At 34.3% G+C, this 288358-nt stretch overlaps 2 pseudogenes; one reads left to right on the top strand and one right to left on the bottom strand.

The window, feature by feature from the left end:
- The first annotated feature begins 78660 nt into the window (after positions 1-78660).
- Positions 78661-265442, top strand: LOC129499363 (developmental pluripotency-associated protein 4-like; annotated as a pseudogene).
- A 3682-nt stretch (positions 265443-269124) lies between these two features.
- Positions 269125-269200, bottom strand: LOC129499579 (small nucleolar RNA U3; annotated as a pseudogene).
- Between the last annotated feature and the right edge of the window lie 19158 nt (positions 269201-288358).

Raw genomic sequence — 288358 nt, 5'->3', positions numbered from 1 at the left:
ATGTGTGTATTTATCTATGTGCTTGAATTCTGATATTCAAAATTCTATTTCTAGTCACTTATGCTTTTTGTTCTATGATATGGGCCAGATAAAAAGCTCTTAATTTTTTCCCAAACATCTACATTTTAATGGCATCAATAAAATCTGTGATCCAAATGTAGAGCATTCTTTTGAGCCTTTGTATATCACAAAGATTATGGCTTGTGAGCCAAGTTGATAAAATCAATATGCATAAAGTTAACTTTTAATTAATTTCATAAAGAATGAAAAAAAATTCATAAAGAATGTTCAGGGGGCAATAAGTGGCAGGAGGAAGACAAGTATTCAGAAAAGTAAAAGTACATTTTCTTTTCCGGCTGATTTGGATTTCAGGGTCATTCTGTCTTTAAATTGCTAGCTTTACTGCTACTACTCTGACATCTTGAAGCTTGAATATGAACATAGTCAACTCTTTAATTGCCTTGAGTGTTGCTGGAGGATATTCAAGCTATTTGCTCATTTCTAGCTGTGTTTTAACCAAACGTTATTTTATCAAAAGTCCCTAGACCCAACGAGGAGGACTCTTTATGCCGCCTTTGGACTGATGCTTCTGGTCATAACCCTCAGTGATTTGGTGACACTTGAAGTCCTGCACAAGCTGTTTCACTCTCAGATGACCAGTGTATAAAGCTGCCAGGATATTGTACGGCTTTCTCTGTGGCTGAAACTTGATTTATGCTACCTGGGAGAATAGTACTGTACGACGTGGCTCTACTCATTCTGATGTATGCCCTCTGTGGTTTCATAGGAACTTCCTACTTTTGAAATTAGGTCTTCTCTACTTTTCCTTCTGATACTATCACCTCCAAATTTCTTTCTCTCAGGACATGAAATTAAAAGTCAATACCCACCTGATTTCGAAACTAAGCCCTATTTGTGTTTAACTTAAGCCAGGACACTGACCTCTGAGCCACAAGTTCCATAAAATGCACTTTAGGTAAGTACATTTTACTTCCCTTTTACTCCTATTGTATTTGTAGTCTTTTTTTTTTTTTTAAATTTTATTTATATATTCATGAGAGACACAGGAGAGGGACAGAGACACAGGCGCAGAGAGAAGCAGGCTCCATACAGGGAGCCCGATGTGGGACTCGATCCTGGGACCCCAGGATCATGCCCTGGGCCAAAGGCAGATGCTCAACTGCTGAGCCACCCAGGCAGTCCCTGTAATTAGTCTTTTTGTATTGAAGGTCTCATTCATCGGGGTTTTTAAGGACAAATGTAATTGGGGCACCCGAGTGGCTCAGTGGTGGAAGATCTGCCTTTCACTCAGGGTGTGATCCTGGGGTCCTCGCACTCCCAGCAGGGAGCCTGCTTCTCCCTCTGCCTATGTCTCTGCCTTTCTCTGTGTATCTCTCATGAATAAATAAATAAAATCTTAAAAAAACAAATGTGATTTTCAGTCAACATTTGTTGTATATTTATATTCATATTTAATCAAGTATTTGTCTTTGCTTTGTTTCTGAATTAACTTGTTAATTTGTAACTCAGAACTTTCCTGATTTGATTGAACAGTTAGATATCTTTACAACTAGTAACAATGTTGAAATACAGCAGTATCAATTTGTTATTATATTGGGGTGATTTCATACATTTTGGAATTCATTTAATATGTATTTTGATGATCAAACCATTTATTAATTTTTTAGCAACTTTAAGTTTTCAAGTTTATATTCAAGGTGACTGTATCTCAAAATGCAGACAATATTTTATATTCAGGTTATGTCAAGCATATTGTTTTGCTTCCCTTAAGCTTTATACATCACTTTATATGAGGTCTAAGAAATGAGCCCTTTATTATTTCAATAAATTGCACTGGTTTTCTATTATCCTAGGATTAGACTTAGAAATAAATCTTTGTATTCAACAAGACTTTTAACGTCTCCACAATTACCTTAATCTCACCTGAACCTTTGTACTTACACTTCAGAATTCATAATCTTCTCTTAGTTCCATAACAATATTTTTTCTAGTTTTACATATAGGGGAGTATCCCTCATAAGGATTCTCTCAGCATTTAGCTATGTATGCTACTCAGCTAGTGTATATTGGATTTATGATTTGAGGCTTCATAAACCTAGGATCTAGAAATTGTATATTTCTCTGAGAAATCCCAATGGTGGACATCTTAATAATGCTATTGGAGAAATTAAAAGTAATAAACTTCTAGGAGTAAGATATTTTAATTAGAAATATTTTAATATTTAAAACATCTTTTTTAAATCATTGTTCAAGATATTATTCAAGAAACTAGTCCATTAAAAATAACAAATGAGGGGGGCACCTGGGTCTCCCAGTGGTTAAGCATTGGCCTTTAGCTCAGGTCATGATTTTGGGGTCCTGGTGTCAAGCCGTCTACTGAGCTTCCTGCTTTCACAGCTTCCTGCTCAGTGGGGAGTCTGCTTCTCCCTCTCCCTCTGCTCCTCCCTCTGTTTGTGCTCTCACTCTGTCTCTCAAATAAATAAATACAATCTTAAAAACAAACAAACAAACAAGGATTTCTGCTTCCAGATAGGATACATAGAATTGCAAGAGAATTTCCCTCCACCTTGGCAATAAGAATCTTAAAATCATAGTTTCTAAAGCACATCAGAGATATGAATTATAACCCATTAAGTGGCTAACCTTTCCTAGAAGAGAAGTGATCCATGGCTGTTTTCATGTCTTGTGAAACAAAAGGAGGAGGAAGAAGCCATCATAGCTGTGACTAAAGGGAAAACAGTTATACTTATAATAAGTTGTTAAAGACTGATAATGGGCTGGTATGACAGTTTAGAATCCCAGGGAGGCAGAGACAAAGAAAATCTGCAACTACCTGCCAACTCTTTTGCACAAGCTTCACAGAGCCCTCATGGGAAACACTGTGAATAACACAGGAGCTCTGAAACAGATTTCACAGGAAATTCAGGTGTATAGAGACTGCTGAAGTCAGAGGGGGAGGATGATTGAACTGTGAGAAACCCTTAGATATTTCAGGAATTCCTTGTGCAGTGATAAGAAGGTCCTGCTAACATGTGAAGGCAGGGAAGAGCCTCCAGCCCCTCCATGCCTTATACTGAGTCAGGAGCCATATCTGTCTCTGCTTGGGGGAGAGCTGGAGTAACTTTTAAGGTGCGGGTGCACAGAGATTTCTACAGTTTGAGGACCATGCAGAAGAATGGAGGGAATCTCTATAGACCATCTAGGTCTTACAGTGAGCACGAGGCAAAAGTCAAGCGTGGCTGGGTATGGGAAAGAGCGAGGAGATGAAACTCTCTAGAGTACATAAGCATTGCATGATCATGGGGCCTGCTGAAGTCTCAGGACAGGAAAGCAGAGAAATAGGGCAGATACTTTGATCCCAGCTCCATTAAAGGAAAGGTTCTGAACTTACCCTCAAATGATTTGAGACCTCGGTGAACTAAATCTAACTAAAGCAACAAGACCAAGTTTAATAACAGATAAGATTAACTCAGGAGGATGGAAGTGCTCTTCTGTAGACGTAAATATTATGTCTATATTTTTTCAAAAATTGGCATTTAAGAAACATTTTTTAGACATGGGGTGCCTGGGTGGCTTAATCAGTTAAGTGTCTGACTCTTGATCTCAGCTCTGGTCTTGATCTCAGGGTCCTGAGTTCAAATCCCTCATTGGGCTCCATGCTGAGTATGGAGCCTTCTAAGGGGAAAAACAAAGCAAAACAAAATCTCTCCCCCTTTAGGCAGCTCTTTCTGTCCACAGGTCCTGTCCTTGTGCTATAATAAAAACACCTTTAAAAATATAAATATTTATTAGACAAATGAAGAAAAAAGAAAATGAGACTCACAACCAACAAAGAAGCAGTCAAGAGCTGTTGGGATCATCAATCAGCAATTTACAAGTAACTTAATAAAAATGTTAAAGGGTCTTACGGAAAAGGCCAGCTATACTAAAGTAACTATGATAAATATATGAAAGGATTTAGAGCAAAATGCAGATGACAATCATGAACAAACTGGTTATATCATCAGAGGGATAGATACTAAAAAATAGAGTCAAAATAGAAATGAAAAATATGGTAACAGAAACAATTCATCTGATGAGCTTATCAGCAGACTGAGCACAGAAGAGAAAACAATCAGTGAATCAGAGTCCTTAAATATAGGTCAGTAGAAAGTATCCAACTTGAAATCCCAAAAGTAAAATGAGTTAATAAGAGAGAAGAGAGCTTGCAAGTTTTATAGGAATATAAAATGGTCAAACACCTCTATTTGGACCCCAACCAGGAGAAAGGAATGTAGTGAAAAAACAATTTAAAGTGATAATAGCAAAAATTGTTGCAAGATTGACATGGCCTCACTTCAAAAGTTAAGTATAATATATATGATAGATACGATGAAACTATACATGGACATAAGATAGTCAAACTTCTGAAAACCAAAGGAAAAGAAAAAAAAGTAAAAATACCTATAGAGAAAAATATAATTTACAATGAAACAACATTAATAGCATTGCAGATGTCTTACCAACATGATTAAAGCAGATGTGATGGCATCCTTTCCAGTGTCTAAGACTAAATATTATGCACAAAGGATTTCTACTTTCAAATATAATATCCTTTTGAAATAAAGTAAAATAAATAATTGTTTCGAAATAAGCAAAACTCATGAGTTTTATCCACCTACAATCGCACTACAAGAAATCGCTAAAAGAAGTCTTCAACCTACAGAAAAAACAATAAAGAACACCAGAAAAAGAAAATAATATATGTAAATTATAAAAAACATATATTAGAAAATATGTTCTAATATCTACACATATGCCCATTCTTGGTTAATGCCTATATCTATCTCTTAAATATCGTAAGATACCACTTTTTAAAGTAAAATAGATTGTCGGAGATGATAAGCATTTGTAGAATTAAATGCATAATGAAAGCACACAGAACAGAGGTGTGATTTGAAGGATACATATGTAAGAATTCTTGCTTTGTTTGTAAAGTAGTAGAGTTATATTTGAAGTGAGCTTGATAAATTAAAAATGCATTAAAGAAACTACAAAATAAATAACACAAAAAGACATGACTAAAAAGTCAACAGAGGAGGTAAATGGAATACTAAAATATCATTTTGCTCCAGATACCAGGAAAAGAGGAACAAGTAAGAAAGATCAGACAGGCAAATAGAAAACAAATAACCATTTGGTAGACCTTACAATACAAACATATCAATTATTACATTAAATAAAATGTCATTGTTCCACCAGGAAATTTACTCAAACAGAGTTAAGGCTCAAATATTTACTCATGGCAATACCCTGTATAATAAAAGGGAAGTCATTAGGAGTAAGTAAGAATGTCCTTTATCATATTGCCATATATGTTTAATACCAGAAAAACATAGAATAAAAGGAAGTGAATTAAGTAAAAAGTGCTTCAGATGTGAAGTTCAGTACTTCAACTTCATCAACAAGGCAAACATGCAACATTACTTACTTTTTCTTTTTAAAGATTTTATTTATTATTCCTAAGAGACACACAGATGAAAGGCAAGACATAGCAGAGGAGAACAGGCGCCCTATGGGGAGCACGAAGTGAGAACTCAATCCCACATCCCTGGGATCATGACCTGACCAAAGGCAACGGCTCAACACTGACCACCCAGGGTGCCTGTAACATGACTATACTTGCTTGTGATTTACCTTCATTTGTAGTGTTTTGAAGTTTTTTTTTCCACTATAAAATACTCTCTCTTCTTCCATACTGCTTTATTAAAAGCAAGTTATGTTTGTACAACCCACATTCAAGAGTGTGGGAAGTGAAGCTGCACCTCCTTGAGAGGAATATCAGAGTTATTATTTAATAATTTGGTGTCTATCCTTCATTCAATTCATTAAATTACTTAGTTATATCAATAGGACTCATGGATATTGATTTTATACTTTGTATTTCATATCCCCAATCTAATTAAAGAACTATGCCATTATTTTGTTCTCAAATTATTCCAGCTTTGCCACTGGGAGCCCTTTCATGTTGCACTGTGTCCCTTTTGTAGGTACCAGTCCTTTTGGTTTCTGACATTTCTTCACTTTCTAGCCACAATGAGATGCTCCAAGTTCCTTTTGATATGTCCTGCCCCCTCCCTAGATTGAGCCCCATTTCTACAGAGGAATCCTGAAACCTGATATTGGAGAGGGTTTTAGAAAGCATGAACCTGGGAATCAGCCCAAATCATCAGGGGCATTGTTGCTTCTAGGCTCCGCACACCTGACAGGACCAGAATATATCTGTATTTACACTGACTCCTGTATACACAAACATATACAATTATTACCTCTGTACTTCTTATCTAGATTAAGCAAGGCCGGGTTTCTATATCTCTCACTAAATCCATTACCACAGGTCATTCCTATCACACTTCCCTGCGCTTAGTGAAACCTGCCTGTCCAATAGATGGCATCCACCGTCCCTATTTCTTATTTGTTCAAACCTACTATACAGATACAGCTTTTTCAGAATAGTCAACCCAAGTCCCTGAGAGAAACAACTGGAGTACAGCATTTACATACAGCTTCTTTTATCTTAAGTCCTATAGTTTCCAATCGAACACCATTTTCCAAAGTTACTTAGATTGGCTCCTTTTCTGCCTATCCGTTTTAGTGAGCATATGCATAAATCTGTATGTAGTACAGTCAGAATTTTTTGTCAAGGTATTTGTTGTGTTAGATATAGTCTTCTGACTAATTTTTTAAAATTTGCATATATTAAAGTTTACTTTTGTGCTGTAATGTTCTATGGGTTTTGACAAATGGACACCATTGTGTACTTTGAAATGAAAAAGAAATACCATTTGCAAAAGTACAAATAATGAGGCGCTCAGATGTAAATCTAACAAAATATGTTAACATAAGTTATAAAGAGCAGAAATAAACACAATATGTTCTCTCTGACCACATGGGAATTAAAATAGAAGTCTGTAATTGAAAGATATTTTGAAAAACTACAACTTGTTGGGAATTAGATAAAACCCTCTAAATGACCCATGTGTTATATAAAAGAAAAATCACAAGGAAATTTAGAAAATATTTAGATATGAATAGTGGTAAAAACATAAATATCAAAATTTGTGGAATGCAACAAAAAATCCATTACAGGGTAATTTAAAGCTTTAAATAATTATGTTTAAAAATTAAAAACATGTAAAATTTATGAACTGTGTTTATGAGCTGGCAATTTATGAGCTGGAAAAAATAATGATAAGAGTAGATATCATTGAAACTAAAATTGAATAAACAGAATATTCAAGTGAAGAGCTGATTCTAAAAAATTAATAAAATTTGGAATCCTCTAAATAGCAAGAAGCCATAAATTACCAAGATAAGGAATGAAACTGTGGATTCCAACACAGATACTAAATATACTAATAGGATAATAAAAAATGTAATAAACAATTTTGCATTAATAAATTACAATTTGAATGATGTGGAATAATTCTTGAAAGACATAATTGCCAAAATAAAATATTGAAAATCTCAAAGGCATTAAATATATTAAAGAAATAAAAATTTTAATTATGAAAGTTCTCCACTAAGATAACTCTAGGCCATTAGTAAATTTCAAAGATTTAAGGAAACATTAATAGTAACATTATATAAATAACTTTAGAAAATAGAGGAGGAAAAGTATTTTGAATTTATTAGGCAAGAATATCTTTGCTTTTCAAAAACCAGAAAAGGATGTTCAACAGAGAAAAATTACTGACAAATATCCCTCCTGAATACAGAGCAACCTTTTTTTTTTTTTTTTGGAGAATCAAACATTATTTTAAAAAATTAGCAAATTGAATGCAATAAGATACATTATACATGAGAAGATATTTTACTAGGAAATATGGTTCAGCCCAAGAATGTAAGATTCATCTAACGAACAAAAGTACTCAAACATATTTTAATGTAACCATCACATTAATTTAAAAAAGAAAAAGTATCATGTAGTTACTTCAGCTGATTAAAAAATGTGGCAAAATTCAATATCTCCTCATGGGAAAATGTCTCACCAAACTATAAATATGGGGAAATATCCTTAAATGAAATGTTTAAAAAATTCTGTGGCTAATATCATACTTGATGAGAAATAGTAAATGCTTTCCTCCTGCAATTGGAAACATAGCAAATAATTTTTCTGTCAATTTAAAATTCAACACTGTAAGGAGATACTGGATGGTATAAGGCAAGAAAAAGAAACGAGACATAGAGATTAAAAAGAAAGGGTAAATTGACTTTCTTGCGTGACCTATTGCTATATATGTAGGAAATCCTGAAAAATCTAACAATAACAAAAATACTTAGATGAATTAAAAGTGAATTTACCAGTGCTTAAGGGCATAGTGTGAATACATAAAAGTTAATTATATTTTAATGTAATCAGTTAATTAGAAAAAAATGAAATCTGCAAAATACCCAATAGAAGTAGTAAGTGAATTCAAGCAGCAATTCAAGTCACTAAGTCAATATCCATAAATCAATTGAATTTCTATTAGTAATAATCTATTAAAAACAAATTTTATAAATATCATTTATAGTAACATTCAAAACATAAAATATTTCATTGTACATTTAATGAAAGATATGCAAACTTATTCCCTGAAAACTCATTGTTTAGAGCATAAAGTAAGCATTTTAGAGATGAAAGAAAAACGAACGACCTAATAAAATGGAAAGATATGCCATGTACATGGATGAAAGGATTTATATTTTAATATTTTGATTTCCACAGATTGCTATACAGATTTAATATCATTACAATCAATATCTAATAAGGGCATTTTAGGGATGGAAGACAAATGAAAAAAGACCTAATAAAATGGAAAGGTATACCATGTACATGGATGAAAGGGTTTATATCTTAATGCTTCAGTTTTCCCCAGATTGCTATATAGATTTAATATCATTACAATCAATATCTTAGCAAGCACAGTTGAAGATATTGACTTGCTATTCTAAAATTTATATAGAAAAGAGGCAAAATAATTTTGACATGAAGAATGAAGATTTAAGGACTTACTTTAATTGATTTCAGGATTAACTATAGCACTATACTAATCATGATCGTGTAATGCTGGTGAAAGAATAAATGAATAAAATAGAAGAAAATTAAAAAAAAATACCTTCCTAAAAACCCTTCAAATAAAACAGTAGCCAAAGCAAGTCAGTGTAGAAACAAAAACTCTTTTCAACAAATTGTGCCTGAACAACTGTGTATCCATACATATTTTTAGAAAAGAACCTTGACTTCTATATTATTGAACATTCACAAGTTAATAGAATTTGAATAACAAATCTAACACAAGAGCTAAAAGTAAAAGCCTGTTGAGGAATAAAAAGAATATCTTTATAACATTATTTGTGGAAGCTCAAAAGTATCCCTGGATATTTTGCTGCCCTAAATCAATTATCTCATTGTTTTATAAAATAGAATCAGAAACAGGATAACAGGCCCTTCTAGGGCAATAGATCTCAAAAGATATAAATTGTTCGAAGCTATGCCTAAGATACAATTATAGGAAATGGTTTATAAATAAACATGGAGTAATTTAGTGAAAGAAAATATGAATACTGATTTGAAAATATATAAGTATGCTATATAAATTATGCACTAAAATATAATTTTAAAGGTTAATAGTGACTTGTTTAATTAAAATCGAATCTCGGAAGATATGTATAAAATTTTGGTAAATTAACGGTACTCATTTCTTATAGTTACATGAATAAAGCCCTAGTGAAGCAAAGGATAATAAATTATAGTTTTATTACCAAATTAACAAAATTGGAAATAAAGAAATATTGAAATTAGTTCAGATGGAGAGAATTATCATTGGAAAAATTAGGCAATATGATTTAAACAATTTTATCTGGATATACATGATAAAATAACAATTTTTCCAAACTGTTGATAAATTTTTAAATGTTAAATAAGTTAAGTCAAATCCAAAAATCAAATAATCAAAAATTAAATCAGGAAATATTTAAAAATCTGTGAAAAGTCTTTGTTTAGGTATACTAGGAATGGCAAAAGTCATGAAATACTGCTGTGATATCAAAAAGCTTATAGTCTGAAAAGGTGAAAGGCATATCAAAAGAAAGTTTTTATAAGTGGCACATGACCAGTACTCCATGATTTGTGTGCATAAATGCTACTGGAGGTAAGATAGATATTTTTGAACCATGGTGTCTCAGAGATTATTAGTTAGAAATAAACAGAATAATAAGGATACAAATTCACAGACTTCTTATTTCTTTCTTCTCCCTAAGCTTACAAACAAAGCTTACCATAATGGCATTCTTAATTTGTTACCATTCCCAGCTAGGCCTCAGGCTGCCAAATTGTGGCCCTGAAACAAATCCAGGGAGCAGCATATGTGTCCAGATATTTACTCTAAACTATGGCAATAAACTGAGTTCTTAAAATCCATTCCAACAAAGTAATCCAGGAAGCCAGCAAGCCAAAATTTGTCTCATTACACAAAGATATTTTTCTTAGAGATTTTAATGGAAATATAGGTTTTGTTTATTATAGACATAGTTGATGTATTCTTATTGTAGATTGATTTTACTCCCTTCAATTTGCAATAGGCTCATGGAAAATGTGCTAGAAAAGAACACAGAACTGATGATAATGTTCGCTCTTTCATTGACTACTTGTATAAATTTCTGAAAGTCACTTAACCTCAGTGAAAGTTTATTTTTCTTAAAAACAAAGTATTTCTAGGTGTTTTAACTGAAATTTAAATAAGATAAATACATAAAAACAAGCATATGTTCATAATGCCTGGTTTATCTCAAAAATGTTTGCAAATTAATTGAGGCAACTTTGAGGTAACCTCCACTTTGTGCTATCACCTTGTTTATTGTATCTGTAATACAAGCAAAATTTATGTGTTGTGCTGGGCAGTTTCTATTCACCTTATAAATATATATGCAATGCTGTTTTACTGAAATAATCCTTAATATATTTTTATATCAATAATATCTTTTTGTAAAAGCTATTGATATCAGTAATACAGTTGCCTTTTAAAAATAAAACTATAATGCTCCTGTATTTAGCATCAAGTTATTAGAGATGGATAATATTTCAATTTATTCTAATATTTACTGTATCTAGGTAAAAATTTGATTTTATGGAGATAATGTCTTTAATCAAAAATAGCATTTCTATTTGTGATAACCTTAGACCAACATTGGGAGCTGATATTTCCTGGAAAGAAATGCATTTCTATAAATCATATGAAGAATGTATGTAGGTTGGAGAATCAACATTATGGTGATGTTAGCTATATCATTAGCAGCATTACCTTCAAATATACAGAATTAAATTAAATCAAATATTCATTCCATATAAAATCTCACACAAAAATTTTGAACCAAACTTCACACAAAATAGAAAACAATAAAATGGGTAATGGATTTCATTTTGCTGTGCAGGCCAGTGCTATCCATGCATGTAAAATCAGAGTTGAATTTTCCTGGTTTGAAACACCCCATCACCAATTTTCATACATTACACTAAGCCACCATAAGTCAAAACCTGCATTTGCAAGTCCAATGACTCCATGATCCTGCCAGCAGTGAACAATGCTGATTAAGGAGCCGTATGTCATTTAGTGATTATTTCATGACACAATGATCGTTTCAAAGTTGTTAATGCAACAAAAGCAGGATTTTAGAAGAAGAATACACTTTTGAATGCTGTGATATTCTTCAGATGAATACCCATTTAGTGCCCCCCTTCACCTCCTGAATCCCATGGAATAAGTCAGTATGTAAATAAGTCATTAGCCAAAGGGAAAAGGAAATAAAAAATCCCCATACTCAGCACTAATAAGATTTCAGATGAGCTCCTGGTAATAAGCATATGAAACTGATAGATATGTTTTCTACTTCCTCCAGGGAGTTTCCATCTGACCTACTTGCTACATTGTTGACTATGTTTCCTACATACCAATCTTAAAAAAAAAAATGTTAAGGGAGATTTGGGAAGGTTTGTGATTCCTAAATGAATTAAAAGAGAAGTGGAATAACTCAAGTTGAAGAGATTCAGTCAAAATAAGATTGTTTTTATGAGATTGGGGAAAAAAAACAAAAAGTAAAACTTTTTTTTTTTTTTTTTTGGTGATCATGTAAACATGATAATTTAACTTCCTAACAGCATATCATGTATATTCATTTTTTCCCCAGGAATCCAAAGTATACAGAAAAACTAGAAGATAGAAAACATATACCAGAAACAGAAAAATATATATCTCCAGAGCTATCCTGCCGCGAAGGCCACTTGTAATCAAGGCCCTTCTTGAAATGACAATCAGCAGGTAAGAGATGAGCTAGAGTAACAAGAAGGGTAGATTCCTCAGGCCAGACAATACAGAAGTGATTGCTTTCCCGGAATGTTTCAGAGCTGTATTTCACTACAAACATGTAACACAGCCCAGGGCGGTGCCAGATTCTGTTGACAAAATCATTTGACATTAAACTCCTCCAAAACATGGCAGATTTTCAAGAGACAACACACTGCCATCTAGAACCTGCACACATTTTATAGTAAAAAAAAAAAAAAAAAAAAGGAAAGGAAAAAAAATGTGACTGTGTGTTTTTGCCTTTCAGTAATCCCATTTGAAATATGAGTTGTGTTTTGTGGAAGTGAAATAAGACTCTAGAATAATGTGAGACTTTAAATAGCTTTGTAGGTGAGAGGTGCTAGTTTGTCACATATAGAGAATGTGACATGGATGGATCATTGAAAATTGTCATAAATGGGACAGTAGAGGAAAGACACAGGTGACCCAGACACTTTCAGTTTGTTGTAAAGCGGGTCTCAGAAGAGGAGTGGGGCTCACAGCTCAATGGCAGGCAGTGAGAGAAGTTTGTTGAACAAAACAGGAAAATGATTCAAGATTACAGATGTGCCAATTAGAATTTTTTTCACTTACCTCATTTATCAGAAAGAACTCCTGCTTGGTTCAACCCTCCCCCCACCTCGCCACTTGAAGTCCAGAGGGTTATTGTTTTGTTTGACTGAGATCTTGAGGTTATGCTGAATAATGAAAGCCAGAGGATATCATGTCCATTTATTCAGTTAATGTGTTAAAATTGCATGCCAAGTAAAATATTCATTGACTTGTTTATAAAGCTACCCTTTTTGAATCCTACCATGGGCCAGAAACTGTGTTAAACTGATAGCCAAAATCATAGCTAAGTTTTGGGAAATCTTTGACCACGTTAAATATTTAATTACCAACATGTAATAATCTTATTATACAAGTCTGAAATCTGTAAAAGTATTAATTAGAATGACATAAAAAATAATATTCTCTCAGACTTTTAAGGAGAAGAGAAAAGGCAGAATAAAACAGTAATTCTTTACAACACATATATTATGAGTTATAGAACAATATCTGTGCAAGAATCAAGGTATGTTGATAATACTTCCAATTTATTGAGCACTTAGTAAGCATATGATGACTGCTTGTTCTTATTACACACTAGATCCTGTGCCAAGCACTTTCCTATTTTACTTTACTCAACCTAAATAACAGCTGCATGGGAACAGATTTGTTATCCCTATTTTCCAGGTAACCAGAGTGAGATTGCAGATATTTTATAATAGGTTCATGTTCACATGGCCAAGGCTCATACATGGTGAGATAAATAGTTAAATCCGTATTTCCTTGACTCCAAAATTTACCCTTCTAACTACTCAGGTATATTTTTCTTTAATATCCTAATGTCATCTTCAGACTCAGGAAGTATGTACCTCTGAGGTTGTTGTTCCCTGAGGGCCTATTAAGTAGTGAGAATCTTAAACTAAGACTTAATTTAAACCCTAAATTTACGACTAATCCTAACTTTAACTCTTTGGAAATAGAAATGATCTCAGTAAGGTCCTGCTCTTTCATTTTGAGAGGAAAGGACAGGATCTTCTGGTTGGAGAGCTTCAGGAAGTAGTGCATATCCACATATGCATTCAAACTCTCATTTCAGGAGTCTGAGTCATAATAGGAAATAACCCCACAATTTCAGTGTGTGGAAGCTACATTGAATTTTCTCTGAGGATACATATTCCTAATGGATAATCAGGGGGCTGTGCTCCACAGCCATTCAGAAACCATCCACAGCACATGGTCTCCTTGGTTACTCATTTATTTTTATTGGCATCAATTTTGGAGGTTCACACAATTTTTTTACTCTGATACTATAGACAATTTTAATATCTATGTTTAAGGCAATATTGTGCTATAATATTTTACAAACATTATTTAGAATTATATATAAAATAAATCATTTAAATCTAAATAAATTGTATTTTAAATTTCATTAATTTTATAGGGTATGATGTTATCTCATTGTTTTAATGTGCATGTATTTGTTTATTTGTGATATTGAACATTTAGATCGTTGCTATTTTAGTGATATTTAATCTTTTTTTTTAAATGAAGTTAAACATTTTGAATGTATTGCATAGGTTTGGTTGTCCAAGCACATCTCTTTCCAGAAGTCATTGCAATGAAGTGTACCTTAATAGGCAGATGTATGTTTTCTCTGTTCCACAGAAATCAATGAAAACTGCAGAGAACGTGAATATAAGTAAGAAGTGGAAATGGTTTAGTAAAAGGTGTATTTGTGGAGGATCTGTTCTGGAATGTTTGTTTTCCTACTGTCCTATTGTTATGAACAGCCCTTTGTTTGCGGCATAAAATGTTTTAAAACTGCTTTCAGTTCTTGCTTTTAATTATGCAAAAGCAAGTCTCCCAATGTATGTGTTTGCTAACATAAAGTGAATTGACATTTCAGGTCTTTTTTTTTTCTTTTTATTTTTTACTCTTGTAATATATATATATATATATATATATATATATATATATATTTTCTTGATTCTTGCTTTTAGTTACCTTACATTATATTTTAATTATAAATGTGAGTTTAATTTTAGGAATTCTATACCTACTTTCTGCTATATATCTTAAATGAGACTTTTTGTTCCTATAAAGAATTTGATATTATACCTAACTTATAAGGTCACTAATATGATTTTCTTTTTCTTCTTTTCTCCTTTTTAACCACACTAGTTGCTTTGTGTTATGGACAAAATAGGCTGTATTAATTCCCTTCCTTATTAGTTTCTCCTTTTATCCTTAAAAATCACAGGAATTACCTTTCTCCCTCCAATTTCTACTTGTCACATCCCTTCTTTCATCAGTCAATATCATATAAACCAAAATATACACACAGAAGCCAATTTATAAGTATTTTTAAGGTGGAAAATGATAGAAACTGTTTTGTAATTTTACTTGTATTTGTTCTAATTAATTTTTTTAATAAAAATCAAACACATATGGACTATGCACTGAATAAAGGAGCTTTATAGATATAAAGAATTTAAAAAAGCAATTATCTAGCCTCATGATGCTCGCGTGCACAAAGAGAATCTTAAGCGTATCAATACTAGGCTGAGGAAAAGAGGCTGAGGAAAAAGAGGACATTTTTCCCCCGCAATGGATTTGAGAGACTGGTAAATTGTTAACTTTTTGGAGGAGAGGAAAATGAGAAACCAGAAAGCATGATAATGAAGATAATCAGTTATCTTGAAGACAACCTTTTTAATTTTTTTAAGACTTTATTCTTTCTTAAGTAGTCTCTCCACCCAACATGGGGCTCTATCTCACAACCTCAAGATCAAGAGTCACATGCTCCACTGACAGCTAGCCAGTCAGCCTTTGAAGACAATCTTAAACTCTGACCAAACATAGATATTTACTCCAGGATGCCCAGGCCAGGAATAGTTTATCTTTTTATTTCCCTCAGAAATGGATCTAAGTTTCCTTTTTAATTTTTATTTACTTTTTAAAATTTTTTTAATTGGAGTTCAATTTGCCAACATTTAGCATAACACCCAGTGCTCATCCCACCAAGTGTCCCCCTCAGTGCCCATCACCCAGTCACCCCAACTCCCCCCCGCCCACTTCTCTTTCTACTACCCCTTGTTTGTTTCCCAGAGTTAGGTGTCTCTCATGTTTTATCACCCTCACTGATATTTTCACTCATTTTCTTTCCTTTCCCTTTATTCCCTTTCACTAATTTTTATATTCCCCAAATGAATGAGACCATATAATGTTGGTCCTTTTCGATTGACTTATTTCACTCAGCATAATACCCTCCAGTTCCATTCACTTCGAAGCAAATGGTGGATATTTGTCGTTCCATTGTATACATAGACCACATCTTTATCCATTCATTTTTTGATAGACACCGAGGCTCCTTCCACAGTTTGGCTATTGTGGACATTGCTGCTATAAACATTGGGGTGCAGGTGTTCCGGCATTTCACTGCATCTGTATCTTTGGGTAAATCCCCAGCAGTGCAATTGCTGGGTCATAGGGCAGATCTATTTTTAACTCTTTGAGGAACCTCCACACATGTTTCCAGAGTGGCTGCACCAGTTCACATTCCCACCAACAGTGCAAGAGGGTTCCCCTTTCTCCACATTCTCTCCAACATTTGTTGTTTCCTGTCTTGTTAACTTTCACCATTCTCACTGGTGTGAGGTGGTATCTCATTGTGGTTTTGATTTGTATTTCCCTGATGGCCAGTGATGCAAAGCATTTTCTCACGTGCTTGTTGGTCATGTCTATGTCTTCCTCTGTGAAATTTCTGTTCATGTATTTTGCCCATTTCATGATTGGATTGTTTGTTTCTTGGCTGTTGAATTTAATAAGTTCTTTATAGATCTTGGATACTAGCCCTTTATCTGATAGGTCATTTGCAAATATCTTCTCCCATTCTGTAGGTTGTCTTTTAGTTTTGTTGACTGGTTCTTTTTTAAAGGATAAGAATTTTGCCTAGGAATAGAATGTGGAGTATTTTAGGTATTAAGGAACTGACAGCAGAATCGAAATCAGAGGGAGGACTTGCTTATTATTCTGTAACATTGGAAAATTACTCTGTGGTGAGAAATTTTAGGGAAGATGAATTGGGAAAGAGGCTGTGGGAAGGAACATTGACTGGACCAATTAGCAGAATAAAACTGCAAGAGAAATTGGATAAATCTTCACAGAGGCAAGTACTTAAAAACCCAAATTTATACAGGGACTAATGAATAGCCTGGTTAGGCTGAAACTTTCCCTATAAAGGTGAGAAGAAATGTGGCTACAAGAAAGGGATAAAAGCCTGAGTGAGCGCAGGAAGTTGAGAAATAGCCTTCCAAATTATCCCATCATATATGTGCTTGTCAATGAGACTAATGCAAATAGAATAGATGATTTATGGGTATTCCAAAGTAATTGTGGCTGTAGATGGGATCTCAGGAGAATAAAATACTAGAAGCAGGAGTCTAAAAAGATGTAAAGAGATTTACTGTTGAAGAGGTGTGATGAGCCTTCACAAATGGAATTTCCCCACAGTTCTAATGATGAAATCATCAAGATCTTTAAAATTCTTCCATTGTAGTACAACTTTTAAATTTACCTGTTAAAGGAAAATCAGTATTTACATGTAAATAGAAAACACAGTAACCTTAGCTCTATCTTCAAAATCCATATTGTTAATCCATAGACTATACTAAACATATTTTAGGGCGCATATGCATATATCATTTATCCCATAACCTCAGTGCTCATTATATTGAAGAGGACATAATTAAGAATAGCAGGATACTTCAACAGGGGACACTTTAAATAGAAGGACAATGAGTAAAGGGGGTAAAACATGGAAATCATCATCGTCACCATGATCATCATCACCGAATGCACTAAAATACTACTTCCCAAATCATTTTGGTATTCTGGGAAAAAGAATTCTGGTATTTTTACAAGTATAAGGGGATCTTTTAAAAGGAAAAGTTTAGAGTGCTTTATAAGGATTCAAGATGATAGACAAGGTGGTAGAGTAAGAAGGCTGAACTAAACTTGATTTTCACTATGCCTTCATCACAGTAATTTAATTCCCAGAGACTTATTTCTTCATTTTAAAAAAAATAGCAACCTGAGACTATTGTAAGAATCAAATAAGTATTTTAATATTTTGTCAATATGAGGTACACATTAAATGTTAGTTTTCCTTCCTCTGTTTGAAGCAAAGATGTAAATATTGCCTGCAGAAGCAAGTCTATGGTTCTTTTTTATATATGTGTCATAGGAGGAAGGCATGTTGATTTTTCTCATGTTAAAACACACAGTGATCATTGCAACATTTGCTAAAAATTATTGTCTTTGTCTAAAAGATAAAGATGAATCTATACCTTATGTATAACAGTATAAAAAGATAAATCTGGCACTACAGATTTCATGTAAGACATCTAAGAAAAACAATTCATTTTCATGAACTTGTTAAAAGTTCCCCCAATATCATCTTTCAGTGACAAACCCCTAAGTTTCTTTCAAAGGCTAAATTTTTAATGACTCCTGCTTTTATGAAACAGATTGAGGTTTACCAAATATTATTCATTAAATATAAAAGGACACTAAATAGTGGATGAAGGACATGGTTTGCAATAGTTTGCATACGGGTAGCAGATTTCACTGTTTTATTTCTTAGTGCTCTCTTGGCAGAAGTACACCCCTTGTGGTCATTTTGGAAATTTATTGGAGGCATTTCCTCAATTATTAAATTATTAGGAGGTACCGATGTGTTAGTAGGTAGAGGCCAAGAACGCTATACTATAAAGCTTGGAGAAGTCCTGCATAATTAAAAATAATTCAGTTTGAAGACAAATTTTGAATGTCTCACATTGCCTAAAATCTAACTCCATTGAATATACAAAATATTTTCCATGGTTTTATATATACCAATTTTTTCTGGAACTCATTTATAAATTAAAGGGACATTATTCAGTGTCCTGTTCAAATTTTGCCAGAAGTCACTCTCCATTTTGGGAAATTAGGTTACAAGATAATATTGCTTGTGATATTTTGAGTCACCAACGTGAAATACTTGTGTCAATTTATATTTAGAATTATTATTCTTATAGAAATTCTTTATATAAAGATAAATGAACTATTTAAAATCCTTATTTTAAAATGCCAATATAAAGAAAATATATCAATGCTATTCAGTTGATCATTTAACATTGGGTTTTATAGTCTATCAGGTAACAATTTCTCATATTACTAATCTAACAACATATTTTTTAAATTTTTAGTTATTTATTTTTAAAATATTTATTTGAGAGAGAGAGAGAGAGAGAGCATGAGCAGGAGAAAAGGGCAGAAGGAGAAGCCCACCCTCCACTGAGCAGGGAGCCTGATTCTCGCCTTGATCCCAGGACTCTGGGATCATGACCTGTGCAGATCTCAGACACTTAACTGACTGAGTCACCCAGGTACCCCAATAATCTTAATATTAACAACACATTTTAAAAGGAAGCCTTTAAACTAGTGAAATTTAATACAAATTTCATGAACATGTTGATTAAATTAGCAAGGATATATCATACCGATGAAATTTATAGGAAAAGTTCGAAAACTGAATTACAATAACCAGACTATTTTAAATATATCCTAATCAGAAAATAAAGATCTCATTAATTCTTACAGAATAGCACAATCTATTACAAGATATGTAAAATTTAAAAAATTAAAGAAAATTAATCTTTACAGCTGTTTGAGAATTTATTTTTGTTTATAGAAAGAAGTTCAAATGAGAAAAATGTTTGTGTTTTACTGAGCAATGACATTTTATCAAGAAGGCTTGATGAGACTGAAAATGTTGAAAATCAGCTGTGTAATGAACAGCAGTCAAGCAAATTTTCATACAATATATAAAAGTATCCTATGTGAAAATGAATCATTATACTCATATATATGTAGGGCTTGTAAAAAGTCAAAACATGAAGAGAATGTAGCTTTCAAAATTACTGAGAATGGACACACAGTGATTGTCAACTAACAATGTCCTTAAAAATATCTCATGCGAAAACATCAGCTTTCTGAATATCACTGCTTCAATAGCAGCTATGATGAGTCTAAAATGGGAGTTTAAAGTTGACATTAACGGCTATAGGTGCTTTAGTAATTCTTTTTTTTTTTTTTTACTGACATCAGGGATGCTAAAGAAATACTCCAACGTCAATAAATGTATTCAGTGTTAGTAATAAAATTAAGAATAAATTGAAATTGGTAATATAGAGAGTTTGTACTAGAAACTAAAGTGACTTTTCAGTGTACAGTCTTATTTTTTTATTATTTAACATAATCAAAGAATTTTTGATTATTCAACAAAAATTAAGCATCATAATTCAAATATCTTTAATTGATACGACTTATCTTATGGATATAAATTTGCAAAGTTAAATGGGATCTTTTGTAGGATGCTAGAAATTATGATCAATCTCAGAGCGAACAGAATAATCATAGGAGTTTTCAACAAACATGTATTATTTAAGATTTTTTTGCATCAAACATTTTTACAGCTTTTATCTTTGCAGAAGTTAGATGAATGCAAATAAGTTGCTTTCATTTGAATGGCTACTAAAAGAGGATGATTTTTTTTTTTAAGAATTTGGTTTAATTTACAAAACTGGATAAAGTAATTAATCCATTTGAAGCAGATGAAGAACATGTTAGCCAAAATTTTTCAGAAAATTTTAATTGAACTGAAATCCAATGTTGGGGCCAAGGCACACTTTAATCAATCTAATTATGAAGATTTTGGATGCTGCTAAAATTTATACACAATCTTTGGAAGCAAATTACTCAAGATTTCCAGTAACATATTGGGTCAAAACGGCTGTCAGGCTGTAGTGTAATTCTGGCAAAAGTGTTATCACCAATATGTATATAGAACAAAGGAAATATGAGATTCCTTTTAACATATCTTGAACAACTTCAATAGTATATATAAAATTCAGGGTTCTCACTGAATTTCATTAATAATTGTTTTAAAATTATATATATGTAATTTAGTTTTTGTAATGCAGAAATAAATTTAGGTTGTAGAAAATAATTATTGAAATGATGTGTCTTGGTTATAGAAATTATATTTTGAAGTAAATTAGAAATATTTCTGATTGTTCATTGTACTACCCTCAAAGGTTTACCATTCCATTTGTATAGCAACACTGTGCCACAGAAACATAATGCAAGCCATAAATGTGAACAATATATATATTTACAAAATTTTAGTAGCTATATTATAAGAAGTAAAAAGAACCTGGGGAATCTAATTTTAATTATATATTATGCTTAATGTACTACATCTCTTAATTATTGTTTCAACCTATAATCAATGTAAACATTATGGAAATACTTTCACTGATTTAGTTTTTAATATAAGCCTAATTTAAATTAATAATGTTTCACCTTGATACAAAATTCAGTTCTTCAGTGACACTGGACCATATTTCAAGGGCTCCATAGCCACTCAAGGCTATTGGTTACCAAATTGAACCTCACTGGTCTATAGTTTTAGTTTATTACTATTATCCATTTTCTTACCAACAATGAAAAGCTATTTTTAAATATTTTACTTATTCATTGGAGAGAGAGAGAGAGAGAGAGAGAGGCAAAGACAGGCCGAGGGAGAAGCAGGCTTTCTGCAGGGAACCGGATGTGGGACTCAATCCCAGAACCCCAAGATCATGCCCTGGGCTGAAGGCACTCAACCACTTTGCCACCCAGGCATCCCAACAATGAACAACTATTGGTAAGCCTAACATAGTCCTTATTTTACTATCCACATACATCCCTGATCTTCTATTTCCCTGAACTTACTATATTAAACTCTTTCTTTAAAGTCCAAACTTGCTGTAAAGAGGCATAAGAATGTAAGTACTTCATTAGGTGCTTATATTGCAGCCAATTATTTTACTATACGTCACGTTTTCTTTCCTTTACATTTAGGAAATTCAGGAGAATCAATATAATGTATGATTTTGCATCAATAATGTGAGACTTTGAATTATTCTAATGAGCGGTTTTAGGTTATGTTTTCTGATAATGTCCTTGGGCAATAAAGGAACTTAAGAAAATGCTTGTTATATGGTTTGGAACCACTGATCTGTGTGAATACAATAATGGTGGTTTTTTTTTTTTTTTCTGTATGTGGCAGGAAGAACAAGGCATGTTTTACTGTGTTTTAATGAGAGAATCACTGATTGATTTCCAGATTTGTTAAACTACTACATCAGTGCCAATCTGAACATAGCAAAAACCTTACAGCTATTACACTGACATTCTTTATTTGATTCTTCTCTCTCTCTCTCCTCTTGACATCATTTCTGCCCATTTCACATTTTTTTTTCTGAGCACATCAGAATGTCTTCTAATTAAGTGGTCTAAAACATGAAGTGAGAAAGACTTCAAATACTGAGAAAAGCATAAAAAGAGGATTAATTATAGTATGAGAATGAAAAGATAAGAAAAACTGCATTCAAGTACTTACTATGTTTAAGTTACTATGTTAAGGATTTAACATATTAGTTGACATATCTCAAAACACTCTTTGAAGAAACTATAATTGTTTCTCTCCTTTTATGATTGAAGAAGTTGGTATTTGTCTTAGGTCAGATCAGTAGTAAATAGCTAAGTTGAGAATCACACTCAGATCTTTAGTTTCTCAAATCTTTGATCCTAAGCATTGATACACTATCTCATAAAGAAATAGAAAATGGGCTTTTAACAGACAGATGATGCTCTACACTAACACATCTGTGTAGGATGGAAGGGAAGATTATTACAGTCACATGCTGTGTAGTTTCTACTCTGGCCCTTTATTTTTAATCTAATAAACCATTGCTGGCAGAACTCAAATGAACAACATAGATGCTTTTATGTAACAATGCCCTATGACCAAACAATTATGTGTTGTTTCACTATCTATCTGGTTGTAGAATATTAGGTTTGTGTTAGTCATACAGCTGTTGCTAAATAGAGACTCCCCAGAACTGTCCAAATTAATATTGGCTCCAATCATTCTACTGCCTTGTGGGGTATTAGAGCATGACAAGGCTGTAGTTACATTTCAAAGGCAAAGAACCTCACTATTTTCAGATACACACACCAATTACATTGGTCCTCCAAAACTTTCGTTCTTACATCCCTTTACTTTCACTTTGCTCTAAGCACATGAAACCATTTGCCTGTTAGGCTTTATGACTTGCTCACAGATTTCTAAGTTAAATATATTTTCTCTTTAGATCACGTGGGTCAGTTTCATGGACAGAAGTAAAGATGATAGCAGTATTAATTTCCTTAAAGTGTTTGCTTTACAGAGGAGAACACTCATGTTCTTGAAGGAACTAATTGTTCTAGGTTATTTTTTGTTGTTTTTATTTTAAAAGGTAGGCATTATATTCTTACTTTGAAGAATTTTTCTAAGAACTTCTTTGATAGAAATTTTAGAGTATATTTTATCCATCATCACCTTGATAACTCTGGAGTATTGAAGTTTAGGAAGTGGCTGAAATAGATTTTAAAATGGTGAAAATAATATTGACAATTTAAAAAATTTCACGTTTTCAATTTTATCTATTAAACATATTAAGAGCATATTTTATTTAAGTAACAAACAGATAAATTTTGTGTACTAACATTTTTATTTTAAGGGTTGGTGTGATTTAATTTAATTTAATTAATTTATTTTTAATTATTTTTTATTGGAGTTTAATTTACCAACATATACCATATCACCCAGTGATCATCCCGTCAAGTGTTCCCCTCAGTGCCCATCACCCAGTCATCCCAACCCCCCGCCCAGCTCCGCTTCCAATACCCCTTGTTCGTTTCCCAGACATAGGAGTCTCTCAAGTTCTGTCACCCTCTGTCACCCACTCATTTTCTCTCCTTTCCTCTTTATTCCCTTTCACTATTTTTTTATATTCCTCAAATGAATGAGACCATATAATGTTTGTCCTTCTCTGATAGACTTATTTCACTCAGCATAATACCCTCCAGTTCCATCTACGTCGAAGCAAATGGTGGGTATTTGTCGTTTCTAATGGCTGAGTAATATTCCACTGTATACATAAACCACATCCTCTTTATCCATTCATCTTTCGATGGACACCGAGGCTCCTTCCACAGTTTGACTACTGTGGATATTTCTGCTATAAGCATTGGGGTGCAGGTGTCCTGCTGATTCACTACATCTGTATCTTTGGGTAAATCCCCAGCAGTGCAATGGCTGGGTCATAGGGCAACTCTATTTTTAACTCTTGGAGGAACCTCGGCACAGTTTTCCAGAGTGGCTGCACCAGTTCACATTCCCACCAACAGTGTAAGAGGGTTCCCCTTTCTCCACATCCTCTCCAACATTTGTTGTGTCCTGTCTTGTTAACTTTCAGCATTCTCACTGGTGTGAGGTGGTATCTCATTGTGGTTTTGATTTGTATTTCCCTGATGGCAAGTGATGCAGAGCATCTTCTCATGTGCTTGTTGGTCATGTCTATGTCTTCCTCTGTGAAATTTCTGTTCATGTCTCTCGCCCATTTCATGATTGGATTGTTTGTTTCATGGCTGTTGAGTTTAATAAGTTCTTTATAGATCTTGGATACTAGTCCTTTATCTGATAGGTCATTTGCAAATATCTTCTCCCATTCTGTAGGTTGTCTTTTAGTTTTGTTGACTGGTTCTTTTGCTGTGAAGAAGCTTTTTACCTTGATGAAGTCCCAATAACTCATTTTTGCTTTTGTTTCCCTTGCCTTCATAGATGTATCTTGCAAGAAGTTGCTGTGGCCAAGTTCAAAAAGGGTGTTGCCTGCCACCCTTTTTGATGGATTTTGAATCCATCAAAATCGATTCTTGTCTCACATTTGGATCTTTCATCCATTTTGAGTTTATCTTTGTGTATGGTGTAAGAGGATGGTCTAGTTTCATTCTTCTGCATGTGGATGTCCAATGTTCCCAACACCATTTATTGAAGAGACTGTCCTTTTTCAAGTGGATAGTCTTTCCTGCTTTGTAGAATATTAGTTGACCATAGAGTTGAGGGCCCATTTCTGGATTCTCTATTCTGTTCCATTGATCTATGTGTCTGTTTCTGTGCAGTACCACACTGTCCTGATGATCACAGCTTTGTAGTACAACCTGAAGTCTGCCATTTTGTTGCCCCCAGCTATGGTTTTCTTTTTTTAAAATTCCCCTGGCTATTCGGGGTCTTTTCTGATTCCACACAAATCTTAAAATAATTTGTTCCAACTCTCTGAAGAAAGTTCATGGCATTTTGATAGGGATTGCATTGAATGTGTAAATTGCCCTGGGTAGCATTGACATTTTCACAATATTAATTCTTCCAGTTCCTGAGCATGGCATATTTTTTCATCTCCTTGTGTCTTCCTCAATTTCTTTCAGAAGTGTTCTGTAGTTTTCAGGGTATAGATCCTTTACCGCTTTGGTTAGGTTTATTCCTAGGTATCTTATGCTTTGGGGTGCAATTGTAAATGGGATTGACTCCTTCATTTCTCTTTCTTCAGTCTCAGTATTTAGAAATGCTAGTGATTTCTGGGCATTGATTTTGTATCCTGCCACACTGCCAAATTGCTGTATGACTTCTAGCAATCTTGGGGTGGAGTCTTTTGGGTTTTCTATGTACAGTGTCACGTCATCTGCTTGGAGGGAGAGTTTGACTCCTTCGTTGCCAATTTGAATGCCTTTTGTTTCTTTTTGTTGTCTGATTGCTGAGGCTAGGACTTCTAGTACTAGGTTGAATAGGAGTGGTGAGAGTGGACATCCCTGTCTTGTTCCTGATCTTAGGGGAAAGGCTCCCAGTGTTTCCCCATTGAGAATGATATTTGTTGTGGGCTTTTCATAGATGGCTTTATTTTTCACAGATGGCTTTTATGATGCTGAGGAATGTTCCCTCTATCCCTACACTCTGAATAGTTTTGATCAGGAATGGATGCTGTATTTTTTCAAATGCTTTCTCTGCATCTATTGAGAGGATCATATGGTTCTTGTTTTTTCTCTTGTTGATATGATCTATCACATTGATTGCTTTACAAGTTTTGAACCAGCCTTGCATCCCAGGAGGAAATCCCATTTGGTCATGGTGAATAATCTTCTGAATGTACTGTTGGATCCTATTGGCTAGTCTCTTGGTGAGAATTTTTGCATCAGTGTTCATCAGGGATATTGGTCTATAATTCTCCTTTTTGGTGGGGTCTTCATCTGGTTTTGGAATTAAGGTGATGTTGGCCTCATAGAATGAGTTTGGATGTATTCCATCTCTTCCTATCTTTCAGAACAACTTTAGTAGAATAGGTATTGTTTCTTCTTTAAACGTTTGATAGAATTCCCCTTGGAAGCCATCTGGTCCTGGACTTTTGTGTCTTGGGAGGTTTTTGTTGACTGCTTCAATTTCCTCCCTGGTTATTGGCCTGTTCAGGTTTTCTATTTCTTCCTGTTCCAGTTTTGGTAGTTTGTGGTTTTCCAGAAACGGGTCCATTTCTTCTAGATTGCCTAATTTATTGGTGTATAGCTGCTCATAATATGTTTTTAAAATTGTTTGCATTTCCTTGCTATTGGTGATGATCTCTCCTTTTTCATTCATGATTTTATTAATTTGAGTCTTTTTTATTTGTTAATAAGGCTGGCTAATGGTTTATCTATCTTATTAATTCTTTCAAAGAACCAACCCCTGGTTTTGTTGATCTGTTCCACAGTTCTTCTGGTCACTATTTCATTGAGTTCTGCTCGAATCTTTATTAACTCTCTTCTTCTGCTGTGTGTAGGTTTTATTTGCTCTTCTTTCTTCAGTTCCTTTAGGTGCAAGGTTATCTTTTGTATTTGAGTTTTTTTTCCAGTTTTTTGAGGGATGCTTGTATTGCAGTGTATTTCCCTCTAGGACTGCTTTTGCTGTATCCCAAAGATTTTGAATTGTTCTATCTTCATTTTCATTAGTTTCCATGAATCTTTTTAATTCTTCTCTAATTACCTGGTTGACACTTTCATCTTTTAGCAGGATGGTCTTTAACCTCCACGTGTTTGGATTTCTTCCAAATTTCTTCTTGTGATTTAGTTCTAGTTTCAAAGCATAATGGTCTGAAAATATTCAGGTGACAATCCCAATCTTTTGGTATCATTTAAGACCTGATTTGTGACCCAGTATGTGTCTATCTGGAGAAAGTTCCATGTGCACTTGAGAAGAATGTGTATTCAGCTGAGTTTGAATGTAAAGTTCTGTAAATATCTGTGAAATCCATCTGGTCCAGTGTATCATTTAAAGCTCTTGTTTCTTTGGAGGTGTTGTGCTTAGAAGATCTGTCATTTACAGAAAGTGCCGTGTGAAGTCTCCCAGTATAAGTGTATTATTATCTAAGCATGTCTTAACTTTGATTATTAATTGATTGATATATTTGGCAGCTCCCACATTAGGGGCATAAATATTCATGATAGTTAGGTCCTCTTGTTGGATAGATCCTTTAAGTATGACATAGTGTCCCTCTTCATGTCTTACTACAGTCTTTGGGATAAACTTTAATTTATCTGATATGAGGATTGCTACCCCAACTTTCTTTTGAGGACCATTTGAATGGTAAATTGTTCTCCAACCTTTTATTTTCAGGCTGTAGCTGTCCTTAGGTCTAAAATGAGTCTGTTGTCGACAAAATAGATGGGTCTTGCTTTTTTATCCAGTCTGAAACCCTGTGTCCTTTGATGGGATCATTAACACATTCAGAGTTACTATTGAAAGACATGAATTTAGTGTCATCAAAATACCCATTCAGTCCCTGTTTTGTGGATTGTTTCTTTGGACTTCCCCTTTCTTTTAGAGTCCCCCTTAATATTTTTTGCAGAGCTGGTTTGGTGGTCACATATTCTTTCAGTTTCTGCCTATCTTGGAAGCTATTTATCTCTCCTTCTATTCTGAATGAGAGCTTTGCTGGATAATGTATTCTTGATTGCATGTTCTTCTCATTTAGGACCCTGAATATATCCTGCCAGACCTTTCTGGCCTGCCAGGTCTCTGTGGAGAGGTCTGCTGTTAACCTAATACCTCTCCCCATAAAGGTTCGGGATCTCTTGTCTCTTGTTGCTTTAAGGATCTTCTCTTTATCTTTGGAATTTGCAAGTTTCACTATTAAAGGTGGGGTGTTGAAGGTTTTTTATTGATTTTAGGGATGGATCTCTCTATCTCCTGGATCTGAATGCCTGTTTCCCTCCCTAATTAGAGAAGTTCTCAGCTATGATTTATTCAAATACACTTTCAGGTCCTCTGTCCCTTTCAGTGCCCTATGGAACCCCAATGAAATGTAGATTTTTTCCTTCCGAGGCTGTCATTTATTTCCCTTAACCTCTCCTCATGATCTTTTAATTGTTTCTTTCTTTTTTCCTCACCTTCCTTTTTTTGCCATCAGCTTGTCTTCTCTGTCGCTCACTCTTTTTTTCTACCTCATTAACCCTCATAGTTAGGACTTCCAATTTGGATTGCATCTCATTTAATGGATTTTCAATTTTGGCCTGATTAGATCTAAATTCTGCAGTCATGAAGTCTCTTGAATCCTTTATGCTTTTTTTCCAGAGCCACCAGTAGCTTTATAATTGTGCTTCTGAATTGGCTTTCTGACATCAGATTGTAATCCAGATTCTCTAACTCTGTGGCAGAGAGTACTGTTTCTGGTTATTTCTTTTGTGGTGAGTTCTTCCTTTCAGTCATTTTGTCCAGTGCAGAGTGGCTGAATGAGCGGGCTGAGTCAAGAATATCAACCATCACCTAAGTAAACTTCACCCTAGATGATTCTGCTGAAGTCAGAGACCAGAAACTGAAAACAAAGATCAGAACAAAATAAAACAGACCACTAAAGTGAAAAAGAAATTTTAAAACAAAGTAGTAAAATATAAAAAGGCCAAGAATCCCAAAGAAGAAGAGAAAACAAAAAAGAAGAGAAAAAAGTAAAAGTAAAGAGGAATAAAGAGAAAAAAAAGAAAAAAGAAGAAGAAAAAAGGGAGGGGGGCTGGGAGATGGTGGTCATGATGAAGTTGAAGTAGAGGGAGAATGTAGTCTACCTGAGGAGTTCTAGAGGGTGATCCTCTTGGTTCTGAGTATATTAAGTTCTGTATGTTAGAAGATGCTCAGTCCCAAATTTATATAAACCAGAAATACTTGTAGAGGGCCTCAACATTGACCACCAAAACATAAATGAGATAAAAGAAGGGGTAGAGTGGGAATGAGGACTCTCACAGAATGAACCAGAACGGTATACCACTTGGTTCTGGGTGCATGCTGGTCATGTTTTAGAAATTAAGTTCCGCCATTGTAGAACATAGTGAGGCATAGAAAACAACACAACACAAAACAAAACAAAACAACAACAAAAAAACGTATCTTGTTTATCTCCAAAAATTAAGTTGAGTATGTTGAAGGGAATCTAGAAGTGGAAAATATATCTAGGACCTGTAATTGTAGAAATATGAAAGTCAAAAAGGAAGAATCTTAAAAATGAAGAGGTGGTAAACTATTGTAGTTAAGGTGGGAAAAGAGAAAAAAAATTGGGAATTTAGAGTCTGATATAAAAATGAGTTGTACTGGAAAAGGGAAGAAAAAAAGAAAAAAATTAGAAGGGCGTACCCTCTGGTTCCATATATTGTAAATCCCTCAACTTCCCCTGGAGCTTTCCAGTGCTGCTTGGTCAAGGACTTGCTCTTCCCCTGTCCTTCGAGCTGGTCTTCTGCCGGAAGGGCCTGCTGTGCTAATTCTCAGGTGTGTGCACCTGGGGGAGCTGCCCTGCCCCTGTCAGGTGCAAGGCTCAGTGGGAGTTGTTTATCCCGTGAGGCATGTCTTCCTGGTGGTCCAGCTCCGTCCTAGGCACAGGGTTACACCTGGAAGAACAACAAAAGTGGCAGTGGCCAGCTCTCCAACCCTCGAGTCAGCTCTTGCAGTAACAACCGCAGCTCCCAGTCCGCACTGGCCTGGATGCTCCCAAGTGCGGTGGGGGGTGCTGACCTGCACAGCTTGGGGCCACCTGGCAGCAGGAGCATCCTCGCTGTCCTGTGCCCTCCCCACCTTTGCCTGTCCCGAGGGGAGCACAAAATCCTGGACTGTGTTTCATGGTGTCCTGGGATCTGGGGCCTGCGCCGCTGGAATCGCACTCCTGAGGCCATGAACCCCCCTTTGCGTGGAGCTGCCACCTGAGCTGTTCTGGGGCTGCGCCAGGAGTGGGCTCCTGCCCATTACTGCTCTTGGCCTGCGGTGTGTGGTGCGCTCTCCCCTGGGGCTCGCTTCCTATGTTAGTGACCCTGGGAACCTGGGGACTCCACTGCACCTCCTGGGATCCTGCCTGAGCCCTGTGAGTGCCTTTCCATCCGGGAAGATTTTTAAAGTTTCTGCATTTCAGGACTGGGCTTTCCTCTTCCGGAGGCTCTGGCGGCCTGGCCTTAGCCCGGCTCCTCGTGGGGGCCCCTCTGCCACTTGATTCTTTTTTATTTATTTATTTTTCCATTTTTCTACCTTGTTAGAAGCACAAACTCTTCTTTCTGTAGCATTCCAGCTGTTCTTTCTTTAAATATCAAGCCAAATTCATAGGTTTTCAGGATGATTTGAAAGGTATCTAGGTAAGTTGGTGGGAATAGGTGACTTGGGGACCCTACTCTTCCACCATCTTGCCCCGCCCCCGCCTGTTTACTAACATTTTTAGCAAAAATATTTAACCTCAGTCTTCCTGTTTGTGAAAAAGGAATCATTATTAAAAGAGGAATTTCTCAGCATTGTAATAAAATATCAAAAGAAAAAATATATGAAATTTAACGTATACATGAGATTTGCATATATTTTATTTCATAAATGAATGATTGGCATTCATTTGATGGCATTTGATGATTGGCATAGTTAATATTTCTATGTAAAGACAGTTTTTGATAAAATTCACCCCACAAACAACAAATCCCTCCTATACATTTATTACTATTAGTTCAGATTTTTTTTCTGTGAAGACATTTTCACCTGATCTTCGAACTAACAAAAAAGAGATACTTTGCAGAAGCAAGAAATATTTGCACAAGGTTAGAAAATGTATTGTCAGGTTTTTTTTTTTTTTTTTTTTTTTTTTTAAGAGAGGTCATGGCCCTGCTGCCTACTCAGCCAGGGACAGGACGGTCTGTCTGAGAGCCGCGCAAGTCCCCCTGAGGGCAGCAGTGCCCTAGGCATCCAGCCATTGCAAACACTCAGTGTGGGGTGGTCTTACTCTCATTTTTACTTATGAAAAGTTATTATTTTCTACTTATTTCTCTCACAGTGGTTTTAACATACCTCCTTACCCAAATATATTATGTTGATTTTATAAACTAAGATGAGTCATCACAATGTATTTTGGTAAGGAATAAAATTATTTAATTGAAATGCTGATGTGTATCAGTCAGCTATTACTGCAATAATGCTTTATAACACATCACTCCATGGTTTAAAGATAAAAAAAAAAGAAAAGAAAAAAAATATTTTCATACTCATGAGTCATTGAGTGACAACACATGGCTGGTTTAGGCTGTATTCCAGAAGCTAAGCTTCAGGATTCCAACTCAGACTACAGACTGGGTTCAGGTCTGTTCCCCATGATGCTCAAGGTTCTGGCTCCAGCAGTTACTCAGTGCATGTGGATATCTCTATGTATTCTGTTCTGTGATCCAGCTTGAAAGAAAATGGCTTGCTAAAGTCATTTTACTTCATGATTCATCACCCGAGTTAAGGAAGGCAAGCCAAACTCCACGATCATATTTCAAGTCTCTACTTCTATACCTTCCACTAACATTCCATTTGCCAAAGGAATTCTGTGTCCAAATCCAATGTCAAGATAAAGGCAAGTATACTTTACCCATAAGGAAGCTATATCATGGCCATAGTTGCATGATTATAGCATAGAAATGTAAAGAATTGAAAACACTCTGTCATCTAAGATAAATATCATCTAAAGTAACATAAGAGATTTGTTGAATGAGATGTACATAGTAGGGTCCAAGCAAAAGATGATGTTTTCCCCTCCAAGTTTTGTGATTTCCATATGCAGAAACTTTTCTTGGCTTTGGATGAAATATTAGATATATCCCATGCTTCTTTTGGTCAACATGAGATCTAAAATAGTAACCTTACCATTTATATAATTCAAATCTTTCTCCCTCCTTAGTAGGGAAACCCTATCTAGAAATAGAAGTCTGGAATATAAGGAGGAGTTGATGTTTGACATCTTTTTCTTGCCCACATTCTCTTACTTGCTAGGTGCTTGCTTTTTTTTTTTTTTTTTTTTTTTTTTTTTTTTTTTTTTTTTTTTGGTGGAGTTGAAGGCTTTCAGGATTGATGGAAGTCATGGAGAAGTAGGGGACAGAAAACATCTCAAAATAACCAATATGGTAGTGATATGACATCAGATTCTCTTGTGAGACAAATGCAGATTTTCCTGTTTTTTTTTTTTTTATTGTGAAGATTTTAGGTTTTTTTTGAGAGTTCTTTCCTTGTGGTTTTCTATATTTCTTTGGTTCCAGCTGGCAACAGCCCCCTGTTTGATAGATATTTTAGATTGGTTGCTTCAACAACCATTCCCCTGCTTTCTCATATGCAAAAACAAAACAAAACAAAACAAACAAAAGGGCTAAAATGACTGTAGCTCAGCTGTCTCATTTCTTGTGCTGTGTATATGATTCAGGTTCTAGCAATCCAAAGTGTCGTGCAAAAAATGAATAGAATGATAGGTGTAATGGCATTCACTTTAATAATGTGTCTTCTAACAGAGGCTATTGAATAGGATTTTCTGATATAAAATGGCTATGTGTTCCTGAAACCTTTTGTGTTATGCTACGTTATTGAAGTTAGGGCAACATACACAGAGACAGGAGAAAATCCCACACTAGGGCCTTCCAAGAATACCTAGCAAACTGAGCCCAAGAAGAAGATGGGTGAATAGTATGTTCAGGGAGAGAGTGCCACCTATTGGTGTTTGCTGTACTGGACTTGTTAAGTGTACTTGGCCTTCAGGTGTTTGGTATGAAAGATTAATAAACTGGGAAAAATTCTTGTAAACCAATGCAATTTTTATACTATACTTTTTGTATTACTTAATTTAACTCTAATATATAAGCAGATTCATGCAATGGAAACACAGAGTATAGCAGAGGGTACATTGTGGCACCTTCCCATTTTGACAGGCAGCCACCTGATCCTGGCTAAAGGAGCGATTGGAGGTCTTATTCTTTGAGATGGCTTTTGGCTCACTCCTACCAGCTCAAACTTGGTTCTTATAATCCCTTCCAAAATTTTTCTAAGCCACTTAATACCCTGCAATAAATCTCTTTTTATATAAATAACTTAGAATGGATTCTTCTTTCTTGTACTAAATACAGACTGAGAGAGTAAATATTACCTGGAGATGTTGGAGGTCAGATTCTTAAGAAAATAGAAGGCTGAGGTAGCTGAACTGATCTGGTAGAGTTTTAAAATAGTAAATATCCTTCTAGATTCCAGAATTTAAAATCAGAGAGTAATGCAATGGTAGTTTATGGCACATAACTGTGAATGACTTACTTATGTCATGGGCTGGAATCATCTAGAATGAAGTGCTTGTTAAGTAATATAAAGACTGTGTGTTGGATGGGCTGGATATTTTTAGCTCCTTTAGAGGACTTAGAAAAAAAAAGGATAAGCTTAAAGCTTTAAAATCTCTGCTCACTGAATTATCAGAAGATGAGCGATCTTCTATCCTCCTGATAGAATCTTATCCTTGAAGACTTATGGTAATATAAAAAACCAGAAACAGAGTCTAATCCTCTGGGTTGCTGAGTTCCAAAGTAAGTTGAATTCATAGCTTCCTTTAAGGTCTTATTTAAAATTGGGGTGTTCGTGGAAAATGAGTAGGACTGTAAGAATTGAAATGGGGAACTTTGGTAGATTCAGATATTTCTTAGTACTTGCAGTCAGAAGTCCAGTGAGTGTTTCTTGCCAGCAGAGGCAACCACTCCCCCTCTCGTGAAGCTGTTTCTGCCTCATCTGGAATTGTCACCTGAGGCAGTTGACACACAGTGATATTACACCGTTTGTTCTTTAGTGTATCTGTCTTGTTATTCAGTGTAATCTTTTTGAGAATCATCAAAAAATAAGAAAGAACGCTAAAAAAACCCCACTAAAATCTTCACAATAAAAACAGGAGGAAAATCTTCATTGGCATGTATTAGTAATTTGTCCCCTTTATTGCTGAAGAATGTTCTAGTAAATGAATATACTATAATTTGCTCATCCATTGTCCTGTTGACAATTGTTTGGGCTCTTTTCAGATTGCAGAAATATGAATAAAGCTGTTGTGAAACTCCTTTTGATGTGTTCTGGCTCATGCTTTCTTTTCTCTTGTGTAAATATCTAGGAGTGAACCTGCTTGGTCAAATAATAGATGTTTAACCGCCACAGTTTTACAGAGCAGTTGTATGGTTTATACTTGCTTGTAAGTCTGGTTGCTCCAAATCCTTGCCAACAGTTGGTGCTGTCAATCTTTTTAATTTTAGCCATTTTACTAGATGTTTACAAAGAGATCTTTGTGATTTTAATTGATTTCCCTGATTTCTAATGAGGTCGAGCATATTTCATATGCTTATTGGCCATTTTTATACACTATTTTTTGAAATGTCCATTCAAGGTTTTGTCCCATGTGTTTTAATTGAATTTGTCTTTTTATTAGTGAATTGCAAGAATTATTTATATACTCTGGATTTTACTTTAATGATTCATGATTTTTGTGGCCTGTAAGAAAATGGTTACAGTTTACAAAAGTGAAGGTCCCAAAAATTCCTCCTTTGCTTATTTACAGAAGCTTTATATTAAGGATTACTTATACTATTAGGTTTTTTTAAAATGAGGGTTTATTATTAAAATTTCTACTCTTGCCTTCCATTGGTTCCTTTCTCCTTGCATGTCTTCCTCTATTCCTTTACTATTAAGCTTTTTTAAAGATTTATGTATTTGTTTTAGTGAGAGAGAGAGAGTGGCGAGAAGGGCAGAAGGACCCTGAGGAGCAGGGACCTGCCCCCCCCCCCAACATGGAGCTCAATTCCAGTATCCATTAGATCATGACCTGAGCCTGAATCAAGGGTTGGAGGCCTAAACGAATGAGCCACCCAGGTGCCCCTACTATAAGCTTTTTAAATCCATGACTTTCCCCTCATTTTGTAAAAGTTAATAGATATAATTTTCTTCTGCAGGTACGCAGAATTTATAAATTCCTCTTTTTTTGTGCTTCATCTGGTGTCTAATTAATCAAGATCATTTAAAAACATGCTCTCTATCACTTTCTTGTCTTTATAATATTTTCTTTCCTCTCTATATACCTGGCATGAATTTATTTTCTGATTGCTCATTCTCTATCCCAACATCCAAAACCATAATTTTGGAACTATTTTTAGTTTGAGTATGTGTTCTTTTGAATGTTTTTTGTTTACTGCACATAGATAGTAGTCAGTTCAGTAACTTAATTACTCACCCTTACCACTTATGCATTAGCATCCTCCTGGATTTATTTCTGCCCTTTATGACTATTTTTCCCATGTAGAATTTCAAGTAGGTTCAATAAAATATATTGAAAACTTTGAAACTTTGTGTATTAGAAAACATTTTTATTTTGTGTGTTTCTTTAAATGAGCATCTGCTATTATAAAATTATGGCATTAATTTATTTGTCTCAAGTAATTTAAGAATAATGTAATACTGTTTTCTCTCCTACTGTGTCAATAATTTGCTATGGCAATCTGATGCTTGCTTTAAGGCACATCTACTTTCTTTAGAAACCTAGAGAATAGTCATGTTATTTTAGATATTTTTGAATTTCGCTATAATTTCTCTTGATTTGTGTTTGTGTATGAGAGTCTTTTTTAAAGTTTTAGTCTTTATTTCTTAGAAATTATCAGGTTTTATTATTTAAAAATGTTCTCTTATGTTTTTTTCTTATACTTCTACCATTTATATCCTTAACTTTATCCTTTTTACATTATTTATCTTTATCCACTTCTGGTATTTTCTAGAATTTCTTGACCTGATCTTTTAACTTCGTAACTATTATTCTGCTATTAAATTCATATCTGATATTTTCACTTCAGCTATTATGTGTTTTATATATAACACTTCGTCCATTTTGATAAAGATCTGACCTTGCTTCATGTTACTATAACTTTTCTGATCTCTTTGAGGACATTCACTTTGCTTATTTTAACTTTTTATTCTTACCGGTTCATTGATTTTCTTCACCTTTTATTTTTGCTCAGCTTATGGTCTTCTGTAGAAGTTTTATTCTTCAGAGGTCTCATTAGTTTTCCTGGTTAGACTATATTTCTTTGAGGAAAAGAAGGCAGTGACCTCTCTAGCAAATATAGGGAAAGGAAAACTGAAGGATCCACCCAAGTATTTTTTATCTGGGATAACTAACCAACTTTTCTGCGCTGCCCATTTTTACACACCCTGAGAAACATTTTATTCTTTGATCTATCAATGTCTTCTCATTTACATTGTATATTTAGGACTGATACAGGGCAAGGAGCCAAAAGCTTACATCAGTTTTCTGTAATCTTTGAAAATAGAAGACTCAAAAGGAAGCTAGATTCAAAAGGTATGTTGTGATTCCTCTCAGCTTTTCTAGAGTATACAGCCATGTGACCTATCTTCTTGTGATGTTGCTATTCTCGAGGAGACTTTACTTTTGGTAGATAATAGATGGTGAACTATTAGAAGGGTCTCTTGTTACCATACTTTGTCATAAAATGTTTTCATTTGCAGTGATTGTGCTCTGGTACAGATGTAAGTAGGCACAGAGAACTTTTTATATTTTGGGTAAACTTCCAAATTTAAAAATTCAGGATCACTGATAAGCTGATTGGTGTTGCAAATCCTAGAAGAGCTTTCAAAATAATACCACAACATCACCGAAATGACTCATATTGGCAGTGAAATAAATATATATGAACTATTGTTATCTATATTTTTTCATGAGGTTCATCTCCAAATCTATTTAGTGGTCCTGTGAGGTATTCTGCATGTTTCTAAAATGATTTTAGGACACTTGCATAAAATGGTGCTCCTTGGCATACCTAGAGAGAGAACTCTAAAGTAACAGCTCTCAAACATTAATGTTTATGTATGATGGTTGCCTCCACTCTAGGCAATTCTGAAGGAGATGGTCTCTATTAAAAAACACTTTGGATGTATTTTTGGATGTATTAATAATACTGTATTATTAACAGGCTTCTTTGGTGATCTATCAGATGGAAGCCCGGTCTCGAGTCCGAAGGAATCTTCCTGGTAAAATCAATCTACTAAATCAAAATTTGAACCCTAGCATGGTTGTTAGATTTCTAGAAACCTTGAAATCTACATGGTTTAGTAAATGATATGAATCACTGCTTCTCAAATCCTTCTTCCACAATCTTTTATATCTAAGAAACCCTTTCCAATTCTTATCATTCTATTCTTAACTCAGCACCCCACAACAAAGAATTATTCAGTCCAAAATGTCAATAGTGTCAGTATCGATAAACTCTGATTTATTTTTTTTATTTAAAGATTTATTTATTTATTCATGAAAGACCCAGATTGAGAGGAGAGACAGAGACATAGGCAGAGGGAGAAGCAGGCTCCTCGCAAGGGAGCCCGATGCGGGACTTGATCCCGGATCCGGGGATCACGACCCGAGCCAAAGGCAGGCGCCCATCCGCTGAGCCACCCAGGCGTCCCGAGAAGTTCTGATTTAAAGTGGTATTTATGAAAGGACATAACTTCACTTCTTTTCTTTTTTTATACTCACGAACTTATATTTTTATTTATAGTTCAGTTGCTTATATAACTGTGTAGTAAGTCACCTCAGCTAACTGATACCCACGCCAATTCAAAACATTTTATTTAAAAAGAATATTTATTAGCAACTGGAAATTATAGAAAGTCTATTACAATTTTCTCCAAACACGTGAAGTGCTATCATATAAAACAAAAGTTTGCAGACAATGCACCATGGACCCAATCTGGCCCACTCTTGTTTTTGTTGGACTCGCAAGTTAAGAATGTTTTTTACATTAAAAAAAATTATTTAAATTCAATTTGTCAACATATAGTATAACTCTACTTATTTTCAAACTAAAGGTGAGATCTAAATTATAATACATTACAAAATTATCCTTTAATACATATATGATATTTTAACTATCATAATTAAATTTGAGTTTTTTAGGTTATGTTTTTCTGCAAGAAATTTTTTTTTGGTATAAGTAGTAAATTTGAAACAAAGATTCTATCAATTATCTGTGTAAGTGGGGACCAGTAATGGTAGAAATATGTTATGACATGTCTGAGTTCACCAATAGAAAAATGCAGCTTATATTATGAAATCTAACATTCCCAAATATCAACAAATGAAAATTTGGGCAAAATAAAATGTAATTTCTTTCTCTTTAATTGTTTTAAGCATTAGTGGCTAAGCACTAGTGGCTTATGTTTTTCTACAAAACAAAGTAGTGTCACTAAATTTTGAGTCCAGGATATAACTGTATAATTCTTTCTTTAAATGGTTAGGGCTTTTTTTTTTTCCCCTTTTTAAAGAAGAAACAAAGAAAACTTGTATTGTACCTTCCTCACCCTTTGGTCTGTCATAAAAAGAAAATTTTGCAGGAAGTATAGTTAGGAAACTATGAGGAAGATGACTACTGTTTTTTTTTTTAATTTTTTTAAATTTTTATTTATTTATGATAGAGAGAGAGAGAGAGAGAGAGAGAAGAGAGAGAGAGAGAGAGAGAGAGGCAGAGGGAAAAGCAGGCTCCATGCACCGGGAGCCCGACGTGGGATTCGATTCCGGGTCTCCAGGATCGCGCCCTGGGCCAAAGGCAAGTGCTAAACCTCTGCGCCACCCAGGGATCCCGAGATGACTACTGTTATTCAGATGTGATGACCATTAATATTTTGGTGTGTGTCTTTATTGTTTTTCTTGTTATATAAATATATACTCTTTATATCCATATCTCTCTGCATATTGAGCTATCTACAGTATCTAGATACACATTACAGTTGAACTCTCTATATTATATAATATAATGCATAACATTAGGATACTTTTACTCATCATATTTTGGGAATTTTCCTATAACTTACATCTACTTCAATGACATGATTTTAGTAACTATATCTTGAGGTGGATTCCTTTTTTTAGATATTAGACATTTTACCAGATATTTCATTTCCACTTGTTTCATAGTGATATAATTATAATTCTGTATTGGGGCACTTGGGTGCCTAAGTCCATTAAGTATCTGACTTCAGCTCATGTCATAATTTCATATTTACATTCATTGCTATAACTCTTCTTGGTCTACTGTCATTTTGTTTTATATATTTGACTTTTTGATTTTTTTTGCATTTCCCCTCTGACTGTAAGTATTAACTTTCTTTTCTACTTTATCCTCACATAATTTGTAAGATACTCTAATAGTGGCAACATTATGATATTTTTAAACATCATTATTTAACTTTTTCTATTTTTTTCACTTAAGAAGTAAAATCATATTACTTTTTCCTTCCTAGCTTATTTCTAGAAAGTGATATCACATAAATCTTATACATTAGACAAATTCATACGAGGAGATTTTGAAAATATTGAATTAATAGATAGATTTTCCCAGAATACTTATATTAGAATGTGGGAAATAAACTCTTTCACCTGAAAATGCCATACTGAAAAGTTCTCCTTTATGTAATAATGTGATCCCCCTAAATATTCAAAGAATTTTAGTGAGGTATATTATGTATGTTTATAAAATTTATTTATATACAGCCCAGTGTCATTAGAGAATTCGAAATATAAAATATGAAGTTTTTTTGTATACTGGTCTTGAGGAATCATTTAATTTTAGGTTTTTAATTTAGCTATGGATGTTTGTATGATGTACTTAAGATTATGAAGAAAATTGTAGGTTCTAATGTAAGGTAAAATAATCTTTTTTAGGAAATATTGTATTCTTTTTTCTTATGTCTATGTTATTTACATACAATTTCTATTTTCCATTTCCACTCTCAAATTCTTATAAATTTGAGTGTGGTGAATGAAAATCAATGTAAAAATTATTGCTCTTTCATTTCTATCATTTTAGCAAACATATCCCTTTTGGTGGGTAGAAACCTTTGCTTTGATCTTTTATTTCAAATGAGGGACTACTTTTTGACTTGAGTGGTCTTTTGACATGTTATTTTCATCCGTCTTAATATATGCAATTAAGTTTGATAATGGTGATAATAGTAACATAACTATTTTTAAGAAATAGAGTAATCTTTAGAGTGTTTGAATTGTAAACTGTATTTGAACAATAACTCAACTGGGAATAGTCAAACTTTTATTTATTAATAAGTTAATGGGGCACCTGGGTGGCTTAGTCAGGCACGTCTGCCTTTGGCTCATGTCATGATCCCTGGATCCTGGGATCTAGCCCCACATTGAGCTACTTGATCCATGGGGGTCTGCTTATTCCTCTCCCTCTGCCTGCGGCTCCCCTTCTTATACCGGCTCTTTCTTTCTGTCTGTCAAATAAATAAATAAAATCTTAAAAAAAAAGAAGTTAAGGGACTAGAAGAATGGGCAAAATAGGTAAAGGGGATTAAAAGATACAAACTTCCTATTGTGAAATAAATAAATCATGGAGACAAAAAGTACAGTATAAGGAATATAGTCAATATTATAAAAATATTATATGGCGACAGATGGTGACTACACTTGTGGTGAGCACTGAGTAATGTATAGAATCATTGAATCACTATGCTGTGCACATGAAACTAACATAATGTTGTATGTAAAAATTAATCCATGGTTTAAAAATAAATAAAAAATAAAGTAATAACTGGATAGAAAAATAAGTTAAATATTTACAAAATTATGGAAAATATTCTCATTATCTATTTCCATAATAAAGGGAATTTAAATACTCTTGGTATTATAAACAACTAATTAAAATAAGTTATTTAAAAGAGAAACCATAGTTTGCATTAATCATAAATTTAATTTATAGGTTATATTCTTTTCTATTATTGTTGTTAAAACTATGTTTTTTCACATTTATTTACAAACGGATCATAAGCTGTCTATAATGAATAAACAGCTGCATACATCATATTACTATGAATATAAAGAAATTAGAACATATTTTCAATAAACATTAAAATGGTGGGTGATTTAAAAAATTTGCATAGGAAAATAAACAATAGCACTACAGCTTGGTGTGGTTTTTTTTTCTTAAAGTAGGTCTTTAAACTCTCGAAGCTTACTCTCCTCCTAAGAAATTAAAATTTGTCTGAATGCAAAGAATGCACTTGTTCATTAACCATACTAAAGACTATTTTTATCTTTCTGTATTTTAAGGGTTGTGGGTTTGCTCTATTCTGAGTGTCTTAATAAGACTTGCCTAGAGCAAGACATTCACTTCCCTATTTGCTGGTATCATGAGAATCCCAATTCCTTAAGTGCTGGAAGAGAATGGATGTCCAGAAAAATGACTTTAGATAAGTGTTGAGAGCAAGCTTAGGGTACTGAAGCCAACCACTGGGGCTCATGCATGGCATGGGCTCAGGGTCGTAATGGTTGTTAAGAGGTAAGAACTGCTGTTTCCCTCTGCCTATATCTCTTCCTCTCTCTGTGTCTCTCATGAATAAATAAATAAAATCTTAGAAAAAAATCAAAAAAGAATGTGAAGGCTGGTCCTACAGAAATACAATGGGTCTGAGTGGCAACATCCAAGCAAGCCACTGTGCTCTAGTGCCTGAGAGTGAGTATTCATAAATGCACAGGCCCTCCTGTAGCATCATTTTTGCTTCACTTCAGGGAGCTCTTTAGTTCTTGAGTAAAGTCCATTATGGTTATTCTTTGTAATACCTGCCCCTTTGCTTAAAATAATTTTATTCCCAGAACTTTGCTCTCTACTTCTTACTCAGTTTTTCTTCACTCTTGCCTTAGTAAATTCAAACTAATTACACATCAGGGTTATTGAGTGAAAAATAGAAAGTCATCTAGTCAAATAATAAACTTCTTAATTGAGAGGAGTTTTGCTAGTTTATTCCATGTAGTCTTTATGGGCTCTTTGAACAGGACATACTAATGTTTCTTACGCATTCCCCCTACTTTACATTCACAAAGACATTATAAGAATTCAAGAGCTTATTTGCAGTGTCTCTCTTACCAATATCTCTGCCACTATTTTCTCCTACCCTCAATTTATTCCACATACTAATGATGTTACACATTTTCCAAAGCTGAAAAGTCAGTTTTTCAACAAGGAAACTTAAGCCCCTTTGCTAGCATTCAAGAATCTAGAAGGTTTGTCAGTTACACTGCTGTTCTGGACTACTCTCCACTCTTCCACTTAGTATTCCATGAACCTCAGAAGAAGGTGAGTTTGGTTGGTCAGGCTGAATGTGTCCTTAATTTCCCTGACACTGTCCTTGTGCTTTAAGCTCTCTCTCTATAGTAGAACTATAGTTCTTCTTTCTTCATCCCCATGCTCTATCCTTTTGAGATCTTTTTAAACTTTTAAAAAATGAAGGGCACCTGGATGGCTCAGTCAGTCAAGAATCTGACTCTTGATTTTGGGTCTGATTCACATCATGATTTCAGGGTCTTGGGATGGAGCCCTGTGTCAGGCTCTGTGCCCAGCAGGGAGGCTTCTGGAGATTGATTGGCTCTCTCTCCTCTGCTTATGCTGTCTTTCTCTCAATAAATAAATAAATAACTAAATAAATAAATAAATAAATCTTTATTATTTTTTAAAGATTTTATTTATTCATGAGAGATATACAGAGAGAGAGGCAGAGACATAGGCAGAGGGAGAAAGCAAGCTGCATGCAGGGAGCCTGATGTGGGACTCTATCCTGGGACTCCGAGATCATCCCCTGAGCTGAAGGCAGACACTCAACCACTGAACTACTCAGGTATCCCAACAAATAAAATCTTTAAAAACAAAGCAAAGCAAAACAAAACAAGAAGAAAAACCCCACAGCTCAAATCATCAATTCTTTTAAACTTCCAGGATAATTTTCAGTCACTATTCAGGTGTCTCATTTTGGGACTTCCCACAGGGTATTTCATTCTTCCTTTATTGAAATATTTTATTATTATATCTAATCTCCCCTACTGGGTGTTAAGCTTTGTGGAGCAGATCCCTAATCTTATTTTTAGTTCTTATCACCATAACTAGCAAAATACCTGGCACATAGTAGGCCTTTAATAGACATTTATTTTGGAGGGAGGGTGGATGGTGGAAGAGTAGGGATCCTCAACTCATCTGGTCCCACAAACTTACCTCGATAACTTTCAAAACATCCTGAACACCTACAAATTCAACCTGAGATTTAAAGAGAGAACAGCTGGAATGCTACAGAGGGAAAATTTTTTGCTTCTTTTTTTAAATTTTTTTAAATTATTTATTTATGATAGTCATACAGAGAGAGAGAGAGGCAGAGACAAGGCAGAGACATAGGCAGAGGGAGAAGCAGGCTCCATGCACCGGGAGCCCGACGTGGGATTCGATCCCGGGTCTCCAGGATCGCGCCCTGGGCCAAAGACAGGCGCCAAACCACTGCACCACCCAAGGATCCCCTCTTTTTTTTTTTTTAAGATTTTATTTATTTATTCATGAGAGACACACACAGAGAGAGGCAGAGACATAGGGAGAGAGAAGAAGGCTCCACGCAGGGAGCCGGGTGTGGGCCTTGATCCTGAGACTCCAGGATCACACCCTGGGCCGAAGGTAGACACTCAATTGCTGAGTTATCCAAGCGTCCTAAGTTTTTGCTTTTAACAAGGTAGGAAGGCAGTAAAAAATAAAAAAAGAATAAAATGGGGGGGGGGGGACCGGGAATCCTGACTAGCAGGGCTAAACCTGAACCATGAAAGCCTCTGGGGCACAAAAGCCCAGCCCTGGAGAAGTGGGAACTTTAAAAATCCAGGCCAGAGTTTGCCCTGATGGAAAAGTGCTTAGCAGGAAAATCGGACAGAATCGCAGGAGGGGCAGTGAAGCCTCAAGATTCCTGGACTCACTATAAGAGAAGGGGCCCCCAAAGGAAAGATCACGCAAACTGTGGTCGGATATTGGTAAAGGGCTGGAGTGCTGCAGCCCTCTAGGGCATTTGGGAGAAGCCAGTCAGTTAGGTGGGTGGGCTCTGGAGCCGCCTTTACAATAGAGACCAGCAATGGACAGAGGTGGCTCTACTCTGTTCCCTTCAAGAGAGGCGGTCCCTGGGAGTGTGAGTCCAGCTGCACAAGGCCCTGGATACCAGGGTACCCAAGTCGGCAAGGCTGGCAATCCTCCATTCCCCCTGGGACAGGCAGAAACAGGGAGGGCACAGGAAAGTGAGAACTCTCCTGCCACTGAGTGCCCTGCAAGCTGTGCAGATTAGTGCACCTGTGCCTGGTCCCAGGAGTATCTAGGCCAATGAGGACTGGGAGACTCTGGTTAGGTACTTGCGGGGAGCTGGACTCCAGAGCTGGATTTGGCCCCCGCCATTTTTTTCCTCTTTGTTTCACCTTGTGCCTGGGAGAGGCGGGGCCCCAGGGAACAGAGGCCTCAGAGGATAAATAGCTCATACTGAGCCCCGCACCTGGCAAGGGTGGTGCATTTCTGCCCAGGCACAGACACCTAAAAATCAGCACAGCAGGCCCCCTACCCCAGAAGAACTGCTGGGAGAACAAGGGAGGAGCAAGTTTACTGAACAAGTAGCATTGGAAAGCTCCAGAACTGAGGGAAAATAGTATATAGAAGTACAGGGTTGGGATCCCTGGGTGGCGCAGCGGTTTGGCGCCTGCCTTTGGCCCAGGGCGCGATCCTGGAGACCCTGGATCGAATCCCCCGTCGGGCTCCCGGTGCATGGAGCCTGCTTCTCCCTCTGCCTGTGTCTCTGCCTCTCTCTCTCTCTCTGTGACTATCATAAATAAAAAATAAAAAAATAAAAAAAAAAGAAGTACAGGGTCTTCCTCTTTTTCCTCTTTGACCTCCGTTATGACTCGTTTTTATATCAGACTAAAAATATCCAATATTTTTTCTCTTTTCTCACCTTAATTACAATATTTTACCAACTCTTCATTTTTAAGTTTTTTCCTTTTTGACTTTAATATTTCTACAATTATATGTCTTAGATATATTTTTCACTTCTGGATTCCCTTCAAAGTATTCAATTTAATTTTGGTAGATAATACAAGATGTGGGTATTTGTTTTTGCTTTTTGTTTTTTCTCTTCGCTTTGTTTTACAATGGTGGAAGTTAGTACCTTCTAACACACGACCAAAATATACCCAGAACCAAGTGGAACACTATGTCGCTTCATTCTGTGAGATTATATTCTCTCTTCCTTCCCATTCTGCCCCCCATGTTTTATCTTTTTTTATGTTTTTGTGGTCAATGTTGGGGCTTTATATAAGTATTGCTGGTTTATATAAATTTGGGATTGAGCAACTTCTAACATACAGAAGAAAATACACTTAAAACTAAGAGGATCACCTTCTAGGACCCCTCGTGTAGACTACACTCTCTCCACTACGACTTCCTCACCACCACCCCCCCCCATTTTTTTTCTTTACTTTTTTCTTCTTTGTTTTTGGTTTTTGGCTTTTTATTTTTATTACTTTGTTTTAAAATTCGTTTTTCACTTTAGTGGTCCTTTGCTTTATTTTGTTCTTTTTCTTTCTTTTTTTTTTTTTTAGGATTTTATTTATTTATTCATGAGAGACAGAGAGAGAGAGAGAGAAGCAGAGACACAGGCAGAGGGAGAAGCAGGCTCCACCCAGAGAGCCCAATGTGGGACTCGATCCTGGGTCTCCAGGATCATGCCCCAGGCCGAAGGTGGAGCTAAACTGCTGAGCCACCCAGGCTGCCCTTCTTTTTACTTTTTTTTTTTTTTTCTGGTCTCTGACCTCTTTGGAATCATTTAGCATGTATTTTACTATGTCATGGTTGATTTTTTTTGACTCAGCCCGCTCATACAGCCACTCTGCACTGGACGAAGTGACTAGAAGAAATAATTCATCACAAAAGAAAGAACCAGAAACAATACTCTCTGCCACAGAGCTACAGAATTTAGATTTAAATATGTCAGAAATTCAATTCAGAAGTACAATTATATAGCTACTGGTGGCTCTGAAAAAAAGTGTAAATGATTCTAGAGACTTCATTACTGAGGATTTGAGATCTAATCAGGCTTAAATTAAAAATAGATGAAATGAGATGCAATCCAAACTGGATGATCTAACTGCTAGGGTTAATGAGGTGGAAGAGTGAGTGACATAGAAGACAAGTTGATGGTAAGAAAGAAAGCTGAGGAAAAAAGAGAAAAGTGATTAAGAGCCCACAAAAAAAAGACTTAGGGAAATAAATGATAGCTTGAGAAGAAAGAATATATGTCTAATTGGGATTCCAGGAGAGGCTGAGAGAGAGAGACCACAAAGTATATTTGAACAAATAATAGCTGAGAACTTCCCAAATCTGGGGAGGGAAACAGGCATTCAGATCCAAGAGATAGACAGGATCCCTCCCCAAAACCAATAAAAACCATTCAACACCTCGATATTTAATAGTGAAACTTGCAAATTCCAAAGATAAAGAGAAAATACTTAAAGCTGCAAGAGACAAGAGATCCCTAACTTATATGGGGAGAAAGATTAATAGCAGACCTCTCCACAGAGACCTGGAGGCCAGAAAGGGTTGGCAGGATATATTCAGGGTACTAAATGAGAAGAACCTGCAGCCAAGAATACTATATCCAGCAAGACTCTCATTCAGAATAGAAGGAGAGATAAAGAGCTTCCAAGAATTAGTGACACTAAATTCATTGAGGAGGGCACTTCATGGGATGAGCACTGGGTGTTACACTATGTGTTGGCAAATCATACTTAAATAAAAACAAATGTAAAAAAGACATTTATTTTTGTTAAATATTAATAATTATATAAATCTTTGTGTCTTAAATCTTAAATTAAAGGTAGAGAAAATTATATTTTAAGTAAAGAATTATTTCATAAAAGCAAGTATGCCTTCATGTCTAAAATTCTGAAGTTGATTCTACTGGAGAAAAACATAAAAAAACACCAATTACTAAGACAAATATAGTACAAATCAACCTAGGAAATAAAAGAATTATACTTTTGAATTAATAACATGCTGAATATGTACCATTAACATATGCTATTATTTGATAATTATATCTTACTTAAACTAAATGAAATAAAAATTAAATGATATTCCTTACTTCAAAACAGTAAGATATTAGAATTGAGTTTTGGAATTATGTCTAAGATCATGCTATGGTGTTTAATATTTTGAAATGGCAAGAAGTTCTCTGCACTTGGAAATTTCTTTCTAATACTTTTCTCTACGATTCTTAAGTTAACTCAGTAACTCTTTTTTTTTCCTGTACTAATACCATTTAATGTTATATGATTTTTTTTTTGTTCATGTTCAAGCTCCATTACTAAAACATGAGCTTACAATACTTAATCTTGCTTCTATTCTTTGGATGCACTTTGGATGCACTGTGGATGTATGAATACATTCATATCACCTGATTTTTTAGAAGGCACAATAATTTAGAATTTGGTCAATAAATTTTATATCAGTGCACATATTAACTCCAAGGGTGCATGAAAACAAAAAAATATTTTTATTTATTTTTTTTGTGGAGATAAATGAAGATAGGAATAGAGTAATACTAAAGACACTCAGAGTGAAAATAGACTTCAAAATGACTGGCTTAGAAGGCAGTGGTCTCATCAAGATAGTGAGAGACCTAGTTCTTTCCTGAATTGACTCCTCTTTAGGTGGAGGACAAGGAACATGGACACCACTGAGAGAATCCTAGAATCCAGGGGTAAGGCTGAAACACCCTCCTGCTACAAAGACCAGGACAGACTACCTTAGTAAGGTAAGAAGGGAGTGTCTGATCATGATCTTGGAGTCCTAGGATTTGGCCCCATGTTGCCCCATATCTTGCTTTCCACTCAACAGGGCATCTGCTTGTTCTTCTCTCTTTGCCCCTCTCCCTGCTTGTGCTATCTCTATCAAATAAATAAAAAATTTTTTTTAAAGGTAAGAGGAGTAGCTACACATGATGACATTTCTCTACCCCAGGCTGAGGTCTTCTCTGAGCATACAGGTATTCCAGTGGGAAAAGAGAGCCAAGGGTAAACATCCAGCTTCCCCAGCATTGTGGGTTACTTCTTGGGAGCTCTGAATCCATTCTCATCCCACAGAAATTCCAGGGGACTCTCTGGGGCTTGACCATGAGGAATCTGACTGTGACTGGGAAAGGGGGAGGGGGTTGCTATAACCAGCACTCTGATCTTGATGAAATTACTGGCTCTATAGAGGATATAGATGAAACAAAATAGTCAGTGTTAAGAGTTAGTCAGTTAAGAGAACTGACTTTGAAGTCTGATTCACAGGTTAAATTCTGGTTTGCCCACTTACTAGAGGTATGTTCTTTGGCAAGTGATTTAGTATCTTTGTATCTCAGTTTCCCTGTTGGTAAAATATAATAATAGAAGCTACCTCATTGGGTTATAGTATTAAAATATTTATTTAATGTTAAACATTGAGAACTTACCTGTTCTATAGAAATGACAGTTGTAATTATGTCAGAAGTACTTCAAATACCCAGGAATATTAATAATACGTACACTTTTTGTAGAACTTACTCTGTGCCAGGCACTTGACATATATTACCTCATTTAATCCATTCAATTACTTTCTAGTTGCCAACAGGAACATGATGGCATATTCAAAACGTAATGTAAGGATAGTTGAATCTACCTTATTAAGGAATATGGATTTCACAGGGCTAGCATAGCAAAGTATTTTTACCAACTTTAGACCTGAAGGAGCAAATGGAGTTACTTGGACCTAGTACATGTAACTGTATAAAGAGTGCTGCCAACCGGAAACTGTGGTTTTTGATAGGGGACTGTAGCCAGTCTATAGTTACCTGGAAAGAAGAGAGGAGGAGAAATGTCCCCACATCACACTCTACCATCTCCATCTCTGGTCTAAGGTAGAAGGCAAGCGAATTCAATGATTTGGTTCATATGAGTAGGCCTTTCTAAGCACAGAGTAGGCTAGGGATAATTGAGAGGGGAATCTGGTGGGCAAACATAAGATACATAGCACAAAACTTTATGGAATAGGAATTATTGTTAAATTCAGGTACAGAAGAAAAAAGACTCCACAATGTTGTATAATTTCTACCACCAACTTGCTAAGCAAAGGATGGGATCAAAGGAACCCAGACAATCTAGCTCCCAAGGCGATGGTCTTAAACAATATGCTCTACTACACAATAAGTAGTCTAGTAGAGTTTACACTTAGCAGAAGCAGAAATCAAATGACTCTTTTTTTTAATAAATTTATTTTTTTATTGGTGTTCAATTTACCAACATACAGAATAACACCCAGTGCTCATCCCGTCAAGTATCCCTCTCAGTGCCCGTCACCCATTTACCCCCACCCCCGCCCTCCTCCCCCTCCACCACCCCTAGTTCGTTTCCCAGAGTTAGGAGTCTTCCATGTTCTGTCTCCTTTTCTGATATTTCCCACACGTTTCTTCTCCCTTCCCTTATATTCCCTTTCACTATTATTTATATTCCCCAAATGAATGAGAACATATAATGTTTGTCCTTCTCCGATTGATTTACTTCACTCAGCATAATACCCTCCAGTTCCATCCACGTGGAAGCAAATGGTGGGTATTTGTCGTTTCTAATGGCTGAGTAATATTCCATTGTATACATAAACCACATCTTCTTTATCCATTCATCTGTCGATGGACACCAAGGCTCCTCCCACAGTTTGGCTATTGTGGACATTGCTGCTAGAAACATCGGGGTGCAGGTGTCCCGGCGTTTCATTGCATCTGGATCTTTGGGGTAAATCCCCAACAGTGCAATTGCTGGGTTGTAGGGCAGGTCTATTTTTAACTCTTTGAGGAACCTCCACACAGTTTTCCAGAGTGGCTGCACCAGTTCACATTCCCACCAACAGTGTAAGAGGGTCCCCTTTCTCCACATCCTCTCCAACATTTGTGGTACCACCTCACACCAGTGAGAATGGGGAAAATTAATAAGGCAGGAAACCACAAATGACTCATCTTTCAGAGAAAAGTTATCTTAGAAAATAGGGGGAGTCATGAGAATTATATTGCGCCATAATTTATTTTAACTAATAAAGGGTAATTGACTGAGGAAGTAGGTGTATTCAAAACAGGAAAAGTGGAGCTTTTGGAGTTCATAAAAGTCATTAATGGAATATACAGTAGATTTGGGTATTGTATATTTGAGTGAGACAATTAAAAGTGCCAAAAAGAAAAGCATCGTATTTATATTTTATATGTGGTACAAGAAGAAAGCAGAAGGGAAATTTCTGTGGCTTAGGGACATCCACATATTACATTGTTTGAGAATAAGTTTTCATTTTCCTTTCAACTTTTCTGTTAAGAACTGATAGTCTGATGTTAATCATGATAACAGGGAAAGTAGTCCCAAGACATTTGAGGAGATTGCTCAAGAGCATTGAGTCAGATCAAAGGAGTTTAGGTCATTAACTAGCTCTAGATAAATTAACTTTGTAAGGATGTTCCCAGTCTTAACCTTTTCCCAACTCCATGCTAGACACTTTTGTTGAATATTTTGGAGTCTCAAATTCAACCTGTAAAAATAGGTCATTCTCCATTCCCATTCTTGGTTCTACTTTTCCTTTTTTTTTTCCCTTAATCTTAGTCTCTTCATTCACTTGATTCTCCTTGTATGTTCCTGAAGCTTCATAATTAACTGTCTTTTCCATTTGATGAGGAAACCTATAGCCAACCATTTTTTCAGAAGCTCCTTTTTTTTTGTATATTTTTTTATTGGAGTTCAATTCGCCAACATATAGTATAACACCCAGTGCTCATCCCCTTCCACCACCCCTTGTTCTTTTCCCAGAGTTAGGAGTCTCTCATGTTTTGTCACCCTCTCTGATATTTCCCACTCTTTTTCTCTCCTTTCCCCTTTATTCCCTTTCACTATTTTTTATATTGCCCAAATGAATGATACCATATAATGTTGGTCCTTCTCTGATTGACTTATTTCACTCAGCATAATACCCTCCAGGTTCATCCACGTCGAAGCAAATGGTGGGTATTTGTCATTTCTAATGGCTGAGTAATATTCCATTGATCCATAGACCACATCTTCTTTATCCATTCATCTTTCGATGGACACTGAGGCTCCTTCCACAGTTTGGCTATTGTAGACATTGCTGCTATAAACATTAGGGTGCAGGTGTCCTGCCATTTCACTGCATCTTTTCAGATGCTTCTTAGCAAGAATCCTACCATTTCTTAAACCTCAGATTCTTTGCAATCCCACTCATGTAGTTCTAGTTTGGTCTTTAAATACATTAATGGAAGAACTGTTATATTGATTCTGTACAGGGAAATACAAGGCTGAGTAATATGCTGCTTATGCTATGAATGATCTCATGATTTAGTCTGTCTCCTTCCTAGACTAGTGTATCATCTCTTTTCTGGCCCCCTTTTACCCATCTTCACACCAGTGTAATTTATCCTGAGGATTACCAACAGTGACAGTACAAAAATATAGATCTGATCATGTCACAACCCAATAATTTTCACATGTGCCTTTCCTGAATTACCAAAATTCCATTATGGATGGATAAATAGTATTGAGGTTGTTCTAAAACTTCTTCCTTTCTCAAATGGAAGTGCTGTGGAATGAGCAGTGAGTAAAGAAAAACAAAATACCTTCTCTTATAGGAAAAATCTCTGGGCTGTTTGATTATCTGATATTGATGACTCAAAAGAAAAGAAAAGCTCTAAGAAACTCTTCATAAGGTTAACATTTGGTTTATGAATTTAGAAAAACGTCTTTTTCTAATTATTTTAAGTCACTATGATTCTAAAAGTTTTACAGTAGAAAGTAAAATATAACCTTTGAAAATTAATTATGCAACTATTTAATAGGATTTTTTGTGCTCACTTGTCTTTTAAGAATACTGAATAAAACAGAGAGAAAATAAAATAGCAAATTGCTGTATTATAGGCTAAACTATAAAAGGAATAAAGACTTAAGTAGTTTATTGCCTAGCATTCCTAAAAATCTATTTTAAATTCTGTAATATAATTATCATTCCACAAATTTAAATACTCTAACGATAATGATATTAGATTCAGTCACTTCCATCATTTTTATTTAAACTTTCCTAATTTTAAGAAACAAGAGGAAAGATGAAATCTCTAGTGATGAACAACACAGTACTGATTTGGAGGAATATTCTATTCTTTCAAGTATTTCTCCTCCAAGCAGTGCCCAGATAGGGCATCTCTAATTATTTCAATTTACTAGACTTAATAATTTTACTCACAACAGAATGCGACATTTAAAAAGTCATTTCATAGATAAGGAAATTGAGGTGCATAAAATTGAAATAATTTGCCCAGGGTCACATTGTTATTAAGAGCTGGAGCTGGAATTTAAGCCCCAGTTTTTTGGGTCATATTGCACATTCCTAGGGCTTTCCATTTTGCACCATTCTTCCAATCAATATTTTTAGTAGACTATTTATCACCGCAAATATTCCAAATTCAATTACAGCAGTACTCAGAGGTGAGTTAAATTTTGGCCTCCAAGTGCTGTTCACTGGGACTGTAGTAATGGTCCCTCAAGAACTGTCTTGATTTATCTGTAGTCTTTCCTCTTGTCTTGTTTCAGAGGGCTTAAATGCTGCTTCCACAAATATCTCACTGTCCTATTATCACCACAATTTCTGAGGTTTTCTTACATCTGCAACATAGTCCTCCAGATTAATTTTTTCCTGATTTCCACTTCTTCTGCACTTTCTCTTACAGGTTGCTTTCTTGTTCTTCTATACAACCTACAATTCACTTTCATTCCTTGCTTTTCTATTCCACAGTCATCTGCTCCCACTATAACTTTGCTTCTTGTACTGGTATTTTACTTTCTGTTTCCATTCATCTTGTAAAGGATCCTTTCTTTTCCTTTAAAAACCTCAATATTTAGAAGGAAACATTTTATTTCTGAGTAAGCCCTGTGAGGAAAACAAATTCTCTCAAAATCTGTGCAACCGTCCTCATGTGGCTTTTTTCCTCCTCAAATTTAAACCACCTCCTGTTCCAAGAACCTTTACATAAGTAGTTGAAGGGCTGTTAGACAGAAATGCCAATGTGGTGAATTGGTGAATTGTCTTTTTAATTCTCTGCTATCCACCTGCATTTACATCTGTTCACCTTTCTTGCATAAGACTATGTGACTATTCCTGATAGAAATTATTTGCCCTAACTTAGTAATGAAGTTTGAAAAATAATACAAAGCTTCAATCAATTTTTTTTCAATAACTAAAACCCATGTAAGGCCTTACTAGTGATAACCAGGAATGATTTGTAAAGAGCCAGATTTCTTAATCTGAGTGCTTCAATGATTTGAATTGCTAGCTCTTTCATTTCTTTCCCCCGTTGCCTCTGCATAGACACACGTGAAAAAGTATTTGATAAAAATTCCCTAAGTGTTAAAAAAAATCCCCTTATAAATTATACTTGGAAAAGCCTGACCCATATGCTTTTCTATAAATTTTGAAAATATATACCAGATAAAATAAGGGTCATTAAAAAACTGTAGGAATTCTGAACACTTTTCACAATCTCCAACTTTCTGGATAAGCAAATCCTGCTAAATAAGCACTTAAAGCAAAAAGTGAAATGTAGTTAGATAATACCGTGGCTGATTTGGAATTAGAGTCATATGACTCTTCCAGTTTTTTTTTTTTTTTTGCAAGAACCAGGTGAATAGGCACATATTATTTGGAGTTTGCATGTTATCAGCTTTATATCAGTTTTGGAAGGTAGATACAGGTGCCCTGGCAAAATTCTGAATTGTAAATAATTGAAAGGTGGGTTCTTTAGAGTATAGAAGATTTTTAACTGATTTCCACCAAGATCACAAGACTTACAGTGTTAGGATAGGAATTAGAGTGTCTGGGGGATTTTTTTTTCTAGAGTGTCTGGTGGACTTTTATTGCTGTTTATAGTAAGTCTTCTGCATAGCCAATCCTACTTTCTACACTACATACAACAGATATCAGTGGAGTGGCAAGGTCATCCACCCTGAGTGCCAAAGTCCCTGGAATCCTCCCGCCATACAGATGATACAAGGTCATCCGGCAGGAGTGGACGGGGCAAAGGGTGTGTTTAACTTAACCAAGGGGAAGCTAGCAGGTAAAACAGATTATCTAAGCTAGTGATCAGGTTTATATGACAGGAAGGTGTGGTCAGGCACTCAGGAATACAAATATAAAGTATGAAATTAGGCAAACCAAGTGATGCAGAAATCAAATGCCCATGGGAAACATGGGTGAACCAACATTCCCCATTTAGTCAAAAGCTCATGTCATAGTCTGAGAACTCAGCAACTCACAACCAGGCATGGAGTGTATTATTATTGCATAGTAAAAATAGCTGACATTCAGATATCTATATATATCACTTCATATACAATGAAATGTTCTCAAAGACACCACACATTGTGATAATTTTATCATCCATTATTTAAAACCACCCAAGGAAGATGTTATTCTTACATTGAGGAGAGAAGCAAGAAGTCAGAACAAGAATGGAGCTTGACACTTGACTGTGTGTTCTGAGGCAAAAGCTTACGTGTCTCGTGCTCATCACCAGAATTAAGTGAATTCCTGAACTCACACAGGAAGCTCAGGAACATTTGTGGAACAAAAAACCACACAACTCCAACCCTGTAATTTGTTTCCATTCCCAAGCAGGATAGATGTGCTCTTCTTATATTTGGATACTATAGGTCTGATGAGGCAGAAAATTATATGGGGATCCTGAGAATGGCCATGTTGTGATAAGAACTTTTGTTCAAAAACTAGGACACTTGCCTCCATGTGACTGGATTTAAAAGGAAAAATGATGCTTTTGACCAGTAACTACTAAACACTGGTGCTGGGACTAGTCTTAATTGTATGTGTGTGTGTGCGCGTGTGTGTGTGTATGCACATACATACATACCTATGTATCTATGAATATGTACTTAATATTTTGTGTGAAATGTGAAAAAGAAATATACTCAATATTCAGTAAATTTATTAAATATAAAGAATTATTCTTTATTTTTAGATAATGAATTGCCTGTATTTTAATAAAATAAATCACTCTTTTATAAAATAGTAGTAAAAAATTAGTGAAAATAGCTGGTTTTTTTGTTTGTTTGTTTGTTTTGTTTTGTTTTATTTTTTTTATTTTTATTTTTTTTTGTTTTGTTTTAAATAGCAGAGCCTATGTGCCAGGCACTGTTCTTAGCTTTTTTATAAACACTAGCCTGGAGGTGAATATCTTAAAAAATGGCCACATATGATTTGTTGATTCTCTCTCTAAGATGTGGAGTTTACTTTCTTTCCTTGAAATCTCTGTGATTTGCTGTGACCAATAGAAAGTGGCAGAAGTAATATTTTTGTTACTTCCCAGCCTCAGCCTCAAGGTGCTTTTATAGATTCTACTCTCTCTCACTTGAAATGCTGCTTACCTCAATGTAAGGGCCTCCAGTGTCCTCCAAAGGGGCACAGGGAGAGGACCAAAGTACCCCAGATAACCACCAGAGATGTGAGTCTGACCATCTTGAAGTACCTAGCTTTGCAACCTCTTGATGATGACATGATGAATTTTATGAATGATCCCAGGAGAGAGGGCAAAAGGAATATTTTGCTGAATCCTGAGCAAACTGAATGGTTACTATTTCTAGCCCCTTAGTCTGGGGTGGTTTGTTATGCAACAGGGGCTATATAATATGCATCATTATTTGCCACTGCAGCAGTTCTCCCTTGTCCGTGGATTTGCTTTCTGTGGTTTCAACAGCGATCTGGAAGCAGGTGATCCTCCTCTGGTGTATCATCAGAGGTCAGTTCCCACTGACCTAACTCTGTCATGACACCTAAGTCATTTACCTCACTTCACCGTACTTCTCATCACCTGAGCATTTTATTACCTCACATCATCACAGGAAGAGTGGATATAGTACAATAAGATATTTAAAAATATATTTTATTTGTTTGAGAGTGAGAGAGAGAACCAGAGCACAAGTGGGGGAAATGGCAGAGGGAGAAGGAGAAGCAGGCTTCCCACTGAGCAAAGAGTCTGATGTGGGGCTCTATTGCAGGACCCTCAGTTCATGACCTGAGCTGAAGGCACATGCTTAACCACTGAGCCATCCAGGTGCCCCTACAATAAGTAAGATATTTTGAGAGAGAGAGACCACATTCACATAACTTTTATTATATATATTGTTACAATTGTTCTGGTTTATTATTAGTTATTATTGCCAATCTCTTACTGAACCTAATTTGTAAGTTAAACCTTATCATAGGCATAAATGTTTGAAAAAAATATATAGAATTTGGTAATATCTGCAGTTACAGACATCCACTAGTGGTCTTGAAATATACCCCCTGTGGATAAGGGGAGACCACCATCATATAACTTTCTAGTATGCTATTACTATCTCTATTTTACAAATGAGGAAACAGAGGCTCAGAGACATTAACAACTTGCCAAAGTCATACCTCTAGCAAATGGCATTTCTTAGATTCACATGTAGGCAAAATTTTAGAATCTAGGGTGTTAGGAAGATATTTAAATATCCATACCTATTAAAAAATGTTGACAAGGCTATATTAATCCTTTACTTGAAAGATTACCATTCAAGGAAATTAAAAAAAAAACCTTAGAAACTGCACTCAGAATATTTGTCATACAATAAAACACAAGGTAATTATGTTTAATAAAATCTCTCTATATGTCCATTGCTCTATGTCTTGTCTGTAATTCCTGAAAGCTATGACCGAGAGAAACTCTAGCATGTAGGCAGTTTATGTGGTAAGTGATTTCAGGGAGCAGAAGATAAGGAAACAACAAAACAAAACAAGACAAAACAGGGGAATGAGAAAATCATCCAAGGATGCATTACTAAGTTGGCATTTGCTATTGGCCACATGAGCTCTATCCAGGTGGACATCTTGAGGAGTCTCATGAAATTAGTGTACAACTCCCTGCAGCTAGAAGAAAAGGAGAATAATTTATTCTCATTAAGTAGAGTGGTTTCATGAGTGTTAGTTCCTCGGGGTTCTAGGTAACCTATGCATCCGAGAGGAGAACAGAAGAAATACAGGGCAATAGCATGAGGTAAAGTTCTTTCCATTTTATCTTCACAAAGCTGGTCAGAGTCTTCGAAGAAATGGTAAGCAGGAATAGGCTGGAGGAATGATGGGACCAGGATGATTTGAAGGGGCCATCAGATGCATCATATATATATATTTAAAGACATTTCTTTAGAAGGCACAGTGAGAATACTGCTTTGTGTAAATTCTCAGTAAGGTTAAATAACCTTAGGTTGAATGCTCTGAGACCAAAATTAGAAAGATTGGTACAGGGAAGACCATAAGCACTTTCCTTTATGAGATCTGACTTCTAGAGTTGCTTCCTGCCCAATGTCAAGAGCAAACTATAAAGACATTAAACTCCATGTGGTATTTGACCTTGTCTGAACTTTCACTATTTTGCACCCCTGCCCCCACTTTCCTTTTTGCTTCTGAAAGCCAAGCATTAGTAATATATCCATGCAAGAGGAATGCTAAAATTCTCTTAATGAGCTACCCTTGCATTCAGTTATATAAGGTCAAAAAGGAAAGTGCACTTCATATTTGAGCCAAGCCAACTACTCATAGCAATGTCAGTGTAAGAGAACCAATTTGAACTTAACATTAATTAGCTTTTTAGTGGGCTGTAAAACTTGCTCAATGTATGAAATACTTCATAATTATGGGACATTATGGTCATATTCTGAAGAACTGAGGCAGAAAGACCCCGAATAAAGCAAATTGCATTTAGGTCTGAATTATAAGAAAGTTTAATGCATTTCATATCTTTGAGAATGTTTTGAAATTATTTTAATATTGTGAGTTTTACAAAGTTTTAAGAAATGCTAAGTAACTATGTTATGCCTGCAATGGCAAAGGTGAAAATTAATATTTACAATGCATAAAAAGTTACATGAAATAAGATTTTTTAATCACCTGGCGCTAAGTTTTTCAAAGAAATCAATCTGCTCACTATAACTATAGTATGGTACTCTGAACACAAATCAAGGGCATGCTGTTACATCTATAACCAAGTGTAATAATCTATGTTCCCTTATTTGGAAGGGGCTCACACTTTACTCTCATGACAAACTTAGCCTTGCCTTAATAAAGACACTTAAATATCCATATACCTATGTGAAGTGTTACTTCCAGACCAATGTCAATTTCCTTCCTTTTAAAAACATTTTGTGTTGTTGCTTTCCTTTTTTTTTACTACTTATTTCAAATTCATTTCAAAGTTACAGAAAAGAATTAAAGAACAGCAAAAAATATCATTTACCTTTAATTAGGATAAAATTCAAATCCTACACATTTTCCCCAAAGATATACTTAAGTTATTGAATTATGCATCTTGCTTACAATTATCCCCTTAATACATGCTTCATTGTAAATTATAGCTTTTTATCCATCTAGAAACAAAAGTTACATCAGAAGAGATCATGAAGTTAAAACCTCAAAGTGAACAAACAGTTCATAGAGATACAGCATAGATGCCAAATAAAAGGTGAAAAGATATTTATTTTTATGCACACTTAAAATGTCTGTTAACATTTATTGGATTGACAAAAATTTTAAAATTTGGTAATATTCAATAATGTGAGGACTTAAACATATGCTCTCATATAATATTGGTGAGTATACAATGAAATATTAGAACTGAAAGCCAATTTGGATGTAGCTATGGCCAGTTGCTATTAGATTTGTGAGAATTTTTTGCTTTGCAGTTTTTTCCTCCTAGTTTTCATTCTGATTACTCTGTCTTCTCTAATAAAGATATCTTTACTTCAGTGTAATCAAAATCACCAGACTTTTTCTTATGTTTTATTTTGACTTATTGGTGAATTATAAACAATATTTCACAATTATAGAAATACATTTAAAATTAGAAAAATAAAAACATGTGCATTGTTATTCAATGCACAAGAGGCTAATTTAATTGAGGTGGCAGTAGAGGCCGTTAGTGGAATTTAAGGTATTTGAAAATAGATACACAACTATTGCCTAAACCATTATTGAAAATTTAAAGAACTTTTACAAAATACTCTTGAAATTAAATATTTTTAATTCTATTGAAGAATGTAACATAGATGTTCAAATCTCATTTACAAGTCTATTTTACTAATATTAAATTAATTTATATTCTCCAACTAATATGAATAAAAGGGTGGACCCCAATATTTCCTTTGTTTTCTAAGAAATTTTACATGGTGTTATGTGAGTGAATGTAGTTTATAGAGAGGGATCCCCCCCCCCGTCTCATTACTGAATGACATTGATGTGGAGTTATGTAACAAAATAACCCTCAGTTTGCAAATTAACATTGGTGGCTTCATTGACTGTTTATGAGGTAGGTACTAAAAGACTCTACCTGGGAACCTTTCAAATACCATAATTTACTAAATAATTCTTTAGTTATTAACCATAGTTTGTTAGCAGCATCTATCTTAAGTTTGTGGAGGAAAAAAGTAGTGGACTGGACATAGAAAATGAAAGACAAATGTTAAGAATTCACATGTGATATTTACTTAAAATCTAAATAGTATACCCATATAACAAAATTTTCATTGGATTATTGGCATTTGGACTTGAGGTACAAATTGATGCCAGATGTTTTAGAGTCAAAAACCATATGACCTTTCTTGAATCCTTTTACTATTATTAGCACATCTCTAAGTAGTAGAATCAGGTGTTACATTTTATATCCTTATTACTAGCAACCCAGCACCATAGTCTCAAGAAAAAATAGTTACCATGGCCTCAATGTTATCTTTGACTTGTGAATAAGACCCTTTCTCCTATGACCTTTACTTACTTGTAAGAACAAAAAGACTCTTTTACGTACATACAAGTATATAATAAATAAATGTCTTTTATGAAAATATATAGTAATTTCTTTTGAGAGAAAAGGATACATATTCAATTTATAAATAAAGAGAACATGTTTAAAAATATAAGTCAATGGACATTAAGGAGGGTACATGATTTGATGAGCACTGAGTCCTATGTGTAACTGATGAATTATTGAACTCTACATTTGAAACTAATGAAACTGTATGTTGGCTGATTGAATTTAAATTAAAAAAATAAATCAGTAAAAGTTAAGTCCATTTAGTTTCATAAATAGAAAACGAGCAGTGGATACTGCAAACAAATGTTAGTATTACAAAATTTCAAAATTAGAAGACTCCAAAGTTTATGGATTCATATGTTTTTATATAATATCCTCAGTGGATTGTCACACAGTATCTGTGAACTCACTAATGAAGGTATGCCACCTTTCCAAATATTTTGGGATAGTCTAATTATTAGAAATCTTCTCCCTAAAAACATAAATCTGATACCACTGAAAAAAGCTAGTTTTCGGAATAGTTGTGGAAACCACGGAGTTTGGCAAATGCTACACCGCAGCCTCTCCTCACCCTATCTCAGAGAGGAATTATTAAACTTTTATCAACATACTACTTTGTTTTACATCCATGCATGTTATGTTTATTAATAGTACACTCCTTTTTATTGCTGAGTAATATTCCAGTGGGTGAATATGCTATCTTTGTTTATTTTAGAGGTTTTTAAATAAGGCAGTTTCCCCCTCAGGGTATATGTGGCGATGTCTGAAGATATTTTCGATTATCACTAATGGTGAGGTTACTAATGATACCTAATAGATAAAGGCCAAGGATACTTTTAAACATCTTACAGTACACAAGATAGTTTATACAACATAAAACTATTTGATCTACAATGTCAATATTGCTACTCTTGAGAAATTTTAGTCTTCTTTGGTGGATATTAGGCTTGTTTCCTGTTTATGTCAATTATAAAGAAATAGTTTGAATATTTTAAAAAAAAGATTTTATTTATTTATTCATGAGAGACACACAGAGAAGGAGAGACAGAGAGAGACAGAGAGAGAGAGAGAGAGGCAGAAACATAGGCAGAGGGAGAAGCAGACTCCATGCAGGAAGCCGGATGTGGGTGGGACTCGATCCTGGGACTCCAGGATCTCCCTGAGCCGGAGGCAGACCCTCAACTGCTGAATCACCCAGGCGTTCCTGAACATTTTTTAGATCTCTTTTGGGAGACATATGCATTCATATTTCTTGGATAATTAGGTGTGGGAATGCTAGACTATAGGGTCTGTATATGTTTAATTTCGGTAGATACTGGCAAAGAGTATCTGGAACTGGTTGTTCCAGTTTACACTCCTACCAGCAATGTACAGAAATGCAGTTTTTCACCTTCTTCACCAACACATGAACTTTTCATATGTTTTTGAGGGAAATTTTGTGTGATAACTTTGAGTGATAACACATATTTAATTGTATAATTTAATGCTATTTGAGGAATTTTACAGTATAGAGTATTTCGATCATGCCAGAACGTTTCCTTTTGTCTCTACAATTTAATCTCAACTTCTATGAGCAATCACGCTGATCCTATTAAAACACATGAATTTTGCCAATTCTCAAAATTTGCATAATGTAATCATGCTGTGTGTACTTTCTTGTAGCAAGCTTCTATGCTCAACATAATATTAACCTAATGTTGAAGTTCACACATGGTGTATGATTCACCAGATCATTTTTTTTCTAAATATTTCATTCTCTGAACATATCAGGATTTGTTTATCCATTCTCTTGTTGATTGACATTTGTTTTTTGGCAATAAATAATAAAACGAATGGAATATTTTATATGCAGTTATTTTACTTATATATATTTTGTTTTTGGGGAAGGCTGGGTAAGCCCAACAAGTAGAATTGCTGGGTCATAAGCTAAATACATGTTTAGCTTGATTCAAAAACCATCAATTTTCTAAGATGATTTTACAATTTTACATTGCTTCAGCAATGTATGAATGCTCCAGTTGCTCCACAATTTTGGCAATATGGGTGTTGACGTTCAATTTTAACTCTTCTTGTAGGTGTGAAGTGCTATGTCATTGTATTTTTAATGTCTTTTCACTGATGACTGAAGATGTAGAACTTTTTCATATACTTATTTCATTAAATATCTCTTTGTGAAATATCTTTTCAATTATTTTGCCCAAATCTAATTGGAGTTTTTTTAAAAAATATTTTATTTATTTATTCATGAGAGACACACACACACAGAGAAGCAGAGACAGGCAGAGGGAGAAACAGGCTCCGTGCAGGAAGCCTGACGTGGGACTCGATCCCGGGACTCCAGGATGACGTCCTGGGCTGAAGGTAGGCGCTAAACCGCGGAGCCACCCGGGGATTCCCCAGCCACCCAGGGATCCCCCCTAATTGGAGTTTTTAAGTGATTTGCTGAAGTTCTTTACATGTTAGATGAAAGTATTTTGTCATTTAAAGGCATTGTAAATATTTCTCTCAGTCTGTGAGATATTTTTTGTCATTTCCTTAATACTTTTGATAAGCAATTTATGACCTTGCATTTATGCAGATGTTCCACAACATTTGTTGAACAGAGTTTCTTTCCCACTGCATTGCTCTGGAATCTGTCTTACTTTACTTAAGTAGGTCCATTTAGGGGCTCTATATTCTGTTCATTTGATCTATTCATCTATCTTCTGAAACCCTGCGCCTTTTGATGGGGTCATTAAGCCCATTCACGTTCAGAGTTACTATTGACAGATACGAGTTTAGTGTCATCATGATATTATTTAGTCCTTGTTTTTGTGGATTGTTCCACTGAACTTCTTCTTAAAGGGGAGTTTTAAGAGTCCCCCTTAAAATTTCTTGCAGAGCTGGTTTGGAGGTCACATATTCTTTCAGTTCCTGCCTGTCTTGGAAGCTCTTTATCTCTCCTTGCATTTTGAATGAGAGCCTTGCTGGATAAAGTATTCTTGGTTGCATGTTCTTCTCATTTAGGACCCTGAATATATCCTGCCAGCCCTTTCTGGCCTGCCAGGTCTCTGTGGAGAGGTCTGCTGTTACCCTAATATTCCTCCCCATGAAAGTCAGGGACTTCTTGTCTCTTGCTGCTTTAAGGATCTTCTCTTTATCTTTGGAATTTGCAAGCTTCACTATTAAATGTCGAGGTGTTGAACGGTTTTTATTGATTTTAGGGGGGGATCTCTCTATTTCCTGGATCTGAATGCCTGTTTCCCTTCCCAGATTGGGAAAGTTTTCAGCTAGGATTTGTTCAAATACATATTCTGGCCCTCTGGCCCTTTCGGCGCCCTCGGGAACCCCAATTAAACGTAGGTTTTTCTTCCTTAGACTGTCATTTATTTGCCTTAATCTGTCTTCATGGTCCCTTAATTGATTGTCTCTTTTTTCCTCAGTTTCCCTCTTTGCCATTAACTTGTCTTCTATGTCACTCACTCGTTCTTCCACCTCGTTAACCCTCGTCGTTAGGACTTCTAGTTTGGATTGCATCTCATTCAATTGATTTTTAATTTCTGCCTGATTGGATCTAAATTCTGCAGTCATGAAGTCTCGTGAGGCCTTAATGCTTTTTTCTAGAGCCACCAGTAGCTGTAGAATAGTGCTTCTGAATTGGCTTTCTGACATTGAAGTGTAATCCAGATTTTGTAACTCTGTGGGAGAGAGGGCTGTTTCTGATTCTTTCTTTTGAGGTGCGGTTTTCCTTCTAGTCATTTTGCTCAGTGCAGAGTGGCCAAAAACAAGTTGTATTGGAACACGGGGGAGTATCACTGGTCCGTCCAGCTGGTCTTCTGGGGGAGGGGCCTGCTGTGCTGATTCTCAGGTGTTAGCACTTGGGGGAGCTGCTCTGCCCCTGCCTGCTGCAGGGCCCAGCGGGGGTTGTTTACCCCGTGGGGCCCCAGGAGGATCAGCCGCAGTTGCTATGGCAGCTCTGGAAGCCTGGATTCAGCCTCCGCAGGAACTACGGGGCTCGGGGCTCTCGGTTCTCCGTCCGCAGGGCCTGGAGACTCCGGGCGGGGCCGCTGATCTGCTCAGCTCGGGGCAGGAGCGTCCTCGCTGTCCTGGGCCCTCCCGGCCTCTGCCTGTCCCGGGGGAGGCCAGATCCTGGGCTGTGTCCCGGCGCCCTGTGCTCCGGGGCCTGCGCTGGTGGATTCGCGCTCCCGCCCCGCAGCCCCCTCCCTGGAGCCGCTCCCGAGCCCCTCCGAACATCTTTACATCAATATCACACACTGTTTTGAATACTCTAGCTTTAATTAAATTTTAAAATGATATAGTGTAAGTCTATCAACATTTTTATTTTGTAAGATTATTTTGGTTATTCTAGGTCCTTCTCACAGCCATAGACATTTTTGTATCAGTTTGTCTATAGATATACTTGTTGATATTTTAATTGAGGTTATATCAAAACTATAGAAAATTTTGCAGATAATTTACATATTAATGACTGAATCTTCCAACTTATGGACAAAGTATAACTTCCCATTCATTTAAATATTCTTTAATTTCCCTTAACAATATTGTTTGTATTTTCATTTGGAGGCTCACATGCCTTTTGTTATAGATTCCTTGGGGTATATAGTCAATCATGTGATCTGTGAAGAAGACACTTTAACTATTTATTTCCCATTCTGCACACCTTTTGTTTCCTCTGTTGTTTCTGCTAGCATCTTCAGTACAAAGCAGGATAGAAACAGTGTGAACAGAAATCCATGTCTTGTTTGTGAGAAAGTTTTTGATTATGAATCCAAAGTTTTTGATTAATATGAGCTATTCAGAGTTTTGGACTTTTCTTGAACAGTCATAGTTAATTTGTGTCTTCCGAGAAATTTGTCCAAGTCATCAAAGATTTGGAATTTATCAGCATAAAGTCGTTTATAATATTAACAAATTGTTACTTGATACCTAAAGAAACTATAGGAAAGTATCCACTTCCAAAGTTGATATTAATTAAAGTCTTTTCTCTCTTTTTATTTTTATTCAAGGTAAGTTTTAATTTTTTACCATTTCATTTTACCTATGTTTAGGAAGTTGAGTCCTTTCCAACATGCACAAATGTTAATATTCAAATTCAATAAACATCAATAATTTCAGATTCTGCTATAACATTTTCTTAAGACGTATAAACTTAACTGTGACTCCAGAATATAAGAAGTAGAGTAGATGTGGGCTGTCAGGTCCTGTTTTACAGAAAGGACAGTTCATGTTGGTCTTAGAACTGGTCTTCCATCCTGAACAAAATTGATGCCTCCTAACTTTTTTTTAAATTCAAACATTATATGTTGAGAAGTCTATACAATGGAAAGTAACAGAATGATTGCATTTTTAGGGAAAGCAGTGTGGGAAAGTAGTAGTTAAGCTGGTTAGAAGAGAAATAATTTAATGAAATGGCATGTTGTCCCAAAGAGTTCACTATACAAGGATCACGCTGAGAAAATTGCAGGCTCCCAACTTAGCTTGTGACTGTTCCTATGAATCAAGGCCTACTCCCTGAACTGTGTAACTAACAAAGTTGGCGCTATTACTGGCTTCTAACATTCTAAAGAAAACAGTCTTTCCAAAAAGAGAGAGAGAGAGAGAGAGCAAAACTACATAGAAAAATTGAGTGTAGGTTAAACTGATTTTTTATTTCATTCATTCTGTATACTTTAAAATAACAAGCTTATTAGCTGATAAGAAAACAGTAGTTTTTTTTTTCTTTTTCTCGTTCATGTATGTAGTAGTTTACCCATAGATGTATATTTTGTCATCATTTCTTTTTTGGACTTTTCACATTTTTAATGTATTACCAACTCTAATTTGGCTATCTAAGCTCTTGATCAAAGGGGAAGTAAAAGGAGATTAACCCTTAACAAGGCTGACCGTTGGGCTGTTTAATAAATTAGATATCTTCAAAATTTATCTTTAATTCTTCAATCCTCAAAACTACCTCCAACTTGATAATATAAAACCACAACTATTATATTACACTCACAAATTCTCTGGAACAAGATTTCAGACAGGGCATGAATATGGGCTTGTGCCTCTTCTCTGATGACTTGAGGCCTCTGCGGCTTTCTGCTTCAGTAACAGGAGTGATTTTAACCGCTGGGGCAAATCATCTGGGGGCTTCACTCAAATGTCTGGCTCCTGGGCCAGGGTAAGTAAAAGTCTAAGCTAGTTGGGGCTGTCTACTGGAGATCCCACATGGGGCCTCTTCATGAGGCAGGCTTCTCATGAGCACGGAACCACATTCCATGGGACCCAGGCAGAAGCCGTAAGCCTCTTCCTGACCCAGTCCCAAGAATCTTATAGCATCACTTCTGTTGCATGATATTGGTTACAAGCAAGTCACTAGGGCGGGCCCATATTCAAGTGGAGAGGGATGAATCTCTACCTACCTCCTGAAGGTAGAGTTGGAAAAGACCCTGCCAAAGAGCATGTGCAATACGAAGTTCTGTTGTAACCGCATTTGGAAAGTGACTAAATAAAATATCATGATTTTAATTGTTACAGATGAATGAAGAGTTACTGAGCAAAGGACTTGGGTCTGTCACCAGTTCTTCTCTCATTCCAAAGTCCATGTGCTTTTACTTTATTAGATACTTAATATGTGTTATGTGCACAGATTGATTTCCATATGATTTTCAGTGTTATTACCTAGGTCACACGTTTTGTGAAATAGATTGATATTTCTTCACTTGGCATTGTTTTATTGTGTTGTGTATACTTAGATTCAAAAATTTAAAAAGTTGCCTTATCAATAAAAATAAAACTCGAGTGTTAGAAGTTCAGCTTAATGAACAAGTCCCTTATTTTTAAAAAGTGCTAGCCTTTGGGATCCTTAATGGTAGCTGGGTACAAGGAATATTAGATCTGCCTTGAAAAAACAGTTATGGTAAGGGAAAAAAGATTTCTACTATATTCCTGTATCATCTTTCATCCCCTGTGCCCCAATTTCAATAGAAGCCTAACAATTCATATAATGTACATCTAATAATTTATATGATGTTGATGCTTTCACATTACATTGTAACATATAACACTGGAGGTTTGTAGGCCAGCTCTTTGATCCTTTGTCTCCCCTTACTCCTTTATAGCACCACCTTTATAGCAGCTTTTCACTAGTCTATTCCATCTCCCTACTAATTGATTGCTTTGAGGGTAATAAAGAATATCATTAGTCCATTGAATGTGATATTTCTTCTCCCATGTTGCACTGAGTAGGCAGTGAAGTAAGTGCCTGGATCTGATGAAAGGTACCCAAGAGTTTCAAATTGGTTCAATATTTCCGGTCCTTTATAGCATATCAAGCATTGACTTCAGTCACTAAATATATTCAGTGCCAAGCCCAGAATATGCACAAATACATTTAAGTCTACTTGGAACAATAGGTAAAGGGCCAATGTTACCTACTTGCTAGTTATGTGCTTGACATTTACCTGTGGGAATGGGTTCCATGGTGAACCACAGATTCTGTCTTCATTGTTAAAAAACAAGGCAGGTTTTATTAAACATTTGAGCTTCAGGGGAGCCAACAATATATATCACTTTTACTTTTTTACATAATTGTGTATTTAATTTTTTTTCCCTAGGCAGGATATAGATGGGCCTTACTTTTTAATCTCATCTAAACATATCTGCTTTTTAAATGTGATAGATGGATCACTTTTCCTTTAAAGTAATTATACAAGTCAATGTATAATCTTACTATTTGTTTTGTATTCGTCTTATACATTCTTTGCTTCCTTTTTTTACTGGATCAATTGAATATGATTCCATCTGCCTACCTCTTTTGTTGGCTTATAAGCAATAGCTCTTGTTATTTTTGTGATTACTTTAAGTTATACCTTATGTATCTTTAACTTATTGCAATCAACCTTTAAAATATATTATTCTACTTTATATATATTATAAAATCTTACAACAGTATACTTCTCTTCCTTCTCTTTCAGCTTTTTGCTCGTTATCATGCAATTTAGTTCTTTATATGTTAATCTCCCATGATGCATTGTTTAATCATTTTTTGTTAAATACTCATCCTAACGTTAAAAAATAATAAAAACCCTTCTATCTCTAGCTACATAGTTACCATTTTCATCATTCTTCATTCCTGTATGTTGATCTGTATTTTCATGTGGTATAACTTTATTTCTGCATAAAGAACTTCCTTTAATATTTCTTATAGTGCAGATCTGCTAGAGATTAATTCTTTTATCTTTGGAATATCTATAAATGTCCCTTAGTTCAGCTTTGTTTTTGAAAGATATTTGCACTGGATATAGAATTCTCGGTTTATGCAAATTGTTTCAGTATTTTAAAAATGCTACTTCAAATTCTTTTCAATTTTAGTGTTTCCCACAAGAAATCTGCCACTACTCTTAACTTTGTTTTTATGTATGTCCTTTATGTTTTTTTTCCTGCCATAAGATTTTCTCAAAATCACTAGTTTTGACTAATTTGATTAGGACGTGCCTTGGTATAGTTTTCTTTCTATTTGTTGTGCTTGGGGATTCTTGGATTTTTAAAAATCTTTAAACTTATAATATTCTTCATAATAAAAGATTGTTCATGTATTTTCCTCTCTGACATCCCTCTCCCCCACTTTCTCCCTTAGGAACTCCAATTACATAATTTTTAGGCCACTTAAATTTGTCCCAGAACTAACAAATGCTATTAAACACAAGTGTGTTTAATTGTTTTTGTCAGTATTTTTTCTGTCTCTTGGATTACTATGTCTTCAAGTTAATTCTTTTCTCCTGAAATTTCTAATCTATTAATCCCACTTAGGATTTTTTTTATAACAGACATTGAGATTTTCATCTTTATAAGCTTGGTTTTTAAAAATATCTTGCATGGGAGCGCCTGGGGGGCTCAGCTGGTTGTCTGACTCTTGATTTTGGTTCAGGTATTGATCTCAAGGTTGTGAGATCAAGCCCCATGTGGGGCTCCTCACTCAGTGGGAGTCTGCTCTCAGTTCTTCCCCTTGCTCATGCTCTCTCTCTCTAAAATAAATGAATGAATCTTTTAAAAAATTTTCATGTCTATGCTAAATTTCTGAAAATATGGAATATAGTTATAACTGTTTTATGTCCTTTGTTAATTTTTAACATGTATGTCAAATCCGAGTCAGTTAATTTCAGTTGATTCATTTGTTTTGGGGTTGTCGTGTGTGCATGTAAATTCAGAATATAAGTATAGAATATATACAACCACGAGTAAATTTAATATACCGAAAGACATAATATTGTCCATATTGAAGAGAGGATGAGGTTACTTTGGTTACTTATAGCAGATAGAGACATTGTTGGGGATAGGGTCATTCCTCTTTTAAAGGTTTAACAATCTACAATACTTATCTATCTTTCTACATTCTCAACTTATTTAATAACCTAGTGCATGTGCATATATGTATACATGTGTTTATATATCAGCACCTAGAATAGTGTCCAGTATTAACAATTAACAATTTGTCTCAATTAACAATTTGTTCAGTAAATGAATAGATCTATGAATAGATGAATGAATGAAATGGAGCAGCCTTGGTATATTCATTCAGTGCAGAAAGATTCAGGGGAAACAAATATTGTTTCTTGGATGCTGGTTGAGGAAACTAAGTTAAACAATCAGATTATAGAGTACACTTTTAAAAATGTGTATTAACTTTTAAAAATAATTGATTAAAAATATTATACCATTTAATAAAGGAACTCTACTAATAGGAATCCTTATGAACTGGTGTTTTAGGGGACTCCATTGTCTTTATAATTCATGAGAAATTATGTTTTATGTGAATTGAACCTCATCTTGAATAAATGGACCTTGAAAATGTATTCCATTCAACACATTCTGAAGATCAATCATACATGAAATTGGAGCTCTGGCAATATCCATGAAAATATAATCATATATGATTCATGATCAACAAAATCTGATTATTATATATATACTTTGAGACTAGAAGTATTTATATCATCATTCAGAATTCTTATATTAATAAATTATTATTACCTCATGAATAATTTCTCAGAAAATATTTTTAAAATTCCTATTTTCTAAAGAGTAACTCAATATCTACTAGGATATATATTAGTAATATCATCTTTTATGATTCTTCTATTTTCTTATGTAAGACTTCATGTAAATTGAAATTTTTCCTCAGTGACATTTACCATTTGGATCAAGATAATTTTATTCAGATTTTTAAACTATAAAATTTATGAAAAATTCATTCTAAAATATATTAGATCCTCAAATATATTAACTATCATGAGATATATGTATATTTATATATGATTATAAAAAATAAAAAGAATAAGGAATAATTTTGTATTATTCATTTAATTGTCTCCCATTCTGAAATAGAACAAGAGATTATCCATCCATATTAGATCATGTGGACTGCCAATTAAGTTCATCCAAAAGGAGGAAAAAAAGCTAAAAATAAATATTTGGAGACCAAATTATTCAAATTCGTTGTCAGGATGCTTTATTCTCAATGTTTTCTTTCTTTAATTTGCTCTGTGGACTGTCGTCATTGTCAGGTTCATGTTCAATATTGGAGTGCCTACGGCCAGAGTGCATATGGAGGTCCACATTATCCTTCAACTTTGATAAACATCTTCATAACCTGGACGTTCTGCCTTGAATTTATACTGCTTGAAACTTTTCAGGGTTCTATGCCAAAGAGTTAATGCTAAGGAAGAACTGCTACAAATTCCTATGGCCTTCTACTGTGCTCCCGCTACTTTTATACTCCCAGGGCTTTACTCTCCACCTCCAATTACTCTACCCTCACCAACAGGTGCCTCCTAGGTACTTTGAGATTAAGAGATATGCACAGTTTTGCAGTAGTCAGAGTGCACTGGCAACAGTTCTTGAGACAGGAAATTCCAGGTTTCTGTAAATCCATAGAGAGGATTTAAAAGGGGGCCAGGATTTCAGATGGGAGTATCATATCCTTGACACTTAAGATTCTTTATACTATAGAGTAGGACATGGTAAGAGTCATGGGTGAAGGAAAGCTAGATCCAGGCTTTCTAAAGCACTGGCCCCAGGGCAGTGGGTGCCTGTCTTCCCTGGCCTAAAGGAGGCCCCGACTAATAAACCTTAATATTGTAGACTTAAAAATATTGTCAAAAAACCTTCAATCTAGTAACTATGTTTGTTTCACTTCCAAACTATGACTACAGTTAAGAGGAAAAAAATTAGCTTTCGTTCTGAATACTTAAAGTCATTAACTAAATATGTGCATTTACATAGAGAATACATCTAATTTCAAAGCTTTGTCAAATATAATAAGCAAGTGTTCAGGAAAGAAAACATACAAAATGACATGAGTTGTAATAGAACATTTTTAGTTTGCCAAGTATGTGGTACTTAACTTTCAATGAAAGTTGTAATATACTTTTCAAACAACCTAAGTTTGCAAAGCTACATGATCCAGAAATTGATGACATGTTCCTAAAAATAATAACATATTTCTAAACCACTGTTTATTAACTATGCACTTTTACTTATATATGAGAATAACTATATTTTTATATAATCTCATTGTATAATACACTTATGATTTAATTTTACATTTAAAAAATATTTTATTTATTTATTCATGAGAGACACAGAGAGAGGCAGAGACATAGGCAGAGAGAGAAGCAGGCTCCCTCTGAGGAGCCCGATGAAGGACTGGATCCCAGAACTCTGGGATCACACCCTGGGCCAAAGGCAGGTGGTGAACCACTGAGCCACCCAGGGATCTCCTAATTTTACATTGATAAAGAATTATTTTGGGGTGCCTGGCTGGTTAGTAGAGCATGCAACTCTTGATCTCAGAGTTTTGAGTTCGAGCCCTACATTGGATGTAGAGATTGCTTACAAAAATTCTTTTAAAGAAAAAGAATAAAATAATTATATTCTTTTCCATGCTTCTAGTTTCAAAAGATACCAGAGAAGTTCTCTCAAAAATGTTCTTTTCTTATGTACTTTACTTCTTTATTTGGATTCACTTAAGTATTAGCTTAGGATTTTCTAGTACAGCTACTTGAAAAATGAGGAAAATAAATTTTGTTCATAAAGCACCCTTAGAATAATGATTTATTCCAATGATATATGAAACCTATTATCATGTTGAACACATTAAATTCAGTTGAAAAATAAGTATAGCACAAAAATGATTCATATGTCCTGTGTGTAAATCACAATATGGAATTAATTACAAATGGGATTTATGAAAGATTTTTAAATCCATTAGAAAAGTGCTTTGGCATATCATAGTTAGCAGAGTAAAATCTTCCTTGGGAGCAGGTCTGTATCTACAGAATACTTCCAGAACCAGTGTGTGCCTGTGTGTGTGTATGTGTGTGTGTGTGTTTAACCACCATTCTACTAACACTTGGCATAGGCCAGTCATTTGCCTCTGAATGTGAATTAGAGATACATTTGCCTTCTGAATGTGTATCTCTAACCCATACATATCCATATCCACTTTCCCAAGAAATAAAGTTGATTTTCTCACCATATAAATATCTCTGGAGGTACCTTAGGGTTTGTGAGATAAGTGCTGGAGGTCTGGAGATATAGATGGAGAAAAATTCCCAGACCTGCATTCTCTTAGTCTGTTTCACAGAGAGATAGTCTATTTTTTTCTCTGTTAAATATTTTGAGGTATTCCTGATTTCACTTGAAAAATGTGTTCTATTGGTAAATTGAACACCAATAAAAATTAATAAAAAAAATAAATAAAAAAAAAAAAGAAAAAGAAAAATGTGTTCTATGTCTTAAAGGTATTTGGCAACACCTGGATGAACATCATTAACTTGGATTTCAGCAATTGTATAATTTTGAATCAATATTGTCATAAGATTATATGCATTGTTACTCAAATACAGGTAGATCAAATATAACCAGTGTTTCTTCTCTTTGGTAATTTAAAGTATAAACATCTACCTGAAAAAAACAAATAGAAATTCATACAAATCTTATCTCTAAAAGAGGATAATAAAGACCTACTTTTGTTTTTGATAAAACATATCTTTGAGAAGACAGATGGCTAAGGAGATATGAAGAAATGTATAAATTAAACAAAATTGTTTGGTTGATAAACCTAATGAATATTGATTGAATGGTACTGGAAATTTTCAGAGGGAACTGAAAATGCATTAATCATAAATACATCTCCTTCTCTAAACCTAGATAAGAGACCGCTCCAACGTTTAGAGGTCAAATTCCATTTGGTACTACAGATTGGTTATCATCTAACTATTGGGTATATATTCAGATAATACTTTCTTGAATGATGTATAGGGAATGATATTATTTCTGGAAATAATAGTAGCATGATATTCTTTTTAAAGAATAAGAAATACTATTCCAAATAGAGAATAATTATTACAGAAGTAAATATTATATACATTTTAATTATATTATATTTTCTTAAGATGTAAGAGATGTGCTAAAAATGTGGAAATATACAACTCACTACCATTTCCTTCTATGATTATCATTTTTAAAATTTCATATCTGCATTAATGAGAAATCAGAAAGTTTTTTACAGTGATAGAAAACAAGAATTTTATCATAAAGTTCACATATAGAAACAGGCCTATCACTACTTAATTATGGAATAATCTACATTTTTAATAAGCTTTAAGTTTTTTCCTTTTTATTTTGAGAGCATAAGTATTACGGTGAAGCTTATTTAACATAAAATGTTCAGGGGTACTGGGGTGGCTCAGTTGGTTAAGCATTGGACTCCTGATTTTGGATCAGGTCATGATTTCAGGGTCATGATATCAGGGTTGCAATCTCAGAGTCCTGAGACTGAGCCCTGCATTGGCCTCTGTGCTCAGCAGGGAGTCTGCTTGAGATTCTCTCTCTTTTCTCTCCCTCTGGCCCTCCTCTCAGTGCTCTCTCTCTCTCAAGTAAATAGATACACCTTAAAAAAAACTGTTCATTTTATTATGTACCTAGTTCTATCAATGGATAAATTTAATCATATAATAGATTCATTAAACAGCTTAAAAATAAGAATATATTGTCCTTTATAGTGTGCAAGATTATTGTTCAATAATTTAAAAATATATTTTGCTTTGAAACATAGGTTTTTTAAAGTTCTCAGGGCAACAAAACAACCACTGGTATGCCCAAGAATAAAAAAGAAGAAAAACAAACAAAAAATCCTTCTTTCTAGCCGGTACCTCAGCTCTTATCTAGAAAGTATATTATACTATAATGTGTAAAACTTATTTTATTACATAGATTGTTTTGATTAAATATCAAATCATTGTGAAAATATAAACAATTTAATAAATGATAGTTTGGCAATTGACTTTCATATATATAAAATTATATATATTTCATGCAAATAAAGAGATTTCAAACCAACACCAATTTAATATATAAAGAACCTCAAAAATGTTTAGGTTATATTAGAGATGAAAATTTTTATGAACTTCTGCTAAGCATAAGAAAAGAAGCACGCTAGAAATATTTCTAGTAAATAATGTTAAACGAGTAAAATTAAAAATCAATAGGCATGTATTGGTAGTATATTGTATATGCATAGGGTCTCTCTTCCAATATGAGTGCTCATATATCAAACTTTTGTCTCAGCATCTTGTTTGGTCTAATACATCTCAAACTTAATCTAAGGATTCTCCTGTGCCCCCAACCCCTTCTGATTCGGCTTCACCTTTAGTTTTTTGTTCTGGAGGCCATTTCGTTTAGCTTCTCTTGTGGAAAACATGGCTACTATATCTCCCAAGGCTTATCACTTAAAATTTTAGGCACCATTAACTATGTGTCAAATTCAAAAATTCCAGTGAAACTTTCTGATTAATTCAGCTTGAGACTAGGAAGTCCCTCAAATACCTTTTATTGTTTCTCTCCTCAAAAGACCTTAATGAGCAGATTCATTTCAGTAGAGATATTCTAAGAGAATAGCTCTCTGGGATAAAATGATTAAAAGAAACATATAGGTACTGCATCGTTGTCTTAAAATCCCCCTGTGTACACTAGCTTTCAGGTTTTCTTCAGCTAGTAAGGACTGATTAAAGTCTCCCTATCAACAGTTTGAAGTGAGGTTTGGAGAAATAGTATAGACTATATTCCGGTAAAAAGAAAGGACTAGGAATTATAGTATTTTGAGTATTACTTGTGGCTTCTGTACTTATTTTCTGGTGAATCTAACTAAAACATTTTCTTTGTGTTGTGATTTATAAAATGTATATTATAAAAATAATACTTATTTTCTAGGATTGCTAAGGGTTTCTTTTTTTTCTTAGATTATTTATTTATTTATTTATTCATTCATTCATTCATTCATTCATTCACGAGGGACACAGAGAGTGAAGCAGATACCTAGGCAGAGGTAGAAGCAGGCTTACTGTGGGGAGCCTGTTGTGGGACTCTATCCCAGGACCTCAGGATCATGACTTGAGCCAAAGGCAGATGTGCAACTACTGAGCCACTCAAGGGCCCTACTAAGACTTTCTTTTAATTGAAAGAATATAGATGGGTGACAAAATATTCATGGCTTTAATACCATGGTGTGGATACACTAGTTGCAAGAAGATATATGTCAAATAACTGCCTACATGGGACTTAGGTTTTATTTGGGAAAAACAATAACAAAAGAAGTAGAATACATAGATCCTCAGATGGTGATAATTCCTGTGGTATAAATAAGATAAGGAAGAAAGATAGGGAATGCTGGGTATGGTTGGTGTTAAAAATGGGGTGGTGAGAAAAAAATGGGGTGGTGAAGAAACTTGCCCAAAAAGAAGATATCCTAGGACAGATTTGAAAGAGATGAAAGGGGAGAGACAGGTAGTTGTGCATATACCTGTGGGAGGAGCATTCCAGGTAGAGGAAGTAGCAGTTGCAAAGGCTCTGAATCAAGCAGAGTTTTGGAGTTTTGAGAAAAAAAAGCAGGGAAACATTAAGGCTAGGGAACATTGTGAATGGAGCAGAGATGGCAAAAGAGAGATATCTCATGAGAGAGGGCCAGATAGATAATGGAATAATAAGTATATTTAAGAGAATGTTGTATACCACTGAAAAAAGGTGACTTCTGCTCCTTTTTTTTTCTTAAAGATTTTATTTATTTGTTCATGAGACACACACACACACACACACACACACACACAGAGAGAGAGAGAGAGAGAGAGAGAGAGAGAGAGGCAGAGACACAGGCAGAGGGAGAAGCAGGCTCCATGCAGGGAGTTCGACGTGGGACTCAATCCCATGTCTCCGGGATCAGGCCCTGGGCTGAAGGCAGTGCTAAACTGCTGAGCCACCTGGGCTGCCCTACTTCTGCTCCTAATGCAATGGAAACTTAATGAAAAGTTTTAAGCAGGGTCAAGGGCTGATGTAGGTTTGGAAAAGAATGTCTCTAGCTTTTGCTTAGAAAATAGACTGGAGGAAAGGGAGAGGCAGATACCACTTAAAATGCTACTGGGATACATAAAAGATGAATTGGAATGGTAAAAGTGGAAGTCACATCATCCAATTTTGGCAAGAGTATGAAGGTAGAATCTGTTGAAAGTTTGGATTATTGATGTAAAAGAAAAATTACAAGAGTAAAAGTTGATTTGAAGATATTTACCTGCATAATTGGCAAGATGGAGTTTCCATTTGCTAAGATACAGACAACAATGAAGGAGCCATCATTTGGAGGGAAGACCATGATTTCAGTTCTGTACAAATTAAGTTTGAGATGTATATTAGACTTAAGATGTTGAGACAAAAGTTTGTTATATGGGCACTCATATTGGAGGAGTGGTCCTATGCATATACACTATATGACTAATACATGCCTACTGATTTTTTAATACCTACTCGTCTAACATTATTTATGTTCTGCATTCCTTCCTTCATTCCCTATTTTCCTTCTGGACAATTGCTTCCTTCCCACATAATTCACGTAAGTGGGTTTTTGTCTGTTACTTTTTAGTACTAGTTTTCTGGCAAAAAAAAAACTTTCACCTTTGTTTAGTTTGTCATAAATGTATTAATTCACCTATAATTTTAAGGATTAGTTCATTGATCATGCCCTTTTTAGATTGACAGTTATTTTCTTTCTGCATTATAAAGTGTCATTCCATTATCTTTTGGCTGTCATAATTTCTATTAAGAAATCTCTATGATATATTTTATATTTCTATCTTGTTTCTTTGAAGATAATACAGGCATACTTCATTCTTTGAGCTTACTTCATTACACTTCACAGGTATTGTATTTTTTTATAAATTGAAAGTTTATAGCAATCCCGTGTTGATGAGCAAGTCTGTAAGAGTCACTTTTCGAGAAGCATCTGGATGGCTTAGTTGGTTATGCATCCGACTCTTGGTTTCAGCTTAGGATTGTGGGATTGATCCCTTGTTGGGGTCTATACTCAGTGGGGAGTCTGCTGGGTATTCTCTCCCTGTCCCTCTGCCCCTGCCCCCACTCACTCACTCTCTTTCCTTCTCTCTCTCTCAAATAAAAAGGTCTTTTAAAAATTAACTTTTTCAACAGCAATTGCTCACAGCATGTCTCTGTAACATTTTGGTAATTCTCACAATTTTTTAACCTTTTCATTATTATATTTTTATGGTGATCTATGATCCATTGTAATTGTTTTGGGCACCACAAACTGCACCCATATGAGATGGTAAAATTAATCAATCAATATGTGTGTTCTGAAAGCTCTGCTGACCAGCCCTTTTCCCCATCTCTCTCCTCTTCTTGGGCCTTTTTATTGCCTGAGTAACAACAAAATTGAAATGAAGCCAATTAGTAAACCGTACAACAGCCTCTAAGTGCTCCAGTGAGAGGAAGAGTTGTAAGTCTCTCACTTTTAATCAAAAGCTAGAAATGATTATGCTTAGTGGAAAGAGGCATGTCAAAAGCACAAAATAGGCCAACAGGTAACCCTTTTGTGTGAAACAGCCAAGTTGTGAATGCAAGGGGAACATTCTTGAGGGAAATTAAAAATTCCAGGGAATAAACAAATGATAAGAAAGTGAAAAAGCCTTGTTGCTGCAATAAAGTTGTAGTGGTCTGAATAGATCAAGCCAGACACAACATTCCCGTAAGCCAAAGCTTAATCCAGAGCAAGGCTCCAACTCTCTTGAATTCTATGAAGGCTAAGAGAAATGAAAAACCTGAAGAAGAAAAATGTGAAGCTAGCAGAGATTGGTTCATGACATTTAAGCAGCTGTCTTTATAACAAGGTAAAGCAGCACAAGCTGATATAGAAGCTGTAGCGAATTATTTAAAAGATCTAGCTAAGATAATTAAGGAAGGTGGCTACAGTAAACACAATTCAGTCTAATTTTGCCGAATATTTTAAGCCCACTGTTGAGACCTACTGTTCAGAATAAAAGACTCCTTTCAAAATATTAGTGTTCATTGAATATGCACCTGGTCAACCAAAGAGCTCTGTTGAAGATGTACAATGAAATTAATGTTGTTTTAATATCTAGAAACACAGCATCAATTTTGCAGCCCATGGATCAAAGAATCATTTTGTTTTCAAGTCTTATTATTTATGAAATATATATATTTAAGTCTAAAGCTGCTAAGTGTAATGATTCCTCTGTTGGATCTGGCGAAGTAAATTGAAAATATTCTGGAAATTATTCACCATTCTAGATGCTATTATTCATTGGAGGAGGTCCAAATATGACCATTAAAAGAATTTGGAAGAAGTTGACCCCAGCTCTCATGGATGACTGTGAGGAGTTCAAGACTTCAGAGAAGGAAGGAACTACAGAAGAGGCAAAAACAGTGGGAGAACTAGAATTAAAAGTAGAACCTAAACATGGGTCTGAATTACTGCAATCTCAAGATAAGAGTTGGACAGATGAGGAGTTGCCTCAAAAGAATGAACAAAGACAGTGGTTTCTTGTGATGGAATCTACTCCTGGTGAAGATGTCATGAATATTATGTAAATGACAGCAGAGGACTTAGAATAGGACATAAACTTAGTTGATAAAGCAGCAGGAGACTTTGAGAGGATTGACTCCAATTTAGGAAAAAGTTCTACTGTGAATAAAATGTTATCAAACAGTATCACCTGAGAGATCACAGAGAGATCATTTATGAAAGGAAGAGCCAATGGATGTGGCAAACATTATTGTCTTATTTTAAGAAATTGCAACAATCACCACAGCCTTTGACAACTACCATTCTTGACCAGTCAGCAGCCATGAACATGGAAGCAAGATCCTATAACTTTTATGTTAATCCCATACTTTTTTTCTTTTTTATTGCTGTTTCAATATTTTCTGTTGTTCTGACTTCGTTTTTAAATGTGCTACAGTTGACCATTGAACAACCAGATGGGTTATGGGCATTGACCTCTATGCTGTCAAAAATTCCCATGTAAATTTTGACATCTCAAGTACTTAACTATTAGCCCACTGTTGACCAGAAGCCATGCTGACAACATAAATAGTTGATTAATACATATTTTGTATGTTATAGTATTATATTCTGTATTCTTATAATAAATTCAACTCAAGAAAAAGACATGTTATCAAGAAAAGAAACAGAAAACACATTTGTAGTGTACATTTACAGTACAAATACACTGCAGTACAGAACTGTATTCATTGAAAAAAATCCACATATAAGAAGACCCATGCAGTTCAAACTTATGTTGTCCAAGGGTCAATTGTATTTTGCTGTATTTAATTTGCTGTTAATTCTATCTGCTGAGTTCCTAATTCAAAACATTTCTCAAGTTCTAACACATTTACTTGACTATAGTTTATTAATTGCAATTTTTTGGTGAAATTGGCTATTTAGAGACTAATTTGTATATCTCAAGGCAGTATTTTAATGTCAAGAGTGAGAGATAAAAACAAGCATATGAATCTTGGCTGGGACCAGAGGCACACAAAAGTCTCAAGACCTCTTCTCACTATTGCTGTGGTGGTTTAGAGGTCCAGGGAGAGTTTGTCTCATTTAGAGTAGAAGTTCTTGATTTCTCTATAGATTTTTGAAGAGAGACAAGTGATATAATGAAAGCAAAACACTTAACACTTAGCATTGTGTTGAATACATGATTCAGAACTTGATGAATGTTACTAGTGTTCCTATTAGTGATCTTTGCTGATACAAGATCCATGCTTTCACTTCCATGTTCTATCACTATAGCTTCTATATTTTGTGTCTTGAGCATGTGATTAGAATATCTAACTGTGATCTCTGCTTTCAGCCAAGATAGAGTAACAGGGAGCAGGTTTACTTACCTGCCTGAATTACTCTGCTTGCTCTGCTGCAGCAAAATATCACAATCTGTGTGGTTTAAGCAACAGAGACTTATTTTTTCACAATTCTAGAGGCCAGAAGTCTGAGATCAAGTTGCTACCAGATTTGGTTTCTGGTGAGAGCTCTCTTTCTGACTTGTAGAGAGCCGTCTTTTCACTGTGTCTTTACATGGCCTTTCCTCTCTGCACCTGTGAAAGGAAAGAGAAAGAGAGAGACAGAGACAGAGACAGAGACAGAGACAAAGGACAGAGGAGAAAGAAAGAGAGAGAGTGCTTTGGTGTTTCTTCTTTTGAAAGAATTTAAAAAGATTGTATTTATTTGAGAGAGAGAGAGAAAGAGAAAGAGAGAGAGTGCAAACCAGGAGAATAGAGGGAGAGGGACAAGCAGACTCCCTGCTGAGTGTGGAGTCAGACACAGGAATCTAATGATCCTGAGATCATGACCCACGCTGAAACCGAGAGTCAAACACTTAACTGACTGAGCCCCTCAGGAACCCCTGGTGTTTCTTCTTATGAGGACATGAATCCTGTCAGAGTAGGGCTCCCTTCTTAGGACTTTATTTAACCTTAACAATTTCCTATGAGGTCGAGGTCCTGAAATAGCCACACTGTGGTTTAGGACTTCAATATATGAATTTTAGGGGCACATTCAGTCTATAGAACTGTCTAAAACAATGTAAAAAACAATAAAAATATATTAAACAATGGTTCTCAGGACACTGAACATAGGCAGCAAGACCATGATCTCTTAAAAGATGGAAAACAAATGAGGTGAACTTTTTAGGATTAACCCTTTAGCCATTTTAATTGCTCTGGTTTACTGCTTAGAGAGAGCAGATGTTGGCACAGCAAAAGTAAATAAATGGGGCCTGCTAGTGTCCTTGGGCATAAGGGATAAAACCGGGGGTTTGAAAAAGCCAAGATGGCTGGAGTTTGCAGCCTAGAGTACCAAAAAGGACAGTTGCCCAGAGACAGAAATACAGAAATGCCAGTACCCAATGAGTATTCTATTGAGCACTGATGGAGGCATGCATGTGAGGAAACTACCTAAAGTTGGGAAGTAATTGCCAAAAACAGTTAAAGGAAATAATCTCCACAGTTTACACATGACCAGAAATAGTGCCTTTGTCTATAAGTCAGAGTGGGAAACTTTATAATTCGTGGGACATACTCTAGAGTATGTAGTAGTAGGAAAAAATGAGACTTCAAATATATGCTGCTATGGTCTCATCCAAAAAAAGTCTAAAAACAAAGCCCCAAAAGATTATATTATTTCCAAGTAAGAAATTTAACTATATTCCAGAATAAATCTCAAAAATTTTAAAGGAATACAAAAATATCCAGTACCTAACAAAGCCAAATTTATGCAATGAAAATTTATAGGCATGAAAAAAATAAGGGAAAAAAGTTATAATCCTCACTTGGAGAAATATCTGCCCAAACTGATAACAATGATAACATTAGTAGAAAAGATCTTTAAAACAGTGTGACTATATTTTATATGTTCTGGAAGGCTGAGAGTAATTCAATATGCTAAATAGAGAAATGGAAGATTGAATTGAATTTTTAAAGATAAAAACTGGGAAGTGTGGGTAGCTCAATTGGTTAAGCATCTGACTGGCTCAGGGTCCTGGGTTGGAGCCCTGCGTGGGAGCTCTGCTTGGGGCTCTACGCTCAGCAAGGGGTCTACTTTTCCATTTCCTTCTCTTTCTGCCCCTCTACTCCTGCTCCCTTTCTCTCATGAGAAGAGAGAGACACACAGAGAGAGGCAGAGACATAGGTAGTGGGAGAACCAGGCTCCCCATGAGAAGTCTGATGTCGGACATGGGATCATGGGATCATGACCTGAGCCAAAGGCAAATTCTCAACCTCTGAGCCACTTGGCATCCCTAAGTAAACAAAATCTTAAAAAAACAATAAAAACTACAATGAGTGGGATGAAATATATACTGATTGCAATTAATGAGAAATTAGAAATCGTAGAAGAAAACGTTATAAAAGGAAACAGCAATAGACCTATCTAAAATGAGACATTCAGAGCAAGAAGACTTAACAAAAGAGAACACCAGTGAGCTGTGGGACAAATGGAAAGCAGTCTTCCAAGGTGAAGCTCTGTGAGATGGTGCTTCAAGGGTAGCAAGTGGTTTGTACTAATAAAAAAAAAAAATCACAAAAAGTTTGTAGCGTATAAGTTTAGCATGTTTGTTGATGATGCAATTAAGTTAGAAGCAATAATAACAAGCTGACATTCATGCCGTTTTCTGTTGGTTTCTGTGCTGCCCTATGTTTGTTGTTCCTACTTCTGGTGTGCTGATGACTTCCAATTTCTCATACCCACTGCATTTCAAGTTCCACAAATCACCATTTCATTTGGTGATTTTCATATATTTTTCATAATATTGGAAAGCTATTAGCACAATGTTTGTCATATGCTTAAATATTTGATGAATTCTAGTTTATATTTTTAGTACAGTCCTCCTGAAAATAGTCAAGTTGTTAGATATATTGTATTCCAATACAATAATTTACAATGAATGATTTGAACTAATGTTTTATTAATGCAAGGATAAACAAATATTTGGCACACTTTGCAAGTTAAACCAGGTGGAGTCATAACCAATGAAACTACTTCAGTTGAACAAGGGCATTTGAATTCCACCTGTAGTGGGACATTGGATGAGATCGTAACCTATTATTTTTGGTATACAGATAGACAAAAGAAGCTTTGAAAGCTGTATTTTCTTTTGTCTCTAGAGGTAGGTACTTCAATTTATATCTGGAGCAGGGTGTCCCTTCATTTTAGGCAAATTACCTGAATAGCCTCTAGCTTTAATCACTTGTTAGGGTTATAGTTAATCAGAAGATAACATGTATACCAGAGTAAGGTGTAGATATGCTGGAGCTGCATGTCTCAGGGAGTGTGTGTTATTTCTACATGAAGTAGAGTGGGAAGGTAGGAGAAAGACATTTTTGTGTATGCTTGAATGGAGAATCTTTATTTCTGTAGTGAGTGTGTGGTTTTTGTTGCTGATTTTTATTCATGAATGGTTTTTGTTGTTGATTTTTAACTTTGAGAGTTCCTTGCAGAAGCTGAGAAGCTGAGAGAAGAGGCAGAAAAACTCACTTTTGGGAGAAATTTCTTGAGATTTTGGGCCCAAATATTGTGGTTTGAGACAGATACAAATAGTTTTAGTTCTGAGTTGAGAAGGTAGCCATTTTTTTCCAACTCTACTCAGAACCTGGCACTCTCTCCTATCACAGAGAGTGGGAAGTTTCAGGGTTTCCAGAGAAACATCTCTGGCAAGAACATTACTTATTTCTGGATTCAGAATTCAGAATGTTCATCTACATACCATGGCCCTGCCAATTATTTCTTTTCTTTTTTTAAAAAATTATTTATTTATTCATGAGAGACACACAGAGAGAGTCAGAGACATAGGCAAAGGGAGAAGCAGGCTCCCTGTGGGGAGCCTGATGCTGGACCTGATACCAGGACCCCAGTATTACACTCTGAGGCAAAAGGCAGATGCTCATGGGTCCTCTGCCAATTATTTCTTAAGAAACTCTGTTGGAAGTTGGAATGAGGCTATTGTTTAGAGTGATTTAAGGGTCAACAGGCCATGGGAAGGAGGAACTGGATCAGTAGTAAAGGAAGACCCTGAGTTGCAACTCCTGGGGGACTGCGGCACTGTAAAAACAAGTGACAGCTTCCTTTGTAGGCTCCCAGTAAGACTGAGAGAGTCTTCTGTTTTGCTGAGAAGTTTAAGATGCCACGATTATGAGAGGGGACTAAGGTGTTATAATATGGGAACATGACTTTATATTAATTCACAGGTTCATGAGGCCTGAACATTTGGGTGACTCATGATGTGTATCTCACAGGAGGAGAAGAACTCTGATCAACCAGCACTTTCACAGTCTTGATAATAGATAGCCTCTATTAAATAGGTGTTAGTCTTGGGAGTACAAACACAAACAATTACTGCTCAGTTATTTGCCATTTGTTTTTTGCTAAAGGCATTTATGTCTTGATGAGACCTGGTTGATATCAATATTAATAAAATAACTGGCTAAAGAGCAAAATAATATTAAAAATCTATCTGATAGTGAATGTCATCCTAAATAGAGCCCACTGGTGTGTTGCAGCCATAAATTTTCAAAAAGAGGAGAAAATGGCAAAAATGGCTGCCATTTGGATTGCAGCCTTAAAATGCCATCTCTCTATTGTACATCAGAAATGAATATTACCCTGTGTGTTAACTAACTGGAATTTAAATAACAAAATTAAAAAAAAATACCTAAAAAAGTTACACCACTTTTAGGTACTAACTCCTAAACACTTGTTGAAACATTTTAGCATTTTAGATCTTAAGGAAAGAAAAATCAGTGAAAACAAAATAACAATGAGTTTGAAAAACGAGGACTATCCTAGCTGTAGATTAATTAACCAGTTAATATGAATGAAAATGAGTTTTATTTTTATTATTTTAAAGATTTTATTTATTTATTCATGAAAGATGCAGAGAGAATGGCAGAGACACAGGCAGAGGGAGAAGCAGGCTCCATGCAGGGAGCCCAACGTGGGACTTTATCCCAGGTCTCCAGGATCACGCCCTGGGCTGAAGGCAAGTGCTAAACCACTGAACCACCCTGTTATCCCCTGAACATGAGTTTTATATTTGAGTTTTTTAAACTCAATCTGGTAAGCAAAATCTCACTGAGCTGAATTCCAGTAGTAATAAGAAAATGGAGCTTTCCTATAATTCCACATTTCTCACTGATATAAATGTTTTACTGGGCATTTTAGGAAATTTTATTTGACAGAGAGAGAGAGCACAAGCAGGGGGAGCAACAGGCAGAGGGAGAGGGAGAGGCAGGTTCTGTGCTGAGCAGTGAGCCTTAAGTGGTACTTGATCCCAAGACCCAGTTCATGACCTGAGCTGAAGGCAGACACTTAACCAACTGAGTCACCCAGGGGGCCCTTAGGCATTTTCAAAATGTTACATTCTGTCAAGGTAGAGGATACAGGTTGCAATGCCAGTTTCCTTTTATACCTGGAGTTAGCTAATGTTCCAGTTCACCACTGTGCCTCTGGTAGAAACTCCCATTTTGCATTTGACATGTCACTTAACGTGGGCCCCAATCTAACAGGCTTTTCTAAAAAGAGTTTTAAAAACATAAGATAGTAAACATATTTCCTGGACAGAATTTGACCTCTTACTGTTTGGAGTTAGTCCCTATTACTTTCCAAGTGGCTCATTTAAAGGAGTCAATTTGTACTTCACATTGCCTTTCAGATAAATATATAAAGACTAGAAGCACATTTAAGAATCTTGATTTTTTTTGTGATGCTTTTAAAAAACAAGCATAAGATAAACTATGACTAACAGAGAGCTGTAATAGGCCCTGATAATCTAAAAATATAAAAGATTTAACTTGACTTGGTTTAGCCAGAATTTCCTGAAAAGTAGCTTATACAATTGTTTGCTGCCTTTCAGTTTAAATTGGGAAAATATCTCCATATTAATTGTGGCCCATAGTATTTATTAGGCATAGATAAAGGGGTATAGTATAGTTTTCTTTATATTGCAAATTAGTAATAATTGATAAAATATATAAAATATATCTTAAGAAGTGTAGCATGTGTATGTCTTATCCTTGAAACAAATGTGTCACCTGAATATATTCAAAACATGAATTAAAATATCTAGAAGATAATGCTCTTAAATATGTAGATCCAGTTCATCAACATTACTTACAAATCTGTAGAAAGTCAAATTCATTAAGAAAGTAAATAAACCCTTGTTTTTTCCTCTCATAGAAGTAATCTGAAAATGAAATCATTGAAAAATAAATTCAGTTTCCAAAGTGGTTTTTTTTTTTCCCTTAAAATGTTATGTCCATATTAAGGACCGGTTTGGAATGGGAGCACCAAGTTTTCAGAGTGTTAAAGTAAATGAGGATGTAACTATTAAACAGCAATCAATGAAGAAGGAGTCCTGAATTTTCAGTCTTCACTTCTGAGTTATTTTTCAACTCTTCAGACAGTGATTCAAAAGAGTGCTAGGTAATCGGGTGTATTTATATGCTTAGATGTAAATGCATTCCCAATATTGTTTTTTTAAAGTGTTTTATTTGCTTATCCTTTTCTTTTTATTTCCATCTAAGAATATTTTTCTGAGATGCTCAGAGCACTTTATCATTATATCAATCTCTCAGTGTATCTGCAGAATCCCCAGGGATACCATTCCCGGGTGGCAAGCAGACATTCTAAGAACTTGAGCTGAATTTAAATCTGATTTACTAGACTGAAAAAGCTTTGACAGAAGGGCAAAAATACAATATTATCCTTGTTTCATATCTTTTTGTTCAAGGAAGTTAATATATATATATATATATATATATATATATATATATATTAATCATTGTCAGTTAAAAAGACAATAATAATGTGCCTTATATGTATTCTAAGGTATTTGGCACAGTCTGAATAATTAGCAAAAATGAGTTTGGTGTAGATTACCTGAAAAATTAAAAAAGAATATTTTACTCTAAAGAATAAGGCTCTAAATGTGATTCTTTTAGTTGATATTATCTCTCGTGACATTTTTCCCTCAGTAATAGCTCATGGGTATTATAGTTTCGAAACCCAAAACCATGATGTATGTGTTCTTTTCAGATGTATACAAATGGTGATGAACCACTGATTTGAAAAATAAGGAATGGGAGGAGGCAGTTCAAGATGGCAGCATAGGAAGATTCTGAACTCACCTCTTAGCGTGGACCTACCAAATTTATGGTTTAGGAGCTGAACAGCTCCTTCCCCACAAATGGTGAAAGGGCCAAGTGAAGATGAATAGTAGAGGCAGAGACATGGTCTTCTCCAAAACTCCACTCCTGGCATGGAAACCCACAATTGCAAAGAATCCCATAAGACCAGAGCTTCTCCCTGAGGAGCAAGGAGTTGAAATGCTCCACAATGGACACCTCAGCTCTTGGGATCTGCAACAGAGAGATGAGCCTTCAAAACATTTGGCTTTGAAAACCGCTGGGGCTCATATCCAGAAGGCCTGAAGAGCTATAAGGAACTGAGAAACTTCTGTTAGAGAGCTTGTAGACAGATTCATTTGCCCTGAGGACCAGTGCTAAAGCAGCAGTTTGAAATGCATCTAGGCTATGTGTGAAGAAGATTCATTTGTTGATCTTTAAGCATCTGCCCGAGAGGCAGGGACCTGTTGGGAATCTCTCCATGGATGAGAGCACTGGCATGTGCCATTTTTATGCTCTTCCTCTATCTTGATATGACTTTCTCTATATTGATAGCTTTGTGCTTGCCCGCTGTCCTGCAAAAGCCTTTGAGCATGCCATGACGCTATATTCTCTCACTGCCATACTAAAGCTAGCAGCTGTGTGCAGTCCACACAGGGGTTACCTCTTGATCACCTGTCATGGGTGGCCAGGGGAACCTGTGTTCTTGGGTCCCATGGGAATGTAACAATTGGAAAGACAGTTCCTGGCAGGCTACCACCCCCAGATCACTTCACAGACAGCAGACTGAAATGCACCACCAGTCTTTCTGTGAAAAAGTCGTATTTACTTGTCCTGGAGCTTTAGCCTGAGGGACAGACTTCAGGTTTGCCACATATCTAGATGCTATTGATGTGCTCACAGGGATCATATTGTAGGGAATGGCAAATCAATTAAGAAACTTCAGACTTGTCTATGTCTTCCTCTGTGAGATTTCTCTTCATGTCTTTTGCCCATTTCATGATTGGAAGGGGAGGAGGACGGGGGGTGGGGGTGAATGGGTGACGGGCACGGAGGGGGACACTTGACCGGATGAGCACTGGGTGTTATTCTGTATGTTGGTAAATTGAACACCAATAAAAATTAATTTATTAAAAAAATAAAATAAAAAAAAAAAGAAAAAAAAAGAAACTTCAGACTTAAATGACACATTAAAACAGATGGACTTAGGGTAGCTCTAGCCCCAGTGGCGCAGCGGTTTAGCGCTGCCTGCAGCCCAGGGCGTGATCCTGGAGACCCTGGATCGAGTCCCACGTCAGGTCTGCTTCTCCCTCTGTCTGTGTCTCTGCCTCTCTCTCTCTCTGTCTCTATGAGTAAATAAATAAAATCTTTAAAAAAAAAAATTAAAACAAATGGACTTAATAGATACGTATAAAACGTCCTATCCCAAAACAGCAGAATACACATTCTTCTCAAGTGCAACATGGTGCATTTTCCCGGATGGATCATATGTTAGTCCACAAAAAAGTTTCAATAAACTTAGGAAAACTGAAATCATATTGGGCATCTTTTCCAACTACAATGTTATGTGGCTAGAAATCAAATTCAAGAAGGGAATTGGCAAAATCACAAATATGTGGAGATTAAATAACATAATAACTAAACAATCAATGGGTCAATGAAAAAAATCAAAGGTGAAATCAAAAAATATCTTGAAAATTAAATGCCTCAGAAAATTAAAAATAGAAGTATCATATGATCCAGAATTCCACAACTGAATATTTACCCAAAGAATATTAAAACACTAATTTAAGAAGATATATGCACCCTTATATTAATTGCATCACTGTTTATAGTAGAGAGATATGGAAGCAAATCAAGTGTCTACCTATAGATGAATGGATAGAGAAGATGTGGTATATATATACAATGACTTTCATATTCTTAAATTCCTATTATGGTACATGTGGATTTAGATCTTTGGCAGTGCTATTCTTTTTGCATTTTTCCCCCAGTATCTTACTGTAATTATATTGTTTGTGTTAAATCTATATTGAATGTTTATGTTAATATAATTCAAACATTATTCATAGCTAAACATTTTTGTGTGCTGTGGTATAATTCTTTATTACTATTGGTTTAGCTAATAATCTCCTTTTTTCATAATTCATTTAATTTTCTTTGTATTCACTGTTAACTTTTTTTATAACTTTCAGTACCTTCTTAAAATATTTTTTTCTTCATGTTGTATTCCAATTATGTGACTGATGGGATGTATTAGATTCCTGAAGCTGCCATAACAACTTATCACAAACTGAGTGACTTAAAATATACATTTTTTGTCTATGATTCTGGTGTCTAGAAGTCCAAAATCAGGGTATCGGCAGGGCCAATGCCCCCTCTGAAACCTGTAGGAGAGAATCTTCCTTGCCCCTTCCTAGTTTTAGGTGGTTTGCTGGCAATCTTTATTTATTGCTTGCCTCTGCAGCACTTCAGTCTCTACTTCCTTCCATGGCTTTCTATTCCCACCCTCTTGCAACCTTCCTTCCCCACCTCCTGTTGTGTGTATATATCTCGGTGTTTCTCTTCCTCTTATAATGGCATCTGCTATATTGGATTAAGAGCCCGCTGTACTTATGTATGACCTTATTTTAACTAAATACAACTATGACGCTTTTCTTTCCAAATAAAGTCACATTCTGAGATGTGGGAGGTTAGAATTTTAACATGTTTGAAGAGGGAGGTGTCACAGTTCAACCCCTATAACAATAGGTCTTCTTCTTTCTTTTTCCTTTGGAGATATTCCCTTTTGAAGTCTCGATTTTTTTCTGCCTGAATTACTTTATTTCAGTTTTATAGTACATTTATTATCCTGGAAATTTTTTCTAATGCTATCCCAGGGAATTCTGTCTTTCTCCTGAGTTACATTCTAGGGATCTTATGGATGTTTCCAGTGGCTTCATCAGTTCTGTCTCATAATTCTCATTTACTGTAATTGAATAGCAGCAACAGTAACATAGCTTAGTAACACAACTGGAACAGATGAAGAGAAAACTAATCAATAGTAATGTCAATAGGAAAAACTCTTACTGAGTCAACAATGAAAGAGTAAAATAGAAAGCATGGAAGAAAAGTTAAGGATGGGAGAGATGGCTTCCAAACTGATAACATCTAGTAAAAAGAACTTTGAGAAAGACAGAATAGGAAATGAAGACAAGGTTAAAACTTAAGGACACAATGGAGGAAAAGTGCCTAAAACTGAATAAGACACATACTCGAATTATAAGAACCTTAAGTATTAAGTAATATTAAAATATTAATACATTCTTGACTGAGATATCAGAACACCAAGGAGTAATGAGAACATCTAAAATGTTTGTATAATATATATGATATATAGGCATATACATATGACAGTGTATATTTCCTATTTGAGAATAAGAATCCTCCAAAGAAGAAAAACATAGAAGAATTCTCCTATAAGGAGAATTTTAAAAAAAATCATACTAAAAGAATTTAATATAAGTCAGAAATGGATAGAAACTAACAAAATGGGGCAGCCCAAGTGGCTCAACAGTTTAGCACTGCCTTCGGCCCAGGGCACAATCCCGGAGACCTGGGATCGAGTCCTGCATTGGGCTCTCTGCATGGAGCCTGCTTTTCCCTCTGCCTGTGTCTCTGCCTCTCTCTCTCTCTCTCTCTCTCTGTGTGTGTGTCTTTCATGAATAAATAAATAAAATCTTAAAAAAAACCTGACAAAATGACAAATAATTAATATGTGGGAGAAATGAGTAACACATTAAGAACATTGATGTGACAGTAGACATAGAATTCTATGCACCAAAGTAGAGAACGTACATCCTTTTTCGAAAGCACATGTGATAGTTTTAAAAAGTGGCTATTAGACCACAAAGTTAACATCAATAAATACCAAGCAAACTTGAATGATATAGGTCATATAATTTTAAAATTCAAGTTTTGATATTTTAGATCTATTGTTCTATTAGGATAACAAAAATGAGATTTCTGGTCTAAATTTTATACATATTTTATTTGTCTTTAAATATTGTATATATTGTTCTCAAAAACAATATTCTGATCATATTTCTGTAATTATGAATTAATGTACTAATTTTACTGTTAATTAAAAAATTGATTCTATCACTTTTTGTTTACTATGCAATAATATTGTTCTATTATTGTTTTAATTCACATATTATATGGCTAGTACAATTCACCATTTTGTAAGTTTGTGTTTTTGTCTTTTAAAGTATTTTTATATTATTTTGCATAGATATTATTTAATAATACTATCATATTTACTTGGCAAATGTAAAATGTTAATATATCTTTATTTTCCTCATATATATTATTTTTTGCTGTAAAATTTATATTTTAGCTTTATAATTTATTTTATTCCTCCTAAACTTATAACTTACTCCTTCCTATTTAATTACAATTTAACCAGTTGCCTTTAATTTTTTTCTGTGACTTAATGCATAAAAGCTATTATAAAATATCCAATATAAAAAAATCCAATATATAAGTGTCTAAGTTGATATTTAAAAAATGTTAGTTAATACAAAGGTATTAATGGAAATATCTATCAATTTAAAGTGGATTATTCCTTTAAAAATTCTCTTACACTAATGTCTTTATCTTATTCATGTGTTTTGTTCAATTAATCTCTCTTTTTTGTTAATATATTAATTATTTTATTGTGGCTTTATGACATTTTTAGTTTTATGAGTAAAAAATGTGGTTTGACAAATTCTTGAATTGCACTGCTTGGATTTGTTGAGTTTTTAATATTCATCTTTATAAATGTACATATAGGGTGTTCTGGATAGGAGACATATATATTAGTTATTATAATTACATGTGTAATAATAATTGTGCTGCTTTCCCTAGTTCTGGTCCTTAATTCTAGGGTGACATGAGGAAAGCCAGATGGAATAATTCCCTACGTGAGTGAAAGTTACCCCATAGGTAAAAGATGGAGAAACATGGATTTTCTCTTTTTTTGCATGTAATGTACAGGGATGAGAGGCAACAGCCTCCTCCTCCCCTTTCATCTTTGGAGATAGGGTGGGAAGGATCCTAGGTTTCCACTTTAACCTTCTGGAATGTAAATTCATCCTTCCAAGGTCATGATAAGTTCCAGTGTCTCTGACTTTTATGACCTAGAGATATTTCCAAGGTTCTGGACCTCATTCTTCTTTGAAATGTAAATATCTAAGGAAATAGAGCACCCATGTTTGTGGCCCCTTAAGAGATTAGTTTAAGAGTCAAGCTTAGCCTATAACCACTTGGACTTTTTGGGGAGAGAACAAAAAATTTACTACATTTTAAAAATTATTTATTTATCTAATTTAAAGAGAGAGTGTGTGTGTGCAAGTACGAGTGAGCAGAGGGAATGACAGAGGGAAAGAGGGAGAATCTCAAGCAGATTCCTTGCTGAGCATGGAGCCTGACTCAGGACTCGATCTCACAACCCAGAGATCATGACCTGAGTTGAAATCAAGACAGCCAACCAACTGAGCCACCAAGGTACTCCATTTTACTATGTTTTTGATCAGCATAATTAACTAAACAAGTGGTTACAGATCATTATAATCCTCAGAGTATGTTAAAAACAAAATACTTCCAGAGGAAGTATAGACACATGTTTCTATTCATACACATCTCAGTATCTCAGTAGGCTAGGGCTTTTTACAGAAGCACTGAGAAACTCAGGGAAGATTTGCTTCTACATGGGTTTGTAGCCTAGCTTTATCTTTCGTGTGAACATTGGATAAGTTTTCTCTAAGCCTCAGTTATTTCTTATTATAAAAAAAGAGAATGATTATAGCAGTATCTATCTGATAGAGATTAAATATTGATTGTGATACAGTTTATTATCTAAGCTGGGACATTTTGACAGTGTCTGGGGGTACTATTATTCTTATGCTGGAGCAACAGCATAAACCAGGAGTGTCCCTGGCACACTAGACGTAAGGCCATACTAATTGAAATAAGATATCTCATTACAGTGTCTGGTACCCAGTAATTACTCAAGAATTTTTAACTTTTATGGTTTACTTGCCTGCTTTATAAAAAAATATATTAGCATTTTGTTACCTTGGTGGTTTATTTTAAGTCATTTTGTCTTGTTCAAGTAAAATATTTTAAGTTTTTTATTGGAATTTAACACCAATTTGAAGTCCTAATTTTAAAATACCTATGACATATTGTGGAAATAACTGAACCCCTTGTGTATATGGCAACACATTCTATTACTATATGAATGCAAGGATGCTTACATTTATTGAGTACTGGAAATTGGTGTTATGCAAACTATGCCCAGATTTTTCAAAAATAATTTTTAAAAACTTGTTTCCAAATTTGAGTTATGAGTTGCAGAACTGACACTAAGCTGTGTATTCATCTATTCTCTAAGCATTTATCAGAATGTCTTTCAGTTGCACTTGCTCTATGGGTAATCACAAGTCAATGCTAATACATAATGAAGTTGGGCTTAACTTGGGGTTAACCTCTGGTTCTCATTCTTTTTTATACATGTAGTTGAGAAGTTATGGATATTCCCCCTTCCAATCGGGCATATTTTTAGAAATAAATTTATGGGTTTTATGGGTTGTAATTATTATTGCACTCTTTCAACTATTTGTGAAATTCCACTTTGGTCAATAGGAAATGAAACTGTAATATTCTAATTAGGTAAATAAAAAGAACATTTAAAAAATTACTTTCTAAATTCATAATTTAAATAGCTTTCTCTGTGGGACATAGCCACACATTATTCTCTTTTTTTTTTTAGTTTTGCATAATTTCTTTGTTTGCTTCATAGCATTTGACTTTTATGTAAGTATTTTTGTTGATTGTATATGGCCTACTTAGACTGTTCCTTTGATCATTTTTATTGGTAATTGCTTAAATAATCTGTTCCATTGATCTGTCAATTCTTGCACCAGGCTCATAGCTTCTTTATCATTGCAGATTAATAGCATTTTTATAGAACTGAGAGATTTATGAGTGTTAGTGATTTAGGGAAGTAGACTGAGAATTACACATATCTCACTCCCTTCAGGCCTATATATTAAAACATACAAATTTTTGGTGGTATATTTGCTTTTGTCCAGAACAGTGTTCACACACCCACTCCCACACACGATGCTCAATAAATATTTGTTGAGTGAATGACCAAATCTTCTAAACAGAAATTCATATAGAAATGGAAATACTTCGAGGAGCCTGGGTGGCTCAGCGGTTGAGCATTTTTGGCTCAGGGCGTGATCCTGAGATCCGGGACTGAGTCCCACATCCGGTTCCCTGCATGGAGCCTGCTTCTCCCTCTGCCTATGTCTCTGCCTCTCTCTCTGTGTCTCTCATGAATAAATAAATAAGTCTTTAAAAAAATGGAAATACTTCATTTTGAGATAATGCAGCTTAATATTTTCACATTTTTTTGTCATGTAAAAATTTCAATTACAATTTCTTTATCTCAATCTACCCCTAAAGCTACTATTGGAAGATAACATTTGTATAATAGCCTACATAGTCTATATTAAAAAAATTGAAATATCTCTTCTAAAAAAGCTTTAAACCAAAAACTTTATTTGTTCATTCCTTTGTGCTTGAAATATTTTCTTTTCTCAGTTTCTGGAACACCCTTCATTCTAATTTTCCTTCCAGCTCACTGACTGCTTCTTAATCTCTTTTACCCCCATAGCCTCTGAATGGAGCATATCAAGTCTTGCTCATGGGTGTTCTTCTCTACTTTAACTCTTCTTTTCTAGGTACTATCATCCATTCCCAAGTGTTTGAGTGCTAGTTATATGCTAAGTACTTCAACTTAATATCTTTAGCCTTGATGTCTCCCTCAAGCTGCAGACTTGATGCACACTTGCCTACTTGAATTCTGATCTCTCATCTAGCAAATATTTTAAACTTAATATACCCAAACTGAAATTCTTGAGATTTCTTTCTCTCATCTCCATACCTAGCCTTTCCCCAAGATTCCATAATTCAATTAGTGGAACCATCTCTTATCTAGTTACTAGTGTGAAAAACAAATGAGTTTTCCCTGAGACATTTAAAAATTCTTACCATTTTTTCAGTCTCTATAGACACCATCCAATTTCAAACAACCGTCATCTCTCACCAAGAATTTTTGGTCTCCTTGCCTCTATTCTTCTCTCTACCTCCCATTGTCATTATTCTTCACTCATTTGTCTGAGTATATGAATACAATTACGACATACTTTTGCTTAAACTAATCCCATTCTTTATTATTCAGAATAAATTCTGAACTCCTTGCTGTGCCCTACACTGCTTACATGATTTGAAGTTCCTGTACTTTTCCAACCTCATCTCCTTTCACTCTCCCATTCGCTTTGATTTTTTTGTTCTGAGAAATGCATTAAGCTCTTTAATATGTTACATCATTTGTCTCAATGACAGGTTTATTCTCATTCTTCAAATTTCTGTTTAAAATTTGCTTCTGTGGAGAAGCCTCAAGCAACCATATATCCCCATCATTCTCTCCTTATGGCCCAATATTTACTTCTTTCCATCTGGTAATCACAACCTATATCTATGTTACATATATATTTTTAGTATCTAAGGACTCACAAAACATCTCAAATATTTTTCTATTTTTAAAGTTTATTTTCACAATTTATTAATGTGCACTAAATAGAGTTCAAACATTAAAGATGTAAAATTAAGTGCAGTGTTTGACATAAAAAACACTTGCTTTTAAAAAAATCTATGATGCAGTATTTAGCCCTAGAAAATAAATTTTTTTTTCTGTAGAATTGGTAAATTTTTGCCTTTCTAATAATATAAAATATATAACCAGTTTTGGTTTTTGTTTTACATTAGCCAACAGAATTCTGAATCAAAACCGTTTATATATCTAAATTATGTAACTATGTAATTATTTTATCTTGCTACTTTAAAACATTCCTATGTAATTAAATAAGATCTAGTAGAATAACATATCATTTTAATCTATGTTGGCTTCCTAATATATACTTTGTATTGTATGTATATTTTCACTTTTGAAAATGAAAAAGAAATTTTTCCTTATAGTTTTGTGTGATTTTTCTGTGTAGTCTTTATCATTAGGAATATTTTATAAAATGAAAGACATATTTAGGTGAGCTCTTATCTCTTATTTAAGAGCACTTAGACTATATTTTAATTGCCTATTTCCTTTTTATTTATTTTCAACCAGGACTATAAAATATGATAGAAGAGGTTATATTGGTTTTTACAAGTGCTAAATCCTTTATGTATATTGCATAGTACTTACTAGATGATCAATATTTATTAAATGAAAGAACAAATGGTATGGTTTTTATCTACAGCAATTATTGGGACAAATATGAAATCCATGATGCCTATTGTTGCATATATATCTTTAATAACATCCCGTGTTAAACTGCTGTTAAGCTTTAAATCTTTGAACAATCTTCACTCACAAAATCTTGTTTTGCTGATAGCTGAAGCAATGACAAACAAACAAAATATAGTGCTTGACTCAGCAGTCTCTTGCATTTGCCTCATTAAAATTTATAATAAAGTGTTTGGTTGGATTTATCTAAGATCATTACTTTATTTTGTGAACTGTGGATATGTGTTGGAGACATGGAAATGATTGATTTCACAATATGAAATCTAATTTTCCTCTGAACAACCTTTTAATCTGGGTTACAGGCCACATGAGAAAACATACACCTGGAATGCTCATTCTGCTCATGACATCTAATGCAAAAAATCCTAGTTATTTGTTTATATTTTTTCATTTCTGGTTCAAAAGAACCCCTGTGAAGAACTGGTAATTGGGAAGTGTTGGCAGTCATATTATCACCAGTGGAAAGTAAATACTGTCATTAATCTAGTAAAGAATTCTCAAATACCTAGTAAAGTCTGGAATCAGATATTCACATGGAAATGCTATGATTATATATATTAAAAGATCTAAGGCAATGGTAAAGGAAAAGTGGTAATCAGAAGCAAATTTGTATAGTCACACTTCAAATGTATTTAGGTTAGTTTACAAGTATTTTGCATTCTGCTCAGTACTTCTGTATTTTCCATTGTGTCTTGGTTAGATATATAATAACTTTAACTCTAGTTATACAATAACTTTTTATATCCTGAGGAAAAGTAATTAAAAAGAAACAAAACCCATGCATAAAACTGACTAACATCTTAATTGGGCAACGATGTGTTAAAAGGTAGAAACAATTTCTGAAGATGCTTGGATAATAGTCTTTTATCAAAAAGTAGAGGGAAACTAAGATGTAAAATCCATTATTTTTATATGAGATAATAAAAAGTTAAAACATCCTGCTTTTAAAAGGAATACTATTATTTTTATGTGTTAATATGCTCCAAATACAGTTTCCCAGAGATACTTCCATATCAAATTATTTTGATAGATTTGGAATATTTGTCCCATTATTGTTAATGCTTTTAGATGCTCAGCGAACAAAGTTGGAAATGTATTAAAATATATAAATAACAAAATATAATAATTCATAAGGTCTATCACTACAGAACTACTTAACATTTTGACAAATATTATTATTTAAAAATTTATAAATTTGCTTTCAGTTCTTACATGTAAAGAGCTTGAAAGTCATCATTTCCATTCTTACAAGAAAAAGCTGGACAAATGAAAAGCATATGTATTTTTTTTTTGAGCCAGAAGAGAGCTTGGTTTTCAGATAAAACTGCCACTCCAGAATTTGGAAAGACAGGCACATCTAGGAAATCAGTCCAAAACTGTTTATATGGAACAAAACCTCTGGTGCCATAAACTTATATTAGCACTAAATGGTAATTTTAATTAATGACTTGCTGGAGACTGCATGTAGATGAGAATGAGAGTGAGAAAATCCTGTGGACTTTAGTTATTGGTGGACCCCAAGGCTGTTGTAGACTTTCTCTCAAAGAACCTCACCAGATCCTCATAAGGAAGATTCAAAAAAAAAAAAAAAAAAACCCTCATGGAGGGAAAGAGAAATCACTATAAAATACCCTTAACCCTTGTCCTTAACAAAAGACTAGTGTCCAGCAGAAAAGACTTTGCTAAAACCTTATCTCACTGGAGGAAGAGGAAGGGAATTCCTCCCACTTCAGCCTCCTATAGCCTTTTTATCTCATTTAATAAGTGGCAGGGGGAAGATAGTTAAGAGATATCAGGTATTCAAAGAAATAGATTAAGGATGATACAGTCATGGAAGAGTATGGACATAGAGAAGAAGGCTACATCACTGGAGAAACATTTATGAATGTCAACAAATGGGCTCTAATTGAAAGACTAAACAATATACAGGAAAAATGGGTAATGTGAGCAGAGAGATAGAGATTCTAAGAAATGATTAAAATGAAATGTTATAAATTAAAAACATTACAAGAGAGATGAAAAAATGCCTTCAACAGGCTCATCAGTAGACTTAACATGGTTAAAAAAAGATTTTGTGAACTTCACCAATAGAAACTTTTTAACTGGAATGTAAGAGAAAAAAAGAATGAAAGAAAGGAACACCCAAGAATTGTAGGTTTATTTCAAAGTTTGTAATAGACATATAATCAGAATATCAGAAAGAAAAAAGAATGGAGCAGAAGAAATATTCAAGTAATAATGGTGAAGAGGTCGCAAAGAAAGACATAAAACCACAGGAAGACCATAGAAGACCAAGCAGTATAAATACCCAAGACCCCACACTCAGACTCATATTTAAACAGAAAAATCTTGTCAGAGGCCAGAAAGGAAAGGGAAGGGGAATATAAACAATAAAAGAACAAGAAAAAGACTCATAGCTTCTTATGAGAACACAAGGAAGAAGAACATGGAGTAACATATTTAACATTTTTTAAGAAGCAGTTTAGAATTCTAGAGCTAGAATAACTATCTTCAAATAAAACAGACAAATATATATATATTTCTCAGATAAAAAGAAGAAATTTATGGCCAGCAGACCTTCTCTTAAAGGAATGTTAGAAGAACTTTTTAGGCAGGTGGAAAATGACAAAGATCAGAAATCTGGATCTATAATGAGAATAAATACATTGGAGAAGGTCTACATAAAGGCAAAATAAAACCTTGAATTTTCTTTATCTTGATCTATAAGGTAACTGTTTAATATAATGATAGTAACAATTTATTGAGTGATTATAGCATATAGATAGGTGAAATAAATGTAAACATTATTACAAGTGATGAATGACAGAAACATGAAAGATCTTATAAGGCACCTATACAACACCTATAGTGATATAGTGTTAGTTGAACGTGGACTTATATTAGATTAAAATGTGTGTTATAAACTGTACGGAAGCCACTGTTTTTTTTACAAAAGGAAGTATGATATGATCAAATAGGAGAAAAACAGAATTATTTAAATACTCTTAAAACTAGAGACAGCAGAAAAAGAGGGAGAAAGAAACACACACACACAAAAACCCCAAATGGAACAAATAGAAAACAATAACAAATAGGATATACATTAATTAAAAATATATGTAACCCATTATTTTAAATGAGAATAGTATAAATAAATGAATTGAAAGAGGTGATCAGAATAGACAAAAAAGACCCAACTGTAAGTTGTCTATATGATACCTAATTTAATAATAAAACAAAGATAAGTTAAAAGCAAAGGGATGAAGAAAGATATAATATGATAACACTAATCAGTGAAAGCTGGATTAGCTATATTAATTTGAAACAAAGTAGATTTATCATAGAATATTATCAAGGATAATCATAAAGAGGTCAATTCTCAAAAAATGAAGTAACAACCCTTAATGTGAATGAATATAATAAATATGCGTCAACATATATGAAGCAAAATTGATAGAAGTGAAAGGAGAAGTGGGCAAATTATGGTTGGAGATTCCAACATTCTTGTCAGTAATTGAAGATCAAGCCAGAAGAAAATTACTAAGCACATGGATGGCATTAGCAGCATTGTCAATTAATATGATCTAAGAGACATTTATAGAATACTCCATCAAATAAGAGCATAGTATGCTTTATTCTTAAGCTCACTTGGAAGATTCAGCATAATAGACTGGGCTATAACATGAGTATACATTTAAAATAATGAAAGTTGTGAGGTGCCCGGGTAGCTCAGTCAGTTATGCATCCAACTCTTGATTTCAGCTTGGATCATGAAGTTGAGCCTTATGTTAGGCTCCATGCTTAGCATGGAGTCTGCTTGACTCTCTATATGCCCCTCCCCCTCACTCAAGCTCTTCCTCTCTGTCTCTCTCTAAAATAAATAAAATCTTAAAAAAATAATAAAATTTGTACAAAATATGTCCTCAGACCACAGTGGAATTAAACAAAAAAATCAATAACAATAAAATAGCTGGAAAATTCTCAGATATGTGGAAATTAATAACATACTTCTAAATAGCCTATGGATCAAAGAAGGGGTCTTAAAGGAAATTAAAACAAATTGGAACTGTATCAATATGAAAATACAACTTATTAAAGTTTCTGGGATGCAAGAAAGCCATATTTAGAGGGAAATTCATAGCACTAAATGAATATATTAGAAAGAGAAAGATATAAAATAAATAACCTAACCTTTAGTCTTAGGAAAATAGAAAAAGAAGAGAAATTAAAATGTAAATTAAGCAGAAGTAGGAAATAATACAAATTTGAGAAAAATTAATGAAATTTACAACAAAGACATAAGAGCATCAACAAAACCAATACCAATAGCTGGTATTTAAAAAGATCAATAAAAAAATAAAAAGATCAATAAACTTGGTAGGCCTATAGTTAGAAATTAGGGTAATGCAAGTTGAACCAACGATGAGATAGACCTAACCAACTATGAGAAAGGGTAAAATCCCCCAAATGGACAAATTCATTCTTGATGATAAGACGAAAAAGAAATGAGACACAAATTGCCAATAACATAAATGAAAGAGAAGTTCATCACTAGTGATCCCATGGACATTAAAAGAATAAGAAAGGAATAGAATGGATACCTCTATGCCCACAAATTTGATAACTTAGATTTAATAGAACAATTCCTTGAGGGTATCCCCAGTGGCTCAGCCATTTAGCACCACCTTTGGCCTAGCGTGTGATCCTAAAGACCTGGGATTGAGTCCCACGTCAGGCTTCCTGTGTAGAGCCTGCTTCTCCCATTGCCTGTGTCTCTGCCTCTCTCTCTGTGTGTCTCTCATGAATAAATAACTGAAATCTTAAAAAAAAAAAAACAATTCCTTGAAAGAAATAAAGAATCCAAACTAACACAGAATATATAACATAAATTGCCTTATTATTACTGAATAAATTGAATTAATAATTAATAACCTTACAAAAAAAGAAAGCTCTAGGTCCAGATGCTTTCACTTTTGTATATTCAAAGAAAAAAAATACCAATTCTTCACAATCTCTTTCAGAAAATAGAACCTAGGGGACCATTTCCTAACCCGTTCTATGAGGTCAGCTTTATAATATCAAAAACAAATAAAGACATCACAAGAAAGGAAAACTATAAACCAGTATCTCTCATGACTGTAGATGCAACAAACCTCAGCAAAATATTACCAAATTCAATCCAACAATGATTTAAAAAAATTATACAGCATAGATAAGTGGGGTATAATTAAGGGATTAATTCACATATGCAAGCCTGGAATTTTTTTTCCCCTGTATACCAACACTGGTGATTACACTTTGAAATTACATTTAAAAAAGCAATACCACTTATCATAGTAACCTTCAAAAAACAAAAGGGAAATACTATGGTGTAAATCTACAAAATATGTGCATGACTTGAATACCTAAATATGGAAAATTACAAAATACTGATGAAAGAAATAAAAAAACTCAAATGAATAATTCTGATGGTTTTGAAGGTTAAATGTCATTAATATTATTAACATTTTCCCTAATTTCACCTATAGATTCAATATAATTCTAATTAAAATCCCAGAAAATTATTTTGTAGACAATAACAAACATTTTAAAGTCCTTATGGAAATCAAAAGACTTAAAATAGTCTACACAGTAGTGAAAAAAAAAAAAAAAAAAAAACAAGCCAAAGGAGTCACACCATCTGATTTCAAGACTTCTTTTGAAGTTATAGTATTTAAGACAATGTGGTACAGGCAAAATAATTAATGCATAGATCAATGCACTAGAATAGAGAGCTCAGAAATAGACCTACACACACACACACACACAAGAGATAGACCTGCATAAGTATATTAAACTGATCTTTAAGAAGTATAAGTCAATTCAAGGAAATTGAAATTTCTTTCAAAATTAGAGAAAAGAAAGTCTTTTCAACAAATAGCATTGCGGACAAATGAATATCCATTTGCAAAAATTGAACCTAGACACAGATCTTACATCTTTCATAAAATTTAAATCAAAATAGATTATAGACCTAAGTATAAAATGCAAACTATGGAACTTCTAGAAGGAGGACTTGGGTTTGATGATGAGGTTTTAAATACCAAAAATATGGTGCATGAAAAAATAAGCTGAGAAGTCAGACTTTTTAAAAAAGGTCTATGTTTTGAAAGGCACTGTGAAGAGAATGAAAAGACAAAACAGACTTGGAGAAAATACTTGCAAAACACTTAACTGATAAAGGACACGTACCTCAGATGTATTGAAAAAAATCTCTTAAAATTCAACGATAAGAAAAGAATCCAATTTTAAAAGTGTACAAAAGTCTGAATAGAGACCTCACCAAGGAAGCTCAACATCACTTGAAATTAGGGTAATGTAAGTTGAACCAACGATGAGATAGAACTAACCAACTATCTCAGAAAGGGTAGAATCTCCAAATGGACAAATTCATTCTTGATAATGATATAGAGCAGCAGAAATTCATTCATTACTGGTAGGATTGCAAAATGGTACAGCCGCTTTGGAAGACTCCTTGGCATTTTCTTATGAAGCTAAATTAAACATAGTTTTATCATACAATCCATCCATCGTGCACCCAGGAGTTTACCCAACTGATTGGAAAAGGTATGTTCAACACAGAAACCTACATCTTAATATTTGTAGAATCTTTGTTAATAGTGGCCGAAAATTGGATGCAAACAATATGTCCTTCAATAGATGAGCGAATAAACAACTTTTGATGCATCTGTACTGTAATACATAATATATTATTATGTGTATAGCATAATAATGTAATATTATTTAGTGATAAAAGAAATGAACTGTATTAAGCCATGTAAAAACATGGATATACTTCAATGCATATTTGTAGGTAAGAAGCCTGTCTGAAAGCGTTAACTACTCTGTAATTCCATTCTTGTGATAGTCTGTTAAAGACAAAATTATAGAGACATAAAAGGAATCAATGATTGCAGGGGTTCAGAGTGTGTGTGTTTGTGTGTGTGTGTGTGTGTGTGTGTGTGTGTGTGATGAGCATGGATGGAGGTGGAGGGTAAAGGTAGTTGAATATTTGAAGCAAAGGGCAGTAAAACCCGGTAATGAAGGAAAATGGCAGAAATATTAGAGATTAAATTTCTTAGCATTTTGGTAATCTCTACGATTAGAGATTAAATTTCTTAGCATTTTGGTAATATCTACTCTTTAGAATTGGAAATTAATTTGATGTAAGAGGCAGATAAAATTAATACAGCGTAAAATGAGTTTATTTGCTACACACATATATCCAATGGTCTACTAAATACCTATTTCTGGATGCCTCAAGAACACCCCCAAAGCAACATTTTCAAAATTAGTCTTGTAGCCTTTCTCTTAATTTTATTCTTCTTTAATGTTGCCTATTTCAAGAAGTATTTCTACAACCCATACAGTTATTGAAACCATAAATACAGTCGTCTGTTTTAACACCCTCTGACACCATACATTTCTAAAGTTGGATCAATTTTGCCTCATAAAGATATCTTGAATTGGGGATCCCTGGGTGGCTCAGCCGTTTAGCGCCTGCCTTTGGCCCAGGGCGTGATCCCGGAGTCCCGGGATCGAGTCCCACATCCGGCTCCCTGCATGGAGCCTGTTTCTCCCTCTGCCTGGGTCTCTGCTTCTCTCTCTGTGTGTCTTTCATGAATAAATAAATAAATAATTTTTTAAAAAAGATATCTTGAATTGATTCTTTCTCTATTTGTGTCAGCACTTTTCTATTATTTCCTGTATGACCTGCTTAAAGTACCTTTTAAAAAGCCAATCTGCATTTAATCCATTTTAATCTCTACACTGTGGCCAAAGTGATCTTTGTAAATTTGAGACTGTTTACATTACCTCTCTGCATTAAAAATGCTCAATGATTTTCTGTTACTCTTAGTATAAAATATTAGGGCCTGTACATGCTATGTGAGTGTGTAATTGTTTTATTCACATCCCTTTTCATTCAGAGGGGTACATAGTTTGGACAATAAATTATATGCTTACCCTAATTATAAGACTTTTTATTGTCTGGCCTCTTTCTATGTCTTACCCCCCATCCTGAAATTTGTTCCTTCTTCTCATAGCTCCCGTTTTTATTCATTCCTTGGTACCGGCCACACTCTCCTCCCACAATGCATTTGCCTGTGTTGTTTGCTATGTCTAAGACTCCATTACCCTGGTCTCTCCATCCCTCCCTTTTTTATTATTATTATTTTTTGCCTAAACAATTTCTCCTTGTCCTTCAGACCACAACCTGACTACCAAGAGTGCCCTGGACTTCCAAAATGTTTAAATCCTCCTACTATATTATTTCATAGGAATATGTATGCATGTTTCCTTTGTAGTACTTATTACCATAGCAACTTTACATTTTTGATTATTTTACTAATATCTCCTTCTCGTATTAGAAACTTACTAGTGTGTAAATACCATGACAGTGCCTAATAAAATTTGTTAAGCTTAACCTTTGATATAATAGCTGAGCAAAAATGAATTGTTCCCATCATCATGCACAACTTAGGTCCATGGTTTGTCATACTAATCACTTCCATGCACAATCATTGGAATTCCTTGCCCTTTTCTTCCTGTTTTGTATGTATACAGCAAAAACACAACCTTAGAGAAAACCAAATATTAGTTACCAGTGGAGCTGTAGTGGCACCAGATATTATTAATCTCTTATTCCCTTATCTTTTTAGAAAACTATCTCATATCATATCCTTTGTCTTTGAGCCTTCAATACATCCTCCCCCAGTGTTACCCTCAGTTAATCATTTTTCTTTCTGTTCCACTGAAAAGAGAACTTGCAACGCCGATCCACAACTATATTAACATATTACATATCTGTTTAGTCTCATGCTCTTATACACTGCCTTTCCTCCTATTAATATAGATGCTTTTGTGTTTCTATTTAATGCAATATTCTACTGGTTCACCGCTTCTAGCCCCATCTCACCATCTGAAGGCAATCTTTCTCTCTAATTTCCATATTATCAATTTGTCTTCTCTACAAAAGCATTTTTATTAGCAATGAAACATGGTTCCATATTTAATGAGAAAATCCCATTCTTAATACTTCACATGTCCCTTCAGTTATTGATTTATTATCTACCACTTTACAACAAAAACTCCTCCTAAATTCACCATTCTACAAAAAATATGCTTCTCAAAATCATTGATGATTTCCATGTTGTTAAGTATGATGGTGAACCTTTTTTTAAGAAAAAAAAAATATTTATTGGACAGAAGGAGGGGAGGGGAGCCGGGCAGGGAGAGGGATAAGCGGACTTCTTGCTGAGTGCTGAGCCCAGTGTGGGGCTCACTCTCCTGATCCTGAGAACCAGATCTGAGCTTAAATAAAGAGTCAGACATCCAACTCTTCAACCTACTGAGCTACCTACTGCCCCTCTCATGGTGATTCTAATCTTTACTTGATCTATCAGGAGGAATTAAGAGTTGGTTACTCTTTCCTTTTTGAAATACGATCTTCACTTGTATTATGAGTTGGTTACTCTTTCCTTTTTGAAATACGATCTTCACTTGTATCACATTTTCCACATTTTCCTCTTACCTTCTTGGCTGTGTCTTCTCAGTCTCCTTTGCTGGTTTTCCTCATTCCCCAACCTTCTAATATTTGAGTGACCCAGAGCTCAATCCTCCTACCTCTTACATCTCTATACTAATTCCCTCAGCAATTTCATTTGGTTTTATGGCCTTTAACACCATCTGTACTCTGATGACTCTTCAATTTATATCTCCATATAGGCACTTTCATCTGAATTTTAGATTCTCATATCCAAAAACACACATAACAACTCTACTGGAGATTTAATAGTTGTCTCAAAATTAACACGTTCAAAATAAAACTCTTTACTTTTCCCCCAAATCTGTCCCTCCCACAATCTTTCTATTCTTATTGTCAAATCCATCTTTCCAATTTGTTCATGCCAGCAACATCTTTGATTTTTCTTCATTTTGTACTTAACATCTACTCAAGTTGCAAACCCTGTTGACCCAACTTTCAAGATTTATGTAGACTTTGTTTTTTTTTCAGACTTTGAATACTTTACTTCATTTCTACTTCTGCAAGAGATACAAGCACTGTCATTCCTCAGTAGAAATTTTGTGATAGCTTTTTAGCTGGTTTTGTTGTTTTCACTCTTATCTTTCTATAGACTCTTCTCTACATAGGATCTGGAGTGATTCTTTAAAAAAACATGTAATATTAAAAATATTCTGTTTAAAATCCTCATAACTTCTCCTCTCAAAAGAAAAACCAATGGCCCCATAATCCCCTATAGAGCCCTACATAATCGATCCTCCCTGTTTCCCCTTTGATAATGGCTTTATTTACTCTCCCTTTGTTCAAACTGCTCTAAACTCACTAGTCTTCATGATATTCCTGAACACACCCAAGTGCCCACAGCCTATGTTTAATTGACCAAGATATTTCTTTCTAATAGCATCACTTATCCCCTTCATTTACCGTTTAAGAATAAGCACTCCTTGCCCTTTCATTCCTGTGTTATGTTTTTCTGAAAACAATTATTACAATGTGCGTGCTATTTGTTTGACTTATGCATTATGTATCACCTGTTTCCTTCTATCATAAAATTAAGGATTTTCCACCTCTATTTTGTTTTTCTTTTTAAAAAGATTTTATTTATTTATTCATTGGGAACACAGAGAGAGAGGCAAATTGAGAAGCAGGCTCCTTGTGGGGAGCCCAATGCGGACTCCATCCAGGACCCTGGGATCATCCCCTGAGCCAAATGCACTGAGCCATCCAGGTGCCCCACTATTTTGTTTTCTTGATCTATTCCTCAAATTTCGAAAAGTGATGGATCCAAAATGGAACTCAGCATACATGCCAAATGAGTGAATGAATAATTAATTAATTGAATTTATATAGGAGCTTAGATCCACTACTGATATAGTAGGCTTTATTGATCTCAACCCATTTCTTCTACTACTATAAATTTTCGAAACATCAAGCATGTGTTTTAACTCAGAAAATTGGAGAGGCAGGTGACTTAATTCCTGGAGGCATAGGAATAGTCTTGTGGCATTTAAAAAGTGTAGAATTTGTCTCTGGGGAACTAGTGAGACCTAAGATAAATTTGGAAACAAAGACAGAAGGGAGATAGTGTTAGGTGTTGCTGCATAGTAGGTCACAAAGGATAAGTGTTTAAACTCATTATATAAATGACAAATTGCTTATTTTGCATTGTAGACACAGAATGGAATGTTATTCTGTGGCATTATTGGAGATACTCAGCCAGATTTCAGTGTGTGATTTGGAACCTGCCATTTTCTGAAAATGATGTGGGAGTTGAGGAACGGGCTGACACACATAAAGTTATATACCAGGATCCAGGGAAATGAGGGGGTGGTTGGTTTGACAAGCACCAGATTTGATGTGCTTAAAACTCAGGCCTGATACTGTGGACAGAATTCTGGGCAGGGGGTTTTTAAGTCCTTTAAATTCATTTTTTTATATCTAATAGCTTTTTGCAAATATACAAGTCTGAAAGAGTAGGATTGCTAAGGGTAATCCAGAGAGGTTTAATTTGGGAGATGTATAATGCCTACTAGAAATAGTTGCAGTGGTATTTTGGCTTTATAAATAAAGCATTCTACTATGAATGGGATGTAAGCTATATGCAGAACTTACCATTCAATATGTAGTTGTATGTCACTAGAGTATTTAGATGGTGGTTTAAAAGTTTTATTATAGGTACACAATTATTTTAGATATTTCTTTGGGGTAAATACCCAGTAGATACAGATGCAGTGAAATGGCAGGACACCTACACCCCAATGTTTATAGCAGCAATGTCCACAATAGCCAAACTGTGGAAGGAGCCTCAATGTCCATTGACAGATGAATGGATAAAGGAGATGTGATATATATATATATATATATATATATATATATATATATTACTCAGCCATTAGAAACGATGAATACCCACCATTTGCTTCAATGTGGATAGAACTGGAGGGTACTATGCTGAGTGAAGTAAGTCAATCGGAGAAAGACAATCATATGGTTTCACTCATGCAGGGAATATAAGAAATAGTGAAAGGGATTATAGGGGAAAGGAGGCAAAATGAGTGGGAAAAGCTAGAGAGGAAGACAAAACATGAGAGACTCCTAACTCTGGGAAAGGAACAAGGGGAAGTGGAAGGGAAGGTAGGCAGGGGGATGGGGTGACTGGGTGATGGGCACAGAGGGGGGCAGTTGACGGGATGAGCACTGGGTATTATACTATATGTTGGCAAATTGAACGTCAATAAAAATATAAATTTAAAAAAATAACAAAAATATATTTCTTAAATATCAGTTCTATAAGCCATATGTTTTCCCCATAGTGAAAGCAAAAAAACCCCATCAAATTGGAGTACCATAAATATGTTAACTATAATCACATCTTAGAGTCTAAGTTAATACTTAGGCTTACATTTTGGAAAAAGATTCCCTCTGTTCTATACAGAGGAGTTAGAGTAGTAGAAATATCAGTAAATTCAGGGTCACATAGGAATTAGGAGGTTATCCCAATAGTCCAGATGAGAGATTAGAGGTACTTAAATGGAGATGGAGTTTTGGGTACAATTAGATACCTTTAAGAGGTATCTAAATAAATAGTAGAACTGATTAGACTTTGTACTGGCTGCCTTAGGCATGGTGAAGAGAGTTGAGGTGTTGTGAATGGCAGTCTTCTGATTTTAGATATTGAATCAATGGTGTTGTCATTACTAAGAAAGGAAACTGCTGAGGTCAGCTTTGTGTGTGTGTGTGAGAGATTATAAATCCAGTTTTGAACCTAAATTTGAGACATTCCATTAGAACTAGCAAACATATAGCTAGACATAAAAATATGAAATTCTAAAGTGTTGTCTAGACTGAAGATAAAAATTTGAAAGTCATCCTGTTTATAGATACAATTGGAGGCAGGGAGTCAATGTGATATCTTATAAAAATGATTAGAAAATTGGGCAGCCTGGATGGCTCGAGAGCTCAGCGGTTCAGTGTCTCCTTTGGCCCAGGGTGTGATCCTGGAGACCGACATCGGGCTCCCTGCATGGAGCCTGCTTCTCCCTCTGCCTGTGTCTCTTCCTCTCTCTCTCTCCCTCTGTGTCTCTCATGAATAAATAAATAAAATCTTAAAACAAAATGATGAGAAAATTTACCAGAAAATAAAGTAAGGTCCAATATCTAGGGCTGGGATAAACATATTTTTTTCTGTGAAGGGTTATGTAAATAATAAATATTTTAGGCTTTGAAGGCTATGTGGTCTCTGCCACAATTATATATCTTGCCATTATTGTGTCTAATTAGCCATAGACAGTATATATATGAAGGAACCTGGCTTTGTTCTGATAAAACTTTATTTACAGGGGTGCCAGTTAAGTGTCTGCCTTCAGTTCAAGTCATGATCCCAGGGTCCTGGAATCTAGCCCCATGTCAATAAGCCTGCTTCTTCCTTTCCTTCTTGCACATGGTTTCTCTTGCTATTTCTGTTGTTATCTCTGTCTTTCTCTCTCTCAAATAAGTAAGATCTAAAAGAAAACTTTATTTACAACATCAGAAAGCAAGTTGGATTTGATTCATGAGCCATAGTTTGCTGACCCATGAGCTAGGATCCTGAACTTAAATACTGTATCACATAAATGAAAATGAGTTGGTAAGGCAGAAATAGAAGTGAGAGGAGGCAGAAAAAATTAATTAAGGGTTGTGTCAGAAAAGTAGATGGAAAAGAGAATCCTAAAAAAAGAAAAACCTTATGAGTTAAAAAAAATCCAGTTTGATTTAGCCACATTGGTAATCATTGATCACTTTGCTAAAATATATTTTAAAGGTATAATGGGGTAGAAAAAAATTACAGTGTTGAAGAAAAGAGGTAAATGGACACTAAATACAGATAGCCCTTTATGAAAATTAGATGTGGAGGATAGAGATAAAATATGCCTAGAAAGGGAAGAGTTTTCTGAAAGTGAATATAAAATGGATATAGAATAGATAACCAGACATCTCATATATATCATATATACATTCACATGTCTGGACCCCCCCCCCCCCAGTTCAGGCTCCCTACTCCATTCTGTGCTCACTAGTTTAAGCTAGAGGCTTTGGCGTTTAGTGGTGTCACATCAGCAGACGTCGAGGTTCAACAAAACTCTGGTTTCTAAGCTCTCCCCGTTTTCAGGAAGGTAAGGTCATTTAAGGTAAGGTCATTTTCGGAATACACTTCTTGAGAACATGTGTATATGGGGAAGCATTGCTTTCAGTGACTATATACATTACCAGTGGCAGTGCCGCATAACAAAACAATAGAAGTAAATGAAATTTACCAAATCTAAAAATATTATGTTAATTTGTTAATAAACTACTTGTAAACTGGCACCCTCTTGGTCATCTAGAAATCTAATTAAACATGGTTTGTAATGTTTGAGAATCTTGAGGTCTCCCTGTAATTTCTGGAGAATTGCCTAGAGTTAACATGCCTATATAGTCCTCTGTCACCACTCTGCTCTCTACCGGTGTGTGGGAAATAAGCGGATGCTTTATTATTTTCCATAAAAGATTACTTGCATCACTAATTTTTCTGACTGTAATAATATCCTGGGAATAATGGTCTTCCACGACTTCTCCTTACTCAGCCTTAATACATATAAAAATATATATTTTTTTATCCATAGACTCCCTGATTCTCTGGGGATAACAATCCCATTTTTCCAACAGTCTCAAGATAAAAGTGCTTTTTGAGAACTTTTCCCACAAATGTGGATTATCTCTAAAAGAGAAGGTTTACAAATTACTAAGTATAACAATTTTTGTATCTCATGGGTGTACTCTCATCTCTAGAAGGGACTAGGCACAGGTTTTATGATAAGGGCCTTTCTCACAGCCATTTTGACTTTAAGAGGCAGTCCAAAATTCTACTTAAATTTATCTCTTCTAGTTAAAAATGTACATTTAATAAAGACTTAAGTACAGACCTGAAAACCTGAGTTTTCTTCTCCTTTACACAATATAATCTAAAGAATTAATGCAGAATTTTAACATTTCTGTGATATTTCCAAGTTTTAGATTCAGATAAGCATTATCTTTCACATTATGTGCATTGCACTTTATTATTGCTTAGTAATAAAGGGTACTAAAAATATACTAAGTTGTTTAGTTAATAAACTGTAACTTTATTCTAGCATTAGAGATTGATGACTATTTAGAGTTCTATTTTATTCTAATATACTAAATCCATATTCTAGACAAATTCATACTCCTGAGCCCAAACTCTGAAAGTTTCTTTGTTCATATATGATATAAAGCCATTTTACTTCCTATTGACAATGTGTTCAAAACTTTAGCTATATAATAAATATTTTAGAATTTCATTTTTTATAGAATGATGTTCTATTTGTTTCCAGTCTTTATACAGAATGGTTGCAAGTTGCATATGCCATGCAAGTAAGGACTAACAAAAAATACATTTCAATTTCAGAATCAGAATTAGGAAAGTGAGATAGCTTTATGCTATTAGTAAAAACAATGGAAACAGAAAAAAAAAACAGTTGTAGTACCTTTTTTTATTTTCTCAACTGCATTTGAGAAAAAAAATCAAGAACTTAAGAATCCTTTGACTAGCAATATTTTGGAAAATATCAGACTTCTAATGATTGATGATAAAAGAATAGCAGACTGCTTTAATGGTATTTTTTCCCCTTAATGCTAAGTCAACAAGCTATATCAAAATCATAAATATCTTCCAGTCAGTTTTACTGTATGTTTAGAGATTGCATATTCTATCAGTATTTCCAGGATAGGGATGACACTAAATGAAGGTGAGGCATAGGAGGTACCCAGGAACCTGGGAAAGCAGATTAATAACAAACTTTTATTTTGTTTGACCAAAAATAATAACTTTTGTTTGACCAAAGTCAAAGTGAAAAGGAGTTTTAGAGCACATTAACCACACCTAGGGAGCTCTCAAAAGTCCTGATACTCACACTTCTCTCAAATCGATCAAATTAGAAACTCTGGGAGGGGGACCCAAGAATGGATATACTCTTAAAGTTCGCAGATAATTCTGACATGCGACTCAGGTTATGAATCACAAATTTAGAGACTGAGACAGAAATGTTGTTATAGGGCATCAGTGACAATGGAATTTTATTGTGCCTACTTGCTCATTTGAGAAGTTTTTATGTATTTTATTTTGTAGATAGATCCAATCTTTAAAGACCCAATATGTGCAGATAAGATCAATGAAGTGTATTAGAATTTTTTATTGTAGCAAGAAAGAGCTGAAATACCATCATGACTAGCCAAATTAAAAATTGGGCTAGAGGAGATAGTTTTGATAATAAAGAGTTAGCCAACATATAAAAGTTAGAAGCCATTGTTTCTACTTGTACCTAGGTATTTATAGTCCTTTAAATTTTGCTCTAATTGTGAATATCAAATGCATAAATCTAAAATAATAATGTTTTTGTTTAGCTATTATATTAAAAATTAAATAATGGAAAAACATGCAAAAAAACTTCTTTGCCAAATTAATATCATCAAGGCTGGTTCTTGAAATCAAAATATTGTAGCTAAGATCTTGAGTCAAATTTACCTATTCCAGAGTTTTTTAGTGTGGTTTATAGTACACATGAATTAGAATAACACTGTCTATTAAAGACGAACATCCTTGACTGCTGCCTCAGATATACAGAATTGTAATCTCTGGGTGATAGGCTTTGTAATGTAAATTTTATTCACAAACTTCTCAGGAGATTTTGTTACACACTAAATTTTAAAATAATTATTTTACTTCTTTCTAATGTGAAACTCAGATTTATAAATAGCTATATGCCATAGTAGGCCAGGAGAGGGCAGCAGAAAGCTGGAATTTATGGGAAAGAAGTGAAGCCTTGAGGGATCTGGAAAGTCACCTAGGATTTGGGAAAACATACATCTAGGTAATTGGACAAGAGTTTGTAACTCCAACTAAGAAGCAAACCTGTTGGTCTATTCTGTTCCGTACTTAAAAAGAGCTTGTGGAGGTTGGAGGAGTTAATTTATAACCATACGTCAAAATGGAGAGCAAGTCAACTGGATTGCTCTCATTCCCCAGAAACAGATATTTTGACCACCCCTAAGCCCCAAATAAAGAAGAGAGACACCAAATAAAGAATAGAACAATAACACCTACAGTGTTTTGTAGCATCTCTTTATAGAATATATTTATGAAGTCTGTCATTACTGAAATATTTTCCCCGTAATAACAATTGAGTAGAAACTGTTGGTGTTCTAGTTGATTTTGATTAGAAGAAAATAAGTTCTTAGCCTACTCACCAAGCCTTCTACCAGTGATTAAATGTTTCAGATGTTTGCTCAAAAGATTATGACTAGCCAACTTTGCTTTAGCATGTTGTCTAATTTATGCTTTCATATTTATTCACATACTTGATATTAGGTATCCTGTAGACACATTAGATACATATTACTTGTTATTCCATTTCATATACTTAATGCCTAAAACTAGTGAAAATTAGTTTATCCTAGTATATTGCCAAATACAGAAACACAAGAGTAAATAGCTATGTGGATTTAGAGAACAGAATCATCTATAAATAGATACCTTTGAATTATAAATACAACAAAGAAAAACAGCATTTCAGTCTATGACTAGTATTTGTTATACAGTGCTAACATATGGCCAAAAGATAACACCTACTTTTGGAAATGGTTTAAGAAGAGAATGTTGTTTTTGATGAAAAGATAGAATGATAGAAAGATAGACTCCTTCTATAGAGTAATTGACACTGAACACTTAGTTGGAAATCTTTAAAATTTTTAGAAATATTTTGCAGTGAGGGTACTTAGAAAAAAAACCCAAACTAGTTATAATGTTTATCAGAAATCGTTAATAGCCAATTGATGGTTAAGTTGGAGGAATAGTTATGTATGAGCTCAGAAAAATTATATACAAAAGTAAGTACTGAATGGGCATGGTATATAATGCAAGTATAAGACAATCTAGGGAAACAAAAGACTCTTCCATGAAAGTGAAACTGTGAAATATTTCTACTAAAATGAAAAGAAAAAAAAGAGGGAGTAGGGTAAAAGGGATACCTCAAAAGAAAAAAGGAAAAAGGAACTTATTTTTAATTGAGAAGAATGAATAATTTAGAAGAATGTAAGGTGATATAAGTAAACTGTATCAAGTGAATGGTCAAAATACCTGCCAAAAACATTCTCATATGCATAATTGCATTATGCATACATAGAACCAAGAACACAGGGTAAAGAGAGAAGGATTGATGGGCTAGTGCTCACTAACTTTTCAATGCATTTTTATTACACCAAAAGTTTAGGGAACCAAACAAAAAAACAGAGAGTTAAACAGGATTAGCCATATTCTGTTCTTCAAAAAATTGTTAAAAATAGTCACTCTTAAATGTAACAGTAATATTACACCAAAAGATGATATCCATAATTTTATGGGCTTTTTTGTCGTAAGCACGAAGCTTATAGCAATCAAATTCATTAATATAACTTCATAATTGAGAAGTTGATACATGTGTGAGATATTTGAAAGGGGAAAGAGATGATATTATAAAGCACTAAAGGAACAAAAGGAAGTAAGAAAAATAAATAGAATATGTAACAATCTTAATTTATCCATCAATCTATCAATTCGTTTATCCATCCATCCATCCATCCATCCATCCATCTAACCAATCCATAATCCAATATAGAATATATCCGCTACAAATGGGGCACTGGGCAAGGTAAAAATCAGGTGTGGCTCTTTGGAGATTTTTATATAAGGAAGGCAGTGGGATGTGAGTGATGGATCGTAAGCTACAAGACAGAAAACCACCTACAAAATACTTATTTGAATTTTCTACTATAAAATATCCATCTCGGTTCACTTTGGAAGCCATATTACTCAAACAATAAAATAACAATTAAAAAAGCACCAAAAATATTTTTAGTATTTTCAGATGAGCATTCTGACAAAGTAAAGATTTATAAAGGAATGAACAAGTAGAGTAAAGTAATTTTACAAGGCATTTGCTCAGTTGCTTTTTAAATTTTATTAGTTTATTTTAAGACTAAAGCAGACACAAAATAATTCCAAATATAGTAAGAAACCTCAAGCGAAGATAGGAAAATTTACTTACAACTGCTACCATTTGAGGCACTCCATAAATTATTTTGGATTTTTTTTTTAAATTTATGAGAGAGAGAGAGAGAGAGAGAGAGAGAGAGAGAGAGAGAGGAGAGAAAGAGACACAGGATCCATGCACCGGGAGCCCGACGTGGGACTCGATCCCGAGTCTCCAGGATCGCGCCCTGGGCCAAAGGCAGGCGCCAAACCGCTGCGCCACCCAGGGATCCCTTATTTTGGATTTCTAATGAACATTTGTTTGAGCCACTTTTTTGTTTATGTAATTCTAGTGCATTTATAAGGGGTAGTTATATCAGGCTAGGCAGAAGCAAAATCTTTTTTTTCTATATTCACATAGTCAACAGGGCTGTGTATGGACTCTGAGCAGACAAGGGCATGCTGGATTGTTTCCTATTTGGTACGACTACCATGGGCAAGGTTGGAAATATTTCATTAGCATCCTCTTAGAGTTTACCAATAAAAGTAACTTTCTCATGATTTGGAAACCAGAAGTAAAGCAAAGACCATTATTCTAAAGAGATCATTGTTGTCATACATAGAAACTTTGACGGATGTAATATCATCATTTAGGCACGGTGACCTCACAGTCTGCTCCATGAGTTACATATCACATGAATGGGGGTTACATGGAAATCTACTAGCTCTGACTTCATGAAGTTAATTTAGTGCTGAATATATTTTTTCACAACCTGTAGTAGCTTTTTTGAAAAATTTTAAGACTTTATTTTTAGAGCAGTTTTAAGTTCACAGCAATATTGAATAGAAGGTATAGTTTTTTAAAATATACCTTCTGCCCCAATGCATGCCTAGCCTCCCCCATTGTCAATAGTCCCACCAGAGTAGTAATTTGTTACAATTGATGAACCTAACACATCCTTATCCTCTGGAGTCTATAGTTTACATTAGGATTCACTCTTGGTGTTGTATATTCTGTGAGTTTGGACAAATGTATAATGGCATATATTCACCATTATAGATAGTATCAGAGTATTTTCACTGCACTTAAAATTTTTGTACTTCACCTATTTGTCTCTGTCACCCACCCTACCTCTGGCAACCACTGATCATTTTACCACTTTCATAATTTTGCGTTTTCCAGAATGTTGTATACTCGGGATGATATATTATGTAAACTTTTCAAATTTTTTTTTTCATGTAGAGTAATATACATTTAAAAATCTTCTGTCTTTTCATGGCCTGAGAGCTCATTTCTCTTTAGTGTGGGATACTATTTCATTGTCGGTATGTACTACAGTTTATTTATCCATTCACTTAATGAAGGACATCTTCGTTGCTTCCAAGTTTTGGTAATTATAAACAAAGTCAGTATAAATATCCATGTACCAATTTTTGTGTGAGTATGTTTCAAACTCCCTTGGGTAACTAACAATGATTATGATTGCTGGCTCATATGATAAGAATATGTTTATTTTGTAAAACCATACTAAACTGTCTTTCAAAGTGGGTGAACCAGTTTGCATTCCCACAGCAATGAAAGAAATTTGCTGTTGCTCTCCATTCTCTTGGCAAGATTGGTTGTCAGGTTGTGGATTTTGGCAATCCTAATAGATGTGTAGTGGTATCTCATTGTTTTAAATTACATTTCCCTGATGACATATGATGTAGTGTATCTTTTCATATGCTTATTTGCCATCTGTATATCTTCTTTGGTGAGGTGTCTGTTAAGGTCTTTGGCCCATTTTTTAATCTGGTTGTTTGATTTCTTATTATTGAATACTAAGAGTTCTCTGTATAATTTGGATGACAGTTCTTTATCAGATAAATCTTTTACAAGTATTTTCTCTCTGATGCTTGTCTTCTCTTTCACTTGACAGAGTATTTTGCAGAGCATAAAATTTTATTTTATTTTATATTTTAGGAAATTTTAATTTCAGTGAAGTCCAGCTTATCAGTTCTTTCTTTTGTGGATCATGCCTTTGGTGTTATATCTAAAAAGTCATTGCCAAACCCAAAAGCATTTAGATTTTCTCCTATGTTATTTTCTAGGAATTTCATAGTTTTACATTCTACATGTATGTCTGTGATCCATTTTGGGCTAATTTTTAGGAAGGACATAAGGCTTTGGTTTAATTTCATTTTTTTTTGCACATGAACATCCAATTGTTCTAGCTCTATCTTTGTTGTATGGCCTTTGCTTTTTTTGTTAATGACCAGCTGCCTATATTAATGTAGATCTATTCTGAGCTCTTTATTTATTGATTCTTTCACCAATACCACAGTTTCTTCACCACAGCTTCTTACTGTAGCTTTATATTAAGTCTTGAAATCAGGTGGTGTCAGTTATCTTTGTTCTCCTTCAATATTGTGTTACCGTTCAGGATCTTTTGTCTATTCATGTAAACTATTTACAGAGAGAAGCAGTAATAGTGGGTTATCTTATTTCATAGGTCATGGAGCCAGTAAGGGGATTCTTCTAGTTATGAATATGTATATTGCCTTCTAGAAGTGAGGAAATAACCACAGGTGCATTTAGAAACTCATTGACCATATCATGAGATGGACTTAAGCCAAAACTTCATTAATAAACTGAGTCCACTGGCTCCTACTGGAGTGGCAAACCAGAATGTCATTTTGGGTTCCAAAGGATTAATGTCAGTTCCCAAGTCCAGTAATTTCTGAAAAGTTCAGGAGATTTCCTTTTCCTAATGTATAGTCACCCTCCTCTGACTCTGTCTTGTGGCAATCCAAGTCCTCGGTTTGGAAAAATAAAGCCAAACAAATGTCCCTATAAAAGTTTTTTTGTCATTTATAATTTAAGTAAAATGGTAGTACACTGCACGTCTATTTCCACCCTAGGGATGTCAACCATTGAATACTGCTCTTACCCTTCTGCTCATAATGTGCACAATTATCTTTTCTGATTTGTCTTCACTTATGGTCCAAACATGGCAGGACTTCCATCTAATTTTACCAGGACCTCTTCACATGGAAGGTTGTAGATTCCAATCCTCCTCCTAACTTGATGAGACTACTAAACTCTTTGCTTTCCTTTCCAGAGACTAGTTTTTAATCTTCACACTCCACGTACCTCTACTTTACAGCAAATTTTGAGGGGAAAACAGGCTTGTGATTGCTCAACGCTTATCCTTTCCTTCTCATTAAACTCAATTTTCATTCCTCTCTTTGTCATTTCTCAAGACTTTTTCCACCTTCTGAGTGACCATACTCTATTCCATCTCTGTGTCCCAACAGTTCTACCCAGGCAAAGTCCAGATTTTCAGTTACCTGGTGGCCAGGGCCAGAAAATACCTCAAGGGAAAAAGGCTCAGAATCTCAGTTTATCTTTCATAAATCTTCTCTGTGGAGAATTTTGTCTCCTCTACTCCAGGTTGATTCATTAGCTCTCCAGTGCCTGTCAAGATATGCATTAGAATATTTTCCCATTATAGTTGCTCTCAAAAGGAGCATTGATATGCCACGAACTAATCCATGATACCTGGAAGCAAATGTTACGCTTACTATTTGAAAACAAATAAAATAGTCATTATTGGTTGATTAAGTCTTAACTGGAGTGTTCTTTAAAGAGAGAGAGATTGAGAGAGCATGTGTCGAAGGGTGAGGGGTGAGGGAGAGGGAGAGAGAGAATTTTAAGCAATCTCCACATCCAATGCAAGCTTGATTTAGGGCTCAATCTCAGGACCCTGAGATCTTGACCTCAGTCAAAATTAAGAGTTGGATGCTAAATCAATGAGCCACCCAGGCACCGCATGAAGTGTTTTGAGCTTAGAAACTCCTATGCCCCAAATTTCTTCACCTACGGCTTTATAAAAAAGTAATTTTACACATAAAAATAAGATGATCCTGATTTATTTTCTAGTTAGGTACTTTCTTAACAGTCTCTAATCTAGCAATCACTAATACCCTCTTAACAGATACAGATTCAGATCTCTAGTTTCAGATGTTTTAGAATGTTTTACTTTTGCTTTTCTATCACTTTTTTTCTGGCTTCTTATTTTTAGATAAAATTGCTTAATTTTTCATTTCTCTTATGGTCCCCTGTGTCTATCTTCTACTTTTTAAAAATCATATTGGTTTCTCTGTTCCTTTACTTTGAATTTTGAAAAATTTTTTTTCAACTTTTCAACCATGCCAGTAACATACTTTACTAAAGAGTGAATTCTGCAGTTGGGATTTAATTTTCTTAAAACATTTTTCAATTTGAAATACTTATTTGCCATGTATATGCATATATAAACCTCAGCTCACTTTTTGCTATGATTTTGATTATCTTTCTTGAACCTCGTGTTTTTTCCATGTTAAGAATTTCAAAGAGTTTTTGTAAAGTTCCTTTTCTCCTTCACTGTTTTTTTTTTTTTTTTTTTTCTGTTGAGATCTTCTTTTGAGACATTAGGAGGCCATTCCATTTTCCATGCACTGTGGTAAGTTTTCAACAATGAGTTCAACGCCCTGCCTTTGGCCCAGGGCGCGATCCTGGAGACCCGGGATTGAATCCCACATCAGGCTCCCGGTGCATGGAGCCTGCTTCTCCCTCTGCCTGTGTCTCTGCCTCTCTCTCTCTCTCACTCTCTCTCTGTGACTATCATAAATAAATAAATAAATAAATAAATAAATAAATAAATAAATAAATAAATAATGAAATCTTCATTTTTTTGTCCTTCTACTTAATTATTCTCTATTGAAAATAGATTTATTCAGACCACGGGTTTGCCAATAGGTGATTTGCCCTGCTTATTTTCCATTTTTAGTTTAGATAAAAATCCTTTTCACAGATAGAATTAGAGTGTGAAGTAGTATTTCAGTATTCTCTCCAATGTCCCATACCTAGCAGGGACTCAGTTCATATAGCTTACAAGAGTTGAAGTGGGCTATTCCTTAACTTTCATTCTAGATCCTATGATACTAAACTCGATGGGCATGCAAAAATGACAGTTGTTAGAATGCATGCTGCCAAGGCTCTTCCTATTTTTGTCCTATATTGAATGCTTAATTTACGTGAACTGAAAATGCCTCATATAATAAGCTAGTAATAGTAATTCCCCTTTTCTCCAGCTGACCTCTATATCAGTCATCCCCTACCACCACACACATACTTAGCTTTCAGTTGTTTTTCAAAAATATTAGTCTAAAAATGTCTGTAGAAGGAATCATATTGATACCTCAAAGTCATTCTTATACAAAATGCACATTTTTAGGTTTTCTGCCTAGCTTTTTGGTTGTTACATAAATGATTCTCTGAACAATGGTGCAAACAGCAGAGAGAGGAAGAAAAATATCTTCCATTTCTTTTATCTGGCAGATTGCATTTTAGATTGAAGAGCATATCAGCAATTAGATTGTAATTTTTCATTCTATTCCATTGTTCTTGCTGTTATGATTTCTTATAGCTATGATTCTCAGTATATTTTTTAATTTCTTCTATGTCTTTAAAATAATTTTATTTGGAATTTGATACAGGAAATGCTAGATATGATTTTAAATGAGAAGATATTGCCACAATTTTAAGTTATAAAAATTGTGCACACATTTTTATTCTTAGTATTTTACTCTTAAATCTTTTTTAAAAAATATTTTATTTATTTATTCATGATAGACATATATATATAGAGAGAGGGAGAGACACAAGCAGAGAGAGAAGCAGGCTCCATGCGAGGAGCCCAACGCGCGACTCGATCCCAGGACTCCAGGATCACACCCTGGGCCAAAGGCAGGCACTAAGGAGAGCCACCCAGGGATCTCCTTAATATTTTACTCTTAAGAAGACTATTTCAGAATTTTATATAGCCATAATAAGCATTTGAGAAAGTAAATGTCTTATTTTTCTCAGCTCTACACTCATTACAGGGGAAAGAAAAACACTGTTCCTCTATGTTACTCATTTATTTACTTATTAATTATATGTCTTCCCTTACTAGAATAAACTCATTGAATAAACACTTTTTTGGTTCAACATTATATTTACAACGTCTAAAGTAGTGCTTGATACTTGTCAACCCACAAAAAGAAATTTGTTGAGTGAATTATAATCTTTCTTTCTGCATTCAAGTTCATAAATCTGAGACCACTGGCTGGAGAGTTGTCATTTAAGGATAAAGCAGTAAATTCCATTAGTATAGTTGGGCATCAGGGAGACTTATTTTATATGTCTAAATTCACTGAGAGAGATTAAATTGATTTTCTCCTAGGGAGAATGAGAATAGCCAATTGATTTGAGATTTAGAAGGAGGTTCCTTGAATTCCAATACTGTTTGTGAGAGAGGTAATAGTGATATGGGTGAGGTGAGTTGTAGGTTCCACCTTTATTTAATGCAGGTTCTCATTCCTCTTGGAAGCTTTACTCAAGGTCCTGAGAATCATGTTTTATAAAGATGTGCATAAGTGTGAGCTTGCAGAGACACTGGGAAAGTGTAATCGGGTGATGGTTTTTTCAACATCAATAAATTCCACCTACAAAACAAAAAACAAAAAAATAAAACAAAGAAAACAAAGTGGCACCAATGGAGATAACCACCTCTTGAGAACATGTGGGCATAGGGAAGGAACAACAGCAGTTTCACTCACCAAGGATTAAGGATTAAAGCCTCTTTTGTTCCTGGTTGATGTGAGTTTTGTGGTTCTTCTGCTGTCAAAATAAGAAAACACTTTGATTTCTTTAGCAGTTCTCCAGATGTTAGACAATTAGGGCTTTGTGCTTTTTAATTATTCACAATGAACTGAGCATCTTTGTGCATTAAATTTTGCAGAGGTAAAAAAAAATTTTGCAGAGGTAAATATATTTTTTTTCTTAAGCTAGTTATTCAGATATTGAATTACTGGATAAAAGGAACAAATAGTTTTAAGGCTCTTCATTTACAATGACTTCCTCCAAAACTGTTCACTTTTCACTACCATAAACTCTCTAACAAATATTTAAACATGATTTTATATTTACAAAACTGTTCACTTTTCAGTACCATAAACTCTCTAACAAATATTTAAACAGGATATTTATATTTAGTCATTGAAAGTTTAAAAATTCATTTATGAATATAATTTTTATTTGCTTAAAGGTAAAGTTGATAGCTTTTAAACTAATTTCTTTCATCTTTTGTGTCATCTTTCTTTATGTGATTTGTGCATGTATGTTGGAAAATTAGCACTTCTTAATGATTTGTGGGTGAATTTTATTTGTGGACTATTTTATCCCTTTGCCTTTAATAGTTCTTATAAATATCACCCTTTTAAAAAATATTATTGGTAAGCCTTTGAATGCATATTTATTGCTCCCTATTTTGCTCGCTTGTTTAGAGTATTAGTTACTTTTATTTTTTTGTTAATTGTATGGAAAGTGTTGGACATTTTCCTGTTAAATTTGATCCTAGCTTTTAATGAGAGAAAAATACATCAACACATTATGCAAATATTTTGAAAATTTGATGGTTATAATAAGCTTGTTTTGGCTGTTGATGCTGTATTCAAGTAAAGAATAGCCATTTTAACTTATTAAAGGAAAAAACTCTACTCATCTTTATTTCACATTAAGGAGGATGATTATAAAATATCTGGGAATTTTTAGATAATGTATGACTTAAAAACTGTGTGACCACATTTAGCTTTTAATACTGCAAGATATATCTTCTAAATTAGAATATACTAACTCAAAGAAGTAGCAGATAAAGCTTATATACTTGTATTTTGAGATGATTTTTATGTAAAATTTTCTTGTTTATGAAATGGAAAATAAAATGATGCAATGGACATATTATATACATCTATGCATATGTATATGTGCATATGTGTATAAAATTAAATATATAACATGAGATGCATGATTAAAAGGATCATAAGAAAGGCAGCATTTCTAGATTTTTATAGCTGATTTAATAATGTTTTTCTATTTTGCCATGTTATAATAAATTTCTAAAGCTTACTAAATATAAGAATTTCTAATATATGATTTATTTGACTCTCCATTAAAAAAAGTAGATGAGCAATATTTTGGTTGTTTTAACTCTATGGACAGGATGCTGTGTTTTTTTTTTTTTTTTTTTTTTTTTTATAAATTAATTTTTATTGGTGTTCAATTTACCAACATACAGAATAACACCCAGTGCTCATCCCGTCAAGTGTACCCCCCAGTGCCCGTCACCCATTCACCCCCACCCCCCGCCCTCCTCCCCCTCCACCACCCCTAGTTCGTTTCCCAGAGTTAGGAGTCTTTATGTTCTGTCTCCCTTTCTGATATTTCTCACACATTTCTTCTCCCTTCCCTTATATTCCCTTTCGCTATTATTCATATTCCCCAAATGAATGAGAACATACACTGTTTGTCCTTCTCCGGTTACTGTGGCCAAGTTCAAAAAGGGTGTTGCCTGAGTTCTCCTCTGGGATTTTGATGGAATCTTGTCTCACATTTAGATCTTTCATCTATTTTGAGTTTATCTTTGTGTATGGTGCAAGAGAGTGGTCCAGTTTCATTCTTCTGCATGTGGATGTCCAATTTTCCCAGCACCATTTATTGAAGAGACTGTCTTTCTTCCAGTGGATCGTCTTTCCTCCTTTATCGCATATTAGTTGAGCATAAAGTTCAGGGTCCACTTCTGGGTTCTCTGTTCTGTTCCATTGATCTATATGTCTGTTTTTGTGCCAGTACCACACTGCCTTGATGAACACAGCTTTGTAGTACAACCTGAAATCTGGCATTGCGATGCCCCCAGATATGGTTTTCTTTTTTTAAAATTCCCCTGGCTGTTTGGGGTCTTTTCTGATTCCACACAAATCTTAAAATAATTTGTTCTAAGTCTCTGAAGAAAGTCCATGGTATTTTGATAGGGATTGCATTATACGTGTAAATTGCCCTGGGTAACATTGACATTTTCACAATATTAATTCTGCCAATCCATGAGCATGGAATATTTTTCCATCTCTTTGTGTCTTCCTCAATTTCTTTCAGAAGTGTTCTGTAGTTTTTAGGGTATATTTTGAGAACCATTTGAATGGTAAATGGTTCTCCAACCTTTTATTTTCAGGTTGTAGGTGTCCTTCTGTCTAAAATGAGTCTCTTGTAGACAGCAAATAGATGGGTCCTGTTTTTTTATCCAGTCTGAAACTCTGCGCCTTTTGATGGGGTCATTAAGCCCATTCACGTTCAGAGTTACTTGAACTTCTTCTTAAAGGGGAGTTTTAAGAGTCCCCCTTAAAATTTCTTGCAGAGCTGGTTTGGAGGTCACATATTCTTTCAGTTCCTGCCTGTCTTGGAAGCTCTTTATCTCTCCTTCCATTTTGAATGAGAGCCTTGCTGGATAAAGTATTCTTGGTTGCATGTTCTTCTCATTTAGGACCCTGAATATATCCTGCCAGCCCTTTCTGGCCTGCCACGTCTCTGTGGAGAGGTCTGCTGTTACCCTAATATTCCTCCCCATGAAAGTCAGGGATTTCTTGTCTCTTGCTGCTTTAAGGATCTTCTCTTTATCTTTGGAATTTGCAAGCTTCACTATTAGATGTCGAGGTGTTGAACGGTTTTTATTGATTTTAGGGGGGGATCTCTCTATTTCCTGGATCTGAATGCCTGTTTCCCTTCCCAGATTGGGAAAGTTTTCAGCTAGGATTTGTTCAAATACATATTCTGGCCCTCTGTCCCTTTCGGCGCCCTCGGGAACCCCAATTAAACGTAGGTTTTTCTTCCTCAGGCTGTCGTTTATTTGCCTTAATCTGTCTTCATGGTCCTTCAATTGTTTATCTCTTTTTTCCTCAGTTTCCCTCTTTGCCATTAACTTGTCTTCTATGTCACTCACTCGTTCTTCCACCTCGTTAACCCTCGTCGTTAGGACTTCTAGTTTGGATTGCATCTCATTCAATTGATTTTTAATTTCTGCCTGATTGGATCTAAATTCTGCAGTCATGAAGTCTCGTGAGGCCTTAATGCTTTTTTCTAGAGCCACCAGTAGCTGTAGAATAGTGCTTCTGAATTGGCTTTCTGACATTGAAGTGTAATCCAGATTTTGTAACTCTGTGGGAGAGAGGGCTGTTTCTGATTCTTTCTTTTGAGTTGAGGTTTTCCTTCTAGTCATTTTGCTCAGTGCAGAGTGGCCAGAAACAAGTTGTGTTGGAACACGGGGGAGTATCACTGGTCCCTCTAGCTGGTCTTCTGGGGGAGGGGCCTGCTGTGCTGATTTTCAGGTGTTAGCACTTGGGGGAGCTGCTCTGTCCCTGCCTGCTGCAGGGCTCTGCGGGGGTTGTTTACCCCGTGGGGCCCCAGGAGGAACAGCCGCAGTTGCTATGGCAACTCTGGAAGCCTGGATTCAGCCTCCGCAGGAACTATGGGGCTCGGGGCTCTCGGTTCTCCGTCCGCAGGGCCTGGAGGCTCCGGGGCGGGGCCGCTGATCTGCTCAGCTCGGGGCAGGAGCGTCCTTGCTGTCCTGGGCCCTCCCGGCCTCTGCCTGTCCCGGGGGAGGCCGGATCCTGGGCTGTGTCCCGGCGCCCTGTGCTCCGGGGCCTGCGCTGTGGGATTCGCGCTCCCGCCCCGCAGCCCCCTCCGCGGAGCCGCCGCCCGAGCCCCTCCGAGCTGCTCCGGTCGGTCCCCGCCGTGCGCGCTGCAGCCCTTAGGGAGCTCGGCGCACTCTCCCGGGGCGCAGGTGTCTGTTAGTGTCCCCGGGAGCCCGAGGGCATCCCCGCCCTCCTGGGTCCTGCTCCAACTCCCTGCGAGCCCGTTTCCGCCCGCCCGGGAAGGTTGGTGCAGCTCCTGCTCCTCCGGGACGGGGCTCTCCTGTCCTGGGGACACTCGCCCCGGCCTCAGCCCGGCTCCTCGCGGGGCCCCTCCCCCTCGGAGGCCTTTTGTTCCTTTATTTCTTTTTCCCCGTCTTCCTACCTTGATAGAAGCGTGAACTCTTCTCACTGTAGCGTTCCAGCTGGTCTCTCTTTACATCTCAGGCCGAATTCGTAAATTTTCAGGATGGTTTGAAGGTTATCTAGGTAATTTGGTGGGGACAGGTGATTTGGGGACCCTGCTCTTCCGCCATCTTGCCCCTCCCCCTCTGGATGCTGTGTTAAATAGTAGTTTGATTCTATAATAAGTGAACATAATAATGATTTGTTTCTCTCTTGCCTGCTCAAATGAGTGTTTATGGCATAAATTAGTCCACATGTAGTTATGTATCATTATTCCATACTATCTTTATGTAGCATATACTTCAAAAAATCACTCTGAAACAAAAGCCAAGCCATGAGATACCAGATGGGAACTGGATTTTTAAAATATATTTTGCTATTACCTTATAGAAATTTGGTTAGTGGTTTTATTTCAAAAAACTATAAAAATGCTCAGACATTTAATTTTTGTTTTTTAGAGAGAGAGAGAAAGAGAGATAAAGATTAGGGAGAAGGATAGAGAGAGAGAGAACATCTTAAGCTTGCCTCATGCCCAATGTGAAGCCCAATTCCAGGCTTAATCTCATGACCCTGAGATTCTGACCTAAATTGAAATGAAGAGTCAGATGCTTAACCAACTGAGCCACTAAGTTGCCCTTACATTTAATTTTTTAAAATGAAGTATAGTTGATACACCATGACACATAAGTTTTAGGTGTACAACATGGTGATTCAAGTTCTTGAGACATTGTGTTACTCTTTAGCTATTTTCCCTATACTATACATTTTATCCTCATGACTTATTCATTCCATAACTGGAAGCCTGTATCTCCCACTCCCCTTCACCCATTTTGCCCAGCCCCTACCCTTCCTCCTTCTGACAACCATCGGTTTGTTCTCTCTCCTTATGGGTCACACATCTAAATTTTGAAAGGACAGAGGCATAAACACCTAACAACTTTAAGTGTTTTTTTTTTTTCAAATTGTAACAAAAATTCCTAATTAAATGACTCCTATTGAACACTGGAATGAAACGCATATCTTGGAGATACTGTGGGTTCAGTTCCATACCAGTGCAACAAAGTGAATATCAATAAAATAAGTCAAATAAATATTTTGGTTTCCCAGTATATATAAAAGTTTTATTGATATTGTAATACAATCTATTAAGTGTGAAATAGCATTAAGTCTAAATAATAATGCACATACCTTAATTTGAAAATACTCAGTTACTAGGGTACCTGAATGGCTCAGTTGATTGAAAGTCTGACTCCTGGTTTTGGCTCAGGTCATGATCTCAGGGTCATGAGACAGAGCCCAGTGTGCTCAGCAGGGAGTCTGCTTAAGATTCTCTCCCTCTCCCTCTGCCCCTCCTCCACTCACATGCTCTCTCTAAAAATAAATAAATAAATTTTTTAAAAACTTCTTATTGCTAAAAATTGCTATAATTTAAGCTTTCAACGAATTTCAATCTTTTGGCTCAATGCTGATATCTGCTCACTAATTAGGGTGGCAGTAGCTAAAGTTTAGGGCAACTGTAGCTTTTTTATTTTTTTATTTTATTTTTTATTTTTTAAAAAATATTTTATTTATTTATTCATGAGAGACACAGAGAGAAAGGCAGAGACATAGGCAGGGAAAGAAGCAGACTCCCTGTAAGGAGCCTGATGTGGGACTCGATCCCGGACCCTGGGATCAGGTACTGAGCCAAAGGCAGATGCTCAACCACTGAGCAACCCATGCGTCCCATGTAGCTTTTTTTTTTTTTTTTTTTTTTTTAGAGAGAGAGAGAAAGAGCTTGAGGTTGGGAGGACCAGAGAAAGAGGGAGAGGGAGAATCTTAAGCAGCCTCCATGCTCAGTGCAGAACCCAATTCAGGGCTTGATCTCATGACCTGAGACCATGACCTGAACTGAAATTGAGTCAGACACTTAACTAACTGAGCCATCCAAGGACCCCTGGGTATGGCATCTTTGAAAAAAACAAGGGAAAAAATGATATTTGCCACATCCACTGACTCTTCACAGATGGTTTCTCTGTAGTATGGAAGGCTGCTTGATAGCATTTTACCTTCAGTAGAGCTTCTTTCAAATTGGAGTTAACCTTGTAAAACCCTGCCTCTGCTTCATTAACCAGTTTATGGAATATTCTGCTTCTTTTTATGCTATTTCCATATCTTCACAGCATCTTCACTAGAAGTAGGTTCCAACTCAAGAAACCACTTTATTTGCTCATCCATAAGAATCAACTCCTCATCCATTCAAGTTTTACCATGAGATTGTAGCAATTTAACTATATCTTCAGGCTCCGCTTCTAATTCTATTTCTCTTGCTATTTCTACCACATCTACAGTTACTTCTTTTACTGAAGACTTGAACCCCTCAAAGTCATCCATGAGGGCTGAAATCAACTTCTTCCAAATTCTTTTAATGTCGATATTTTGACCTCTATTAAATACAAATATGCTTAATGGCATTGGTGAATCCTTTCCAGAAAATTTTCAACTTACTTTGCTTAGATTCCTCAGAGGAATTGCTATGGAAGCTACAAAATGTATGTCTTAATAAGGCTTAAAAGTCAAAATGACTCCTTGACCCATGGACTGCAGAATGTGTTAGCAGGCTTGAAAACAACATTAATCTCATTGTACATCTCCAGCAGAGCTTTGAGTGACAGGGTGCATTGTCAATTAACAGTAATATTTTGAAAGGAATCTTTTTTTTCAGAGCATTAGGTCTCAACACTGGGCTTAAAATATTTAATAAACCATGTTGTGAACAGATGTGCTGTCATCCAGGCTTTGTTATTCCATTTATAGAGCATAGACAGAGTAGATTTGGTATACTTTTTAAGGATTTTAGAATGATTTATGGAATGATCAATGAGCATTGGCTTCAACTTAAAGTCACCAGCTGCATTAACCTCTAGCAAGAGAATCAATCAGCCTGTCCTTTGAAGCTTTGGAGTCAAGTATTGACTTCTCTTTTCAGCTATGATAGTCCTACATAGGATCTTCTTCTAGGAGAAGACTGTCTACTTTGAAACTCTGTTGTTTAATGCAGCCACATTCATTAATTTTCTTAGCTGGATCTTCTAGAAAATTTGTTGTAGCTTCTAATCAGCACTTGCCATGTCACCTTGCAGTTTTATATTTATATATATTGAGATTGCTTCCTTCTTTATACCTCATGAACCAACTTCTGCTAGCTTCAGAGTTTTCTTCTATACCTTCCTCACTTCTCTCAGTGCCTAGCTGTGGATTAGTCTTTGGATTAAGGGAATGTCGTGGCTGGTTTGATCTGTCCAGACCACTAAATCTTTCTCCATATCAGCAACAGTGCTCTTTCACTTATTATTCATGTGTTCACTGGAGTAGCACTTTAATTTTCTTCAAGAACCTTTCCTTTGGATTCATAATTTTCTAAGTGTTTGGCTCAAGAGGCCTTGTTTTCAGCCTATTTTGGCTTTGAATATACCTTCCTTATTGAGTTTAATCATGTCTAGTTTTTTTATTTAAAATGAGAGATGTGTGACTCTTCCTTTCACTTGACCATTGTAAGATTATTTTTTTTTTTAAAACCTCAGCCTCCTTTTTTTCTAAATTTTTATTTATTTATGATAGGGACACAGTGAGAGAGAGAGAGGCAGAGACACAGGCAGAGGGAGAAGCAGGCTCCATGCACCGGGAGCCCGACGTGGGATTGGATCCCGGGTCTCCAGGATCGCGCCCTGGGCCAAAGGCAGGCGCCAAACCACTGCGCCACCCAGGGATCCCCCCATTGTAAGATTATTAATTGGCCTCAGTTCAACACTGTTATTTCTCAGGCATAGAGAGGCCCAAGAAGAGGAAGAGAGATGGGGGAACAGCCAGTCAATGAAGCTGTCAGAACACACACATTTATGGATTAAGTTTACTGTCGTATATGGATGAAATTTGTGGCACCCCAAAATAATTTTAATAGTAACAACAAAGATTACTAATCAGCACAACAAATATAATAATGATGAAAAAGTTTGAAATATTGCACAGATTATCAAAATGTGACAAAAGAACAATAAGACAACAAATGCTGTTGGAGAGTGGTACTGATAGACTTGCTCAATGGAAGGTTGTGGCAAACCTTCAATTAAACCAATGTGCAATAAAACAAGGTATGCCTGTATATAAAATTAATTTTCTCCTACAATTTTTTGTTGGTTGTCCTATTTAGTAGTGTTGCAGACCATTGAAAAAAATCTCATATTTATTATTTTAAATGTTTTTTGATCCTCCAATCCTCTCACTACCAAAACTTATAATATGTTGCAATATGATGATCTCTGTTATTTTAGAAATTTGGCCAATTTGGAAATTAAATGTGTCTTTACTTGATCTTCTTTGTAATGTCATATGCTTGAGTTAGCCATTTTATCACATAAACTGTGAGCTAAAATCATTCCATTTGCATATTTAAAATAATAGAATATATAATCTGAGATTGGAACCTTGTTTATGAGTCTTAGCAAGAGGTAAATGCTATGGATCACATTCATCCATGGCCTTGCTGACCGAGTTTATAGAAGCGAAGTCATGCCTCAAAGAATTGATCATATTTTGATCATATTAGCATCATTCCATTTCAGAAAGGGAAATATTGTACCTTTTCCCTAACTTGGTTTCATGAATCAACTCTAAAAAACCAAATCACTTTTCTCATTGCAGCCATAGTTATAACAACAGTTGAAAGAAATCATGTAATTTTAACAGCTTCTTCTCTAACCTAATCTATTCATGAGAGATACTCCTCTTATAGTCATCAAAATATTTGGGATATGGAAAGCAGATGATTAAAATGATCTGAAAGTATCTCTTAGCCATCTGAGAATATGCAGATTGGTAGAGCATCCACTGACATAATAATGAAAGAAACTCCTTAAAGATACTTTGATTTGACAGAGAGGGCAGGGGTAGTTCTGGATGCATTAGGGAAGGAAGAGTGGGAGAATGGCAGAGTTTACAGTGACAGGGACCAGGAACCAAGCAAGAATCCAGGATTAAGAAAGACACAAAGAGAAAAGTCAAAACTTAAAAGATCTAAAATTTTAAAAAGTTAAAAATTAAAAAAAATTAAAAAGTGGCACAGAAAATACAGGAAGCTGCTCTTGGTACAAATAACCTATAATTTTTAATCATCACATTGAGCTTATACTGTAGGTTCACTACATTTATTCCCCAGTATCAGTAACTAGACTAAGAGAAGTCACCTTATTTTTTTTAATTTAAAAAATATTTTTAAAAGATTATATTTATTTATTTGAGAGAGAGTGCACAAGCATGGGGAGGGGCAGTGGCAGAGGAAGAGAGAGAAGCAGGCTTCCCTGCAGAGCAGGAGCCCTATGTGGGGCTCCATCCAAGGACCCCGAGATCATGACCTGAGCTGAGGTCAGAAGTTTAACCAGCTGAGCCACCCAATTAGAAGTCAATTTAAAACAATAAAGATAATGATTCTAATCCTGCTATTTCATTTTCCCCTATTGGTCACCAGAATTGAAAAAAGCCAAGGGTAACTCTAATTGACAAATAAGACATCTGATACACAACATATTGTAAGAACCACATTGTGAAGTGTTGAGTCAGGATTAACAGCTAGGGGTTTTTAAAAATATCACTTGTCGTGAAAATCCAATCAGGAAAATATTTAAAAGTGATTAGTTTGATTGATATTTGGAGTTAAAGACAACTAGATCGAAATCATGTTTTCCAGAATTATTAGCTGTATGACCTTAGTTAAATTACTTATTCTCTGAAACTTGGCTTCCTCATAGAATGAGCATAATATATACATTATAGGTTTATAAGGGTTTTTTTTTTGGTTTATAAGGGTTAAATAAGATAAGGCTTCCAAACTATTTGGCATGGTTATTGTCATATAATGGACACAGTATATTTTAGTTATTATTGTCATAATTATTATTATTATGTTGATATCTAGTTATACATGACAGCTTCCAGATCCTGAACATAAAGGGACTGTACTTTCAAAGTCAAGCAAAGAGAAATACACAGAAACCCAATATATCAATTATCCTATGTCAGGAAATGTGGCTGTAGGTAAAAGTAAACAGTAGTGGAGATTGAAGTTTGAGACTAAGTAAACAGACAAAACCATGGTCTTTAATAAGATATGACATCAGGTATTCTCAGCTTGACTTAGGTATTTTGAGGATAGAGAGAGGATGGTAAAGTCAAATCTATACGAATACTTTTTTGAATGCAGTATAACAGGGGTGTGAAAAAAACGAAAGACAGCTTTGTAATGAAGGTAAACTAGGATCAGAAATATTCTAATGCAGTTACCCAAGTGTCATCTAGGACTTCTTAAGTGCTTCTTGACTGGGGATATGATTGACTAAAGCCTTGATGCTTGTGATAGGCAATCACTAACTGTTGACAGTTTTTCAAATTGCGGAATGTTATCAGAGGGAGCTATGCAGATCACCATACTGTGGGTCAGAATTTTGGAAGAGTTTTATAATAGGTTTACTTATCTCTCCTGAAAATGCTGGTGTTGGATTTAGCCTACTCCAAAAAGTGATGATGTCTTTTGAAGTGGCTTACCTACCACCTTACTGACAGGTTTTGTTTGGTTGGTTGTTTTTGTTTTGTTTTGTTTTGTTTTAATTTTTGTTAGTACAGGCAAGATATAGTACAGGCAAGTTTATCTTTCAGTCTTCCTATGAACTTTTGAAGAAGTGTTGAGAGACAATAATACCTAGTATGTGATACAATTTTAGATTTAGTTTTGAAATTCTAAAAGTAAGAAATTGCACGACTGAGGCAAGGGATAAATTGCTGTTTTAAATAAGCTTAGATGTTGGGGCTATAGATTTAGCAGAGGGAATCTCAGACAATTCATGAGGATTGGTGATATCAGTGCCACATATGTAAATAAGAGTAGAAGTGAGATTATAGAAGAAGTGACAGAGTTCCAAGACCATGATTGTAAGAACATTTGGGATATATTAACTTTTGTCAAGTTCTCTTGCTTTTGTCTGTGTGTGTGTTTGTGTGTGTTACTATTCCTGTTTGTTTCCTTCTTGTAGGAACCAGCAGAATTATTAAAATGCAAAGGATTCATATGTTCGCATTCAGTTTTACCAAAGAAAAGAGGAGGTTAGAAAGCATGTGTACCATTTTGTATCCAGTCTTTAAAAAAAACGTCTATTAGGAACGAAATGGGCAATGCTAGTTACGTAGTGGATAAGCAGCCAAAATCATCTGCACACACAATAGAGAAAAGAGAAGAATGAGAAGAAATGATTTTATTTCAATAAGATTTCTAATAGCTCATCCTTTAATCTTTCCTTTTTCCAAACAGGAACAGAAGATAAATTGAAAATTTATGATATAGAAGAATAAGAATGTGACTGCCTGGCAAGACAATATCCTGGGTCAACATGAAATGCTTAATGATAGCTCACATAAAATAGAAACATATTGGGTTACAGTTTCAGAGTTAAGCAAGAGACACTGCACAAAAGTCAGACCTGTTAGCCTTTGTAAGGAAACGTGGCTGTAGCTACAAAGTGAACAAAGGGGGGGAAAATATATCCTTACATGCACAAAAAGGGAGAGATTTTTATATGAGTGCTTCATGCACAAATAAATACAGCGTTAGCCAAGGATGCTGTGGGGAGAAGAGTAGTATATAAGATCTTACAGCAGGAAACTAGTAATATAAGATATGACTGAACAGTAATATAAGATGATAGCTGAATCTACTCAAAATGGGGCTAGAATTAGAAGTTTTCATAAATCAAGAAACTTCAAAAGCTATTGAACTTATAAAAAGAAGTTGAAAATCTATGCCCACTTGTTCAGGTATATTGTAGAGTAGACTGTTTTCTTCATTGAACTTTGGTTGGAAAGAAAAATAAAAATCACTTGCAAACAAACAAACAAACAAACAAACAAAAAAACAAGCTCCTGTCATCTGCTGGTGTACCGTCCCTATTTATTGTTTATGTGCTATAGGAATATTAAACTGAGAAATTAAAAACAACTTGTCTAAGACCTTGTAGTCTGCTGGGACCATGGAAAAATCGATAGCAAAGTGTTCCAAGAGAGAGATTTTCAGTTAGGAGCACATGAGTTTTCTTAAAAAAAAAAATGTGTATGTATTTATCCCATACTGAAGAGAAGCTCAAAAAGAGCCCAAAAAGAGAATTATAATATAAAAATAAATAAATGAGAAAAAAGCCACCATCAGAACAGACAAAATAATTAGAAATACACATAACAAAATTATCCTAAAGACGTTTTAGAGTGCCCATTAAAAAAGATGTATTTGGAATCCAATTTCAGTTTCACATATTCAAATATTCTGTTTTAAAATCATTTTTCTTGGAAAAGAAAGATTAAACTTATGATGATATCTAATATGCTTATAAGAATTTAAAAATGAAGGCTATTTTAGATATGGGTAGTCTATATGATGCCCGCATAGATGTAAAAGAACCTGACTGGTAAACAGCTGGCCCACCAGGACAAGTCCTGTAGATGCAAAGTGTGTGTGGAGATTTTTGAAAAGCTTGAATCTAATTTCTACAAATCTAAAAATTTACTGTTTCTAGGGTGTAAAATCCTAAATGCCCTATGCCCAAACCTTTATTGAGAAGATATTTACTTAAATATGATCACATTAACTGACATCAAGAATCAGTATAATAATATGGGCTTGATTAAAGCAAAATTGAAAGTAAATTTGACATTTGGCTGCTGCAGTTTTAGTAATACAGAAAAGAAATGAAGGATGTCCTAAATGTTGTGGGCAGTCGGAGAACTATTATTGAATTAGGCAACAGAAGTTGCCTAAACTCTGCTGTTGTGTCATGGAACAGAAAGAAATCTGCCATTTCTAATTTTAATGATAGCGATACCTACTTATAAATAATAGTTCATAAACAATTTATAAATAATTATAATAGTAATTTATCTGTTTTAAAAAGAACAGTATTTTGGGAAAAAGAAATTACATGGAAAAAGGACAAATTTCTGGAGAAAAATCAACATTATAATGAATATGTAGAATGCTAGACATTATTTAAGAGAAAATTAGTTATTTAAAATATCTGAAACAGATAAAGGGATGAAATATTGTCAAGAAAGATTAAGACAAATGGAAGACACATGGGTAGGGCAACATATGTCTGATTGGAAGGACTTGACTGTATTTTCTCTGAGAAATTAAACAGAGAAAGGGGAGAAAGGGGAGAAAACTCAGAATAAAAGCTTTATGTATTTAAGTTAAAACAAGATACGTGGAATAAATATTTTTTATTTATAGTATTTATAAATTTCCATAAATATTTCTAGAGGAACAAAGGAAGTTTATAGATCTACAATAATTAAATTGTATCATTGGTAGATACAATGATAGTAAAACAGTAAATTAGTAGAAATGAAACCTCCAAAATGCTTACAGATAAAAAGTATCAAAATCCTAGGGGATATAAAACCTCTTCCATATATATATTATTCCAGAGAGTAGAAGAAAACACGAAAGCCCAGGATGGACCATTTCACTCATATGAGGGAAATTATAGTCCTCTGAGTGTCATATTTGAGATCTTTCAGGCCAGATATGTTTTAGGATTTAGCATTTGCTTTATGTTTAAGTTTTTTTTTTTAATTTTTATTTATTTATGATAGTCATCAGAGAGAGAGAGAGAGAGAGAGAGGCAGAGACATAGGCAGAGGGAGAAGCAGGCTCCATGCACCGGGAGCCCGACGTGGGATTCGATCCCGGGTCTCCAGGATCGCGCCCTGGGCCAAAGGCAGGCGCCAAACCGCTGAGCCACCCAGGGATCCCTGCTTTATTTTTAGAGTGATAATGAGTATATGTTTGCATGTTATAAAATATTATTAATAATGTCTATACACCACTCTATTATATTAATAAACAATCTGTTTATATGAATAAACATTAGTATTTCATTAACAAATGTATAACCATTAACAGTGTAACTATTAACTGTATGTCATAAAGTCTGTTATATGTATTATATTCATTCATGTTTTATATTTTGCTAAATTGATAAATTAAATAATGGGATAAATATAGACCTCAAACGCTAGAACACTGAATATTGTTTTGAGGATTTTATTTATTTATTCATTAGAGATACAGAAAGAGAGGCAGAGACACAGGCAGAGGGAGAAGCAGGCTCCCTGTGGGGAGCCGGATGCGTGATTCCATCCCAGGATCCTGGGATCACACCGTGAGCAGGAGCCGAAAGCAGACGCTCAACCGGTGAGCCACCCAGGCATCCCTAGAACACGTATTTTTAAGAAATATTTTCAGTGCATTTTTATTTATATAGATTCAAACCACATTCTATCTGTACATACTAACGCATTATGCATTTATTATAATTATTTAAAATATTGGAGATGAAGCATTATTATTGCCATTGTCATCAAAGTGGAGTTGGACATCTTGTAATAACGATGAGACAGGATTCTTAGAGAGAAAACGGCACTACAATAGTGATTTTAAAAGCATTGTTTTCTGGCCCAATGACATGATTTTCCAAGTAATCCCTCTCTAGTTGAATAAATAGTCATGAATCTCTTACTGAAAAATTCAGGTTGTTCAAAAAGAGCAACAGAATATACATTTTCACTATATCCCCGAAAATGATCTTATCACCTGCATTTACAATACCATCATTATCATCTTCACTAGGACCTTATGCTTATGTATATTTAACTATAGTAGAATAATTTCTCCATCATACAGAGAAAACACAATAGATATATCAAAGAATGTTTGTTATTTTTTCTGTCAACTTCTGACTTATTTCTACTTTTGTCTGACAAACGTTTGAAATCAGTAACATGGTTTAATATTCATTTTCATTAATGAGTTTCCATTTTAAGTTTCCATTTCCGACATCATTATAGGATAAAGTTTTCACTGAGCATGTGTTCATATCGGTTTATTATCATTAGCATTTATTTACTATAAATTTATTATATATGAGCATCTTTATACTAAATTATTTCAGGAAATAATGATTCCTCATGTTTCTTAATTACAGGGAATATGCAAGGTAAAAGTAGTATTTATAATACTATTCCATAAGGATTTTTGGCATTGTTGTTGTCTGATATTTTACTTATACATATATTATAAACTTCAGTAGGTGTTAATATTTTAAGTCAATATTTAAATATTTAAATATTTAAATCAAAATTTAAGTCAATTATTTTTTAAATACTTAATTGAAAATAAGGCAACCCTACAAATTTCTCACATAGTTACCCTTTTTTGTGCTTTTATTTCATTGTGGAGATCTTATATTTCAATCTGCTCTCATCTCATTCTGCCTGAAAGACTAGCATTTTTTGTAATGCCGGTTGTAGGTGAACTCTTTCAACTTTCATATGTCTGAAAAAGTCTATTTTGCCTCAAATTTTTGAAAGATATTTTCTCTGGACATGGAATCTCAAATTGAATTTCTTTGCAACGCTTAAAGATGAGGCTGTGTATCTTCTGAGTTACGTTGTTTCCAATGAGAAATCTGCTGTCATCCATATCTTTATTCCTTTGTAAATAATGTGTCTGTCCTTTGCTGTCTTATGGCTTTTCTTGCTGCAAATGGCTTGAGCAATTAGACTGTGATTCATATGTCTCATGATTAATTTTTGTTTAGCTTGAGTTTATACTTTTCATCAAACTTGGGTACCTTTCAACCTTAATTTTTGCTAGTTGTGTTCCTGATTTTAAAACTACTAATCTTTTATTAAGTAATGTCTAATTGTAATTAATCTCAACCAGTATATTCTTTATTACAAACATTGTATTTTCAAGCCTAAAGTTTGATTTGAGTCTTTGGTATATGTCTTTACCCAACTTTTTGAGCATTGGAATTTAGTTCTAATAACTACTTAAATGTCCTTGTTTTATCAATTTAATATTTGTGTTCACTTCTCATCAATGTCATCAATTGATTTCCTTCTCACTTTGGGATATATTGTCCTGCTCTTTTGTGTTCAAATCTTTGATTGGTCTAGACAGTGTGAATTCTACATTGTTTGCTGCATACTTTTGTATTCCTATAACCATTCTAGGACTTTATTCTGGGACACAATTTAGTATTTGGAAACAGTATGATATTTTTATTTAGTTATTTATAAACAGCTACAATATCCTTAAAATTTGTTAGGCAATAAAGAACATTTAGGCTAAGGTTAAACATTCACTGCCACTGAAATAATACCATTCTCAATACTTGACCCAACACTAAAATTTTAGATTTTCTACACTGGCTAGGGGTAATAGATGTTATTCTTGTCTCTTTTGATCTCTGAGTTCTATTTCTACTGATCCTTTTGGATAATTCTGTCCTTGGCCTCAGGTAATTTCTTCACATTCACATACTGATCAATGAGGTGTAATCAAGAGATACTCTCTGCAGAGATCATATTCTGTGTGCAGTTCTCTCCTCTCTAGTGCTCTATCATTCCAGCTACCTTGGTCTATGAGGAATCTAACATCCATCTCCTCAATTTAAGGAGAGAGCTGGGCTCCACCCTGGTTCCCCTTCTCTGTGCCAGGATCTGTAAAATTTTCAAGTCAGGACCTGGGGCATTTTTAGGTCTAATCCATTTGTTCCTTGTCTCAGTGATCACGGACGCTTGTTGCATGCTGTCCAATGCCTTAAAAACCATGCTGTAATATACTTAGTTTTTTTTTTTATTTTTGTTTGAGATGTGTGTCTGAAATTTCTACTTCAATAAAAGAACATATTTTATTAAATAAAAGATAATTGAGTTTAATGAGATGCTGCATTAAGAATAAAATATTGAGATTGCAAATTGATTTTTAGCAATTAGGTGCTCAGAATTAACCAAACAGCTGCAGCAAATCTGTTATATAGACAATGAAATATGCAATATTAAAAAGTTTGTAAGTTACTAATATGACTGCATTTCAATTGTCAGCTCTAGAAGCTACTAAAATTATCCCATCAACCCCACTGTAATCAAAATTACTCATTTTTGCACTTAGATTATGTCACTATTTTTCACATTACTGTAGCTCCATTTTTCAAACTAAGCCAGAAATCTCAAAGAATTTACTCAGGCACTGAGAAATGGAATTGCTCAAGAACTGGAATAACACAATAGTTTCTTTTCTATTATGGAGATCAATTTAAATTCAGAGAGGGAGAGAGAGAGACAGAAGGAGCGAGAGAGAGTCCTAGAAAAAAATTGACCTTTATATTATCTTCATTTTTAGATATTTTAGATTTTATATGTTAACTTTCAGTTTAAGTTTTAAAAATACCATTTTAATATCAATATACAAAGTACCTAGGAATTAATTTAAAGAAAATGTATAATAAAAAATCAATAGAGATAAAGAAGACCAAAATAAGTGGGAAGATACAGCATGTTTATATATTGGAATTTTTAATTTTCAAAATGGAATTTTCAATCTTTAAAAATTCCAAGTCTCCATAATTTAATTCTAGATTTATTAGAGCACTATCCACAATCTCAACATGTTTTTGTGGAATTGAGTAGCTGATTCTAAAATTCATATGAAATGCAATGGAGAAAATGCAAGGCCAAGTCAGTCATAAGGAAGAACAAAGATTACTCACATTATCAGATATAAACACTAAAGATGTATCTGCAGTAATGAAGCCAACATAGTTTTGTTTGAAGACAAAAAGACTGATAGCTTACAATAGCTCAGAAATAGATCCACACATATACAGACAATTGAAATATGATGAGGTGCTACAGTTAACCAGTAGGGCCAACATAGCATTTTAATTAAAAATTTAAAAAAAAAAGCTCTAAGTGGATATCCATCCAGAAAAAGAAGTGAAATTGAACCCCTACCTCGTGCAAAGTAAGTCGTATCTAGTCAGATCAAAAACGTGAATCTGATATCCAAAATTGTACATCTTTCTAGCGAGTACTATAGGAAGTCATTTCCAATGTTTTAAGGTAAAAAAGATGTGAAGGAAGAAGAGAAAACCACTAAATACAAATTAAAATAATAATACAACATAATAAAAATGTGAAATGCCAAAAGAACTTTAAAAAGAAAAGATTCTAAATGGAAAAAGATACTTGTTAAATACATAATAGACAATGAACTAGTCCCCAGAATGAGTAAGAAGTGTTTACATTTAAAAAAAAAAAAGGTAAACAGCATTAGAATAAGTACTTCACAGGTGAGAAAATGCAAACAGATGACAAACACATGAAAAGATTTTCAATACTTGATAATATTGATAATAAGGAAAATGCAAATTAAAAAGACAATATGTTACCGCTACTCACCAATCATAAAAGTGTGATGTTAACTATTGGCAAGGTTGTAGGCATACTATCTTCATATTTTGTTTCTAAGAATGTATGATTGCTTCAACCATCTTAGACCAGCTAGGCATTAATTAACAAACTTTAAGACATACACACTTTGTCATTAAGCAATTTTCCTCCTAAGCATATATGCAAATCTTCTGTACATGATTCTCAAGCTATATGAAGAATTTTCTTTGCATATTTGTTTTAAAGCAAGTTTGGTAATAGCTCACACATATTTCACTAGTAAAGTGGATAAATACAATATGGTATATTCATTCATTCAATGCAAAGTAAGCAGAAAAAATTAATAAGCAATGTAGAATAAAGTGTAGTTGAATTTCATAAACGTAACAATTCTTGAAGAAAAAAGACACAAAGAATTCATATGATTATATTCATCTAAAAGTACAAGTAGGGAAGAATAACTGCAGAAGATAAAAGAATGTGCATAATCTGATGCTCTCCTTGATTTGCTAATTACTATGTCAATTTTTCTTCACCTTAATAGCTAGGACAGACAGGAATCCAAGTTCACGGGAGGTTTGAGAAACCAGGCTATAGAAACTCTAGAAAACATTCAGTCTGATTAGCCTGTTAGAAGCAAAATATTGATTAAATATGCAAAGTCAGATTTAATAAAAATAATTTGTGCTATTCATCGACTATTAGTAAAAATATATAGGCAAGGCATTTATTTTGAAATTTCAATTAGAGAGAAACAAATAACTGTTTACTTAAATCTATGGGGAATAATTCTACTTACTGAAATAAAGATATTAATAATTCCTTGCCTTAATCTAAATAATTAGAATATAAATATAATTTTTCTTATAACCAAACTTCATTTTTTAAAAAAATTCAAAATATAAATTCCAACAAACTTCTGGTATCATCTGGTATGTGTTGTGCTTACTTTAGCAAATTATGTTCCACGCACATTTACAAAGGTAGCACGGTTGCAATTTTTTTAAATTTTTGTCTTTGTTTCTCTATATATAATTTTTTCACACTGTTATACTATTTTCTATCCTTGGAATAAAGCCAACAATAAATAACCTGTCGGGATCAACTCCAAGTTGTATAATATATGGGCTATTAACAAAGAGAGCACAGCTGGTTTGCGTGCATCTTTAGTTTCATTTCATGGAAACAATATATAATTATGGGGAAATAGAGAAATACATGATTTTAATATTAATTATTGGCAATTGGGTTAGATGAAGAAAGTAGGATACACAGATTTAAAAATATTAGGTATCTATTTTAAAGAATGTTATAAAAAAGATTTATTTTCTTACTCCTATGTCATTTTTAAACATACAGTAGAAAACTAAAAGGTAAGCTCTTGTCGGATACCTTTTCAGAATTCAAGGTCTCTTTTTTCCTTTAATTATCTTGTAAAGCCTAAAGCCAACGTTTTCTTCCCCTGATACACGTTTTTGTTTCTTATTCATATGTATACTTAGGAGATAATGTTATTTTTTTCCCTTTCTTTCCTTTCCCTTCCCTCCCACCAAATTATCTCTTCAAATAACATATTATGTTATAGTTATGTGAAGTTGGAATGCAGTTTCAGTTAACTTAAATATGAACAGAAATTCATTACTAGATCTTAATTATTTTAAAACTTGAATATAAAACATATTTTAAAATATATCTTAGTGCAATATGCTAAGTTATAACTTTGGTTCAGTGGCTGTCTTATTGTGGCTAAGTGTTTCTTTATGAAAATATATGGAACTATTACAATATTCTGTCAGTGGGTTGGGAAAACTCTCATATGTCTGTGTCTTTAGGCAATTATTCTTTCAAATGATGTTTAAATGAATGATGGTTGTGAAAATTAAGACCTGTATATATTTAGAATTTTTTTGTATAGCACTTGGCCTATACAAGTTTGGATTTTTGTTGTAATTATTTTGACCATTTAAAAAATTTACTTTTTAAAACAAATGAAGAACTCTAACATTTGCATTTTTAACTTTCATGAAGTCACGTTAACTTCAGTGGTTTTTCTTATACATATACACTGAAAAGCTTTGAAATCTTTATCTCAGGCATTACTAACAGTAGGATGGAAAATTCCTAGATTCTGCTTGACTGTGCCTTCATTGAGGTAGATGATAGGAATTAAAGAAAAATACACCAAAAGAATTACTCTAATTCACAGAATTGTGTGTATTTGCGTATTCTCATATATCTCATTTTCCATCATGGCTGACTTCTTCATTAGACCAAATTATGTAGAACTGTATTCAAGTTAGTCAAGAAACTAGAACTTTCTGGTTGTAAGAAAGGCCCCTATAAAGCAGAATGTAACAGTTCATCTCAAATAGCAAGTCTCTGCTAAGAATCCTGTTTCTATCTCTAAGGCTATTGACAACTCTGAAGAATCTGCTGATTAGTTGCTACAAAATTTCCCTGAAAAAAGAAAAACAAATTTAACATATACAATTCAAACATCTTGGGATCCCTGGGTGGCGCAGCGGTTTGGCGCCTGCCTTTGGCCCAGGGCGCGATCCTGGAGACCCGGGGTCGAGTCCCACGTCGGGCTCCCGGTGCATGGAGCCTGCTTCTCCCTCTGCCTGTGTCTCTGCCTCTCTCTCTCTCTCTGTGTGACTATCATAAATAAATAAAAATTAAAAAAATATATTTTAAAAAAAAAACAATTCAAACATCTTTCTAGTATTCTCTCATGAATTTCTTTAGGGTTCTAAGAAGAAAAATATTCCTCATTTTCTTGGTGACAAGGCTCAAAAAAATCAAAACTAATTCTGCTACAAATGGCCCAAATTTTAGTTGGAATTGTTTCTTAATACCCTTTACAGGTTTGAATATTCACGACTTCTCTTACAGAGAAACTGCGTATTTCCATCTGCCCTGAGCTCCAAGAGCTCCGACTGCAACTCTCAGTTCCTGACAAATATAACAAAGAGGTTGCTCTGAGCTGCTCATATGTTCATATTCAATATGTGATTTTTTTTACATTAGCCATCAAAATGGCTTTTTTTTTCTAAGAGGAGTGTCAGTACAAGCTACTAAAATGGATAAAACTGTCTCTAGCAAAATGTGATTATGATGCTATTATGGAAAATATGTTTGTTACATACATGAACAAATGAGAACTAGAGGACTAAATTTAAAATATTATTTAAAAAGACAAAAATACACAGATGGTTGCAACATTTGTTATTTTTTATAGGATCTCTTTTCATATGTTGGAAGCAAGGTAGGGAGAGCAAAAGGTGGGCTAGTCCCTGTTACACCTTCCTTGGAGTTGGATAAATGAAGTACGGAGGAATTTGTTCTTTGATGTCTTTTGTTAACAATGCTGATAACTTGGTCTTTAATTTATTAAAATAATAGCCTTTTTAATATTACTTGCAGTTAGCATTTTACATCTACCACATTGGGACATTTCAATTTGCATAGATTTGAGTGATTGTTTAATTTTGAGAAATCAAGCTATCGCTTTTAACTTTCAACTCACAAATCACTTTTATGGCTAAATGTTGAAAAGGACAAATGTAATAAATGCTTGAAGAAGACAGAAGTATCTTCTGTTCTTGTAAGTTGCTATTTGACAAAATATCAGTAATGGAGGCAGGTGTTTTAAGAATAAAGAAATCACTGTTTCAGTAATTTCAAAAATGCATACATATATAATAAAGAATTTTAAAGCTCATATTTAAAAAGAAAAGTTTTTATGTGTTTCAGATTGGTAGCTGAAATTAGGTGAATTAATAACATTCTAAAGGCATAAGAAGACGTATAATAATGTTAGCTACAATTTATTGAACATTTACTAGATAGCAAGATCTGTGCTAGGCACTTGATATGAATTGCTCCTAATACTAAAAGGAAGCATGCAAGATGATGGATTTAGCTTTATTTAAGTGATGGGAATTTAAACTTGGAATTTAAGTAATTTACCCAAGGGACACAGCAAAGCTGAATTTAAACTCAAGTTATCATTCTTAAAAGCCCATGTTCTACCATTGCATAAGCTCAGATGCCTTAAAAGTGAACTACAAAACAAACAAACTTAATTACAGACTTATCACTCTTTTATCTTCCTTTATCCCATATTTTCCTCATCTACAACAATTTAGGAAAACGAGTGCCAAGACTAAGATGAATCAAGTCTTTTCCAGCATGAGTATTTGAGTTATAATCAGAAACTGGGGCAGAGTTCTCAGGGCAACATGTCAGTATGTTGTATATCCAGAAAGTTTCCAAACCCCCTTGGTTATACTGATTTGTGACTTCTATTCTTGATGAGATCTCTTTCAAAGGAAATTAGAGGTGCAAGTTTACAGGGGTGGGGAATAGAAAGTCATGGTGGTGGTAGTGATGAGTCTCCCAGAGGGATCTACCTGGACTACCATGGTCTGATTGTATATGGGAATTTAAGTATTATGTATTTGTTGCTATTTTATTTAATTCAACCAAAAACCAAGACAAGAAACATTGATCCTTTATCTAACTCATCAGATTACTTGTTCATTTCAGGAAACAAATCATAATTTTAAGGGATGCAAGATGCTAAGAAAAGCAGCAAAAAAAAAATAAGGGATGTACTTTAATTTGCTTATTTTTCAGAACAGAAGTGAGCAGCTGTCTTTTCCCTCAGTAAGTTTTGAGTGCAGTCCTATTTCAAAACAAAGGTGCATCTTAGCAACTCCTATAGCCTTATTCTTCAAATTTGCTAGTGTGCTTTTCCTTTTATCTCTTGATGAATAAAACATGATAAATAAAACATGAAAAGGTGAGTAGACGTTGTGCATAGTGATGGGAATTTGTAAATATAGAAGCTCCTTTTTAAATTTCCCATCAAGTTATTTAATTCATTTGTATTTAATTTCTGGTGAAATTTTAGAGATGTAAAATGCTATGACTATGTCTTTTACGTATGGAATTTAACACATGAGAATATCTTCTGATTAAGCCTGTACAAATTACAATCTCATTTTATTATCCCAGAGTGATGTGATTAGAGTATAAACCAGTGTGGAGATGCTCACCAACCAACCAGACACCCTTGCTGAACAAATCGCAAATGGAGCCCAGTTGACATAAACACCCATGTCTTGTTTTAGTTCTATGAATAAGACATTAGGGAAGCAGTCTAAGGCTGTATTAGTCAGGAACATGACTCCTTTAATTCAAACATGTCTGTTCACTTGGTTTTCAGCTGACACTTTGGCTGCTGACAACCTTCCTGTCATCCCTCCGTCACCAATTTATTTCACAGCCCAGTCAGTTGAAAAGATCAGTGTGGATCCCTCAGAAGTCCCCAGTTGTGCTTCTCAATAAAACTTTAGAACTAAAAGCTCATGGAATCCGTGAGGAGAAATAAGGAAACTCAAGGCTGTAGCACTGCACAAGTGAGAAAAAAAAAAAAAAAACTTTCGAGAAATAATCCTGTGGTTTCGAAGAATTCTCATCTCCTCACTCCTCTGGGGTGTTGCTGAGGCCCATTATCTGGTTACTTTCATTATTTATTGAAGAGCACGGTAGGGGGCAATGTATTGCCCCCTACCGTGTTATTCAATGGATAATGAATTAATGAACAGAGGAGCAAAGAGAGCTGAGCTTTAGAAGGAAAGAAAAAGATATGTGTGTGCAGCAAGGACGCTAGGAGAAAAATAGAAGAAATTTCTATCGAATGTAAAAAGGGGTGCTCTTGTCCCAATATCTTGCTTCCTTCTTTTACAAAACTGAAATCATAAGAAAAGAAAACAAAACAAAATTTAATAATCCTAATATCAAATAGGCCAGATATGTAAGGGTGAATTGTCACTTTTGGTTTGAACACTGGTCTAAGAAACATATGTCAAAACAAAATTAAAAACCGACAACAATCTACACAATAGCTTAAGTTAAAAAAAGAAAAGAAATGGCTCAGAAACATGTCTAGTCATTAATGTGAAAGCCAATTTTGATGCTCCACAATAAGCAGAGAAGATCAACCTGGAGACCTAATGGCGTTCAAAAACTCCCAACTTTTCATTTGTTCAGCTCTGGACTCTTTAAGAGGTTTGACTATTCTCATGTGAACATGTTTCCTCTGGCTCCCTAGATCTCTTTTCTTCTAGGAGCTATGACATGTTAAGATTGCTGGATACTTTCACAAACCTTTTTTTGGTTTCCTTGGACACAAACAGAGCTACAAAGCTGTTAATAAATAATTGCATTTTTTTGATATTTCCACTGTGGGCTAATAGATAAAACTTGTTTCCTTGGGGTCCACAATAAATCCATCCAACACCTGGGTGGCTCAGTGGGTTAAATGTCTGCTCTGGACAAAGTTCATGGTCTCAGGGTCCTGGGATCAAGTTCTGCAAAGGATCTCTGCTCAGCGGGGAGCTTGCTTCTTCCTCTCCCTCTGCCCTTCCCCTCTGCTCATGCTATCTCTCTCAAAATAAATAAATAAAATCTCTAAAAAAAACCCCAATACGAATTCATCTCTATTGAAAAGTGCCGTGCCGTATTTCTAATGTATTGTCACTGCAATAATTAATACAAGTCTCTTTAGAAGTCATTTAACAAATATTAACAAATATTTCCTAAATAGAATTCTATTTCAAATATGTCTTATTGTGAAGACAAATATAAGAATAGTACTCTCTGATGCTACATTTTTCTTACTCAGAATAGGAAGAGTTGTTTCTCTTCACCAACTAATTTGAAATGGTTTTAGAAATGCAGGAGCAGGTGGATTCAATGGTTGCCTTATGTATGTGCACAAACCTGAGTAGGGACTTTCTGTGAATTTATATATATATAAATAATCTATATAAATAATTAAATAATTTATATATATACACACACACACATACACACACAAGAAGAACATATGAAAATGAAAGCAGGAGCCAGATAAAGGGGTGGAATTAGCCTCAAGATCATTGTCAAATGGGGCAGCCCAGGTGGCTCAGCGGTTTAGCGCCTGCCTTCATTCAGCCCAGGGCGTGATCCTGGAGACCGGGGGTCGAGTCCCATGTCAGGCTCCCTGCGTGGAGCCTGCTTCTCCCTCTGCCTGTGTCTCTGCCTCTCTCTCTCTCTCTGTGTCTCTCATAAATAAATAAAATCTTAAAAAAAGATCATTGTCAAATGAGTAAGAAACATGAATGAAGCAAAATTGTTAAAAATGTTGTGAAAGTTTGCAATAGAAATTAGGTGTGCTAAGAATGGACAAAGAATCTGGAGGGCCAGTCAAGACCATAAGGAAGAAAGGGCATCAAGACGTGTCTGCAGTGATAATGGCATTGTTCTTACACAGTAATTTATAAGCATTGAAAATTAAAGGAAATTGACTTACATGAAACTTTTTATGAAACTTAAGTACATATAAATAGCTAATCGCCAATGCCATCCTCATGTACATACAGTATGTTTGATATGGATTATCAATGTTTCCTTTATAGCCAAGCCCTCCCTCTGCTGTTATTTATTATCTTTATTATACTCTTGTGGAAAGAGTCCATGTTTTAGGAGGAAGAAAGATCAGGCTCTACCTATTGGCCATGCCATGTATTCTTTTGACCTGGGGTAACAGTCTGAGTCTATTGGTAAATGTAAAGCATATAGGTAAAAAGTTTGAATGTCACTAGGATTTTGTTAGCCAGGAGCTATATAAAATATGCTTACAATACACGACAGAAAATGAACAAACAATAAATGTTAGCTGATATTATATATTTTATGATACGTTAAAAATCCTTTCTCATTATTTTATACAATCACATGATTTTAAGTTTGTGATAGTTTTCCCTAGCACTCACTTAAAGTTTATAAACTATTATACTTTTCCTTACTCTTCATTTAATAATTATTTTAAAATATTTTAGTTTTAATTTTTTAGTTTTAATTCTTGTTAACTTATTCTGTTTTCTTTACTTTTTCATCTATTTTTGTGACATTAACATTTCGTTTCTCTTTACCTTTAAAAATGCTCATTAACTATTTTGGATGAAAATTTAATTCTTCCTTTGGGTGCTGTTGTATTTTTTAATATGTTTTTATATATTTTTTATTTATTAGAGACACACAGCGAGGGAGAGAGAGAGGCAGAGACACAGGCAGAGGGAGAAGCAGGCTCCATGCAGGGAGCCCAACGCGGGACTTGATCCGGGGTCTCCAGGATCACGCCCTGGACTGAAGGCGGCGCTAAACCGCTGAGCCACGGGGGCTGCCCTGTATTTTTTTTTTTTTTTAATTCTTTACTTTCGGTTTTTAATTTTTATCCATTGATTTTGTTTTTGTGTTTTATTTTACAGCATTTATCTTTCACTCTAAGCACTTTTGAACTTAATAATGTTTCTTATAAAAATTTACACAAATCTTGTCAGCAGAACTTTAGGAGCAACAGGCTTAGGGATGGTTAATTTCATTTTTTATTTATTTAGTTTTTTAAAGATTTTATTTATTTATGTATTCATGAGAGACACAGAGGGAGAGAAAGAGGCAGACGCATAGGCAGAGGGAGAAGCAGGCTCCATGCAGGGAGCCGGATATAGGACTCAATCCTGGTACTCCAGGATCATGCCCTGAGCTGAAGGCAGACACTTGACCACTGAGCCACCCAGGGGTCCTGCGATAGTTAATTTTATTTTATTTTTTTTAAATTTTTTTTGATTTTTTATAAATTAATTTTATTGGTGTTCAATTTACCAACATACAGAATAACACCCAGTGCTCATCCCATCAAGTGTCCCCCTCAGTGCCCGTCACCCATTCACCCCCACCCCCCGCCCTCCTCCCCCTCCACCACCCGTAGTTCATTTCCCAGAGTTAGGAGTCTTTATGTTCTGTCTCCCTTTCTGATATTTCTCACACATTTCTTCTCCCTTCCCTTATATTCCCTTTCACTATTATTCATATTCCCCAGATGAATGAGAACATACACTGTTTGTCCTTCTCCGGTTGCTGTGGCCAAGTTCAAAAAGGGTGTTGCCTGAGTTCTCCTCTGGGATTTTGATGGAATCTTGTCTCACATTTAGATCTTTCATCTATTTTGAGTTTATCTTTGTGTATGGTGCAAGAGAGTGGTCCAGTTTCATTCTTCTGCATGTGGATGTCCAATTTTCCCAGCACCATTTATTGAAGAGACTGTCTTTCTTCCAGTGGATCGTCTTTCCTCCTTTATCGTATATTAGTTGACCATAAAGTTCAGGGTCCACTTCTGGGTTCTCTGTTCTGTTCCATTGATCTATATGTCTGTTTTTGTGCCAGTACCACACTGTCTTGATGAACACAGCTTTGTAGTACAACCTGAAATCTGGCATTGTGATGCCCCCAGATATGGTTTTCTTTTTTAAAATTCCCCTGGCTGTTCGGGGTCTTTTCTGATTCCACACAAATCTTAAAATAATTTGTTCTAAGTCTCTGAAGAAAGTCCATGGTATTTTGATAGGGATTGCATTAAACGTGTAAATTGCCCTGGGTAAAATTGACATTTTCACAATATTAATGCTGCCAATCCATGAGCATGGAATATTTTTCCATCTCTTTGTGTCTTCCTCAATTTCTTTCAGAAGTGTTCTATAGTTTTTAGGGTATATTTTGAGAACCATTTGAATGGTAAATGGTTCTCCAACCTTTTATTTTCAGGTTGTAGGTGTCCTTCTGTCTAAAATGAGTCTCTTGTAGACAGCAAATAGATGGGTCCTGCTTTTTTATCCAGTCTGAAACCCTGCGCCTTTTGATGGGGTCATTAAGCCCATTCACGTTCAGAGTTACTATTGACAGATATGAGTTTAGTGTCATCATGATATCTATTTAGTCCTTGTTTTTGTGGATTGTTCCACTGAACTTCTTCTTAAAGGGGAGTTTTAAGAGTCCCCCTTAAAATTTCTTGCAGAGCGGGTTTGGAGGTCACATATTCTTTCAGTTCCTGCCTGTCTCGGAAGCTCTTTATCTCTCCTTCCATTTTGAATGAGAGCCTTGCTGGATAAAGTATTCTTGGTTGCATGTTCTTCTCATTTAGGACCCTGAATATATCCTGCCAGCCCTTTCTGGCCTGCCACGTCTCTGTGGAGAGGTCTGCTGTTACCCTAATATTCCTCCCCATGAAAGTCAGGGACTTCTTGTCTCTTGCTGCTTTAAGGATCTTCTCTTTATCTTTGGAATTTGCAAGCTTCACTATTAGATGTCGAGGTGTTGAACGGTTTTTATTGATTTTAGGGGGGATCTCTCTATTTCCTGGATCTGAATGCCTGTTTCCCTTCCCAGATTGGGAAAGTTTTCAGCTAGGATTTGTTCAAATACATATTCTGGCCCTCTGTCCCTTTCGGCGCCCTCGGGAACCCCAATTAAATGTAGGTTTTTCTTCCTTAGGCTGTCGTTTATTTCCCTTAATCTGTCTCATGGTCTTTAAATTGTTGTCTCTTTTTTCCTCAGTTTCCCTCTTTGCCATCAACTTGTCTTCTATGTCACTCACTCGTTCTTCCACCTCGTTAACCCTCGTCGTTAGGACTTCTAGTTTGGATTGCATCTCATTCAATTGATTTTTAATTTCTGCCTGATTGGATCTAAATTCTGCAGTCATGAAGTCTCGTGAGTCCTTAATGCTTTTTTCTAGAGCCACCAGTAGCTGTAGAATAGTGCTTCTGAATTGGCTTTCTGACATTGAAGTGTAATCCAGATTTTGTAACCTGTGGGAGAGAGGGCTGTTTCTGATTCTTTCTTTTGAGGTGAGGTTTTCCTTCTAGTCATTTTGCTCAGTGCAGAGTGGCCAAAAACAAGTTGTATTGGAACACGGGGGAGTATCACTGGTCCGTCCAGCTGGTCTTCTGGGGGAGGGGCCTGCTGTGCTGATTTTCAGGTGTTAGCACTTGGGGGAGCTGCTCTGCCCCTGCCTGCTGCAGGGCTCAGCGGGGGTTGTTTACCCCGTGAGGCCCCAGGAGGAACAGGTGCAGTTGCTATGGCAACTCTGGAAGCCTGGAGTCAGCCCCCGCAGGAACTACGGGGCTCGGGCTCTCGTCTCCGTCCGCAGGGCCTGGAGGCTCCGGGGCGGGGCCGCTGATCTGCTCAGCTCGGGGCAGGAGCGTCCTCGCTGTCCTGGGCCCTCCCGGCCTCTGCCTGTCCCAGGGGAGGCCGGATCCTGGGCTGTGTCCCGGCGCCCTGTGCTCCGGGGCCTGCGCTGTTGGATTCGCGCTCCCGCCCCGCAGCCCCCTCCGCGGAGCCGCCGCCCGAGCCCCTCCGAGCTGCTCCGGCCCCGCCGTGCGCGCTGCAGCCCTTAGGGAGCTCGGCGCACTCTCCCGGGGCGCAGGTGTCTGTTAGTGTCCCCGGGAGCCCGAGGGCATCCCCGCCCTCCTGGGTCCTGCTCCAACTCCCTGCGGGCCCCTTTCCCCGCCGGGAAGGTTGGTGCAGCTCCTGCTCCTCCGGGACGGGGCTCTCCTGTCCTGGGGACACTCGCCCCGGCCTCAGCCCGGCTCCTCGCGGGGCCCCTCCCCCTCGGAGGCCTTTTGTTCCTTTATTTCTTTTTCCCCGTCTTCCTACCTGGATAGAAGCGCGGACTCTTCTCACTGTAGCATTCCAGCTGGTCTCTCTTTACATCTCAGGCCGAATTCGTAGATTTTCAGGATGATTTGAAGGTTATCTAGGTAATTTGGTGGGGACAGGTGACTTGGGGACCCTGCTCTTCCGCCATCTTGCCCCTCCCCGATAGTTAATTTTAAAGGCCTACTTGCTCTCATCCCACCTAAGCCCTGTAGCTCTATGTGTAGGACTCTGCAATAAACCTCTATGCAAACCAGTAAACAACAAAAAAATAAGGTACTGTGTCCCGGTTTGCATAGAAAATTTGCTAGTTATTTTATAGATTATTTGCTATTTTATTCCGAAGATTCATGATACACTCAGCATAGATAACTTACTTGAATGTCTACAGTGTTTTGACATCATCTACCCTTCAATGTCTCTGTGCCTTGAAATCCATCTAATATAAAAAGGCCATGGATATTGGGCATGCTATAAGCAGTGTATTCCCTCCTTATAAAGCATATTTAGAATCTGAGGAGAAAAAAGTGGAGCTGCTATGCTTTTCCAGATGATTCTCACAATTACTGGACTCCATTGGAATTCCATTACTAATGGAGAAGTGGTCTCCACTCCATCTTTTGACCACCCGTCCCATAACCATAAGAGGGCTCTCAAAATGTGGCTGATAGAAGAACCCAGCCTTTGTTACTTGCCATACAAGGAAATAGCTTAACATCTGTCCTATTCTTTTATAATCATACCAATAATACCTTCCTTCTAGGTCTTAATTGTGAAATTTCTCATAGCTTGGCTGTAGCTGAGGGTCTGGATCTTTAGACATTTTCTATATAATTCTTCTTACCATTTTTACTGTGATCTCTGGAACCCTGAGAGAAAGTTCTGATAAATTGTCTTACATATGCATGACTTTAATTTAGTTCCCTTTTATGCTGAATGTTAAGTTCTGCCTTAGTATTTATGAAATATCTTTTGTGATACAGTATAACTTTTAGTTTATATAATTCACTCCATTTAAAATAAAAAAATTCTCTCAAATTCCCAAAAAGTTTCCTTTTTGTCTCTTTCTAAGTATTTAGTTTCAGAGTTTGGAAGCACTTGATATGATTTCAGACATTTCTCTCTCTCTCTTTTAAAACATATACAATCAGAATAAAAATAGAAAAAATAAGCAATTTAAAAGTTTAAGAATCTTTGAAATGAGGCTACAAAAAATAGCAACTATAGATAAGAAAAATAATCAAATGCATACACCCATCAAACACTAAATGTAGAGATTGTGAATGATTGGTGTATATCATTTCAGATTAGTTTCCATGTAATGCAAAACATTACTTTAATGACATTAGTTCATTAAGGTAACAGTTTCATATATTAAATGGAAAGCTAAGGTCCTTATATTGGAGTCTTTTATCTTTGCCTTTATCCTGAGTTTTCTGCTGGTCATGTTGCATTATTTGCTTTTAATATTTAAGTGCTTAAATTATAATTTCTGAGTGTTCAAAGTCTCTTGAAGAAGTGTCTATTTTCTCTAAAAAATATATTCCATCATGTCTACCCTGTATACAATTAATACTTCAGTTTATACCTCCTGTTGTACAAATTTTTACAATGAGGAAGATAAGAGATGATTCTGTGCATTATAATTTACTTCAAGCTTTATATGATATGGAAGCCTTGGCTAATGTGTCTGTAGTTATTTGTGGATTTTTGAAAGGAAACTGGCCATATTTTATACTTTTTGATGCTCTCAAAACACTCTGGTATAAAAGTCACTAATGTCACACTTGGTCTCTTTTTCTAAGGGATATTGAATCTACTTCCAACATTCAAAAAGGGGAAGACTTGACAGAAGTAGTAATTTCTGGGTTTTCTATAAAATTTAGAGTTTTTACAATACTAGCGACATTTTGTCATGAGCAGTGACTGCCACATTAATGAGGGTATGAGCTCCTCAGCTCATGACAAGCCTCCACTACTCTCTATTATAGACCTAAAACAACTGGCTTTGGTCTTTTATAATTGATAACAACTTGGCCTCTGTATGTATTTAAAGTGTTAATCCCAGATTTGTTGCTCTTTCCTATTTTTCACCATAAACATCCTTCCTGTGAGGCAATCATATTAATTCCCTAAGGCTTACCATATTTTGCCACTCCTGATTAAATAGGCTGCTTAACTGTAACATGTTCAATACATCAGGGTTACAAATGCATTTATAACAAATCTGATTTTCTTTGTAAAGATGCAGGAATGACCTTTATTTCCTAATTAGAAGCGACTGATAAAATATGATTGTGAGTATCATGGCATAGATATCTGAAACATATTAGTTTATTTGTTGCATTAAATTGTACTCTTCTTGTTTTAGAATAGTAAGATAATAGTGAATGCCTAGCTTTGGTCTATGTTCATAATGTTCCATCAAATGCAAAAAGTAAGGACAAACTTAGTGATCCCTGTAGACATTGCTTAACCTTGAAGCTGCTTTGTGATAAACAGCAGGGGCTAATGAGAAATGGCAGCTTTCCACTTGCATGAGGATCATCCTGGCCATCAGGGCCCAACAATGCCTAAAATAAAGCCAAACAGAGAAAAGGGTTGAACTGATTCCAGAAAAAGTCTGGGGGAATTAATAATTCAGGAAAAGCTAGAATAAGAAAAATATAATATGTAGGAAAGAACAATTTTTGTAAAATATTGTAAGAAGCAAAATGCTAGGTAAAATATTAAATATAGAAGTAGTAGTGATCTGAGGCAGTGAAAAGTGGGGTTAAATTCTGGCACTTTTGGAGGACGCCTGGGTGGCTCAGCAGTTGAACATCTATCTGCTTTTGGCACAGGGCGTGATCCCCGGGTCCGGGATCAAGTCCCACATTGGGCTCCTTGCAGGGAGCCTGCTTATCTCTCTGTCTCTGCCTCTGTGTGTGTGTGTCTCTTATGAATAAATAAATAAAATCTTTTTTTTAAATAAATAAAATCTTAAAAAAAATCCTGACACTTTTGATATTTAGCTGTTTAATGGGTGGCTATTGGTCTAGGGAAACTGTTTACCTCTCTGATGGATTCCTCATCTTTATAGTTCTATATGCTTAGAGAAAAACGTGTGAGATATACATATATTTGTTTGCATGTGTGTTGATATATTTACACATACATATCACATATAGTCATACAACAAATATCATCAGGAGTTGTTTACAGCTGCAGCTGAAGCTACAATTTCTATTATTCCCCTACTAATCCTCTAGTTGTATACTGTGGTCTCGTACCTGTCAGTTTCTATCATACTACACAAGGATTGTGAAGGGGACTGTCTCTTCCATGTTCTATTAGGAGACTACCTTCCACACTCTAGAATTTATGATCCACTATGACCTGTTATATTTAATTACAACTACTTGAAGAGTCTGTACTCAATAAATAAATAAACAAAGATTCTGTCTTCTAATTCCTGCCGAGATTTTAGGAATGAGGCCCCAGACTTATTAGATTTATATTCCCTCACTTACCACTTGACCATATGAACTAATTTTTTTTCAATATGTCAATGTCAAAAAAAAAATAATTTCAGTCATTTGCAACTCAAGCAAGGCATTTGCTGAATGCTATGTTTTTCACACAAAAAAAAAAGAAACAAAATCTCTATTTCAATAGACTTCAAAAAGTCTCAAAAATCTCTCTCCATAGCTTTCCTAACATCGAGGGTTCTATATCCTGGCTCTTGAGTTCAAGAAAAAAAATGAAATTTAGGAGCTGGTGTTTGCTTAGTGAATTACAATGTAGATCTGTAACCCTTGACCAGGGGCTTTCTATCCTTTCCTTTTTTGAATTAGTCTCTGAAATTTATCTCTCAAAATGGCCCTTGTCATTTATTCATTGGTCATTTCTAGGAATGATCAAGAAGGAAATGATGTATTGGCTGTATTCCAGACCTGAGAAAAATTATTTAGTTGTTCTTTTCATCCTATAGATGATGTTAAAAGTAGGAAAGAGAACAGTTAGAACTTGGAATAAAAGAATATTTGTAAAAAAAATATTTGTCATATATAAGCAGTATATATTTACATTGCTTTTTAGAAATAATCTCTTCAAGAACATGATTGTGGGGACAAAAAACTATCATTTCTATAGTTACGAGTACCAACTTAGTAGCAAGTGGACAGATATTCAAGAAAAATCCTAATGGTAAAGATTTATGTTTATATGGGTAAATTTATGATAAACAACTAAATACCTTTGTGATTTGTTATAGCTAAATGTTATTTCTGTTAAAGTTAATATAACTTCTATTGAAAATTATAGTTTTGTACGTATATATGTACACACATATATATGTATATATTTTCTTACTTCTTCAGTAGTGACAGGCAAGCTTTGCACAGAAGAACCTTTCTATCAATGTCATCACGAAAAATCTCAACCAAAAAATAGTTTTTAAAACACCAAGGAATTCCTAAGGCAATGAAATATTATAAGACTGTGATCCTTTAGAGAAGGAAAAGTAAATGCTTCTCTTGAGAGATAGTAGCTAAATACAGCCCATGACCCCCGCCTTTAGATATCTTTTGATTTGAAAACTGTGAGGAGAGGCTGAGCAGAATTGGAGGCAAAACAGCAGAATAGACCTGCTGGTAATTTTACAGGACCTAGAGAAAAGAGCATGGAACTCTTAAAATCTACCGAGGAGTAGGATCCATGTGGCTAATGCCCCAGAGTTTTATCAGGGAACTCCAGTAAAGGTGTAGGCCTATATCCTAGAAACAAGAGGAACAGAAAATAAACCTCTAAAGGACTGAAATAGAGCTAATTTCCCATTCTTTGAATAAAAATAAGGTCTGTTTTTTGTGTTTCTGTTTTGTGAGCAAAAGTAAAATAAAATCTTCTTTGGAGGAATATAATATCAAATAGAGGCACAAATTGTCTCTATGGCTTTTCATTCAATGTACATGACAATCAATCAGAATTTTCAGAACTGCTAAGAGACAAAATGTCATGACATAAGCCATAATAGAATGACTGAGAATAATAGTTCAAGAAATTAGATAACACTCGGAACAATTTCCATTGGAAAATATAAAAAATGTATGCAGTGAAAATTCTAGAATTGAAACATACCATGAATGAAACTAAGAATTGAAACTTTATTTTGTAACAGTGTAGAAAAATCTAAAGAAAAAGAAATTAACTAGAACTTAAAACAGAAGAAAATCCTGACTGTAATACTTAAAGAGTGAAAAGTACAGATAGAGTGAAGAAATATATATAATATACAGTGAAAGTTTCTGACATATATATGTTGGAAATTCAGAGAAGGGAAGAGAGAGAATTTGACAGAAGCAATATTTGGAGAGATAATTGATGAAAAAATTTCAAAATTATGTTAAGCCATAGCTTCAGTATAAATGCAAAAAAAGCTACATCAAACATATCTCTTGTGAAAACCAAAAGCAATATAAAACATTAAAGTCAGACAGAAAAATACATGTTCTCAAAGCACTCGGAAACTGACTTTGGCCTTCTCAACAGACCAGAAGGCAGAAGAAATGAAATGGCCATCATCAAAGGTAGAAAACAAAATCACAGATTTAGAATTTTATATCCAGCAAAATTATCCTACAAATTAGTGTTAAATCAGGAAATTTTGATATAAAAATGAGATAATCAGCAACATAAAGGTAATAAGAGAATATTATACACTTCCATCATCAAAAGGAAAATAATTCCAGATGGAGCAAGAATATGAGAAAGGCATGACAAGGGGAAATGTGATAAGGAGTAATTTATGACAAGCTACAGGGTATAATAATGTATTCATATGTATAAATGGAGAGAGAATTACTACATGGTAAAATTGCATAATATTTGGGAGACCATGTATGAATTAAATTTTAAAGTCCTTATATTGACTGAGATTAGTAAAGCAAAATTTACACTATGCTTTAAGAAATCAATAATATATATTATAACAGATGTGGGACTGATTGTGTATTTATTTCTGTATATATATTCAAGTTTAGTACAAATACAGAAGAATATAAAAATCAGAAACATACAGTTTAATATCAAAGGTGAACACAACTATGTTACCAACTTCTAGATACTTTCATATATATATATGTAATTATATATATGTGTGTGTATATGGCTTTCTTTCTTTCTTTCTTTCTTTCTTTCTTTCTTTCTTTCTTTCTTTTTCTTTCTTTCTTCTCCACAGCCAATATGGAGCTTGGAGTAACAATCTTGATATCAAGAGATGTACACTTTATTGACTGAGTCAGCCAGGCACCCCAAGTATGTGTGTATGTTTAAAATACACACGCTGTTTTTCTCTAAAATGATGTTTTCCATTTACTGTGTTTAGACTAGGCATCTTATATAAAAATACAATAGGGTAACTCAAAAAAATTCATCTATGTTCTTCCATGTTTTATGCAATTTTACCATGCAGTAATTCTCTCATTTCATGCCTAAAACTAATGATTATACCTGCAGTGTCATAGTTATTTTTATTTTACCTTTTCATCTCATCTTTCATATTTGTGCTTCTATCTGGGATTATTTTCCTTCTAATGGAAGAACTGTTTAGTACTATATATTTAGTACTAAATTTATACATGTATATATATTTAGTTATATAAATATATACAGGTTTATAGGAATATATTATATATTACATAATATATACAACTATAATAAATATATACTTAGTTTATATTTATTATTTACATATTTGAGCATATTTATGTATATGTGTTCAAAAGAAACACTAAAACTGACTTTTGCCTTCTCAATAGACAACAAAAGACAAAAAGAAATGAATATACACATTATATGCATGCATCGATCAATGTTCTTCAAAAGCATGGAGAAGATATTCAAGTTATTCATCATGGTGAAACACAATAGTCCCATACTTTAAACAGTTCAAATATCTTTTAATAATAGAATTAAAAAATTGTGGTAGATATACATATATAAGTAGGATATTATTATACGTAAGTTAAAATCAGTAAATATAGCTACATACATGGATTAGCCTCACCAACATAGTGCTGAGTACATGAAGTTTGTTTTCATTTTTTTTGTAAAGAAAATATATTATTATTCCATTTAAATAAAGTTCAAAATCAGGTCAAAACTAATGTATAATGTTACAGCTTAGAGTGTTTTCTATGGAGACTAGGGCTAATAACTGAAGTGATCCTGATCTATAAGGTAGTAATGCAGTAGTGTATCTTTTCTGATCATTTAAGCCACATGCTTATGAATTTTATACTTTATGTGTGTTAAAGTTCAATAAAAGTTAAAGAGTATACCTGCTGTGTTACTGGCATCTTACATAAAAAAATAGAATAGAATATCTCAATAGAAATTCACGGCATGGGCAGTACAGATAAAATCAGCAACAGGGTGGTACATTTGACAGGCTTCTAAATTGAAAAAAAGATAGTGTTTTGTTTCATAATCTTTGCTCTATCACTAATTAACAGGAAGACTTGGCACATCACAGATTCATGAATTAGCAAGTTTTATATATGTAAAGTGAAATGGGGTGTAGGTTGAAGGGAAGTGGAAGGGAAAGTAAAGTTCTGATTTATGCGGCCAGGCACCAGATAATGGCACTGGATCGTGTCAAACTTCATGAGAAATGTTAAGAAACGTGTAATTTATCCAAAAAGTCATAAGAAGAAATAAAGATATATTTTATTTGAGTATAACAATGAAAATATTTTGAATTTGATGTTATCAGTAACATAATTTAAAAGTTTTCACACCAGACTGTCAACGGTAGTTTAGATTCTATGTGAAGACAAAACTGGGTATGCTATGGCAGAAAGCCAAGTAAGAGACCAAGTCAGGAGTAGTTGAAAGGAGATGGTAGAGAGTTGAGGAATAGTATGAGATTTAAACTACTGGATTTCATGGTTAAATGTAGGAAGACAAGCAATGGGGAAAATGAGATCAGATTCATAGATTTTTTATTTTTTGTGAGCTGAATGATTTTGTGATTCACTGAGTTGGAAAGTACAAGAGGAGGAAAAGCAATGACTCAGAAACAGAGCATTTCCCTTAGTTACTTAACAAACTAGTAATTCTAGTTTGAGATCTTATATTTTTTTTCTGAAATGTTGTTCTGATACTTCTTGCACTGGTCCAATAGAGCCAATCAATTTAGATCTGTAAGAGACTTGTGATGTATTAATACTTTACAGAAATCTCCATGAGTGGAGGAGAGAACCTCTTAGGAGATTTGAGTGATTTAAACTAAATACACTAATTTCACAGCTGATGACTTGCATAATCTAACCAGGTTCTGTATGACAGCCTCTTGTTTAACATTTCAAGGGGATCCTATAAGTAAAATAAATTTTCTAGAGGCAAGCCGTCAATCTTTTAGTTTTGCTTGGCTCTAATCTTTTGAGGGAATCTGATAACCAGAAACACAGGATTGAAAATGATGCATGAAATAAAATGTTCAAAATATATTGAAAAGTGAAAGAGATGATGAGATTGGATGTGCTTTCTAGTTACCAATTTGTCTCCCTTTCTAAAGAATTTCACTGTGTTAGAGGTATTTCAATGTTTTTTTCCACTGTACCTATACTGTCCATCCTAATACACACACTTAAAAGCAACTTTGATGGTTTCAACTCTATGGAAAAAAAAGCCCCATCTTAAATAATTTTTAATTTTCTTTATGCCTCTTGCTCTACATGTTCCATGAATACCTGGATATGTGGGGACTCTAATGTAGTAAATGGCTGTAAAGGAAGTGTGAGGCTAATTGAGGGAGGCAATGCATCATGATGGAAAGACTATGGAATTCAGCATTAGACACATCTAGATTCAGATCTACACTCCGGATCTTTGTGGCTGTGTGATGATAATCAAATATCAACTTTAGTGTCCTCATGTGTAAAATGAAACTAACATTAAATAACCTAGAATTAGTGGGTTGTTGAAATTAAATATATACCCTAAATTTAATGACATTAAAATGAAAATAATTTAATAGAACATTATTAAATGATTAGCCTAACACAGATACTAAGTCAATATTTTGAAAATTGTATTGTTTATCAAAATGTTAATATCATTAACATTAATGATTATCAATACCATGAACATTAATACCATGGTATTAAGTTTTGAACTTATTCACACTTTTTAAAATATAGCATAACTTTATTAGTTTAGACTCTTACTTTAAATGACATAGTTGGAATAATTATAGACTAAAAAAGTTAAAGGGAAATTGTTAAAGAAAATATCAATAATTTAGAACAAAAGTCATTCTAAATCTGAAATGGCCAACAGTTAAAATTATTTTTAACTTTCATTTTAAGAATAATTTTCTAGATTGAATACAGAAGTGAATTTTGATGTGTCTTTTGTTTAAAAGTATTGAATAAGAAGTAGAGAATTTCTTAAAAATTGGAAAGTTATAATCATTTCTTTTGCTCTCTTTCAAATATCATGCTATCTATACTATACACTTTCTACAGAAAACTGATTTGAATTTGTGTGTTTTTATTATGTGTGTTCAGGTCTGCATGTATGGGAAAGAATTCCCTTTTTACCACAAAATATGTATGAATTCCCATTTCCACTTGAAAAATACAAAAATTGAAAACATACTAGTAATATACCTTAAGTTTGGAGTGTTTAATACTGCTATCAAACATTATTTTTGGAAGTTATTATTTTGATGCCATCATCATCTATTTTTTAACATTGTTGCCCAATAAATAGATATTAAGAAAACATAATAGGAGAAAATAATTAGTTAAAAAGAAATACGATCACAAGAAAATCTGGAAAGTGGATGTAAATAAATCCCCAGGATATGATGGAATTTCCCCAAGAGTTTTAAAAGAACTGAAGGGTGAAACTGTGAAATTGTTAGCCAAAATGAATTACCTGTTGGAGCAAAAACTACAGTGTCAGAGCACAAAAAGTCTGCCAATGTGACTGACATCTAGAAGACACTGTGCAAATACAGTCGTTGAGATTTGATTCTTTGGTGTCCATGCTGGTGGAATGTATAAAAAAAAGAGGGATCATAGATCTTTTTACATTTTAAAAAACAATTTGAATTCTGTAAGCAATAGTACACTGTACTAAAATTTTATTCTATTGTATTTATTTTTATTTTTTTTTAAGATTTATTTTATTTATTTTAGAGGGGGAGAGAGAGAGAAAGACAGAGAGCCTGAGCATCAGTGGGGGAGGAGCAGAGAGAGAGGAAGAGGGGAGAAGCAGACTCCCCCTTAGCATAGATTCCCAGAGTCACAGAGCTGGATCTCAGACCCTGAGATCATGACCTGAGTTGAAATCAAAAGTCAGAGGCTCGACCAACTAAGGCCCCCAGGTGCCCCTATTCTATTTATTTTTAAAGATCAAGTAGCTTTATTCAAGATCATACACATAGTTAATAAAATAGGTAACATCAGGATCAAGGACAGAGGTCTTCTGAATGAACTCCAGGCCTTTCCCATTAACACAGGCTTTTCTTGAAGTTAATGTGCCTTTTCCCAGACTCATCAAAAAAAAAAAAAAAAAGGAAAAGAAAATTTTTTTTGTTTAGCTTTGATGATACTTCTTTGATTATTTTCAATTCTTAATTTTTTATTTGAATAGAGTTGGTATGCATAACATAATGTATAGAATTGGTGAATCACTGTGTTATACACCTGAAATGAAAATTTTATTGTAACTTAATTATCTATTTTGCCAAAGATAATGAAATACTTCTATTTAGGGGAGGTTGTTTCTATCATGTGCATTCTTCAGAGACAGGAATTAAAAGAGTTCGTATATCTAGATGTCAAAATATCAGTTGCGATGCTTCACTGTAAACCATGTTTTCAATTTTCATCATGAATTTGCAGCAATTCAGTTACATCTTCAGACTCTCCTTCTAGTCCTCTTGCTATTTCCACCACATATGCAGTTACACCCTCCACTGAGGTTTTGAACCCTTCAAAGTCACCCATGAGGCTTGGAAAAACTTCTTCTAAACTCTTGTTAATGTTGATATTTTGATCTTTTCTCATGAATCATGAATGTTCTTAATGGCAAATGGAATGATAACTCTTTCTAGAAGGTTTTCAATTTACTTTGCCCAGATCCATCAGAGGAATCACTATCTATAGTAGCTACAGATGTACAAAATGTATTTCTTAAATAATAAGGTTTGAAAGTCAAAATGACTCATTGATTCATGGGGTGCAGAATGAGTATTGTGTTAGCAGCCATGAAAACAACATTGCTCCCATTGTATATTTCTGTCAAAGCTCTTGGGTGACCAGGTACATTGTCAAAGAGAAGGGTTATTAACTGGCCTAATTTCAAAATTGTTTCTCATGGAATAGGGAGACCAGAGGAGAAGGAGATGGAGAAAGAACTGGTCAGGGGAGCAGTCCAAACATACCCATTTATCAATTAATATGCTAACTTATATGGGTACAATTCATGGTAACCTAAAACAATTATAGTAACAACATCAAAGACCACTGATGGCAGATCTCCCTAACAAATATAATAATAATGAAAAATTTTGAAGCATTTTGAGAATTGCCAAAATATGCCATAGAGGTACAAAGTAGGCAAATTCTGTTGGAAAAATGGTGCCAATAGACTTGCTTGATACAGGGTTGCCACAAGCCTTCAATTAGTAACAAATGCAATATCTATGAAATCCAATAAAACAAGGTGGAAAGGAAAGTCAGTCTCAAGGTTTGCCATTATTTTGAGTATTTAAACAATAGTGTGGGGACGCTTGGGTTGCTCAGTGGTTGAGCACCTGCCTTTGGCCCTGGGCATGATCCTGGAATCCCAGGATTGAGTCCCATATCGGGCTCCCTGTGTGGAGCCTGCTTCTCTTTCTGCTTCTCTCTCTGCCTACATCTCTGCCTTTCTCTCTCTTTCTCTCTCTCTGTGTCTCTTATGAATAAATAAATAAAATCTTCAAAAAAAGTGAGGTTAATGAAAGTTTAGTGTGTTAGTTACTAGAGATAGAAAATAAATAAACTGCCCTGGTTCTCAAGGGCCATATAGACATTAAATGGGGACAGATATGCAAGTATGTATTACTTCTTTCCCATTATTCATGGTTTCACTAATGACCAGGGTCTACAGTTGCTAAAATGTGAATGAAAGCCCCAAATTACCTTTTACCTAGTGTTACCTGGAAGGGAAGAGTACTCTGAGTCAATCTGGATCCCCTGAAGGGATGGTCTTGTGCTGGATTTTGTGTGAGGGTCATCCAATTCTTGATCTTATACTTTTATTTATCTTTAATCTTGGGGGAAAACATAAGCAAAGAGGGGAGAAGTGAATTTTGCTGATATAAATGATAAGAAAATGTATGTAAGAGCTGTTCTCTCTTCTGAACAGAATTTTCTTACAGAGTCAAGTAAGGAAACATATTTCAGGGAAATGGGAGAATGTAATACAGAATGAATTTTGGATAAATCTGAGATAGGTAGATGTAGTGAAATGTAGCCAGAATGTAAGAAAAAATGAAAGAAAGAAAGAAGAAAGAAAGAAAGAAAGAAAAGGAAGAAGGAAGGAAGGAAGGAAGGAAGGAAGGAAGGAAGGAAGGAAGGAAGGAAGGAAGGAAGGAAAGATTTGCTGGGAGATAAGATGAAAAATGATTAGGAAAGAAAATGAAGAGAGAAGCAGATTCGTTTCTCTGATATTTTTTGAGAGAAGCTAAATTTCAGCAAGTTGTTTTGTTTTCAAAACATCTGCCTAATTTTTTTCTCCTGTGATTCTTACAATCATTTTGGTAGTTAGCAATGCTTCTGGGTTTGTGTATATGGAACTGATTATTTGTCACAGTAGGAAGGGGTTCATTTAAATTTCTTCCTGGTGGTGGAGAAAAAATATGCCGCTTTATGACAGTACAAAGAGGGGTCAAAGAGATCCAGATATTAGAGAGAATCATTTCCAAACACATAGTGCTTGCTATTTCTTAAATAGCAGGGTGACATTTATTTTAATGCTATTTAAATGCATCTAGATTCTATTACACTGTTCTGCATGCATGTATTCATGAGAAAGTCTACATTTTGTGCATAATGCATGGAATTTTGAGCTAATCATGTTCCATTTTACATAGTTATTAAATAGAGAAATATGTTTTCATTAATCAGCTGGCATTTAATTAATGTAAAATATCCATTTGATTAAATCTTCATTAGATGTCTATTCAAAACAGTGACATTTCATGTGTTATTGGACAACCTTACTGCCCACACAGATGGCATGCAATAAAAACATTAGCCAAATATTTTACCATGACTGGTTGAACAAACTAAAGCACATCCATCTTAATAAAATACATTATAGAGCAGGCCTCTGCAATACAGCCAACAATGAAATTATTACCACACCAGATTGGTGTTCACTCTAACATATGCTGCCAATCAAACATATTTCGCAATTGTGTGTGTAAACAAGCAGATGCAGATGTGTAATGTTCTGACTTTGATCTTGAGCACATTTTACATAGTATTAATACCAAACACCAAAGCAGATGGGTTATGGAGTTAAGAATTTGAGCATACCTGATGACCACTTGGGCATCTAACAGCAGTAGAAGTAGACTACTAGAATTATTAAAATAAATTTTTTCTCATATGGACATTCATCAATAGAGGGATTATATCTTTACTTTCTTATGAATAATTACACATTTGGACAAAATATATCCAAAACAGAACACAATAATTCTTATTAATAGTTACAGTAGACATTATTTATTAGAAAACATAGGTATTATTCTAAGAGTTTTATCTAGATTATGTAAATACTTCAGACAAGCTGAAGGAATATTAACGTTACACACATTTTACTGATAGAGAAAAATAATTGTAAATATATTAATTAATCTCTCTCAATGTTCAACTAAAGTTAGTTAAAGTCTGGCTTTAAAACTCATAAATTTAAGCAATTTATTGTATTTTCTTTTCAAATACATTCATTCAAAGCCATAGCATCAGTATTATTAACTGAACTTTAGTGCCACAGGGAACTATTTTATGGAATAAAATGTAGGATCATCAAGTAAAGGGATAATTCTTATTGATTTCTGTAATCCAGAGACTTAACATAGTACTTAAAATAAGAGTGGACATTCAATATGCTTAAGTGGTTAAATAAGTGATCTACCGATTGCGGAGTAGCTGATATTTATGTTGATATATATGATGATGTGTTTCCTGAGAAACGCTAATGCTTTTTTTTTTGTTTAATTTTTTTTAAATTAAGACTTTTTAATAAATTTTAAAATTTTTTTTATTTATTTATGATAGAGAGAGAGAGAGAGAGAGAGAGAGAGAGAGAGAGAGGCAGAGACACAGGCAAACGGAGAAGCAGCTCCATGCACCGGGAGCCCAATGTGGGGTTCGATCCCGGGTCTCCAGGATCGCGCCCTGGGCCAAAGGCAGGCACCAAACCACTGCGCCACCCAGGGATCCCTAAATTAAGACTTTTTTAAGAACAGTTTAAGGTTAATACCAAAATTGAAGGGAAGGTACAGATATTTCCCATTTACCCTCTGACCCCACACATGTATAGCCTTTCCCATTATCACTATGCCCACCAAAACACATTTGTGACATTGATGAACCTGCAGTGACATATTATCACCTAAAGTCCATATTTCACATTTTAATTCACTCTTGGTATTATAAACATTGACTTTTTAAAACATATTCGTTGATCATATCCTCATACAGATGTGTTGATTAGCTGGGTTGAAATGTATGAGTAGACTTCTCAGAATCATACATACAAAAATATATGCATGCATAGAAATATTCACATACATATATACATACAAGTATTTATACAAATAGATGAAAATATATTTGCTTAGAGGCATTTTATACAGTGTTTCAATGGTTCAAAAGCTAAATTATACTGTCTACTTTTTGCAAAGTACTCCTGTTTCTTTGGTGAAAGGAAAAAATCCTGCTTTAGAATATAATTTGAGCCTGAGTGCACTTTGGTGAATGAGTGAAGGCAGTAATTGCTGACTTATCACCTTCTTTGTGACAGGACTCTCTTTCATCCATTAGCTGGCATGACAGTATTTGTTTTTCACTTTTCCTCTAATGATGCAGCCTGATTTACCTTATTTTACATACTAAGGGTGAGTTAGTTAACATTCATGTAATCATATCATTGTTTTGGTAATGAAAAATTACACGGTACAGTGAGAGATCATATATGAGCACTCCATGCATTACTTTGAAATACTCAAAATTATCACAAGCCTTAAAATTGATTTCTATTTTATTTCCACATTTTCTAGTTAGTAAAAATATCAGGCACAGTCAAAGCAATGGCCAGGTAGTCCACCAAAATACCTTATTCGCTGTGGCATTTCTCTAAAATATGATTTGAAAAAGTTATAATTGTCTTCTTTGTTTATCATTCAGTGAGTTGTTAAGTAAACAGTTCCTTTATAAGGAGAAGCATTTATTTAGTATTAGTCTTTCTGTTTCCATTTTCCCACAACCATCTCTTCTAATTCATTTTCTACATCACTTCTAGGCTGACTTGGTTTCTTAAATTTCTCATTAAGGAACTCTCTATCTTTCAAAATGCTCATTATTTCATTGCTATCAGAATTAAATTATTTCTCAAGGAAAGAAATATTCATCAAAGTTGGATTTTACTTCCCACCACTCTTCCTTCTTAATGGCCATTTATTACCTTCGTTCACTCCAACTGCAATGTTCTTCCCTATCAAAGATTGGTGTCTGAGACAAAAAGACCAGTTGGATGGGCTTCACATTCATATGTGACTTGGAGGTTCACAAGGGATAAAGTCAGATCTGGAGCAGCATCCCAAAATAAAATCAACAGTGTATTTATGAAAGAAAGACATATGGTTAATTTAAGACATCTGTGTTCAGAATCAGAAGACAGTTAAATACAGAGGTTGGAAGGAGGGCAAACAGCAGAATAAGCAATGAGTTCAGTGCTTTGGAAATATAAGAACATAGGGACAAGGTGAAGGTATGAATCCCATTGAGCAATTTGAGTCATTCATCCAAAAGAGATATAGCATAGCATAGCTTTTTATATGGTGTCCATGCACTGGATTTCAGTATAGACAAGTCAGTACAACTATTTAAACATTGAGTTGGAGTGAGCCACGTAAGGCAGTAGCACATTTAAAAATCCTTTAAGAATGCAATGTGAAGGATGCCTCGGTGGCTCAGTGGGTTGAGCATCTGCCTTTGGCTTAGGTCATGATCCCAGGGTGCTGAGATTGAGCCTAGCATTGAGCTGTCTGCTCAGTGGGGAGCTTGTTTCTCACTCTCCTTCTTGCTCATGCTCTGTGTTTCTATCTCTGTTTTTCTCTCTATGTCTCTGAAATAAATAAGTAAAATCTTTTTTAAAAGATTTTATTTATTCATGGGAGACACACACACACAGAGGCAGAGACATAGGCAGAGAGATAAGCAGGATCCATGCAGGGAGCCTGATGTGGAACCCGATTCCAGGACTCCAGGATCACGCCTGGGCTGAAGGCAGGTGCTCAACTGCTGAGCCACCCAGGCATCCCAGATAAGTAAAATCTTAAAAAAAAAAAAAAGTAATGTGAGCCCTCCATGATGATGATATCTGTGGTAACATGAGGCAAGAATCACCTATATGGAGCACTCTAGGTTTTTTTCTTGTGTTTTATCTTTTTTATCTTGATTGTCAAGACAAGATTGTCAAAGCAAGGAATTGTAAAATCTGGATTCTGAAGAGAATAGTGAAATGCAAAAGGAATGTACTTGAGGGTAACTGTGAACTCTGATATTGGAAATGATAGTATAAGATACTTGGAATAAACCAAAGTGGCATGGTCTAATACTAAAATCGGCTCCATAGCAAAGGATTATTTCAAAAAAGAAGTTCTGGTAGCAGGTTTGGCCCCCTAGAAAGAAACTATCAGTTTTATAAACCCAGAGTTGCTGGCAGTCAGAAAGCTTTAACATCATTTAACATTTTAGGAAAAAATTAATGACTGTTGCTATCATAATTTCCATAGAGATGATTTATAGTTAATGAGGGGACTTTCACAGGCAGACTTGATCATTGAGAGAGGGTGACATAATTATCTTGTTGGGAGAAGACATATCACTTACAGATCTTGTTCAAAATCTTAATATCATCTATATGGATATTTATTTGAAAGAAGCAAAATTGGAACCAATTTTTAGAGAGACTTGAAGAGAACTATTGAGAAAAATGTCCAAGAATACATAACTACAAAATTTATTTTGATATTTTAAATAGTATATTCTTATTTAAAAAATATCTTAGTTCATGTTTAGAAACTTTAAATAGACATATTAGTCTTATATTCAATAATTTGTAAAATACTAGAATTTCTAACAAAATCTATTATTCCTTTGAATTTTTTCTTTTAGAAAATGACAATCTGTGAATAGAGACAGCTTTGTTACTTCTGTTCCGACCTTTAATCTTTCCATTTAGTTTTCCTAAATTATTACTTGGCTATATGTTCAATGGAAACTAAGTCAGATATTGACTTTTTCCTGATTTTAAAGGAAAATTTCCAATATTTTTCATTAAGGGTAATAATTGTTGTAGGTTTTACTTAGTAGCTACTCTTTAGCAAATTAAGAATGTCATCTTCCAATACTATATTTTAAAATTTTCATTTGTTTGCTGATTTCCAAGAATGAATTATAAAATTTATCAAATGCTTTTTCTAAATCTATCAAAATAAATTTTTCCATTTGAAGTCATATAATTAGTTACTTCTTAATGGTTTTATTGTTTATGAAAGTTATCATAGACTGAGTGGGTTAATATTTGTTAGAAGTTTTCCATTTATCTTCATTAGTGAGATTAATTTATAATTTTGATTACCTTTGTAATCAAGATTATTATAACCTAGAAACAGTTGAGATGGAATTCCTGTTTTTTTTTCATATTGGAAATAGTTTGTAGAAGACTAGAATTATCTCTCCATTGACATATTGCCAGAATTGACTTTCAAACCCACCTGAGTTTATGTTCTAAACTGTTTCTCAAATTCATTAATGTGTCTATAATTATTTATGATTACTAACTTTTTGTATTTTAAAAGTTATACTTTTCTAGAAATTTATTCTGATATTTAGAAATGTGTTGGCACAAAGATTTTTGTACTATTGTCCCAACTTGGTATATTTGTGCTTTCAATCTTTTAGCAGTAACACCAGATATTGGACTAGTCTTTAAGAAAACAACCTATATAGATAGATAGATGATAGATAGATAGATAGATAGATAGATAGATAGATAGATGATCTTTATTGTAACATTATATTTTGTCTGTTACTTTCTGTTCCATTATTTATTTTTTCTACTCAAAGTCATATTTAACATTTATTTGGGCACATAATGGTTCAATTGTTTCTTTATTTCTTTATATACTCATCTGTTTTATTCTTAGGATTTTTCTTTTATAATCTAAAGATCATTTCTTCTCAAAATAACTCTTACTCATAATTTGTACTTCTAAAGTAGAATATTTTAATTTTTATTCAACTAAAAAAATTTAACCTATTAGTTATTTAATAATTATTGCTTAAGTTTCCAAAACTGTGGTTAATATTTTCTGCCTTTCAAACATTGATATTAAATTTGATGTCATCGTAGTCACAGAACATTGTGTGACTCATATTTTAAAAATTTTGTTGAAATTTTTCTTGATTCATTTTGCTTTGTTTTTGTTGTGTTTTTTTTTTCTGTTTGTTTTTATTTAAATTCCAGTTAGTTAAAATATAGTGTAATATTAGTTTCAGGAGTAGATTTAGTGATTCCCCACTAACATACAACACCCAGTACTTATCATAAGTGCCCTGCTTAATATGCATTCACTTGTGTGGCCCATCCCCCTCATCCATCTATTCCACGTGCTTTTGGATGAGGTTCTATTATAATTTCTGAATGCAAGGCTTTATAAATGCTCATTAAATGAAATTGCTTAGACCATTTATTTCATGAATTCAATTTTATAATTTTATATTGACCTAATGAGTCATGTTTTTAAACCATTTTTGTATGATATTATTCATAATAAATTCATAGAAATAAAAGAGAAAATGCACACATATGTTTCAATGTTATATATTTTTGGAAAATACATGCATATTCAAAGACTTCAACAATTAGAGTGATTGTAAATGAGAAGCGTAGAAATAAACAGTGAAAAACATTTAACTAAAAAAAAATAAATAAATGAAGTGAGAATGGTACCTCATCCAAACCGGTAAATTACCATAAACTGAGAGATAAAACTATCTCTCAGATGTATGTGGCTTAAGAGATAAGAAGGGAGAGAGAGGATTATTCTCAGAGAGAATGGTTAAAGCCTGTGACCCTTTAGCAAAGTTAAATTCTTGAAGAAATTCTGAGAATTTGTTTAAAAATTTGAAAAGGAAATTTAAATGCCAAACCAAACACAAAAATTAATGGAAGAAAATATTTTATTTTGAAATTAGAAAAGCACTTGGCCAAAAATAAAAAGAAACTAGGAAATTCCTTTGTTAATTTGGAAAGTAAAGCACACACCACTCCTCTCTACCCAAAGGAAAGATAGCATAGAAAATTCCATTAGGGCACCTGGGTGACTCAGTGGTTGAACACTTGCCTTTGGTCCAGGTCATGATCCCAAGGTCCTGGGATCCAGTCCCACATTGGGCTCCCTGCAGGGAGCCTGCTTCTCTCTTTGACTATGTCTTTTCCTCTCTCTCTGTGTTTCTCATGAATAAATAAATAAAATCTTTTAAAAAAAGAAAATTCCTTTATGCTAAGCTTACTTTCCAGGCTTGTAAATAATTACCTATTCATTCAATTATCAATTTATTGATAAATATTTTCTTTGGGCAGCACCGGTGGCCCAGCAGTTTAATGCCACCTTCAGCCGACTGCCTGCTCCTAGAGACCAGGGATTGAGTCCCATGTCAGGCTCCCTGCATGGAGCTTACTTCTCCCTCTGCCTGTATCTCTGCCATTCTCTCTCTGTGTCTGTCATGAATAAATAAATAAAATCTTTAAAAAATATATTTTCTTTAGCATAAACAAAACAATGAAACTATTTAATATTATCCATAAATCTGTGAGGAGAATAGTGATCTTTATTACCAACAGAAACTATCAATTATTTTTGGTATAATTAAGAATAGCTTTCTCATTATAAAAATAATATATGTCTATTTTATAAAAAACTAAAAAATTAAAAGATACACATAGATAATTTGAAACAGTAAAAAAGTTCTTTTAATTACCAGGGCAGGGCAGACCCAGTGGCCCAGCAGTTTAGCGCTGCGTTTGGCCCAGGATATGATCCTGGAGACCCAGGATCGAGTCCCATGTTAGGCTCCCTGCATGGAGCCTGCTTCTCCCTCTGCCTGTGTCTCTGCCTCTCTTTCTCTCTGTGTCTCTCATGAGTAAATAAATAAAATCTTAAAAAAAAAATCACCAGGGCAGAGATAATCACAGTTGGTATACATAGTTACAGATTATTCCTGTATGTGTGTGTAGATCATATCTCTCCATGTTAATGAATATTAATGCCCAAAATAATTTTTATTAGGTAAAAGTATCCCACTGGTGATTTATTTAATCTGGACATTTCTGTCGTTTGTTATTCATCACATGATAACTGTTACCATCCTACATTATTTTGAGGGGATTCATTTTCAGAAATGATATTACCAGAGTGAAGAAAATGAATACTGTCAAAGATTTTTAAAATGATTTGCTAAATTTGGACTAAATCACACTTCCAAAAGCAGTTTAAGAAAACTCTATTTCTCTGTGCTCTTATCAACACTGAGTTTTCGTTCTTGAATTTGAAACTCTAAGAATTACATGTAAATAGATGGATAAATAAATAGAATTTGTATCATTACACAACTACCTATCTGAATGGAAGTTTTGTTAATGAGTAAAATATCTTTATATTGCAATTTAATAAATTATTAGTCAATGATAACAGAAAACTGTCATCACTCTGAAATATGTTTTATATATATATATTTGATTCACAAGTATGCTTTGTTCTGTCATAAATCTATGAAATAGTGTTTTGATTTGTCTTGGTAAATAGTTTTATAATAACTTTATGAATATAAGGAATTATCTTTTTCCTTGTATGAATAAATTAGAGTCTACTGAACGATGGTTAAAATAAATATTTTGTAAAGATAACAAAAAATTAACTTTTAGATATTGAATTTGACATTGTTATTAATCATATTGTTTGATATTACATTCATTTGATATTCATAGAAAATATCCTATTTAATATGAAAATTTATAATTTTATATTTCATATTTATAATTTCAAACACTTTAATTTTCTAAGGATAAAGATTAAGCAGCTTGTTTGAACTGCAGTCTGGAGCTTGCTCTAGTTAATCTTGGCACAACAGTTTTATCTTCATGATATTACTAAGTAATTTTATCAGGCTTGATATTCTCTACTCCTGGGGGCAATCATCTCTTCTGAACTACCCCAGATAAATGAAGTCAATGGACATAACTCCCATTATATTTCAGCACAGCACCTGTTTTTTCTTGTTTATCTTTTATAGGAATTATCACTACTGTATCCAATGCTTTATCTTTTAACTATGAATAACTCACTAAACTCTCTGAAGCCAAAAGGCATATCTACATTGTTCACTCCAGAATTTAGTACGAACAACATACTCTTGTTTAGACTTAGGAACTGTTAGAATTGTGCTTACCTTTATTTAAAATCATTTCAAACTTATGCAAAAATGAGACAGGAGGCCAAGCTTTCTTTAAAAAAACAGTACCGGAAATTATTCTGTTGTTTTGGTGACTTAAATGAGACAAAGAACCTGGTGTTTTCATAGGGAAAAACAAACAAATACATTCTTGAAAGTTTTTAAATTACATTTAATGTCATCAGCAACATAGCGATTGCCCAGGGAGGAATTAGCCAATGAGTCCTGACTGAACATTTTTGGAAATAATTATTTTAAATTCCAGGAGTAGAATAAAGGATGAGAAGGCAAATTTCTTTTCATATCTACCAATGTTGGCACTACTGAAAGCAGTTGGAGAAAGTGTAGTACACTTTAAAAACACTAGAATATACTACTCATATTAAGAGGTATAAATGTGGCAATAAAATAGATCTTTAAGATCTCTGCTTTCATGCTTTTATCTTTATAGCTCTTTTGCCCTTGCAATATTTTCTTTTTAATGCTTATGTTGGAGTTATTGCTTAAATATTTTCTGCTTTGAAAATAATACTTATAATACACCCTGAAAAAAATGTAGATACTACCAAGGGTATTCATTAATTTAGATATTATCTTACGTATCATCAGTATCATGAATACCTACTGATTGTCTTAGTTTTTTCAATGATATGATTTGATTGATATTTTTCTTGGTAAACCTTAATTATACATATTTTCTTTAGTAATTACAAAACACAGATGAACTGTAATACTTCCTTTAGGATTATCATTTTGTATAATTTATTTCATATTAATATATACATAATTTAAAATTTTAAATATATGAAAGTCTATAACAGATATGAGGTAGCTTTGTTAAAGAAGTCTTTTTTCTTTTTCCTTTCTCTCTTTTCTCTTTCTATTTTCCTTTCACCCACATCAAGTAATCCATGTTAATCATCTAGTGTCTATCCTAATGCATTTTCCTAATCACTCATATAATCCTATTAAGCTTTTATAAATGCAGTGGATTTGGGGGTCAGTGCTTGAAAAAAATGAGTTAATTGTATAAGTTGTTCTACATTTTGTTTCTCTCACCCAAAATATATTGAGCCTTGTAAAACTCATTTTTTTCATGCACTCTCACGGTCTTCCAAAAATTATTTTATTAATGTTGCTGTTATTTTTGTATATCATGTGAGAGATGGATTCAACTTTTCCCCAAGATAAGTAGACAATTTCAATTATACCAACACTACTTACTGAATCAGGTCTGGTTGATGACTTGAAATGAAGGAAATCCATGGGCAGGCTGCTCTTCCTCTGTGGAGGCATCAGGAGGAAGTCCTACTGCTCCTCAATCTTCAAGGATTTTCCCAGCCTTCCATGGGTTCTTGGTGGCCCATGAGACCAGACTTATTCATGTTGAGCAGTGTTAATTTTAGCCACAAAAGGTGATGGTTTTGTAGTCCAAACTCTTTCCCAAACCCCCAGCATTCTAATCTTTACGTCAGACCCAATAGTTTCTTTCCTCTGGAAAGGAATACAGAATAATGAGGGAAGGGAGTGAGAGAAACTCAAGTTTGTCATTGTCTTAAGGATTCTCATCCAAGATTTCACTAATTAGGAAGAAAAAAATATGAGACATGAAAAACTACATGCTATAATCAACTAGTATTTTTAGAAAGATTAAAAAATAAGAGCATTTTACTTAAAGTTGGGATATGTGCTTTTTTCCTTTTTAGGGATTATATAGCTAAAGTGGTATTATTTCAAAGTATGCATATATATACATATGTATACACACAGACATAATCCATAATATATATATACTAGTATGTATATTAGTATATAAATATATATATATACTAATGTACATCTTATTTTGTACTACCAGTATATACTAGTAGTATATGTGCACTAGTATATATAGTGTATATTGTATATATGTATTCTAGGACATAGAATTTATGTATATAATATATATGTATACTTGGGCAGCCCGGGTGGCTCGGCGGTTTAGTGCCGCCTTCAGCCCAGGGCCTGATCCTGGGGTCCTGGGATCGAGTCCCACGTCCGGCTCCCTGCATGGAGCCTGCTTCTCCCTCTGCCTATGTCTCTGCCTCTCTCTATCTCTCTGTGTCTCTGATGAATAAATAAAATCTTAAAAAAATAAAATACTTGAATTAAAAAAATATATGTATACTAGTATACTAGTATATACTAGTAGAACACATATTAATATAGAATAATTATTATATATAATAATTAATTAATAATGTATGTAATAAATATATATTTATTACTAGTGCACATCTTATTTTGGTTGTCATAGTTACCATGCCTCTTATAGACATCAGTTCCAGTGTACTAAAGGAATGTAACAAAAATAAACCTGTGTTTGAAATTATTGCACCATAAACACAGTTGTATGTTCTTCAGATATAGACCTTTTTTTATTGATTCTTTCAGATGCTTTCTACTGCATGTTATCAAAGACATTTTTACTAGGCATCTGCATCAAAATTCATGTGCAACTAGCCTGCCTAGTCGAGCATTGTATTCTTTACTTTATATTCAAGACAGCTGAATGATTCTACTTAGTTTGAGTGGCACTCTGCCACACATATATTACAGCGCAAGGAGAAGTCGAAAGAATCACTGAAGCTAACCATACATTACATGCATGGTGCACACCAGATGTCTCTTCTTACATTGTTATGGTTTCATAAGCTATGCTGACATTGTCATTAAGTTCAGAAATTTGATTCTGCTTACTTTGCCATCCTTAAAATAGATGACTCTGAAGGTTGTTGCTTTAACAAATAGAATTTTCAGACAAAGAGTTCTTTCACCAACATATAAATAATTATGTTATTCCATTTATTCATAGGAAGTAATGAAACAGTCGATTCAGAACTAAGAAATCCTACCAACCAAGAGCATGAAGAAATTCTAAAACTTCTATCACTGAGTTTCTCCTCTATAGTATTCTAATATAGAATAACCACTTCCCTATCTCTCTTTTATTCACTTTTGGAGGCATTTGTTTTTTATGGTGTGTACTAACATATATGACTGAGTCCGTAAAGTGTCACAGGCTGGATAAGACTGAAATATTCTCCTCATTAAAATTTATGTAGCTTAGTTAGATAGCTGAATTTGGCTTTGTGGTATAAAGCCAAAAATGCTCATCTTCCTTTAATGATGCCATTGATGGCTTTCTGACATGTGGACCTAATCTCTAAGCCTGCCCATGTAATGTCTTAGGGAAACGGAAGTGCTCTTCTGCTTAGAGCATTGCTTTTTCATTAGGCAATGAGTGCTGCAGATATTTAAACTAGTGGAATTTGACAGTAATAAAAAATTTACTTTAAAAGAAAACTTTGCTGTTTTTAGAAATAAGGTTGTATAGAAGGGATGTGTGTTGGGATAATTAAAGGATTCATTTTTTTTCATTTATTTAGGTGTTTCTGATTAAGTTTAGTTTTGGATCAAATTGCTTCATAGTTTCTATATTTATTCCTAATGCTCTGATAACTTTTTTCAAGTAAATTGTGAATTAAAACATACAAAAATTATTTAAATGTGTTTCACTTTAATTGAGTTACTGCTAGTATTGCTTATTTAACTTTGCTCTCCCGTTTACATTTTTAGAGATAAGCATCCCAGAGAGTGGTTCTTTATTAACTGCCACTAACACTTCTCTTTTTACCTTCAATATATATTTCTTTGCTTTGGGAGCCATTTGAATGATGATTCTTCTTGATTACCAGATTAATGATTGAGTCCCATAGAGAGCAGATAAGTTTTTTTCTATTAATATGCTTTGGTAAATTGCCATTCCTAATTTTTATAGAGAATGATTTCATATGCTCTAATACTGGTCTCAATCACTTCTATTTTTTAAAGATTACCATGAGGCTCACTCACAGGACCTTGAGATCATAACCTGAGCCAAAATCAAGAGTCAGGCACTTAACCAACTGAGCCACCCAGGTGCCCTTCAATCACTTCTATTCCTTTTCTATATTATCTTGCTTCAGTTTACTTTTCCTGCTCTTTCTTAATCTTTAGAGGTCACAAATACTTAAAAATGTTTAAAGTAGGTTGACTAATGCATTTACCAGTTATTTTAACTTGGAGTATCTTTTGAAAATGCTAAAGAAGAAAACCTCTTATTCTTTACCGCAATTTATTATTGTAGTATTTCAACTGCACTCACTACTATCAAATACTAGTATTATATGTAAAAAAGATAGCTTTAACCCTTATGATCAGAATTTCAAATCCTCTATAGATGGCCAAATTGATATGATATTCATATGATGAGGTGTAAGTATTTAAGATTTTTTCTATTACCCAATATTTAATATTTTCCCATATAAATAACCTGTAAGGTGAAATAGTGTAGTCATTTTATTTTTTGCCTCTGACTTCTGTTTTATTTTATTCTGAGTAAACAGTTCTTTTTGCCCAAAGTCCATGGTGACTTAATAATCACTCTTCAGTAATAAAAAGTTGCACTTCATTTTGAATCACAAAACAAATACTCAATTCAGTAATTAAAATGTCTACTCATATGTATTAATCAAAAGTTTCTCTTTGGGACACCTGGGTGCTCAGTCAGGTAAATGTCCAACTCTCGGTTTTGGCTCAGGTTGTGATCTCAGGCTGGTGAGATCCAGACCCCCATAAACTCTGTGCTCAGTGGGGAGTCAGCTTGAAGATCCTCTCCCTCTACTCCTTCTCCAATGCTTACATGTGTGCTCCCTCACCCCTCCCCTGGATCTATAAAACAAATAGATAAATCTTATAAATAACAAAAAACAAAACAAAACGCAAAAATTCCTTCTTTTTTTATTTTTTATTTTTTATTTATTTTTTTTTCAAAAATTCCTTCTTAATTTAAAATGGAGGCCCCTCTCATCCCTTCGTATAGAATGTTGTAGGTCAGAAGACTGTAGCTGAAAGCAGAACCTGGTTGAATTTTGCTTATCTAGTGTTTAGACTATGTTACTTGAAGAAGGAAGATGGGTAGGAGGATGTATGGAAGCAGAATGGCTCTTTCCTGATGAATGTCAAGGTGAGCTGAGATTAGTACCCTCTGAACTTAGCAAATGCTTAAAAATGACATTTTAGGTACTACCTGTTGTCTTCTGATTGGCCAAAACTCATTTTTCATTCTCTCTAAACCAGTTTTTAGGTGAAAGTGGGAGGTCGTCTAAAGATTAACCATCTTTTTTTCTATTACCTTCTTTTCAAGTATATATGTAGGGATCTAATATTCCTCTTTGTAACCTGACATATTTTATGTTAATGCCTCAGCAGGAACTGGAGCAGAAAGCATCCACTTTTGACATCCTGTTCCATAAATATTTGACTACACCTCTAACATGTTAGTGTTGTTGCATTTGTTTTATCTCTCCCCTTGAGGGTAGACTCGGAAAGTGTCACCACCTTAGATGACAACAAATACTTTAAAACTCACGAGATAAATTGGAAGGTAATTTTTCAGAAAGTTGACCAATTTATAATGCACTAACCACGCTTGAAATGCACCTACTAGTAAATCCTAGCCTCCAACATTTCATTATTATTCTTTTGATGATTCCATGAGTAAAAAAAAAATGGATTGTCTGGGTGCTATCTTTAATTTACATGAGTTTAATTATTAGCAAGATTGATCCTCTGTGCTTATGTTTACCAGATGTCTGTTTTCTCAGATTTTATCTACCCAGGTCACTTGTCCATTTGCTGAGATAAAAATTTTGTTTGATGCTTTAAATACATACATGCAAAATAATGTATAGTACAGTAAAACTAACAGGCATAATGTCTAATATAATTAGTAACTAATCTAGCCATCACTTAAGAACTAAAGCATGGTCTACATATTTGGAGCCCATCTGGTGTGAACCTTCTGCTATAACAAGACAATTTTTATTAACAATATTTTCACAAGTATTTGAAGTTGTTGCTTTTATTAAGCATTTATATATATATATATATTTTAATTGTTAAGTTGAAAAAATTCAACAAACATTGACCACATTGTGTGCAAATAAGTTGGAAATATAATTTATATTAACAATAATTTATATCTTTAATTTCAATCTTACCATCCAGAGCATCTTTGCACTTATTTAAATGTTGTAATATCTTTCTGTAGTTTTTCTTTGTTCATTCAGGTCCTTGATTTTTACTTAAGTTTTTATATTTAGAATGTATCATTTATTTTTATAATAACTAAGTTTCATTATAATTTTTAACTGTTTTGTTCTGTAGTATTGGAAAACAATTGATCTTTCCAACTATATTTAATGATTGGCCAGCTATTTGAAATTTATTTCATTTTTCAGTGATATGACTTTGCCTCATATTTTCCAATATCTATTAATTTTATATTATGTCTTGTCATATTATATGTATGCTTTCTTGTGATAATATAATCATGCCCATAATTTGAATGAAATATTTTGTATTCCCTGTAAATATTGTTGATAGTTATTAGGTGTATTATTTTCAAAAAGGATCTTTCTTTTATTATTAAGTATTTTATTATTCTGGTTTTTATTAGAAATAGATGTCTATTTTTTAATGAATATATTTTCCACCTTTCTGCCAGTCATTTATCTATCATTCATAGTCATTTATCTATCATTCATCTAAAATGGTGCTGCTATATAAACATTGTAACTTACTTTCTGGATAGTTTAACTTCCTAAGGAATTATTAAAAAACATTAACAAGTCTTATTTTGTTTCCAGATTCTGGCTCACACCAAGGTGGACCCAGAATAGAGAACCACTCATCCATTTTCTGGAAGATAATCTGACAGACATTGCTGCAGAAGGTCAAGAACTTTTTTTTTTTTTTTAATTTTCAAGCATGCTATTTTCTGTTTTATAGCACATATGAATCTATAATTCTATTTTATCTTCCAGTATCATTGGCTTTGGAATTACTAAGAATTCTCTGAGATTATGGAAAAGGACTACTGTTTATCTGAATTTTCAAATGGACTTTTGCTAGTGGGACTTGAATACTCTCACAGAATAATTTTTTTAAAGATTTTTATTTATTCATTCATGAGAGAGAGAGAGAGAGAGAGAGAGAGAGAGAGGCAGAGACAAAGGCAGAGGGAGAAGAGGCTCCATGCAGGGAGCCCGACGTGGGACTCGATCTGGGGACTCCAGGATCGGGCCCTGGGCTGCAGGCAGGCGCTAAACTGCTGAGCCACCTAGGGATCCCCTCACAGAATAATTTTGACTATGATTTTCTTTTGGAGTTAATTTTCCCATTATCAAATCATATTTTTATAATAGGAACAGTGTGGGTATTTCATTTTACTTTTTTATGGATTCACACTATTTCTCAAAAAGTAAATTTATAGGAAAACTAATTATTGTGATCAATATATTATATTTGGACAAAAATAATCATACGATATGATGCCAGAAATGAATCAATGATTTTTACCTATTAAATGTTTCTGACTGTGAATAAAAGAAAACCCAAAATTGCTTAGACAATAATATGATACAGTGTTTCATATAAAACGTTGAACGGATTTCTTGATTGATTGATCTACTGACTCCCCAATAGTATTAAGGGCTCAGATTCTATCAATATCTCTGTCCATTGTTCCTATTGTAAATTTCCTCTGCTTATTTCTCTATCTGGTTATAAAAAAAGTGTCACTTGCTGTGGATTACAGGTTGCCTAGGTCACATATGATAGAAGGGACCTGGAGAATTCCTCATTCCCATCAATTTCCTTTAGTCTAATTATCGCCAGCCTAGCTCACATGCCTTACCAAACCAATAACCAGCACTGTGGGAAAACTCTGCACTGATTCTGTGTCCTGGTCCAGCCCTAGACTCCTGTATTAACAGTGAATTTGGGATTACTAGTGATGACTTTCACTTACCAGGACCCACATCAAAACCCACTGCTGCTAGAAAACAGGGAGAAACACTGAGTATGTTGGGAGGTTGCATGTTGTGTGCCTCCCTAAACTTTATCCTTCATTGTTTTATATTGCAAGCATCTTTGTGTGTGTGCCTATATTCTCTTCTAGTAGAAACAATGCTTCTTAAAGTTAGGGACCATTTTTTAACGGTTAGTCCTTTTAGGACTTACCATGTTTTATAACTATTTCATAAACATTTGCTAAGTGAAGAGAATAATTTACTATTACCCATTTTATTATTTTTTTAATATTTGGAAAATAGACCAAACATTGGTCCTGCGTTTTTTTGTTCATAATTATTATTTCATGAGTTTTTGCTTTCTACCTGCTTATTCATGGATTACATCATTCCATATGATTTTTCTAAATGTGGTTCTATTGATTAGTGCCCTACTTATATTCATTTCTGTAGTAATTATAGGCATATATAGTATCTTTCATTCTATATGAAGTCCTGATATGCTCTGTTTCTCTCAAATGCCTTACTACTACTGGAAATATACTATTTCTATATATTTCTAAAATTGGTGTTTATGAGATTCTATACTGCTCACATAAAATCCTTAAAACAGAGTTTATGTTTTCTTTGAAATTTACTCATTTTCCCATGTTGAAGATAAAATATATGATTTAAAAAATTTCCCCCCAAAAAGAAATAAATATTAAAAAATAAAAAAAATTTCCATGTGATGCAAGGCACCTGGGTGGCTCAGTTGGTTAATAATTCAACTCTTGATTTCAGCTCGGGTCATGGTCTCAGGGTTGTGAGATCGAGCCCCATGTCAGGCTCTGTGCTGAGTGTGGAACCTGCTCAAGATCTCTCCCTCCTCCTAAAAAAAAAAAAAATTCTCTCCCTCTCTCTCTCCCTCTGTCCATTCCCCCTGCTCTCTTGCTCTCTAACTAAATAAATAATAAAATTTACATGTGATATTAAACTGATATGTAATAACAGAGGCACTTCACTAACATATTTGTGAAGAAATATCCATTCTGTTTTGTATCCACTGTGGAAAGTGGTGATCTACTTGTCTAAGGCTAGGGTTTATAGGATTCCATTAGAAATGGATTATACTTATGGATATACTGGTACATGTATATCCTGTGAGATAGAGCATGGCAAAATTAATTAGGCATTACATTGTTATAGAATTTGTAAGTCATCATGCTTAATTTTATTATTATAAAATAAGTTAACATCACTTCATAAATCTCTTCAGTTTAATTCTTATTACTAATTTCACTTATAACAGAAATATGTGAACTGTAAGAAATTTCTTATCAGATATGTCTATTTGCTCAATACTTAGTAAGTAAGCATCAGCAGAAAATGCCCTATATATCTCCAGTACCATGTCAAGTACTGGAGATAAAAGATGAATTGAACAGTCTCTATATTAAAGGAGCTCGAAGTCTACTAATGCAAATTAAAACAATGAGATAATTTCATACACTAGAATCATTAGAGAGCTCTAATGTGGAAAACCTTACTAAAACACAGAGAAATCTTTGTACAATTCTTGAGGCGGTTAAGAAAACTTTCCAGATGATAAAACCTAAGGTGAAACTTAAATATGTCTGTTTTTTCTTTATAATTTTTATTGATATCTTAAACTAAATAGTGTTTGAAACCACATAGCTAGTCTGCAAGAAAACCATTATAAAGTTATAAAGTATACTGGTGAAATCTTGTCACAATTAGACGATAGAGCAGGAAATGGGTTAATAGATTTTCCTTTTTGCAAAAACTCAGAAGCAAAAATTATCTCCTCATTCTCAAGTTTGTTTGATATTTAGATAACAAGTCAGTCAGACAAATTAACAAATATATATAAAGTGCTGGAATCAATCAGAGCCAGGAATGGCATGAAAGTTCACAAATGTAAGATGAAGAAAACAACAAAGTATTATTCATTTGCTTTTTTAAAAAATGTATTTATTTATTCATGAGAGACACACAGAGAGAGGCAGAGACATAGAGGGAGAAGCAGGTCGATGTGGAAGTCAATCGCTGGACCTGGTATCACACCCTGAGCCAAAGGCAGATACTCAACCACTGAGCCACCCAGGCATCCCAACATAAAGTATTGTAAAATGACCCTTAGCATGGAACAAAATTTCCTTTGAGGAACAAAGTACTCCTAAAATGAAGACAGAGCTGAAGAGGAAGAGGCCAATCAATATAAGTAACTCAAAATCCCATTGGTTCAAGAAATAAAAAAATCTAAATTGCTACAGAAATCATTCATATATTATAAATACTGCATGCCAACTTTGTTTCCTTCATCCCATTAACTATTGCATACTTGATCTGGAATAGTTTTTTCTATCTCTTGAAGTCAGTACCCCTGTGCTACATTGCTATTCATCTAAATGTTATTTTGCTTCTGTTTTCCTCAATCTGTTCAACTTAATTTTTCAATTTTTAAAAAAGGTTTATTTATTTATTTATTTTGGAGAAAGAGAGCACTTGTGAGAGTGGGGGGAGGGCAGGAGAGAGAACTTCAAGGAGACAACCTGCCAAGGGCAGAGCCTGAGGTGGAACTCGAAGTGGAGCTCAATCCTACGAGGGGGAAGAAATCATGACCTGAGCCAAAATCAAGTCAGCCATTTAACCAACTGAGCCACCCAGGCACCTCAAATCTGCTCAACATTAAAGGCAGCAGTTTTATTGACATCTTGTAAAACAGTTCATACAGTGATATCACAGCTCTCAATATGTACTTCTACATTTAAGTATAGGATTTTTATTGCTGTTATCTTTGATAACCATTGTCTTTTATAATTTTTGGAGTATTTTAAGTTACATTTTCTAATTTTACCCCTAAAACACAATCAGAAATTACTAGAATAGTTTCAAATAAATTCAGTGATTCATTCACTACATTATACTGCTTCCTTTTTTTTTAAGATTTAAAAAATTTATTTGGTAGAGAGAGATAGCACAAGCAGGGGGAACGGCAGGCAGAGGGAAAAGGAGAAGCAGGCTCCCTGATGAGCAAGGAACCTGATGCAGGGCTTGATCCCAGGACTCTAGGATCATAACCTGAGCCCAAGAAAAGAGCTTAACAAACTCAGCCACCCTATGCCCCTATACTGCCTCTTATATACACCATACAAGCAACTTTTCACTTCTGGAACTTTAATTATATTATTATTTATAATCATGTTCTCAACTAACTACATTTATCTCTTGACTACCATATGTTTATTAACTTTTTTCAGGCATGCAGTTCATAGAACTCCACAATACAACTTTTTGGGGGCTGAGTCTGGAAAGATCTAAGAAAATAGGATGGGTGGAATCAAGCTGAACTAAATACTGGTAGGAAAGAAGCAGTAAATGACAAGAACAGTGAAAGTTATATTCTTATTTTAAAGTAACAGATTCATTTTTGTTTCCTGATAATTAATTAAAATTAATTAATTTGAAAGTTCTGGTGATAATTCCAAAAGAGCACTTCTCAAATGTTTTAAATTTTGGCAACTTCGTTTGAATACAGGATTTCTACTCATTTTGATTAATTATATAATGGACAGCTCTCAACTTGGTGGATACATTTTGATATTATTATTAAAAGAGAAACTCTAATTTAATATTTAAAATTCTTATTTATTACAAAGAAAAAACAGTGTCACACAAATGATTGAGTTACATTATTAAAAATGTCCACATATAAAAATTTCCACATATTTTAAATACCTCTGATTGAGATGGAAACTGATTTTTTAAATGGCAATTTATAATTTTGGATTATTTAGCCATTAGAAACAAATATGAGATGTTTTGACAATAAAATAAGTAACTTTACACAGGATCAGATAAACAGACCTTTAGAGGAACTAAAGATTTTAAAGGATTTTAACGGCTGGTAAACTCTGATCCTTTACTGTTATAAAATTCCAAGAAGGAAAAACATGTTCTATTCTGTGCCAGTCATTACAATTGTCAATAAATTAAACTCTATTGCCTGCATTATCATAGGAGAAATTCACAAAATAAAAAAAGAAATAAGAAATCCAAAAAAAAGAGAAATCCATAAAACTGTTTATTTCTCCCTTTTTTTGACATCTTTATTTTATTTTTCAAATTTTTATTTAAATTCTAGATAGTTAACCTATAGTGTAATATTGGTTTCAGGAGTAGAATTTAGTGAATCATCACATGTGTATAATACCCAGTGCTCAAAAAAAGTGCCCTCCTTACTACCCATTCATGAAACTATTTTTAAGTAACTACCCATTATCCCACCTGTTTTTTCAAATATCCTCAAGGAGAATAGTTAATATATTAAGGTTTAGTTGCTTTATTTATAATATGGGCCAAATTATAGCACCTATACCATGCAGTTTTGTGAAGATTAAACGGGATAATCCTCTATATCCCAAAGAGCTTAGTATATTTCCTGGTAAATAACTAGGCATTACTATCATTATTCAAAAATATTTACCATATGTGTTTGTTTACCTGTGAGTGTGTGTATTTATAAACACAGAACTGCGACTGCTTTGTTTTGACATCTATATTTATAGACATATTTAAATGGAGAAAACTTAAATTTGGTGTATGCTGGGTGTAAAACTCTTCAGCTTGATTATACCAAAGACTCAGTTAGTGCCATATATATATACTCAGGATATATTGAAAGAATCATGGGCTAAGGTCTTGGAAGTAGCAGCCATGTTTACAAAGCTAATCGAGTCAGTGCATACAACAGGATGTTTTGCAATGAACAACGATAAGGTAAATTTTGATTTTTTAATAAAAAACAGTTATTGATAACAGTGGTTTTAAAACACTTAGGTGATAGCAATCTCAAAATAATTAGATTTGAAATCAAAAGATGGAGATGAAAAATGTTATTAGTAAGATAAAAATGCGAATGGTAGAAAGTGCAATGTTTTGTATTCAAGAAATTATAAAGGTTAATTGGGAGCAAGAACTGAAGAAAAACTATTAATGAGAATTTGGGAATATTCACAACATTGCTGGAAAACACAGAATTTGAGTCAAATGCCTAAATCTACTAAAATTCACATTCCCTGATAATAAACTTTGTGAATATTTCACAAGCATTTATAGTATGCATGTTTTATGGAAAAAGTTAAGAATTTAATAATAGTTGAAAATTTAAAGCACAAAAAGGCATTTTGAATGAATGTTTGTTGAGAATTGACTAAAGATATTTATCTTTGGTAAGATTATATTACATTCACAATCCATATTTATCTAAGGCTATATAAAGAATTGAAACTCCTTGCTTTTTCTTTTATAGAAATGTTTATAAACTTTGGGTTCTCATACATCCATATGAGAGGAGAAAGCACTGTTAAGCCTTAACCCTTCTGGAGCAATGTATCTAGTATTAGTTTTCTAGCTCTCCAGACAAAATGAAACCAAGAGTAAGGGCCAAAATATGCCTTTTACTTATTTTTCTTAGATTCTTAAATTCAATCTTGCTTGAAAAACCAAAAATTGTTTTAGTGAAATAGCATATACTCTGATAAAAAGAGATCTACCTAAAATGTGACTCTATTTCTCTATGCATTTTATTATTTATCAAATCAGTCACAAGTAAAATATTATTTATTCCCTGTAATTTAATAAGTTTTGTGGCTTTCAATAGAAAATGTCAAAGGTGAACCACCTGTTATAATCCTCTATTGGCCTTATTTTTCTTTAATGGTAAATAAGTGATAGGAATTGTTTTCTACAATATAGAGTTCATTTTGTTGTTCTAATATGCTTCTAACAGGATATATGACTATAAAAATAAAGCAACTTATTTGATGGTTGAATGCTAATTTTCTGAAACAATATACATCCACGTTTAGGTTAAAATTTTAACTTAAATGAATTATGACTGGCTTAATAACCATTCTAAATTTACAGGTAAATTTTAATTTTTCTTGTATCCTGATGATGTTTTCATTCATTTCAATAACTCATTGATTAAAGAGGAACTGAACTCAGTTGTACTACTGGACTTCTATTAAAAATCCCAAGCCCTATCTTTGGCATTTGTTAGTCATGTGACTTAGAAAGCCATTTTCTATATCACTACTACAATTTCCAATGTACTGACACCCTGACATAAATTTGTGGCTCAGTTTCAAAATTAAAATAGATTATTTTTCTTTAATTTTCCTTTTAAACATTTTTAATTGTGATATTTTGCATCAAAATAAAAATATGAATAGCTGAAGATCCACAAATTTCATTCTTAGGTAATATTGTACAGCAAGATAAGTACAAGAGTGTTCATATCAGTGTTACTTGTAATTTTGCTGCATTGGATACTAATCATATGCAGAGTTCTTCAATTCTAGACAACAGTAAGAATAATCAAATTAGAGACAAGTAAGATAACATGTATAAATCTCTAGTAATATAATCTCTAGCAATATCTGAGTGCACTTTTCACCTATAAAATAATAGTATTGCACAAATAAAATAATTTGTGACACTTTTAGAGTCATAGAGTATTTGATTACAAAAGAGCTAAGTGATTTCCAATTAGATTAATACGTGTATTTAGAAAGACTGTATGCCTAAGTAGTGTCCACTAAATTTCCTATTATAAAGATTCAGAACTATTAGAAATAGCTTAAAATCCTATGGTGTACAAAGGAAATACAAACTTAGTCTTCTCATTTGCAGCTAGAAAAATTGGAACTGTTGATTTTACAAACATGCTTTCCTTTCTGGTTTTGAACAGGTACTGCCTGTACTTCATATGTTCTGCCGTTCTTTCTGATTTAGTTCAAATGCTTTCTTTTTCACGGATTTTTTTAATTTATCAAATGTCAATTGCATATCACAATTATATTTTTTCAGAATAAATCTTACCACTGGTATGTTAGATAAACCGGCATCCATAAGAGTTAATGTAAAATCTATTTTGAAGTTTCTACATTGAATCACATCACATCTGTAGTAACAGAACCACAATTCTCTCAAGATACTGAATTTGAATTAATCATCAGACTAATAGGAGCAAGAAGGATTCTTAAAATATAAAATTCATAATTATTGCACAATTATAGAATGTGAAAAACAGAACTAAAAAAATCCTAATTTTATTTAGTTCAAGAATTTTCCAAGTGAGTATAAAGATGTATCTCCAAAAAAAAGGGACTTGTTTTGCAGAAGGCAGTTTTTCTCTCTCCAAAATAGTTTTTGGAGAGGTACAATAGTTTCCCTGAATTTACAAATATCTTGAGGTTTACCTAGTAGATTTTTCCAGTGGAAGTTGAAGCAACTCATGAGATGACCAAGTAGTCAGCAGTCTAAGCTTTAAATTGTAGACAGGGTCAAGCCAAATTTACTTGTGCATACATTATTTTAGAGCCTGGATGTTATAGTCAGAGAACCTCGAAATTTGGGTGGCAATTCATAATATTCCCCACTAATCTTGACATTTCTCAGGCCATGGACAAAGTTTTTTTCTCTCTTCAAAATGGACCAATGTATTAGAACAATTCTAAACTGGACACCCCTTCATCCTTGTCCTTCTTCAGGATACTCATCCCTTTTTTTAAGCCCATTCCACTAATGATCTGTTGGCAATGGAACTGGAAAGTCCTTCAAAGGCTTTAGAAAACCTGTCCAGGCAGTGAGAAGGGACCCAGTTATTACAAACGACAGGACAGACTTTCCAAATATCTGGAAATTACTATGTAACTTCTTTTTGATTCGGTGCTCCATCACCTACCTTCATTGTTTATTTACCACACACCTTTTCTAGATTAGTTGTCCACAAAGTCAACAAGAGGAGACAAAAATGCTGCTAATTAAGCTTGGAGGGGTGACTGGATGCAAACTGTCTCAGTGTCATTAAACTTTTAAAATTTGTTTACTTTTTCATGACTACTCCATAATTCAAACGAACGTCTTATTCTTATATTCTAAAGTTGGTTCTTTAAGATTGAGATTGTTAAAAATATAAATAATGAAATAGCAAAAATCCAAATGACATCTTTTAACATTATTAATTCTTTATTTTTTAAAATTTTAACATCTAGGAGGTGCCTGGGTGGCTCAGGTAGTTAAGCGTCTGCATTTGGCTCAGGTCATGATCCCAGGGTCCTGGGATTGAGCCCCATGTCTGGCTCCCTGCTCAATGGGGAGTCAGCTGCTCTTTCTTCCCCAGCTCATGCTTTAGCTCCTTCTCTATCTCAAATAAATAAATAAAATTTTTTAAAAAATAAAATTTTAAGCTCTAGAATTTTGGATAACAGATAAACTACAAAACAAAATAAATAAGTATGTTATAAATAATCTGAGAAGGACAAACATTATATGGTCTCATTCATTTGGGGAATATAAAAAATAGTGAAAGAGAATAAAGGGGAAAGGAGAGAAAATGAGTGGGAAATATCAGTGAGGATGACAGAACATGAGAGACTCCTAACTCTGGGAAACGAACAAGGGGTGGTAGAAAGGGAGATGGGCAGGGTGGGGGGAATAGGGTGACTGGGTAATGGGCGCTGAGGGGGGCACTTGACGGGATGAGCACTGGGCGTTATGCTATATGTTGGCTAATTGAACTCCAATAAAAAAATAATTAAAAACAAACAAAAAACCCCAGTAAAGTAATAATAATAATAATAATAATAATAATAATAATAATTAATAATCTATGTATCCAAACATAATTAACAAACAGTAAGTTTTCTAGTTTTTCTTACGATTATTTCCTTTATTTTTTTTTTACATGATTGAAATAAAACATCATAAAGTCAAAGACCTAATTTTTTACTGCCTTCTCTCCCCAAGGCATTCACTTCCTCTTTTCTGTAGAAGAAATCACTATCATATATTTGGTATATGTCTTTCAGTCTATTCTATAGAATTTATATAAATGGGTCCATGAAAAATATAATAGTTCTGCATGTTTAATTTACTTAAGTGCTATTGTACTGTGACTTGTGTGATTTGTGTGTGTGTGTGAAATTTCTTTTTTATATTTGTTATTTAAGAGAATATTTTCAAGATCTATCCAAGTTGGTAAATATAAATCTAATTTCCATATATTATTTTATTGTTTGACCAAATCATAATTTATTAATCTATTTTCCTATGTAGATCTCTGGATGTTCTCATTTTACTCTATGATAAATAATTCTGCATTGAATTCAGTTGTATTTGTGTTCTCATGAGGACACATCTTAGAGGACCCCAGGCTCCTTAAGATTTATACCTAAGGGCAGTTATTACTCAGTCCTTAGCCATTTCAAGGCTATTAGATGATGTCAAATTATTCTTCAAAGTGGAAATTCCAATTTACTTTCCAAAAGTTGATTAAGAAAGTTTTTGTTGCCCATATTCTAGCAGATATTTTCTATTAAGAGAATTTTGACTTTTGTCTACAAATGTGGTTTCTTTGATGATTATTTATCTTCATAGCAATTTATTTCTTTTAAATTATATTTGCACCGATTTAATATTTTCTAAAAATAGCTCATTTAACTGTCCAGTGTTGTTGACATAAAATTTGCAACTCTTTCAACAACTATGTATTAAGTGCCTGTCATGTACTGGGAAGTACATAGAAAAGTCAAACACTATTCATCATCCTGTTTGCAAATATTTCCTTTTTTATGGTTCTTTTCTTGGCCTCAGGTACTAGCATGCTCTTATTACAGTATCCAACAAAGTAATTTATTATCAGAAAATTATCAAACTACAGCTACACATAATAAAATAAATTAATTTCACAAACATTGTTAAGTGAAATAAATGATACAGAAAAGGTTTATGTATAAGACAAACTTATTAGTTTCTGAATCATATCTAAATAATACTCAGGGTTAAAAATTGTAATATTGTTTACGTAAGGGTAGTTAGTGACTGGAAGAGGACATAATGAAGACTTCTGATTGAGAGATAGGTTCCAGTTATTGGCCAGCATGATAGTTCCCAAGTGTATTTATTTTGTGAAAATCCATTAACATACGACCTTATGATTTATGAATTATTATTTGTGATATGTTTTACACTGTGATTATATATTACTGGTTATTAAACCAATAGAAATATTGGAACATGAAGTTCAGAAATTTTTTTAAAAAATGGATGAAATAGAAAAGAAATGAATAAAGAGTTTCAAGGAATTAATCCAGGGGATAAATTTCAGATTAATAGAAATTCTTTAAAAAGTATAAATAACTTGGGAAAATAAAATTGTCAAAGAAATCACAAAAAGAGAAATTTCCAGATTTGAAGGAAATAAGTCTTCAAATTAAGAGTCAACCCAGAACCTTGTGTAATGAATGTGCATTTTGTGAAGTTAGAATTTAAAAAGTTAAAGAGAACACATGGAGGAGTCTGTAAATGAAATTGAAGGCACTAAAAACACATAAACTCAAAACATTAACAAAATAAAAAAATAAATACTAATGAACTGGAATTAGAATAGCATCAGACATCTCATCAATAGCATTGGGCATTAGAGAACAATGGATTGATGCTTTTAATTTTCAGTAAGAAAACAGTTTTCTGCCTAGAATTTTGTCCAAAATTAAACAATTGTCAAGAGGACTAAAGTCATGTAATATTCTTTAAGCTTATCTTTCACCTTTACTTAGGATTTGATTGGGAGATTTATTTCCAACAAAATAAGACACTAAAACAAGAATGGAGATATGAGAATAAATTTTGCATCCAACCTAGAAAAAAGTAAAGAGAAGCTCAACCATATATAAATAGCAGCTTTAAAAAAAGATTTTATTTCTTTATGAGAGACACAGAGAGAGAAGCAGTCTCCATGCAAGGAGCCCAACATGGGACCCGATCCCGGGTCCCCAGGATCACGCCCTGGTCTGAAGGCAGCACTAAACCACTGAGCCACCCAGGCTACTGCTAAATAGCAGCTTTTGAAAAGGATTAGTAGGATGAGAATATAGAGAAACCTGAATTTATGATAAAGGCAATTAATATATAGTGAAAATGGAAACTTAATTGAAGTTGATACAGTACGTACTCTGTTGAATAATATGGGAGTTCAGAATTAAGGTCACACTGAAACACATTTAGTGTTTTAACTTGCAAATACCTTAAAATATCTTATTTATGTGGTCAAAATGATCTATATAGCATTATTAGTTTTAAGCTTTTATAATCAGTCTCAGAAAGCTATGTTTACAAAAAGAAGATATGAAAGTAAAGGCATTGGTGGCAATTTAGGCCATGAAAATATGTGAGAAGTACAAGAAATAAGGAAGGTGCTACTGTTCTCATCTAATAATGTAGAGAGTCAAAAGATAGTGTTTGCAGTTTATAAAACAAGAAATGTTTAAAGTTGCTTGAATGGTAGAGGTAATTAGAAGAGGGGATATGGATACCAGTATAATTATTAGGGGAGGTAGGAGTGAAGAGAGAGTTTAAACTAAGTCCTGTCTTTTGTCATCAATATCTGCATCACAACTCACATGCACAGAAAAAAACTATCTTTATGTCTTCTTAAACTATTCCTTTTACTACAGTTTTACAAAAACTATTTTTTTTCAAAAACTATTGTTTTTATTCCCGAGCCTCCACCTAGCTTCTGATGGCTGTTCTGCCATCAGCAGGATTCTATGGTTGATTATATGTAGTCTGCTTTTTTTGTCTCAGCTTGTTCAGAGTCTAGTACCTCTTCCTGGTTGATATGACTTCAGTTTGGGTCCCTCTGGCTGAAGTCTCTGAGACAAAGCTACATCTTATATGCTTCCAGCTAACTTGGCATTCTATGCCTAGCCTTGGATGTGGATTGGCTAATTTTGGAGTCCTTATGGCAGTTGGTCTATTATGTCTCTACTTAGCTTGGAAAGCCTAACTTCAGACTCCATCTGCCTAACACGATGGTGCAATGTTAAGGTAATGTGGTGGGATAATGGCTTGCAGTCAATTGGAAGGGTTCTGAAGAGATCTGTATTGGATATCCTATTGCTACTATAACAAATTGCCACATACTTAATGGTTTAAAAATCATTATCTTAAAATTTTTGAGGTCAGATCCAAAATATATTTCACTTTATTAAAATCAGACTATTGGTAAGTATACATTTGTTCTGGATGCTCTCAAGAGAATCTATTTTGTTACCATTTCTACATTCCCTGGATTGAGCTCTTGGATCCTTCCTTCATCTTCAAAACTAACAGAAAAACATTTCACATATTCTGCTTTCTTCTTTCTGCCTCCACTTGTAAGGACTCTTGTCATTACACTAGATTCACAGAGATAATCCAGGATAGTTTCCCCCATATCAATAGTTAGCCATATCTGCAAAGTCCCTTTTACCATGTAAGGTAACATCTTCAGAGATTCCAGGGATTAGGGAATGGACATCTTTGAAAGACCTTTTTCCCTGCTAAGGAGTCAAGGCTAAAAGTCCATTCTGTATTAATTGTCTCTACATTTCTTTCTTTTTTTTTAATGTGATTTTATTATTTATTTATTTATTTATTTATTTATTTATTTATTTATTTATTTATTTATTTATTTATTTTTGTCTCTACATTTCTAATGTAGCTCCTTCCCAGGAAACATAATTGTCTGACAGCTGTGCTTTCCTGTCACCTACTCAATGTCCCTTTCTTTTAATTTCCAGAATCTAGAGGGGGAGAGTTCCCAAGCTGATTTTTACCTTATTATTCTCTTTGCTATTTTGTCTGCAAGACATTCTCATCTTCTTTTGTTGGATAGATGTCTCTCACTTAGTAAGGAGAAGGTTAGATACTCAAGAGGCAGCAAAATAAAATGTACAAAAATATCCAAATGTACTGTTAGAAAGTGACTTTTATCTATTATATGAGTAGTGGCAAATGTGAAAAAACATTATTAATATGATGTTACTTATTAGTGTAAAAAAAATCCAAAGTTATTTAAATTCTCCAGAATTGTAGGGAGAGGGAAGAGAACTTCTGTAGTATTTGATTCTTTATCTGTGTATATATGTGATTTATATAGTAAACAAAAAGTTGAAAAAAATCTTCATAAAGTACTGGGTGAGTTTTTAAGAAAATCTGTTTGGAGAAGAGTGGAAGTTAAACTCTTAGTTATAAATATTCTACTAAGGGAATATTTGTACAAAGCAGAACATGGCACTCCCTTTGGGTAAATGCAGCACTGTGGGATACACCTTAATAGGTATCCTTATGTCAATTCATAAAATGTGCTACTTTAAAGGCACCTGAGTGGCTCAGTGTGTTGAGCGTTGAGTGCTTGGTTTCAGCTCAGATCATGATTTCAGGATCCTGAGATTGAACCCTGTGTCCAGCTCCATGCTCAGTCAGGAGTCTGCTGGAGATTCTCTTTCTTCCTCTCCCTCTTACTCCTCTCTCCCCAACCACTCCTTCCATACACTCTCACTCTCTCTTTCTCTAAAATAAATAAATCCTTTAAAAAATGTGCTACTTTCTCTGGGCAGATGCAATCATATGCATGAACTTATAGCTTACTGAGCAGAATGTTGGCTAGATTTCGTCCCTCACGGGCCATCAGCTGGACACCCTTCTAAAGTCTACAATCAGCAAAACCATATGAGGCATTCCTGCATAGAAAATTCGATTGTCCAATATTCCTAGTTATGTTACTACAAATTGACAGAAAAATACGATATATAAGGCTTCAGAATTCAAATTGCTAGTGCTTATATTTGAGGTAGTTGAGTTTCAATATGCATTTCTACTGTTTTCAAAAGTCTCACTGTTGGATAGCCAATAGCAGCATTGGATTATTTTCTCCTTTACTTCATAAAAGTCAGTTTTGCACCAACAACAAAGCAGTCAACGTAGCATATATTGGAGATGATCCCTTATCTGTGGAGAATTTGAGAATAGTTACATCAACTATAACTCACCTCAGTTTTTTATTTTGACCATGAACTGGAAATTTCTTTTTTTGAAACTAGAAATTCTAAATAACATCCATAAGAAAATACCCCTCCCTAAAAACAAAATTTTTTAATTCAAATTATAAAGACAATTGCTATAGTTACTATTGAATTTTAGTGGTATATATATATATATATATATATATATATATAGTGATATATATATATAATATCAAAGTAGTTTGTTAAATTCTTAAAACTTAATTTTATTATCATTTTATTTATTATTGTTTTATATTTCATTTATTTTATTTTTATACTTCTTTCACATTACCTAAGAAACATTGTATCCTATGTTAAAGGTAGTATGGAAAATTCATAGTTATAAATATATTCCCTGCCTGGCATGCACAGATTCAGCTGCCTACATTTACTTCCAGAGCACATTTGGAATTATTCCAGCTTGATTCTACTACACTTTATGTCTTCAACTCCTGTAGTACTACATTTCGCTGAATTTAATTGGTAGTTTTAGAATTTTAAAAAATGACTTTCAAGATAGAGAAACTGATATACCAATTCTCTCAGCACAATCAGAGATTTTGTTTTTAAAATTTAAAACAGTGAAACAGAATAAAGCTGTAAGGTGTAATATTTTTGTTTGATATACACAAATTTTAGGTTATATGGAAACTGTTACCAAATTTGTGCTTAAACTGTCGTCATTAAAGCCAGAGAAGAGCCTGAGCCTGATACACTAGGCAGGCTAATAGTGTAGGATTTCTACAATTCTATGTGTAGGAAGGAATTAGTGCCTTTCTGGAAAAGAACTGATTAAAAGGGAAGAAAGAGTTGAGGTATATAATTTGGGATTAAGGTGGACTTTCAGGAAACAGTAATTTGTATCCAGCATTATTAGTACTTATCATTTAAATTATTTGTTTGCTTTATCCCAGAATCCCATAATTGTATGCTGTGGCTTGCAAGGATTTCACAATAGGAATGTATAGACAAACTTAAATATTCATGGGATAAGCTAAAGTACTTATCTACATTTGTACATGATTTTATAAAAGCATTTTTTTAAGTACTCAATTTGCCTTTATTTTTTTTTGATTTTTTTATTTTTATTTTTTTAATAAATTAATTTTTATTGGTGTTCAATTTACCAACTTACAGAATAACACCCAGTGCTCATCCCGTCAAGTGTCCCCCTCCGTGCCCGTCACCCATTCACCCCCACCCCCCGCCCTCCTCCCCTTCCACCACCCCTAGTTCATTTCCCAGAGTTAGAAGTCTTTATGTTCTGTCTCTCTTTCTGATATTTCCCACACATTTCTTCTCCCTTCCCTTATATTCCCCTTCACTATTATTTAGTATGAAGGATGTGTTTAGTCGTATTGTCAGTTGCATGGGTTTTAATGGCAGTGAAAACTGATCTTGACATTGAACACTGGTGCCCTTGCCTGTGTCTCTGGCCTTGGGGATTGATCTCCTCAGCCTATAAGTCTACAGCCACTGTATCTCAGATAGTATTGCTTTATAACTAACAGAAACCATAGATTTCATGTCAGTGGACCAGAGTGCAAAGAAAGTGAAAGATGCTATGGTGTCAACTAGTACTCAGAGAACATTCTTTTAGATAACTATTTAAGTAGAAGTTAGGAAGGGATGAGAATATCCAGGTAAAGATGACGATGGAGAAGATCAGTTTTCTCTTTAGTGCATTTATACTGATAGAAAGCATGTATTCAGAAAACTTATTTCCTTTGATTATTTTAACCCCGGGGAGGTTTCCTTTCCTATGTAATAGCTACTGAATTCTTTAAGGCAAGTAAGAGATGTGAATTAATGTCTTAGCACTGTCTACTTTATAAGATCCATTGCTACAAAGAGTTCTATTTACCCAAACCACCTTTTTTCTAGTTAATGGTTAATTTTATAATGAATAAATCTGAAAGAAAACTTTAAATATTGCTGAAAGGCTATAGAAATGTAACTGTTACAAAGTGTACTCATTAAGATTCCAGAATTTGACGCATTTTTAAGAGAAATGAAAACAGACAATGTTAGTATCCTGTGATACTACAGGTTACAAAAAATAAATAAATAAAAATAGCACGGTATCCCTGTTTTTTTTTTTTAGGACACCTGGGGCTGGAAATGTTACAGGTCTTGCAAGAAGAAAACAGTCATGAATTTTTAAGGAGCTTAGCTTAAGTGAGTTACAACAGAATCAATATTTAATCTAAGAAGGGTATGCACATTAAAGTGTCAGAAAAATCAAGTTTATTCCAAAATTCATCATAAAAATAGACCTTTCTGGGGCACCTAGGTGGCTCAGTAAGTGGGCATTGGACTCTTGATTTCAACTCAAATCTCAGTCCCATAGTTGTGGGTTTAGGCCCCACCTTGGGCTCACTAATGGGCAAGGAGCCTACTTTAAAAAAATTGGGCTTTCCTTTTTTTTTTAACCATATATTCTCAAAATGTATGTTTTGATTTTTTTATGTAAATATAGTTAACATATAATGCTATATTACTTTCATGTATACAACATAGTGATTTGACAATTCTACATATCATACAATGTGTCACAATAATGGTAGTTACCATTTGTCACCATACAATGTTATTACAATATTATTGACTATATTCCCTATGATGCACATATATTCTCATATATTCTGGTTATTTTATATTATTGATATTATAGTGTAGTATTCTTATTGGCTAGCTTTTGCTAAAAGCTCAATTGGTATTATGCCCTAACCATTTCTAACCATTCATTTCTGCCCTCACATTAAGATCCCTTGAATCTTAATTTAATATTTTGATTAAAATGATATTGAGTATAGATAGGAAATATACACATAGTTTGCATTTGAATTCTGGAATGCAATATTAAGTTCAATCCTGACCTTATACACAAGTTTATTTTAGCTTTATTGTTATCTTTTTTTTTTTACAATGCGCACTTCTTGCTACTCATCTATCAGGCACCTCTATCTCTCTAGATTTGGGGCCTCTATTAGTCTGTATAGACTAATTTATACTGTGGGAAAAATGAATAAAAAATATTAGTGGCTCAACACTATAAAAGTTTGCTCTACCATACTACAGATTCCACATGAGTGAGGTGGTGCTTAGGTCCACAGAACCCTCAGATTCCCAGGAAGTTAGCAGCACCACCACGTTACGGACAGATGATTTTTGAAGAAGCAGGTTTATCTGGAATGTAGAATGGAAAAGTACACCTGGAGAACCATGCACATGGTTTTCAATGCCTCACTTAGCTAGGAGGTGTCAAATCACTTTTCCTCATGTGTCATTGGCCGGAACTAGCTACATGACCCTAATCTAACTGCGAGAAAGGCTAAGAGAAGTGAAGGAAGAAATAAGAAGTTTGGTGAACACCACTGTCACAGTGGTCTTCCCTATTCTTGCTGTCAACAGAATTTTTATCTTTCAATATGAGCATCAGGTCTTGGAAGCTGTTCTCTCGTTTCTCTTAATTCCTGTTTGGATTTCCAAACATTGTCTGCATCTGTATTTTCTAACTCAAAGTTTTGAATGCTCTCTTGATAACCATGAATGGATGTAGGAATTCCTTATTGCCTGTTTTACAAAATGACTATACTCATTGAGCATCCCCAGGCTTTTTGAAATGAGGAAAAATCTCAGAATAGACATTAAAATCAATTTTTAAAATGTGACTCCATCATAAAATTTGGTCAACTCCCTATTACCAACTACTGAGCTTTGTCTCTATGCCCCAAAGGCTAAGAAGATTTTGAAATCCTCTACCAATAGACACTAGAGAAATGAATGGTTAGAAAAATACTGAGTTAACTCTTCTTTTCTCTACTTCCTTTTTACCCAATTTTCCTCCTTGGAGACTTTCCTACCTGCCCAGAACATTGTTTCTCTATTTATACAAATTTTAAGTGGATTGAGAAGAAAATCAATGAAATAAGGCAACATACAGGTAGAGAATTATGTAGAAATTCTGGTTTGTTGGTTGGTTGGTTTTCCTTTAAGGAAATTTGCTACTGGAATTTGCATTGTACATCTTGTAATGAAAATTCAGGAAAATACAAGGAGAGAGGTGCCTATATTATGAGGGGTTCCAGAGTATGGGTATGTGACAAAGATAAGGTATCAGGAAAAGAATAGGAGAAAAGAGGTTTGAGTCCTAGCACCTAAACTTATCAATGGAATAATAACCCCCCAAGCATTGAGGAAAAGCCTGAACTGGACAGAAAGGCAAGGAGTTCTACCGTGATGGAGGGCCCTCCATATGAAAAATATGATGGAAGTAGAAATAGCATCTCCCACTTTTGCTACTTTTAATCGTGTAGGGTTAGCCATTAAGTCTGTGATTAACCGCAGATATGGTTTATGCCTCATAAGATCTTCCTTCCTTCATGAGGCCAACTTCCTGCAATAGCCAGAGCCTCTGGTACATTTGATGTAATAAACATAGCAGGAGGATTAGAATTTTACCTCAGGAGATGCTGCATGACCCAAATAGTAAGAGATTAAATTAAATTCAAGAATACCTTATGCTGAGTGAAATAGGTCAGAGAAAGACAATCATCGTATGGATTCACTCATATGTGGAATGTGAAGGACTATAAGGGAAAGGAGGGAAACTGAGTGGGAAAAATTAGAGAGGAAGACAAATCATGAGAGATTCCTAACTCTGGGAATCAAACAAAAAGTTGCAGAAGGAGAGGTAGGAGGGGGGATGGGGTAACTGTGTGATAGGCAATGAGGAGGGCACCTGATGGAATGAGCACTGGGTGTTATACTATATGTTGGCAAATTGAATTTAAATAAAATATTTTTTAAAAAATTCAAGAATACCCTGTCCATAGGCAGAAATGGATTCTTTCTTTTGTTTTCTGTCTCAGTATGACCAGAGAATTCTTCTTTTGACCAAGATGGAATAAGAAGAACTGGATTTAGCTTGCCTAAAACAACAGCAACAATAACAAAATAGCAAAAGAATAGGGGGAAAATGAAATAATTGTTTTTAAAGTACTAGGCATTGAACAATGAAGAAAAAGGAAATGGAAAACAAATAAGGTAAGCCCTATCATTACCCAACTCACTGCACTGTTTCTAGCACAGTGCAGTGACTGGAAACTTAGGGGGAGCCCAGAATATTCTTAAGGTCGAAGAGACAGAGCTGAGAGTCTAAAGAGATCAAGGATACCAGGATTCACAGGACAAAGTAACAGAGAGGAGAGAGAATCATGGAAAGAGAATACAAAAGACTTGCAGGGGGTTCTCCTAAAGTATAAAGCAAGTACTTAGCACGTGGATGTGAGGAAAATCCCTGCAGGAAAATATCTAATAACAACAAAATAGTAGAACAGCATCTGATGTTCAAACAAGGCTATGAACAGTGTTCTTTCCTACCAGCTAAACTGGAAAAAAAATTAAATCATGGACTATTGAACAGAGTATGAAGGAAGGTCTTTTTTCATATGTGGGTAATAATAAGCCCTAGACTGATCACTGTTCCAGACCCACAAATCATAAAGCAAGCCATAAGAGAACAAACCATTTCCAAGTCACTTAACTGAACCACAGAACAAAACTTAAGAATTTTAAATGTAAAAAATTGGGATGCCTTCGGCTCAGGGTGTGATCTTGGAGTTCTGGGATTGAGTCCCACGTCCGGCTCCCTGCATGGAGCCTGCTTCTCCCTCTGCCTGTGCCTCTGCCTCTTTCTCTCTCTCTGTGTGTGTCTCTAATGAATAAATAAATAAAATCTTTTAAAAAAATGTGAAAAAATTATCCAGCATGTACCAAAATAAAATTCACAATATCAGGAACCCTTCAAAGACTACCAGGAATACAAAGAGGTAGGAAAAGACAACCCAAAATGAGGAGAAAAATCAATCAATTAAGACTCAGAAGTGGTAGAGATATCTGAATTATCAAAAAAGTCATTAAAAATAGTTTTCAAAATTAGATTAAAAAGTAGATACAAGGAAGATATTTTTAAATGATCAAAATCAAACTACTAAAGTGAAAACTATAATATCTGAAAATAAAAAACTCTGAATTGGATAAATGCCATATCAGATATTATAGGTGAATATATTAATGATTCTGAGGATATATCAATAAAAACTATCCAAAACAGGGTACCTGGGTGTCTCAGTGGTTGAGCATCTGCCTTTGGTTCAGGTTGTGACCCCAGGTTCCTGGGATCAAGTCCCACTCTCCTGCAGGGAGCCTCCTTCTCCCTCTGCCTCTGCCTCTGCCTCTGCCTCTGCCTCTGTTTCTTATGAATAAATAAATAAAATATTAAAAAATAAAGTATTCAAAACAAAATGCAGATGGAAACAAAGTTACTTGTAGGATATAGGACATTTTTGTAGGATAACTTCAAGCAGATTGCTATATATACAATTGTAGACTTTTAGTGGGAGGGATACAAAAGATTGAATAAATAATGGCCAGCGAATTCACAAGCATGATAGAAATTATAAACACATACGCAAACACCTCAATAAACCACAAGCACAAGAAATATGAAGGAAACTATACCATTTCATGTCATAACCAATAGAAACAATGAAAAGAGAATCTTAAGGCAAACAGAAAAAAAGATGCTGTGTACAGAGAAACTAAGATGCAGATGTGGGAATATTTCTGAGAAATAATACAAGCTAAAAGACAGTGATGAAATGTCTTTAAAATACTGAATAAGTTTAGGAATGAGGAATACCGTTGTTTATAAAGACACAGCCTTTATGATGTGATCATCATATGAGATCATCGTCAAAGTGAATACGATGGTGATAAAGGATTCTATCCATTTGTCAAAGCCCATAGAACTATATACCACTAAAATTTTTAGTATATGCAAACAACAACAAACACAATAAAAATAAACCAGGCTGTGACAAATGTATCTAACTGCAACACAAATGAATCACATAACAACACTGAAGTGAGAAAGGAGGAGAGTAGGTGTGATTTTTAAAAAAGATTTAATTTATTTATTCATGAAAGACACACAGAGAGAGACAGAGACTTAGGCAGAGGGAGAAGCAGGTTCCCTGCAGGCAGCCTGATGTGGGACTTTGATCCCAGGGCCCCAGGATCACGCCCTGAGCTTAAAGCAGATGCTCAACGTTTGAGCCACCCAGGCATCCCAGTAGGTGTGATCTAAGTAACTTTGGAAAACAGTATTTGGACTACCCACTGTAAATAAAAATAGTAAAAATAAAACAAAAATACTGTATAGAAGCACTGTACTGTAGGGGTATTTTTCTGCACTTAATGTACAAAGTTTGGCTTAAATTAAGTGCTCAATAAATGGTCACGAATTATCTCCGTTTATGCTTTTATGTTTCATAATAATTTCTAAAATCTTCCCAAATTTGAAGGGTCTTTGGGGCTTGGTCCAACAAAGTAGACTATGAGATGAGCTGTAACCAAAATTGCGGTGTGATGAGAGATGAAATGATTACTCAGAGTCCAATACTTTGGAGCAAAGAGACACCTAAAGGGGCTGCATCACCAGGTACACATGAGCACATGCGGAGGTGAAGACCCACGTCCAGGTGGACTCTGTTTTATTATTGCAGAATTTAAAGTATGTGGAAATGAGGAAGGAAAAACAACTCAAGAAATCAATCCTGTGGGTGCCTGGGTGGCTCAGTGGTTGAGCGTCTGCCTTTGGCTTAGGGCATGATCTCAGGTTGGGGGGATCGAGTCCCACATGGGGCTCCCTATGGGAGCCTGCTTCTCCCTCTGCCTATGTCTCTATCCCTCTCTCTGTGTGTCTCTCATGAATAAATAAATTAAATCTTTAAAAAGAAGAAGAAAGGAAAGAAAGAAGAAGAAGAAAGAAAGAAAGAAAGAAAGAAAGAAAGAAAGAAAGAAAGAAAGAAAGAAAGAAAGAAAAAGAAAAAGAAAGAAAGAAACCAATTCTGTGAGGGACAGCTAAGGACTGAGAACGTGAGTAACTCCACGCGTCTCAGAGGGTACTGCAGGGAATGGGAGTACTGACCTCTGCAGGCCTGGCTATCTTATCTACTATCATTGCTGTTTTCAGCATGTACCATTTTCAGTACACTGATGGCAGGGATAATTGGCTTTTTCCACAGGCATAAAGCTGTGGCCATTTATACATGTTCCTGCTCTTGTTTCTTTTACCAGCTGAAGTCTTGCTCTCCCACACAATATTATTTTTGAAGAAACCTAGGCAGCTCCTTAACCAAGATGGTGGTAATTTAGTTGAATGGAGTTAAGATGGAGTAGAGATGAGATTATTGGTAGTGAGGAGGCCCAGCAACTGAGAGATTGAGCTACTGGAGGGGATGGCTTTAATCACAGTAGTATGACATGATTTGTGATGACAAAAATAAGCAAATATAAAATCATGAATAGCTTCAATATGTCTTGTTAGTCTTGAGATTTACTTCTTGACCTCTGTTGGGCAAGAGGATCAAGCCTTAGTATGGTTATAGTGAAAGGAGGGAATTGGACCTGAGAGTTTGCTAAGCCTTAGAAGGAATAAAAAGAACAAAGAACTAGGAAAAATGGAAAAGAGTTGAAGTTATCTGAACTGTCTTTGTTCATATAGAAAAATGTTATAAAAAGTTATTTATTTAAAGATAATCAGAATATTACTTTGAACAGGCCTTCTGTTGTCAGAATTGGATGATTCTATAGGACATGATTCTCATGAAGAATTTCTTAGCAAAGCAAAAAATCTTCAAATCCTGTTGATAAAAGACTCTCTAAAGCATAAATAATATTTATTTAAAGAACATAAAATCTGGCTCCAAGGAGCACAGTTAACATCCTTGGATATGGGGTTTACCTGAACAGATGCTCTGGTACTTTTATTTGAAGTAGCAAATGAGGCCACATATATTTGCAGAATTAGCACATTTAACAGATGAAAATTGGACGTTGTACCCATTTTCATTGTTACGGGGATTGTGCTATGAGACACCCCAGATGTTACTCTTTGGCAAACACTTGTTATTTTTTTTTTTTTTTGTTTGGGGCTCAGAAGATTATCTTATGATTCTGGATATGTACCAAACTCACTCTCAAAGCATCTGGCCTAATTTAGTCAAGCAGATAATATAAATGGACTTCCTTACTAACAAGGTAATGTGTAAAATGAAGTTCACTTGGTTTGGGAATCCTTCATGAATAACACTACCTTTCCCATGCAATGTGATGCACTTCACTATTTAATGAATGATAGTTGTTGGCTGAACAGAAGGCTCCGTGTTCAACATGGAGACAAATTTCTTAATTTATACCGTGTGTTACAACTTCCTTTGGGCTCTACTTGCTTTCATTATAGTATAGTACGAAATTTTAATAGTTGCTGAAAAGCAGACTGTTGTTAATCCAGTAGCAATTGTTGGTTAGTTTTATTTTTCTTTATGTATTTACAATGTTGCATCTCTTTTCCTAACTTTACTTTGTATTCCTGATATTACTTATTTTTTCATTTAGAATCTGAACTAGGTCTTGTATCTTGGCAATGAGCCAGATAGGTGATTTCAATATATATGTGTTCCATTATTCCTCTTCTCTTGGTGAGATGTCCAAAGTTGGTTTACTCTAGCCAAAATATGTCAGATGTGGAAACTTTTCTTTTGGCTTCTGATAGTGCCCTTAGTAGATGAGGACCCACTCTTTTTTTGCTTTACAACACTGGGAGCCTCTGGGGTGTAATCTGAACTAGTTTCTTTATGCAGAGGGCAAGAAGAAACTGAAGAAAGAGGCAGACCACTCCAGACTGGTAGGTGGCAGGTTTCATAGGCAAGGGAACTTACATTGTCTGGGGCTTGTCTGGGGCAGTCACAAGACAAGTAGATCTCGCTTGTCCTCCAAATCTTAAAAGTTTATATAGAGGCCTTAACTGGATTCGGTCACATATACTTTCTAGAGGGCCTCAACCACACATCACCATCTAAAGGGTATGCTCTTGGGGCAATTCTGAAAACTGAGAAAGCAAGTGGAACACATTCCAAAAACAGGGGAGAGAGTAAAGAGCCTACATTTGCCTGAGTCAGGTTCATGGATCAACCATCTGTCACCTCCTCTCTATTGTTTCCCCCTATATCGTCATTCCAAGGACTTAAAAAATTCTCTGGGCTATTGGATGGATGTTTCTTCACTTGGGTCATATTTGTTGTGTGTGTGTGTGGGGGGTAATTTCTCCAATCAATAGCTGCATTAAAAGAGCCAGAGGTTATGTTTATCCATGAAGAAACCACAACCAGTGCAATATTCACCATTAAAGCTGCCACTTAATTAACATCATACTAGTCCTTCTTAGCCTATCATGATCTATCTATTATTGCAAAGGCCATGCAGGAATATTCAAGGAACCACCACTCTGTATTCAAGCTGTTGAATGTGGCTCTACTTTCTGCAATGCCACCCTATATGTAGTGTAGCTTCTTTTGGTTGAGGAGAAACCAGTTTCAGGGTTTTCTACCTAATTTTTTCTAATGTTTCTTTTTCTATAGGTCAGAGAACCAAAGTGAGGGTTCTGTTAGCTGCAAAGTTTATCTATTCCAATTTCATATTCAGAACACAGATAAATAACCACAGAGCCATAGATTCACTGGATTCTTTGTCAGACAAATTTTGGCAACAGTACTTTTATTATTCATACTTCACTAGTCTAATTTTGTGGTCACCATAGGGTTTCATATGGTGGTGTGAAGTCGTTTTCTACAGTGTTTGCAAAGACTTTCAAAAGATGTGAGTATTCTCTCTGCCTTAGTATATACAGTTTGATAAATAACCACAAGTACATTTGGAGAAGGATTAGGAGAATACTAACATGTGGGGGTATTATAAAGTTGTTTTTCTAAGAGAAGTCAAACTCCATTTAATTCATGTGCTCTGACTCAGAACTGACCAAAAGTTGGAAATAGATGAAACTTCCATACACTGGCTTTTGTTTTTCTTGGTTCAACAATCAAGCTTATCTTTGTTGCCCATCCACTCATCTTGTACTATGCTTATTAATGGATCCTTGGTTTTCATTTCACCCTTGGTCCAATGATAGCAGTCATATTCACCTTGCCTTTGACACATTAAGTAATTTAAATGCCTTCACTTATTTACAATTCTATGACTCACACTGATCTAATGAGATCTATTACAAGTATCATCTCATTCTGGGTTACAGGGTGCAGCCACCACAGAGCTTCTCAAATATGCTACCATATTAATTTGTTCATTACAGATTTAATAAAGAGAGAGTCCTCTGAGATCTCCTAATGTCTGGTGGATTCTTTGGTCTCAAATTAAAAAAAAATGATTCTAACGTATTTACTACCATGAGGCTTTAGAGTCCCTGTTTCTATTGAAGTATAATTAACATACAGTGTTATTTTAGTTTCAGGCATACAATAAGATTCAACAATTTTGTACATTACTCAGAGCTCATCACAATAAGTATTCTCTTAATTTCCTTCATCTATTTCACCCATCCCCCACTCTCCAATCCCTGGAAACCACCGGTTAGTTCTCTATTTAAAAGTGTTTTCTCCTTCGTCTTTTTTGTTTGTTTTTCAATCTTAAATTCCATATATAGTGAAATCATAATGGCATTTGTTTTTCTCTGACTTATTTCACTTAGCATTATAGCTTGTAGGTCCATCCATGTTGTGGCACCAGGAAGGATTTCATTCATTTTTACTGTTTGAGAAATATTCCATAACATATTTATCTATATATCTATATACATCACTTCTTCCTTATCCATTCATCTATGGACAGACACTGGTTGCTGCCATATTTTGGCTATTGTACATAACTCTGTAATAAACATAGGGGTGCATATATCTTTTCAAATTAGTGTTTTTATTTTCTTTGAGTATATACACAGTAGTGAAATTACTGGGTCATTTGGTAATTTTATTTTTAGTTTTTTTCAGAAGCTTCCATATTGTTTTCCACAGTAGCTGCAAGAATTTGATTTGCATTTTCCTGATGATTACTGATGCTGAGCATCTTTTCATGTGTCTGTTGGCCATCTGTATGTCTTCTTTGGAAAAATGTCTATTCATGTTCTCTGCCCAATTTTATTTATTTATTTATTTATTTATTTATTTATTTATTTATTTATTTTTAAAAGGTTTTATTTATTGATTCATGACAGACACACAGAGAAGGAGAGAGGCAGAGACACTGGCAGAGGGAGAAGCAGGGCAGGAAGCCCGACATGGGACTCGATCCCGGGTCTCCAGGATCCGGCCCTGGGCTGAAGGCGGTGCTTAAACCGCTGAGCCACCTGGGCTGCCCTCTGTCCAATTTTAAATTGGATTATTTGCGGTTTTTTTGGTGTTGAGTTGCGTTGGGTCTTCATATATTTTGGATATTAACCCCTTATTGGGTATATCATTTGCAAATATTTTATCAACCATTCAGTAGGTTGCCTTTATGTTTTGTTGATGGTGTCCTTTCATGTGCAAGAGCTCTTTATTTTGATGTAGTCCCAATAGTTTATTTTTTGCTTTTATATTGGCAGCCTTAAGAGACATCTTTGAAAAATGTTGCTACTTCTGCTATCAGAGAAATTAGTGGCTATACTCTCTTCTAGGATTTTTATGGTTTCAGGTCTCACATTTAGGTCTTTAATCCATTTTGAGTTTATTTTTACATATGGTATAAGAAAACGGTCCAGTTTTATTCTTTTGCACATAGCTAGCTGTCTGGTTTTCCCAACATGACTTGTTGAAAAGACTGCTTTTTCCTATTGCATATTCTTGACTCCTTTGTCATAGATTAATTAGTAATATAAGAGTAGGTTCATTTCTGGGTTTTCTATTCCATTCCATTGATCTATGCCTGTTTTTGTGATAGTGTACTAGACCGTTTTGATTACTACAGCTTTGTAGTAATCTTGAAATATATGATTGTGATACCTCCAGTTTTGTTCCCCTTTTTCAATATTGCTTGGCATATTTTGTGGTTCCATATAAAATTTCATATTATTTGCTATAGTTCTGTGATAAATGGTGATGTTATTTTGATAGGGATTTAATGGAAAAAAATTAAAAACTGAATTCCTTTGAATAGTACAGACATCTTAACAATATTTGATTCTTCTAATCCATGATCAAGGAATATGTTTCCAATTGTGCCATCTTCAATTTCTTTTATCAATGTTTTCTAGTTTTCAGAATATAGGTCTTTCAACTATTTTCACCTTTAGTAACACACTGGGGGTTAACACAAATAACACAAATAAGGCAGTACTTATTGTCATAATTAGTGATATATTTCTGGACATGCTTCATCATGGTTACTTTCTAGAATAAATTATTGTACCAACTCTTTTACTTTGAGTTATCCTGAAAACAGAATCAAGATAAGCATGTAAGTGCAGATTAAATTATTTTGGAAGTGATTCCTGAAAGTTAGAGGGAGGGAGTAGAAAGAATAATTAGGGAAGTACTTAAAGCCTGAGTGCATTATTGAAATAATTCCTTTAGCAGCGGGGCCCTAACTCGCCATACTTCCCTGAGGAGTGTTCAGCATGTCTCCCAGAGATGTCTGTCTGAAGCAAGGGAGTCTGAAATATTTTCTTCTACTCCCATTGCCCTTTGATTGAGCTTTAACTGGAAGAAGTGCTATTTCTTTTACCTTCTGGTCTGTACTTGTATGTTTACTGCAACATTAGGGAATGTCTGGGGGAAGAAAATGATGTACATGCACAGTTTGTACTTAGGAAACTACTTCTCAGGATAAGGTGAGTCTGAGCTTGTGTGAATGCTCCATGCATACGAATTTATTCTCAAGTCTCTTGTACATGTGGCTAAAATTAAAAGCATGTCAGTTTGTGTGAGGCTGGGCTTTTATGAGACTAAAGAAAAAAAATATACATATATATATATATAACAGCTCAGAGAATACTGTATTCTTGAAGCCTTTCTGAAGAATATTTTATAGGTTGAGTTTTATCCAACCAGGATAGGACTGGGAAGGTTTCAGCAAAGTGATTGTTTCTGAAGATTAAATCCAGTTGGAGGACCAAGACTAACACTGAGATGGGAGCAAGGGCAGAAACATAGTATGTAAATATTATATATCCTTAAAAATATAAAATAAGTGGGAGCCAAAGGGTACCATTTAAATGTGGGAACCCAAATTTTAGAAGCCAAAGTAAGGAAAGGGGAAACTGAAAGCATTATAAAAAGCATAAATATAAAGGTAACAGTAGAAATTTTAAATATATATTATCTCCCTATATATAATCCTGGTCTTTCTGAACCATTTTATTAGACTTGTCTATTGTATATACATATAATCATATTGTATACATACATATACATCCTAGCTTGTTTCCCCCAAAGAACCTCCCAACCCAGAGGCAAATATATCACAGCAGCAACAGTCATAATTAGTACCCATGTCTTCTTAAATACAACTTCCCACCAGAAGGAACCAGGACTTCTTGGAAAAATGACTTAAACCAAGTTTTAAATAGGGAGAAAATAGATGAACCTGTAATATCTAGTGGGAGTAAGCAAGAGCACGCTTAAAAACTGGCAAGCGCATGTCAAAAATTTAGGTGCTTAAAGGACTCCTACTGGCTAAATACACACAAGTAAAGTATCCAGAAGAATAAATGATAGTAATGGCTTTTTAGCATTTAAGAAAATAATTCAGAATCGATTGCAATTCTCAAAAGGAATCTTCTTTTCAGAATAATACCAATAAATATACAGGAAGTGAAGGAATTAGAAAATCACCATTTCATATTTACCAATGTATAGTTGATACTGTTACGGATACAGGTAAGGACCATTAATAGATTCTTAAGCCACTAGATGAAAGCTGTAAGGACCAAGCACACTCACATCATCTCAATCAAGACCAATGGTGAAAAATGAGTCAAAAATTAACCTTACCTTTTTCTTTTTGGTGTACATTACCTAAACCATGTGATCCAATTTAACATCACCAGAATGGAACAATCAACATTGTACATCTCTTGGTGGAATGTAATATGGAAAACACCAGCTATACGGTATCCTTGCTGAAATATTTAATCTGAAACAAATTATTAGGAATCAATCAAATTCAGACTTCAGGACATTATACAAAAACCTGGATTAAACTCTTTTAAAATGTCAATGTCATCATTGTATTAGATATAAAAAATATTTTGGAACCTTCTAAATCAAAATAAACAACTGAAACATTAAAACTGAATGTCATGCATGAATCTTGATTTAATTCTAGATGCAATAAAAGATATAAAGGATGTATTTGGGAGAATATGATAAATTTAATTTGAGAATTTCCTATTAGATAATGTTATATCAGTATTAAATTTCTGGCTTATAATTTCATTGTATAGAATTTGTATTGGAATCCAGTAGGATGATGTTCTTGTTCTTAGGAAATACATGCTGAATTATCAAGGGATGAAGTGCCAATGGTGTTTGAGAGGTACTTTTAAATGATTTAGCAAAAAGCACATGCATATATTTATGATATGTGTGTATGTATGTATAGAGATTGAGAAGGAACAGAGAAAGTGCCACAAAATGTTTATAATTACTGAAGCTAGGTAACAATTACATAGTTGTTAATTATATTATACTACTCTATCAATTTTCTATATGTATTTAAAGAGATAGATGGATTATAGAACTGACCCTTGAACACTGCAGGAATTGGGGCACTGATGCTTGTGCAGTCAAAAATCTGTGAAGAACTTTCAACTTTCCTAAAGCTGAGCTACAAATATAGCCTTCTGTTTACTGAAAGGCTTACCAGTAACATAAACAGTCAGTTAACACATATTTTGATTATATGTATTATATGCTATATTCTTAGAATAAAGTAAGCTCAAAAAAATGTTATTAAGAGAATCATAAAAGAAAATGTTTACAGTACCTTATCGGATTTATCAGAGAATAATCCACGTATAAGTGTATTTGTGTGGTTTAAAATTGTGTTGTTCAAGGGTCAACTCTACATAATATATATATATATATTGCATATAATATATATATTTCTATATTTAAAAATAGGAAAAATGCTAATGTTAAGAAATATACAAAAAGTAATTTGATTCATCTTCTCACCATAAACATGATAAATATAGCAATGTTGCTATCCTAAGAGCTCTTCGTCTACTCATTTTATATACTGGAAAATTCTCTTTTTGAAAAAAAAATTGTGGAAAGAAAAGATTTTTCATAAGGCCTTAAACATATATCAAATATATCTTTTTAATCAAAGGACTGTGAACTCCCTAAGAAATCAATATCATGGGCAATATTCAAAGTAAAATAAAGTAAGTATTATCTTTTACAATCTATTTAGTATTATTTCTCAGTTTCTGGCATACTTTTACCTGCAGTGATTAAAACATGATTTTCCTGTATGATTTGTGCAATACAATGTGATTTTAGCTTTTCCTGGTTTATGTTTATGAATTTACTACATTACATTACTAGAAGTCTATTAACTCATAAAGCCATTAAAAACATGAACATGGTATTTTTGATATAAGTCCTTTGGGACCAGTCTCTGCCATTTATAGCCTTACTTATTTCCTTCTTAAAGCTTCATTTTTCTTATCTGTAAAATGACAAAAATAATATTACCTATATCATAGGTAGTTAGTATTAAGTGAAAATTTTCATGTGAGACACATAGTATAGTGTTTAGTACATGTACACATTCAGTAATTGTAATATATATATATATATATATATATATATATATATATATCAGCAGTTACAAGGACATTATTTACTACGCTATAGTTATAATTTAACCAGCTTACAAATATCCTTATTCTTTGTTCCTTTAAAATATCAGAATATTTCATAATCCTTACCTGTTATCTGCAACAGATGTCCATGTCTAAACAAATAGCTTATGTAAAACAGTTGTGCAAGACTTGAAGAATTAATTCAAAATTAATTGTAAGTCATTCACCTTTTCCCTTGCTGGCTTTTCTAGTTATTGACTACTTAAGATTTTTTTTTTTGACTACTTAAGATTTTACATATTTATTCATGAGAGACACACAGAGAGAGACAGAGACATAGGCAGAGGGAGAAGCAGACTCCTCGCTGGGAGCCTGTAGAAGAACTTGACCTCAGGATGCCAGGATCATGACCAACCAAAGATAGATGCTCAACTGTTGAGCCACCCAGGTGCCCCTACACCAAAATTACTCATCACATATTGGGCACTAGAAAGATGATTATTCCTAATTGTTGGAAAATAGTTAATTAAGAAAAATGTGCTCTTGGACTTGGAAGTACTTCCGTTATTTGGAACAGGAACTCTTATTACTCAGAAGTACTCTTTCTACTTCCCTCCTTGTCTTCAAGTGAAACCTACTTTTCCATGTTCGTATCTGGACCTATTACTTAGTTCCAGATTTCTTATTTTTTATACTTTTTATCACTCCAGCCATTTATCTTGGCTAATTGATTCATGCCTACTATCCTAACTTGGAGTTTCTTGCCTGTCCTCCAAATAATAAAACCTCAAATTAGCCTAGAGTAACCCAGAATTTATATATACACATATAATGCTGTGTGTGTGTGTGTATGTGTGTTTAAAAATAAGCCTCAAAATACCAAAGAAACTAGCCTAATAGGCTTACAGAATGTTGATGGAAGAAAAACTAAGGATCGAAGGCTAGTATTCAGATGTACTTCCTTGTAGTCTAACACTGTGTTTCTCTGTGTGATGCTCCATGATGCATTCATTTCCCATGTAACCTTTAGCCCATTGAGCTTATAATAATAGGTTTTGAATTATGATAATTTAATTTGAATAGAAATTATAATCACAGAATTTGATGAAGGGACGGGGTTTAGAGATTATTTGATCCATCTTTTCTGTCAATGCAGGACCTCCATCTAACATGGTATAATTTAACCGTTTATTTATAGTCCTTAAAAAAAGAAGCCTCTCCCCCACCCAAACTGGGAAAAAATCTGTTCTTAGAGAAAGTACTTCCCTAGTTTTAATTGCTTTCATTTTTCTCAATATATCTGTTATGGGCCTAATTTTTATTTATATATGGCTAATTTGCTAGTACATATGATAGTGGAAGAATATCAAATTAGATATATAATTTGATCTATCATTTACCTATATAATCAAATTAGGTCAGAAACACAGAAGAGACTAAAAACCCATAAAAATATTGCAAATATACATGTTAAGCAGACATGACTCCAAGAACATAAGAAGAGGAAGAAAGAATTCAAAATTTAACCACATTTAAATCCAAAGTCTCATATACTACTCTTGTCTCTCAGCCTAAATTTGACATAACAGCTATTTCCCACCTGAAAAAAATGTGACTACCAATGGAGCACCTTTTATAATTTTTATTCTTTCTCCTACATGGACTTTGAGGTGTTCTCAGCTGTAACAGATAACATTCTGGTTTCTGTCTTGTAATATTTGGAGAAATGCTATCAAGGTTGTGCTATTCCCCTTAATTGCTGAAAAATAATAAGTTATGGTGTGTATATGTATTTCCCTCACAATTTGTGAGACATATGCCTGTCTTTACTATTCCCAAGCACAATCTGTTACAGTGTTTATGTTTATAATTATTATGGCTGTCAATCCTTCTTACTATTATTACATATTTACCTCAAAAATTTTGAGACATCACAGGCATTCCTAATAGGCCAGCATCAGATTACAAGGATGAAAAGCAAATAATAAAATAAAGGATGCATATTTTGTTAATGATTTTAAATCAAACCACAGAATGTCATATGGCCTGCTATTTTAGAAGTTGAAGAATCCAAAATATATTTTATAAAATGGGCTTACGTTTTACCTTCACAATTCTGAAATTATAGGAATCATTAATTGAATGCCAGCTTCTCTATCCAAAGAGTACAACAGTTTTTCTGTTGAGATGGTAATTCAGTATAATCTACTCTTTCTTCAGCATATATAAGTTTTAAACTTAAGACAGCTGCAATAAAGAGGTAAGGAGGAGACAGGGGAAGAATTTGACATTTTGCCCACACCATGCTAGGGAAGGCAGATAAGAATATAATGGACTTCCTTACTACAACTGCATCTCTTCTAAATAATGGAAAAGAAGATCTGATATATTTTAGCTATAAGCATTTACTTATTTCTTTATTCAGAAATCTCAGCAGGATCATACTAGCCCAGAATAAAACATTCCCATCAATACTTTTAACATTGAATAGAGAGAAGACGTAATGTAATATAATAAGTAGTAAATTAAAGAAAAGATTACTTTTTCACTGTTCCTTTCTTCAAAATAATTTTGGTTCTTTTCCAATTGTGTCATCTGCTGAACATATTTCATGTGCATAAATAGAAGCTGTTGACCTTCCATACCCTAAGAATGTTTATTCACTATCTAATCAAAACTCCCTTATTGCAATTTATTTTATTTGCTTCTTACTATTTACAATTTGTTCTTGCTATATGGTGGCTCAAATAAGATTCTTGTAAAAATGCATACAGTATTGAAGCTCTAGTTGCAAAATAGGCAATATGCAATATTAATTTTTGGAAACATTAATTCTATTTATTTTTCAAAGGCTTTATTTATTTATTCATGAAAGACAGAGAGAGAGAGAGAGAGAGAGAGAGAGGCAGAGACACAGGCAGAGGGAGAAGCAGGCTCCATGCAGGAAGCCTGATGTGGGACTCAATCCCAGGCCTCCAGAATCACGCCCTGGGCCGAAGGCAGACGCTAAACCACTGAGCCACCCAGGGACCCCCTCATTTCATTTATATAGTTCAACCAATCATAGGGACTGAATGCCATGAAACCTTTGAATTTAAATTATCTATACTTAAAATTTTTTAAATTATAACATTACTATATTATTGTAGTAAAAATAAAACACACCATTTGATGAATAATGGGGCTTAAATTATGTCCTTTCATGCCTTTCTCTTTACTCACACAAACATATTCAAGCCCTATATACTTATCTGGGGATTTTGTGTGTGGATTTTTCCCAAAATTGAATTATACTACAAATATTACTTGAATACTACTCTTTAGAGGAAAATATTTATTTATTTATTTTAGAGAGGGAGCACCAGCAGGAGGGGCAGAGGGAGGAGAGAGAATCTCAAGCTTGACTCAGGACTCCATCTCATGACCTTGAGATCACAACCTGAACAGAAACCGAAAGTTGGACACAACTGACTGCACCAACCCAGTGCCCCTGAATACTACTTTTTAAAATCTTATCATATTTTTCATGAATATCCTTACCAGTTAGTAGATATAGATGTAACTTAGTGTTTGCTAATTCCTCATGCATGAAATGTAATAGGTATATAGAGTATTCATATATATTTTTTAATATTTTATTTATTTGAGAGTGGGAAAAAACACGAGTGGGGGGAGGGGAAGAAGGAGAGGGAGAAGCAGACTCCGCACTGAGCAGGGAGCCCAATGTAGGACTCGATCCCACGACTCTGGGATCATGACCTGAGCCGAAGTTAGATGCTCAACCAACTGAGCCACCCAGGCACTCTAGAATACTGCATATACTGATGAATTAAAAATTTTTTTTTTGAAATGGCCCCCTGCTTCTTTCCTTCTTGGTCCTCCTTCAAGCCAAAGAACTTGATTTAATAATTAATTGTTTATCATTTGGTATATTTCAACACACTCATATATCTACACACATAGATACAAACACACATATTTCTATTCTTCACTGTACAATACCTTATATAAAAGAATTGAAGCCCCTGTTAATGGGTATAATTTATATTGGTTAGTTCCACAATAAGACTAACATATTTCAAGCATAACTTCTTATGATGAGGAGGCTAAAGAGCTAACACTACATTTTTCTGAGTCCTCTGTAGCTAGTGTTCTAAAGTGAGAGAGAAGTTGCACATAAAGCAAGCATCTTGTTTACATTTTTTTTAGGACAGAGGCTTTGAACTTTTGGGATTTGTGACTTTGATAGCACTGCCTGATTCTCAAGTTCTTGATCATGGCTCTCTGGTCTTGCTAGTAGAATTGAGTAGTTTTGGGAATCAGTGATATGCTGGAGCTCTCTCACAGCTGATCAGTGCTTATTGTGTCTACTTCTTCTCTACTGTATCATATTGGTGAATTGAAAATGGCCTTTGCAGAAGTTTTTGTACTGCTGCCTGCATTGAGCAAGTTACATAAGGAAATTACTAGATTCAGAGTTTTAATTTCTTAGCTTAATGTGGTCACAGAGCAAGGAAGTTTTATTTTGTTTTGTTTTTAATTACTCTGAATAAAACTCATTACTGGAACTAAAATCAAAAGGAGAGTTTGCTTCTTTCACACATGAAACTTAATTTCCAGCTTCTTCTGTTTCCTTATGTGAAAGGAGGGAAGTGAATAAGAAAAACTGAAACTCAAAGAACTGAAATCATGCTATTTAGAAAAATGGAGATTGTTCTAGACACCTCGTATTCCATGACTCTCTTGGTCCCTCATTAGTGATGAAGTGACTCTTCCTCACCTGTCTGAAGATGTTAGTCCTTTCTTGCTGGAAAATCATACAACCACACCTAAGTCAGTAACTTTGTAAAAAGATAACGACTTTCTGTATGCCTCACTGCTAACACCTACCATTACCTCCCAATTTATAATTGGAGTCAGATGCTTGCTTGTCCTAGCAACAAACTATAAGGTGTATTCACTTGGAAGGAGGAAAACTCAGGTTCTGCTAACTTAAATTACTCTGACACTGAAGAATATGTATAGAAATGTACTGTTGGACCATGTGCTAATTGAGACTGAATTTATTAATATCAATTCATTATAATAACTGAATTTATAAATATTTATTAATATCTGAGACTCTGAATTAACCTAGCTAATAAGATGGGTCTAGTTATTTGCTTTGTTGATTAGTCAAATTTACACATATGGTGGTGTCAGATGAATTAATTTGAGGTTATTGAATTATTTGATTTTGTTTTAGTGTAAAACACAAGTCTGCTTCTGTTAAAATTCAGGTGTACGATATATTGATCCCCTCAGGCTAGATAATGGGAGTGAAGGTGATATTTGGGCTGGCTAGAGACCCAGTGTAACAATATTATCATTTTCTACTTGTCCTACTATGATATAACAAAATATGAAGTACAAGCTGAAGAATGGATTTACATGGGAATGTTACACTGGATTTATCATAAATATCTCTATCCTCACTTAACTCTATTCCCTGGAAAACTCAAAGAAAAATGTTCTTTACTAAACTGTTACAAAATACACTGGAGAAGGGAGTACAAGCATCCTTGAAAGGATCTGCAATAACATGGAAAAGAGCATTCACCTTCTATCATCTGGAAGTAAAGGTTGGAGATAATCCCATTACAATCAATTTACTGATTCTAACTTGGACTAGGAATGCAGTATAGGAAACCATCAATTCTTAAGATATAAAAATCTCTCTGAGTGAAGGGGAAGCCAGTTACACTTGAGACATGGCCTTCATAACAATATATCTGCATTCTGTAAATGTTCCTCTTACTCATATTCAAGGGAACTATGGTCTTTTTCAGAGTAACTATGCAGTGATGTAAGAGAAATAAAATTTAGAGGATGGTTAGAGAGATTATGAATGCCATGGTGATGTATTTAACAGAGAGGAGGCTTATGGAATTTAAATAATAAGTGTAGTTTTAATCCAAACTTGCCTCATATTGGTTTCATAATGTAGGAGAGATTATGAATACATCCTGTTCATCCCATTACTGAGTTTCTTTCTCAGTGACAAGCACAATGCATATAAATTTACAATAAGTGGCAGAGTACTCACCCTGTCTCCCTGAACCATGGAGTAAGGGCCATCAGGACAGGAAGACTCAAGTGGAAAGTCCTGGATCATTTCCTTCCTATCATAATAGTCATTAGAAGATATATCATGTTCAGTTAGATATCAAAAATTGTGATCACCACTAAAGCATTGGAAAATACAAGTCTAGTGATTCTTATCCTATCTATATTTAAGTACCATACTTATACATAAAGGAGACAGATGTTTCTCAGAAAATAATACTATTAAAAATGTACTCATGTAATGAATCTAATTTTATCTGTATCCTAGCTGTGTTATTCTTATTGGAGCAAACCAACACAACCAGGTTGTCAGTTTTCTACCCAGGCATCAGAGGGAAGCCTCTCTAATTCTGTAGTCTTCTGTGGGCTGAAGTAGACTCAACCAACTTATTTGGTTCTTCCTTGGCTAGTTGGAAAAAAAAAGTGGACTTGGTCACAGAAAACAGTCTTTATTTTCCCCAGAAATTTCTCAGCACTGAGCTCCTTATGGAATCTGCCATGTTCTTCTTCTAATCATTGCACCCCTGACATATACCCCACAATCCCTTTATAACACCTCCTGTGGTCTTATCTCGCTCACAGGAGGAAAAATGTTGTAATAGTTCTCTACCTATACCATGTGGTACATGCTACTTTATAGACACAAAAGCTTTTTATACAGAACGGGTGAATATGTTGGGTTGGATTTATGATTGGAAGGAAGGAGTTTTGTTTCACTTCCATACGGCCAAAGTTCATGTGGTATAACAAAGAATCTTTCCAGTCTTTATCTTGGTTCCTGGGGAGAAACCTCAAACCCTTGGACCTTCCTGAGTGATGGGAATTCCTCTGTTATTCCTAGGCCTACAAATTTATGCTATGAGATGACTCTTGGTTGGCTTTTTGATAGTTATGTCAAAGAGATGACTCAAGATGAGGTCAAAAAGACAAACTGCTTGGGATGCCTTGGATGGCTCAGTGGTTGAGCATCTGCCATCAGCTCAGGGCATGATCCCAGGGTCCTGGGATCAAGTCCCACATTGGGCTCTCTGCATGGATCCTGCTTCTCCCTCTGCCTTTGTCTCTGCCTTTCTCTTTCTGTGTCTCTCATAAATAAATAAATAAAATCTTTAAAAAAGACCAACTGTTTAATTAGAATGTTGAGACATTGGCTATGTAATAACAGTATGACCTCCCCATCTCTGGAGAGAGACAGTGTGGGCTAGAATTTGAATTCAAACACCAGGTCCGTGATTCAGTCAATCTTACGTGGGTAATGAAAGCTTAATACAAATTCTGGACACTGAAGCTTGGTGGAATCTCCTGAGGATAAACACAACAATGTGCCAAGAGGGTATTATTCCCTGATTACACAGGGAAAGAACACGGAAGCTTTGTGTTCAGGACTTTCCTAGATCTGCTTTTTGGGTCTCTTCATTTGACTAGTCCTGATTTGTATCCTTTATAATAAAACTGTAATTAACTGAAGCACTTTCCTGCATTCTGGAGTTGTTCTAATGAATTATAGAACCTAAAAGGTTGTGGGAACTTCTGGGATTTGGTACCAGTTGGTAAGAAGTGCATGTGGTTGGCATCTAGGATCTGGTGTGAGAGCAATCTCAATGGGAACTTTACTCTTTAACTTGTGGAGTCTGATATTAATTCTTGGTGATTCGTATGTGAATTGAATTGTCTTGCAATGTTTTATCCTTCCACACAACATTTTAACCAAATAAAAAATAGTATTCCCTGCTTTGTGAAGAAAATATTTGTGCTGTGATTAATATAATGTCATATATCAGCTTGCCAGATTATCTCTGTATTATTTAATTTAGTTGGTTCTACTGCCATTCAATGAGATTAAGAGTTTAATTTTGTATGCAACTTCAGCTTTATGATATTCTAGTGGTCACATACTATAAATAAGCTAGAAAAACCTTGTAGATACATCACTATCATGATTTTGTTTACCATTTTAATTCCAGTGACTAGCCTAGGGCCTAGCATATAGTATGCAAAGACTCAAATACTTATTTAATATTGAAAATTGGTAGAATAAGAAAGCTTTCTATCCTAAGACTATTCTGTTCAAATTGACAAACAGTTCAGAGTGCATATGGTCTATTAATAAAGTGTAACTGGAATAATCATCTATTTTGTATAAGTTATCTTCTCTTCCATGATTTACTTGTAATAGACATGAGGTAGAGAAATATCTATACTGTGAATCAGAGCTTCCCTACTAAAATACCACAAATAGGTTACCTTTTTGAAGAGAGGGTTGCCTCTCTTCAAGAGTAACCACAGACCTCAGCAAATTTCTTCTAGGTTTATCAGAAACTTCACAGAAAGAAGCCCAAGAAGAATTTGCTACACACATTACCTGTAGGCAACAAATATAGGGAGCAACAAACCAGTGCCCACCAGTTTGATACATGGTCAAGGAGGGTCTATGAATTGAACACCTACCTCGTCAACCAGCTATAGATGGACTCTTGCTTCTCATGGGCAAGGAGTCTTTACTGTTACCAGTAAGGATATTCCAGGTCTTAAAAACGTAAAAACCATGGTGCACTATCCAACCGATTGTCAATGGGCTTGAGGGAAGACTTAAACGTACTAAGTACCTAAGTAGAGATACATCTACAAATACATGTCCATTCCTTAAGTTAGATCACTATTATTAATTTTAGGAACTTGAAATAAAATACTTTTGTGGCTTTCAAAGTCTAAACATGCTACTAATATTTAATATTTCTAACTGAATAGTAAAAAGAAATTATATATTATTATATATAATTTTTCCTTTTATATTTTTGGACAGTGGCAAATATTAAATGTTAATCTTTTCCATCCGTTTATGTGGAGTTCCTTGAAGGTAGTCACCAGTAAGAATCTGAAGATATAATCACTTAAAAATCTAGGTAAGCATTGAACATAACCATTTCAAATATAAAACCAGATGTAAAATGTTTATGTTTACATTGGTGGCCCATATTCAACCATTCCAACAATATGTCTATTTTTTTAAATTATTTAATATAGGGGATCCCTGGGTGGCTCAGTGGTTTAGCACCTGCCTCGGCCCAGGGCATGATCCTGGAGTCCCTGGATCGAGTCCCATGTCAGAGCCTGCTTCTCCCTCTGCCTGTGTCTCTGTCTCCTTTTTGTGTCTTTCATGAATGGATGAATAAAATCTTAAAAAAAAATCCCTTGATAACTATTAGATAAGACTTAGAAGGGATGTACCCATAAAATTATATGTATATATGTGTGTGAAAATTATACATAAAATTATATGTGTATATATGTGCATAAATATATACTTATATATATTTACTCACTATTTTTTTATTTTTTTATTAATTTTTATTTATTTGTGATAGTCACACAGAGGGAGGGAGGGAGAGAGAGAGAGAGAGAGAGAGAGAGAGAGAGAGAGAGAGAGGCAGAGACACAGGCAGAGGGAGAAGCAGGCTCCATGCACCGGGAGCCCGACGTGGGATTCGATTCCGGGTTCCCAGGATCACGCCCTGGACCAAAGCCAGGCGCCAAACCGCTGCGCCACCGACAGATCCCTACTCACTAATTTTTAATAAGTGAATACCTAAGATATTTACAAGAAAGTAAAAATATTGTCAAGATTATGTTTTAAAAAATATTTAAAAAAATCAGCCAGAGGCATAGCTTAAGGACAATAGCATTCAACATACTGACAATTGAAAATGGATGTTTACTTATTATATATAAAAAGCAAGTGAAAATTAATTTATTAATGGTTGTTAGTAAATAGGTGGAGAGAAGGAATCCAAAATAATATTAGAAAAATATTAACCTACTTCACCTCAATTGATTATGAAAGATTTGGACCAGTGTAAGGCATGCTTCAGGACTTGCTTAACATGCAAGTTATAAAAGTAAGGTATTCACATGTCTGATGAATGCATTAATAAACACTATATTTCCTCTCAATTTACAACTTGTTACAATACTATGGGATATATTAACCTGATAAAAAAGAAAAGTGATCATTTAAATAGTTAGCTACATGATTCTGGAAAAAGACATGCATGGATATATGTATATATTTTCATTTAGTTTTTTTTAATGATGCTATTAATATCCTGAATAATAAATTAGTAATATGTCTAATAACACTTCTTTATTTTACCCGAGGATAAAAACTTAGTGATGGAATAGTAGAATCTGAGAACTGAAAGAAATCATCTATCTCAATTCCTTATATGGCTGAAGAAAGTAAACTGAAAATTGGCTAAATAACTTTTGTAAATCTTTAGTCACTCAAATTTTTATATAGCTTCCCTCAACATAACTGAAAATATCAATGAGAACAGATTTAAACCTTTTTCAGTATAAGAACAACAAAGACAAGAGATAATATTTATTGAACATCAACATATGCAAGATACTGCTTGAGATGCTTTTTTATCTCCTTTATCTCTTTAATATATTTTATCTCATTTAATCCTAACAACAACACTACATGTTGGAGATGTCATCATTATCTTGTAAAAGAAAAAAAACTCAGTCATTGAAAGGTTGTCCACAGGCACTGATTATGTAGCTATCAAGTAGTGGAGACAATATTTGAATATAGGTAGTCTAGTTCTCTAGATCCTATAGACTCTCTCACCACGATTAAATCCCTTCTCATAAGCACAATATATCTAACCCTATCTATTCCAATTAAGGAAGCATATGTGAATATGCATGAGCAAAATTTGTAACCTTTCTTTTCCACTGAAGGAAACATTTATGACTATGCATGAGCAAAAGTAAAGTTGTAAGACTGTGTGCATGCCCACTTATGTGTGCACACATGCGTGTATGTATGTATGAAAGAGGAGAAAGAATGAGAGATACATGATTTGACTTAAAATCAGGGTCTATTTACCAAAATCGTTTCAGGTTTCTGTTTAAAAAGTGAGGAATGTATTTAATTTGAGCTCAATCTTTATGCCTAAATATTTAAAGAATGGGATTTTAAGGACAGTAGTCCTTCTCAAAAGGTGATCTGGAACCTCAACTTTTATGAAACCTGAGAACTTCTCTCATTTTTACTGAATAGCAGCTTTTATAGAGATCTAAAAGTAAGGTTCCTTACATTTCTGTTCACTTTTGTGATGATCAGAAGTCCAAATTTCCCAGATCATTCATATCACAAGGACACATCACCATATTGTTTTATACATAATCTAATGTGGTTCTATTAAATTTCATTTTCTATTAGCCCAAATATTTTCACTCTAATTTCTGAAGTGCATAATCTTTCATCATAAAGGTAACATGTGCTTTCAATTTCCTTTCTGAAAGTTTCCTTCACTTTTGGGTCAAGTGAATCCTGGCTGTATGCTGAGTCTCTTTTTCACTCTAGCCTTCTGAAGTGAAGAATGCATTTTCCCACATCCTATTCACCTTAGAACCTAGTGGTTGAAGATGTTCCTCCATTTATCCTGTTGCTATTTGCAAATCATCTGGCATTTTGGCATTGTAGTTGAAAGTACTTCCACAAAAGATAATTTCAGACATTTGATGAATGTGATGAGTACATGATAATTAAATGGAATCTCTTTGTTATGAGGCAAATATTTCCAGCCACATATATTAATTTAATCATATAATGTAACTCATACTTTTGCATACTGATGTCTTTATACACAAAATATTCTGCCAGTTTCCTCTTCTGCTATAGTGATAGCTCACATTATAACACAATAGGATCAATACAATGACAATTAATTATAGGGTAATACTATTCCATCTAGACATACCAACTCACTCTTGATAAGTCCCAGAAAAATACATAACTGTAGAGGAAGAGCATTGCAATTTAAAAGTAGGATTCTCGAGTGCAAATTCCCAAAACCCCAAAATGATACTTTTTGTTTTAGCAAGGGAAAATAGACATTTCTAGAGAGTTTTTCTTTCCATAGACAGATAAAACTTTGGCAATTATAGAAAAAAACTAAAAAATAAAGTTCCAATGCCCCCAATTAGTCAAATTGGTCAATCCAAAATTATATTTTAAGGATTGGCATCTTTTTCATGTTCTAAGTCTGTCCCATTTTATGTATTCACACACACATTCAATTATATATAGTCAGTGTATATTTTGTATATTATATTTAATATAATTTTATGTGTATTATAAATGAATTATATATATATTTAACTCTACTTCCTTCTTGCCTACATAACTGATAGAATAATAGATCCTGTTATCATTCGGAATTGTTTCAACCCTAAAATCCATTTCTAAACCTATTCTTCTTTCCATTTCATTATATCTATCATTCTTGTCCTCATTCCAATTATACCTTTTTACTAGCCCCTGTACTGTATGAATGGGTTATTTTTCTTCCATATCTACAAAAGGCTAAGCATATTATCAATTCAATGGCTGTTTTGATAACAACTTATTCTCCTTAACTCTCTAGTCTTCCATTATTTTGCTAAGAAAAACTTTATCCCTGATTGATTCAAGTTTTATCACTTCTACCTTACACATAAATACTAAATGTAGCTGGAGAGAATTATACATTATCTTTAGTTGGTTTATAAAAATATAATTTCTGATGCCAAAGGGGAAAATAATGAAGAGTAGATGTTAAAACAAATAATCTTGCCTCTGGAAACAGGAAACAAAGTTAGTGTTATCAGTTGCCCATTCATTTATATGTGAAAGAAGAGCCAAATTACTGAAAAAGTGGAAAGAGCGTGAGAAATGTTGTAAACAGAAAATGAATATGGGAGAAATAAAAATTATCTTTTAATTTTTATAGGAAATATAAATTATTTTTGACTACTTTTATCTCTATGTCAACATATGTGTATGTCCGTATATGTATGTGTGTTTTAATATGTACCACATGCAGCTATTTTCTGAGACAGAGCAAGAAAGACAGATGACATTTACCCTCAAGAAATTTAGAATTTATGAAGGGAGATCAAAATTGTAAGGGTTGGAATTAGACAAACCTTTATGCACTTATATTTGTGATAAGCGCCTCAAAAGAAAGGCAGAATGTATAGTGAAGAATGACATGACATGTCCTGAAGTGATTTCCTGAAAACTGAAGAGAATAGGTTGGCCTTGTTAAAAAGAGAATATCACGAAGTAGGAGAAAATATTTCAGCAATAAAGGCTAGCATGCAAGAAGGTAATGAAATAAGTGTTTGTCTGCAAATAACTTAAACAGAAAAGTGTCACGAGGCTGGTAAGCAAGAGGAAGATTGTTCCACAATGAAACTGGGGTGTTTGGCAAGAGGTATGTTTTAAAAGTATGTTTAGACTTTTAAAGAATTTGGAAAGTGTGCTGAGAAGGCATTTAAGCACTGCAAACAAGTGAGTGAAATGGAGATATCTACATGTGAGCAATTTAATCTAGTTGTTCTATGCATAATTATTCTACAGAGAAGACAGCATCATATAGATAGACACTAGTTAGTAGGTACTTGAAATAATCCAAATAAAAAAGTGATGATGGATTCCTTAAAGAGAGTGCAAGTAAAAATGGTCTTTCTTTGTCTCCTGTTATTCAGGATGTAATGCCTGAAAGAGTTGTAGCTATCTTGCAACCGGCCTGAAGGGGAAGCCACACCATGGATGGCTGAGCAAGAGATGGAAAGAACCAGAATCTTTGATAACACATCACTGAATCCTTGAAAAAAAAAAAAAAAGAAGCCTGAAGCCAACAACTGAGGTCCAGAAAAAAGACTTCTATGTAGAGAAGGGACTGTAGTAAAAGTTGTCCAAGTGTAATTTCTGAGAGAACGAGATTTCTTCAGGACTTAAGATTTGATTTTATTTTTATTTTTGAGTGAGAAAAAACCTTAAATGGTTTAAGCAATGCCTTCAAAGTTTAAAGAATAAGAGATATTTTCGAGAGAGTGGGATGTTTTGATTAGAGATTTTGTGGGTGACAAGTTTTGAATACTGATAAAGGCAAAACTACAAGAAAGGGTAACTTCACTAAGGACAAAGTGGTCAAAGGGACAAGGGATTTGAATTGAATAGATGATCAGTGTGAAATTTGAACAGATCTAGGATGGTAGCAAATAAAATTGTGGGAAGGAAGAATATGTGAGTTCAAGTTAAATAATGAGGAAAAGTGACTAGGATCTAAATAAGTGACAGACATAAGAAGGAGAATGTAATTGTATGACCATGAATCTCAATAGGGGTGGGAGGACACATCAATATAATTGGAATGGCAGTAATGTCAAGACCTGGATGTATATGAGATATGAAAGAATGCACTGATCACACTTGAAAGAGCACTAAGTAAATGGTGTTAGTGAAAGCCAGTTGGCGCTCACACAAAGAAATAAAATTCATAGGTACTGCAAAAAGGACAGTTAAAAAAATTTGTAGCAAAAATTCTGCAAGACACAAGAGAAGATTTAGCTAGGATGGGGAGGATACAAATATTGGATACAATGCAAGAAAGACCAAATCATTCTAAGGATTACTGTAGACTAGAATATAAAAACTAAGAAGGGTGATACTACATTAGTCATTGACTCGTGATAGATGCATCAGAATTCTGGTGGATTTCTTCTTGATGATGTCTTGAAAGATTTGTTTTATGATAAATTGTCTACATTCTGAGAAAGAAGTCCTGCTGTGTGTTATGGAGAGAGGTATAATTTTCTTCTGCAGGAGTTGGCATCTGCCAGTAACTGTGAGTGGCTGGGAAAATATGTGTTTTATTGGTCATTGGAAGAAATTTAATGTCTCTAAGAATATTAGCTATAGATAGCAAAATAAATTAAAATTAGATTGTCAGTACTTTACTGTTAAAAGTCTACATACTAAATATTATTGATATGATTTGTAGAATTTGTAGAATTTGTAGAATTTGTTAACCCTCTCTTGGTGTCTGCTTGTAAGAGGACTCAAGCTAACAAAGGCACCAATTTCCAATAACATTATTAGACAAAAAAGCATCATAGATCCTAAAGATAATGGCATGGACAGCATGCCAATTACTTTTAAAACTCAAGTAAAGTTGATAAGTTTGTTGAAAAAAATCTCCTACATAAGTTGAATTCAGGTTTAAAAATTTCCCAAAAAATTTAATTCCAAGTCCTTACATCTTCACAGCTGGATCCCAAAAATGTAAAGAAAACATAACACTACTTTTTTTTAGTGTTTCCAACATTTTTTTCCAGAAAGTGAAAAAGGAAAAAATCCTTGTGTTTGATTTTATGTGGGCTGAATAAACTTGGTACCAAAACCTGACAAAGATTTTTACATGAAAACAAAATGTATGCCAGTTTCTCTGATATATTTAAATGCAAAATTCCAAGCAAAATATTAGCAGATGAAAGCAATATATATATATATATATATATATATATATATACATACATACATATATATGGTAATATAATACATATACATATATATGGTAATATAATACAATTATTTTGGAAATACAAGGTTTATGTTCATTATGTTAACAGAATATAAGAAAAATTGAATGATATCCACAATAAATGCAGAATATCCATTTATGATAAAAATTCAGCAAACTAGGAACACAAACTTTTTAAACCTGATTACAAACATCTCTAGCAAAACATCACACTTAATGAATTATTATAAATTTTCTCCTGGAGAGTACTGAAATGATATGTCATATTTATGTTGGAACAATCAATATTAAGATATGCCTAATTGTCTATTTTAATTTATAAAATTTATGCATTTCTATATTAAAACTTCAAGGATTATTTTTTGGTGATAAAATTTTTAAAATTAAAATTTATGTAGAAATTCAAACTAGCTTAGAATATCCAAGATAATCTTGAATACAAAAAATAAAACTGCAGAATAAAATATATCAAAGAGCTAAAATAATTAAGATTGTATCATGAAGGACAAATAACAGACAAATTGTACAGAATAATCAATCCAGGGATGCCTAGATGGCTCAGCAGTTGAGTGTCTGCCTTTGGCTTAGGGCGTGATCTTGGAGTCCCAGGATGGAGTCTCATCCTGGAGTCCCAGGATGTCCCTGCATGAAGCCTGCTTCTCCCTCTGCCTGTGTCTCTGCCTCTCTCTCTCTCTCTGTGTGTGTGTCTCTCATGAATAAATAAATAAAATCTTAAAAATAAATAATCATTCTAGAAACAACACACATAGTCACATGATAGATCACTTATAACAAAGAAAACACTCCAATACAATAGGAAGTACATAGGAAGTACTGAAAAAGCAATTTTTCAGTAATTTTGCTGAATGACTTGCATATTTACTTGGGCCATTACCTCACTCCATATGCATAAATCAATTCCAAGTAGCTTGTAGATCCAAATGCGAAAGACAGTACAGTGACAGTAGAAGATAGGAAAAGGCATTATGAGCTAACTTCATGACTATTAAAATTCTTAATCTAAATGAAACTAAACTACAGTGTCAGTATTTGCAATATGCATATATTTACATATATATTTCCTATAAATATTTATATATCACATATAAATATAGAAATTGATATGTATCTCTAATAAATTAATTTTAACTGGAGCATATGAAGAACTAGGCACTATACAAAAGGGTATATCCCAATGGCCAAAAAGAAAAAGAAAAAAGAAAAGGTATTCAATATTAACTTTTTTGAAAAAAAATTAAACTCTGTACAGCTACCAAAATGGCCAATATTGGAATATATTAAAGATACCAAATTTTAGTAAGACATGGAGAATGATAGGGAAATGTGAAAATAGAAAACCTATTCATGCTTGCTTTAGAGGTCATGTTTAAATAGTATTGTTAGCTACTTTATTCATAATAACTAAAACCTGTCAACAACGGACTGGATAAATTAATTGTGGTGTAATGACAGATAAAATACAACTATGAGAATGAAGCAAACAAACAAAAACCAAACTAACCAACCAAAACAAATGAAAACCCAAAACTATTGTTATGTTTTACAACACGGATAAATCTCACAAACAGTGTTAAACAAAAGAAGACAAACACAAAGAGATTTATTGTATAGATCTACTTATATAAAGTCCAGCATAATAAAGACTAATAGAGTGTTAAAGTTTAGTTTCTATATGGTAGCAACTGTAATGAGACAGAAAAATTACTTCTAGAACACTAGTAATGTTCTAATTTTTTTATATGCATGGTAATACTTGGGTTTGTTCTCCTTATGAAAATTCAATCTACTACGCACTCGTGAACATTTTGTATGTACGTATTAATTAAACTTTTATTTAAATTAAAATGAATTATTACAGCAAAAATTCCACAGCTACTTTTAGAGTGAGAGAAATTTATCAGAAGATTCCAATAGAATTACTATCTTCTCTAATTGTCCAACATGGTTTTTCATGAGCGTTACTAGCCGTGTCAAGGGAATGGATTTATCAGTTTAGCTTGAGCTAATCAAAATTCATTCCCTGGGGAATATGGCTAGATGACACTAAACAATATTAAGGTTCTGTTAACAAGGAAAAATTACTGTAATGGGTTTTCATATATCATATAAAATTTATACTCTCATGTACAATTTTATAATAAGACACTTTTAGCTTTGGTTTGGAGACAGAGATTATAAGATATACCCTGGGTAGATGATCTGATTTATGAGCACTCACATCTTACTATTCTCTTTTATAAAATAGCACCCCTTTTTATATGATCCCTTCTGTCTTTGTCTCAACACTGCTTCCTGGAGGGTTGTTTAAAAATATATTAATATATGTATTTGAATGGAAAAGTGTGTTTGTATTTCTGCAATGAAAATATATTGCCCTGCCTGTACCATATTTTATTTGTAATAATTTTATAGTTATAGAGATTAATGCCTTACCTATCAGTTAACTTGGTTCCATTTGACTATTTTTCATATCGTGCATATTTGCTACTTTATTCAGTCAGCACAGACTCTGCTATACACAGGACCAGTTTTGACTCAATTGAGTGGTTACTGAGTGGTTTATAATGGTAACTAGTTCATTACACACTAAAAATAATTTCAATGTGTTTGCATGGAGGTGTATTAACAAAATATAATTTAAAGAAATTTATATTTGTACCTGCAATTCTAATCCCCAGAGGTGAGGATACAGTCAATTTTAAATTTTCTTATATTTCATTTGTTTAGCAAATACTTATAAAGAAGCTAATATATCCAGGTACTCAGCTAGGTCTCTAGGATAGAATAGTGAACAAAAAACAAAAAAAAAAATGTCACTCTCTTTGTAGAGTTTACATTTCAATGGAAAAAGGCAGATAATAAAAATACAAGAATCCGGTTGAAATAGTACAGACCCTTCTAAGGATGGAATATTTCTGATGTGTTAAAAGGAGGACAACAACAATGCCATTTTATATGAAGTGGAGTGATCAAGAGGGAAAGTAGTAAAATATGAGTTTAGAGAGTAATTGGGGGCCACCTAAGGCCATTATTAGAAATTTGACTTTTATTCTCAGTAAAAGAAATTTTGAGAAGAGTGAGATAAATTGAATTCCATTTAAAAATGATCAATTCAGCTGCTGTGTTTCATAGAAAGTATGAAAGAAAGGGCAAACATAGGAGGAGCTGTAAGAAGATTATTTCAGTAATCCAGACAAATAAGGATAATGTTGCTTGGAGAAGGATAGGAGAAGGATAGGTAAGGCATTGTTACATTCTACATGGAGTATTTTAAAGACAGAGCCAGTAGAATTTCCTAATGTATGAGGTGTGAGCAGAAAAGAAAAATGAATGACAATTTTTTGACTATAAGTTGGAAAAATGAAGATATTGTTAAATGAACTATGGAATGAAGTATTGGAAATATAGTATGAGATGGAAAAATATGTTGTAGTCATTGGTCTATAGATGGCATTTCATAGTATGATAATGAATTAGTTCATCAAGAAAGTGAATGGGCTTGAGGATAGATTAGCACCAAGGACTAATAACTGTAGAGCACTTCAATTCTAAGTGGAGAACAATAGGAAGAATTCATAAAAGTACTAAGACAAAGCTGAGTAGTGAAAAATTTGGAGGGGCATGATGTCATTGAATTTTAACATTGGGTATAATTTGCATGGCACCTTATGCTTACATTTTTTTAATGTTCCGTGTACTTTATTTTTTTAATATTTTATTTATTTATTTATGAGAGACACAGAGGAAGAGAGGCAGAGACACAAGCAGAAGGAGGAGCAGGCTCCATGCAGGGAGCCTGACGTGGGACTTGACCCCGGGTCTCCAGGATCAAGCCCTGGGCTGAAGGCAGCGCTAAACCGCTGAGCCACCGGGGCTGCCTTTATGCTTACATTTTTAAATCATATTTAATCCCTAGCTTTGTCACTTTTATACCTTAATACCTTATACTGCCATATTTAAATACAGCTTTTAAGAAGTAGTGAGGTAGTGAAATTTTTGTTTTATCCTCAAAACCGTAACTAAACTTGCCACAATGACCTTCAATAGGGGTGTATATAAAATCTGTCTTGAAAGTTGAATGATGTCTACAATACCATTTGCTAAATTATATATTAGAATACCAGTTTAAAACACTTGTTATGGTAAAAACACATTTCATATATGAATGTCAAAGAATCTAGGGCAAATACAAAGTTAACATGTGATACATTCTTGAAGGTGTATTTTTGTGTATTTTTTCCTGTAATCTACACTCTTTGAAAAATGTAGATTAAAAAATCATTGTAATAAATGAAACAGATATGAGAAAATATACTTCAGGAAACAAAACCAATTGCTAGATAAATATCAGCAATAGACATATGTGATAAGACTATTAACCAAAATAAACAAAGAACTCTTAAGACTCGATAATAATGGGTGTATAGCTGGCTTATTTGGTAGAGCATGCAACTCTTGATCTAGGGGTTGTGAGTTCAAGCCTCACATTTTGTGTAGGTCTACTTAAAAAAAAAAAAAAACACTAAGAAAACATCTCAACAGTAAGAAAACAAACAACCTGATTAAAAAATGGGCAAAAAAGATCAAAGAGATACCTCACCCAAAGATATACAGATGGCATATAAGCATATGAAAAGATGTTCAACCTCACACATTAGGAAATTGCAAATTAAAGCAACAATGAACAGTGTGATGGTTTCTCACAAAACTAAGCATACTTACCATATGATGTAGCAATTGCTCTTCTTGGTATTTGCACAAAAGATTTGGAAATTTATGTTCACACAAGTAGCTGTACATATGTGTTCATAGCAATGTGATGAATAATTGTCAAATCTTGGGGTGCCTGGGTGGCTCAGTTGGTTAAACATCTGCTGTCAGCTCTGGTCGTGATCTTGGGGTCCCAGGACGGAGCCCCGGATGAGGCTCCCTGCTTAGTGGGGAACCTGCTTCTCCCTCTCCCTCTGCTCATCACCTCTGCTCGTGCTCACTTACTCTCTCTCTCTCTCTCTCTCTCTCTCTCTCTCTATCTCTCAAATAAATAAAATCTTAAAAAAAATGATTGTCAAATCTTAGAGGCAACTAACATGTCCTTCAGTAGGTGAAATGGATGAATAAGCTGTGGTACATCAATGGAACATCATTCAATGCTAAAACGAAATGAGATACCAAGACATGAAAAGATATGGAGAAAACTTAAATACACATTACTAAGTGAATGAAGCCGATCCACAAAGGACGGTAGAATTCTAATTATATGACATCCTGAAACAGGGAAAACTATGAAGACACTAAAAAAATCAGTAGTGTCAGGGTTTGGGAGAAGGGAAGGATGACTATGCAGGTTAGAGGGAGTGGAGGGCAGTGAAACCAGTGGATGTGCCACTATAATGGTGGATACATACTATTGTATATATTGTACACAGAATGTACAACGCTAAGAGTGAACCCTGATGTAAATTAAGGACTTTGAGTGATACTGTGTCACTATAGGTTCATCAATTGTAGCAAATGAACCACTCTGGTGGGAGATGTTGACAGTGGCGAAAGCTGTGCAAATGTGGGAAGAGGGGATATTTGGAAATTTTCTGTATTATCCATTCCATTTTGCTGTGAGATAAAAATTGCAATAAAAATTAAGTTCCATTAAAAAATCAATCAATAAAGATAATCCTTTGATGAAGATTTAAATATTCAAATCATAGTTAGGGTGATTTAAGCCATTTTATATAAAACTTGCCTCAAACAAATGGATTATTCATAAAAAAGGCTCATGGTGAATTAGCTGAAGGGGTTCTCTAGGGTCATTATTTTTTTTTAAGTGCCTAAGAAATCCATTTTTCTACCTATTTAATAATCTAATTGGGAGAAGTGGTCTTTAAAACTGTTCTAATTCTCTCTGATATATGAAGAAAGTAACATTAGCTATATCATTGGAACACTTGTTTTCTTACTTCCAACTATCTGCTTTGAAAATATATCAGTGTACAAGAGCTTCATTTATTAAATTAAAAATATAAAAGAAATACTGTTTAGCAAACATCAGTAGTCAGACTCCAATGGTTATCCAAGATTTGATCTGCTTTAAATGTATATGTTCATCTAATGACTTATTTTTTCCTTTATGCTCTATGATCAATGCATTTTTATGACATTGTACTTATTTGCATGGTCTTAGAGAAGGCATAGAAGCTAATTGCAGAGGTGAATCCCACTCACTCATAATATTAGGTCTTATTTCCTCTGAAATGACAATTTGCTTCTTTGAGTCATGGAGATCTTTCAGCTAAATACTTCTGATTGTTTATTCATTGTGTTCCAGATGCCTTTTGGGATTTGATTTCTGACTTGAATGACGTATCATCCTCATTAGTATCTCTCAGCACTCTCCTTATTAATGTCTTAGACAAATATAGTACAGGCATACCTCAGAGATATTGAAGGGTCAATTCAAGACCAACTGCAAAAAAAAAGTATCATAATAAGGCAAATCAAATGAATTTTTTTCCCAGTGAAGGAATATAAAAGTCATGTTTACCCCATGCTGTAGTCCATTAAGTGTGCAATAACAATTATGCCTAAAAAAGCAATGTACATATGTTAATTAAAGAATACTTTATCACTAAAAACCGCTAACCATTATTGTAGCTTTCAGTCATTGTTATATTTTAGCTCATGGAGGGTTTTGCTTTGGTATTGATGGCTGCTGACTGATTAGCATGGTGGTTGCTGGAGTTTAGGATGACTGTGGTAATTTCTTCAAATAAGGCAACAGCAAAGTCTGCTGCATTTACTCTTCCTTTCTTGAATGATTTTTCTGTAGTGTGCAATGCTGGTTGATAGCATTTTACCCACACTAAAACATTCTTTAAAACTGGAGTAAATCCTTTGAAACCCTGACACTGCTTTATCACTAGCTTCATGTCATAACTAAATCCTTTGTTGTCATTTCAACAATCTTCGTAAGATCTTTACCAGGAATAGATTCCATCACAAGAGAACACTTTCTTTGCTCATCCATAAGAAGCAACTCCTCATCTGCTCAATTTTTATCATGAGACAGCAGCAATTCAGTCCCATCTTCAGGCCCCTCCTTCTATTTCTATTTCTCTTGCTATTTCTACCACATCTGCAGTTACTTCCTCCACTGAAGTCTTGAGCTCCTCCAAGTCAGCTATGAAGGTTGGAATCAACTTCTTCCAAATTCCTTTTAATATTGATATTTTGACCTCTTCCCTGAATAACAAATGTTGTTAATGGTGTATAGAATGAAGAAGCCTTTCCAGAAAGTTTTGGATTCCCTTTGCCCAGATCATCAGAAGAATCACTATGGTAGCTTTATCTTACAAATGTATTTCTTAAATAATAAGACTTGAAAGTTGAAGTTACTTCTTGATTCATGGGCTGCGGATGAATGTTGTGCCAGCAGGCATGAAAACAACATTAATCTCATTGTACATCTCCTGCAGAGCTCTTGGGTAACATTGTCAATGAGCATTAATATTTTGAAAGAAATATTTTTTCTGGGCATATCTGATTTCTGTCATCCAACATGTCCAATTTAGCATAATTCTTAAAGGCCCTAAGATTTTCAGAAAGGTAAATGAGCATTGGTTTCAACTTCAAGCCATCAGTTGCATTACCCCCTAACAAAAGAGTCAGGTTGATTTTTGAGGCTTTGAAGCCAGGCATTGGCTTTTCCTCTCTAGCTATGAAAGTTTTAGATGACATCTTCCTTCAATAGAAAGCTATTTCATCTACATTGAATACCTGTTATTGAATGTAGCCATCTTCATTGATTATCTTAGCTAGATCTTCTGGAAAATTTGCTGCAGCTTCTATATCAGCACTTTCACTTTTATGTTATGAATCTTTTTTCTTTCCTTAAACCTTATGAACAAATCTCTGCTAGCTTCAAACTTTTCTTCTGCAGCTTCCTCACCTCTTTCAGCCTTCATAAAATTAAAAAGATTTAAGGCATGTTCTGGACCTGGGTTTGGCTTAAGGGAATGTTGTGGCTGGTTTGATCTTCTATCCAGATCACTAAAAATTTCCCCATATCAACAATTAGGTCATTTTGCTTTCTTATTCCTGTCTTCACTGGAGTAGCACTTTTAATTTCCTTTAATAATTTTTCTTTTGCATTTACATCTTGACTAACTGGCACAGAAGTCTTAGCTTCAGCCTATCGTAGCTTTTAAAATTCCTTCCTTCCTAAGCTTAATCACTTCTAGCCTTTTATTTAGCTTTTGATTTAAAATGAGAGGTGTGAGGAGTACCTGGGTGGCTTAGTATCTGAGTATCTGCTTTTAGCTCAGGTTATGATCCTGGAGTCCTGAGATTCAGTCCTGCATTGGAGTCCTTACAGGGAGCCCCTTCGCCCTGCGTCTATGTCTCTGCCTCTCTCTCTCTGTGTCTCTCATGAATAAATAAGTAAAATCTTAAAAAAAAAAAAGGTGAGAGGTGTATAACCCTTCCCTTTACTTCAGAGTCCATACTAAGGTTATTAATTGGCCTAATTTTGACACTAGGCCATTATGTCTCAGGGAATAGAGAGGCCTGAGGGAGGAAGAGAGTTGGGAACAGCTGGTCAGTGGAATACTCAGAACATACACAATATTTATAAATTGAATGTGCTATCTTATATAGGTGTGGTTTGTGATGCAATTACAATAGTAATATCAAAGACCACTAATCATAGGTATCTATAATAAATAACAATGAAATAAATTGAAATATTGCAAGAATTATAGAAGTGTGACTCAGAGACACAAAGTGAGAAAATGGTGTTTGAAAAAATGGCACCGATAGACTTGCTTTGTGCAGGATTGCTACAAACCTTCAATTTGTAAACAAAACAAAGCAAAAGACAAAACACAAAACAAAACAAAATCCCTCAGTATCTGCAAAGCAAAACAAAATGATGTATGCCTATAACTTCCCATAATGCAGTTGCTTAAGTAAATAAGCGCACACATAAACATGTGTTCAACGTCTACACTTCTTAGAGCAGATGTGCTTAGAATTAATGACTGGCTTTTTATATTACTTCTAGCTCATCAAGGGTTAACCCATTTATGAAGGGAAATAATTTTAGATGTGACTCTATAAAAAGAAAAAAAGGAAGCGATGTAATTAAAATTCACTGTAGAGATGTTTTCAACAAGGAGGAATTCATCATTTATATTTGGGATATAAATAATAAGTTAAATCCGTTTTGAAAAGAAAGGTGTAGAAGGTTTCCTTGAGATTGTTTTATGCAAGGTCAGTTCAGTTACAATAAAATATGTATTATGCTTTAAGAAACCTTAACTATATTTGGTATGATTTTATTAGAGAACGTTGTAGTGCTTAATTCACAGATTAAATTCTAGGAATCTAGATCATTTTTGAGCTCTGCCTTTTCTTCATGTACCAGAAGAAATGAGATCACAAAATGAGACCACTACAGTGGTGCCATTGTTCTTGATTTCTTCTTTTACTTGTACTAGGTTAGTACTTATCTGCTCTTCTATTCCTGAGAAACACACAGGGATTAATTATAGGGATTGCATTTTCTTTTCTATAGTCAGACGCATAGATTAGAAAGTCCTCTTAAATTGATATACACCTCTCCTCTCAATGCCGGATTCTAGTAAAGCTAATTATCCAATTCTGGCATCTGCAAAGAGAGTTGTATATACTGAAGGCAATCTGCATAAAAGTGATCTTTGTTCCTACTAAGATACTAAGAATTGTGATTCCTGGGAATTTCAAGATCTGAGAGTTTTCAGGACAATGTGTTAGTTGTAAAATTGTCAACTCCAGTTCCAGTTCCTTTCCTGTATTGGTGTGTAGGACTTGGAAATATTTACAGCATCCTCAGGGTGCTGAGATGGCCCTGAAGGATGTTCTTATAGCTTGCCTCAATACTTATGGATGTCCTGGAGGATGCTCTTAAAGTTTGCATAAATTGCTGTTTTATTATTTTAGGCCATTCCTTAGGAGTCTACATTGCCACCAAATAAATATCATTTCAGCTCCAATTCCAGTGATTTTCCTGACATTCAATAGATGTTTTGAGTTTTTATTTTTTTGGGTCCCACCTGAAAGGCAGAAAGTGAGGGAATTTTTTCCTTTTATGGTGAGCACACTTATTTTAATACTTAGATGTATTTTCTTCCAATGAAAAAAAATGAGCCAAGGAATGCATATAATATTCCCTTTAGTTACTTGCAGGAATAAGTAATAGTTTAAGCTGAAGAAGGTGACATATTGAATTTATTTTATTTTTATTTTTCTAAAAATATTTCAGATCAATTTTGAAACAAAATTATCTGATGAATTTTACTATAGTTTGCATCCACAGTCACTGCAGTTTTCTTATCCCTTGAGTTACCACAGGGGTTTTAAAAACTATCATTGAGGTTTCAAGGGCCAGTGATTTGGAAAGTGTTCTGCTAAGCTGCATGTGCAGATCATGGATATGCCACTACTCATGAAAGAAAATTAATAGACCATCCTAATGACCCTCTGATTTTCCCTGTTGTTCAAGCAGCTGATTCAATCCCCAACAGCTATAATTAAACAGAGCAATCTGTCAAGGAAGATAGTTGCTCTTGTTAATTCTATAAACCACCATGTTGGCTTTTCCTATTGTGCTCTGTGGCTGACACACAATCCTGAAAGCTTTTTGCCAGAGAAAACTGCCAGAGGGTAAAACTAAACAAGCATCCTATGGAATAAAGCTGAAGATGCTGGTGAACTATAGCATCACCTCATGGTTTTTAGTTTTGTAACAGACTGTCCTGCATCAAATACAATAGTGTGTGTAAGTAAAAAAATTAAATTCAAAATTAGAATAACAAAACAATGATCCTGGCATAAAGTCTTCTGTAACTGAATTTCACGATAGATCAGTTGGAAGTTATTCTTTTATAATACTGGGGACAGATGTTTTAGCAGTTTGTTTTCTTGAAAACTATTATCAGGTACATCAAATTCTGTTGTTAAAGGAATACTTCCTATTCCTAATTGGACTCCCAGTTTCCCTTCTTACTAGATTGCAGCCCTCACTTATAGTCCATTTTACTAAGGCAGCTCCTCCATGAGAACCAATTTATATGAAATACAGAAATAGTTCAGTCCAGTAATAGGGCCAATTTTATGTGCATATTTCTTAACATATAGCAAAACACTATACAGCACAGTTACTATGAAATGTTTGTGTTTGCTTCAGGGTGGGTAAATAGCAGTGAAAATCAGAAAGAAGCTAAATCGCTCCAACTAGGATAACTTCTAGGAATTCACAGACCATACATATAAATGAATTGCTGAGTTGAGTTTGCAGTTAGTGATTTTATGATAGCTTTATGTTTCTGATTGAGGGCATCACAAATAAAATGAGAATTTAAAAAGCTGCCTCTTTCTGAGTCAGGTAGTTTTAAGAATATGAAATTATTATTCCTATTAATTCACATAGGTTGAGTTAGTTTCCATTGTCCTTTTCCCTCTCGCTCTTCCTTCTCCATATTTCAGTTTCCATGTGATGACAAGTGGAGTGTCATTTAGTCTCCCTCTCTACTTCTACTACCATTGTTTGTCACCCAACTACCTTTACTTTTGGCCTTATTGAAAATAAAGATAAACCGGCAATTATTGGTTATAGAAATATATTCCACATCACTTGAAAGATCAGAACTCACAAACAGAAACTCCATGCATTTCTCTTTATCTGTGCAAAAGATTTTTGCTCAATTTCTGTAAAAAATCAGAACTTTTTTGCCTTGTCCCATTTTAGAGACATTATCTCAGTAAAAAACATATTATTAAGGACATTCCATTATAGGAAAAGAAAACTGGCCCTCTAAATAAAATATATGTATTTCATACATTTTCACTAGCAATGTAACTGGACAGAAAAATCAATTTTAATGAATATTTTTCTGGGCATTTTTGGGTCATTTTGATTGCACTGTGGTTGTTAAAACTGGAAGGAAAAGTTGGCAGACACAAAGTGACACATAAATTCATTTTTCATAAATAATTTTAGAAATGCTGCATAAACTTTCATCTTTAGTAAGATAAATCCCCCATAAAACAATTTTATACTATCTGATATCCTGACTGTCCACGCAATAGATTTGTATGAGTAGTGAGTGGCTTATTAGTTTTGTCAGTGTGCACTTTAATGTTTCTTAAGTATTCCAGATAAAAAGAATTTTTTAGATAAATTTCTCCAGAGAAAACAGTATGTAGGAAACACTTGAAAATTGTGTGTATACAGCATCTATTTAAAATCTAAACCTGAGCATCTTACATTACTCTCTAAGGCCTTTTGAACAAACTGTAAAAGTGAGGATACTGCAGAACTCAAAATCATAATCAACCTAAGTTGTTAACTTGTTTTTCTATATCTTCAATTCAGTTTCAATATGTCTAAAAGATTTTCAGACAATCTTTTCTTTCATTGCTCCTACTTATGGTCATTGTTGTGTTATTAATCACTTAAAACTACTCTTTTCACTTCTTGGTAACCACAAAGCAAAACCATGCAATAGATACAAAAGACAAAGAGAAGGGAATCAAAAACTACTGTCATCAGTTCACAAAGGAAGGCAGGAAGAGAAAAAGAAAGGAATAAGTGAATTACAAAACAGCCAGAAAACAATTCATAAGATGGCACTAGTAAGTCCTTACTATCAAAAATTGCTCTAAATGTAAGTGATTAAATTATCCCATGAAAAGATATAGAATGGCTGAATGGATTTAAAAAACAAAACAAAAACAAGACTCCACTCCATGCTGCCTGCAGGAGACTCCCTTCAACTAAGGCTCAATGTGAATGGATGGAAAAAGACACAACTTGCAAATAAAAAGCAAAAGAGAGCAGGGATGTCTAAACTTAGACAAAACAGCCTTTAATTAAAAGCTATAATAAGAGATAAAGAAGGCCATTATATAATAATAGAGGGGTTAATTCAACAAGATGACCTGACAATCATAAATAAATATATGCACCTAACATTGGAGCACCTAAATATATTGCAGAAATACTCAGAGATCAGAAGGGAAAAATAGAACAATAATAGAAGGGGTTTCAATACTCCTTTTTCAACAATGGATTGATCATCCAGGCAGAAAACCAGTAAGAAAATATAGGACTTGAATTATATTTTATTTTTTTTTAGTAAGCTCTACACCCAGCATGGGGCTTGAACTCACAACCCCAAGATCAAGAGTCACACGCTCCACTGATGAACCAGCCAGGCACCTCTATGGACTATACTTTAGACCAAATGGACCTATTGGATGAAAATAAAATATTACATACCAAAGTAGCAAAACACATATTTTTCTGAAGCACACATGGAACTTCTCCAGGATATATCATATGTTAGGTAACAACTCATGTCTTAACAAATTTAAGAACATTGAAATCACACCAAGTATCTTTTCTGACCACAGTGATATGAAACTAGAAATCAAATAACAGGAGGAAACATGAAAAATTCATAAATATATAGAAATTAAATGCAGTGTTAAATAACCTGGGGGTCAAAGAAGAAATCAAAAGGGAAATCCAAACATATCTTGAAACAAATGAGCAGAAACATAACATACCAAAACTTATGGAATCCACAAAAGTATTCTAATAGGGAAGTTTATAGCAATAAATGCTTACATTAAGAAAAAAATCTCAAGGAATTAGAGAAGTAGAAAGTAGTTCATTAAGGAACTAGAGAAAAAGACAAACTAATTTAGCAGAAGGAAGGAAATAACAAAGATCAGATGAGAAATAAGTGAAAGAGAGACCAGAAAAAAAAAAAAAAGCAATAGAAAAGATTGAGAAAGCTTGGATCTGTTTTTTGAAAAAATAAATAAAATGGACCAAACTTTAGCCAAGCTAACAAAGAAAAGGGGAAGACTCAAAACAAGCATCATAAATAAAAGAAGAGATATTACAACTAACAGAAAGACAAAGGATCATAAGAGACTACTCTGAACAAATATGTGCCAATAAGTTGGATAACCTACAAGGAATGGACAAATTTCTAGAAACCTACATAACCTACCAAGACTGACTCAAGGGGAACTAGAAAATGAGAACAGACCACAATGAGTAAGGAGATAAAATTAGAATAAAAACCCTTCAAACAAGGTAAAACCCAGGACCAGATGGTTTTTCACTGGCGAATTCTACCAAAAATGTGAAGAATTAACAGAGTTATTCATAAATTATTCTAAAAAGTTGAAGATGAGAAAACACTTTAATTTCATTTTATAAATGAGCATTATCCTAACACTAGAGCCAGATTTAAAAAAGCACTATAATAAAAGTAAACTACAGGACAATAGCCCTGATGAATATAGGTGCAAAAATTCTCAGCAAAATATTAGCAAACTGAATTCAACAGCACATTAAGAGGATCATATACCAGGTCAAGTGGCATTTATTCTTGGAAAGCCACTATGATTCAACATATGCAAATGTAATATGCTACATTCCTAGAATGAAAGATAAAAATCATACAAATCATCTTAATAGACGCAGGAAAAGCATTTGACAAAATAGAATTCTTTTCATGCAAAAATCCTTCAACAAATCAGATATAGAAAGGAACTTACTTCAACATAATAAAGGCTGTGTAAAACAAACCTACGGCTAATATACTCATCAGTGAAAGTCTAAAGGTTTTTCCTTTAGATCGAGAACAAGAAAAAGTTACCCACTCATCACTCTTATTCAGCTTAGTATTGAGGAACTAGTTAGAGTAATCAGGCAAGATAAACAAATAAAAGCCACCCAAATCAGAAAGCAAGAAGTAAAATTGTCATTATTTGGAGATGATGTGATCTTATATAGTAAAAAATCCTATAGGCTCAACCAAAAACTGTGAAACCAATCAGCAATTCAGTGAAATTACAAGGTGTAAAAATCAAGAAACATACAGTGCTTCTATATACCAGCAATGAAACATCTGAAAAAGAAATAAAGAAAACTATCTCATTCACAATAGCATCAAAAATAACAAGACACTTCAGAATAAGTTTATCAAAGAAGTCAAAGATCTACATGATGAAAACTATGAGATTTTGCTGAAAGAAATTAAAGAAGGCACAAACAAATGAAAAGGTATCCCATGCTAATCAATTGAAAGAATTAATATTGCTAAAATGTGTTTACTACCAAAAACCATATATAAACTCAATGTAACCCTTATCTAAATTCCAATGACTTTTTTCACAGAAATAGAAAAAAAAAACAGTTCTAAAATTTGTATGGAACAAAAGACCTTGGACAGCCAGAATAATTTTGAGAAAGAATAACTAATGGGATGTGTAATATTCCCTGATTTCAAAATATAATATAAAGCTATAGTAATTACAACAGTATGGCACTGGCATAGAAACAAACACATTGACCAACAGAATAGAATAAAGAGCCTGGAAATAAACCCTCTCTATTTATTCAGTTAATATTTGAAAAAGGGAGTCAAGAACACACAATGGGAAAATTAATAAATGGGTCTGGGAAGACTGGATATTCACATCAAAAGAAAGAAATAGAACTGCTGTTTTACAAAATTTAATTTGAGATAGATCAAAGACTTAAATCTAAGGCCTGAAATTTTAAGACTCCTAACTAAAAGAAACAGAGAAAAAACTATTTGACGTTGGTCTTGGCATAATTTTTAGTTGTGACACCAAATACGCAAGTCACAACAGCAAAAGTAAATAAATACATCTAATAAAAATATTCTACTCAGCAAAATAAATAATCAGCAGGATGAGAAGGCAACTTATGTAATGAGATAAAATGTTTTCAAACCATGTATCTGATGGGGGTAATATTCAAAATATATAAGGAACTCATACAACTTAATAGCAGAAATCAAGCAATCCAAATAAAACACGGGCAGATTACTCGGATAGATATTTTTTTTTCCAGAGAAAACATAAGTGGTCTACAGGTGCATGAAAAGATACTCAATATCACTAATCATCAGAGAAATGCAAATCAAAGCCCCAATGAGCTCTTAGCTCATCCTTGTTAGAAGGGTTATCACAAAAAGAGAAGAGATAAGTTTGATGAGGATGTGAGGAAAAGGTAACCTTATTCACTGTTGGTGGGCATATAAATTGTTCAGCCATTAAGGAAAACAATATGGAGGTTCCACAGAAAACTAGAAATAGAACTCTTACCTGATCTCTCAATTCTGCTTCTGGGTATTTAGCCAAAGGAAATGGCATCAGAATTTTGAAGACGTGTTTTCCCCCCATGTACTTGTAGCATAATTCAAAATGGTCGAAGCACAGAAACAACCTAAGTATCTTCTATGGATGAATGGTTAAAGAAGATGTGGTATATTACTCAGCTATAAAAAAAGAAGGAAATCCTGCCATTTGCAACATTATGAATAGAAATTAAAGGCATTTTGCTAAGTGAAATAAGTCAGACAAAAAAAAGAAATACTGGATCATCTCATTTATATATGGATTTTTTTAAATATAAACAGAGTAGGATGGTGGCTTTCTGAGGCAGATAGTGGGAAAATGGGATAATGTTGGTAAAATGTGCACATTTCTAGTTATTAGATTAATAAATTCTGGGGATCCAATGTATGGCCTGGTGACTCTAGTTAACAATACTATATTAAATACTTGAAAGTTGCCAAGAGGGTAGATTTTAAGTGTACACATATACCTAATTGTAATTATGTGAGGTGATGGATGTATTAACTAATTCTATTGTGGTATAATTTCACAATTGATACATATATCAAAATGTCAAGTTGCAGACCTTATACAGTACTATATGTCAATTTTATCTCAATATAGTGAAAAGAAAAAAATTAAGTGAAAAAATAAGATAAAAATCACCAACTAAAGTAATCTTTGATATGCTCACTTAAAAAACAAAACAAAACAAAACACTGTTCTTTTAAAACTTAAGCTATTAGAGTGAAACTTCAGAGAATGGGCAAAAACTATGGAGTCAACTTGGGCAGATTCGGCACAGGAAGAGGAGTATCTTGAGAAATTGAAACAACTGTTAATTTTCAAACTGCTTCCTCCAATTCTTGCATTATTTGACTCTATAAAAGGAGTATTAGGAAAAATATTCATTAGGTTATGTCATGTGCCTACCTGTGGGCTTGGATGGGAAGGCATCTCAAATATGGGCTTACCATATTTCGACAAGATGAAGTCAGAAAAGAGGTGTGATGTTAGGAGTCTCAAGTGACTGATGTATGAGCAAATTATCAATAGCAGCATCCATCAACAAATATTCACAGTATTCTGTTCTTGAGGTGTTGAGCTTACAAATGTCAGATTAAAAAGAAGAAATGGTAAGAAAATGGTAAGAAAACCATTTTGTTTGTAAGTGTGAGAAATTGTTTTCTATTCATTTCTCTATTGGTAGAGAACTAAGCCCAGAGAAGACAAACATCCTTTCCCATTACCCTCAACAAGAATCAGCAAAATACTTCTCAAAATGCTTGGTTGTGTGTATAGTGTTTTACTATTTACAAAACATTTAGCACCTATTGTTTTATTTAAGTTTCAATGCAACCATAAGTTTAGGAGTAAAGGCATTATTTTGTTTTGTTTTTGTTTTATAGATGAAAATGACTTGAAAATCAGCAAAACACAAGAAGTGTGAAAAGGACAAACTAAAGAGTGGGGAAAATACCATCTCCTTTCTACAGCAGTAGGAAAAAAAAATAGCACAGCAGTAGGTGCTGCATCACTGAGCACTCCATAGGCAGCTAATATACTATGTGCATTTACTGAACTGTTCACACAAAGACAAATCATGGCTGAACAGAAACTTTTAAGATGCTTCAGCAAAAAATCAAGACTTTACATAAAGAAAATATGTATTTACCCATTAAATCTCCTAGATACATGGCATTGTGATCCTTTTTCTTAGTCCATGAAGTTCTTGGCCAGGGTTCATTTAATTAACTCTCTTGTGTGCTTGATACTTCTGTAGTCTTTCAGCACCTTTATATTTTGTATATTATTCATTCTAAGTATGTTCCTGAAGAACATTTTCCATGAGTGAACATGTGAGTCAATACTCATCATGCTGTTGTGAAAATGTAAATCCAGTTGAGTCTTGAACAATTGGGGGTCAGAGGGTGTCAATCCCTGCACAGTTAAAAATTCGCATATAACTTCCAACTCTCAAAAGGCTTAAATTAAGTATTAACAGCATACTTTTGACTGGAAGCCTTACTGATAACAAAGCTAATTAACATCTTTTGCATGTTATCTGTATCATATGATATATTCTTACAATAAAATAAACTAATAGAAAAAGAATATTATTAAGAAGATCCTAAGGAAGAGAAAATACATTTACCGTACTGTATTTACCAAAAAAAAAAAAAAAATCTACATATAAGTGGACCCATGCTGTTCAAACCTGTGTTGTTCAAGAGTCACCTCTAATTCCAGATGTCACAAACTCAGATGCAGTTATTTATCTTTCACTAATTAGGAAATGAGAAAATCTTCCTGTAACATAGAACTGACATCAAAACATTTGCCAACATTCACAGAAAACTCATTTTTCACTGATCCTACATAATATAGAACTAAATATATGAAATTTGATCATATATGTAATAATTTTGTGAATAGAGAAACTACCTTTCTAATCATAAATTTTTTTAAGTTTTCTAATCTCATTAAGTTGACACAAAATATTACTTATAATATTTGTATAATTTAAAAAGAGTAATGAACAGCAATACTTACAATCCAGTTTAAAAGACTATTATCATCATTTTTGTTTTTCTTTTCTTCTTTCTTTTTTAAAGATTTTGTGTATTTATTCATGAGCGACATAGAGAGAGAGAGGCAGAAGGAGAAGGAGGCTCCATGCAAGGAGCCCGACACGGGACTCCATCCCAAGACTCTAGGATCATGCTCTAGGCTGAAGGCAGGTGCCAAACCGCTGAGCCACCCAGGGATTCCCTTATCATCATCTTTGAAGATGCTTTATGTCCAGTCTATTTCCCTCCTTCCTCAGAAATAGCCATTATCCTAAACTTCACATATTTTTTCTTTTGTTTTTCCTTATAGTATTATTATATTACTATACACAGTAATATTATAGTATTATCATGTGTTAGTACTTCTAACCACTTTTTTATGTGCATATTTTTCACCTCATAAAAAGAGACTCATAATGCATTTATTCTTTAAAATACTTTTTTTTTTCCTCTGAACATTTTGAGATTTTTACTTGATGGTACTTACATTTATAATCCATTTATTTATTTTTTTAAAGATTTTATTTATTTATTCATCAGAGAGAGAGAGGCAGAGACAGAAGCAGGCGTCCTGCAAGGAGCCCGATGTGGGACTTGATCCCGGGTCCCGGGATCAGCCCTGAGCCAAAGGCAGACGCTCAACTGCTGAGCCACCCAGGCATCCCTAATCCATTTATTTTTACTGGAGGGTAGCAGTACACTGTATGAAGGTAGTAATTTGTTACCTTTTTTTGTGTACAGTTATTTGCTAATACAAAGAGGGATACCAAGGATATTTTTGTAGATGTATCCTGTTGCACATATGCAGTAGTTCTAACATGAATTCCTAGGGATGGAGTTTCTGCTTTATAGATATGCACATCTTCATATTTACTTGAAAAAGCCTATCATAATATGTGTCTCTGAAAAGCAGACACTGAGATAAGGAATCAACTGCAAGTAGTTTATCTGGGAAGTAATCCCAGAAATAATTGAAATAAGAAAAAGAAGGCAGCTAGTAAGGGTTGAATTTTTAGGCAAGTTACCATTGTGGGAAACTGGTGCTTAATTCTGCAGAGAAGCTATAATAACTGGTGTAGAATGTATATCCAGCCTTAAGTGTGAGCAAGCTGGAGTATTTGTACATTAACTCCCCTGTCATTGGCTGAGGGCTATTCCTAGAGCCATTAATTCCTAGCACTCTGGCCTGCCTTACATGCATGCTATGCACACCTGGGGTTAAGTGTGAACAGAGAAAACACTCTCAGATAAAAACAGAGACATTGGCAGCTGAGAGCCAGGCTTACATATACTATAAAGGTGAAGCCAAGGAAGGTAGCACATCGGCTAAATGTTACTCTTCACTTTCTCCAAAGCATTGTATGGATTTACATAGCTACCAACATGTTAAAAATATTCAAGTTATGCCATGTTGTCACCAGCATTTGATATTATCAGACTTTTTTCTATGTTCAATCTGTAGAAATGAGATGGAGTCTTACTCCTTGATTTCCATCATCACATAAAGTTCTATTGTGTAGTACTGGTACAGACGTTTTCAAGGAGGTTTTTTGTGAACGGCAGGAAAGCAGTAGACCTTCAGGAGAAGAGGATGTGAAGATTTGTATTTAAAGTAGAGATAAACAGGGGCACCTGGGTGGCTCAGTCAGTTAAGTGTCTGACTCTTGATCTTGGCTCAGGTCGTGACCTCAGGTTTCTGGGATGGAGCCCCACATCAGGCTTCACTTTCAGTGGGGAGTCTGCTTGGGATTCTCCCTCTCCCTCTCTGTCTACCATTCTCCTTGCTCTTGTTCTCTCTCAAATAAATAAATAAATATTCAAAAAATAAAGTAGAGATAAATAATAGTATACCTGTGTGCTATGAAGAATGAATGACCTAGAAAATAGGAGCATTCATGATGCATAAAATAGAGAAATCTTAGTGAAAAGATTCCTTTGAAATTTCACTAGCAGAGATTTTTGTTCTTAGCTGGGAGGACAGATAATTCACTCTTAATAATGTGAGGAAATTCCCCAGTCAAGTTATCTGGGCCTTGATTTTTCATTTTGGGAAAGTTTTTAACCACAGAATCAATTTTAATAAATTTAGTGTTATTCAAGCTGCCTGTCTCTCCCTGAGTGAGCTTTGCTGGTCTGTTTCTTTTAAGGGATTTTCCACCAATATGGACATTATAGTGCTATTCAGCTACAGATGAATCTTACAAATTTTGCTATGTTGTGTTCATTTTCATTCAGTAAAAAGTACTTTTTAATTTTAATTTCTATGTCTATTTAGAAATGTGCTGCTTCCAAAATATGGAGTAGCTCCAGAGATCTTTCCATTATCAATTTTATTATTAGCCCTAGTTTTGCTTAGGAAAATGTTTTGTATAATTTGAATGCTTTGAAATTATTGAGTCTTTGCTAGTGGCATAACATGGTGTATGCCTTGATGAAAGTCCAATCCCTACTTAAAAAGCTTATGTATTCTGTTTTAGGAAAAGTGGGATTAAGTTAGGCGAATTAAAAGTATGGCTCAAATCTCCTATATTCTTAATTTTCTGGGTTTTTTTTCCTATCATTTATCGAGCTGGTGTTGAAATCTCTGACTATAATCATAGTTTCATCTATTTCTCCCTCCGGTTCTATCAGTTTTTGCTTTGTGCATTCTGAGGATATTCTGTTATTGGTTAAATGTTTAGGATTATGATATCTTTCAGATGGAATGATCCCTCTATCATTAGGAAATGCCTCTCTGTATTATTAATAAATATTTTTGTTCTGAAATTATTTTGTATAATACTAAAACAGTCATTCTAGATATCTTTTGATCACTGATTATTGATAACACAGTGTGTGTATATATATACATATATATTCACACACATATATATTCCATTATTTTACTTTTAGCTGTGAGAAATCAAATATTCCTTTCAATTTTCAGCACCTCTAAGCCATGGAAATTCATATGCTATAGTAGAGCATGTTTTCTTTCCTTTCCCCAGAAATATTTGTTTTTCACAGGGCATTTGTGTTAAACCTATAGCCATTTGCTTTCTTCATGGTAGAGACACTTGCTCCCATTCAGAAGATTAAAAAACAAAGAAACTCACTCACCCCTAAAACACACAGTCATGCACAAAAACACACACATACACCCCTCCCCTTGTCTCCCCTATGGGTAAAAGTTTACCTTCCAGGTTCCTGGGTTAAGGAACAAATTTTGAAAATAACTACCATAGGGATATTGGGACATATCTCCCCCTGTGCTTATATTTCAAAAAGGTATAAAACTCTGTATTGGAAACTTAAAAGATGATTGTCCTAACTTCCGCTTAGAGAAATTTATTTAAATTACAAAGGTTAAGAAACCTAGAGCCTTCCCTTTCTGTTCCAGATTTTGTTTATATTATGGAGAAAGGCTTCTTTTGTTTTATAAGGAGGGGCAGGTGTGAACAGTTGCCCTTCTATCCCAGATTCATATTTGAATTATCTATTATTTCCTATAGTTAAGTTCACTATACAGGTAAGATTATTCCTCTGGGTCTCATCATGTCACCTTCACAGTACTAGGCATGGGGGATCAACTTGGTAAATCTCTGTTCTCTGACTCAGATAACTGCAGTTTCTTTCAGTATCATCTATTATCTATCATCTATCTATCTATCATCTATCTATCATCATCTATCATCAATCATCTTTCATCTACTTGGCATATAGCGTTGCAAATATAGTAACATCTCAGTCGCTTCACAACTTCTGATTTTAAATTAACCTATTTGTTTCTATTTAATGGAGCATTGTAACATGCAGCATATATTTGGGTTTTGCTTTTTCATCTAATCTGATAATCACTGTTCATACCATCAACATAATATCATTTTTTGCAGCCTAAAGCTCTTTGATAAACATTAAAAATAATAATACTGGTCTGCTAGTGTTAAATTTCTTCAGCATTTCTATGTGTAAGAAGTATTTATTTTATCATTATTTTGAAAAGTATTTCCTCTTTTAATAAAATTATTAATTGAAAGATTTATCTGTTTTTTAAAGATGTTGCTCCAATATCTTTTATTTACCTTTTTATTTTCCTCACAAAACACTGCTGTCACCCATATCTATGTTCTCTGAATGTAATATAATTTTTTCTTCAACTTCTATTAACATAACATCTTTTCCTCTGATTTTAGGCATTTTGCTTGTGATGTACCTTATGTAGTTCCCTTCATGTTGCTTGTACTTGGGGTTTGTTGAGCTTCTTTATTTGTGGCTTTATAGTTTTTAACAGAATTTGAGGAAAAACATTTGCCATAGGTTTTTCACATATTTTTTATCATCCCACTTTTTTTTTCCTTGCCCCCTTTTAAGGGAGTCCTATTACATATACATTAGATTATTTGATATTGTTACACAGCTCACTGATGCTCTATTCACTTAGAATAGAGCTACATTTTTTCTCTATATTTTGTCTTGGGAGTGCCTATTCATATGTGTTTAGATTCATTAAACTTTTTGTTTTTTCTACAATATTTTACTTGCTGTTGGTACATCTAAAAATTTTTTCTCTCTCAGTTTTTATCACTGGAAGTTGGATTTGGGTCCTTTTAAAAAATATCTTCTGTTTTTCTCTTTAGTTTTAAATTTTTTTCCACTAGCTTCTTAAACATATAACATGCATTTATTATAATTATTCATGTGTCTTTGCCTACTAATCTCATCATTTGTGTAATTTCTGAATCTATTCCAATTGATTGGTTCTTCTCCTCACTATGGTTTGCATTTTCTTGATAATTAGAGTTCCAAATAATTTTTTGATGATAATAAAATAATCTATTTTGTGCATAATATGTAACAGGTGCAGTGCCTTTTCATATTAACAAATTAAAGGGGCAAATATTTAGCTCGAATTTTGCAATTGCAGAGACTGATACACAAGTTATTCAACCTTTCATAAAGATCATAAACATTATAACATGTATTTTTGAGATTTGAACAAGTATTTTGGAAGTATTTTCCCATGCTTTTTCTATTATGCCACATTATGTTTGTAAATGCAAAATTAACAAATGTAAGTGAAGAAAATAGTGATAGTGATAGTTACCTATCTAAAGCATATTATTTTAGAACACTAAAAATGGTTTCTTTTTCATTTTCTATTTTTATTTTACTTAAATTCAGAGTTAACAGATACTATATTATTATTTTAAGGGGTAGAATTCAATGACTCATTAATTGCATATAACATCCCGTTACACTCTTAGCAAGAATGCAAACCGGAGCAGCCATTCTGGAAAACAGAATGAAGATTCCTCAAAATGTAAAAATAGAACTATGCTACGATCGAGCAATCTCACTACCAGGTATTTACCCAAAGACACAAAATTACTGATTTGAAGGGGCACATGCCCCCCAATGTTTATTAGCAACGTCTGAAATAGCCAAAATATGGAAAGAGCCCAGATGTCCATCAATGCATGAATGGATAAAAAACGCGTGATATATAGATACAATGGAGTACTACTTGGCCATCAACCAGAATGAAATCTTGCTGTTTGCAATGATGTGGATGGAATTAGAGTGTATTACGCTAAGTGAAATAAATCAGTTTGAGAAAAATACCATATGATTTTACTCTTATGTGGAATTTAAGAATCCAAACAGATTAATATAGAGGAAGAGAAGAAAAAATAAAATACAATAAAAACAGAGAGGGAAGCAAACCATAAGAGACTCTTAACTGTAGGGAATGAACAGGATTGCTGAAGGGAAAGTAGGTGGAGGTATGGGGTAATTGGGTGAAGGTCATTAAGGAGGGCATGTAATGTAATAAGCACTAAGTGCGTTCTTGGTAATTTTTAATTAAATTCTGGGCAATAGAAAACTTATTGATGGTAGATTATTTTTACTCTAATAAATACACCTAAACTTTATTCTAGCATGCAAGTTAATTTACTTGAAAATTGTTTGGCCCTTTCCGGTCTTGTTTTTAAGTATTGTGAGGTGAAATAAGAACAGCATGTAGTTGAGTAATAATTTTCCTTATTACTAAGGCACAACCCTTTTGAATACTCTACCCAATGCTTTGTAAGCCTTTCCAATTTGACTTGTGTGAAGTGGTATTATTTCTGGCTCCATGTAAGCTCTGCAGCCTTTTCTTTTAAATGATTATGAGTGGTTCTTTCCTTGGGTGGTAGTTTCTTCAAATCTATATATGTATTAGTACTCAGCTAAAGTCTCTAGGAGGCCCCTCTGCAGATTCTATCTGTGCAGCTTAGTCTTTATTATTCTACGCTGTGAACTCTAGCCTTTTTCTTTCTTTCTTTTATTTTCTTTCTTTCTTTATTTTTTTAATTCATAATAGACATAGAGAGTGAGACAGAGGCAGAGACACAGGCAGAGGGAGAAGCAGGCTCCATGCCAGGAGCCTGACACGGGACTCGATCCCGGGACTCCAGGATCGTGCCCTGGGCCAAAGGCAGGCGCCAAACCGCTGAGCCACCCAGGGATCCCCTGAACTCTAGCCTTTTTGGGTTCTCAGCACACTCAGTAGTAGCTCGTCAACTCATATATCTTCTTAGGTTCCCCTGTTTTTGCCCCAGTTGGAAATTTTCTTTAGGCAGTAAACTAGTGTAATCATAGGGTTCACTTCACGCTTCCTGTCTCTTAAGTATCACTATCTTTAATTCCCTGCTGTGCATAGGCTTAAAAACTATACTCTTGGGGATTTCTGGGTGGCTGAGCGGGTTGGCACCTGCCTTTGGCCCAGGGCGCGATCCTGGAGTCGCGGGATCGAGTCCTGCGTTGGGCTCCCGGCATGGAGCCTGCTTCTCCCTCTGCCTGTGTCTCTGCCTCTCTCCCTCCCTCTCTCTCTCTCTCTCTCTCTCTCTCTCTCATGAATAAATAAATAAATAAATAAATAAATAAATAAATAAATAATAAATAAATAAATCTTTAAAAAAAAACTATACTCTTTTATATATTTTGCAGGTTTGTTCATTTGTTTCAGGTAGGAGAGTAAAGTCAGTCCCTGTGTCTCTAGCTTAGTTGGGAGTAAAAATCAATACTCAATTTTTAATAAATATTTTCATTTAAATTAAGAAAGTTCATATGATCTATATAACATGAGGAAATAGAATAGAGAGGTCTCTGTTAATATAACTTTCTCTAAAAATTAGCAGATCCTGACCCTGGGTAATCGAGTCCTACTGTTCCAACTTTCTTATTGGTCATTTTGAACCATCATCATGTTTGAATATGAAACCAAAGATTGTTTAGGCAGAATGACCTGATGACTTGATGACTTGTAGGACTCCTGACAACACTGATTCCATCTTTGGCTCTCCATTTTGTTCATGCCTATGCAACAACCTCCCTTGGGGCTAGTGTTCAAGGCCTCATGGAGGCTAATGTCAACCCTGACAAAATGCAGAAAGGATTATTCTGATCTTTCCTACAGTGGCACACAGAAGGTTCCACTTTAGATAACCAGTAGAGATCCTCTGGTGCACAGATGGTGCCACCTTAGATAACTAGCCTTAGACCCCACCACAAAGCCCCTCACTCTATAAAGCTATGAATTAAGGTTGAGATTGGGTGGAGAATAGCTGTGTAGCACTTGGATTGTTTTCTGCTCAATTCCATTAGTAAATTACCCTGAATAAAAGTCTGCCTAAATGGTATGCAGGGGGATTACTTTGATTTTCAGTCTCAAAGTGCCTCATTTGGAAAGATACTTTCCTGTCCCTCTGCCAATCTCTAACATAACTAAAGAGTCAAGTTTTTGGAAGCCTCTTCTTTCTTATCAAACAATCACACTTTTGCAATCCTGTCAGATATTTATGTACACAATAAAGAAAACTACAATTGTGATGAGAACTTTCCGACATGATACTATGAAATTATATTTGTAATGAAAGTTGGCTTTAGACAGAAATATATTGCTTAAGTTGCTTCATAATACACTAAAAAATGTTTTTAAAATGTTAGCCCAAGAATAATGATGTATAACTGATCCTTCTACCATGCACTGCTTCTATCTTTGTAGAAAAAAACTAAATAATGAAAAATATACTGAGGTGATATATTTTCATTTTAGAAAAGAGTATAAATTAAACAAATTAATTCTGAAACTTTAAAAATAAAGGTTAATTATTAATATAAATATATTTTCCTAATAGATCTAGTAATAGGGCTCTATCTTCTCTCTTAATGTACAATCAATTGCCACAATGTGGACTTAGTTGGCATGATAATCTGATTTAAGGAAATTACTGATTTACAAAATATCTTCAAAAAATCTTTTTAAGTATATGTACTAGATGGAATGAAATATGAAATAGTTTGCCTTAAGGAAATTCCTTTAATAAATATATTATTAACGTACCCAATATTTATTTTGAAAGTCCTAAAAACTAGGATAGTACATTACATAGTTTAACTATTTGGATAAAACTTTTATGTTCAGAAAAAATAAGCCTTGGGAAAACCCAAATCCTAAATTCGAAGAAACTATTTCATTTGCAAATTAACCACAGATAATTGAGGTTTGAGCCATTTATAATTTTATTAATTTGGAAGAATATTTATCCAGCCATCAATGAACTAGTTATAAATATCTAGGACAAACAGTCCAACAGAATACTTATAAATTAATATGAAAAATATTCTAGCTATAAATAACTTTTCACATCATCCATTAATATTATGCTTATAAAAAGAAAAATTTAAACGTGTATATTCAAAAACACATTTCTTTAAAAAAGAAATCAAGGAAAGAACAAACTCACATAAGAGTTGTATCCTCAGGAATCATTGCACATCCCAGAGTCCAGGGTTTCTTATCTCCAGGAACACAGGGCATGAATTTGTTATTCTCTGGAGGCAATACTATTTGATAAATGCTCCTATTAATTGATTCCACAAATTAACTACTAATCCAGAGCTTTTGATTATGAGTACTGCTAATCAATTTATTTGATAGCAAGCTTTCAGCAGTTTGTAAATTAAAAATTGCCTACATTTTACTGGGTTGGCTTAATTAACAGATTTATCCTAGTTGTGAGAAAGCAAGATCTTCACTTTTAATTTCCTCTTGACCCGCTTTCTCTCTCCACAGGGCCTCCTTTAGAGGTTCTTCAGAAAGAGAAAATTAAAATGCTGTCAACAGATTAAAACACTATTTAGCCCAGAGGAATTTTTTTCAGGGTTTGCATATTATGTGGAGCCATTTTAAGACTGTTTTCATGAGGAAAATCTTCTTCCAGATAGCCAGGTTCTGTCAGGCTAACACATGTGGATGAAAATCGTCTCCTGTGCCAGCTCAAAATGCTGACATCATTATTGCTGCCTGCAATATCTGTTAGAAGACCAAAGAGCCTCTGACAAACACACGGACTCTCTGGTTGTTTATTCTTGTGGTTACACACCTTTATCTGCATGGAGGGCAGAGCAAGAACAAAATGTTATCAACCTAAATTTTTATTAAATTGTTCAGAGTCACTCGTCTTCAGGAGAAATGAGATTTTAGAGACCAATTATTGTGCATCTGTATCTATCACTTATATCCATCACAGAGCTATTTTTGCCTGATTCTTCTGCCATTTAAATCAGCAGAGCCTAAGTGTTTCTCATTTGTTAAGTGCAAATGACATTTAGAACTTATAACTTGTCAGCATATACTCAAAATTTTATGTGCAATATAGTGAATGGATATTCACTTTTATCATAAATATGAAAATTTTACATAATTTTATATGGATGATACTTGAGACCCTTGCAACAAACATAAAGAACCCCTGTTACAGGCTTATCTCTGAAATCTGAAACTTAAACAGAAGAGCATTTACTATGAGAGAAACTAAAACATTTTTAAAAATTTACTTCTCTAGATTTTTCAGAGCATACACAGGATTCTAAAATAATCCCAAGATTCCTGTTCCCTTTAGTACATATATCTTGTTTCAGTCATTCAGAAACACATTAATCTAGCTGTTTCTATGAAGGAATTTGAGATAAAAATAAGTTCCCAATTTAAGTGACTTAAAACTAGAGCGATTTCCTCAGTGGGCCTAAACTAATCAGTTGAGACCTCAAAACATAGTAGGGCTCTTTCTAGTGGAAGAGACTAAATGAGAGAGACTCAATGAAAAATAACTCCATTTCTGGATTTGACCATGGAGGAGGCCCTATGTTAGTGAAGGATGGGTGAACTCTAGCAGCAGAGAGCAACAACTGGCTGATATTCTGCAAAAAGATAAGGACCTCAGACTTATAAACTGCAAGGAACTGAATTCTGCTAACAATCTGAACAAGCTTGGAAACAGATTTTTCTTTAATCAAGCCTCCAGTTGTCAATACCCAGCCAACATCTGACTTCAGCCCCGAAAATCCTGAATAGGGAAGCCAACCCTATCTCTCTCAAACTTCTGATCTACAGAAATGACCAAAAGTGGTTATTTTTTAAAGCACTAAATTTGTAGTAACCTGTTATGCATCATTACAAATTGAACACAACATATAATATCTATCATCCTGGAAAGTTATGAAGGATCTTAATGGTGTGCTACTGAAATAGAAATTAAAAAATTGTACAAGGTTGTATTGGAATTATCTGATATTGTCAGTGTAATAGTTTTTCTATTGTTATGGTACCATTTTGCTACTAACTTTGTGCCTTAAAACAACAAAAATGTATTAGATCAGAAGTTTGATAAAAGGTTAAAACCAAGGTGCTGACAGGGCTGCATTTTTTTTTTCTATAGATTCTAAGGCATCCTGTTTCCTCGCTCATTCAGATTGTTGGCAGAACAATGATAACTCTGAGGACAAAGCTCCGAAAGTAGAGCAGAGCTATTAGCTGAAAGGGCAGAACAAGGAAACAAACAGTATGATTCTTAAGCCTTGAAAACTAATGGTGTTTGCCTGTCAGGATTTCAAAATTGCTTAGGAGTAATGACTCCTTTTTCCTTCTAATGTTCTCCCTGTTAGAACCAGAATATCTGCAAATGTTATAGTAGGCCAGCCCCATCATTGTATTCAGGGAACACAGAACTTGTTTTTAAGTTTCACATGTTTACAAATGGAAAGGTTTTGTGTACCAGTGTAGAGTACACCCATAGTCTCACCAATATCTCATCTATAAGATTTAGATAACGAGAACTGGTACTTTCGTGTTAGATATTTGGATGTGATTTTGGACTTTGAGTCTATCTTTTAATGGATTGAGATTTTTTAGACACCTGGGAATAGGGTGGATATATTTTGCATTTAGGTTAGACACGAATGTTTGGGGACCCAAGAGTAGACTATGTAGGAATAATAATGCCCCCCCAAAGATGCCTACACCCTAATTTTTGGAACCTGTGAATATGATACCTTACATGGAGAAAATGAACTTTGTAGATGTGATTAAGGATATAAACCCTGAGATGGGAGATTATCTTAGATTATCCAAGTGAGCCTCATCTAGTAACACAAGTTTCAGAAGTGAAGAAATTTTCCTGAGTGACAGAGAGAAGACAAAAGAAGGAAAGGGAGACATTCTACAGGTGAAAACGACTCACCCGTAAATTGTTGGCTTTGAAGTTGAAGTTAGGAGGCCATAGCTAAGGAACACACGTGGCTTCTGCAAGCTGGAATTGGACCTCAAATGACAGGCAGCAAGGAAATGGGGTTTCAGTTCTACAACTGCAAAAAAGTTATCATTCCTTTTTCCTAAAAGGAAGCACATGTTTGCCGCTGAGTATTTTTATCAGCCCGTTTGCTGTCTGTAAAATTTTCAGGATCTGAGATTTAGCTTTCCCTTTCGATCCAAGCTGGCAATGTCTCTGCTGGTATAAAATTCTCAAGTCTTTTGGATCTCCTGTGTATGTCATAGTGTTCACTAATTAGACCAGAAGCTCCTTAACAAATCTTCCCTAGATAAGTTAATCAATATTTTTTGCCTTTTGCTAAGATAACTGAGGGACAATGCTTTTTAAGTTTCTGAGATGTTTTCTGGTTTAATTGAGGAGATTTGTGTGTCATACCCTTAACATCTTTAAAGAACATTTTATGAAATCGGATACCTTGACAATACAAATTTGTTATCACACAATTCTATAGGTAAGGAATCTGACAGAGGTCTCATGGGGCAAAATTCAAGGTGTTGGAAGGGCTGTGTTCTCTTTTGGAGGTTCTAAGAGAAACCAGATGTGTGTCTTTTTCAACTTCTAGACTCTATCACTTTCCCTGGCACATGGCCCCTTTTTTCATTTTATGGTCAGTTTTGAATATAGTTCAGGATACAGTAAATTTCACTGTGATTGGAGAAACAGTACATCTAGAAAGAGATTTTTAGTTAACAATACAAGTAAGACTTGGGATAAGAAAATCAAGTCACAGAAAATCTCAGAAAGAGGCAATTGTTATGATACTTTGAAGCAGGATTCTATAGGACTTAGTGACTGATTTAATACAGTGTGAGGGAGAAGAATGAATAAAACTGCAATTTAGGAAATTTATGTTGCTATTAACAATAAACAAGATCATAAAAGATAACAGATTTGGAATGAGACAAGTGCATTTTTTCATTTTAAGGTGACAGCAAACCACCCAGCAGGCATTTGGATAAATAGTACATTTTGACATTTGAGAGAGATACAGCACAAAATGATAATACCCACATTTGTGAATACCATGATGACACAAATGTCGTCTATTTGATTATATTAACCAATACTAGAATATTAGAATAGTATTTGAATTGTAAATTGTAAGATTGCTATGTAGGAGCAAGTCATATTTCTTCAGAATGAATCAGATTATACACATTAAATCTTGAATTGCCAAAGGATTACTGTAGTGGATGAAAGTATCAGTAGATTCACAAATTTGTATATAAAGCTGCTTGAAGTGAAATATGATAAACACAGTAAAAAAAATTCTGAATTAGACTTCAACAAATCTATTCTTGATATAAAAAGTTGAAGTTTATCAATTAAGAAATATAAACACCTAACAGAATTTTCCCTAAATGTTTAATATTAAAGTATACACATAAAACAAGATAATTATATTACTTTGTCTAGCAAAATATTAATATCAAAATATTATTGCATGAATAAATGTATATGCCCCCAAATCCAGCCACGATGTATGAGAGAGAAAGTTAGATTCCTATTTTACAAAAGCATGTTGCTTTAAAAGATTTGAAGGTCTATTTACCATTTTAATGTATTAATTTTATTTTTCTATTACCATAAAATTGGGAAAGTGGGAAAAACCCTTTGGATACTTATTTGTGCACTAAATCACCTGGAGGGAACCCTCAGAAATACAACTAGTATAAAAATCAGAGCTTATTTTTTTTAAGAGTTCTCAAAACATTCATGAAGAGGAGGTCAATTGTTCAATATCCTCTAAATTCATTTTATCTGTTCTCATCATGTTTTTAATAGATAATTTTCCACTTATGCAGAGATCATAATCTAAGACTACAAAATAGGAGGTATAGTATAAAAAAATTATATTCTAATCCTTTTATGTTGAGGATAGAGTGGGATGCCACGAGGGATGTGTAAGGAAAATATTGGTACAAATCAAATAGTACTGAATTACAATTTAGTGGGCCACTTCATCTCAGTACTTTTTTCAAATAATATTTTTTATGTGACAATATAATGGTATTTCCTACTTAATACATTTCTTTCTGAAATTAATTACCTCCAAGGGATTTGAATATTAACTTGAAATTAGTATTGAATTATATATTTTTAATTTATCATAAAGGCATCTTTTTAAAAAATGCTAATACCTGGTTTGGAGTTGAAAATAATTTATGAAAGAAAGTCTTCCTTTTTATCCTCTATTTTTATTTATTTTAATAACCAGAGATAAAACTTACTTGAATGAATTGTTATGACTACTGATCAGCTTCTCTTAATTTTTTGCTTATAAAAAATAAGCAATGAAATACATGAGACAAATAATTTTCAATATGCCACTTGTTTACTAATCTTTCAAAAATATGAGGGATTAGTGTATTTATATTAGGCTAAGATATATAACACAATAAAGGTTTGTAGTATATTCTCACTTGCCTGTAGAATTAGCAGAACAATGAAAGCAATACACAGATGCCCCATGATAGAACTGGAATTGCTCATGGATGCCAGCAGTAATTTTAAATGGACATTAGGAAAAAAGATATTGACTGTATGAATGACAAAATGGGTATCAAACCCTGGAACAAATGTTACTAAAAGTTTCTTCCTAGCTAGAGATTTTAGTCTAGATTAGGAAATCAAAGAATTGTCAAAGTCAATTTATGAGAAAATTAGATAGGAAAATAGGAGTTGGTAGTCAGAGACATTTGCTTAAAATTGAGATTTTGGAGTCAATGGGTATAATCAAGGGAGTGAGCAAATGAGAACTGCTGAAGTATAAAGTCATTGGAGTAAAAGATTCCTTCTTCAAAACTTCCTCAATCCTTTCTTTTGCTTAATTTCTACTTATCCTTCAGCAAATGCCTTATCAGATCTTCCTTATCTCTCACCTAGATTGAGCAAAAATATCCACATTTTTTTCTCCTAGTTTAGTCTCAAAACTCTTATATATCATCTATATTTTTTCCACAGAGATACATATTTAAGGAATTGTTCCATTCCATCTAAGTTTTCAAATTTGTAGGATACAGTTTATTCATAGTATTCTTTCAATATCCCATTAATGTTCATGGGATCAATAGTGATGACCACAGTTTCATTCTTGTTATTGTTAATTTGTATCCTCTTTTTTTTCCCCCTGTGTTAGCCTGGCTAAAGATTTGTCAGTTTTATTGATTTTTTAAAGAACCAGTTTTTTATTTCATTTATTTTCATTTTTGTTTCCTCTTTTTAATTCCATTGCTTTCTGCACATTGGGCCAATCTTCCTGTGAAAATAACTTAAAGTATTGGTTAAAGTATTAAAAGAATGTTAAAAAATATTGAATAACTGACAATATAGTAAGGAAATGCCAAGACAAATCTGAAGTGATTGCAGGAACCCAGAAAGTTAAGGTAAGCAGAAAAGGACTATTGACCTAAAAATTTTGCTAATAAAGGTAATTTCAACTTTGGTTTTTATGGCTTCTCCAGGTAAGGACAAGAATGAAAACCCATGGCCCAGCAAATGTGTGTCTGGGTATATCTAACAGGAGACTCTCCCCACATTGAGCTGAGATTGAAAGGAGTTGGGACCACATTTAAAGAACCAATATGAACCACAAGAAAACTGTGCATTCTGCTGTTATTTCATGAAATATTCTATATATGTCAATCAGATTGAGTTATAGTACTGGCTAAGTCAACTATATCATTAACTTTCTGCCTGCTTAAACTTTATCAGTTACCTAAAGATGAGTGTTGAAGTTTCTAACTATAATTATAGATCTGGCTATTTTCTGGTTTTAATTCTATTCCTTTTATCCTTACATATCCTTACTGTTTTAAGTGAATGCATGCTAAGGATTGTTATGTATCCTTGGAGAATTGACCCCTTTATCATGATGTAATGCTCCTCTTAATTCTTGATAAGTTTCCTTATTCTAAAGTCTGTATAGTCTGAAATTAATATAAATACACCCACCCTCTTCTGTAGTGTTAGCATATGAAAGGTATCACATTCTCTATCTTTTTACTTTGTTGTTTGTTTTCTTTTTTAAAAAAAATAAAGTCTAGTTGACACACAATGTTACATTAATTTCAGGTGTACAATCTACTGATCAAGTCTACAGATTAAGCTATGCTATGCTATAGCTCCCATCCGTCACCATACAGTGCTATTACAATGCCATTGAGTTTATTTTTTATGCTGTGTCTTTTATTCTCATGAATTATTTATTCCATAACTGCACCTCCCATTCTTCTTCACCCATTTTGTCGAATCCCCCATTCTTACCTCTGGCAACCATCAGTTTGTTCTCTGTATTTATTCTATCCCTTTACTTTTAACTTCTTTGTGCCTTTATACATAAAGTGAGTTTCTTGTTGATAAAGTATAATTGCTCTTTATCTACACTAATGATATATACCTTTAGTTGGTATACATAGATCACTAACACTTAAAATTAAATGGAGTCTCAATCTCACAGCTCTTTCATCTATAATCCAATTACTATCCTGGATTCCTGTTGATGTGGTGGTAATGTGTGTTGCTAGTGGGGGAGCATACTGTAATCTTCGGTTTAAATTATAGTCTCTTAATGGTCATTTGTCCCAGGGCTGTGACTTCTCAAGTATCTCAAGTATCTCACCCTCTTAGGTGAGACAGGAAGGCCAGAAATAGCTGGGGTTGAGGAATTTCTCTCCCACATAGGAGAATGCAGCTCTGGTAAAACTTTTCTTTTGAAGAGTAGGGCTTTATCACTAAGAAGTCCCTTGTTTATTCTAACACAAATTAAGCCTCCAGAAATTCTCAAAATCACCATCTAAATTTTTGGACAATGGCTCTTTCTCCAGTTTTTTAAAAGATTTTATTTATTTATTCATGAGAGAGGCAGAGACATAGGCAGAGGGAGAAGCAGACTCCCTGGGGGGAGCCTGATGCAGGACTCTATACTGGGATTTAGGGATTATACCCTGAGTCAAAGGCAGATCCTCAACCACTGAATCACTCAAATGCCCTCTTTCTCTCTAGTTTTTAAGCTGCACTTTGTACTGCAACCTCAAATCTCTGATAAGTACATGAAAATCATTAAGTTATAGTTTGTCCATTTTTGTTTGTTTGAAGGATAGCAGGGAAAACATTCAAGGTGAGTTGAAACCAGAATTGTTTGCAATAAATATGTCTAAATACAAATTTCATAATTTTAATGTATCTATTCAAAATTTTTCAAAAACTCTCCATTATATATAGTGTACATATAAAAGTCCTTAATATAGTATGTACCTACTTAAGACTTGAGCCTTTTTTACCTCTCCAACTAATGTTTTTCACTCATGAAGGGCCACTAAAACCCTAATCTAATGTACAATTTACAATTCAATGAATGGTGCATACTATCTATCTCATGCCTACATAATTAAATTATATACTGTTCTTTTTGTGCTCAAATACCTCTTGCCTATTGTTTATGAATCCTTTAACTCCAGCAATATATTTCAGAGCCTCTAAACTTCCTTGATCTTCATGTTTTTTTCTCTGTTATTTATTCCCAGAGCCTGTTGTGAATACTTGCATTATAGCATTCATTTTCCTACTATAATTGATTAGCTAATCTCTGTTCCTCATGTCAGAGGGTAAGAATCTTGAGGAGAGGCATTTCTAACTTTTAATCTCTGTAGTATAGCAGTAGCAGAATTACAGCTAATGTTGCCAAGAATATATTTTGAGTGGCCTAAATGATAAAGATCTGCATTTAATTTGGTTACAGAATTGAGGATTAGTAAGTAAATAGCAAGGATTTGGGCTTTTATTACCAAGTCATAAAAAGTCTAAAGTACATAGTTAGTCCTTTCTTTAAAATATATCTTGACATATGTAAAATATACTTAGCTGATTCTGATTGGTAAGGCTTATTTAATCTGAAAAATAAGTGAAAATCGAAAATATCAATCTAAACACATCAAGGTCAGTGAAGATATGTAGTCTTTTTCATATCGCATTTCAGCATGATTTGCAAAGAAGTCTTAAAACTCAAAAAAACTGAGACTTTTTGTCAACCTTGGATATGGAGAAAGCAAAGGCAAAAAGAACTCCACGAAATGGGGAAAAGGCTATCTGGCTGGCCAATCCTAACCTGTATCAGAAGAAGCCAAAGAGAAACAGCAGGCTTCTGGTGAACTAAAGTTACCAGGAACCTCAGCAAGTGGGACCAAATGGAAACGATCTATGAACGAAGGCAAAGCTCCCTGTTCAGAAAAGACAGCACAAGGCAAGAGTACAAGAGTAAGTATTCAGAAGGAAATCCCAGTTCCTCCATTACCTTCGAAACTGCCACCACCCAACTTGCTTCACTGAGACATCCTGCGGGCCTGGTGCCAAGAACTCAAGCTGAGCACCAAAGGCCAGAAATTAGAGTATATAAGCAAATCTGTGAATATGCTTACCCAGATCAGAAGTTCATTCCTGTCACCGCAGAGGACGCCAAGATTCTCACACAAACACAAAGAAGATTGATGATGGACAAGGGGAAAATGTCTCTGGAAAGTGCTGGAACAAAGATACCTTCTGATGGAACCTACCCTTCTGAAGTGGCTACCCCCGCCCCCAAGGGTCTGATGCTGTCCTGGAGGGGGTCAATACTATTGTAACAACTTTGGCCCCAGATGCCGTGTTTGCCTCCTGGTCCAGAATTGCAGCCAGGGCTGGGAAGATGGAGACAGTGGCATAGCCACAGAAGCCCACGGTGTCAAGTGGTGTGTGGTCCATGGCAGAAGTATGCCTACAGACACAGAAGGCTGGGTTCACCTGCAATTTCATGAAGGACAAGCCTGGGTGCCTGAAAAGCGGGGGGGGAGTATGCACCATCTTCTTGCTTCCCGCTTGTAACTTTCCACCCCCACAGCTGGAGGACAATATGCTGTGCCCCAAATGTATTCGCAGGAATAAGGTCTTAATGAAAAGCCTTCAATGAGCTTTCAATTGCAGGGAAAGGGACACAGCTGTGATTATTATCAATGGTACAAAGAGAACTACAATCAACTCCGTGGTGACACTGATGGCTGGACTGTAGGCTGCTCACACCCTCCATGCTTCCTGCTTACAGGGATACAGGCTAGTGCATTGCAAATGTTACCCTCCAGCCTCCACTGGGGACTGTGGCTTCATGGGTTGAGATGCAGGGGCTCTTAGGTTTTAAATTGGAAGAGCATTTCAAAAATTACCATTCATTCTACTTAATAAGAAGAAAAAGTCATTCGTACTACCAAACCTTTACCCTTCTGAAATAAAAGTGACCTTAATTTCTTTCAAAGTGGGAACCTGAGCCTCGCCTGGCATAGGGTTTGGGGGTGGGGGGTGGGGGTGGAGTGGAAAGTACAGGTGTGCTTCCATGCTGGATTTCTCTGCAATTCTAATTCCTCCAGAGACTGCTACACCTTCTTAGGTTCATGACTTCAGGCTGTTGAGTATTTTAAACCAAAGGGAAAGCTATTATTCTTTCCCACTCCCAAAAACATACCCTTAATATACAAAACATTTTTTGATGTTTTCTTAATAACCTGAGACCTCTATGATGTGTCTCTGGGATAATAATATAGAACACTTTGCGGGTATTATTTTTACTTGTAACTATCATGTGTGTTTCTACTGCTTAAAAATATTTAAAGGTACTTCTGAATCATAAATTCATAATGTATTGGATTTTAAATTGTATATAAAATAATCTATTGTATATAGGAGGGCATATGCATTGTGGGCAAATTCTTAATATTCTTAACTCAGGATTAAGCCAAAAATCATGATTTTCTTTGGCATAATTCTTTTTTAAAAACCACTCAAATGGGGCAGCCCCCTGTGGCCCAGCAGTTTAGCGCCGCCTTCGGCCGGGGTCGTGATCCTGGAGACCTGGAATCGAGTCCCACGTCAGGCTTCCTGCATGCAGCCTGCTTCTCCCTCTACCTGTGTCTCTGCCTCTCTCTCTCTCTCTGTGTGTGTCTCTAGGAAAAAATAAATAAATAAAATCTAAAAAAAATAAATAAAACCACTTAAATGAGTTATGACTAAGACTTTTTTTAAAAAGAGCTATACATTTAATGTATATAATTTGATAAGTTTGATTCATTTAGAATTTTTTGTGACCTTCCTAAATTTATAGTCCTGTGGTTCTTAGAAAATATTTTTTTCACTTTTGTTCTATGGCAGTTTCCAACATTGTTTTATTGTTGTGGATTTGGAGATTATGAAATTATTCCCCCCTCTAATGTACTGGAAGGAGTAGTCGAGTTAGAAAGTGTGTAACCATTAGAATATGGACAGATTTGGGCAAGATTCCTCAATAAATGTTAAAAATGTTAACAAAAACTCAAAGAAACTTTATATTTTTCTCAGTATTTTTCTTAATTGCTTTAGCCTTTTTTTAGCAGTTTCTCATTTCTCATTTCAATTTCTTGAGTAAATTGGTTTCAGAAATATTTTCTTAATAATTTGCCATATCCATATTAGTATTATTTGTTATAGAAAGATTATTCAAATTTTTTCTCTTAAAGCAGAACAAGTGACTGGGCATAGATTCCTGTAATCCATATTTTTTATTCAATGGTCTAGACATAAAGTCCTTCAGGGTGTGTAGTGAATGCCCAAGGCTTTCCTGAGTTGAGAATTTTGCGTTCGAATTACTGAGTCAGCTAGAAGATGTGTTAATCAAATTGAACACGATTACTCTCCATTGACTATGTATCAACATATGCTCTTGTAAACCATTTACTCTAGCAAAGACTGCAATAAATTATATATAGAAGAAAAATTTCTTATATATTTATTTGGGGTATTTTAGATAATAGTCATAGAATAGTTTAACTATTAACTATTGGAATTACTCCAGCAGTGTAATAAGGATCTTATTGGCATTGTTAAAAAAAAAAAAAAGGATGCCCTTTTTTAGGATGCTGCTTATACAGATGGTTTAAATTCAGCTATAAATCAGGAGGAAGTTTAAGAAGTCTATCTATATTGATGATATGTTATTAGACTTAGTATCACATAAGATATTATTCTTTCAATTTTTGTAAAATCACCACCAAAAAGGAAGCATATTATTTCATGCATATGTGTCCACCTTGCACTCAGACTTAACCCAAACCCAGATTTTGTTTGATACTTTTACATCTATCTCCCTTTACACCTTGCCTCCTTTTCAAAACTGCTGTTTTACCACTCCTGCCTCACTACTCTTTTTTTCATGTCTCTTCAGAAAATGACAACTGTTGAAGCATGCTCTTATGTTGCTCCTTCAGTACGAAAGTTCTTTGTTAGAATTTTTTTTTTAAGATTTTATCCACCCACTCATGAGAGACACAAAGAGAGAGAGAGGCAGAGACACAGGCAGAGGGAGAAGCAGGCTCCATGCAGGGAGCCGAACGTGGGACTTGATCCTGGGTTTCCAGGATCATGCCGTGGGCCAAAAGCAGCGCTAAACCGCTGAACCACCTGGGCTGCCCTGTTAGAATGTTTTTGAAAATGGGGACCTGCTCAAACGATGTATTTGTTTGATTTTCATCAGTGCTCTTATTTACACTTACAGGCCCTTTTTTTTCCTTCCTCACAGAAATTCTATGGTAGTATTTCAGAGGTTATTTTGTGAATTTGCTAAGCTAATCCACACAATTTATAAAAGTGGTTTTCAATACTGGATAAACATTAAAATTATCTGTAGAGATTTGAAAAATAATTATGTTTAAATCCTATTCCATAAATAAATTTTAATTAGTCTAAGGTGTTATAGAAGCATCCAGTTTTTTAAAGAAACTAATCAGGTATATTATAGAGAGAATGACTTGTACCTCTACCCAACTCCCATCCCTGCCCCACACAAATTCATATGTTGAAACTCAATTCCTAGTGTGACCGTATTTGAAGGTGGGCACATTTGGAGGTGCTTTTTTAGATCATGAGGGTAGAGCCTTATAAATGAGACTCCTAACCTTATAAAAGGGACCCTAAGAAAAGACAGCCAACTGTGAATCAAGAAGCAGGTCCTCATTAGACACTGAAGTTGCTAGTGTCTTGATCTTGCAAACTTCAAAACTGTAAGAAGTAAGTTTCTGTTGTTCATAAGCTAACCAGTCTATGATGTCATAATGTAGCATTTTGAATAGACTAAGATAAGGTGATTCTAATGTATCAATAAAGTTGAGAATCACAAGTAATATAAGGTATCAGAAAAAAGCACCTAATTAGGTCCTTTTTAAATTAATAATGTATCATTTAAAAATATGCCTTCTAAAATAATATGTAAAAGAATTACTATTCTATTTGCTACTGGAAGTATGGCCATTATCGAATTGTTGATATTACACATAGTTTCCCGTGTTAAGTATCAATAGGACCTGAATGAAATATATAAAACAATTGTTTTGGGGCATGGACCCTAGATTCATCTTGTGTTTCCCACTTAGGACATTTTTTAAAAAGATTTTTATTTATTCATTCATGAGACACACACACACACACAGAGAAAGAGAGAGAGAGAGAAGAGAGAGAGAGAGAGAGAGGCAGAGACACAGGCAGAGGGAGAAGCAGGCTCCATACAGGGAGCCCGACATGGGACTCGGTCCCGGGACTCCAGGATCATGCCCTGGGCCGAAGGCAGGTGCTAAACCGCTGAGCCACCCAGGGATTCCCGACATTTTTCTAGTAACAAACTATAGAAATGATCCCTGAAAGTATAGTCTTATTCCCGACATTTTTCAAACATATCAGTGTAGGAAAATAAAGCCCAAAGAGACCATGACAATTTTGCTGGACAATGGAAACAGATGAGAATTCAGAACCACTAAGGCAACTGGAAATTGGGGGACAGGCATTAGAAAGGAACATTACAAAATAATGCAGAAGTTGCATCAAAATATTCTTTGGATCCTTGGAAAATCCCTAAGCTCTACATGTATCGGGTAAGAACAGCTGCTAGAAAGCTAAGAATGAAGAAAATAGCTACCATAGGAACAACTTACAATTTTAAAATCTATCTCAAATCACACCTAGTCATCTATACTGCATGTTTTCAAATCAGGCTCAAGTAATATATTAAAATATAATTAGGTAATATATAATATACCATGTCTAACTTTCAAATTTTTACCAAATGAAAGCTTTATAAGGAGTTTGCATTGAAAAGTTTTGAGAGTTGAACATGAAATGATTGAACATTGTATCCATATTGATATTGGAAATAGAAATATGCTAAAAAGATCTGCACTTAATTTTCAAAAGCTTAAAATCTGGCATCACCTCATTGATCTTATGAAATTTTGGAAATTGTTTGCACCTATGCTGTTTAATATATATATTTTGAATAGAAATAATACATTCCTACAGCAATGTATATTTTGGAAGGAGAAAAATAAGAGAATGATGCAAGATATTTAAAATAAAAACTGAATGTGTTATATGTCACACATTTGATGTATACGTATATTTGTGTAGAGACATCCCTGGCTACCATCTTTTCATATATGGTTAGAGCCAAACTTACACTGTCTACTTATAACTCTATATGTAAAAAATGGGAGCAAATAAAAATCCTGCCTTTCTATTACTAATGCCACTGTCAGATTTTAAAGTGATCATAGGGTTATAACTAATATCTCCCTTTATAGCCAATATTCATCATTTGCTTCTAATAAAGTAACAAAATGTATCTCAGTGATTCAGATGCAGCTTCTAGAAATAGTGATACATTATTTTTATTTATTTATTTTTTTAGAGTGGGAGACAGAAAGAAAGAGGACAGGGGTGGGAGACAGAGGAGAGAGAGAGAGAAAGAAGAGAGAGAGAAAGAGATTGAAAGAATCAAGCATGCTTCATGACCAGTTGAGAGCCTGACTTGGGGCACAATTTTCACAGGACCCGGAGATTGTGACCTGAGCCAAAATCACGAGCCAGACGCTTAACCACCTGAATCACCCAAGCACCCCAGTGATACATTCTTTTCTGCAACTTTTTTAACTTTTCTTCAGAAAATTGCTATATATGCTGGGTCTATTTTCCATCTCTGTGTCCTAGCTCTGCCCAAGATATACACCGCCGTCTCTGGAGTTACAGGTCTGTGTTGACATAATCCTTAATTTCCTGCAAATGTGGATAAAAGTCATACTATCTTGAACATTAGACTCATATTTCCCATTACAAAATATTTATTAAACTGTACTCAATACTATATACTACACAATTAATTGTGAATATAGAGATTTAAAAAAGTATGTAAGATTCTTAAATTCTTCTGGGAAGAAATAGGTAGGGGAGGTGGGTAGTCCATCCCTACTTCAAAATAAAGACAGAGATGGGTAGAAAATGGAGTTAATCACCATTGTAATTTTTCTAAGTGTACATTATCAAGGTAGATTTCTTTATACCCTACATAGTAAGAGACATGCCTTTATTTTAAAATAATCTGTGTTCTCACTAGGAGTTTGTTTTGATATATATATATATATATATATATATATATATATATATATATATAGTCTGTGTGTGAATTGTTAGATCTATTACTATGGGCCTCTTTTCTGACCCTCAAATCTGTGGTTTAAGCTTCATAATTTAAAAATGCTTATTCTTTAGAAATTTGGGTCTATTACTCAGCTAATATTTAATGCTTTAATATTTTTTGAAAGACTTTTTCCACAGGCCTGCCTCCTCCTTCTTAGTTTTAGTTCTGTATCTTAACATAGTTTATTGCACAAGATGCCTATTTATGGATATTAACCTAATTTTAAGTATCTACTTGTACTCTTCACTGACTAATTGGCTTTGGGCAGATTACATAACTCTGGTGAGACTATCTCCTATCTCTGGAGAGACTGTCTCTCAAGTGGTGGAACTGGATAAGAAAGCTAGGAAGTTCTTCTAGTTCTAGAGTTCAATGATTCTGTTTTCTTCTCATTTTTGTCCAGGCCAGACTCTTTTTAAAATGTTTTTAAAGTTTTCTACCTGAGTACACATCAGTCTCTTTAATCATTTAAATTGTTCTTCAGTGGATTTGCTCCAATATCTCTGCTTTACTTTGCCTGAGGTGTCTGACGTTGGCTGCAGAATTGTACATATGTTTGTTGATTTCTAGGAGAGTGAGCTCTTAAATTGAGTTAGAGGCAACACAAAATAAATATTTTGATGGAAATTGTCACTATAAACTTGATAGTGAGGATTTCTCATTACTAAAAGTATGACTTCATTAGCATTTTCTCTTTCTTAAGTTCTTTTCTACCACTTAGATTTAGGGCCTATGAAACCTAAATAAGGATAAGATCTTCCCATCACTTCTATCTATATAATATGAATTTTACTTCCTCAGAAGATAATTTAATTTTAAAAAAATCCATCACAAGTAGCAAAACCCTTACCAAAATTTTCCTTCCAATACAAAGAAATTTGTCCTTTTATGATTTTTATTACTCATGTTTTTAACGCATGGAAAATGCATTATGTTCTGCTTATTTTAAATTAATTTAAAACTAAACACACAGTTTATTGGCTATATAGAATTAACTTGATCAGGAAGCAATACAAATTTTTGTTTTCCCTTTTTAAGAATTAAACAGAAAATATATGAGAGGAAAAAAGGATTACTTAAAGGGATCAAATGCTTATTAAAAACTGGAAATTAATATTAACATGATAAGATATTAAAGTAGGACCCAAGGCAAACCAGAAGAGAGTAGCATGATATATTCAAAGTGCTATTCTTCTCTAGCTAAGAGTACTCTATCCAGCAAAGCTATCATTTAGAATAGGAGACATCAAGAGTTTACTACACAAACAAAAACTGAAGGAGTTCATGACCACTAAACCATCCCTGCAAGAAATATAGCAAACACTTTGCAAAAGAGATACCAAAAGTGTCAAATCCAAGAAAGGAACAGAGAAATCTCCAGAAACAAAGACAAAACACGTAATAAAAAGGCACTAAATACATATCTATCAATAATTACTTTGAATGTAAATGGACTGATGTTCAAAAGACATGGGGTGTCAGAATGGATTAAAAAAGAGGACCCATTTATATGCTACAATTGACTCCTTTTAGACCTAAAGATACCTATAGATTGAAAGTGAGTAGTACTTTCAAAAGAAAGCTGGAGTAGCAATACTTGACAAACTAGATTTTAAAACAGAGATTGTAACAAGAGACAAAAAAGAACTCTATCTCACAATAACGGGGACAGTCGAACAAGAAGGTATAACAATTTTAAATATGCACCCAAAATAAGAGAACCCAAATATATAAAACAACTACTAAGAACTAATTGAAAATAATACAATAATTTTAGTGGGCTTTTACACCCCACTTACAGCAATGGATATATCATGTAAACAGAAGATCAACAAAGAAACAATGTCTTTAAATGACTCACTGGGCCAGATGGATTTAAGAGATATATTCAGAACATCCTATCCTAAGACAACAACAGAATACACCTTTTCAAGTGCACATGGGACATTCTCCAGAATAGGTCACATACTAAGTCACAAATCAGCCCTCAACAAGTACAAAAAGACTGGAACCATACCATGCACCTTTTCTGACCACAATGCTATGAAAACAGAAGTCAATTATAAGAAAAAATTCGGAAAGACCACGAGTACTAGAGGCTAAACAACATGCTACTAAAGAATGAGTGAGTCAGCCAGAAGATCCAAGAAGAAATTAAAAAAAAAAAAAGAAAATAAAAACACAATGGTCCAAAACCTTTCAGATGAAGCAAAAATAGTCCTAAGAGGGAAATACATAGCAATAAAGGCAAATAAAATCTCAAATAAAGAACCTATCCTTACCTAGAGCAGCTAGAAAAAGAATAACAAACAAAGCCTACTGTCAGGAAAAGAAAGGAAATACTAAAGATTAGAGCAGAAATAAATAATCTAGAAACTAAAAAAACCCAACAGAACATCAATGAAACCAAGAGCTGGTTCTTTGTTAAAAATAATAAAATTTATAAAACTCTAGCCTGAGACTTATCAAAATGAAAAAAGAAAGACTCAAATTAAAAAAAAAATCACAAATGAAGGATGAAAAATAACCAACCCCACAGAAATACAAATAATTATAAGAGAATATTATGAAAAACTATATGCCAACGAAGTGGACAACCTGAAAGAAATGGATAAATTCCAGACACCTATAAACTACCAAAACTGAAACAGGAAGAAATAGAAAACTTGAGCAGACTGATAACCAGCAAAGAAATTTAACCAGTAACCAAAAAACTGCTAAAAAGCCCAGATGCCTAAACAGGCAAATTCTACCAAACATTTAAAGAGGAATTCATACCTATTCATTTCAGACTATTCCAAAAAATAGAAAAAGAAGGAAACTTCCCAATTCATTCTGAGGCCAGCATTACCCTGATACAAAAACCAAATAGACTCCATTAAAAAAGAGAACCACAGGCTAACATACCTCATAAACAAGGATATAAATGGAAAATGTAAATCGTGAAAATTATATATTGGTTGTAATAAACATGAGATCAATTTGATAGGAACCGCAAGTATGTGGAATTGAAGAAAAATATTTCATAACAATTGGGTAAGGCCATGTGATGTTTCTCACAATTACTAAATTACTAAACATCAAGATATTATAGTCAAAGAGGCAAAAAGTTAATATTTCTAGACTTCATTGAAACTCTGGATTTGATCTTGTTATCATTCTTCTTAGGATATCTCTCTGAAGCTCATAGATAAACATTAAACAGAAAGTATGAATCTAACAATGCCATTCTTCAGGGTTTATTGAAATTTTTGTGGTCCTGGAGATGTTACCATACTGTTAGGTAACTAGATTATTGCCCAAAATATATCTCAAACTTAGCATATTAACACTAAAGTCCTATTATTTGCCAGCACATCCCTTTTCCCTCTTTTATCTAAACTGTCACAGTCTTCTTTATCTTGATAAATGAAAACACTGTACTCCAAATGTTCAGGCCAAAAGCTTAGTATCATTCTCATCCTTATCTTTTTATCACATCCACTCATCTGCCCCCTCAGAAAATCCTGTTGGCTCTACCTTCAAAATATGTCCTGTGTTCACCTGCTTCTCACATCTACCATTAATTTTTACACATACAATCAATACTTAATCTAGTCTAGATAATAGTAATCTACACTAACTAGTCTCTCTACATACAACATTGACCTCCTCCCTCCCCAGCGAATGTGAATAAAAATTCATTCTAATACATACAACTCCTTGTGGCAGATGGTATTATTAGTTTTATGCCCAGTTTTCAGTTGATAAACTAGCGTACAGAGTTTAAGTAAGAGTGGGATGGCAAATACTATATGATTTCATTTACCTGTGGAATCTAAAAAAACAAAGCAAATGAATAAACAAACAAAAAGCAGAAGCAGGCTTATACAAGTTCAGAGAACAAACTGATGGTTACCAGAAGAAAGAGGAGGCTGGGAGGTTGGGCAAAATAGGTGAAGGGGAGTGAGAGATACAGGCTTCTGGTTATGGAATGAACAAGTCACAGGGATGAAATATACAGTCGATAATATTGTAATAGTCCTGGATGGTGACAGATAGACTTGTGGTGAGAATAGCATAACATATAGTGATGTTGAAGCACTATGTTGTATGGTGTAGACCAGAAACTAATGTAGCACTATGATTCAACTACACTCATATAAAAAAATAAAGTTAAAAAAATAAATTGCTGGTAAGGGATCACACCACATAGTTTATAAGCAGAGCATGAACTCTTTATCATTACTGTGTATAGTTCTACAAAAAGATAAATATATCAATTTAGTCAATTCCATAAACCCTAACAGAGCAACTGCTATATATATTTGGTAGAGTGTGATTGGATACTGAAGGCTGTATGAGGCAGGTGGGAAGAATCAGGGACCTAATTTTAAGCCAGATTAATGATTTGGAAAATATAAAATATAAGAATGTTAAATGAAGCATTCTAGTTGCTGAACACCATATGATCTCTGATCTCACTTAATTTTAAGTTGACAAGTTGGATCACACAAAGCCATCACTATACCAGATCTTTTAGGAAAAAAGAAAAATAATTGGAAATTCTGTTCACAATTAGAAATTGTGAACTATGAAGAACATTAAATGAGCTGAGGCAATTTAATCAAAAGAAAAGTGGATTAATATATCAGGTCATAACTTATCACACATTTTGAAAACTGGTTGGAAAATCATGCTGCAAATTCTTGGCACAGCCAGAGAGGATGACAGGTGTAGAAAGGAGATATTGTAAGGCATGACATGTAAGTAGCTGGGGGTCGATCAAAGGCAGGCCAGATACAAGCCGTGTAGACAGCTGGTTTAGGTGTTACTCAAGGTCAGGCTGGAGTCTGAGAAGATGGCTCATATCATGTGAGAAAGGCCAGAGTTAAAGTAGCCAGAGTAGGATTCAAGCCCGGAACAGAATTACAGAGCTAACTACCTAAGACAGAAGGTACACTAAGTTAATCAGAAACATCTATTTTATTAGAAGTAAGGTTGTCACACTCTCTCCCACTACCACCCAAAGAGATGTTTACTGAATAGTTACTCTGTCACCATGTGATTTTCTAGCACTAAAGAATTATATGGAAAAGAAATGTAAAGTTATGAGATAGCTTTTCCATAAAAATTTCAGGGTTGATTGATGCACACAGAATCCACAATAATCAGAATAAAACTTGATAGAATGAAGCAATATCAGACTTAGGAAAGAAAGTACAAAATTTTAAAAAGAGCAACTCATTGCTGAAATCAGGATAAACACAATCTTGAAGGTTAACTGGGAATCTAATCATGCTTATTTTGGAAAAGGGCTATCCAAAGACAAGAATGAAGAAGCACACCAGAGAAAAAAGTATGGAGCATGTTTGGCAAATTGGAGAAACTTTTCTCATAAATTAAGTAGGTGAGACAATAATTTCTTTTAGAAGCTTTGCTTATTTCTAGACAGAGCCCATTTGGAATCCAGTCTATCTTAGAATTCTCAGAACTATCTATCTTCAATCTCAGAACTTCTATTGGACTTAGAGGAAAGATATTTGTCATGACAAGCTGATGATTCTAAAAGAGCCACACCACTGGCCAAGAAGTGGAAATGGGAGCACTTCAATGAGGACCCAAAGGACTTGTGTTCTGTGTGAATTCTATCAAGCAGCATAGATAGAAGGGAATTGAGGATTTGGCAGTGAAAAGATGAAGTATATGACATATCTTTTCCACTGCTGTAGAATGTACTAATTAGATCCTAGAAGCTTCTGCATCAGAGATACTTCTTTGATTTCTTTGATCCAGCAGAGGCTCTGAGTTTCCCACGTATGTCTGGGGCCTTCCTAATCACTATCGTCTTCAACTTCAGTGTCTTCTGTACTGCCATACTCAAGTATATTCATTTTTTTGGAGCCACCAGTTTTGTTTATGATGCTGTGATGGTATCTTGGCTGTCTTAGGATGAAGCCTGCAACTACAATGTTAGTTCCTTGAGTGTTCTTGAAATCCTATTATGTCTCAGCCAAAGACAGACACCTAGGGTGGTGATGATGGGGCAGTGCTTTGAACTAGTGAGTTTATTAGAGAGGTAGTGAAAGCAAACTTGTTTAACTGAAAACCCCACAAAGAGTTACTTGCTCTTCCTTTTCCAGTGTTCTTTCTTATTTATACCTGTGCGTGACTCTAAAGTGTTTGATAATTTAAGTAGTTGTAAAAAATACCACTCATTTACTGTCTATGTAATATGTATATGGCAGGTAGTTTATCAAGTAATTTACATATGTCTGTTGCTGTGATTTGAAATTTCTAAGCCAGAATTGTCATCATTTAGAGTAATTCTAGAAGATCCCACAAAATTAATATCAATATTTGCTGACAGGAAAATAAACATGCAGTTCAGTTGTTATCTCTCCTTTGGACATTATTTTTGAGCTTTTACAAATGAATAATGGCATCCCTCAAATACAGGAATAAATATGTTTCTATCCTTATAATGATCATTTTACTGCTAAAATGAAAAAAAATGATTTTGCTTCAAAACAAAGTTAATGGGAATTAAGTAAATATGCATTAGGATTCATCTTCTAAATAATAAAGCTTTCCCTTTTCAGTTGTGAGTTTGTTTCTGGAGTGACTTAAATATCGGCTTATAAATAGTCTTAATAGTTTTATTAATTGTGGGCATTTGTACATTCTGATTGCAAACAAGCTGTAATATTGCTTAATATATCATGTTTTTAAAGTGTTTGATTCATGTAATTTTAGAATTTCATCTTTATTTTTATATTCCTGTTTGTTTTTAAAGGCTTTCCTTTATCTTCCATGCCAAGCCATTGTAATCCAGTTTCTGGATTTGACTTGAGCTTTTAATTGGTGCTCTCAATAACTCATCCCATTCTTTTAACACTCTCACTTTCTCTAAGATAAATGAATAGAAGTTATTTTTAATCTAGATCTCTCTGCTTTGCATTGCTGGTGAATTTTTCTCTATGTGACAATTTCAACGGAAATGTTTTCTGTAAAAGGGTATAATTTTTAGTCAGTATAAAAATTATATTTTGCTTTCTACTCCATCCTTTATTTTTCTTTTGAAATGCAACTTATTTCAAATTTCAACACTTTTGTATACTTTTTGCTAAACAATGGTAGGGAAGAGTACATGCTTCATATTCTCTGTAGTTTTTACTCATAATTTTATAGAAGGAATAAAATTATAATTTAAGAAGAAAATGCCACCCAAAGATGATAAGAAAAACATTCTTTCAATAAAAATTTTTAAAAAATTAAAAAAAGGGATCCCTGGGTGGCGAAGCGGTTTAGCGCCTGCCTTTGGCTAGGGCGCAATCCTAGAGACCCGGAATCAAAGCCCACGTCGGGCTCCCAGTGCATGGAGCCTGCTTCTCCCTCTGCCTGTGTCTCTGCCTCTCTCTCTCTCTCTCTCTCTCTCTCTCTCATAAATAAATAAAAATTAAAAAAAAAGAAAATCATTCTTTCTTTAAAAGATTTTATTTATTTGTTTTAGGGAAAAAGAGAGGAGGGGGCAAGTAGGAGGAGGAGCAGAGGGAGAGAGACAAACAGACTCTGAGCTGGGTGCAGAGTCCAACACAGGGCTCGACCTCATGACCTCGAGATCCTAACCTGAGCCGAAACCAAAAGTTTCGATCAACCAACTGAGCCACACAGGCTCCCCTATAAGAAAATTATTCTGTCATTTTATTAAATATATGATGACATTCTGATCTTTGGAGATTGCAAAATATGTGCAATTTTATCGTAAAGTCTGCATGTATTCCAATATATTTAAATATGAATCTAAGTATACATGATTGCCCAGATAAATATGAATTCACATTTTATAGAAATGTGCTTATGTTCTTGATAGGAAGACCCAAAGGTGAGACTTGTGAATACTTCATAAATCATATATATACCTTTAAACACAGAAATAGGGAAAAGCTCAACATAAAGAATATGGTATAATGTTGGGTAAATAAATACCCTGTGTATATGCACATAGTTGTATTTATATATCATCTATTTGGCAAGATGAATTCTGAGTTTGCTTTTGAGTAAATTGGGGATAAATAAAAGAAATAATCACATTTATCTTAGGGTAAAACATAGGCTTTATGTTGCTTTAATCTATTGCTATAAACATGTTTCTTTTGACATTTAAAAAAGATATAAAACATAAAGAACTGATAATGATTATTTATATATTTCACATTAATTGCATTTGTTTGGATGTCTCTAGTTGTTTTGCAGTAAGAATTATAAAATCTTAGTGGTTTTCTCATTGGGGCACCTGGGTGCCTCAGTAGGTTTAGCATTTTCAGGTCAGGTCATGAGATCAAGCTGCTCATGAGCTTCCCACTCAGTATGGAGTCTACTTAAGATTCTTTCTTCCTCTCTTTCCCTCTCTGCCCTTCCCCCTGCTCATATTCTCTCTCCTCTTTCTCAAATACATAAATCTTTTAACAAATAAGAAAAATAAAATCTCAGTGGTCTTCAAAACCAGAAGTATGTCCCTTTCCCACACTGTGTGTCTGCTACCCATTGTCCAGAGTGGTGAAATAGTTTGGGGCTGCAAGATACAGTTTTCTAAGCAGAGAGCAAAGTAGTAATAGTCAATCAGATTATGTTTCTTAAAATTTCTAACAAGAAGTGACACGTATCACTTCTGCTCATATTTCATTAAAGCACATTATTTTTTCACACCTGAGTTAAACACGGGCAGGATGAATACTTATCATCTGGGACAGGACTGCAGATATGGACATTGAAGTAGGTTCTTCTCTCTGTTGCTTCCTTACCCTCTCAAATAAAATGGCTGATCCTCTAAGGCAACAAATGTACAGTAGATACATTATAGCCCCCATGCCCATCCCCACTGATATACTTCATTTCTAAAAAGTACAAAACAAAAAAGTACAAAACATGTATTAAGTGGGCTCACAGTGTGATTTAGGCTTATTGCATATGTTTAAGTGCAAAGTATACGTGGCACACTCTATGTTTACTGTAAGTACATATAAAATTTTCATTTGCCTCCAACTTATTTAGCCAATTAATAAAAGGCTTTGCTTTAAAACTTTATTGATATTTTGGCATTGTTTAAAATGTTTATTTAGTCCTAAAGTATAACCATTGTTGTATAACAAAAGATGTCAAAATATACTGTTGTTCAGGTAAAATCAGAATGTGGTCAGAACACATGTACCACTCTTAATCATGTCTTGGATATTGCAGAATGTGGACAAAAGCAAGAGATATATTTTATCCTGAGTAAAGCATATCCAAATTTATGGATAATCTGTGATATTGTTCCCTAATTTAACATTTCCCCTTCATGGATAATTTTATTCCTCTTAATATATTATACAACATGATGGCTTTTAAAATGTAATGCTTCAAAGTTTCAAAAGGCCATTTTATATCCTAATACTTATCGAGCACCGAAGCATGAAAAAGTCTCTGAATTTTTCTACAGTAAAGCTGCCATTATATCGAGGAGCAGTATAGGCACAGCAAAAACAATCACCTAAGAAGCAGAACTCCAACTCTGTAACCTAGCAGTCTTCATATGCTATTAATAAATTCTTTGTTCAGGTAGAAATTTTATTTGTCAATGCCTTAATTAGTTTTTTCTAAGTTTAGTACATAAAAACTTCTATTGAAGTAAAGTTTAGATGGGACGCCTGGGTAGCTTAGCGGTTCAGCGTATCTGCCTTCGGCCCAGGGTGTGATCCTGGAGTCCTGGGATTGAGTCCCACATTGGGCTCCCTGCATGGGGCCTGCTTCTCTCTCTGCCTATGTCTCTGCCTCTGTCTCTGTGTCTCTCATGAATAAATAAATAAAATCTTTTTTTTAAATGAAGCAAATGTTAGGATGATGCTTCCTTTTATTTTCTCCTGCTAAATAAAGTGATTGCTATAGCCAAGGAAATTTTTAGATACCTAGTTATACACAAAAATGAAGGGATATATTTAAAACTGGCTGTAAATAGGTAATACATGATATAATGACTCAGTAAAATAGGGAAAATGTACTATTATATGAAAAAGCACACATTCAAAGGCATATTATTATAAAAATGAATAAAACAGTTTGCCAGCACTTTTCAAGAAGGTGATAATCAGAATGAACATTGATAGGGAAGAGACAACCTGTGCTATTTGACATATTTTGTCAAATGATGGTAAAATCTGACCTTTGGTGGTCCATAGCTAAGTTCATCTCTCACTTCCTAAACCTTGCATTTAACTGAGGAGTGCATAGGAAATATACCCTATAGGTAAATTATAAGACTGGCATGATACAAGAGAAGAATAATACGCTTAAACAAATGAGTTTTTCTTATGTATGTTCAATAACTCTGTTGAGTGCCTTTGTGCCAGACTTTGGCCTAAGTGTACCATAGTGATCAAACAGACATGTGACCTGTTCTACATGGAGTGTACATCCTAGTGGGTTAACACTTATATAAAAAACCCAAGAAAACTATAGGCCACTAAAATTAGTATTTGAAGTAAAATGGAAACCTTTAGGGTTTCCAAATGTAACACAAAATAATGGGATAAGGGAGGAATGTTATTGTTACTATTTTTTGTTATTCACAAGATTGAAAAGATGGAGGAGAATGAACTGGATTGAAAAAAATTTAATTAGACTCTTTCAATAATTATTAGATTGATGGTAGTAATGCAAAACAGCACAGTTGTGTACTCTTTCTTATATAATTATCAATTTAACTCAAGACCTGACAATTCTACTCCTGGGTATCTACCCTAAAGGATGAAACTTATATCCTGACAAAAACTTGTGAGCAAATGTTTGTAGTAGCATTATTTTTAATAGTGCCAAACTGGAAACAGTCCAAATGCCTATCACCTGGAGAATTAAAAAAATAAAATATAAAATATTCAAATAATGATATATTCTTCAACAATAGAAAGGAAGAAACTACTGATAGTTGCTATAAGAATAAGCCTCAAGGCATTATGCTAAGTGAAAGAACCCAGGCACAAAAGACTTCATATTATATGATTCTGTTTTATTGGAAATGTCTAAGAAAAGTAAATCTGTAAGAAAACTTATAAAGAAAAGTAGATTAGTGGTTGCCAGTACTGAAGATAGGAATGAGCACTGATAGCAAAAGGTCATAAGGGATATTTTGGGTTGATAGGTTTTAAAACTGTATTGTAATGATGGTAGCATAGGTCTTTAAATTTATTAAAAAGCTATTGATTTTTCCACTTAAAATGGGTGAATTGTATAATATGTAGGCTATGCCTTACACGTTAATAAATTTGTTTTAAAAAGGAAGTAGGAACAAAAAGTAAGTCTACTTTTTAATTACATAATGCAATTAGCATAATATAGGATATTAAATATTTTCAAGTATAAAGATCCATAAAAACAATCTTGCAATTAAGTATATTGTTGGTATAAAATTCAAATAACAAAGAAAATAGCAAGAGGAGAATGCTGATGGACACAGTATTTAATGAAAATTGTTTAAGTATTTAACTGGACATTAAATAATGTATATTGCATTCAACTTATAAGATGTAATATTATTTTTAAAAATCGGTAACCAAACACAAATTAATTACAGCACTTAATTTTCATTTTATCCTAGCTCTTATAAATGCTTTAGTTGTAAGAAGTTAGGTTAATAACAGTAGAAAGAAAATGAAAGAAAGAAAGAAAATGTCAAGAAGAACTAATGATCACACATTGATTAAATAACAGTTGAGGATATGTTGCTACCTTTGCTAATAAATTAACATTTCTGTTAAACTGCTTTACTTTTAAATTTTGCCCACCTAGAAAATATCACAAACTGTGAGCCTTTCAAAGTCATTCAATGTAACTCACTCTTCTAGTTTGTACTAGTAGTAGAAAGTCCCAATCTCGTGGTCATTAAAGGTAATAATTCACTGCTTGCAATACTGGTCATATAGAATTTTTACTTACTGAGTACCTACTAGGTGCCAATCAGAAAGCTCACCGCTTTATATGAAATTATTCACTTAACTCTTACAACATCTTTGGGAGGTCAATGAAGAAATCAGAAAAATGAGGATCAAATATCTTAAGTAATTCGCTCTGGTCCCACAGTTAGGAAATCTAAATTTAAATATTCAAACTCAAGTGTATTTGACTCTAAAGCCTGAATTTCTAGATAACAGACTTAATGACATCTACTTCCTGTTGAAATCAGTATTCTTCTGAATTAATTAAGGTCTCAAATAATCAACATCCCCATTTTAGAAAAAGAGGTACTAAGGTAGATAAGACTGGAGTGTTTGTGCCATTTTTGTGTTATATACAATTCATACAAAAGAATAAATGTGATATCTGAGTACATTATGAAGCATAGGGATAAATTCAATTACAAAATATACTCAGTTAAGGGGGCAGCCCAGGTGGCTCAGCGGTTTACCGCCGCCTTCAGCCCAGGGCCTGATCCAGGAGACCCAAGATCGAGTCCCACATCAGGCTCCCTGCATGGAGCGTGTGTGTGTGTGTGTGTGTGTGTGTGTGTGTGTGTGTGTGTGATGAATAAATAAATAAAATCTTTAAATATATATATATATATATACATATATATATATATAGTCAGTTAAGAAGTAAAAAACTAATAACACCTGAAGATACCTCCTATATGCTTCTCCCTTAACCTCTACCTTTGTATCTTTCTCTTCACTTTTAAAATGTTAATTCTTTTGACTGAACTTTATTATAATGTTACAAGACAGTATGTATTGTATTCTGCAACTTCTTTTTAAAACTGAACTGTCCAGGGTGCCTGGATGGCTCAGTAGGCTAAGTATCTGCCTTTTGCCCAGGTCAAGATCCAGGGGCCTGGAATCAAGTCCTGCAATGGGCTCCTTGCTCAATAAGGAGTCTGCTCCTCCCTCTCCCTGTGCCCTTCCCCCCTTCTTGTGAGCTCTCTCCTATACTCTCTCTCTCTTTCTCTGATGTTAATAAATAAAATCTTAAAAAAAAGAATTATTTTCTATTTCTATTCCCTCTTCTGTTAAATAATTGATCTTATTTTATCTATTTTTTCTTTTGGGGTATTTTCTTCATATTGATATTTGATTTACTTATGAACTTATGAATTCTGAATATCTATTATATTAGTTAAATATTTTCTTCTTTGTAGATTGATGTTTTACGTTCTTTATAATACTTTCTCAGCAAATTATCTTTTTTATTTTTTTAAAGATTTATTTGAGAGACAGGGAGTACATAAACAGGGAAAGGGGCAAAGGGGGATGGAGAGAGAGAGAATCCTCAAGTAGACTCCCTGCTGAGAGGGTGGTCCACCATGGGGCTCGATTCCAAGACCCAGAAAGCTGAAATCAAGAGACAACTGCTTAACTGACTGAGCCACCCAGGTGCCTCAATCATTTTGAAAATTAAATTAAATGTATTAATATTTTCTCCTATGATTTCCACTTTTATGGATTGTTTAGAAAATCTCTAATTATTATAGATAATATGTCTCGTATTGTCTTCCTAAGGATTTTAAACTTAACTGTAGGTCTCGTTTTATTATAAACATGTTAAGCATATAATATATTGTTCAAGTCAGGTTATACTTTTTGCAACATTTTACTATGAAAACATATAACATTAAGAAACATTGAAAAAAGTTTTATAGTTAACATCCATATACAGCATATATCCACCACCTAAATACTATCATCATTATTATTTTATTTTGCTTTATAATTTATCTATCCATTAATTATTCCTTTATTCATCTATCAAACCATCTTATTTTTTAATGCATTTCAAAGGGTTCAGGTATCAGTACACATTTTCTTAAATAACTTCACCATGAGTACCATTAACTAGAATTTAATATTTGTTCACAGGTTTATTTTCCTTTGAGTTAAAATTGACTTGCAATGACATACAATGAAATTAGTATATAAAAGTATTTTAGTATATTAAATAATTTGGTGACACTTGACAAGTGCATATACCTATGTAATAAAAAAAACTTTTTTTTGAGAGAGAGAAAGACAGAGAGAGAGAGAGAGAGAGAGAAAATGTGCAACTCGGGTGGGGCAGAGAGAGAGAGAATCTTAAGCAGGCTCCATGCTCAGCATGGATCCAGATACTGGGCTTGATCTCTTGAGCCTGAGATTATGAACTAGGCTGAAATCAACCATCAAGACACTTAACTGACTGAGCCACCCAGGCACCCTATAAAAAATACTTTTAAGATATACAATACAGAAGCACCTGGGTGGCTCTGTGGTTGAGCGTCTACCTTCAGCTCTGGTCATGATCCCAGGGTCCTGGGATCGAGTCCCACATTGGAGTCCCTGTAAGGAGCCTGCTTTTCCCTCTGTCTATGTCTCTACCTCTCATGAATAAATAAATACTATCTTTAAAAAAAAAGATATAAAATATAAACCACATCCCAGAATATCCTCTCTTGCCTCTTTCTTGTCAATCTCTACTCCTAACACCATGGAACAACCACCATTCTGATTTTTTTCTACCATATATTAGTGTTATCTGCTCTGGAAATTTATATGAATGGATTATACAGTGTGGAACCTTTAGTGTCTAGTGTTTTTTGCTCAGCATAGTACTTTTGAAATTCATCCTATATTGCATAAATCAATAATATTCTATATTTTATTGCTGAATAAAATTCCATTGCATGAATATATCATAATTTATTTAACCATTCACTTAGTTATATCCATGTGGGCAATTCCAGTTTTTCAATATTGTGATTAATCTCCTAAAACCATGTCTTCTAGTAGACAAGTTTTTACTTCTTTTGAGTAAATATCCTGGTGTAGAATTTCTGTGCTTTAGGAAGGGTGAATAGTTAGTTTTATATAAAATTATGAAACATTTTCCCACAGTGGTTGTACCATATTTTGTACTCACCATGAATATCTGAAAAGTTCTGGTTACTCCACATGATTATATTAGATCTTGAAATGAAGTAATGTAAATCCTCTTCTTTTTCAGGATTATTTTGAATATTATAAGTCCTGTGAATTTCCATATAAATTTTAAGATCAGTTTGACAGTTTCTGCAAATATGCCTGCCGGCATTGAGATTGTGATTGCACTGAACATAGAAATCAGTTTAAGGTGGATTGAAATAATAATAAAATTGAATTTTCTGATTCATAAAAATTGTATATCTCACAATTTATTTGAGTCTTTAATTTTATCAGTAATATTTTGTTGTTTTTAGTGTACAGGATTTTATGAATGTTTTGGGGTTTGATACTATTATATTGGAATTGTTTTAACTTTCATTTTCCAATTTTTATTGCCAGTATATAAAATTATAATTGATTTTTGTATCTACTAATCTTTCAAAAGTGCTGTATTACTACACAAAGTTGTTTTGTAGACTCCCTAGGATTTTCTATGTAAGCAATCATATCAGTTGCAAAACAAAACAATTTTGATGCTTATTATTTCTTTTACCTGATTCATTGTAAGGCCAAATATAAGTGAGATAAGTGAGCGTAGGCATCTTTGCTCTTTCTCATTTTTAAACAGCTTATTGAAGTATAGTTTATAAAGAACTGCATATATTTGATGTGTACAGTTTTATGGTTTTGTACATATGCTACCATCACCACAATCAAGGTAACTGATCTATCCAACATCTTCCAAAGTTTTCTGTGTGCCCCCCCTCAAGATCTTTCTTTTTAAATACTTAATGTGAGACTTATCCTCTTAAATTTTGAAGTGCACAATATCATATTGCTAATTATGGACACTCTGTTATATAACAGATCTCTAGAACTTATATTTTACACATAAACTAAAACTGTATACCATTGAATAAAAACTGACCACTTCACTCACCCCCCAGACCCTGGCAACTGTTATTATATTTTTTGCAACTTTGAGTTTGACTATTTTATATGCTTCGTGTAAGTGGAATCAAACAGTATTTGTCTTTCTGTGATTGGCTAATTTCACATAGCATGATGTCCTCCAGGTTCATCTGGGTTGTCACAAATGGGAGAATTTCCTCTTTTTAAAGGCTGAATAATATTCCATCATATGTGTATATATGCCACATTTTCTTCATGCATTCATCTGTTGATGGAAATATGTTTTTCCACATTATGGCTATAGTGAATAATGCTGCAATGAACATGGTTATCCAGATTTCTCTTATTCAGTTCTTTTGGATGAATGCCTTGAAGTGAGATTGCTGATCATATGGTAGTATTATGTTTAATTTTTTGAGAACACTTCATATGATTTTTCATAGTTACTACACCGTTTTTCATTCTTATCAACAGTGTGAAACATTTTCAATTCTCCACCTTCTCACCGACACTTGTTATATTTAGCTTTAAAAAAAAATAGTCATCCTAACAGGTATGAGGTGATGTCTTATTATAGTTTTGATTTCCATTTCCATGTTGATTAGTGATGTTGAGCATCTTTTCATATACCTTTTGATTATCTGTATGCCTTCTTTGGAGAAATGTCTATTCAGTTCCTTTGCCCATTTTGAAATTGGTTAATAAATTAATTTTCTGTTATTGAGTAATAGTAATTTCTTATATATTTCTGATATTAACCCCTTATCAGGTATATGATTTACAAGTGTTTTCACCAAGGACATGAAAAACTTGAATGCTGAAAACTACAAAATACTGATGGAAGAAATTATAGAAGACACAAACAAATGGAAAGACATGCCACATTTGTGGATTAGGAGATTTAATATTGTTAAAATGTCCATACTACCCAAAGCAACCTACAGATTCAATGCAATATTATCAAAACCCACTAGTGTTTTGGAAAGAAGCAATGAAGACAATCCTAAAATGTATACAGAACCACAGAAGACCTCAAATACTCAAAACCACCTTGAGAAATAAGTCCAAAGCTGGAGGCATCACATTTCTTGATTTCAGAATATATTACAAAGCTACAGTAAGTAAAACAGTATGTTACTAGCATAAATATAGACATATAGATCAGTGGAACAGAATTGAGAGCCCAGAAATCTACTCACATTTATTTGGTCAACTGATTTTCTTTTTTTCTTTTTAATAAATGGCAATTGTACAAACACTTTAAAAAATTATTTATTCATGAGAGAGAGAGAGAGAGGCGGAGAGACAGGCAGAGGGAGAAGCAGGGTCCATGCAGGGAGCCAGATGTGGGACTCGATACCGGTTCTCCAGGATCATGTCCTGGGTTGAAGGCAGGCACTAAACCACTGAGCCACCCTGGCATCTCAGGTCAACTGATTTTCAACAAGGGGGCCAAGAATACAAAATGAGGAAAGTTTCATCTCTTCAACAAATGCTGTTGGGAAAACTAGGTATCCACATGCAAAAGAA

Source organism: Nyctereutes procyonoides, unplaced genomic scaffold (genome assembly GCF_905146905.1).
Source record: "Nyctereutes procyonoides isolate TBG_1078 unplaced genomic scaffold, NYPRO_anot_genome, whole genome shotgun sequence".
NCBI classification, from domain to species: domain Eukaryota; kingdom Metazoa; phylum Chordata; class Mammalia; order Carnivora; family Canidae; genus Nyctereutes; species Nyctereutes procyonoides.
Note: the sequence above shows the minus strand (reverse complement) of the source record. Positions and strands in the feature narration are given on the sequence as shown.